This window comes from Carassius gibelio, chromosome A16, assembly GCF_023724105.1.
Source record: "Carassius gibelio isolate Cgi1373 ecotype wild population from Czech Republic chromosome A16, carGib1.2-hapl.c, whole genome shotgun sequence".
Lineage (NCBI taxonomy): Eukaryota > Metazoa > Chordata > Actinopteri > Cypriniformes > Cyprinidae > Carassius > Carassius gibelio.
This window is the reverse complement of record NC_068386.1, coordinates 11,486,290-11,774,647: the sequence shown is the minus strand read 5'-3', so window position 1 is coordinate 11,774,647 and position 288,358 is coordinate 11,486,290. Positions and strand designations below refer to the sequence as shown.

Sequence of the window (288,358 nt, the reverse complement as noted above, 5' to 3'; positions counted from 1 at the left end):
TCAGATGATGCTAACCCTGAATGAACAAACAGAACTAACAATTATTCCTAAATGTGTGACTTAATCATATAATAACTTAATTAATAATATTGATAGTTCATCGTCTAGCTGACTACGTCTTGTATTATTATTATTTTTTAGTTTTTCTAAAATCCTGTCAAATGTGCACAAACTACTAGCTACTACTAAATATTGTAGAAACATAATTTTCTGTAAAGTTGCTTTGTAACGATTTGTTTTGTAAAAAGCGCTATACAAATAAACTTGAATTGAATTGAATTGAATTGAATTGAATAAATACACTGAACAAAATTATAAATGCAACACTTTTGTTTTTGCCACCATTTTTCATGAGCTGAACTCAAAGATCTAAGACATTTTCTATGTACACAAAAGGCCTATTTCTCTCAAATATTGTATATATAAGTAAAAATGAATAGCTACAATGGCTAGATGGTAAGAAAATCTCAAATGGAATTTACTAAAGACTCTGCATGATCAATTACGCTAAATGTATGGTAAAATTCACGTATTAAATAATTAACCTTCCTAAAAAGTACAAAGTACACATTTTCTGGACACTCACCTTGTTGGGCCCACAGGCTGTCCCCTGTGACACCATGGCTGGGTCGGAAACATCATCACCTAGATTAAAATAAGCGCCCCGGCAGGTAAAGTCACTCTGGTTCAGTTTGACTGTTGTGGTCAGAATCTCAGCGTTGGAGCCCAGCAGAGGACGTTCATTTCCACCCTGACACTGGATCCTACCACAGTGCACATCCCTAAGTAAAACAAAGAAAACAATCATATTTCCACCAGATCAAATGTAACTGGATGTAAACAATATTACAGCACAATTTTTGCACGTTTTGTTGTAATTACCGGTATGCTTACACAGAATATGCGATATTGGATATTAAACATTTTAGGAAACAATCATGATTATGTGAGTGCTTGAAAATCATCAGATTCCAGGCTACATGTCCTCACCCTTTCAAACAGGGGATGTAGGAACCGTTGGACATCTGGCCACAGTTTCCATACTTATTGCCCTGCTTATTCACAGAGGAAAAGCAGATAGGTGGAGCATGGGTGGAGTCTTAGGGGGTGGAGAGAACAGAGAATCAATCGTGATAAATCTAGACTCTAGGTGAGAATCCTTAGATTCGTCATTGTGGAGCATGTTGCACTCACTCTGTCCCCAGAGCATTTGGCACTGCTCGTCCAGACTGGCACACGCGCCACTGTAGCAGTAGGAAGACCCGTCTTTGCATGACTCTCCGTTCTGCAGAAACACATTAGGAGGACAGTAAGGTGAAGTGCCAGTGCAGTACTCCGGTAAATCACACTCTCCCAACGGCTCCCGACACACCGACCCGGCCACACGCAACTGCAGGGAAAGAGATGGAGGAGATGCGGTGAGAAAGCGCCATTAGCAGTGCATATCTAAGTGTGTAAGCATATGCACCTTTACAAACCTTGCAGTTCTCACAGCAGATGCCATCAGAAGAGCACTGGGCCCCAGGAACCAATTTACACGTGCTGGCATTGCAGCAAGGATCATTACATTCCTGAACACACACGCACGCATGTAGCAGATTACAGAGGCGAAGAGCATATTACTACTTTTATTTGATTTACAATCCTGATGTGTCAAAACGAAATTCGAAAAAAAAAATAGAGAATTGCAAGATTTACAAACAATTCCCACCCCGAAATTAAGAAATTGATGAAAATTAGTTATTTTTATGTTCACAAAAAAAAAAAAAAGAGTCAGCAATGTCAACTTTGCAACTTGTATATATATAGTATATATCATTTTGACTCATTTTTGACCCAGTATGGGTCACATGTTTTGTTCCATATAAGAAAGCAAGTCACACAGGTTTGGAAAAACATGAAGGTGAGCAAATGATGAGAGAATGTTCATTTTAGCTGAACTATCCAATTAAGCAGTTTTAAGCAGCCATTTTTGTCAGGAACCAGTAGTCAGAAGGCTTTTTCTTACCTCCAGCAGGCCGCAGTCACACTCCTCTCCTCTCTCTACATACAGGTTCCCGCAGCGCGGACCTCCCTGAAGACTCTCGGGCTGAGGCACGTTAAACAGACACATTCCACCACCGTGCAGTAGACTGAGAGAGAGATCCCGTTCGCTGCAGCTGCTGAAGAGCTGACCGGGCATAAACCTGCACAAGGGAGCATTTACTGCATACTGCACAATTAGTCACCAGCACTATATTATCAGAGAGTCACAAACACTCACCCAGTGGAGGGCTCCATGATGCAGCCCCCAAGCCGAGGCTCGTTCTGGCACTGGCAGCGCCTGTCGGCAGTATCGTGACTCATTCCCAGGTTGTGACCCAACTCGTGTGCCACCGTTGATGCTACACCTAACACACTCACCAGGTGATCCTATGGTGCAGGAAACACAGGTCAATACTAAAACAAGACTTTTTAGTGCATAGAGATGAAAGATTGCTCTCACCACATTCACTCCTCCTGACCGATCCTTTGAGCACATGGACGACTGAGATGCCATGCCAACTGTTGTCCCATCAAATGATTCACCCCTAAAAAGCATATCATGATTTACCATAATGGCTCAAATGTGATTAACTGGTGCCTATATTTTCCACAGTGCATCTGGTCCTACATGATGAGCTGTGCGTTGTCATGCCGTAATCGTGGTAGAAGGTCCCCGGTCCTCCAATCCAGGAAGCGGTTTAGAGTTTCAGTGGGATTTTTATCCACTTTAATTTTGTCCTGGTCACTCCAGATCTCTAGACCCACCAGAGCTACACGTACATTCAGTGGCCGGTAGAACTGGGACAGAGCGCCAGACAGAGATTTAGAAAGAACCCTAGGTTCACAATCTTACCGACCACAAAATTGTGATCAGTAGTGCACATTTAAAAATAAAACTTACCCAGTCTACTTGGTTTGCCACATCCAACATGCGGTAAATTATGGTTTTATTATTCTTCTGGTAATTCAGATACTGTGAGGAAGAAACAGAAAAAGAAGACAAAAGGATTCAAAACTGAAACCTTGAATATTTAGATATTTAGACTGTAAAGCAATTAAGAGTAGATGTGATGCAGTATATGTACCAGTAGATGGCATAAGTGTCTCACATCTCAATGTGAGTGTGAGTGTGAGTGTGTGCCTCTGTGTGTGTGTGTGCGTGTGTGTGTGTGTGTGTGTTTTTGTGACATATCAGGACACAACTCTGTATAATGACATGTGTATGTCATAGGTATTAAAAGGAGAGGGTGACTTACGTATTAGGACATAACCCATGTCCCCATTTTTCAAAACGCTTATAAACCATACAGAATGAGGTTTTTTTTTTTTTTTTGAGAAAAGTAAAAATGCACAAAGTTTCCTGTGAGGGTTAGGGTTAGGTGTGGGGTTGGTGTAGGGCCATAAAATATACAGTTTGTATAGTATAAAAACCATTACGCCTATCGGATATCCACACTTTTCACAAAAACAAACATGTGTGTGTAGGTGTGAGTGTCAGAGATACCGCTATTCTCTTACCTCTTTATGATCCACCACCAGCACCAGCTCAATATATTTGGTCTCTGAGAGAATGTCTCTCTTACTCTGTCACACAACAGCAGAAAAAGATCATGAGGAAAAAAAAATACACATACCTATAAACACCACACTAGTACATGCTCACCCTGTGTGTGTGTGGGATGATCTGAATGGGAGGAATAGAGGTATGTGACACTCCACAGTCTCTAGACTTCGACGTTTGTGAATCTGTAGGGTAGATCCCGTGCATCCATCCTTCTTCCATTTCTCCGCTTCCTTCCTCTTCTCTGTCATGCTTTTCTTCCTCAGGACGCAGCTCAAAGCTCAGTGTGGCGTTAATGACTATCACTCCCCTGCAGAGAGAAAAAGAAGTGATATTTCTAACACCATAACTAACACAGACTGAACATCATGTTAACACACAGCACTCATTGATGGTGTTAAGAAATACAGACTCCTTTCTCATATTTCACTAGTGTTCACTATGTCAGCCATTTAAATTGAGTTGTTTTGCGTTGGTAGTGTTTGATCCTCAGATGTTCAGTGTATGATGGCCAGTTTTCCTTTGTCACTTTTTTCAAAGTCGGTAAGTGTTTGACGCCTAGTGTTTGTAAAATTACCGTAACCCAGAGCAGGAGCTGAGTGCCACACGGGACTGAGGGAAACCCTGCACTGAACCATGATAGTAACAATGCATCTGTCAAAGAAACATATTTTATGTTAAGTTGCTGAAATAAATTGCAACATTCCAAAAGGTACTGTGAAATAAATGTGCCCTAGTGTACAAAGGACTCATCTCACCACTGGGTTCTCCTTCATGGACACCCCAGTTCCGTTTGGCAGGTAGTAGAACACGTTAGGCGGCTTTGGCAAAAGAGCTCTGCAGTCAGACCAATGTTCAAATATGATGATTTACGTAACTTCAGTAGATGCTGATGATGAGTATACACACAGGAAATTACTTACTTGTTTTTCTCTAGGTCCAAGATATACATGCTGCTTCCCACTTGTAAACCACACTGCAATCTGTCTGGGTGACCATTCTGGAGAGAATGAGAGAGACAGATTTCATGTTATAAAGAGATTATTTGAATAGTTAATTTGTTATATACGGAGATATAACAAGGCCTATTTATGAGCCCTCCTGCTCCACCTCAGCAAATGTTACAAATGTGACCCTGGACCACAAAACTAGTCTTAAGTAGCATGGGTATATTAGTAGCAATAGCCAAAAAAACATTGAATGTGTCAAAATTATATAATTTCTTTTATGCCAAAAATCATTATGATATTGTCAGCCTTTTTGGCTGAAGCTATTTACACTAACAACGTGTGATTTGGCTAGGTAACACTATAAAAGACTCCAATGGGACAGAAGGTAAAATGTTTGACATCTTCATTTGCGCTTGACCTGGGTTCGAATGTGCCATTTTCAAATTTCAAATTGCATCAGAAAAGCATTTATTTAATTAAGAATATAATCAAAGTTGAAAATAAAGTATTGGGTAGGTTTAGGATAGGATAGGTGTAGGGTAGGGCTTTATTGTCCCAATTTGCACCCTCAGATTTCAGATTTTTAAATAGTTGTATCTCGGCCAGATACTGTCAAACCATAGATCTGAAAAGCTGAAAGCTTGGCCAGAGGAAAAGAAGGGTTCTCTGAGAGGATAAAATAGCTTCATTTTAGAGGGTAACTGGGCTAAAAACCAACTTCCCCTTTTTGAGCCTTTCTCTCATCTCACTTCCCATTCTAAGCACCTTTTCCTGCCATTCTATCACATCCCTTTGGCACACACACACATTCAGCAGCCTGATGAAAAAGTGAAACCCCACTCAACTTCCTGTTTTATGGCTGCTGCTGTTTCCTGCTTTTCTCTTCAATGTGCTAATAGGAACAGCTTACTTTATTGACCCCTCCTTTTCTCAGCCAATAAAAGGAGGTGTATCTGACCCCTCCCTGTACCAGCCATTCTCTTTTCCTGCTAATCAAAGCAAAAAAAAAAAAAGATAGATTCAAAAATATTTTTATTCTATGGTAGTATACTGTTGAGTGTTGACCCACAGTCCAAATTACAAACAAATGACTTTTATAACCAGGTTCATTTTACTGAATCAAAAACGTGCAGAGCAACCACGTAGCCCAATTCACGAACAAACGTTGTTTAAATTACTCAAAAACTCATCTACTTATTAAAAAGCAATTGAACTAGCTTCAGTTAAGTCTATTTCATTTTAAATTGCAATGTACGAAGTCAAAGGGTTCTATAAAAATTTATAGAAATAACTGAGAATTTCTTTCATATGTAAGCTAAATTTTACACATTAGACTGAAATACTCAAAAGACTCAGAATCCAATTCAATCGTGAATCTGTGAATTGAGTTGTGAATCTGAATTAAATTCAGGACATCAGCACATGTGTATTGATAGACAGTCCTAATCCCAATAATTATGTCTCTTTTTCGAATCTAACATTAAATTGCTGTTGGCAAGTATTTAAAGGCTGCATCTCCTACAACATTAGCTTAAACCAATACACAAACAGCTGTTTGGTTACTGTCTGCATTACAAGGTACAAATGTTGATTTCATGTCTCAAGTACTGTGTTCTTGTAGCTCAAGTGGTAAAGCGTTGCTTAAGCAAGCGCAAGGTTGGGGGTTCATATCCCAGGGAACAAATGTTATGAAAAATTGTTAGCCTGAATGCAATGTAAGACGCTTTGGATAAAAGCGTCTGCTAAATACATAAATTTAATTTAAATTTAAGTACCATTACGAGATGTCAGACTTCTCACAGCTCTCAGATCTCATCCAGTTTCTTGCCAAAGCTTTAAATGTTCTTAGATATTGTGGAGCTGCTGAAAAGAGTCATCAAAAGGTCATGAAACTGACATCACAAGAGCATCACTCTCTAAACCACATCCGCTGTCATTTACCATGCTGAACAACACACACATACAAACACTTTCTCCCAAGATCCAACCTCTGGGCTGCTCACAAAATCTGAAGCCCACATTCAACCATCAGATACTGCTCCAGCATTGTTCAGGTTTCCTAGAAAACCACAGGCATCTATTTGTGGGCTATACGTTTATTGCTATCAGATGGTTTTGGTGAGTGCCTTTCCTATGAACTCCTGGGAACTGACTGCAGTTTACTGGGAATGGGTGGATCGCTTGTCTCTGAACAACCAGGGCCAAGTCAAACTAGTGACAGAGGCAAAGATGAAGCCATTTCTTCATATCTGAGTCCTGACTCATTTTTCTCTCTCATTTCTTTGACTGTAACACATTCCACAAACTTTCTTTAGTGGAAAGAATTTTGTGGAAAGATTGCCCAACGCATTGTCCAATCTGTTCTCCTATTTCTCTTTCTGTTATTGCCTTCTGATCTGATCTGATCTCACTTTTTTTCTCCCCCTCTTTATAAGCCTCTCTTTTTCAGTCTGAATTAATGTCCCTGAGCACATGCTGTATGCAGCGCGCTGACCTCAGCAGCTGATGAATGCTGGGTGGGGTACTTTTACTGAGGCTAGCTGAGGGTGAGGAAGAAAAAGAGCATACGAGAATGGGAGTAAGGGTGGAGGATGAGAATTGAACCAGAATGCATGGTTTGCCTGTGCCTTAACCACAGCCCATGTGAGACCTTCTTGGTTCATACAGTCAGTAAATTGGTTAAATGGGTGATTCATAAGTTTTGGTGATTCACTGAAAAAAAAACTAGCTTATAAGAGAGACTTTGTGAAAATGAATGAAACCAAAAATTATTGAGTCATTTTGTTTCTTAATTTTTTTTATTGAATCTGGTACCTAGCCCTAGTAGCCACTATATTTATTGTGGTTAAAGTAAATAATATGACTCCCCAGGTTAAACTCTATTAGAAGATTTCTTATGGAATGACACTCAGAAAATAGCCTTACTGCATGACAGAAAAATACAAGTCTGTGCTCTGTAAACCAATTTGTTTGGCCAATCACAGCATTCTGAGGCAGTCTTTGTCAATCATTTTGAAGGCTGCCCACAGAATTCACCCAAAAATGAAAACTCTGTCATCATTAACTAACCCTTATGTTGATTCAAACCTGAATTACATTCTTTCTTCTTATGTTTAAAATCAACTTCCACAGTATGCACAAAAAAGACAAATAAAGCTTTAGAACGACACATGGTTGAGTAAATGATAAGCTGTATAAGCAATTTTCAATTTTTAATTCGAGATGAATACTCTCTCCGATCGACATATTAATATAATTTGAGTTCCAGTTAGTGGGTGGTGGATAGCTTGAGGGCAACTGTTTGTAATCAAAAGATTTGCAGGTACACAAAGTGTTGGGAAGATTACTTTGGAAATGTAATAGGTTACAGAATTCAAGTTACCTTATTTAAAATGTAAAGTAGTTTAACTATTACAATTACTTTATTAATGTAACTGATAACATTTCTAAATTCTCTGATTCTAAATTTCTAACAAAAGTTTTTGAAACACAGCAGAATTCCGTCAATTTACTGAGACAGTTGGGGGGGGGGGGGGGGTTGAGTGATCTGAGTGTGTGTGTGCCTCCTCTCTGTGTCATTGCTGGAGGTCTCGAAGCGGGCGAAGAAGGTGTTGAGGTCATCTGGTAGGCTGTCTGAGGAGCTGATAGTAGTGCTCATGTTGGTCCTGTAGTCTGTGATGTGATGTGATGCATGCCTTGCCACATGATCCGCCCAGTGTCAGCATTAGAGTAGATTCTAGAAACTGTCCAGCTTCACTCTGTACTGTCTTTTAGCCACTGCAATGTTTTTTCTCAGTCTGTACTTTGCAGCTTTGTACTCTGTCTTGTTGCCTGATTTAAATGTAAATTTGACGTACAGTACCTGACTGTTTATCCAGGGCTTCTGATTGGGGAACTTCCAGACTTGTATGGTGGGTACGATGTTATCAAAAACCCATACTCGGAATTCGTGCTCTGCATTTAACCCATCCAAAGTGCACACACACAGCAGTGAACACACACACACACACTGTGATCACATACCCGGTGCAGTGGGCAGCTATTTATGCTGCTGTGTCCAGGGAGCATATGGGGGTTCAAGAGCACCTCAGTCGTGGTATTGAAGGTGGAGAGAGGCACACACTGGAATGAGTGCAGTACATTCACACCCCCCACCTACAATTCCTGCTGGCCCGAGACGCGAACTCGCAACCTTTGGATTACAAGTCCAACTCTCTAACCATTAGGCCACAACTTCCCTCAAATTCCCTCTTCACTAGAGCTAATGTACCCAGTAATCTTTAACATTTTCTTAACTGTAATTTAATTAGACATTTTTTCTCAGTAACTATAACTGATCAAGGTTACATTTATTTTGTAATAAAATAACTCTTTTACATGCAACTAGTTACTCTCCAACACTGGGAACCACACACACACATATAAACATAAAAACACACACCCAAGCCATCACCTGCCTTTCCTCTCCATGGCAAAACAGGCTAAAAACAAACCATCGTTGTCTGATTCAACCAGGCAGAGGGCCTGCTTTACTGGGCATGACGAAATAAATGAGTCAGCATGTAACCTAGTGAGCATTTTCCATATCACTGTTAAGAGAAGTGATAAAGAAAAGAAAGAAATTATGAGACTTAAAGGTCAATTTAAAGGTCAAGTGAGGGAGGTGGGCTTGGTGTCCATATCTGTCCTGTCCTGGAGGGAGAATGTACTGTAGGTGTGTGTTGACATATTCAGCTGGAAACTTCCTGACATAAAGTATGATCTGAGAGGAGAGGAACTAGAGGCAACATTAAGGGGACGGACACTTCCTGTGCAGCTGAGAGCAACTCTGAAGTCATGTCCTGCTAAATTCCCCCATTCCATACACACACACACACACACACACATTTTTATTACTAGCTCCAGTGAAGAGGAATGTTATCCAGACAGGCATGAAATGTTAGTCAATGTTGTTTTAATGATTAATTATTACTGTTATTAGACGGTGCAACAACTCACCTGTAAAACATCACTCAGACTTCTCCTAACTCCATCAACAACAGCAAACGGCCTTGTCTTCGCCAGAGGCTTCAGTTCTCTTCTATGACTTGTGACTGTAGGAGATTTAGAAAAATTATATTTATATGTTCATAGGTTTTATTATTGTAATAAGTAAATATATAGAATTTTATACAAAAACAAACAAAAAAATTAAACTTTTAATTTATTATGATAGCTTATGTTATAATTTCAAAAGCCTGATTCCCCTACAAAACTGTTGCAGTACTTATTTCAGATTGTGGGTCAGAATGAAAGAAGGATTAATCTGTTCAACTGAGTAAAGTTTTGTAAGTGCAACCCAAATACTAGGGTAATCAATTGTTATTTCTTTGACTAATATTAACAAAAATCTCCCTGCATGTCAAACAAGATGAAACTAACAGACATTCCATCTCTATCTATTAAGATTCCACTACTATTTAATGGGATTTATTGTGAACCTATCAATAACAAAGAGTTAAAGTTGTGCTGATGAAATCTTGTGAGTGTTTCTGTAATAATGTATGTTCATCTCAGAGTATTACAACAGTTTTGCTCAAGTGCACACTCATACACCTATATCACTGTAAGTAATAACCACTATAAAGACTAGCGGTGTTGTGGGGGCATATTTAAAGCAGAGTATCCCATACCATTGTGAGAGGAGTTAGTTATCCGTGTGAAGCTGCTGTCATCCCTGTTTAAGGTCAGAGTGAGGGACCCCCTGAACATCAGGAGCGGGGTGCCTTCAAACAGAAGAACAGTGAAGAGAGTTCGCCAAAAACACCTGAACAACTGATGATGGTGCTTCATGGTCCAGCAACGCACTGACTGGTCTAATCTTTGAATTCAAATGGAGTAGCGGATCAGTGCACTTCTAAGAAACAGTCCCGTGAACACGGCCCGCGGTCAGACGATCTGTCACACGTGAACGCGCACCTGGCCATTCACCTGCTGCTGGACGCCAAGCTGCAGTCCGTTCTGAAAGCGTGTTCTCGGCCCAGCGTAGGTTCTGTCAGGGCGAACCGACATCCTGCTGAAAACCTCAGTTCTGCCCCAACAATAATAGTGGCTAGCCTACTGTATTGCGCTCGTTTCGTCTTGCGATACAGAGGAATCGCATGTGATAATAAGCTCGTAGAATAAGCTTTCTCGGTAGAGTGCGCAATCCGTCCGCTCGCCGGTGTTATCCCGAGGCAGTATAATCGCATTTCTCAGTGTGTCCAACCACATAGGGTTTCCTCTTTCGAGTTAACTCTTTGCTGTCCGGTCGGGTTCAAATCCTTGTCAGAATGAATAGGTTAGGCTACGCTACGCATTCGTTTAGCTGGAACAATAAAGAAAGCTCGTAGATGGCGTAGCCTACTAGGCATTAATTATAACGATTAAAGCAGGGATGGGGATGTACTAAAGGACACCAAAACTGAATTGGGAAGGTCTGAAAATATGCAAGAATATGTACAACATATAGGGTTTATGGTACACTGACAAATGTGGGACACATAAGCTTCAGTGCGTTTATTTCTTCTTTTACAATATTAAAGTGAACATGATGGTTGCTGAATTTAAGCAGGGGTGCCAAGTATTGAAATCACTTGACTTTCTGCCAATTATGTCAGAAATGTGGCCAAGAAAATAATCAAACAGGAAGTACCTTTTGTAGAGGCATAGGATTTAGAGAAAATAACGTTAAGCATTTAAATCTGTTATAAATAAAACTATGTTCTAAATTGTTATCAAAAATATATTTGTGATGAATTTATAGGCTACATCAAATTTAGCAATAATGTTGTGAAAATGTGTTAAGAATATTTTCTATTTGATGCAATCTTTGTCATCCCACTTTAGGAAAAGATGTTTTAAAAGTGGGACAGCATGTTATGACTAATGGGGAACAGTCAATTATGTTATGCTATTCAATTGATAAAATGTGCATTAAGAATGTTAAATGCCATAAATTTAAATTTGAAAATTTGGGGCTTATAATGCAGCAATATTATTTGTTTTAAGATCCAGATGAACAATTTAGCAACAAGAGGACAATGGGATCTTGGACCCTGATGGGGTTTACATTTTGCAGAGTGTTTTACTTGGCATTAACCCTGAGGAAGGCGATTGTTGTGCATTTACTGCTACAGCTGGAGAGGTGCAGCCACTGAGGAATTGTTTGATTGTTCTTGTTTGCTTGTCAGATAGATAATCTCCCCCACACACACAAACACACACACAGAATAAATAAATAAATAAATATACAAATTAAATAATAATAATAGTAATAATAATAAAAACAGAGGGAGTACTTCCAAATGAATCTATTCAGGTTCTCAACTTGGACTGCATCCGAAATTGCATACTTTAAATAGGTAATCCTCCTCATGCCGGCACAGGCCCATGGAGAGTGCTGCAAAACTAATGCTATTATACTTTAAAACCCTCTTATCTTATTAGTACTCTACCCGCACATACACTAGAGAACACATATTTCACTCATTATGTGTAGAAAAGTATCCAACTTGTACACTGCACGCTGTGTCTTAGACACATTGAACTTGCTGAATCAGAATATCAGCTAAAATCGTGACCAAACAGATTATATTGCATAAGCGATTTTCTTCTACCCTTGGACTAATCACACATGTTCTTCAGAACTTAGCCTAGAACCCAAAGACACCGTGTTCAAGCTGTCAAAGCTTCCATTATTTTGTTATAGAAAAACCTTATTATCTTACACTAACTCATTTAAAACACAAGTGAGCAGGCTGGATCATATCTCACATAAAAAAATTAAAATTAAATAAAAATAAAAATTAAAACATTTATTTTAATAGGAGAACTGACTGTAAACAAAAATAAATGTCATCAGAGGAAGTAATTTTGCCTGTTATTGTGCTTTTTGTTTGTTTCAGTTATGCTAATAGAGACCTTTAGCATTTGTTCAAGCCTTCCAGCGCCAAGAGTACAACGGCAAAACAACAGCCTGAGCAATAATAAATATTCTCCTGCTGGGAGAATTCTTTTTGTGAAATGTCTTTGTTAAATGCGCTGACTATGAAAAGTGCCAGTTATTTTAATTTAGTTTTATACCAAATTGCATTATGAGAAAAACCCTTTAACCTACAGCTTACGGACCTCATACCAGACCTGATTCGGGACAATATGATGAAGTTTCCTTTAATAAATGAAAAATTTTTTTTTAGTAAATAGACAATACTGAAAAAAAAAAAAACATTTAGCACAAATGTTTTTGTGGGAATTACCTGAAAGCCATACACAAATTACATTACTGAAAGTGCAACAGTTATTATTCCTATATCTGTTTAGTTAAGTAATACAAAACGTGATCAGCATTAGAAAGCAACAGCACATGCAGAACAATGACTCATTTAAGCTCCTTAGCCAAAGAAAGCATAAGGAGCTGCTGATATGACAGACCAATATTGTTAATGATAAACACTGCCAGGAGTACTAGCTTCTGTCTCTTGATCCAAACAAACCATCCATCGGCACAATAAGTCATTCATAAGGTGCTGGGCCCCTTAGAAGGATGTCACTGTAGGGTTGCTAAACAGGATGGGACTGTTCGACAAAAAGACCGGAATGTGTCAGTAGAAATGGTACCTTTGGGAAGTAGATGGCAGTGAAGACCCTGCACAGATGATTGGTGTATACCTGCAGGCAGCACCTGACGCACATCAGTAAAAGAGGGATGAAGATCCACAAGTCGTTTGACTAGCTCAGAGCATGTGGCTGGGGTAAACATTATATACACACATGAACACGCACACACACACACACACAAGGAAGAACGAAAATTATGTGTGTACAAAGTAGATGCAAGAAGGACTATGCAACAGATGCAAGGAAAATACCCATTGGAATTCAGTAAGTATCATAATGACAGTCACTTTAAGATAGATTTTAGATGAAGAATATTCTAACATTTAAGATTTTTAAAGTGTATTCTTAAAATTATACAGTAAAAAAAAAAAATAGTTTTTTAGTTAAATGTTTTATGAATTTGAAAGAAGTATGCCAGAAAAACTTATTTTTATTTTAATATATTTTAAAATTGTAATTTATCCCTGTGATGGCAAAGCTGAATTTTCAGCAGCCATTACTCGAGTCCAGTCAGTATCACACAATTCTTCAGAAATCTTTTAAATAATATATATATATTTTTTTTTTTTTTGTGGAGACCATGATTTTTGTATGAATATATTATATGGTCAATGTAGTGCATCCTTGCTGATGATAAAATATTCCTGACCTCAAACCTATGAATTTTACAACACAAATAACCTATTAATTGATCAGGTTACATTGCAAGTAAGCATAATACAATAAGCTATGAATGTATGTTGTCTGGCATATGTGCTGTCATGCTAAGGTTATAAATAGTCCTCTCATCAGCCGACTGCATCTGTACTGCCCTGTGGTGACCAGTATAGACCAATTTAGACCTATCTGGATGAGACACACAGAAACAATCAGAACTTTGAGTTTAACTCTGATCAGATTAAATAGACGACTTGACCAAATACGTCTCTTGGCCTCAGAAGAGTCACTCATAGAACCCTGCAAATAAGGAATTCAGTGTCTGACAGAGTACATTCACAATCTCTCATACTGAAGTTGGAGAACTCTCTATGATTTCAGGATGTTAGGAAGAAACCTGAAATTTATGAAATGGCATTTTGAAAGAAAATGAGACGAGTTTGAAAGTGCTGTGTTACATGGGCTGCAACAACAAACAAAGAAAGACCTTGAATGATCATAGAGATCTGGGACCTAGCGGTACAATATTATATTGATATCTGGGTCATGATGCAATAACATATTTGATGTATATCATTCCTGCTGTGGTGCACTGAGTTTATTTTCTTCCAGATCTTTGTTTCTCTTTCATCTGCACAGGCCTTCTGTGTCTGTGCAGTTATTCTTAGCCTGTACTGAGTTTGGAATTTGCCCTGAATAAAATTCAAACTCCTTTTCCCAAAAGCATTCATGTTAAATTTAACTAAAAATATAGATTCTTGCAGTGAGAATATTAAAAGTCGAATAGTAAATAACCTATGGAAGTTACTGGATTGCACATCAAGATTGGAGGAGGTCTTGAAGGCACCACTGGTTTTCTGCAGAAGTCTGGCTAACATCTCCACCAATTACTATCTAATAACCTACAGATAGAGAGATGAAAAGAGAAAATATACATCAAATGAATGTACAAACACTCTAATTCACATAGGTATGTCAATGCTTTTAATCCTGAAGCAAAACATTGCTCAAGCATATACGCAAGTGTGTATGTGGCCTCACTAGTAAGTATGTGGTGTTTGTGGTCTTCAGATGAGGTCAAGGATGTTACAGGATTCTATCAATGGCAAGCACAACAGAGCCAGAAATGAAACCTGCAGGGTCTTAATATTATTTCCATTATATTTTATTGACATTTTCTATACAAAATTACATACAAAAAAAAAAAAATCTTATGTATATCATTGCTTACAATATATTGTATAATTTGAACTATCCAGGAAATACACTATCAGAATAAAAAAAAAAGTGAACTGTACCCTTGTACAAAAGTGCACCTTTATAGGAGTAACTTCATCCCTTGAGGGCAGTAGGGCGCATATAGCACAACAACGCTAATGGAAGGAGTGAGAACTTACGGGATGAAAACAGTGATGAAAGTGAATGAGAGAAGGATTGATTGTTTTCTCCTGAAACACATGGCTCATCTCCTTCGAGAAATCCAGGAGGATTTCCACTCCAAACACTGATTGCTGCTCCAATTTCTTCAAAACCAACAATAAGAATTTTTTTTTTAAACAAACAAACATCAGATTTTTATTCTTCTACATTAATAATGAGAGGTTTTGCTGTACCTTTTGCTGTGAATAAACCTTCTCAGTGAAGAACTGTGATAAATCTAAAAATGAGTCTCCACTATATGCAGACTCCACATGTTCTATAATCTCTCTCTGCCTGTGAAAAAGGAGAAAAATCATTTCACCTCTGGAGAATTTTTTTTATAAAATACTGATTTAGAGGTATGAAAGTTACTTTCTGGATGAACAGTATTTTTCATCTTCTGTCTAAATATTATATGACTGCGAATTTAACCTTAAATACATTGTATCTCTAGGTTTTTGATAAAAAATGGACATGAACAACCTATGCTACAAGATTTTATCATGGCTGCAGCATCAGGGGCAATTTTAATATTGTACTACAAATACAACTGCCCCCGAGCCACATGGCCCAGTGTAATCACCTTGTTTGTCTGTGTTGACATATTTTTTCTGTCAGAAAATGAGCATATTTAAATGTAAAACTACATTTAAAAATTGTTAGGGTTACACATCAAACAATGTGTTTTTTATGTTTAAAAAAAATAAAATGAATATTACTTCCACATGATCTCATTGAGTTTTTCTGTTAATATATCGGTATTTTACCATGCCATTAAAGTTTGGTTAAAGACTGTTCTTGACTCATCAGCTGATTAAAATACTTGAGTAAAATATATTTAATATAATATTACATTAAAACATATTTACATAATTTAAATTAGTTACCAATAGAAAAATACTTTTATCTAAAACAATTTGAAACATTAGCATTAAAAAAATAGACAAAATGAACATCAAGACTCTGTGTCTAGTGTCAGGACTCTGTCAGCATTCTCCACATCACCTTGCAGTGTGTGATCTGCAGGTCTATGTTACAGCCCATGGAGGAGGCCACATCCTGCACATTACACTGGATGTTTGCAATGGGGTCTGATGGAAAGAGCACAGGTGATGAGTCAACTAAAAAAGGATCATGACTGTGCAAGTTTCTGATATCTGTGCTTTGTATTGCCATTGTTAAAGAGTTTAATATTCCTGTATATGTTCCTAAAGTTTACATTGGTAAAGTCCATGCAGCACATAAACCATCAAGAATGTCTGTCCTTGCGAACCAATCATAGGAAACATCAGGAGGACGGAGCAGAGGAACAGTGAAGAAAACATGCTTCCAAAAGTACATAGACCTGCATAAACAGACAATACAGCAAAGATAACCATAATGTATATGTGTATGCTTGAAGCAGAAACCTTCTACAACAAATAATATATATAAAAAAATTTTTAATAAATTAAACGACAAAATTACATAATAGATGGCACCATTATAAGGGTCAATTGGTTTACTTTCTGCAGTGTACTTACCCACAAACACACATCCAACAAAAACAAGATGTACTGTTGTCATGGAAATATTTTGCATGATATTTTGCATGTAAGTCCAAAAATCTGTCCTTAAAAACACACTAAGACAAGATCAGCATCCCATGTTAGTTTTATGATTATAATATAATGTTGGTTATATAATTAAATAATTTATATACACTACCATTCAAAAATGTACTTTTATTCGGTAAGGACTTATTGAATTATGAAAAATGACAGTGAAAACATTTATAAAGTTAAAAATGATTTCTAGTGAATGCTGTTCTTTTGAACTTTCTATCAAAGAATCCTGACAAGATGTATCATGTTTCCCAAAAAAAAAATAATAATAAAAAAAAAAATAATAATAATAATAATAATAATAACAATTAACCAGCACAGTTTTCAACATCCATAATAATATTATTAATAATATTAGAATGAATAAATAATTAATTATACATGATCATGTGACTCTTTGAAGACTGGAGTAATGGCTACTGAAAATCTTGTTATGGCATTGCAAGAAAAAATTACATTTTAAAATATATAAAAATAAAAAACACAATTTTTTTTTTACCAAATAAAAATAATTTTGGTGAGCATAAAAGGCTTTCAAAACCTTTTTTTTTTTTTTTTTTACTTTCACAATTTTTTAAAAGATCATCTACAATCTAACTGTAGTGTTCAGCATATTTAGTTAGCACTCAGAGCTCTAAATACAACGCCTGTGAGAAACTCTGACAGTGGCCCCAACAAGAACTTATGGACCCCAGGTGGCAGAAAGCTGCAAATTCACAAAAGGTCACAACTGATATGCACTACGGATACTTCTGTAGATTGATATGTTTTCTAAAAAATGTAACATAAACACACTTGAGTGGGGTAATTTAGTTTGGGTTCCCCATAGACACTCCATTGCTGGTTTCTTCCACCCTGCAAAAGGTAGCAGTTTTAAAGGATGCAACCATGAGTGAGTTAAAAAGTGACATTACATACAGCCAAGTATGGTGATCCATACTCAGAATCTGTGCTCTGCATTTAACCTATCCAATGTGTGCACACACACAGCAGTGAACACACATATACCGTGAACACACAACCGGAGCAGTGGGCAGCCATTTACGCTGCGGCGCCCAGGGAGCAGTTTGGGGTTCGGTGCCTTGTTCAAGGACATATCAGTCATGGTATTGCCGGCCCAAGACTCAAACCCACAACCTTAGGGTTAGGAATCAAACTCTCTAACCACTAGGCATGATTTCCCCAACAAAGAACAAAGACTATAGAATACCCTTAACATGACTTTGTTTTCAGTCAGGGGTAAACCTTTCCCCTTCTTTTCATCATCTGTACCTTGGTTATCCAAGGCCCAGACAGTGTGATCTGCGGTTCAGAACTTGCCATCAGTCAACATCATGTTCAAGATATCAACAACACACCTCTTTTAAAAACACCAACATCTGCTCAAAGGGAGTAGAGGAATTATTCTGAAATTCACATCATAATAACTTAAAGGGATAGTATACAAATCAATATAATTCAGTATATTAAATAAATATCAAATATTTAGATACACACAAATAGATCTATTTTCTTTCCAATTGAATTATAAATCTTTTAAAATCCATGGGAATTACCGGTAAGTAATCAAGGTCTTCTGTTTTACATTAAAATTACAGCAGTGTTGTACATACGTCTGTTTCGAAATCCTGAAAACATCTTTGTTTAGCGGCCCTGAATAAGAAAAAAAACAGATGGTGAGGAAGGCATACTCAGTGGCAGGCCGAGCACAAAACTTAACCGGAGCTCTGACGGAATCTGTGCGGCATGTCGGTGAGTGAATCAACCGGTCAGGCTTCCAGGAATGATATTGTCTGGGCAAACCCGCCTATGGTCTTTCATTTATTTACTGGGGTTGGAAGTTTATGCCTGTTTGAAGTCCCTGTGTTTCCTTTTCAGCGAATATTGGATGAAGTGCGTAATGACAAGCTGGGTGTACCATATCAGAAGTGCACTAGGCTCTTGCTGATGAGCCCCATGAGAACTGCATGGAGCTGATCTCTGTGTTTTCGGTCCTCCGCCGCCTCCTGGATGGGTTTCAGTCTCTCTGTGGGCTCGCACGCTGTGCATCTCTGGTATATGATTAGTCCCTTGAAAGCCCTATCATTACACTCTTATAAGAAACCTTATAGTCACAACGCAATGATTTCTCACTGTAATTTACAGTATCCTGTTTATTTTCTGCGTCACAGTGGTTTGGTTTTATTATATTTGGTACATTATGTCTATTCTGCCTTTGCAGAATTATTTCCTTTTAACCTAATTACTCTTCATCTCCATGCTCGATAGTTTAATGATGATATTTGCTCCTGTGGGAACAGTTTTTCACATTTAAGTACCCTAAATGTTACAGTGTGAAGAGGGGTGATCGTGTTCCCATGTGTACGTATCTTGCACATTCCTCAACAAGATGATCGTGATCTGACAGCAAATGTAAACATGAACTCTGTAGCTACAGAATCAGCATTAAAATAATTGATTACGGCGTTATGGAGCAGAACTCTGCAGTTCAGCATAATGCGCGTCTGAAAAAATTATTAGTTTGTACAGATGTTGTTTTTTAATTAATGCTTATTGTTTGATTTAATGGACTTTTCCGGCAGTGGGACAGCTGTTCTGCATCTTACCATCATATATTGCTGACCACATGAAGACTGCTTTGGCTTTTCATAAAGTACTGCTCCTCTGAGATTCCTACTTTAAACAGTACTGAGTGATTCTTACCTCTATCAAAACTTATTTAGTTACTCTGAATGAAGCTTATTGTTTAGTTATTGCCATTTTGCTGTTGTTACCCCTAGCAACCAATGCAGCATTTGATCGAAGGAATATAAAAGGCAAACCTCCAAAAACTTTGACCTGTTTCTAAACAACAGTCAGTCCATGCAAGATGCTTCTCGGGAGATCATGGAGGAGCTGGGACAAAATTATCCATAACATTAATATAAATTGATAAGGAATTGAATAAGGATTTTTGAGCCATTGGTTCTCTCCTTTTGTTTAGGAAACTTGTAAAAAAAAATCCATAATAATAATGATAATAAATATTACTGTTAATATATTTTGTTAATATATTCAGAACAGTTTTACTCCTCAAGGTTGGCCTACAGATTGACAAAATGCCCAAACAGCTCTATTGTGTAAAAGTGTTTTTTATGCATTTGTGAACAGGGCCATTCTGTACAAACATCAGTAGCTTCATAATGATACCTTTGAAGACATGTACATAACTGACCAGTTTACTGAGCTGGACAAGAAGTGCTCCAGACAGGACAAAGCAGCTGTACTTCCCCTCAGCCACAGAGAAACTCTCACCTACATCGGGCCCTGTAAGTGTAGACTTAAATGATGTGTGCATGTGTCCGTTAGCAGATAGATGGTGTGGGGGGAAGGGTCAAGAGGAAGGAAGAAAGGAAGGAGTGTTCATTTAGAACATTTAGATAAGTGAAACAGAGCCGAAAGAGGCTGAGAGGTCCAAAAATGTGGAGGAGGACCCTGAACTGAGAGAGGAGAGATTACAAGGAAAGATGAGAAAAAGTTCAAAAGGGAAAGGTCAACAACTACCAGAGAACAGGAAAAGTGCTTCACACTCAGAGAGACAACATGTCAGAAGGTCAAACTGCTGTAGTAATCTGCACTAAAAGCTGTGACACCAAAAATTGCATGTTTGCAACATTTTTACATTAAAATAGTAATATGTAAATGATTTGCTTTATTTCTATATATTTTCTATCCATCTATCATGTTCTACCATATAATATATATACATATATATACATATATATACATACATGTACTTGTTGTATCACCTATGTAGACACAAACACAAATGCTTAACATATCTATGTACACTAGCACAAAGAGTGTAGAAGACATGGTTAGAACTACAGTACAATATTCTACCCATAAATCCCCAAATACTCCAAATTCGTCAAACACAACTCAAATCCACATCTATTTTGGCCCCTAATCTGACTGTCAAATATACAAATTGATAGCCCAAATTCATTATATATTGGGTTCATGCATAAACAACAAAGATAAACTACCCATGGGCCAAGAAAAATGTAATTATATAATATTATATATATATGTATTATATTATATATATATGTAACCATTTTAATTAAAGAAAAAAATCTGCTCCAGCTCCTGTAGTGGTTGCAGTACAAATGATCAGGTGATCAGGTTGGATCAGGTTATGCCACAGATATCTTTAGGGGCATTGCAGCCTCATTTGACATCCTGCAAAAAGGAAGCATCACTGTGCTAAGCAAGAAATGTCTCATGAAGCCTTTGGGGCCTGACGACACGAGATACCTGCTTATTGGTAAAACGACAACACAAGTACAATTAGACATTTGTACAAAAAACATTTGTGCTGTCAGTCTAGGTGTCTATTGTTTTACAGTGCCTTCTAGTGGTCAAAACTGGAACAACAGATGGCACGTTCCACAGCCACAAGCACAAATACTAATACAAATTCACTAATGTGCTAATGATGTCTGTCAACTCAAAGTGTATTTAAGATAATTGCACTGAAACCTTAACTAGAATTCAACTACTGTTGTTTAAATAAATAAATAAATATTTTAGTTTTTAGCTTTTTTATTTTTTATGTATTCATTTTTTTACATTGTACAACTGCACTAGTTATCGTAACTCAGTGATAGCAAAAACAATAGATATATGTAAACATTTAACTTTCATTTGGTTATATGTTTGGCCTTTGTCTTCCCTCCAATCAAACGTCTTTTTTTGGCTTCACTCTGGGGTTTTTTTTATTGCTGGAGGCTACGTCAAACGTTTACTGAGGTTTGGGTGTGGCAGGTACCATCCTGAAAGAGAGAAACTAAGAAAACAAAAGATTCATTCATTCAAAAGATTCATAAATGTACATTTATTCAGCAAGGACAAATTAAAGTGATCATATTACATTGTTACAAAATAATATATTTCAAATAAATGCTGTTATCTATTAGGTATTATCTAAAAGTAACATTTTAAAACACTTTCTCAGTGAATATTTCAATTTCTCCCCAGAAATAATTTAACTAAAAATTAAATGAAAAGTCATGGGGGAAAGTAAATGAATACACACACTTCCTCATATTTTTGCAGCCTACCAGGTGATGCCACCATAGCCAGGCTCCTGGATATTGTACATGTCCTGTGGGAAAGTGTAAGAAACGGGAGGTCATGATGATGAAGTGCATATCTGCCCTACCCTTCGCTGCAAATGTTGGTTTACCTGCTTTAGAGAAAGGACTGTATTTCAGATCATCTATAACTGGCGAAAAGAAACAAACTGTTAGACCAACCTGCTGGACAAAATGATTTCCTTTAACAGACCATTACTGCTCGCTGTGCTTCACATTGATGGGGAAGCTCTGTGCTATCTGTATCTGTATGCACAATCACATTCCACGAGGACCAAGAGCTGTATGACACAAGACAGAACAATGATAGACACTTTATAAAAACATTTTTGGAATGAATACAAGTTAAGCTCTATCGACAACATCTGTGGTAGTAATACCAACAAAGGCACTGTCACTGTAAGCACACTTTTTTCAACGAGGACGAAACAGAATAGTTTGTGGAATCAGCAGCTTTTATTTAACCTTGCATATTCTTTTCATTCTGATCATTATTCTGATTCGCTTTTATATTTACATTTGGAAAATGTATCTATGTATCTGAAAAAAGGTCTACACGTAAATACTTACATGTGTGAGTTTCAGAGACTCCAGTGATGAGGAGCAAGCCAGTTTATGGGAGATCACTAATCACCTTAACCTGGCCAGAGCATAGAGAGGAAGAGTAATGATCAGGCCTTCAGTTTAGTCACATATTCTTGAGTTAAACAGATGCACAGGGCATCTTTCAAACTAGCAGTATTTACCTTGTGTTTAAAAAAATGTATGCATGTCTGTTTCAGTATTTCAGTGTATTCAGGATCATTCTATATGGATCAACAACATCAAAATGTCGAGGTTAATAACAGAGTTAAAGGCATGCTTTCACAGGTTCTTGTTGACTATAAATCTGTAATGTTACGCCAGGTGGAGGAGGAGGCTATGTGTGGGTTTTTTTTTCATACATGATGAAACTACAAAAAATGTTCAAATGTTATCTCATGTAATCTCATCACATCTGTCAGAATGCGGTTTGTCCTGGTTACACTGTGTTTACATGGACATGGTTGTCGGAGGAATGTTGAGTATGAGCTGCATTTTCTTAACCGTAAAACAAATATTCAAACTATTTCCTTCTCTTCCCCACCATCCCCCTTTTTTTACATTAAACTAAGGAGTACCATTCAATCTCTGTCTGTTACGCAAATTAACACATTCCGTACATTACATATTCCTTTATAAACTCTCAATACTACAAAAGCGTGGACATTACCCGCGTGCACGTGAAGAGTGGGCGGGTCGGAGGCGCGAGGCACCGCTGGTCAGGTGATGAAATACCGTCACTTCACTTCACCTGCTCTAGTTTCCGCATGGGACGAGACAAGCCCAATGGCCACACAGGTAAGCTTTTATTTTTGTTTCATTTAAATAATTTATGTTTTCGATTCGTATACTTACAAGATCCACTTCTAGCTATATTTCACCAATATATTTAATTTTTTCGTCATAATTTCCCTTCGATATTGTAAGTGCAGAAAATGTATTAAATGTATTTACTATGATCAAAATCGACTTATTTGTATTCTTAATTTGGTCAATGTGGACTTACGGAAGTCGTGCAAAACCAAAATAATTAATAAAAATAAAAGATTTTACTTTTTATTTAGCTTTTTTTGTTGTTTGTTTTTCTCTGACCAACGCCCAACGTAGATGTCAGTCATGCTAAACAGTCCAGCACAGGAATGTATTCTAAGAGAAGCATAGATAGGGGTAGCAACAGGTCTCTACAGCTCCCAGCTGATAAACTGAGGATTTCATGAGGAATGCAACAAAGCCTCGCCGTTATATGTTGAAGGGTGGTTTCTGTCAGTGAGAGATGTGCTTGAGTCTGAAACTATTCTCACTCTGTAGTACACAGATCTAGAATTGGCCATAAACACCTTGGTCACAAACTTCCATTCAGCATCTCCTACTAATGCTGACTCGCTCACAGCCCAGGAGTTCCAGAGCATGATCTCCAAAGAGCTGCCCACCATGGTGAAGGTAAGCCAGAACCTCCAATCCAATCGTGACACCACTTATTTCAATCTCTCAAAACCTATTATAATATCAACCTAAAAGCTACATTGCCATAATCAGCAATGGTTTACTTCTCAGCAAACATAGAACATTCTCAGAATTTGGCAAAAACTTAAAACTTTTAGAACATATTGTTGTTAGTTGGATTGATGCCACTTTATCTAGGACAGACCAAAATAAAAATGAGAAATTATCATCAGAATTTTTCTGAAAGTTTCCCACACCCCCTATTCTCTTCCAGACAGCAGGGGACCAGGAAGGACTCAACAAACTCCTGACGGACCTGAATGTGGAAGAGGGGAAGGGTGTCGCATTCAAGGACTTTTGGCAGTTGGTTGATTCTCTGGCCAATGCTCAGTTTGGTTTGCTGAGCAAAGAGAAACAAGTCAAATGTGTGAAATGTAGTCTGATGTAAAACCGGCTCTGAGCAAACAAGACCGATCAACATTACATAGGTGTCCACCACAGCCCTGAGAAAACGCATCAGATCAGCAGCTTCTATTTTCCATCACCCTCTGTAATACTGTACATGTCACTCTATTGAATTCTTTGGTATATTCGCTGGGGTCTTATAATAATTAAGTGTTGTTACAGAACTTCCTGAAAAAATACCCAACAAGCCCTTATGACACAGCCCATGAGTAATCTCTTTCATCTGTGTAACCTGAGCCACACCTGCCTGGCCAGTACGAGCTAGTGGCTAATTTACTTCCTCATTTGTTCTGGTGCTGCAGGTTTTTATATTATAGTGTCACTTTCAACCTGCCCAAACTTTTTTTTTTTCTACTTTTTTACATGCATATAAAACTGGAAATTCTTTATTATGTGTTTGATGTGACAACTGTGATCATATGTGATACAACTGTGGGCCACAAGTCTGTTTGTGCGGACTGACATGCATTGCAAAAGAGATAATGTGAGCAAAATATATTGTAGAGGGAAATAGAGATGTGACGCCACATATTCTGTACTGTAGTTAACTTAGTGGTATCAAAATGTAATTATCTGTGTTGATACTATTAAATATGTGTTAAAAGGTTTCTCAGTCTGAATTATCTTTGAAGTTTACAGGTGTAATGAAAGTGCTCTGAAAATTGATGGAGAGGGTCTTTATTGATGTACTTAATATTTAAAACTTATGTTCAAATGTCCAAACTAAAATGTCCTAAGACCAATTAAAATACTTCAATATATATATAAAAAAAGCATTAAGGTGAAGCTTAATGATTATTTAAATTGAGTGATATTAAAAATCTTAATAACAAACCATTCTTTGTTCGTGTTAAACCGTAGATATACAAAATAAAATGGTGGAGTAAAGTATAGTAATGAGGATAATTTTAAATGCCGTAATAAGTTGTGATGTAGGGAATACAGTTTCGGAGTCTAAACCTCTACTTTATTCAACTGAGAATCTCAGCAAATGTTTATGGCACCATTTTTTTATTATTATTTCTTTTATTTTATTGTTTCTGATGCTGACATGAAGTGTATGTGTTTTTGCCTCAAACAGAAATTGTATTATTTATTTTATTATTAAAGATGTAGGCCTATAAAATAAAAAGAGGCTAATTTCAGTATAGTTTTTACATAACACAACATGAAGGTTTAACTTTAAACTTCAAACATAAAAAGACATAAAAAAGATGGCATGGAGACAAAAGCATCTTTTGCTGGATGCTGATGCAACTAATGATGGGTTGTCATTAATCACCTTATGCTAAGAGAAGAGTACAGATAGTTTATTGTTCTTTAAATGTGGAACACCTTGGTTCTCTCCTGTTTGTTGCTCCTCATTCATTTGTTAGATCCATTTATATTCACTATTTAACCACTGGTTGGTCAAGTCAGCTTGATTTAGCACATTTTTGTGTTCTCCTTTGGACTCTGGATGATATACAAGAGCTCTGAGCATATGATAACTTTTCTGGTCTAACTAGTTGAAAGATAATGGTGGTTTAGTTCCTTGGTATAAATGCAATATTAAAACCATTTCTAGTTTCACTTTCACTTCCTCCATTTTCTTATTTTTACATTTTTAACTGACTGTCAGGATCTTCTAAAAGTGTGCACAGAAAAGAGTAAGAACGTACACGTTGTCTCATTAAACTACATACCTGTAACTGATGAAATAGTATATTTGTCCTAAATAAAATATTTTAAGAAGTTACTTGTATGTTTGTGTAATCTATTCTGCCACGTTTGAGAGCCAGGCGCATTTTGAAATCCTCAAGGCCAAACTGACTGTGCAGGCCTTATGGCCTTCATGACTGCACTTATGAATAGAGAATATAGAAGGAAGAACCAGAGATGGGAGATGCTAGTCCATTAGCTGGAGGCAAAACAATGGGATAACTGGAAGCGGCCAATACAAACCAGCACGGAGTCATTTGTGCAAGAGCAGCCCTTAACTTTATTAGCAATACTTAGTGGTATTGCTTACTTAAGGGATATGTAAATATGTGTACTGCCTTAGGCTAAGCCAGACTTGTCACAGCACTTACATATTAATGCGCTTTTTTGGCTTTGATTACTTCTGTTGTTCTCATTTGTAAGTCGCTTTGTATAAATTACCTGATAAATGATTAAATGTAAATTTAAATAACAGTTGTTATTATAGTTGTATATACACACACACACACACTCTATAAGAAAAATTTTAAGAATATTTATAATAATATAGTAACCAACAGCACCACCTTGTGGATGATTTTCACGAAATATTAAGCTCAACACTGAGATACACAAGATATGACAAGATCTGTGCCCGTGGTTAGTGGTGCATGTGGGAAGATGAAGAAAATCAATACTGTAAGGATCCACCCGCCAGCCCAAAAAGCGGAATCCAGCAGCCTGGTCGAAGGTCTAATGCATATTCGGTTACTTGCACTTCTGAATTTATCAGGATTTAGTGTTCATTTTAGCCTAGCTCTGTGTTCAGTCTGCCCCTAATTTCACATGATCATTAAATTTGGGCAATATTTCTACCACAGATATCGACTGTTTATTAATTTAGATATTTGAGTATTCTGGAAATCCCATACTTTCAATTATTTGTTCACTGGGGACCAGGTATATCATAGGAATTACACTCAGCTGAAAGTGAACCCACTCGTCAGTTCTAAACTTACTCAGAGGATGCAGAGTAGTTATAATACCTTTAAGTGAGCTACAACCTGCATGCTCAAAACAAAAATTTATTTTTCCCTATAACCCCGAGAGCTACATCGTGTTAAGTCAGCGACCTTCAGAAATCTGAAGCCCCTAATGGTGTTCCCCATGGTTCATCCATTGTTGCTGCAATATGATCTGTCCTGAACGCAGATTTACGGAAATACCACTACAAATTAATTTACTTGAAAAATTATTTCAGAAGAGATCAAATCAAATATAACAATTTTAAATTAACTAGCTTAGTAGTAGCACAAACAAACAACTATACAGTGCTCTATAGGCACAATGTGTTTAATACAGTTACATTTTTTAATCATACCTGACAGCAGAGAGAGAGACAGCAGAGAGTTCTGGTGCAGAGCTCCAGAGACTCTCACAATGCATGAGGGTTTTTCCATATTGTTTTGTCACTTCCTTTAAATCCTCAGACCAGACAACAAAGAAATCTTCAAATCAGTTGTAAAAACATAAAAAGTCATTTTGGTTCTTTAGGTTCCCGTGGTCACATCAGGGTCAAGCCGGGCTGGAGTTAAACATTCTCAAAGACCCCTAAAGTTGAACACACCCACTTCTTAGCAGAACACAATTCTTCCAATGTTCTCAATCTTTCTTATAATACAAGTGACTACTGTGAAATTGAGACAAATTTACCAATAGCACAGAGACCTTTAAAATGATACTAAACATGAAGTGTAAAAAAGAACATATTCATAAGATATAACATGGAATATGGATATTCTTGCTTTTGGTTGAGAAGAGTGAGAGTCAGAGGCAGGGAGGTGAGAGGAGAGGAAGATGGAGGAAGGGGGTCGTAAATTAGCAAGACGATAGGTGTTGTTTACTCATTGAAGATCTCTTTTCCAGATCAGTTTTATTGTTTTATTGCATGGCAGCATGGTATCTGTTTTCTGTGAGTTCCTGAGTTTTGGCTTGAGGAATACATTTCATAAGGATATAATTTCACTCCTTTCAATACAAACATACCTTCAGTGACTGGACCCCTAAAAAGATTAAGAAGTAATGCATTCTTCAGCCGCTGCCTGCATTCGTAAAGTAGACCTGATACCCAACCTAGAAACACATCTTCAATACTGATTATTAATCAATACCATATTGATTGAATAATACTGCATCATATTTAAAAAAACCAAGACTTAAAGAAATTGTTTACCAAAAATGAATATTTGCTGAAAATAGCATTTGCGCATTATCAGTGGATCATTTGAATGTGAATGGGTACCGTCTGAATGAACATTCAAACAGCTGATAAAAACATCACAGTAATCCATTCAACTCCAGCACCACTTACAACTGAAAACAGACAAAAAACTATTTTATTTATTTTGATGTGAAAGGACAACAAGGTTATATATGGCAATATATGGTTAAAACACCCTAGTCATAGATTTGTTACTTAGAAACATGCAGCTTTTCTTCTATGTCAAGAACTTGTATCAAAACACTTTAGATTTTCTGCAATTACCTGTCCCTAAATGCATTACACATTCACTTAAGAATTAGTTTCTCATATTAGTTTCTAATCAATGCACTCCCTCAAAGACAAGTTGGCACACAGATGTATCTCTTCATGGAAATCCATCCACTCCTTCCAGGACATAAATAAACCAGATTCCACTCCACAAGGCTTGTACAAGGCTACAAATATATAGGATTCCTCAGGTTTTCTATTTCACTGTGGAGCATGCTTGAATATTCATAAGTCTACTCTATTGTGGGTGTGTCCTTCTGACAAGTAAAAGCATTGGAAATGTTAGTACCAATTCCTTATATCACAGATTTATGGAGTTTGTACCATTTTATATAGATTTAGAATATTAACTTTATGTATTTTTTTTATGTGCTGTTTTTGTTTGTTTTTTTTTAAGTACAAAAAACTTCTTAAATGACAAACATTTCAAGGTTAATTTCCACTATATGAGGAACTAATGAATTTTCGAACAGTTCGGCTCATTGAACCGGTTCAAAAAGCCGATTCATCGGTTCCTGGCGTCATATACGCAGACTGATGAGAACGGGTTGCAACATGATATTGCTTGCACATTTCTTGTCTAAAACAACTAATTAAAATAAAGTAATTTGTGTTAACACATATTGAAAAATTCTAATAAAAAGTTATTTGTGTGAATGCACATCTGATTGTTGCCTTTCGTTCACTCAAGTTTATGATGTCAGTGGTCAGTTTATTTTGCGGATACGACTGACCAGTAGCTATTGACTAACCTACAACTTACGTTTCCTAAAAGTTTCGCACCTAATGCACACATTACAGACACTGATGAACAATCGCGGATATGTTCTAGATGTCTAAACTATAAAGAAAGAATAAACCTGTCTTATTAATGCCTTGATTTCGCTTACACAACTTAAAATATGATCTGTAAGCAGAATAAACCGTGTTAAGGTTTTTCATGTTTTAATAAAAATTCTGGGCTTTTTAATACAACGATTCTTAAACATATCTCCAGTAGCCTATGTTTGTTCTGTTTGTTATAAGAAACTTATCAGGCTCGTTCAGGTTTCGGTGATACACACGCAGTGAAACTCACTCGTCAGAATCCTCGGCAAATTTCGACAGTTGGTTAAACTCAGAGCCATTTCTCATTCGGTTATTTTCGTGTCAGACTTGCTACTTCCGCTGTGCGTCCTGCGTCATCAACCCGGAACTAAAGTTCGATTTGTGAATCGGTTCAATTGAACGATTCGTTGAAGAACCGAACATTACTATTAGGAACGACACAATCATCGGCTAACCGTTAGCTCCACTAATGCTTCATAAAATAATAAGCGTTACGCGTCGATTTCCCTGTGTGGCATATAAAGAGACATTTCATCTGCGGTTACACCTCTGATTACATTAATTTTTTCTTAAGAAACAGATGTTTACCCCTCACCAAACGGGGCGTCCAGCTTCGCCTCACCCGGTTTTACAAAGTGTTTACGGACGCTGCGCTGTTTGTAAAGTACACCTAAACTCTTCTGCAGACCCCAGACTTCTGCCTTGCCTGCATATAGTTTGCAATTCGTGCCTTACGAAGATCTGCACAGATGGAGCCACACGAGGTGAGAACTCGCTTTGTACAATTCAGTTAGACTGGTTTCAATGGGCCGCTCGCTAAAGTCCAACTCGTTACGTGGCGTTGTTTAAAACGTCGAAATAGGCTCTCATGGGTTTAAATGACTCTGTAACATTAGCCCCGACGATTATTTACATAAGGGGTCTTGAAGTTATTGTCCGGGGTCAGGTTGTGTTTTCCATTGGGGGCCAGATGAACAGTTACAACTAGCTCTTATATAAATACATATAAAAAACATATTATCTACATAGTAGACAATAATTTTAAAAACAATATTTCAGTAAAATTTTTAACGTTTAATCACTTTTTATGAATGCAGAGTAATGATCTAAAAAAAAAAAAAACACGCAGCTCACTGATGTATTTCCTATCGATACAGGAAGTTTCGACGATAAATTTCTTTTTTTCTTTTTAAGTGGCCACTTCACAATCCCTGAAAAATAGAAACGCTGCGTTTCTTTGACGTTTCTTTGTTGTCATGTTTACATAGGGAATATATAATTGCTATTATAATTCCTAATATATATTGCTTTCAATAAAACCAAATGCAAGCACATGTAATTTTGATTATATTTTATTAACAAGGTTCATTTACATGTTGCATATAATTTGCTTTAACATTAAAGATACCACAGTTCATCATTTTGCTGAAAGAAATGTGATTTGTTCAAATCAGTTCAATTTGGTTGATAAAACTGTCAAGCAAACAAGGTGTAGTGTAAAAATATTTACCATGCCTGGTAACAATTTATAATAACTTTAATAAACCATTAAATGTATATATATATATATATATATATATATATATATATATATATATATATATATATATATATATATAACTTTTAATGGATCATTAGTTAATAAATATTCAAAGAGTTAGAAACGTGAGATAACAAGCTTGTTAATGTTTGTTAATAAATTTACTAAACATTAGATGATGTTCAAACAAATCTTTCTGGACGGGTCTTTTAGGACACTTTTTTGTCATCGAGATAACGTTCATAAAGGTATTAATGATTAGTAAACATTAATAAACATTTGCAAAAGATGACATTTCCATTTTAGATTGGGTAGGGCAAAAATATGAACAATTAATTAATAGATTATGTGTAAATAGAGGTCTACTCTACAAAAAAAAAAAGACAAACGAAACAGATCATATGAACTGAAAGTTTAAAAACATTTTGTATTCCAATTTGCATTAAAAAATCATATGTTAGTCATAAGGTGTATGATTAGTAAGTTCATTATTAAACATTGACAAGAACATTATCTCATATTTCTAGCTATGTGAATATATTAACTAATGATCTGTTAAGCATTATATAATGTTTGTTAATGATTTATAAATGAAAGTTATTATAAAGTGTTGCCGTGTGTCTGAGGCTTTTGTTTCTTTCTTCATCTAGATTGTCCATTATGTGCACAGTCCTTTTGCTTGTCTGAGGTCACAGAATGTGCCATTTTTGAAGACACGTCCAACAATAACAAGATTCCCAAGGTAAGAGTGCACAGATTATGGAGAAAGTTTTGAAAAAAATGGTACATTCAGTTCACTCCCTACTCAATCGGCAGAAGATTTTGCCAAGTCATATAAAGGGTCATTCACACAAAGAACGATAAAGACCCTTAAGCCCGTAAAGTGCATATTGCAGGTTAGAGACCCACTGAGCCAATGTATAGAAAAATTATGTAGAACTAGGTACCTAGATTTAGTTTAAAATACACTTATAAATTTGATACTTGATGCTTCTGAAGTTCTTTTGTGAAATTCTTTTTTACTTCTGCATCTGAAAATGGCCAAAACAGAAGTGGCGTAACAGGAGTGCTGTCAGTTTAAATAAGAGAAGAACAATGGCTCCCAATGACAGTTCGGACGCTGAGGAAATAGTAAATGTTTATTCATACTCCTATAACAGACCACAGCCATACAATTATGAGCCTGCTGTCCGGGCAAAAGAGCAGGGACATCCCAGGAATATTCTAATAATAATTCACGTTTATCCATGCCATTGATCCTGGTGACCAAGAACTCAACTACGAATAATATTGCTAAGAGGGCTTTTTGTCCGCGCAAAGAGAGAGAATTGAGACATCGAGAGAGAATTCCTACATAATTGTTCTATACTTAGACTCACTCTGTCTCTAACCTGCAATATGCACTTTAAACTTGTCCAAAGAATTCCAGCACTTACATAAAGGATGAATTTCCTCTTTGTCTTCCATTGTTAATCTTAATGCATAATATTAATTTCATCTTTTCAGTGTGCCGGGTGTGAAGAGAGTGAGGTTAGTGGATGGTGTGTCCAGTGTGAGGAGGCGCTGTGTTTGGACTGTACTTCTGCTCATCATAGGGTAAAAGTGACCCGTGACCATGAAGTCACACCCAAAAAACCACCCACAGGTTAGACTCAAAGTCCCTGCACATTTCAGACTAACACTGCTGTTGTGGTGCAAATGCATCTGTAAAATTAAAGTCAGACCACTCAATTGTTTAAATGATCAAATCAAATTTATTTGCATGTAATCGTGATCCAGGGTAGTTACAACCAAAACATACCTCAGAGAAAAACAGAGAATTTATTCAATATAATCATGCAAATTCGTTTAGCATTGAACAAAGGCTTTCAAAGTAGATTAAAATGAACAAAATTAATCATGCATAACCAGTGACATTGATACACATAGAGAAAATAATATTTTCTGTTACACTATGAACTTCTGTGCCTTACATCTGTTCTGTTCTGTTGTTTGTATGGTTCAGGTTGGATACAGAGAAGACCCTGTCCCTCACACACTCAGGAGAGCTTGAGGTTCTTCTGTCTTGTTTGTGAAGAGCTCACCTGTAAGGACTGTCAGCTGATCACTCATAGGGGCCACAGGTATAGTCCATATTGACCCACTCAGATCAGCGCATGTGATACTATAGGGGCATTTTTTGCGTTTTGGATTATTGGTTAAATAATTTGCTTAGCTGTTAAACTTTGTGATATTTGGAGGAGTTAGACCAAAACTATTTAATATATTTCGATTTTCCTCCCCAACAATACTTTATCACAGTCTCTTTGCCCGTGTTTTTACATGTCCATCTATGTGTCAGTTTTGTGCAGCAGGAGGAAGCTGTGGGATCTCAGAGACAGCAGCTGCAGAGTTTGTTGGACTCCATCAAACATCAGAAAGATACAGTCATCAGCAGCCTGCTGCTCCTAGAGGCAAGGTAACTGAATGGAGCCATGTAGACTTGCATCTTATCTTGGTAACATCTACAGTAAACCATTTAAATCACTGGTTCTCAATTCCAGTCCTGGGGACCCCCTACTCTGAAACACTCTTGTTTCATTTAACATTCTTGATTCAGGTCATCAGTTTAGAGAGAGATTCATTGGACTGAGCTAAGTGTGTCAGATAAGACAGAAAGTGTGCAGAACAGTGGATCCCCAAAGCTGGAATTGAGATTAATGAACAGTCTGTCAATAACAAACTAGACATACTATTAAAAGTCTTTCTCAAAGGTCACATCCTTGTTTCACTCATAGTTCCTAAAGGGATTTTATTTAATACACGTGTTTCACAATTTGAGTTGAATTACTGAAATAAATGAACTTTTCCGCCACATTCTAATTTATTGAGATGCATCTATTTGTTAAAACGATTTGTAATCAAGTAACTTAATGTTAATAAGATCAGTAAATTAATGTATTATCGACATATTGGCTTGAAAACAAAGAAAAAAAAACAAAGCCAGTCAAAGAGACAAAATTAGATTTTTTCATTTCACATTGCAATATTAACAATGAACATGAAGACAGATCTTTTTACAGCTTTTTCGACTTTAGATGGTGTATTTGAGGCTTGGGTTGGCAAAGGACGTAAGATTTTATCAAATGAGTGGTGATAATGAGATGAAGACTTTTAAAAAACAAAACTAAAATATGCATGGTATAGGTATAGGAAATGATATACAAATAAGACGTTATTAAAAAGATGAAATGAAACAAAAAGAAGATAAATATTGTTTATAATCAAAGTTTAAAATGTTCTAAAGTATATAATTTAATAGGGTGAATAAATAAAATATTTAAAGAATTTAAAACTAAGAGTTTCCGTAATTATTCCACTTATACTACGGTAACCACACATCATGACATCGATCAGATGATATATTTAAAGGGACCCGTCTGGTTTTTGTTCTTAAATCGCTATTGTGAGTAGGATTATTTCTTTAGCATCTCATCCAGTGCCTCTCTTCCTAGTTCCAAAACATTATTTTAAAGCTGGTAATGGAGGCTTGAGCCGTTGATTGAATTCTTATGCAGTTATTAATGAAGTTATTAGAAAGAAAGCGATTGGCCTTTAAGTTGCTACACTATTTAGGTGATAAAATCGCCAGGGCATCTTTTTGTGCAAACTGCGTGACCGTTTTGACTGTTAACTATGTGAAGTGATATGGAACTGTAATGCGGTCACAATATTCTTTTCAGACTGTCATAGCTCACTAAATATTGCAGGACAGTAGCAGTTTCTAACAGATGTGCTTGCAACCAAAGTTGCATTATAATGGTTTTGCTTTGCAGACATTTGCTTTTCCTCAACAACACAATAATTACACACATCTCCCTCTTGTGTGTAATTATTGTGTTGTTGAGAATATTTTTGTCTTTGTTAGATTGAAGGAAATTGAACGAATTAAAGTAGCAGCAAAGAAGATGTTGACACAGGTAGTCCACTCCATTTATCAGACTCTGGTTCTGAAAGCGACACAGATGTTGAAGCTGATAGAGGTAAGCATTTAGAACTCAATAATCCTCATTTACATGCAGTACATGATTTTTATATTTATAGTTTTGATTGGTTACACTCATATAGGCAAATAGTTTCCCTAGACTGCTTCATAAGACTGATTTAGTTATAGTATACATTTGTTCCAAATCCTTTTATGAATGTTGTTAGATGTACTTTTGACCTTCCTAGCTTAGAGCCAAATACATTTAAACTTTTTGGATTTCAGTATAAACATATCACTGTTAAAAATATGAAACCGAAATTAAGCAAAACAAATAAAAGCAGCATTAAAATTCCATACAAATTGAAAGGTTTGTATTGGAGCACATTCTCTAAACTCTCCATCAAAGAATTTCCATCACATCATGAAAACGATCCTTTACTCTTTCTGTGCAAAAGATTCTGAGCTACAATAAAGGCTGAGGTTTGGTATCAAAGTTCAAACTCTTATGAGAAAGACAAGAAAAGTACTAACTCTCCCTGAAAAACATCCATATACTTTAGCATTATCTGAAAGTGCTCAGCCTTTCCTTTGAATGACTTCCTTGTTATTTATCTGTAAAACAGTTAGCCTGTAACTGTTGATAATTTATTTTAATGTTTGATATTAAGGCTGTATTTGCGGAGGAGGTGGGGTGTTTGTTGGAGAAGAAGACATCTCTGAACAGGTTGGAAGGCTGTCAGGAGTATATAGCAGCTTTTATTGACAAGATCCTATGCACAGAGGGCCACTGCCTCCTGGTCCACGCAAAAAGGGTAAGCTGTTCTGTTTTTTTGCTTATTGCTTGTATATCATATACATATCATAATACATTGTATTACATAATACATTCATACTGATTATGTAAAAGACCCCCCCCCCCCAAGATTTATTTGTATATTCATATTTTTCATGTGTCGTTACTCTATTTGTGACTAAAACTTGAATTCATTCAGATCCTAAATGTTTGTTTAGCCCCCTGCCATATGTTTTGTGTTTCTAACTCAGATTGAGACCCAGGGGAAAAAGCTTCTGTCCCAGAAGGCAAACGCCCCCGAGACCATGATTGAACTGCACCTTCAGATTCAGAATGAGCTCTGTCAGCACATTATGAAATTTGGTAAAATAAAACTTTCCACTTTTTTATTAGAAAAATGCATCTTCGTTTTATAAAAATCTATGAATCTAACATCTTTTTCTTTCTTAATTATCTTTTTTGCCCAGGATTTTTGAGGATTAGAAAGGTTCATGTCCCATTTACCACTCAGAGAACTGATTCCACTCAGTTAGACTCTGTGTCTGGGAAAAGCTCAAATCCTAATTCTCCTATAACTGCTGATTTTCATCCTGCACCCAGATCCTCAAGTGTAGATGCACAGGTTCCTGGTGAATGGATTTTCAACAGCTCTGCACTGCGTCCCTGTGCCTCCTCTAGGACTGTGCAAATGAACCAGTCCCTTCATAGAGTGCTTGATCCATCTCAACCCAGCCAGCCATCTCATTCTAACCAGGCCCACTCTGCATGTAACAGTGTTGCCTCATCCCAACCGAATCAATCTAAACGTTCCTCTTCAGACCTTCATAGTTCATCTTCCTCACCATCTGTCCAAGTCCAGTCTCATGAAGTCATGCCTCAGCAATCCAAACATGCTTACAGTCCCTCACTGAACCCATATTTTCCTCAGTCTGCTTCTAAACCTCACATTCATTATTCTCCGTCTGTTTATTCTCAGCCTCTTCTTCCACTCATGAGCTGCACAGCATCTCAAATAAACAATAACTCTGAGTCAGCCAAACGTGGGAAGGCTGATTGCCCCACCATGCAGGTCTCTCAAACACACTTACTCATCCGCCCATTACCAGTCAACAATCAAACACCTGTAACAACTCATCCAATACCAGTCAACAATCAAACACCTGTAACAACTCATCCAATACCAGTCAACAACCAAACACTCACACCAACTCATCCAATACAAACCAACAACCAAATACCTGTACCAACTCATACAGCACCCATCAACAACCAAACACCCATACAAATTCACCCTATGCCATCCAGCAACCAAACACCTATACTAACTCATCAAACATCAGCCAACAACCAAACACTCATGCCAACTCATCCAATGCTAGCAAACAGCCAAACACCCCTACAAACTCATCAAACAGCAGTCAACAACCAAAAACAACCAATTTCAGTCAACAACCAAACACCCATACTAACTCATCCAGTACCACCCAACAACCAAATGCCTGTATTAATTCAACCAATGCCAGCCAACAACCAATCAACCATACTAACCCATTCTTTACCAATTTGCAACCAAGCACTCATACTGACCCATCCAATACAAACCAATTTCATGGGGCCTGGACATTCTTTTTCTATGCAACCCAATATTCCCTTAACTGTCCTTTCAACCATAAACACACTTTCTTTAAATGACGCTACTGCAGCCAATGGCCCTTGTGCACCAAATCCCTCCAGTACAATTTCTAATACCATCCCAAGCACAGCTAGTGGTTCTTTACTTCCTGTAAACCCAATGTCTTCTGCTACCATTAGTGGCAACGACACCCACCAGAGTAAGAGCAGCACCTACAATAGTATTAACGTCCCAGTCAAGGCCTTGGCTGATTCTGCCTGTGATCAGGATGCAGACGTGAGCAGCACGAATTTCACTGATACGGATCATCTGGAGAGCAACTTGCACACCTCCCTTGTGTCAGAGACCGCTCCAAAAGATCCTTCACCAGATCCTGCCCACTCCTCTGGCCCATCCAACATTCACCAGGATTATCTCTCCACCATCACAGAAAAATGCTCAAGGCAAACTCTAGACAATCAGCCATCGACCAAGGACTACTCTAGACCAAAACACTGGAGCGTTGGAATGCCGACAACTTTCCGTCAGCTTGTAGAGACAACAAGCATACCTGTCACGTCCAAAGACAATCTGAACACCACACCTCCGGCGGATTCAACTCCTTGTAGCACATCAGAAGACCTTGACGGGGAGGTTGGTGGATGTTTGGTTCTTACAGATAGAAGTATGGAGAGTTGTATGTCAGAGATCGGTGTTTCACTCAAAAGCTTTCTTTTCTTACTAGAGGACAACTCATGACGAGACTGTCAGAAGTGCTTTTGACTACAGGGAGGTGAAAAAAGAAGACAATGAATCTTCAGGTGATTTTCTTCTCAAAAGAGTTGCCAGAAGTATAGTGTTTGTTTTCCTTACTCATTTCTTTTTTGCTTCTTCTTCTCTATCTTTTAGTAACGCTGGAACACTTCAGGAGACAAATCAAACAACTCAAGAGGTGGACTCTATATAGTATATAGTATAGTATTGGTTGAAGACCTTCTTCTTAGTATAGTGCTTATTTGCATCCTTCCTGCATCACATTAATTATTAACCTCATTTATGTCACAGTTGATAACAATTAATAATGTTATTAACAGTATTAGTAGTGTTAATACTATTTACACTACCGTTCTAAAGTTTTTGAAAGAAGTATCTTTGCTCACCGAGGCTGTATTTATTTAATCAAAAATAAAGTGTAACACTGTGATTTATATTATTACAATTTAAAATCTCCATTATTTTCTTTTTTAAATTCTTTTGTGCATTCTTTAATGATCCCTTGATGAATAGAAAAAGTTCAAAAGTACAACAGTTATTTGTAATATAAATATTTGAGTAACTTTATTATATGCCACTTTTGATCAAATAAATGTGTCCTCGCTGAATAAAAGTCTTTGTTTGACCGGGGACCTCTGTTTTCTGTCCAATAGGTCTTTACGTGTTTCTCTTGAGTGTCTGCCCATCTCTCTGCCTCCAAGTGGACAGCCACTCCCAGAGTTCCACCTCACTACAGACGCCTCCACAGGTCACATCTTTGTGCAGGAATCCCAGGGCGGACAGGTAAGGACTGGACACTTAGAGCTGGAAAGACCTGAGAACATATGACTCTTGCTAGAATAAAGCCATGTTAGCACCACAGCTATTATCAGTTGTGCCCTGTTCCTCCACAGGTTTACCAGGTGTGGAGATGGCATAAAGATCCATTACCATCTAGATCCTCTTCTTGCTCTGTATCCCAAGACAGCGACAGCTCCTCGGCATCTGATGTAGAGTTCTGTGCCGTGTGTCTGTCTGCAGGAGCTCCACTTCTGTGTGCAAAATGTGGCTATGCTTTTCACTATGACTGTCACATCCCACCAATTCTCAAAAAACCTTGGTGAGACCGTCGGAAACGTACATTTTATCACACTGTACAATTCTTGATTTTAGAGTATCTATGATTTATAAGACTTCGGAGTTTGATAAGGTTGCGCGTTTAAGAACAATAACTGTTTTCTTCGTCCACTATTTGAGTCTTGGTGTATTTCTTTTCTCTTGCAGTAAGGACTGGGTGTGTTTGCTATGCCAGGATGTAAATGAGACCGTTGTGTATGGCAGTGAGGAGATGAGGACGCCTAATCTGAGTCTGGAAGATCAAAGAGTGAGACACCACCAGCCTGAAAGAATCTGCATTCATAGCTACACTTTTTAAAAGGAAATTTTAGGAGAGGATTGTAGTTTAGTATAATGTCATGCCACATTTTTTATCTCTTGTCCCAAAATGATATAAAAAAAATCACACAAATATAATGTCATCTATTCTGTTCAGAAGTGTGAGAAGCTTCTCTTTGGTCTCCTGTGTGAAGAGAACAAGAGCCTGCTCTTCAGCGCCACCAAGGTAAATACACAACATATGTTGTATTTAGCATAACTTGAGCTTCTTTAGTCCACAATTCACTTTTTTAACAGTAAAATGTGAAACCGTCTCAAATACTGATGATCCTCCAATATTACAATAATATTATTATTCCAGATAGTTTATTGAATGGTCAATGACAAATAAGAATGTGCAAGGTAAAGATATGGTTGATTTAGCTTGTGCTATGTTTTTAGAAATATATTTTTTGTATTCATGCTGTTTAAAAATAATAATGCCTTTTTTTTTTTACAATTTTCAACAAAAGTTAAAATTTAATAAAAAAAATCATGTGGTGTAAATATCAATTAAAAACAAATTTTCACTACACCTTGAATACTTGCAAGAGTTTAAATCTTAATTTTGAGATTATTATTATTTTTTTAAATCTTATGATATTTAATAATGTATATATATGGGTGTAAAAAGAATATGTGTAATAATAATAAAATAATTTATTCTTAATTATAATGTACCACCTGACATTTTACAACCTGAACTAACTTTTCCATTTTATAGGCACATTTTTAGATATATTAATAGACATAATAGACTGAACTTGATGCATAGTCACGACAATCTTCAGTCGTTTCTTTATTTGCCTGAATGCTTTTGCCTATGTCACACCACAAGGTTTTGTAGTTTGCTTCACATTTGAACGTGTTTTTGAATAAATGAATAGATCCAGATTAAAAATGACCTCATGAGCTGTGCTTTGTTTTAAAAGAATCACTCAAAAACAGCCGAATTTGATATAATACTCGGCCGACTCCTGGGGAAACGTAAGCCACCTTATCGGACAGTTGCTGAGCTGGTGTCAGATGTTTGGACTCTTTTTGACATCTTGATGATGAACTCTGAGGTAAATCACTGCCATTCAGCTGATCACTGCTAAGCTTCAAACCTAATTATCATCGCATTGAATGTTATACAATAACAACATGCTCTTTTTGTTATTTCTACAGAGGAAAAACATGGTTGTCAAACTTAAACAATCTTTCCAGCAACAGCTGAATGAATCTTTTGGGAAGAGTCTCCATGCTTCTCTCCTAAATCACTCAAGCAGCAAAGATCCAAGCAGAACACCAGAGACAGAGACTGAACAGGAGAAGCACAGAAACACTTTGAAACGCATGAGAGAGTTTTTCACTGCGAACTGTGGCACAGCTGCAAAGAAATCCTGCACTGATAAAGGGAAGGAAAAGGATGGCTGTGAAGATAATTACAGCTGCTGAATATTAAAGCCTTAGTCATGACTTTTGAAAATTCTTCTGTATTCTCTTGTGAAGTGGGAACCAGACCAATTTCTGTTTATTATTGTAGTTTGCTTATTTAGATTTAACTTTAAGTAAGATGTGTATTAAACAGATTATTTTTATCCAAGACCACATTTCTTTCTCTGGTCACTTTATTCCTTGATCTGTGCGACTGGACTCAAATTATTAGCATAAATGTTGTCATGTAGCTCTGATGACAGCAGAGGGCGCGAGGGTTCTTTGGTTGCATGACGTTGCTCTGATTTCAATGTGACATATCGTCTTACTGTCTATGCTTATCGTTAGCGCTTATTAAAACAATCATCACTGCATCAGTCTTACACATATATAGGCCTTTACCTAACTCATAATAACCCTATATTTAACTTAGTTGTGTTATTTGCTCCACCCACTACCAGTTGTGCTGCAATAATGTGAAATATCGCTTTAAAATGGTTGATGATTTTTAATTTAATTCTTTCTTTAGATTATAATAAGTGGAATTTTAAGATTTAAATTCTAGAGCGGGGGCTTGGTTAAATAACATCGTTTGGGATATATATATATATATATATATATATATATATATATATATATATATATATATATAGGAAATAAATGAATAGACGCAGTTAATAAGACTTGTCCACCATATACCAAAAAATAAAAACGCAAAAATTATACCTTCATATTACTTTTGAAAGGTCGGTTTAAATAAAAGTCAGTCTCTGGAATATAATTATGGCATAAATTTTAGTTGTATCCCAACTATTTTGTTATAAACCATTTTAAAATCTTTTTTATTGCTGTATCTCTTGCGCTATCTTTAGGGAGGTTTGAGTCGATTGTGGTGGAAAGACGAAAAAAAAACCTTGCTGTTGATGTAGCTTGTGGACGTCTTACTGGGCTGATCACGTGGCTACTTTAGATTTTAGCGGTTTGCTAATGCGAACAGGCGCACTGTTCTCTGATTGGTTTAAAGTCGACTCAGCTTCCATAAGCCCCACCCACTGTTTTTATATATATAGTTGAAGTAGCTTGTGAAGCTTACACTCCACACTCGTCATTCACGGTCTTCACTCGGTGAAATGGTTGTTCTGGACAAACCAAATCTTCAGTTCGGCAGCAAAACGATGGATGGAAATCAACACAAAGAGGCAAATGTTCTGCTGCTTGGAGCAGAAAATGTTGGGAAGTCAGGTGAGCACAAAACTGAACTTGACTTTAAATGCAGAAATTTATGTCATGCTTCTTTGGTCTACTTTGTTTAGCTTGCGAATAATAATGTATTATATTTTTTGGTTTGCAGCCCTCACTGTGCGATTTCTCACCAAAAGGTTCATCGGAGAATATGGGGACATTGGTAAGTTAAATTAGATATAGCCAACTATAATACCATTCATAAAAGCATACATGTTGTTCATTTTATTTTCGATATGCTCTCTTTCAGAATCAATATACAGTCATATTGACAAGACTGATGGGCGAGAGATAGCCTTAAATATTTGGGACTCCCTGTATCCACAGGTATGGCGTGTATTTTGTTAGAAATATTACTAGAATGCATAAAGAGGTCAAATTGTGTTATGTTAATTAATTTGATAGGTTCTGTTAATAATAATAATTAATTCCTTGACTCATTCTTGGTCGGTCAGTTTGTTTTATTCTGATAAGATAAAAAAAATAAAGTTAGTCCAAATGAATTTTTACTCGTTGGCTATTAGGAAAAATCGGTGTTAAAAAAAAAAAAAAAAATTATATATATATATATATAATTTTTTTTCTATATTTTACTTTAGTATTCTAAGTATTCACCATGAATGTTCACCATGGAGTCAAAAAAAAAATGGTTTGAGTGTCAATTTTATATTTTGTTGAAAAATGTAATTGTTTATTTATGTTTATTTATTAAGCTTTTTTTTTGTCCTAGATTGATAGGCTATTTATTATATTAAAATAGAGCTAGGGTAAATACAATAAATAAATAAAATAAAAAACTGTATATAATCTGAAATTCTACCTTCAGCACCAAAGAAAAGTTTAAACAATTGACTGAATTTATATTTCTAATGAGCCAGCATACTTTTTAATCTGAGGAAATATGCTTAAATACATTAAATTTGATTCACTGACTAATAAAATGCTACCTATGAATTAAAGAATGAAGGAAAAGCCTAATAATTAGTCAAATATAGTGACAATAATAATCATATTGAATTTTATACTTTATGCAGGTGTGAAGTTGACATTTTTGTCATTTTTAATTATGCTGGAAATATAGATTGCCAACAGAATTTATTGCATTTATTCAGGTTTTTAGATCATCCTTTCTTGTTGAAGTTGATGTGATCTGACTGAATTCTGACTCTCCAGAGCTGTGAAACAACTGAATCCATCAGTGACAAGCAGCTGCAGTGGGCAGACGGTGTGATCCTGGTCTACAGCATCTGCGATCGCTCCAGCTTTGAGGTGGTCCGGCAACAGGTGCAGCTCATCCGCCGGACTCGGAAGCTGTCCGCATCTACCCCAATCATCATCGTGGGGAACAAGCGAGACCTGCTGCATCAGAGAGCCGTGTCGAGCGAGGAGGGCAGACTGTTCGCCCTCTCGGCAGACTGCGGTTTCTTCGAGATCTCGGCGGCTGAAACTTACCACGGTGTGCTGCTGGTTTTTCACGAAATCCTGGACCTCATCAAGGAGTCCAAAGCACTTAAAAAGGGAATGGTTGGAATCAAGGGTATAGTCAGAAGCGTGTCCGCAGTGTTTGGAAAGAAACGAGAGTGAAGAACTGTTGAAGATGATGAGCGAGATGAAGATATGAGGCCCCTGGCAGCCTAGCATCTAAATAGCTGAGAAGAGGACCCCGGCTGATGGGTTTTTGGGGCCGAAGGAAGTCACTTTTGCCTTGTTGACCTTAATGGATGCTGGAAGGAAGAAGTATGAGAAGACAGTATGTTAAAAGTTCAGAGCCCAGTGTTATGGTGAAGAAAAGTATATGATGTTTGTTACAGCAAGGTGATAAAAGATGTGCTGGAAATAAGTGATCCTGGGCTTTGATGTAAGTTGGTCACTGGGTATGTGTATTGAAATAAACCAAGAGATGGCCCGGATCTGTTCTTGTCATTTCTCACAGAAAGATCTGTCAGCTCTGAACAAATGATTTAGACCAATTCAAGTGAGCTTCTGCTTCGGATTTCAGATGCCTGAAATATAGAGATGGACTTTATCTGCACTGCATTGTTCCCATTTGAGCCTCCACTGCCATTTAGATGTAAATTATTAAATGTTGCAATTGAGAGGAGACTGTGTAGTAAAATGTAGGTATTTGATGTATATATTGTAATTTCCATAACATCATTTCCTGGATAGTTTTTTTTGAGGTTGGTGGTAGTATAAATGCAACTTGAGTAAAGGCATGTTCACACTGAGGGTGATAACTGTAACCATAAACTTTAATTAATCATTCTAATGAATGATACAAACACTACTGCTGGACAGCCAATCAGAATCAACATGACTTGAGCTTTTAGTGTCCATTGGTGTGTATGCCAACATAGTTACAGTTAAAGTTCTCGTTAGAATTTTCTTTCTTGGTGTGAACTTAAGAGTGAGATATTAAGAGTGTCTGTACATGTTATTGACTAGTATATATTTTAATCTTTCACTTTTGTATATAACCACGCTGCCTTTTTGTTAGACCTTTTTTGGAATGTTTTCATTGCTTGTATCTCAACTATTGACTCAATAAAGTAAAAAAAAAACATGCCTTGATTTATTTTTAACTATATATATTTACTGTATTTTATTTATTGTATTAAACATTTGGACTGTATTTGAAGCTATTCAAAAACCTCTTACTGACCCCAAAATTGCGAACAGTAGTATTTTCTCTTAATCTAAAGATAACAAAAACAATATTATTACAATATAACCAAGGGACATTTACCTTTTTTACACAATCATTATATACTCAAATATCACTCCAAACAGCAATAACAATTTATAAAATGTTTTATTACATTTAAAGCCAATATAACATTTGTAATAGGAAAAAAGTACTACAGGATAAAGGCTGTTAGGATATTAGCTATAAATGTCACTTAACACCATTTAGTAACATTACATGCCTGTCTATGTAAAACACACTTCACTTTATGTTTCTCACTCCGTAATTACACATCCTTGATCTTAAAACCTAAAATACACCATGATTAATCAAAGTAACATTAACAGTATCTTATCCTCTCCTCTCGACTGAACATGCGTGACCTTGGACTGGAAGTCAAACCAATTTTAAACATTTCATTTCCAACTGATCAGAATCCTTGCATCATCTTGTTTGAGTCAGTGCACTGATGTAACTATCAGTCATTCATTGACAGTCTATAGATTAAAAACTGCTTCTAGTATATAAGAGCTAAGAAAGCTGAAAAATAGAAAAAGTTTTATTTGATCTAAACAAAATGTTGGGTTACATGCTACTAATGATAATATATATTGAAAAAAATGACATTTCTCATTTCTGCTCAATTGTTAAGTTGTTTCTTTGCCCTAACTTCTAGAAACTCCAAAGCTAAAAAGCACTACATATCCAATCAGCACTTCAGAGCACAAATCTGTACTGTTTTTATTTCAAGTAATGCATAGTTGAAACAATGCTTTATTTTAGCTTTTAAACCATCTACACGTCCTGAATGCTAGGCTAATTATGTTATTTAATAATTAGTCACCACATTAGTTTTTTTAGGCCTACTACAGCCTGTGAGATGCGATCTGCTTTTAAATGCTCTGATTATATTTAAATCTTATCTTTGAGAAAAATGGAGCCTAATGTTCTGTGGTTTCCTCCACAGGTATGACCTGATCCTCAGATGAAGGGCCAGAACTCAGAAACTCAAACGCCCGTTGGCTCTGTGTAACTATCTGCTTAATGGGAGCCAGCAGGACCTCGGTGGCTGAGGAACGGCGGCGGATCATATCGGTGGAGGGCACAGCCAGTGTGTCAAATTCAGGAGTGCCTGAAGGCTGGGAATCTAGCTTCAAACTGCCTTTACGGCCATTTGCTGGGACTGGGGTAGGAGTTGGGGAGAGAGCTGGGCTTGATGGAAGCCCGCTGGCAGACCCACGACGGGAGCCGGTGTGAAGGCTTCTGCGGCGACGCGGGCCACCGTCCATGGCCTTGAGGAAGAGACTGTTTGCAGAGTCAGGGCTGGAGGGACTCTCAGGCAGTTCATCTGGAATTGGACTGTTCGCTGCATCGAGATCAGAAACCTGTTTTACCTGAGAGGAAAGATAGGATCAGTCATTTCATTTACTTATATAGCACAAATAAACACAACAGGAGTTGACCACTGAGCATTACAGATTATAAAACTAAGATAAATGACAAAGAGAGAATTGTTTTTTTTTTAAGTCGTAATCCAAGAGTATTACTTTGATTAAGGTGTTAAGTTAATTTATTATATTTATTGAACAAAATAAATAAAAAAAATCACTGGTCATATCTGCTCTTGACTGAATAACTCCTTTAGCTTTAATAAGGACTATATATATATATATATATATATATATATATATATATATATATATGTAAACATTATAGTATTTCATACCTAAATACTGTTAGACATACCTGAAAAAAGTATGCTATTGCTTGCAATTTGTTCATTTGTTCGTAACTGAACATTTATTTTAATGTACATTTTAGTACATTTTTAGTTAAAGTTTATGTTTTGCTCTTTTTTTTCTTTTTTTCAGTAATTTACACATTTGAAACTTTTGTAATTGTATATTTTCCTTAAAATACTCAAAATATGTAACTTAAATTATCTTCATATAATTTACTGATAAAGTATGTTCTTTTTTGTTTTAATTTTGATAATCCATTACATATTAGAATGGTACAGTATATTGTCACTGAAATGAAAGCTATTATCTTCACCTCTCTCCACCTGTTAGACAAGAGTTGCACACATTTATGCGGTCTTTTAAAAATATATATTTTTATTAAAATGCATTTTGCTAATTTCGGAAAACAGAACTATTTACTGACAAAAAGTCCAAATATTGTCAATTTGGTTTGAGCTTCAAACCCATTTAAACAGACTGAAACCAAAAGTAAGTGTATTTAGACTATAACAGTTCTTATATGTGGTTGACGTTTAATTAAGTTGTACAGTGTCTTGAAAGCATTATGTACCTAATCTAAAATGACATGGTAACCTGGAGAGAAAACAAACCAGGCCATGTGATTAATGCAACACACTATGATGAAACAAAGATTTACTCATTTAGTTTTTATGGGAACACAAAGTGATATATTAGACCCTGGACCACAAACCAGTCTTACGTCTCTGGGGTATATTTGTAGCAATAGGCAAAAATACATTGTATGGGTCAAAATTATAGATTTTTCTTTTATGACAAAAATAATTTGGATATTAATTAAAGATCATGTTCCATGAAGACAGAAAATTTCCTACAGTAAATATATCAAAACTTAATTTTTGATTAGTAATCTGCATTGCTAAGAACTTCATTTGGACATCTTTAAAGGCAATTTTCTCAATATTTATATTTTTTTGCACCCTCAGATTCCAGCTTTTTAAATAGTTGTATCTCGGGCCAAATACTGTCCGATCCTAACAGACCATACATAAATTGGAAGCGTATTTATTTCAGACTTATGACCTTATTAAGGTTTTGTGGTCCAGGGTCACATATTTAGCTTTGTTCTATGAACATATATGTGTTTTTTTGCAACAACAAAAAAAAATGTTTAGACTGATAGAGACAATTGTTTTGCCTTTGTTTTGCTTCATAACATGATTCTAGAGTCTTCTTTGTCACTAGAACATATACTTGGAAGGTTTTTAATTTTTCCATTAGAACAGGTTGTGTACAGTATATGTGTATGTGTTAATGTGTGGGTGTGTGTGTGTGTGTGTGTGAGTGTGTTCTCACCAGGTCATAGAGTGGGGTGGTGTTGATGAGCAACTGTATGAGAATCTGTCCCAGTTCCAGTAGGTCGTTCATGATAGTGCGCACCTGGGTAGGCAGAGCCAGTATCTGCTGTACAGGGGGCAAAACCTCCAGTGCCTGTATACCTGACGTGAGCTGAGCCATGAGAAGAGAACGTAGCTCCGCCATGCGATGCACCTGACTCATGTAAAATGACAGAAGCAGCTGCAGCAGGGACTCCACCATCGCCATCAACTGCATTAGACCCACCTGACAAATGACAAACAATCCCTAATCAGGAAATCAAGAGACTATGATAGACTTGAAAATTAGCTCATTAGGCATTAAAAAGAGTATGTGAATGCCAAACTGAGCAATACACGGAACTTTAATTAAGTCACGTTTTTATTGCTGAACCTAATGGCCTGGAAATGGGGCCTAACAGTTTGATCAAGTGGCAGTAATGACTATCTATTCACATTCCCGTAAACTGCCTGCAGGAACGTGAAAGGGTTTTGGGGGATACACTCCTTCCTCTGTGCAAATAAATCAACTAATTGCTGAAAACTGCCATTGTCACTAAATACACAATTTTGAACCAGATGTGGCTATGAATTTGAAGAATATGAATACTTTTGAACTGGGGAACCGCATTGAAGTCTGGCTTATGATTAAGGCTGGGCCACACAGCTCCTCATGCGCATGCAGCCAACCTCTCACATGGAGCTTCATCTGCTGCCAGACAACGTGAGTGTGAGTACTCAGAGCAAATTAATGGGGCCAGTTCTGGCAGACACAGGGACAAACAGTCCGGCTTTGGCAGTAGGGCCCTCTTATTGTCAGTTCATTTAGGTGAAGAAGAAAGTGGGTCAGCCAAGTTTGAAGGACCCCTCTGTGTTCTCAATTCCCATTGGGCCTTCACCTCGCAACCGGTTCACTGCACAGCACGTGACCAACACGTGAAACTGTAGGACATTATGCTGCCAAGTCTCACTGTTGTATGTTGCTGACAGATCAGCATCACTCTTGGTAGAACACAATCTGTCACTCACATTTCTGCAATCCAGGACCTCTGGGGTGTCTTTAGAGTTTGTTAATTAAGACTCTTTTGAACAAGGTGCACTTGGGCTTTCATGCTCTCATCCCCAATTACTCTCCACCCTCCTGCTGCGAAAGCACCAAAGGACCCTGTTCAGACAATAGTCCACCTTGACCCTGTGATCCTCAGCACACAAACTTGACTACCCATATTAGACATATGGGTAGACAAGTCTGAGCCTTCATTACAGCCTGTTTGCTAGAAGGTCAGTTGAGGTAGAGTCTATCTGGACACGAGAACAACATTTTCCCATCAGTCGAACCAGGCAGAACTGAGGGGTACTCTATGCTTGATGGTATTGAGTAGAATCTTAGGAACGGTGGTAAAATGGAAAATAAGAATGGTGTGTAATGATTATTACTCTAGGGTTAATACCTGAAGATATATATGTTCCAGAGTTCTTCTAATGAAAACAAAATTATATATAAATATATATTATCACTGTATACAAATAAATATACACATTAATGTACCTCTCACTCTACTGATTTATGTGTGTATATATGTTTTGCTGTTTCTGTATTAGAAAATATGTGGATATGTCTGTCTTAGCCTTTGTATAATAACTGCTTTATCAGTGTAATTTAATTTTTGGATGCTGGTGGGGGTAGGGGGATGGGAAGATAAAATGTATATGAAAAATTATTTTCTTTGGATATTTTCATCTTCAATGTTTGTTTGTTTTTTGTCAAATAAATATGTAAAATATAAAATAAAAAAATAAAACACAATGTCAAATTTGTATTATAGATTTATAATATAATTTATTAATAATTTATTATAATTTTATTTTTGATAAAATCTTAATGATTTTTTTTAAGTCTCTTATGCTCACCAATGCATCACATTTGATTGAAATACAACAGAAACATTAATATTGTGAAATATTATTTGAAATAACTGTTTTCTATTATAATATACTATAAAATATAATATATATTCCTGTTAGTGCAAAGCTCAATTTTAAGTAGCCATTACTCCAGTGTTCAGTGTCATATGATCCTTCAGAAACTATTCTAATGTGATGAGTTGGGATTCAAGAAACATTATTATCAATTATTAGATTCAAGAAACCTATTATTATCAATGTTGAAAACAGCTGTGCTACTTAATATTTGTATTAGGATTCTTTGAATAATATATATATTATATATATATATATATATATATATATATATATATATATATATATATATATATATATATATACATATACATATATAAATAACAGCATTTAACTTTCTGAAACAATATAACAATAATTAAGTATTTATTTCTTTAAAATAGAAACTGTGACCTCAAACTTTTAACCAGTAGTATATATATACATGCTGTCATATGTAAATTCTGGCAAACAGAACAGTTGTCTAAAGGGAGAGTCTTGATTCTCCTGAAAGCTAGCAGAATGTTTGTTCTCCTCATCCTGAGTGTGTTATCTGTGTGTGCGCGGGTGGGTTAGTGGGTGTTTCAGTCGAATGCCTCAACCGCCAAACAGCACGTAGCACTAGATCCCACTGGGCTTCCAGCTTAATCTTGACCATCTTCTCTCTAAACAAGCACTTCCATCAAAAACACACTGCAGCCGGACTTCTTGATTTCAGCTTTGATTTCTGGGAAACAAAATATTGCTTTCCTTTTACACAAACAGAAACGTTTCACCAATTCTTTTTATTGCGTTTTTAAGTCGCTAAAGCTAGACTATCAGATGCCTCTATCTAGCTTGAACATTAAATTTAATATGAAGAAGTGTAGAAATGAGTGATTCAAATCAGAAGTGATGAATCTACTCAACTTCTAAATGACTAGAAACATAAATGTAAAATAACATTGTGTTATCAGTTAAGTGTATTATCAATCTGGCATGATGTGGATTAGTGTGAAAAGGGTCCTACTTATTATGTTTTAAGCTCAGGTTGTAATACAGCTTGAACTGTTCTCTCCCCTTCCCCGTGTCCTTTGCCTGAATGTGTCTCAGGGGTCTTAATTTGGAACAAGTTAATTACTGTTATTTTATTCTATGTGGGTGAGACTGCAGACTAGACAGGAAGCCCTGTGGGTGGCAGGGCAGGGTGAATGACTGCAGCATGGTACTGCAGCACGTAGACTGTCTATTTTAACTTCGAGCTCCAAGAAGAGAGGGGATATGCTATGGTTTGAGGATTTTCTGAGGAGGCACTCCCTGCCGATATCATCCTGTCAGTGTACATGGTTGAATCTCTCACCCAGACATGTCTGCATCTATATTTTATGATTGAATCTTAACATACCACTCTCCATTACGGACTCATGACTCACGTCCTCATTATCCTGGGTGCCCTTCAGTCTTATTTTAGTACATATTTTCTGTTTTCATTTTCATTTCATTCACTGTTTTCATTCTCATTTAATTATTTTGTTGTTCTTGTCAAGGTTTTTTTTATTATGTCTATATAGCTTTTATTAAATGTAATTTGTAGTTAGTTTAAGTATATGAAGTTAAACTACAGTTAGCATTTATTTTATTAAGTATTTTTAGTACTTTAGTAGTAGTTTTAAGCTAAACCTGGTCTCTTTTGAAGGGCCCAAGTACCCCTACATTTAGAAAGGTAAAATAAAAACATTTATTTTAAAATATGAAAATTATATAATTGGCATATAAAAATGATTCCCCATTTACCAGTGATCATGTTTCAGGACTTGATAACGTGGATTTTTGGAGCCACTGAGAAACTGGTTGATGCAGTTAGTTTGGAAAAAGAATATTTGTACCATCCTCAAATAGTCACTACGACTTTATGAACATTTGGCCAAGCATTTAGTTAAGATAAGGTCAAAGATTTAGCCATTTACTTTTCTAAACAGGGCCTACCGTTTCAGCAGCCGCCCCCAGCATCTGTAAAACGCTGTCTAGTCTTTCTCTCAGCTTCATCAGTCTGTGGTACAGTTGAAGGTACAGGCACAACAACAGGCTACGGATACGTGTCCACATTCGAGGCTCTTCTTCATCATCATCATTATCCTCTTCTTCATAGCTCAGCACTCTTCTCTCCCACTCAAGACCTGCAAGAGAGAACGTGCACAGTGGTTGTGATTTCAAAAAAACCTATTACTCATAATTCAACTGAAAGAGGTTCTACTCAGGCTAAAACTGAACTTTTTGAACGTGAACGTGTAAAAAAAAGCTAATTTTATAAAATATTACCCTGAGACGGTGCCAAACGACTAGCAAAACAGAAGAACATTTGCGCCCCCTTATGGTTAAGTCTTGTATACATATTTTTAATGCATTTCTTTAAGTGGTTGTTTCATGATCATTTCAGACAAAAAAAAAAAGCGTCTCCCTGTTCGGCCAGGGTCTGTTTGAATTTCTTACGCAGTGTGGGTGGCAGAGGTAGATAGTAGGCCACAGCCGCCTCTGACTGAGTGATGAGCTCATCCAGACCCGCGCTGATCACTCGCCCTGCTGCTGACTCTTGAGCTTCCGCCAGGAGGCGCGAGCTTAGCTGTATCAGTTTATCCCATCTGTCCACGGCTCTGTCCAGCTCATCATTCACTCGAGACTGCGCATCGTCCAGCCTCGAGAAGAAAGCGTCTTTAAGATCAGCAACCACCTGAGGGAACAGAATGCAATCTGATGAGTAACAGTAACCGTAAAAAGTAACAGTCAACCTTTTTTATTCTTCACATTACAGTGTCTCGGTAACCGAAACAGTCAAAGTCGCACGAAACTCAATTGTTTTCCGTTCAGTGACGCAAACACTGATGAAACAAATAGGCCTATCATTATTTGTACATATGATTAATTTATATATTATATATATGTCGTGTGTGTGTGTGTGTGTGTGTGTGTGTAAAACATAAGCATCAGCCTTAAAAATGACTCATGCACACAGACAAAACATTAGAATAACAAAGGCTACTGTAGCAGTTATACGTTAATTACAGATCATAACAATATGTTAAATATCCATAAATAAAAAAATGAAAGCAACACAGTCTTCTTGCCTTTTTAATTTGCTTAATGAATTTTTTTTTTTTAAAGTGAGTGCTTACACTATTAAGGTAAAATGGTAAACTCACTATATATGTACTGAATGTCATATTAAAAAATTATTTAATAAAAAAAACTATTTCCTTTTGTGTATGTGCAAAAAGGTAATAATATTGTATGGTTTTAGTTCAATTTAAATACTTAAAGTCTAATTACTTATTTAAATTATTAAAAATATATAATATAATAATGGTAATTTTAATCATTTAAAACTCAACTAATTTTGTTCAAATAAATGTGCTTTTGCCAGACAGCCAAGATGTGGCAGCTGCGATTAACAACTGTTGCTGTAGTTCCTTCCCCTCTCTCACACACTCACCTCATCTGTGGGCTGTTGGAGAATCGGGAAAAGCTTCTCTAGCTGCTCTAAACCCACCAGTGCAAAACTGTTTACTGCCTCAACTGCAAAGGCAGACACACAATGAAATCACAATGATCATTCTTAAAACATTGTGCATTTTGTTAAATGTTTTTTAGAAGTGTATCTCTTTCTTTTGTCCATTGATGTCCTGACAAGTATTTGATTTCCATTGGACATTTTAGGTTTTTCTAGGTTTATGTTATGTCAGTGTTAGAGATACCATATGAGGAACTCACTTTCTGGTTCTAGGTTCTGTAGCAGAGGTGCTGCTTGTTTCAGGGCTGCTGTGGATGCACTACGGACACCTAGCTCTGCTACACCTCCTACAAACCCGAGCAGAGGGTAACGACCTTTCACACCCATGTAGACAGAAGTGGCCTGCTGCAGCGCTGAGCTGATGAGTGGCAGTTTCGCCACACGCTTTAGCACATTCCCCTGCACAGGCAAGTCAGTGTCTTATTAAACATGGTAATGATACAATAGATGAACAGTGTGGAGTGACCCTGCAAGAAAACTCACCTCACTGTTTTTTGCTTTAGACATGTCTTCTTTGTGCTCTGGAAGCAGAACATAAAACATTCAAGTATGATTACATTTACATTTATGCATTTAGTAGACACTTTTATCCAGAGTGACTTATGATGTGGAGGATTTCAGTTATTTTAATTTCTTCTTCATACTTCTGACAGCGTCATTTAATTTCAACTATGTCAATTCTGTCCTGGATTCAATATTTGACCGACCCGTGCCAAGTCAGCTGATGTCACAAGACAATACCACTCTATGTTAGAAACCCTTGCTGTAGAAATTTCATTAAGCATTAAAACCACAAAGGCCAAAATGATCTACCATTCAAAGAGTAAAGTATAGAATATGGGGGTGGGGGGTAGACGTCTGTCTTGAAGCCTTAAAAAAAATACTGAGATCAAATACTGTGACTTTTAGACAAACTTTTATATATAAAAATAAAAAAAATGCACTTAAGACTAGTTTATTTTTAATTATTTTCTGAGGTATATTTGAGAAACATTCTTTCAGTGAACAATATTGTTGGAAAAAAAAGTGTTAGTGGTTTGAATCTGTCATTTAATCTCTGGTGCCCCTGAAATGTCATGTAAGGTATAACGGCCCCAGGCCTTCATCCAAAAGCAACGAAACCATCCTAAAACAGGCATTTTAAAATGGTTTTGAAGTCTCTCAAACATATCTTAAGATTAAATGGAATCTCCAGATCAAAGGCTTCTTCAGAATGTTATCTCTTGGAATAATGTCCATCTGTGTCAAATCTGATCAAAGCATTCTCACAGGCCCATTTATAATATCAAATCTGTTTCATTCAAATTCACTCTCACAGATCTCAGTGGAAGTCAGTACTGAGCTTACCTGAAAAAAAAAAACCTATATCTGAATAAACAATCATATTAAAGATATTCACAACAAAAACACATTTATGATCTGCTTTAATAAAATGGTGTTGTGAGAGAAATAAATAGAAAATGTATTTTAAGGTAACGAACAGACATGATACTAGACTTGTAAAGCTTGTGTGCATTTGAAACAGACCACTGATAAAGTCTCAAATTCTTCAGGTCATGCATGCCTTCATTATCTAAAATAATCAGATGCAAGGGTAACTGATCCTGGTTCAGGACTCTAAAGGATATGTTAAGCACCTGTCTATGTTTATGTTACAGTAAACCAGAATGATCAATCTCTCTCAGATACTCTTTGGTCGTCAGCTATAGTTACGAGGTAATACATTTAAAATGTTGCACAAATGTTGTAATAAAAATGATGTATTTTTAATTACATTTATTTATAAGGTTGTAAAATGTTTTACAGTTAGCCAGTTACTGAGAGTGGTTATGTCACTACAAATTGTGCGTTTGCCATGCTTTTGGTTATTATAAAGTAGACGGTATGCAGAATGTCAAAAACGGTCAAAACAACATCAATTCTTACCTTTAAGATGAATGAGCGAGTCCTTTGAAATGGTCAAATGTAGAAATAAAAATATCTTTATTATAAACCTACTGGATTTGCCCTTTATATTAGGTCTCAGTCCTTGTCTGCTGTGTCTGAAATGAGGGATTGGTTGAATGGTCTTGTCATTTTTCATGGTAGATGCATGTGATGCCCCTCATTTAGGGTGCGGCCAATCCACGAATGCCAAGACATTTTCATGGCCTTGTTTGCGAGCTTGTTGGTTTACATAAAAGAGACAAAGACAGTCGTAGGACTGTGTGATTGTGTTTGTTTCTCACATATGCCATTTCTCACAAAAAAATAGTCTAGGACATGCATGGGGTATCATCGTTTATACCATCTTTATTCTTTCAAATTTGTAGAAGGACAATTTATGTCAGTGCAGATCTTTATTGTGATCAACAGACAAGTAGAGTTGTATGATTGTACACAATTGTACGAACAACAAATCTCAAAGAATGTAACCTAAATGTCAGTTAAACTTGTGATGTATGAATACATCAGCAGTATACAGAGAGTCCAGTCAGATAAGTCTAGACTGTTATGATTCTAATGTCACAGTTCAAAAGTTTAATGGGTGTTCAGCCCCCTTTATATCAGCGTTCCTGTTCTGATTCAGAAATTGAATGAGGAAGCACGGTCTAGCTTGAAGCTTGAGGTTTCTTCCAAGAAAATCAGTCTTTCATTGGAGATGAAGTATGGTCATCTCACGTTGCCAAGTCATAACTGAAACCCTTCACAAAGACCCTCTTTGGAGAGTCATGTAGTCTAATATCAATTTGCCACATTTCTCAACTTAAAAAAAAATGACTCAGTAAACTGGGCTTTTTAATAAGAGTAATCAATCATTTGAGCCTGGGGAATTTTTCTGATTTGCCATGAAGCTTCTGCACTTCTGTACTTTTTAATTTCCTAGTCAAACATGTTTGATGATAACATTTAAGTATCAGAATGTTTTACTATCAATAATTTCATCAGTGATATAAGAGGGAGACAAAAGAACCCCTCCTGGTTAATTTGGTAACTGGTGTAAAATATTTCATTTTAATTGACGTCACTGCTCATACCACAGATATTTGCTTTGGTTTAGCTGCAATACCATTCCTTTACATTAAGAAAACCTTAATACTAGCACTTAATATTTATTTTTCCCAAAGTTTCTTAATTTTGTTCGACCCATATCAACCAAGAAGCACTTTTTGAAAATATCCACATAATATTGGAGTGAAAATATACTAGGAGAGACAATTCAATTGTGTATCACGTTTATTTTACACATTCAGTGGGTGTTACGAACACTAACATACAGGTGGGTGTGTAACATTAGCAGAGATTTCACAGCATTCTGCAGTACATTATATGTCAAATGTTCACAAGATATTTTTGTAGTTTGCACTAATACAACATTTTAAAGTTTCCTGCAAATTAATTTTTGAACACCAAAGTGATTGTGTATAGGTAACAATTTCTTTTAAATCCTTTAATCTGTTTTTGGTTTTGTGTATTGTTTGTCACGTGGATTTAATCTTTTAATATATTTCCATTTTATCCGAGAGACATTACTTGTTTGATAGGGTGCACATTTATACATGGAGTGTTGCTTGAGCATGTAAGAAATATTGAATGGAAAGAAGCATTTTTCCATCCAGAATTACAGTTTAGAATCTAATATCTCTATGACAGACAAACCATGTGCCATAAAACCAGCTGACCGCTAGCAGTTCATTTGTGGGGAGTGGATCGGGAATGTTTGGATGTACAGTATGTATAGGAAGTGCCACTGTGCATTTTGAGCTTCTCAGATCTGTTATTGTCTCTGCTCTGATGGGGCACATTTCCTGCTTGAGATTGAAATATGAGAATCATGTACACGTTCTGGTTTCAGTTCTGATTCTGGTTCTTTAACAGCTGATTAACAATTATTTTTAATACTTCTAAGGAAAATATATTTGGGGATAATGCAATTACATTGCCAAATGCCAACTGATGAGTTAAATTCAATATTAAGTAGAGTTAAAACAATTCTTATATAGTCTTTTTAGGTAGCATAAATGCTATCCAATAATTGACCTTAAATATATTTGACAAAAGTACTAAACAAACACTTTATTTTATTAATATTTATAAAATACTAATAACAAGATACATAATATGTATCTTTAAACTACAAATTGTTGTCACTATGATGGATAGTTACAGAAGAATCATTTTTGGTTCCCCAAAGAAACTTTAATAGAACATTTCATAAAAGAAAAGAAAAAAAAATCTTAGCGTAAAGAACATTTTAAGAATCTTAAGAACCTTTTCCCACCTTCTTGCAATGGAAGGTTCCATGGGTGTTAAAGGTTTTTCATGGAACCATCAATGCCGATAAAGAACCCTCATTTTTAAAAGTGTACTATAGGTGTTTTGTGTGTTCGATTAAAAAGATTAAAAAGAACTGACTCGAGAGTTATTTGTTTGCGAATCCTAATATACTGGTTAGCTAAATTATTTTGATTCAGTTCCAGAAAAACTAATTAGAGACCTAATTTCTGGGAATTGCACTTAACTGTGCTGTGTGTTTTTGATTCATTAAAAAGAACAGCACTCTTGAAAATAAAGGTGCTTTATAAGACTCCCCCTATTGATGCCATACAGAAGAACCATTTTTGGTTCCACAAAGAACCATTCAGTCAAATGTTATTTAAAGAACCATCACTTTATTACCTTTTTATAATCTGAAGAACCTTCTTTCACCATAAATAACCTTTTGTTAAACAGAAAGGTTCTTCAGATGTTAAAGGTTCTTTATGCAACCATTTATACAAAATGGTTCTTCTATGGCATCGTAAAGACCCTTTATTGAGTTTGATTCATTATTGGTTAAGGATCTGTACTACACAGTCCACACTGTATGCTTTGATTCAGTGAAAGAGCTGTTTATTCTGTAACTGGACTACAATGGGCTCACTATGTGGTTCACACTGTAAATTCAGTAGCGGATGTTGTGGCACTGTGCTGAATAAATTGTGTAGGAAATTTAGAAGAAAAGAAACTGAGGTTTTTTAAACAAGGTTTTAGCCAAATATGCACATGCAATAATTGTTAAAAAGTACATTTGTTTTGAGTGTTTTTTTTTTTTTTAGTAATGGAATCAGCTCAGATTTTTGGTTCCCAAACTTAATTCTCACTCCATATAAAACAGTACACTCTATGCCAGATTCAGACCTCATTAACAGTGAGGAGCACCAATCAGCAGGCACACTGGCAAACCATGACTTTACATGTTCTCATTATAAAAGAGAGATGTGACAAAGTGGTGTAAGACAAAAAAGTGAACGTGAGGTGAAGGAGATATGCTTGTTGTTACTGATAGAATAACACGAACATCTTACCCCATGACTTTATGAACTACTAATTATAAAATGCTACATATCTTTCCATTTCCCAAACATCACACCAAACATCACCCCGTAATATACCAGAGCTTTCCAGCTCCGAACTACAAACACACCTCTTTGTCTATATCACACAGGATTTAAAATGAAAGTGAATCCAATCCACCTTAAAAAGGTCATCTAATGAAATTGGCTAGTACAGTCTATGAAACAGTGAACCACTCTTTTACAGTGAAGTGAAGCTCTGATGTATGAAATTCATACAGACAGTGACATTCAAAGTGTGTTTGTAGCATAGCAGTGCAGATTAAGTTATTCAGGGCCAGGTTTAGTCAAAGTGCATGATGAAGTCATTGCACAAGCAATAAATCAGGCCCAGAGTGCTGCCAATAGGGTTATTGTTGTACAATCACATGATTCAACTTGTAGCTGTGGAGAATGTGACACAGCGGGAATCTCCGAAACATCTCCAGGCAAAGCAGAACAGATCGTACTTTAGCGTAGATCATACAACCTCACTGTGTCACTTCAGTGTATTTCTCATACAGTGGAGAATCAGTACATATCAGAAGACGCTCGCCACAAGCTCCCTCAAATCAATCACCTTCCACTAACTTTAAATAATGTGGAATATTATTGAAATTCCGTTAATCAGATGCCTAAAAAAGCCTGTTTAATGTGTGCCAGCATCACAAATTCACATAATGTCCTGTTCTGATGTGAAATATGGAGCATTAAGACATGCGTTAAGTTCCAGGACAGTTACAGAACCCCAACCCTCATAAACCTCTAACAGTCTGTCAATATATTTTTGTCAGTTTGGTCTCGTTTATCATGTGTGTTTGTGTTTAGGCGGTGTGTATGTGTGTGTATATGTGAGCAACTGAGCGAGAACGTAAATGTGTACTTGTGTTTCTAAAAAGATTCATTTCCCAGGCCCATCATTGCATTAGCAATGTCATAAAAGTTGGCTTAAGTCTGTTTTTTAAGTCCTCCTGATAACCAGTTACCTTCCGTGTAGTGACGTAACAAGGGCATCTTTTCCCAAAACTCTCTCTTTTATCATTTAATGGTTCCTGTGAGCCTGTGTTTGAGCGCGTGTGTGGAGAGAGCGTGGTAAAGCTCTAATATTCGCTGAGCGTGTGCCACTTTGAGATTTGGCGCCGTGGGTTTTGGCAGACCTCCTGCCAGTGGGTGGCTCCTGAGGGGCAGGGGCTGTTTGCGCCGAGCACCAGGCGTCCCAAGGCTTGGTTTTTAGTAGTGCGGTCAAAGTCCATGACTAGGAACTCAATAGAGATGTCTGGCAGCAACTCAGCGGGCACATCGTAGATGAAGGATTCGTTAAAGACAGGATTGAGTGTGAATTTCTTCACGTGCGTTTTCTTCTTGGCAATGCGCTTGTGGCCATAGAACACATTCAGCTTCACATACGGATCTAGGACACAAAATAAGACAGGTTTAAAAATAAGACAGACTTTTTCATTCTTCATTTTCTTCATTTTATATTTTTCTTTTTCATATTCATTTCATATATTATAATATATATAATTTTAAATTTGTTAAGGATTCATGGTGCATATTTGACTATCAGAACGTTTTGGGTCTGTTTTTTTTATCATTACATTTATTCAGCAATTTATCAACATTTTCAGTAAAGACATATTGTGTGTTACACATAAATCTATTGCAAATAAACGCTGTTCTTTTGAGCTTTCTATTCTTTAAAAAAAAATCACAGTTTTCACAAAAATATTAAAATGTTGAATAATAAGAACTTATTTAAAAAACATTATCTTGAGCACTGGATTAGCATATTAGACTCGGGTAATAGCAAAGCTGAATTTTCAGCAGCCTTCACAGGAATAAATTATGTTTTAAAATATATTCAAATAAAAAGTTGCAATAATATTTAATTAAATTACTGATTTACTTATTTTTGTTCAAATAAATGCAGCTGTGAGCTGAGAATGGTGAGCATAAGAAACTACATTAAAAACATAAAAAAAACGAGTGTAGTAAAAATAAATAAATAAAAATAATTAAAATGTACAATTACTTCCAGATAGGCCAGTGATGTCCAATTTTGGAAGGTGTTTCGCTTTTAACACCACCACACTCAGTCTGTGAGAAACCGGCTGATAGGACAGAGAGACCAGCAGCTCTCCACGGCTCATGCACTGCAGAAATAAAAATACACAGACACAAATGTTAAAAAGAGACAACCAGTTCAAGTATAAGACAGCAACATAATTATTGAATAGACCTCTTTGGCCTGAATCAACATTACAATACATGTAAGAATATCCCTGGGTTCTCAATGCACCTCTACAGTACTCGATGGAAGAACTGCAGAATAAGCAGGTAAGTGATAATGTGATAGTTGCTATTCAGCACATGGTGTATTAGCAAAGAAACTGATCAGATGCATTAATAATAAGTAAACAATGAGTGGGCTGATGACTTGTTAAAAACTTGTTTCCTGTTCATCTTCGCAGCTCATCCTTCAGAGCTTGGGTTCTGTGTGGAGGCACGAGGAGGCTTTCATGTACTGTACGTGCCTACTGCATTGTCTACGCATCCTCTAAACCCACTCAGTGAGCAGGAGGATACGCACATTTATCAATGACTCCAAACTTCAGTAGGAGGATGAGACAGTGATGCACAATGATTCAGCGCTGAGCTCATACAAGTGTCAGACTTATAAAAAGACCCCAGATGAATCAGTCACACAGTGCCAACACATTTCTTGTTATTATTAATTATTAATTATTCTTGCTTTTACAATTTTTACAATATATACTATAAATAATAATAATAATAAAAAAAACATTTCTTATTCTTGCGTTCAATCTTTTTTTCATGCTCCATGTATAAAGCACTTTATAATGCATTGCATTGTGCTATGTAATGTAGTAAAAATCTGAATTTGAACTAGGTTGAATTAGATAGACTGAGTTTGTGGCTTATATGTATGTTGTGTGTGTGTGTGTGTGTGTGTGTGTGCGCGTGTGTGTGTGTGTGTCTGTGTGTGTGTGAGCGCGCGTGTGTGTGTGTGTGTGTCTGTGTTTGTGTGTGAGTGTGTGTGTGTGTGTGTGTGTACGCACGTGCGCGTGTGTGTGTGTGTGTGTGTGTGTGTGTGTGTGTGTGTTATGCTCTTTCTCACCTGCATGCTTCTCTTTGTGATCTGTTGCGTAATATGGACCCGGCCTGTACTCGGGTCCACACCTGCCAGCGGAACCACCGCCTCCCCGATCACATCGTCTCGTGAGAACCGGTCAAAGCTCAGCACCAGGAAGTGCAGAGTGAGATCTGACAGGGAGCTGTATGGCATGCCATAAAATGTAAAGGTCTCATCAAACACAGGTTCCAGAGTCTTCCTCAGGACCCGAGTCTTAACGCGATGTTTCTTCTCTGGGAGAATGGTCATCTTCACATAGGGGTCGGCGCTGCCCGCCTGGCCTTCCACTGCCTGTAACCCCCGAGCCTCGAGGATGGTGACCACCAATGCCTTCTTGGGGAAGTTGTAGTCGATTGCAATGCTGAGATCTCCTCGGCTGGGCTCATCTGCGGGGGTGAAGGGTGTAGCCGTGCTGGAAACCGTAGTACTGGAGGTCTGACTGCTGCTAGCAGAGCTGCTGTCCAGACAGCAGTGATCAGCACACATGGGGAATTCCCTCTCCGGCTTGGGGACCTCATGGCCACTTTCCCCAAGACTCATCTGCATTTGTTTCTCTCCCAGCAGGCCACTTTCTGCTGCCGAGTCCATATCTATGAGCACCACTGGGCGGCCATTGTTGCTTTGAGCCCCGTCGGTGGTCTGGGATCGGGCCTGGCGTGCCACTCGTATGATCCTCTTGCTGCTGGTGAGCGCGTCGGGGTAGATGCTCATTCCTTTCAACATGTGAATAAACCTGTACGGAGGGTCTGTGAGAGGATCACTGTGTTCAGATTGGATTCCATGAAGCTTGTAGTTCGTCCTGTTGTAATGTTTTTGACAGCAAGTCCACACAAAGATTATTGCAATCCCTGCAACGACCAACACACCAGCACCGATAAACCCCGCCAGCACTGGGGACATATCTAAAAGAGAAAAACAGAGACAGAAGAGTCAACCGACTGATGTACAACTCGGTCACGTCTGTCTACATTCACCCACAGCATATTCCTACCTGGAGATGTTTGCAAGCTTAAATCGTAAATGATAAAACCTCTTTCTCAAGCTAGATGGTGAAAGCACAACAGCTCTGAACATGCAGACACTGACAAACCCACAGCAGACTCGCTTTATATCTACTTCATGCCCACTCCACCCGCAGATGCAGAGGAACACAATCATCCCACACTGAATCGACTGCTTCCGGTCTCACTCTGCTACACCCCAGCTACAAAATATAGATGTGTTTGTCTTTGGGATGTAAAGGCATTTAATGGTACGCTACATTACAGATGTTGTTTAAAGGCATCTTTTTGGAAACAAATATGGCACAGTTTTAGTGGACATATGAGACCTCTTAAATAAAAATAATTGCACGCACAGTAAATGATAGAAGGCTGAAGGACAGTTTATTTACTGAAGATTTCTGTCTTTGAGTAAAATTAAGACTAAGATAAAGGAAACACTTACTGTGGGGGAGTGTTTGTGTACTTGTTGCTGATTTAAGATCAATGTAACAATAAAAGTTTTTTTCAGTTAGTGTTTTCAGCTTATTTATGGGAATATAGAAATATGGCATGCAGATGTTTATATAACAATTAAACTCCGCACACCTGACGGCAACAGACTGGTGCGTAGGAAACAAAGACCATTTTTTGTTTAAAAAAAATAATAATTCTAATGAAGGTCATGCGACCGAAACGTAGTGATTAAATACATTTTTTTGCAGTGTTTTTTTTTTTTTTTTGCTATGCAGATGTTTATAACAATGGGAAATACCATTCAGTGTAAATTTTGATAATCGTAAAATAATCGCAATTAAAATTTCAAGGGAACAATCGATACAATTATCATACAGCCCTATGGTGAAGGAAGAGATTCAAAAAAGGCAGCAAAAGTCATCACAGCCCAGAAAGAACACCATGATGGAGCTACAGCCAAAATTAACAGTCCGAGGCAGACAGAAAAAGCTATTTGCCAGCGCTCCACCCAGTCTGTTGTTCTTTGCTCCATCACTCTCACCCAACCCCAGACAAAGACCTTCTCCCCACTTGCTAGATGATGCAAGACTTGGCAGGCTCCGAAAAAAAAACAGCTGCTCCAATTACCTGGAAACATCCCATGGGGCATAGACACATATCAACCATACGAAGCACAGGCAAACAAAGAGCAGAGACACCTACACCTGCCACACATGCCCACACTTTTGCTTGAGTTTTTCATTTAAAAGGGTAGCAAAGCTTCTGACCTCTCAGTGACATCTCAGTGTCTGAATTCTTGCCGTACCACATATTTCTCAGCATTTAAATCACAATAACCTTCCTTTAGTGGCCTGACAGGTGTGTCTAGACTGTGTCTACAAAGTGGAGTGATCAAATAACAGATTTACATCTGACTAAGGTGATGGTAGCTTAATGATTAAGTCGTTGCTAGTTAAAACATTGCAGATTGGATTCCAAGAAGGAAAGACCTGTGAGGGTTGCTAAAAGAGCCCTATCAATGTTACGCCCTTGAGGATGGGAAAATAATCTGCTAAATTACAAACAAGCACATCTGCCTGTGGGTGAGGATGATGAGTTGATGCATGATGAAATGATGCATGCTCGGACTTTCCCATACCAGAAAATGGCAAGACAATCAATTAACCAACCCTGACAGAAACTAGTACTGCAAGCTATTCCAGTCCTGTCTCAGTGTGGAGACGTCGTTCCAGAACAATACAGCAAAATGTCTACAATAACATTCAACTTGTCCCATTTAAGTCATGATATAGTTGAAGTAGAGAGAAACCTTTTATTTCACAGGACATATGTGACCCTGGACCACAAAACCAGTTTTAAGTCGCTGGGGTATATTTTTAGCAATAGCCAAAAATACATTGTATGGGTCAAAATTATTGATTGTTCTTTTATGCCAAAAATTGTTAGGATATTAAGTAAAGATCAAGTTCCATGAAGATATTTAGTAAATTTCCTACCGTAAATATATCAAAACGTAATTTTTGATAATTAATATGCATTGCTAAAAACTTAATTTCAACAAATTTAAAGGTAATTTTCTCAATATTTCGAATTATTGTTTTTTTTGTTTTGTTTTTTGTTTGCACCCTCAGATTCCTGATTTTCAAATATACTGTATGTATCTCAGCCAAATATTGTCATATCCTAACAAATCTCAGTTTGGAAAAATTGACACTTAAGGCTGATTTTGTGGTCCAGGGTCACATATATGACAGATTATGAGATCAAAACCATTAAGTTGCATAAAGAAAATAGGGTGAATTTCCATTTTATTCTGACTTCAAAATCTTAATATTAAATTTAAGAAGTCTTTGATTATAGGGTTTGAGCTGTTACCCAAAGCATTTTTAATTAATTAAATTAATCACAGAATATTTGGTTGTATCTCAAACAAAAGATCATCCACTTAAAAAAAAAGGCAAATAAATTGTTTTCTACACTTAATACTGTCTTAAAGGATTCTATACAAGATCCTAGTGTAAATCCTACATGACTCTTCTGTGCCTGTTCTGTTGTATACATGTGCAGCCCACAGTGAGAGTGGGCGAAGAAGCATGTCTGGAGAGTAAACGTCTCTCGAAGGCTTATGCCAGATAGAGGTGGAGACTGTGGTGGACTGTGGCTTCTCAACTAAAATTGTTCCCACAGATTTGTTTTAATTCAGCCGTAGTATATGGGAAATCAATTCTGCATAATTCTGAAAATAAACAAATGATTTTAAACATAATCCCAATATATTTTGTTTTATACAAATATTATTAAAAAAAAAAAAATCCTAATGCCACTTCTATAATTAGAAACTGTAAATTGCCCCAATCCCCTCTGAAAGAGGCAAGAACCGGTGGTTCTCAACCACAGGACCATAGGGACATTAAAATAAGCTTTGAAGTGAGCAAAAACAAGGTTTGAAAATATGCTAAAACAACTAAAAATCTTAATAATAAATGATTGAAACCAGCACGGACGATCACTGCTAGAGAAAACACACATTTGCATAATTGTGCTTTTGACTCAAACCTGTGATAAATTCCCCATTGTGACAACTAGCCCCTACAGTCTAGCTGGCGATTTTGAGGACAGGGTGGAGACTTGCAATCTCAGCGGTGCACTTGTGTTTTTAACAAACAAAGAGCCCTCGGGTCCAGTCCGGATTAGACATCACGTCATTCCTGCTCCCATCCACTGCACATCACTCCGTTAAAACACTTTTGCAACATGGCGACGTGATTCACAATTTAATGAATCACTACATGACTAAAGAACATACAGGCTTATTGATTTTGGTTATATAGTCTTGATTTAAGAAACTCCACAAGCACTATCCAAAACCACACATCATAAATTAGTGCTATCTTAATCAGGTCAGGTGTATCCAAAATGCATAATAATATTCATATTTCAGGCGTGTCGGGATGTGCTCAGGCCTGCGCTATACTCACCGTACGCCGCACGTATTTCAGTGATCTCAGTCATTTTTAGGGTTGGGCGCAATGCGATCCGGATGACAGGCGTGAAATAAACAATAAATGTCGACGGTTCCTCGTTTAGCTGATATAATGAAGATTATTCACAGCTACATCTCTACGGTAAGCGGTGTCCTAGTGTCTGGTCCGGTCCAGGCCGTTGTCGGATGCTGCGCGCGGCGCGCTGAAGGATGCTGAGCGTCGGGATACACTGCGTCAGATCGAGAGTCTGACCGTAAGTACCGCCCACCAGCAGAGCGCATCTCATGGACATCACCCAAACACCTACAGTCCTGTATTTTCCAGCATTTTCATATCCGCAGGGCTAAATAAAGTACGTCTCTTACTTAAAAAAAATGATGTTTAGATATTGAGATGTCTAAAGTGTTCAAAAAAAAAAGAGGAATAAACAGAAATGAATAATTTTATCAATATCTCATGAACCTTCTGAAAAATAAAATAAAAATAAAACCATAATCTTATCCTGGCTTTTATATTTATTTAACGTATATATATATATATATATATATATATATATATATATATATATATATATATATATATATATATATATATATATATATATATATATATATATATATATATATATATTTGTGTGTGTGTGTATAAATAAATAGGCTACAAAAAAGAAAACCCATTTGTGAATATGCATAGGTCTATATTTAACCGTACGCAAAAAGCAGTGTTAAATAAGCAGGATGTCCAAAAATGGTCATGAATGAGAAAACTGCAGGGGCTTCATGAGTTGATGAAAAGCTTAAATTAAATCCTAAAATAGTAAAATTAAAATGATTTAAAAATCAAAACAATCCAAATAACGACAAAGGGTTAGATACTTTATTTGTTTACTTGCATGTCATGTGACCATTAACTGTTACCAGAAAACTGTGAACATGCAAATGTGTTCTTAAATAATTAAATATTAACCTACAATCTTAGAGGGTATTCAAGTAAATATTTCAGGTCAAAGGCGTTCAATTCCTGACCTCTTTGATTGTGAACTAAGCAACCCATGGACCCCATGTTATCTCATGAGACCAGAGGGGTGCTATAAGTACCAAGAAACATTTTTCCCAATGATTACCATGTTATGCCAGGTGCATCTTTTAGCAGATCTATGCTTAATGAATTTAGGATATTCATATTTTTATTTTGCCTGTTGTATGGAAGCAAATAGGCACACGAGTGCATGCTGTATTCTGAATATGGTCACAGCTGAATCAGTGCTGAATAAGGGTCCTGGAAAGGAATTTTGTAAACCCATTTCTTGGAGGCAACTTGCCTAACAACTCCATTTCATGATGAATATATTCACAATATAGCAAATTCTCTCACAGAATCCTTGAATCAAATACAATTTGTAATATATAAAGCTTAAACGGATGTAGGTAACCCATGTCAAAAATGCAAGGCTGTGCATGAGTGAATGCAATACTTTGAACAACCACCAGCTGTCCTCACTTCTGTCTCAGTGTTACATGTATGGCTTAAGGTTTCAACATGAATGGAGGTTTCAAGACTGTTTTGGCACATAGCTCAGCAATGACTGTTTAAAATCCCTCATGTATAGCCAAGTAGGCTAAAATCCCACTAAACTTTTATCTCTGCGTCACAGAATTATAAACTATTATGGTATTCACAAGTCGACTGTCGTTAAAACTGCAGATTTTATAATCTCACTTGAGTCTTTGGTCTCATTTCAAGATTTGTCAGATAAAATATACTGGCTTGTAGAATAAAGCACATTTTTTATCCTCTCTATTAGCTGTTTTTAAATGCATTTGTTCCTGGACGTCCTGTCTGCACTCAGCATTTGGACAAGCTGCCACTTAAGGAACTATGATAAATCAGATTGAGTCAGAGCTTTAACCCTCAGAGACCGAGCAGAACTGCAATGTTCGTATAAAGCCATTAAAATGATACCCATACCCATTTTTCACAAAATGGAAAAAAGTAAAAAAAAAAACATTCATGAATCAGTGACTATTAAATGAATAGTACAAAATATATTCAATTATATTAAACTGCCATAAAATTACTGCACACTTTGATATAAATATTACAGTTAATTTTAACTTCTTAACCTTACTGGTTAAAATACATTATCCAAAAACATTTGTGTGCTGAATTGTCAATTCAAAACTTTCACTATGCTTTTTTAAAAATAGTAGTGCAATTTTGCCATGCTAAATGCCCAGCATTCTAATTTTGTTTTAAATTATACCCCGATGTAACTGCATTTATAACCCATGGCTTCTTAAAGACATGCTATAGGTTTCAAAAAAATAAAATAACTATCAATGCTTGGGTCTCTGAGGATAAAGCATATTAAGGGTGTTATCTATATGGATCTTCCTCTCCCTCTTAACCAACATACTTGCACATCTTTAGGACCTCCATTAGTGTGAACTAATCAGTAGGGCCTTTGGTCTGTAATACTGTTACAACCAAGTCAACAGCACCCAACAGTGGACTAAACACTGGTCAGTTCAAAGGCACATTGTTGGTCAAGGCTGTGGAAACATCGTGTGTGAAGGCTTATGTGTGTGTACAGTATGTGGTACTATGAGACACCGTTTGCCTGCATAGTGTGTGTCTCTCTTTCTCTCCGTCTGTCATCCTCGCTGTTTTTGTGACGGGGCTTGTATATTTTGCAGTCTGTGGGTCAGTTGGCAGGTCCAGGGTCAGCGAGGGGCATGGTGTGTAGGACCTCGTCTAGAAGCTGCAGGGCACGGTGTAGATGAACTTCCACCCAGCACGGCGTCTGTTTGATGGTCTGTCGAGGGTAGTCAGGTCCCCAGCCCTTTACAAAACTCAGCCGCAGGATACACAATCGCCGCAGGTCATCAACACCAATCCCAGCTGCTGCGGACAGACCTGTGAAAATGTACAAGGATATAAGAGTGTGTACTACAAGAAGCAAGTACATTTTTAAAAACGCATTATTTCAAGACTAGGGCTGGATAATTTTTATTAGCTCATGATTTGATTCAGATTCTTTTGGGAATATTTCCATTATAGTGCTAATTTTGCTGACAAATGAAGTAAATTCTCCATTATAAATTGTACCTTACAGCTTGGTACATTACAAAAATGTTTGAGTCCAAGCATGCAAATTAATAGTCTTTTTATTTATTTTTTATGTATCATGCATTTGGCTGCCACTTCACACTGAGCTGTTTGTCTGTTTTGTCTTGTTTAAATGTTTTTATGTCCTGAAATTCAACTGGACAATTAATTTTTGCGATTCTCTATGCAGCTTGTTTTGGTGTTGTTTCATCTGGCCTACCTGAACCCGCCGATCTGTCTACCTGATGGTGTTTGTGGTGTGGATGCTGCAGAAAGAGTGTCTACTTCACTGACAAGAGTTTTTTGTGGCATGGTGGACGTCATTGTTGAGTTTTCCTGCTCGCGGTTTGGGCTCTGTATTGGATGCTGTGTCAGAGTGTTTCGGTTTGTTGCTTTAAGTCCTGGAATTTGCACTCGCTTGGAGGTTGTGTTCATGTTTTAATTTGTGAAGCGCTTTGAGCTCTGGAAAAAGCACTATATAAAATGTAGTTTACATAGACAAGCAGATGATGTTGGAATATGAACACAATCCGCTTAATGGTTGAGTGTTTTCCTTATAATGGTTTTCTATGGGATAACATTTAATGAAACTTTACACACTGTGTTTATATTCTGGGTTCATATGCTTGCCTGTACAAAATATACATCATCAATAATGCATTTACTGAATTTCAACTTTTAATATCTGTGTTTGACTACATTACTAAATGCAAACGGCGTAAAAATAACTTGTGGTCAGTGGAGCAAAGTTTCGTTTTGCCCGCCAGGTGGGCCTTCCTATGAGTGTGACGTCACATGAAAACTATCAATGGGGGGTGGATCAGTGGTCTTGTTATTGAGATCATTCAAATGACAATCATATTTAACTGGAAATTGAATGTTTTTGGGACTAGCAACTAGCAACTCACTGATGGCTGGAGCGATTCCTCCAACACTGCCAGGCCCCGGGATGTTCCCAGCCACCGCTGCAGCCTGCGCAGCCGCAGCTGCCTGTGCAGTCGCCGCTTGCTGCTGCATCTGTCTGTGACACTGACGAAGATCAAACACCTGGAGTAATACAATTGGATTAATTCACCAACAGGACAAACTGATCCAAATATTTCAGTCTTTGTCCACAACTTTACACTTAATTTAACTTATGTATGCTTGTCTCCTGAAAATATACATTTATTATACCAAATACATATGTTGTCTGTAATGCACTGACACAATGTGGTTGCCCTTCTGATTTGGATGCCTGGTAAGATTTAATTGCAAAGCAGCAAGCAGTGCTAACGAGTGATGTCATTAAAGGTGCACCTTAATGAGGGCTCCAGGGTAGATCTTGTGAACGGCGTCCCCTGGCGCTCTTCCTGCTTCTCTGTCCAAGTAGTAACTTTGCACGAATATGGCATGGTCACTTAGGCAACGCATCCACACATCCCCCTCCCCACGGCATTCCAGCTGAACACCTTTACCAATATGAAGCCTGTTTGGAAGATGTCAGGTGTTCAAAAGCCTGAATCTCCGGCGATGAATGGATGTGTATAATTATGTTGAATGCACACTGACCGTGCTCTCTCGCTGGCATTTGTTCGGTGAACATTGCTGAGCTGACCCAAACAAAAGCGGTCCCCACCCGAAGGGTCCACATATCCATCCACCGTCACCACAGGACAATTGGCTAGAACCTTAAACATCTCCCCAACCTGCACATCCATCTCGAAGTAGGAGATTGAGCACCAGAACTCTGGGCCTGTAGTACACAACCAAATGACACCAGTTTAATACAGCGTGTGGTAGATGTACAGTGTGTGTGTGTGTGTGTGTGAAGTACCTGGATGGTTGGAGACTTGTTGAGGGTACGAGGCTGGTGTGTGATGCTGAGACCCTGATAACAGTATAAAAAATAACATTAACACAATAAACAACTACGATACAATGATAGTGAGAAGTATAAATATGATAGATATATCTTTACATAAAGTGCAATCATTGTATATAATTATTATGTTGAGAAAAAAATCTACATAATTACAAAATGTATTACAATTAATGATACATGTATTTATATATTATATAAACTACTGTTCAATAATGACCCCAAACTTTTGAACAGTAGAATATATAAATATCATGCATTTATGTGTTTTATTTATTAAATGGGATTATTAAAATTATTTTACAATGATCATTATATACAGTTTATTTAACAAAAACCATGACATGTAAATGTGCATACAGAAGTGGCTGGTGTGAGGGGGAGGGGCTTGCTGATGACTCCGCCCATTCTGCTGTGGTCCAGCTGGAGAATAGGAGGCTGTGCTGCTCCCGGTCCAGGTTGTTGCTGAGAAGTTTAAAGATAGACACACTTAATATGACGTTATCAATGAAAGATTGATATATGAAAACAGTGTAATTTCATATAGATGAACCACCTTACAAATTTCTAAACGGTCAATAGTGAACATATGATCCAATGTGATTTATCAAAAGAACTCACTGTGGAAAGATCCCGGTGTCTGTGTGTGCTTGGAGGTGCTGTATTCACTCTGACTGACAGAGGGCTGCTGGGACGAAGGCTGGCTGTGTGTAGGTGCATGACTGTGTGTTGGGGGGGAAGGTGGAGAGCTGGACGTCAAGGCCCGTCCCACCGGCGGGGCGATCTGCAACAGTCCATCAGGGCGTTCCACCTGCATTGACAACCTGGATGCACTTGCTTTAGAAAGAGTTAGACAAACAGAGGATGAGATTAATGATGTGTCAATATAATTATTCTGAAAACATTGTTTTTGAAGACAGCAAGTCAAGTTAAAGTTTGTTTTTCCATTGCTACTAAGACTGGGCTCAACCCACCAACTACCAGATTTAGAAAAATTGTGTTATGCACACCCCAATTGTAATCAGTCAATCAATTCATCACAATAATAAATAAAATAAATTGAATTAAAAAAAAAAATAAAAATAATAATAAATACAAAAATAATAATAAAAAGTGTCACATTAAGGCAATTATATATATATATATATATATATATATATATATATATATATATATATATATATTTCTTGGTAGAATCATTCAGTTTCATTATTAGATACATGTAATACATTTACTATGTACATTTTTTTTTGTTAATACTGCCAACACTGGTTTACTTGGTCCATCCTGCGCTGTACTTACAGGGTGGAGAGAGGGGCAGACTGGGGTAGAGAGTCACTGAGGACGTGGTCCGCTGGGGTGGCTCTGGGGACATCAGTCTCAGAGGCTGTGGGCTGTAGTGATCTGGAGGATGATGGTCTTGCTGTAAGGTCATACTTGACAGACCCTCCATCTGGATGCAGTCATGTATGTGCTCTTCTTTTATCAGCCTGCCTAAGGGATGAGAGCGAGTGTCAAAACATCTTTGAGCTTCTATCCAAACTCCTGTTCCTTGTTTGTCTCTTTCACTGTAAGGCGAGTCCTTGCATGTCTCGATCTGACACATTTTATGGCAGTCTGTGTCTGATTAAAGGCTGGCTGCCAGCAGCGTAGCGATCAGGGTCATCACATCAGCAATTAGCCCAGATGAACGCTTAAGACATTCTTTCACATGTGGAGAAGAAATACATGTGCTAATGTCCGCCTCTATTTATTCAGAGCTTCACTCACCTGGGTTTGGCAAACTGAATCCCACTGAGAAGAAAGAAAAAAATAGATATAGAGTCAAATATTAATTGCACACTTTCGGTGCCTATTTTTTATCAAAATATTTTCTTGCTTAAAATTATAAAAAGGGATGAAAAATGTTATGCTAGTTTCATAGTTTGTGTTTTAAAGCAACATACGTACCAATCCCAGGGGACACCACACGCTCATAGTGGTAGGGGTTGACACACACATTATCGTACTTCAGATCGAATGCATACTGACAGAACTTGACATGCTTGAGTTCATTCTTGTGAAGGTCCGGCCATCGCCACAGTCGAGCATATATGACATGAGGGAAACCCTTCCGCCCAGCCACCTGAGGAGCAATCACAACACTGGATGTCAGCATACAAAAATCCTCACAACACTGTCATCCAAAGTGTGACATTATAATGCATTCTTAAATCTAAATAAAAGACACGGCTTTATGGGGCTGTCAACTGTATCTGAGGCTTGCATGTTTTATCACATCAGCAAATATCTACTGATTTTCTACCTACTGACTTCTCTATATTCTGTTGAAATTTTGCTTGATCATTTATGATCTTCTTGTCTCTATTTAGTGTCATTATTTCTGCACTGACCAGAATTGTTTTTGGAGTGTATGCACTGGTAATCACTTATCCTCAGTATCATATTCATTCTCCACCCTGTCCTAAGTCCTAACACCGTTCCAAAGAACTATTCTTCTCTGAGAGAAAAATGAATATGATGATTTTGGCTCATGAGAAAGACATAACTAATGGCTTAGAAATAGATGAGCTTGTTACACTTTTTGCCAAACGAAATAGTAGACTGATGCTGTAATGTGATGTAAAACACAATTGGAAAATGTGACGGTCATGGTCTCTTATACGTTTAATAGACCTGAAGTATAAAATGAATGTGAAAATTAGAACTCAATAATAATTACTATTAATGTCATGATTTATTTTCATAATGTCAAGTGAATTAGCTAAAAGTTTCTTTATATAACTCAACTGTTCAAAAGTTTGGGGTGACTTAGATGTTTTTTAAAAGTCTCTTATACAAAAAAATATTGAGAAATAGTATTACAATTTAAAATAACTTTTATTTGCTTTAATATATTTTTGTAATTTATTTCTGTGATGTTAAAACTTAAAAAAAAAAATATATATAATAATAATAATTTCAGCATCATTACTCCAGTCCTCAGCGTCACATGATCCATCATAAATCATTCTAATATGCTTATCTGGTGCTCAAGAAACATTTATAAATATTGAAAACAATTGTGCTGCTTACTTTTGTGGAAACTGTGATGTTTTTTCGTGATTCTTTGATAAATAGTAAAAATGTAAGGGTTTTACCTTAGTCATTTTTGGTCAACTTAATGCCTCCTTTCTGAATAAAAGTATTAATTTCTAAATGCATTAAAATCTTACCTCCCCCAAACTTCGACATGGTGGTCTATTTTTTTAATGATTTTTTTCCCCAGTTATATTTAATTTTAAAGAAAGTGTTTTAAAGCTTAGCTTACATCATATTAGTATTGTATTAAATATTTTGATAATTTTTTAATAATTAAACTAGATCAAAATTTCTTAAGATTCTAGGAACTTGTTACTGCTTCAAAATGAATCCATATTAAACATTAACTAGACACGAGTAGAGAATGGTCAAACTTTTACGTATGGATGGACAAGTCTAAAATCAGAGCTTTTCTATCAAAAAGGAGATGAAGGGACACAGAAGATAAAATGCACAGAGAAACATTTGACTCTTCTGTCAGACCATCTTTTCTTAATAATTCTTGAGTGACAACATACAGTGACCTCATTTGCTATTGTGATGACATACAATTCTCCAGCCAGGAGACTGACCTTCCTGAGCGAGTCAAAGCCGAGACAGTTGTACAGACAGAGACAGAACTGGTCCACTGCCAAACCAATTACGTTTTACAAACTCACACAAAGACAGAGCACCATATTAAACTCCCAGAACTCTCGCATTTTCATAAACATCACATTTCTCCACTAACAAACCCTAATAGCCATGCTTGACATGAAACGGAGTTCAGCTCAAATCCATACTGATGCACACATACTTTTACAACTTGTTGCATAAATGTCCTATTTGAACACATTGCACTCATGCTTCAAATACTGACACAGTCGTCTCTGCGAGACAGACAGGCTTAAGCTTGGCCCGGCCCCTTTCCTGTGTTTCAGACAAAACAACCCTTCCTCGCCCTCCACCCGCCTCTCTCCCCGTCTACAGCTGGGGGAAGGGAAAACTCAGTCTCGCTCTCCACGGGCCTCTCTTCTCTCTGAAATCATGAAATGACTATTTCGGGAGAGAAGATTTCCATGTTAACATAACTCACCTCGATTCTCCTCCTCTGATGGTTATAAACTCTGCAGAGGTGAAAGTCTGGCAGACTCTTGGTCTTAAATGTGAAAACTGATCATATAACAAAATGTCACACTGTTTTAGAAACCATTTAAGTTAATTACGTTCCTGAAAATTCATTTCAATATAGATGACAAGCGCAGTCACGTCTATCATGGAAGCTGCATTGGAAGCTCTAGGAAGAATTTGCTGTCTTTTTCTGTATTTTGACATGTAATCAATGCTGACATGCAGGAGCTTTACTTGATATTGTTTATGTTCAGATTTCATTTGAAGTGGAGAACTGGCCACATACCCTGTTTACACCATGTCCGTCACATGCAGAGAAAAAAAAAGAACATTGAAAAATGATTGGGCTTTTCCATAATAACAGCCAATTTGTGTGTAAGAGGATACCAACAGCCTGGTATGCAATATATGACCCTACTTAAAAAAAAACAAAAATAAAAACAGCATTGCTTAGCATGCAAGTTTCAGTGTTATTTTGTATCATCTATATACGCACACTACTGTAGTATACATATTTTGAATTGGCTTTTATTTTTATAGTCTTCATTTTAATTTTAGTTTGAATTTTAGTAATTTTACTTCATAATTTTGTAATTTTTATTCAATTTTTGACATCTATATAGCTTTAATTTTAAGTTTTAATATTTTTTAGTACTTCAACTAGTACTTTGACTTTGCAGTCTGTTACTCTAACTTATTTCAGTTAGTGGTCAAGGAAACATTTCTCATTTTGTATAATTTTTTTTTCTAAATATATTTATTTAATCTTTCGTTAAATTAACTTTTTTTTTTAATAGTTTGTTACAAATAACAACACTGGCTTGCATATGTTGTGTTTCTAAGGCTGGTACCCAGCCTGGGACGCTTGTCTCTTCACCAGGCTTCTTAACTAGTTTAACTTGCTTGCTTATTCAACCTGCTTCATCAGAAGTCACGAACCAGTTTGTTGAATAGAGTTGGCAGCTAAGTTTTGCATGGATATGTTGGTTGATCAGCACCATACCAGCTGAATCAACATAGCTACTGTAGCTAGATTTCAGCAGGACGTTTTTAACAATGTGTGTTAAAAACAGATGATGTGGGCCGGTAGTGCTCTGACCTGTAAACGTCCGTCCAGGGTTCTTTGTATGGTGACACACTTGCTTGGATGAACTCCATTTGTGGTGATAGCAGTGATGAGGGAGTCAAGCTCATCTCTTTTCTCTTTGAGTTTCTTTACCAGGCTTTCTATGGCACGTTTGGCGAAGCTCTCGTTCTCTCCTCCCTGGCGGTGGCACATCAGGCTGTGAACGATGCTTAAACATGCATCACTGCTGCTGGGCGCATTCACAGACATTCTGCTCCCACTGTTTTAGAAGAGAAGGAGAGGGGAAAAAATGGTATATGAATGTGGCCACTTCAACACTAAATGTATGAATGCAATGTCGTTAGACATAAAAACGGAATCATGTAATTATTTGAAAGAAGGACACAAGCACAGTTTTCACAAAAAACATTTCACAAACTTTTCTAACATTTCATGTATGTTAAGTCTCTAAAAACTCTTGGGGCCACTGCATAGTTTTCAAAGCAATATTGAAAAATGATCCAAAAAAAATACAAGACAAGAATGTAACTAACATGTCTCAGAAGTGAGCGTTCAGACTGGCACTGCTGCACAGGTGAAATGGAGACTGGGATTTAATTTCAAACAACTTAATAGCCAGCTGCACAAAAACATACCGACGTTTTAATATGAAAATAAAAATAAATAATAATAATCTAATTCAAAGTCACTACATTTGTTCCTAAACAAATACATTGCTATGATATTCCACCACAGACGTGTCCATCGCTCTTAACTTAACTGGGAAACGCCGAACATTACTTCCTGACTCATACACGTAACATACTATTAGTTTTACTCGTGCTGTGACCGCCTATAGTTACTGACACACCATTAATTACTAAATACATAAAACAAAAACAGCAAATTCGTGTAAGTCAAAATAAGGACTACTTACAATGCAGTTAGGTGTCCATGTACAGTACGTATTCGTTGGTGTATGTCTGCGCACGTCTGACTCGCTCGCCGTACGTGCGCGTTTATCCAGAGAGAGAGAGAGAGAGAGAGAGAGAGAGGTAACTCCCCTGGCGACACAAATGCAGAGTTATTTCTCAAACACATCAGGCACAGTAAAACTGAAATCTGAAACAGAGACAAAAGGCAATGGCTACAATAAATGTAATGCAATATAGCTAAAACACGCGAATACAATAAATAAATACAATACTATGCAAAGGGGTATAATCAATTTTATGTGTATAATCTAATAGGCTTTCGAGCTTCGAAAACTTTCAAAACTTATTTTAGATATAATTCATACCTTATGGAAACAGTCACATTTCAATTTATTATTTAATTATTTCAATTCTGAAATAATATTGGAGTCAACGGGGGAAAAAATGCAATGTGAATAACAAAAATGGACAGGTGCAAAAATGTGATTATTAATGACTATTAATTTTTGGAGATCTTTGGATGTGGTCTGTCGTTTATATGTGACCATCCTAACCGTTCTTCTCATTTCAGATATTTTTATCATCCTACCACATCTTTCCCTGACAATGGCTGTTCATGGCCTTCCATTTTCTTACAATATTTCTGACTGTGGACTGTGTGTGTGGAGGCAGAGATCTTACACCAGTATGCAATTCTTTTGAGGTTCGTTTGTTGCTACTTTCAATTAGAGTATCAAGAAGCACAACTAGCAATTTCTTAAATATGATATTCCATGATAGGTTTCACCTGCGTTTACAGTGTAAGGTTCACTGAGCCAATCAAATCAATATTGTGTTCTAATCAATAACTGTAAACAAGTGACCACAGGTATTAAAATCAACACAACTGAAAGGGTGGCCAAACTTTTGCACAGCCTATTTTTCACATTCAACTTTATAGCTCAATACTGCCACACTAAGAATTTCTGTATTGAAAATTTCACATGCGCAGTTTTCTCTAGAAAATGAATAGCATACCACTCTTATAAAGAAAGAGTTAATTACACAAAAGACGTTATATAAAATTATATTTATATATATATTATTCTTTGAAAGTGTCCATGTGCCGCTATGTCCGGTAGAGGGCGGTAAACATTTAGCCGAACCACAGCGGCGTGGTTGAACCTGTCCCAAATACCGCGCACCTGGCAGAAAACATCCGACCTAAACTGCTCTAGTGACCTTGTTCTGTGCTTGTGTATTGATGCTTATTTTAATGGTGGTAAATCAGTAAACACGATTTGACATTTAAAAAAAAAAAAATATGCGATATTTCTGTCAAAGTTAGCACGTCTAAATATTTGCTAAGTTTTGTTTCGTGAGTGCTGAACTAGCCACGACCCAGATGAACACTGTGAAGGGGTAAAGTTAGATGTCAACACTAATTTGACTTCTCATTCTACCATTTTAGCATTTGTTTGACTGAAAGTCTGACTTTTACACCGCAAGCTGGATGTAAAAAATGAATCCTCTGGATCTGAACAGCACATGCACCGTCTCTCTGCATGACCGGTGAGAATTAGTCTTGCTGTCCTGCTATTTTCTAAACATGTGTTTACAGTGCAACCACTAAGATATCGTGGTGTACTTTAAATTTCTGTCATCTTGTTCTCCTCCCTGAAGCTTCACCAGTTTACTGAAGCATCAGCCAGTGGATGTGATGGCCTTCACAGCCGCAGTGAAGCAGCAGACTGCAGCCTCGCTGAAGAACCAGCATCTGGCTCTGGAGATGGCCAACAGACCTTCTGTGCTGGCCGCCCTAAATAACACATCTGTCAGGCACATTCTGTTTATCAGAATACAAAACTCTCAGAGCCGATGTTCTCTGATAGTAGACTAAATAGTTTCTGTGACTCTTCCTCTCTGCAGAATATAAATAAACAACTGTGCAAAGTGAGCATGAAGGCGAGACTCGGCCATCCCATGGTGAGAGGGGGCATGATGGGATTGCAGGGGCAAATGAGAGGAGGAGGCGGCGGTGGCGCCAAAAGAGGATTGGTCAAAGGATTTTACACAAGGAAAAGTGAGTGAGATGGTAGATGAGATTAACATCATTACATTAAAATTGCATGTACATGCATGTATGTGTGTTTCGGTGTACAGGCATAAGTAGTCTGCGAGGGGAAGTGTCCTCTCTAGGTGTTCAGAAGGGGTGGGGCCAGCAACAACGTGGTGAAAATGTGATTAGGACTCGACCAATGGGAAGCAGAGGGGGAGCCATTAAAAAAACAGGTGAGAACATGGAGGTCTATAATACCTATCCCAGTAACCACACTTAAGGGTCTTTCCACTTGACCACTTGTTTACTTGCATGACATATTTCCTGTATTTGGTCTTAAGTGTTCAAGTGGCCATGAAGAGTGAAGACCGCAAGCGTGCAGAGAACACACACACACACACACACACACAGTTATTTTTTATATGCTGCACTTTAAAGAGCCACACAGATGGGAAATCAAAAATTACCTGTATTACAGTGTATGATGTAGCAGTCCATCAGTGTAAACAATGTGCAAAGTTATTAAACCAAAAAGTACACGATTTATAAAGTTATTGGCTTCTAAAGTAAGGAGTCGACTCTGAATCGCTGAAACGAGTCGTTATAGATTTCAAATCTTTTGTCCATCTCTATGTACGTCACTAGGACACTTTGCATAATAATCTCCGCCTACCGTCATGGGAGAAACGGGACCTGCCCCACCCCCCACACAGACGCTCTGGTTGGTGTGATAGCATCATGTCGAGGAGACAGTGTGTTTTTAATTGTAAAGGCAAGTTTGTTTTATTTTCACTGCCAAAGAATGAAGATCAGAAGAACCAATGGCATTTCACTGATGACTGCTTTTCTAATCTCGGTGAGTTCAAGGCGGGATTTTCAAAGCGTCTGGCCATAAAAGAGGGTTCATTACCAACTTTATTTAGACCAACAAGCATCTCCAAATCACGAAGTATGATTATGAAGTTATGTGTTTGTTTTCTCCCAAGCGTATTGTCAGTATGTCGCGCTAGCACTAACAGTTATATGTTAAAACCCTCTGGAGTCGATTAACGCGGATACGCGTTATGAGTCATTTTCCCCTGATAACCCCGAAAAAGTTACAAACACGTCATTAAAATGAAGTGTAACTCTGTGAATACTCAACGAACAGACATGAGAGAGATATCTATAGAAAGCATGACATGTCTACTTTAAAACTAAACAAGTGCTGCCGAAAACAGATATTCTGTGATAAAGTAATCCATATGAAAAAAACATGATGTCCAATCTTTCACGTCTCCCTTCATTATATCTAATGTGACCATGCCCCCGCGCTGAACGCGCTATTCAGATTCAAACTGAAGCGCGCGGCTTGAATACACCCACACAGAAGAAAAAGCAGCGAGGTTGTTCAAGTTTTTTATTTTACTGTTTGCTTCGCGATGAGAGGAATAAGACATAATTCACCCCAAACAGATGCTAACGCATTGTTTACCGTGAAGTTGTGTGCGGAACAACCAATCAAACCTGACTATGTTAGTTGACCAATCAGAACACAGTATGCTACCAAAAGGTGGGGTTTAAGGAAACTGAATCTTTTGAACAGCTTCGCGCGAACCGTTTGGGGATCTCGGGGTCATTTTAAAATGATATTTTGACAAAATTACAACGTTTTTTAACCTTGGATGGATTTAAACCTGTTGGATTTATAAACAGTGATAGGAAGCTTAGAATTTTCATCTTACTGGCTCTTTAAAATAATCTTCTAAATGTCAGTAGTTCCTGTGTGACAGATGACAATTGTAATTGTGGTGGTTCTAAATAAGATAAAAGCATTTGCAAATGTTTTACAAAATAATTTACTCTTCTCTGTACCAGTAAACACTTTCAACAAATTCTAGTGAATATCTAATTAATTTAACTTACACTAGCATTTTTCTTGATATTGCACAATTGCTGCTGGGTATCTGAGTAAAATGCTTGGCCATAGAAATATGCAACTTGCATGCTGCCATCTTGGCATCTCTAAAACATTTACTGTAAATAATTTACTTTCATGCAACACAAAAATAACACCCTGAAAACCTCAAAAATAACAATTTTACACTAAAATTGTTATTTTCGAGACTGAAATGATTAGGGAATTTGTTAAAAATTAACTTCAGAAACGCTTTCCTAATATTTGGGTTCTTTAGAAGGAAATGCAGAGCGGCAGGAGCCACATCCAGCAACAGCACAAGGTTTGATTTCCATTTCTATATATTTTAAAAAGTAATTTATTCATTTGATGGCAAAGCAAATTTTCCGCAGTTATTACTCAAGTCTCTTTATTTATTTTATTTTAATTTATTTAATTGCTTCTTGAGATTTTAATTTTTCCATAATTGAAAACAGTTGAAGCATTCAGTTCAGTAGTTGAAAATGTCATATTTTTGTGCAATCCAATATCTTTTTTTTTTTTCGGGATTCTTTGATGAATAGAGGGTAAAAAGTGAATTTTTTATGCACTAATCATACACTAATTTTTGCTGTGCTCAACAGCTCGGAGTACTAAAAAGCTGCCAGATGGCAAACGTTTCTCTCAAAAAGAGATTTTTCATACTATAGGAAAATCATGCATATATTTCCCCTCACTGAAGTGATATGATTAGATTCAGTACATGCAAATGCTTTCATTGATAACCTTCTCTCAGTTTTAGCTATAAAATAACACCCGTTTTATTTGTGCAGGTGGTGGTGGTTTGATATCTGTCAGTAGGGCCTATTCAGGGTTCAGCAGACCCAGATTCGACAGCCACCAGATTCCTTCTCGAGAGCAGTTGGATGAACAACTGGATGACTACATGTCCATGTCCAAGAGCCATCTGGACGCAGAGCTGGATGCATATATGGCTCAGGTTGATTTGGATGACATAGTGTGTTAAGTCCAAAGTTGAGCTCAACAGCATATTCCTTAGTTTAACCCTAACTAATGGAGCATGTAGTCTAACTTGCAGATAGAATGCTCTGTTACAGGGCTGTTTGTCTTAATTGATTTCAGAAGACCTGAGCTAATTGTCTATAGTTGCTGCGTCCCTCAGAGCTCAGGTGCTTAGGAATCTTTGACTTCCAGTTTGTTTGTTACTCTTATTAAACAGTTATTTTTCCACACAGTCTTAACTGAACAAGAAATAATTGAAAGCTTTCCGAAGGCTTGTGCTGCTTTCTAGGAAACTCCTTTCAGTAATCCAGCACAATGTTGTTTCTGAGAAAAACCGTTTCACTTTAATTCATAAGCAGTTCCATTGATTGCTTGCATTGAATGGACATGAATCATCCCTCAGTTAAAAGTTTTTTTTTCTTTAAAGTTAATATTTTTTATAAGCTGTTTGCAGTTACATAACAAATGCGTTTAATAGCAGTCACAGCATCTGTTTCCTCATGTTTTGGTTGTGTATCGTATCAAGAATCATATGAAACCAACAGTAAGACTTATTTGGGATATAACTTGTCTGTAGGAGCTACTTCATGTGTCAGCCTTCCTTTCTTTTTCACAACAGGTTTTTGCATCATTCCGATTCATGAAAGATTGATTGTACATATTTCTATATTTCTGGATTATGTGTTATGCAGTGAGTAAAAAAAAAAGGAAAGTTCATGTGAAACTGTTTAAACACTTGTAGTGTGGTGATAGTTGGTTTTTCTATTCTTTAATAAAAGATGTTTGCAAATTGCTGTCTTTGTCTTGGGCTTCGTTTTTCTTTATTTTACAGGCACTGGTATACAAAATTCTCTGAATGTGAAAATATCAACCCTTCACTTGCATGTCTGTGTTTATAACACAATTTGCTTTGTGATTTTTCTTGTTCTCTCGCAGTCACATATGAGCCAAAGGCGATTATTTTGAAATCCCAGACCAAGGGTGAGTGAAATCAAAACACATCTGCTAGTATCATTAGTATAAAACAGTTTCCAGTTTGTATCCTCTCTCATCATCTGTAGTATTTCCCTGCCATGTACAGCTAAGTAATGATGGAGGACCGCAAAATTGTTTGTGCGGTCTCCTGTTGCTGTGGAAACAACTGAGTTGGCCTCTCTTTAGAAATCCATTTTTGCAAAAATTGTCTTTTCATGCTGTCATTTTGTAGATCAGTGCTTTTATGTAAGAGAACCTGGGGAAAATGTATTCGAGCATCTTTCAATAGGAGACTGTTTATCCTTTTCCTCATAGTGAGTGTTACCCTGGTCTATAGAAGCATCAGATGACTCAGTCACTCCAACCAGTACCCAGGGTTTCTGCCTGTGTGAGAGGAGGATGAGGGTGTTCTCAACACTCAAACAACTTCACACAGATCCAGTTATTTAGTCTGATAGAAATATCCTGGTGGGAAAGAAACCAACCTCTAATAAGTTATATTATTGCCAGAAAATGGAAAATGTGTCGATAGACAGCATTTTATTGCATTAAGAATTATTCATTATGTTTCACATTCTCAAATATACTCTTGGAGTCAAACGTTTTGGATGGATAATGTTTTTGAAATAATTATTTTATGCCCAGGAAGACTGCATTTATTTGATCAAAACCACTGTGAAAGTTATATTGTGAAATGGTAATTTATTATAACTGGTTTCCATTTTAATATATTTTTAAAAAGTAATTTATTCATGTGATGGCAAAACTAATTTTCAGCAGTCATTACTCCAGGCTCTTTATTTTATTTGTTTTATTTTAATATGATGATTTGCCACTTGAGTTTTTTTTTTTTTTTTTTTTAAATCGAAAACAGTTAAATCATTCAGTTCAGTAGTTGAAAACACTACCAGTATCTTTTTTTCAGGATTCTTTGATGAATAGAAAAAGAGAAAAACAACAAAACATTTGAAATAAAAATTTATTTTGTAACGTAAATGTTTTTGTAACATAAATGTCACTTTTCATCAGTTTAATACATCCTTGCTCTTTACATTTTGTTATTTAGTTATTAAATATTGCGTAATCCAAACTTTTGAATAGTAGTGTATCATGGTTTCCATAAAAATAGTAAACAGCAAAGCTGATTTAGCAATGATGATCAGAAGAAATGTTTTTTGAGCAGTAAATCAGCATGTTAGGATCATTTCTGAAGGATCATGTGACACTAAAGGGAGGAGTATGGTTGTTGAAAATTCATGATATGTGATTAAACGATAGAGGATTGCCCAGCAGGGGGTGCTAGATATTTGAAGTTTCAGATATATATATATGATGGGATAATATATGATTTGAAAAAAATCATAGAAAATCTAAATTGCAGTACAGAAGTTAAATTAGTATTTCAGTAGCTTTCAATTTACCAGAACTGCATGTGTAACAGCAATTTATAAAATACTAAGACCAAAAGAATCAGTTATGTATTTAATGCTATTATAAATTGATTAGTGAAGGATCTGCCTCCCCTGACCATCACCTCTTTGATCGAAAAGTCATACTCTGAATGTGAGCAGGTGGCGTCATCTTTATTTTCTTCAATAACATGAGAACAGCACAACCCCTTTATAGATCAGATGAATATAGGCAATTCATCTGAAATTTGATGTCAAATAAAAGCTGATATCAGCCATCACCCCATCCCGCTTGCTCCATCTTTGCCCCCAGCATGTTTTTTATGCTTCAAGCTGTTGGCTGAAACATTGCCTAATTTTGACGTGCCAGATCACACTGTTTTCTATATCTCTCCTTGGCGGTTAGGTTTTTTTTTTTTTTTACATCCAGAAAAAATATTTGGTCCTAATCCAATCTTCTTTGTCAAATTAGATGTTCTTCATCAAGCCCAAGCTCACTCTGGGAAACCTGTCGTTGTTCATTCAAGAATAAGAGTAAATGTTTTTTGTGTGATATATTCTGCTATTGTAGAGTGTTGTAGGTTTGTTGTTTGTTTACAGACTCACAGTTCTACAATATTCATTGCTTTACTGAATTATTAAGCACGTTTTACATTCCCACTCTGTCATAGAAGAGGGATCATGAACTGTAAAATGTTTCAGATAGCAACAACTTGCTGTGCCATTTAAGACCCTGTTTATCAATTCAGCCAGTTCTCAGTTGGAAATAGGTAAAGCTATGAAGCCAAACCTTTCACAATCTGTGACGTAAATTGTTTTTGTTTTTTTTTTGCCACTGTCATGCATTGGTTGTTTGCGGGAGCCAATTTGGCTAGTGGGCTGCCACCTTTCTCCCTTCTTTCCTGATCTCTGGTGTTTAGACTGAGGACCAGAGGAGGGTTGCCATGGCATTCCTGCCAACAGCGCTGCATTCAGCAGGAGATGATGTCAGAGATGAAAGCAGCTTGGTAGAATGACGCTGGTTGTCTCCCCTTCGGCCCCCATTTGAACACAGTGTAAGGTGTGCAAAGACAAAGAATCAGGAATAAGATTACATGTCATTTTGTATGCAATAATAATAATAATGTAATGCAATTATAATATAAAATGTTACTCAAAGGAATTTTTCTAGACTCAAAACCCGGTGTTTATCTTCACAAGTAGGTGATTTATTACCTCTTTTCAACACTGGTTTTAATGTAACAGCTCCTATATATTATTTATGATCTCTGAGCTTTAGGCTGCCCACTGAGCACAAATTTTCATTGTGTGTTTTATAAAGTTGAGACCGCTGCAACTTCATGGGTTGACAACTTAATGGGTGGTGCTTCAGAAACCATGTTTTTAAGTCCCATTTTCTTAAAGATGGCCCGTGCTTTCTAAGTTCCCCCTCAATGTTCCACACATACTTCATGAAAACTGGAGCTGAATGCTTCACTTTAATTTTGTCATGGCGTTATATGGCAGAAATAGTCAGAGTATGCTGTTATGCTTAATAATAATAATAATAATTTCATGATTTAACAATAGGTTTGCATCATGGATAGGTGGTTTACAGTAAAATGTATTCTAAGTTAACAAAAACCAACTGAAGTAACGTGTAGCAAAACAATTACATGGTCCCCACATTTTTGTAATTGTTTGTATTATTAGAAAATGTATAACTTGTGACTACAAAAAAAAAAAAAAAAATTGTAGTATCATTACATATATGTTTTTTTTTTTTTTTGTAGAACTTTTTTTTACATTGATGATTATTTATAACATACATAAAATATTCTATGGAATATTATTTCTGTTACAAAGCAAACAAGACAAAATGCAGCCTGTATAAGTATGTACAGCTGACATATAAGAGGTTCAAAACACAAATAGATCTAGTTTTGTTATATGGATGAAAATCCTTCGTTCTGTTTTACATTTTTGAATCGAGATAACACTTTGCTTTAAGTTCCTGCTTTGTTGTTCAGATATTTCTTGTATGGTAATTCTGTGGGCTTGTTTTTGAAAAGTGGAAACCGTGGGCATGTTGTGCGCTCTCTCCCTAAAATAATCCCTAACATCAAACAATAGAAATAGGGTTAGAACAAAGGTTTATCTTTTGTAAATCCAGCTAACATTTTGCATGAGAAGTTTGAGGACAATAAGGCCCATACCCTTAGATTTCTGGGCTTAAGTTGATATGCTGCTTGCAGTGTCAACTCATAATTATTTTAATGTTTGTTTAGCTGGATGTTTTTTTTTTTTCCTGAGACAGAGAATAAGTGCGTACAAGATAATGTGAAACTAGTTCCTTGTTCTTTACATATTCAGATTTCCTCCTCCAACCTGCTAGAATTGTAAATCCTAAAATGACTTTAATTGTTCCTGTGCATTAGTCACTCTGAACACACTGTACTCAGATAGCAGCTGATCACAAAGCCCCCTCTAACACAGAGCTAGGAGTTTAATGCCATGGTAACACAGAATAGGCTTAAATTGACAGTTTGTAGAGTCATTTTTAAATGTTTGTTCTAAAGTCTGTTTTTATTAATTAGTAATCCACACATATGCTGCTTAATAAAAGGAATATCATTTATTAGCCTTTTCTGAGTGCAGCAGATCTGATTTGCAAACTGGGTTCTGCATTATGCTGATTTGTTTAGTTTAAACTAGTGCATGTAAAGCTCACTCTGTGTGTTTATGCAGTGTTTATACTTCTATATTTTTTCTGCATGCAACTGTACTCCAAAGTCACACAAGCATGTCCAGCTGCCTCTGTCTCCTGCTGCTCACCAGAATAAGAAAGAGAGAAAGGAACTGTCCTGCTTCAGAACCAGCAATGATTGTTTAAGGTGTGTTTACACAAAGGTAAAAAGCACTCGGTTATGAATGTCTGTTTGACACATTTGACAGTTTCATTGTTGGTCCAATACTGCTTCCTGTCTGCTGTGTGCTGGGTTTTTCTGTCTCACTGTCTCAGCTTTCCTTAAATAAGGGAATGGTTATAAATGAATGGAATATGGAGACAGAGATGGAGGATGGAAAGGGAAATGTTGGGAGAGAGAGAGCGAGAGAGGGAGGGAGATGCTATTGTGTTGTATCCTGTTTTAGTAATTCTATCCATCTGATCATCTCTGGCTCTCTGAAGTGGGATGAAAGACAAAGCTAGAACTGACTAAACACTGATCTGAGTTCAGCTTGAGTCTTTTTTTAAACTGAACCTTTTTAATGATATGTAGCTTGACAGTCCCATTGGTAACGCCCAAATGCCATTTTATTGGCATCATCTAGAATCAACCTGGTCTCACAGAATTCCGTGAAATGTCCACGGGTCCTTAACTCAAAATCCGTGAAGCCATCACGGAATTGCCCCAAATTCCGTGACCCGGCCACGGATATTTCTCCAACGCAAGTCAATGAGACTGACCTCCCGTGATCCACACACGGATACCCGTTTCAATGACGGAGTACAGAACTCGCTGAACGGACGTGCTTTCTCATTTGGAAACGCAACATTTGAAGTATTTGTTTCTTTTCCAATATCAAATGCCATAATGACGTTAACCAGACAGCTGTTGTAGTTACTGCATTGTCCTGTCATCATAAAAATTACGTTTGTTTCAGTTACAAAAGTCCCGTGATGGCACGGACCTCCACAACCTGACCTCACTCACTTGTTTAGGAACTTACAAGCTTTTCGTCGACACTGTTGCAATGGCATGTAATTAACTTGGCATTTTTTCTCGTCCTGTCATCATAAAATCCAGTTTGATGGCGTTTTACACACATTTTGGCTATAGTCAGAACTAAAATCTGTGATAGGAGCACGGAGTGAGTCTGTGCTTAGATCACGGATAACTCTAACGCAAGTCAATGACACTCATCTTCCGTGGTCCACACACGGATCGTTTCAGTGATGGAGTACAGACCTCACTCAATGGACGTGCTATCTCATCTGGAAACGCAACATTTGAAGTATTTATTTTTTTCAACACCAAATACCATGACCAACCTGACTGTTATTGTAACTATTGCATTGTCCTGCCATCATACAGATTCACTTTGATTCTGTTAGCCTAACTAAAATCTGTGATACGAGCACGGAGTGAGTCTGTGCTGAGATCACGGATAACTCTAACGCAAGTCAATGACACTCTTCTTCCGTGGTCCACACACGGAAACCCAGTCTCACGGCAGTTCGTGATTTTGTCACGTAATTTAATCTATTTATTCGTGGCAGGCACACGTTTATTTCCTTATTTTCATGATTGCAGCACGTTTTTTTAAACTAATGCATTTCAATTGGAGGCATCTTTCGTGCATCAGCACAATATTTTCTGATTAATTATTATTATTATTTAATTTTTCACAGGACAACAGAAGAAACTCACTGAAACTTGAAAAAAAAATCGGAGCTTAACTTACTGTACAAAACTGAGCAACATACTGTATTGCTGGTGACAAAAACACATTAAAACTTTTTTAGCTGTAAAATGCGCAATGGTTCTTTTTTTACTTTTTCATTGATTTTTATTTTTTTCATAGGCCTAGATTTAATTTTTTATTATTACAGAATTCAATATCAAGTCCTTGACACATAACTGTAACACATTTTCACATTAAGAAACAATTTAGTTTAAATAAAAAGAACAAAAAATATCTAAAAATAAATAAATTATTTATTAGCGATAGGCCTACAGATTTATTTATTTTTTTAATTTATTTTTTATTTTTTTACTTTAGACTCTAAAGTTAAAAGTTTTTATTAAGGCTATTGTAAAGGCTTCTTAAAAATGCTGTCGCTGATGAGCCTCTGATCGCTGTCAGATTCTGTGATATGAATGTCCGCTAAGGGGTTTAGAATGAGCCCCGCTCGGCCCGTGTTCTGGCTTACTGTAATATTTCACCGGTAATAAGACCGAAATAATATAATTAAAATAAAGAAATGAATGAATACATGATAACATCTAAATAAATGTTGATAGATTTAGCGTTATAGTTTTAAAAATATTAATAAACAGCAAATCAACACAGAAAGACCTAAATAATAATAATACATAATTAATAAACAGCGCCGCCCCTCCCACTACGCGCATCACGCGCTGTGCGTCAACCCCAAAGCGTCAAAAACTGAAGCGTGGTCAAGCGCCTCTAGCGTCACTGACATGAGATGTTTATCGCTTTGAAATCACGTTCAAGAAGTCTCATTCAGCACACATCGCGATACTTTCCATCAGTTTGCAAGAGCCGCAGGTTGGGTGAGTTATACAGTCTATGGTGAGTAGTAGTAAATATGCTCTTTTAATGCCTGTCATAAAACGTATTCTGTCTTCTTTATTAATCAGATGAGCGCCTTATGTTTACTCTCTGTATTACATCGGTCATCCGAGGCTGTCTTTGAGTTTCATTGTGTTTAACTAAATGAGCACAGCTGCTAACTGGTTAAACTCTATCGGTCACGTGACGTGACGTGACGTGCCACAGACCTGGGATCCGTTTTATATTCATTTCAGGTTCAAAGATGTAAGTTGTATTTGTAGTAAAATCATGGTAACCATGACACCTACAAAAGTAGGTAAAACCCAGTAAACAAGACATTTACCATGTTTTTTTTTGTTTGTTTTTTTACCACAGTAACTGTAGCTTTACTGTAGTATAGTAATAGCACATTAATCACCAAATTAACTATAGTTGTACCACTGTAATGGTAGTGTTTTAATGTGCTTTTATATGACTTATTTCACAGTAATCACATTTACTGTACCATGCTTTTAATACCTTTTTAATGTAAAAAAAAAAAAAAACATTTTTCCCATCTTGCAGTTCAATTCATATTTGTTTATATCTTAAATATTTTGCTCCCAGATCACTATTAACATTCTGTATATAATTCTGTTTTATTTTCTTTCCCCATGTATTAATTTTTTAGCTGAAAAGACGTAAAGTAAGCAGTCACCGCAGTGGTGTTTGTGGAGAGGTATTCCTTCAGAAATGGAGAAGACAGAAAGCTGCAGAGGCAGGTTGGTCTGTGATAGTTTGTCCCTTTTATCAAACATTCCTGTTGTTATCATTTGCACAGCATTTGTTGTTTCTTAAACTGTTGTACGGTCCAAATACCCACACTTGCCATCTTTGCACATTTCCTTTATTTGGCCCAAGTGAGCATGAAGATCACAATGTGTGTCGATCTTAACATGACAAAGTTCGTTTCAACTTTGTATTTTAAAAGAAACTTCTAAATGTCTTTTCAATAGTCCCTAATAATACATTTTAATGCGCTTTTCTAGAACCCAAAGCGCTAAAATTAGCGCCCTATTAACCCTATTAAAGATGACAATTTATTTTGTGGTGCTTCTAATTAAGTGATAAAAAGAAGTTACAAATGATGTACAAAATAAATATACTTTTCTGTGCACCAAGAAAACATGCAACACTTTGTTTTACTACTAAATTAGTCTCAATTTCTAATTATTATAATTAATATTTCACAAACATTGGAAAGTTGCGTGACCTCCTGTGAGATCTCTGCAAAAAGTCTCACATTAATTCCAAAACATGATGCATGATGGGATACACTAAGCGTTGTATAGCGCTCCGGAGCAGTATTGGAGAGGTTTAGTGTGTGTTAAGGACACCGTGCTTTGGCATTATTAAGACCGGGACAGTCTCATAGTCACGTACACACACTCTCAAGTGAATAAGACCTCAAGTGTGGGTATCTGGAAAGGGGAAAAGTCTTTAAAATGATCCCTAAATACAGTCCCACATCAAAGTCTTAATAATTCACTAATGCTTTCATGGTCTAAAAAATAATGTATGTAAGTAATGTATAAGTTAAAGTATATAGTAATGTGTAAGTTGCATGTAATGAAATAATATTTCCTTTCTTTCTGTCTTACAGGATTGTTTGCAGATAATGCTGTTCTTCTTTTTCAGAAGTTTTTGGTGGGCCAACCCTCACAAACCTTCCTAAAAACTAAAAGAGCTATTACTGAGTCTCAGCGACTCTTGCCACGGTCAGCTCTTCCCAGGTACATTTGTTTACTCATCAAATGCTCTGGTCTGAATCTTACTTTAAATTAACTTAATTATATGTTTAATGAGCAATATTGCTCATTGCACACAGAGTAAGATTATCTTGTTTCACAGAAGAGAAGGAAGACCAAGGAAATGATTTGCTCAGGATGAGAAATGAAGATGGTCATCTTGTGCTCAAGCAAACAGAAGTCCTCTGGTATGTGTGTGTTGAAGCAATGATGTGTTACAGGACTTTATGATGATCTCTCACAGGACTGGTCATGTCAGCCGTAATTATTCTTTCCAATGTTTTTTTATTTATTTTATTTTATTTTATTTGATACAGCTATAATAATTATAGCATGTTAGCAAAGTTTGACTGGAACATTTTTAATCTAAAGTTTTAAAAAAACACCACCTGTTATTCTTAAAAGCATACAAGTGTCATAAAAGTGGTTTAATTGATATAAACACCAATTGACATTATCTTACTGTTTTGTGAATGTTGTGTTATAAATTGTGAATTGATAGTTGATTGGTTTGAGCAAAGCCTTACACTGCACAGACTAAAACACATTTGTGAGAGAAGTCATTAGCTCTGGAGAAAGATTCTAGAGGAAGAAAACACATTTACTGCAACAATAGATGAATTCTAGAGTCTCTGAGAACTACACATGCTAATGGAGTCTCATGGGCAAGTCCTTTGCCTCTGTAACTTTTTCTAAATTCTTGCATAATGAAATTGTTTATTGCAGTATTTTAACAATTTTACTTTGTACAGATGATCTCATCAACCAAATGAGGGGTTTTCACCAAGTGATGCTCTTGAAAGGACTGAAAGAAGAGGATGTGGTAAATTGTCTTCAGAGAAAAAGCTTCTCAAAAGATCTTAAAACAGCTTGAAGAATTGAAGTGTACAGTACTACAAGGGTCATAGTTACTCACCCTGCTAAAATCACACAGAACATAAGCTGAGCTCTCTGTCCATTAAACAACTTCATCTGGATTGTGTGTTTCACTTTGACCAGGTCTGGGATCTTAGGACTGGGAGATCTCACTTGCACCCAGTTAACCTCCATAGAAAACATTTATCAGAAGCGCTGTCTGGGCAGGGCAAGAAACATCATCAAGGATGCCTCTCACCCTAACCATGGACCTTTCACCCTCCTTCCATCCGGCAGGCATTACAGGAGCCTACGCTCTCGAACTAGTAGACTCAGGAAGAGCTTCTTCCCCGAGGCTGTGACACTCCTGAACACCACACCACCAATCTATCCTGCACCTGCTCTTTTACTGCACTGGTCACAGTACTTTACATACATGTATTGCACTACTCATATTTTGCACAGACTGCACATGGTTAAATCCATTACACTATAAACTGTCTAAAGCTGTTACTGTACAAGCACAGTAAACTATTTCTACAATAAATATAATTGCACTACTATTATTTTGCATATAATAAATTGTTAAACTATACTTTTGCACACTCATTCAACTGTATTTATTACCACTGTTCTCAAGTTCCTGCTATTCATAATGTATATATAATTCTTCTTTGCTCTGTTCATAATGTACATACAATCCCTACATTACATTCATATTTATATTCTGTATATACTCTGATCAATATTGTATATAGCAACTCCACTGTAAATTCTGTATATCATAGCTTTACTTACTCTGCACTTTTATGTATATAAAACACTATATTCTTGCACTTCTGGTTAGATGCTAACTGCATTTCATTAGCTCCGTACTTGTACTCTGCATAATGACAATAAAGTTGAATCTAATCTAATCTAATCTAATCTTCTGGCTGAGAACAAGCTACACCACATCAGTGCTGGATATCAACAAAAAGCTGTTTCCAGACACGAGAGAAGATCACGATGAAACCAGTTTAGATGTGTTGATAAGGAATCATTATTTTCTGAAACAGTATCAAATGTCTTATATGTATCACATGATCTGTATCACAGTTGACTGGATGGGACTGTGACTTTTAAGGACATTTCATCACTCATCTGTGTGAACTGATTAATATATGAGGTTAATGTATTTTTGATTATGAATAATTATTTTCCTTGAATCTTATTTGTCTTGATGCTACTTTATCATCTTTATAGTCTATGCTTCAATAAAATGAATATGACGAATATTGTGTTCTGAAGATTCTTGTTAAATACATCATTTTACTAGGTAGGCTCATATGTGTTTATTTTAGACTTGGAAAAACTACATAATCATTATTGGGATTATTTTTTACTTAAGACATAAAAATATTTGATCAGATTAATGACATCTGGGACATCAATACACCAGAAATTTATTATTGTTTATATTTAGTAACAAATGCCAATTGTTTTGTGAAAGAAAGGGAGTTACGAGATTAATTATTTTGCATTACAAGATGGTGCCATGTGCTTTATTGTTACAAACACTTGAGGGATAACTGAGAATGTAGCAGGAATGATCAACGTGGATCTTGTACTGCATTAAAACCAAGAGCACACACATTACTGATGTCCAGCACATGAGGAGCAAGAGACAGGGGTGAGAGGACATTTTTACACTGATTTTTGCTAATTAGTTATTAGTAATATATATATATATATATATATATATATATATATATATATATATATATATATATATATATATATGAATGAATTTGTCCTTGTGTAATAGTGAAGTATCACAATGTGTATACATTGTCCTTGATTACTGCTTAAGAGTGGGGAATAGATAATGGCATGTTGTTGCAGGTTCATCCATTATATTTATTGATGTTTACTTCAAAAATCAAATAAATAATCTATTATTTTTATTATTAAAACATTTCTTTCTAATTTTTCCATGTTTCATCAGATGGCCTCACAATGTCCTGTCAAAAGGTATAATAGCAATGATGTAAGAATTAGAAAACAGAGGACTGTGAAAACTGTCAGATATAAATGTGACTCAGCTCAGTTTGTTGTCCATGATGAGGAGAATACATATATGTAGGTTTTACTGCCCTTCTACCCCCAGGGGCCCAGTAGCACCCCCCGGAAGAGCCAAAAACTGTACATTTCAAATGGCTGTAAATCAGAGTCCAATTAACATATCAAAGCGAAAATCAGCATGATTACTACTTATGCTGATAAAATAATGTTGGGCACAGTTTTCAGAAATGAATGGAAAGGTGGCATAAAGGCATTTTAAATATTGCATACTCTAAAATACTAAATTTCACCATGCCTCTCAAATATATCATAGTGGTTTACACAGTGAACATATTTATATGTCTAGTTTACCATTCAATATATTATTTATTTCATTTCGTTAATAAAACTTTTTAAACTACATTACCCATAAGCCTCCATCGTTCTATCTATGGAAAGGGAATACTAGGCGCTGTTTTTTGTAGTTCATTGAAGTTATTCTTAGGGTTAGTGTTAGGATCTCGGTAAAAAGGTGATTTTTCTCAACATAGAAACACCCAATGTTGACTTAATATATTTACTAATGTGATAATAGCAGCAAAACATACTTTTGTAACATGATCCGCTGTTTAATATGGGTTAAAAGATAATCCAACCACAGACAGTCCTGCGATGACAAGGGACATTCACAGCCAATGACATCAAAGCTGAGCAGCGTCATCACACTTCCTTAACCATTTATTGTCATTCATGAACACAGTTGTATCTTATCTAACCAATAGATTCATTTCATTCAATTTAAAAGATAAATTTTTTCCTGACCAAAGACAAGAGCATTTACTAATAAAAAGTAAAGAGTGAAATTAAGTTATTAAATTATTTAAATTTGTTTCTGTGATTTGCCTTGCTTTACCAATTCATCTCTAGTAATAAAAACTGAAATAAAGCATAATGAACATACATAATTTTGTAAGAGTTTTCCAGTATTTATAGATATGTCAAACTCATTTAAAGACAAAGTGTGCATATTACTGCACTGTCACCAAGCTCGTTTTTAAAGAATAAAACTATGAAGAAAAAAAAGGCAGTTATGTTGTAAACGTTAAAATTTTTCAGTGTGCAAATTCTTTTATTAAAAAACAAAACATTATAAATATGGTATATATCTTTCAGAGAACACCGTAAAAATATACATTTTCTTAAAAGATTCTATTGACCAAAAAGTGATACAACACAATGTAAATGTTTCAAACTCACAAAAAAACATCATGAAGACATGCATGTCAAGTGTGCAATATCATCTATAAAACTCAATCAGCACAGCATCAGATAAACACTGATTGTCCGAACAATGGAAGAAAGATAAAGTGTTCAGGAAAACAAACACCTGCTACATAAAAATGCAGAAATATAACTTTAACAATAACATCATTCACTTCATGACTGGAACTAGGGGATTGCTGTGCATGAATATGTCCTTTACTAAAACTCCTGATGAGAACTGAAGCTTTTTTATGATAAAAGTTAAAGAGGTGAATCCTTGTGCATGACGGAGAACTACAGTGTTATCTGGAAACAATCCTGTAAGACAGAAAGGATAGAAATATTATGTAATTAAATGCAACATTACTGTGTTTTTTTTAGACCATGAAAGCATAATCTGCAAAGATGCTGTATAATTAAATGTTAAATGCATCCATTATTAAAAGCAAGTCATTAATAGCAATATCTAGTCATGGAGATCACGTATAGTGGGAACATAAACTGATGGGGCTTATTTAAAGTAATTTAATGAGAAGCCAATGAACAATATAAACTTTCTGACTGTGTGGGGCAACTGATTTTCCAATATTGTGATAGTGTCAGATGAGATTGTCCAGGGGCTTGTACAATATCATACAAGTGTTAAATTGAATTAGTGAATTATTAAGACTTTGATGTGGGACTGTATTTAGGGATCATTTTAAAGACTTTTCCCCTTTCCAGATACCCACACTTGAGGTCTTATTCACTTGAGAGTGTGTGTACGTGACTATGAGACTGTCCCGGTCTTAATAATGCCAAAGCACGGTGTCCTTAACACACACTAAACCTCTCCAATACTGCTCCGGAGCGCTATACAACGCTTAGTGTATCCCATCATGCATCATGTTTTGGAATTAATGTGAGACTTTTTGCAGAGATCTCACAGGAGGTCACGAAACTTTCCAATGTTTGTGAAATATTAATTATAATAATTAGAAATTGAGACTAATTTAGTAGTAAAACAAAGTGTTGCATGTTTTCTTGGTGCACAGAAAAGTATATTTATTTTGTACATCATTTGTAACTTCTTTTTATCACTTAATTAGAAGCACCACAAAATAAATTGTCATCTTTAATAGGGTTAATAGGGCGCTAATTTTAGCGCTTTGGGTTCTAGAAAAGCGCATTAAAATGTATTATTAGGGACTATTGAAAAGACATTTAGAAGTTTCTTTTAAAATACAAAGTTGAAACGAACTTTGTCATGTTAAGATCGACACACATTGTGATCTTCATGCTCACTTGGGCCAAATAAAGGAAATGTGCAAAGATGGCAAGTGTGGGTATTTGGACCGTACAACAGTTTAAGAAACAACAAAATGCTGTGCAAATGATAACAACAGGAATGTTTGATAAAAGGGACAAACTATCACAGACCAACCTGCCTCTGCAGCTTTCTGTCTTCTCCATTTCTGAAGGAATACCTCTCCACAAACACCACTGCGGTGACTGCTTACTTTACGTCTTTTCAGCTAAAAAATTAATACAAGGGGAAAGAAAATAAAACAGAATTATATACAGAATGTTAATAGTGATCTGTGAGCAAAATATGTAAGATATAAACCAATATGAATTGAACTACAATATGGGAAAAATGTTTTTTAATGTAAAAAAAAAAAAAAAAAAAAAAAAAAAAAAAAAGGTATTACAAGCATGGTACAGTAAATGTGATTACTGTGAAATGTCATATAAAAGCACATTAAAACACTACCATTACAGTGGTACAACTATAGTTAATTTGGTGATTAATGTGCTATTACTATACTACAGTAAAACTACAGTTACTGTGGTAAAAAAAAATAAAAAATAAAAAATAAAAAAAAACATGGTAAATGTCTTGTTTACTGGGTTTTACCTACTTTTGTAGGTGTCATGGTTACCATGATTTTACTACAAATACAACTTACATCTTTGAACCTGAAATGAATATAAAACGGATCCCAGGTCTGTGGCACGTCACGTCACGTCACGTGACCGATAGAGTTTAACCAGTTAGCAGCTGTGCTCATTTAGTTAAACACAATGAAACTCAAAGACAGCCTCGGATGACCGATGTAATACAGAGAGTAAACATAAGGCGCTCATCTGATTAATAAAGAAGACAGAATACGTTTTATGACAGGCATTAAAAGAGCATATTTACTACTACTCACCATAGACTGTATAACTCACCCAACCTGCGGCTCTTGCAAACTGATGGAAAGTATCGCGATGTGTGCTGAATGAGACTTCTTGAACGTGATTTCATATGAGGTGTATCTTGTGCAAAATCAGCTACTCACTAAGCAAACTGAGAGGAGAACTAACGTGTATACGCTCGCCAGCCGTCTGGCCAAAATCCCATAGTATTCAGGCGTCAGACGTAAGATATGAGACGTCAGACGTCACGGTCACGTGTTGGAGCTGCGCTCAAACTGCGCGGCGGCGTGGCGGCGGCGTAGCAAAAAAATGATTTTTTTTACTTTGCGTCTGGATAACGTGCGCGTGGATAAGCGTCTGGATAACGTACGTGTGGATAAGCGTCTGGATAACGTACGCGTAGATAAGCGTCTGGATAAGCGTCTGGATAACGTACGCATGGATGACGTACGTGTGAATAAGTACATTAATAATAATTTGGCGTTGTCCTATTTTGCTCTTAGTAAGGCTTTAAGGTAATAATCATGATAACAGCACCTAAAGTACACATCTGTCTCCTCAGTGGAATAGTCTGGGTCCAGGATATGCAGGTGCATATGAGCCCTGGCAGTTTTGGGACATAGCTGGGGGAGAACTTCTAATTAAAACAAGGGAACGAATAGAGCCATGAATGGGCCCGGCCTTTATCCAACAGCTTGTGTGAATTCTTTGCCCGAGTCGACTGGATACCGTGACTTTTTTCTCTCTCTCTTCCCTATTACACAGCTATTAAAATAGTTCACTTTTGATTTTTAATAGAAAAGTTGTCATTTCTATTTGTTTCTTTATTAAGTTAATTTTGAAATATGTTTGGAAAATTTTGCGTTTGGTAAATTCGAGTTTTTGATTTTTAAAGGAACAAGCAAGCTGCAGCTCGTTCAGACAGTAAGTTGAGCATTAGATGTTTGATCAATTTATCCTTCTCAAACCAACAAGACTTGCCTAAAATAAACAGACATAATAGGCCTACACTTCATGCATTTCACAGTAGGCCTATTAATTTAAACATTTAACTTAGGAAAATGAGCACAGGCGCATATCCAATCGTTTGTGCGGAGAGTGAGCGCTTTGCAGGACATGGAGGAGCCAGCTTGCTTTTTTGTTTTAATGACAGTAAAAAATAAAAAATGCGCCGTCATTTTTGCTCATAAAGATAAGAGTATACATCATTTGGAACTCCAAAGGGTCTACTTGTATATGTGTGCACTCACAATATCAACAAAACCTTATGCTTTTGTAAAATAAGGAAAACAAACAGGATGCGATTTCTTCTTGGTCTTTAGCAGGAGCGCTTCACCGACATGATAAATATATCTATAGAATGCTTTTTGCGTTTTAAATTACTATTTTAAAACGTAATAATTCAAATCGAAAACAAAATCTCTTTCATTATGTAATTCTAAAGATGCATTTCTCTATAAAGGCATGTACAATGAGGAGATGGCAAGTCAGGTTCGTCAAATTCATTTTTGCAACATTGACTCTGAAGACATTATTTTATTAATAAATAATACAAATATATCGCCACTGGTTTTACATTTTTCGTTTTTTTTTTTCGCTGTGCCAAAATTGTGTTTTCATTCAGCAGCCTAGCAGCATTTTGTGCCACGTTCAAAAATAACTGAATAAATAAGATTAACGTCATAATTTAAGAATAAAGTCAAGCTTACGATAATAAAATTATGTTATATTGTGAAGTAAAAAAAAGTTTGTGGCTTCCATCATTCTTTTAACTTTTTTTAACTAACTCTGATCGATTCACGAGACATTCGTTTGTATTAAACTGTTCTGGGCCGGGTTTCCCGTTAACGATTGATCTTATCGCTTAAGAGCGTTTTCTACGAGTAATTTTTACGATCGTTCGTTATTGTTTCAAGTGCATTTCCCAAATATGCACGTAAAGCAATCTCACGTAGCCGTGCTTTAAGTGTTACTTAGGAGTTGCTATCCGTTTGTCAAGTGCTGAAATCTCACCTTAGAATGGCTCGTAACAGTAGTACACGATCGCTTATTGATGTTAACCTAATGCTGCGTTCCAGACCGACAACTTGGATATAATAATTATAATTAATTATAATACAGTACACAATTATATTATATTATAGTGTATTATACTTTACATAATCATATATAATGTACTTTATATACAGTATAGAGAGAGAGAGAGAGAGAGAGAGAGAGAGACGTTATTGGTTTTATGAACTTCAGCAAGTCCCCCCCCCCCCCAGTCTTTGAAGCATTTCCCACATTATTTATTTTATTCGTTTTTTTTTTATTATTATTTTCAGTCATTTAATTTAGATGTGCTTCTATTTTTTCCTCCCCCTTTTAATTAATTAATTTCTAAATGTATAAAAAAAGAAAGAAAACGAGTCATAAAGTGTACAATAAAGCATAATCAAATCCTTATAATTATAATTTTTAATGAGCCGAAAAGAATACACGTCACACCTCTGTTTATCAATTAGCACTGGCTTCCAATAGCTGCTCACATAAAATTGAAGGCATTGATGTTTGCCTACAAAACTACCACTGGCTCTGCACCCATTTACCTAAATTTATTACTTCAGACTTATGTGCCTCTAGAAGCTTGCGTTCTGCAAGTGAACGTCGCTTGATTGTGCCATCCCAAAGAAACACAAAGTCACTTTATTGGACTTTTAAATTAAATGTCCCCTCCTGGTGGAATGACCTGCTCAACTCAATCCCAGCAGCTGAGTCCTTAGCCAACTTCAAGAATCGTCTTAAAATCCATCTCTTCCATCTTATCTTTTCATGTATTATGCAATTATATGTATGTATGTATGTATAAAGATATAAAGACCTCTAACACTACCTCTAACACTTCTTTTTATTTATTATATCATTTAAAAACCTATGCTACGTAGCTATACTTTGTTAACCTAAATGAGTTATAGCACTTATCATTGCTCTTTTGTTGTTTTTGATTGCTTCCACTGTCCTCGTTTGTAAGTCGCTTTGGATAAAAGCGTCTGCTAAATGAATAATGTAAATGTAAATATAATCACATTTCGCTTGAATCAAGTTAAAGGTGTAATCTGCTGATTGTCCTGCAGGTAACCGCATAAATCTGTTTTCTTAAATACACTTAGGGCTTAACTCCAGAGCACCCGTAGATCGATGATTTTCAAGTGCTACTTAAGTTACGATGCTTTTGGGAAACAGACCGTGATATTAAGATCATGATCGTTTTTATGAACTTCTTAGGCTTACGAAGCTTTTGGGAAACTCAGCCCAGTTTTTTTTTCAACATTCATTCAAATAGTAATGTTTATTTCGTGCTGCAAATATTGAAGAGGAAAATATAATTGATTCATATGCAGTTACCGAATTATCTCACTAAATTAAGCATAAAAAGCGTAAAAAAAAGACGTTTATTGTTGGTACATAGTTTTTTGCATATATGTCCGGAACTGACTCGCTATGACAGACTCCCTGTGATCATAAGGCTTCAGTAGACATCAACACATAAGTAGGCTACTATATAGCAGGGGCGGAGCGGGTGGGTGGGTAATGGGGCTTAAGCCCCGAATGTTTTGTCAAAAGCCCCGAATCTTTTAGCTTTTTTAAAATAATTTCAACTTTGTTTCATTTCCTCTCAGTCTCTCAGACTGGAGCGGCAAAAAAAAAGAAACAAAAGCTCTATTACTGTGCGTTGTGGCGGACGGTAAAGCATCACGCATCACTTCGCTTGTTTGCCAACTGCTGATAAAAACTAACGAAGAAGAATATAAATCATCTTCTTCGTCGTTGTCATTAGGGGCTGGTGGGCTTTTTATTTCACCGCCGTCGTAGCGAGCTCACTGACTAACCGCCTGAAATTAACATTATGGACATAACAATTTTTTTAAAAGGAACTCGTAACAGCAAACCTCACCGGCCAGAGAGAGATTCAAAAGCAATATATCCCAATGTATCAAATGCTAAGTTATTTCAGGGCATGTTTTACAACTGTTCTCGGCACATTAGTGGGATAAGAAGATAGATTAATTGAGAAATATAGCTGGAGAACAATTAAATACAAAATAGTTTGTAGGCTCTACTGGATGAATATTTTTTTTTTTCTGAGTAACCATCATTTTCCCAGATAGTGTATAGATTTTTAGGCATTCTGTTATCTCAAACAGCCTGAAAAATAGTGCATTTAGCTGACATAAATGGGGGGGAAAAAATCTCCCCTGCGGAGTACACCCCTGCAGCCCCCTAGGTTTGGGCTAAGCCCCGAATGTTTACATCTTCTGGCTCCGCCCCTGCTATATAGTACTGACTTATTTTAATAGACATAATACTTGAAAAGGAAAATGTGTCAAAACAGTTTAAACGTATTAATATATAATAATATTATATAAACGTATTAATTAATTATCAATATATAGGCTATTAATTTGAACATGTAGAGTAGCCTACAAGAAACTGCTCTTGTAATAAGCCGCTTTATGACATGAACTGAACTGTAAAATAATAGACATCTGCTGATCATACAATTATCTAGTTTTCAGAAATGAGGTCTAATGTAAAGTGATCGTTTTTTTTCTTTAGAGATGTGTCAGTTCATATGTGCTCAGATTAAAATTAGCCTATATTACTATTGTATTATTTTATTTAAGATGTAACTGTGAATATATTTGGACACTCCATGTTAGTCACTGATTAGACTTACATGATTTAAAATTGATTTTCAGGTGATATTGCTTGAAAAGTGATTTATAATGAGCGCAAAAAAAAAAAAAACTATGTCATGCAGTTTATTTTATTATCAAAGCCTAGACCCTATGTGATGACATAACCTGAGACTAAAAGCTGTGATATACATTTTGTCCACCAAATTATATGGATTAGGCCTTTTTGAAAGTGAAAGTCCTGACATTTACCAAGTAACCCATCCTCGGAACTGGTGCTCTGCATTTAACCCATCCAAGTGCACACACACAGCAGTGAGAAGTGAACACACACCCTGAGCAGTGAGCTGGTACAGATCCAGCGCTGGGGAGCAACTGGGGTTTCAGTGCCGAGAGTGCTGTTCATTCACTCACTCCCACCTACAACTCCTGCCAGCACCGAGACTTGAACCGGATACCTTCTTGTAAGTAGTCCAAGTCTCTAACCATTAGGCCACAAACTTGTGCAAACTTCTATGTCAAAATCAAATTCTCCAGTCAAAAACCCTTACATGATCTATCAATATCAAACTTTGGCCTCAGATGACAAAACCTACAGTACAAATACACACACTACAATTGTTTAGCTTCCTTAAATATAATACGTTATCTTTACTTAGTTGTTATACTTACTAGGTTTTATTAAGTTACACAATTTGCTAATTTTAAGGCGAATAGAACAACATGCTGCAATGAGTAATTCTTTCTTAAAATATTCAAGTAGCTACAACAAAACCGATGACATTAATTCACCAGTGAGAGGCAGCAGTGCGCTAATGTGCAACAGGAACAAAACAACAGAAGAAGAAATAAGGACGGTGAGCATGCGCAGCAAGCAAAGTTTTGAAGCTGCGTCGAATTTGCTTAAACTAAAAAGTAGAAAGACTGTTTACATTTCACCTCTGGACAAAGAATGATTGATTACTTCTACACAATAATAATAAGGTAAGTAAAAAAAAAATAGTGTGTGGATGTATCTTTCTGTGTGCTGCTAATTTGAACTGACTAACATTTGCTCCTTGTTAGCAACAGGGAGCAACGATCTTTGCTATTCTGCTATTAAAACAAAAACTATAGAAATACACAACTTGTGGCACATTTGGGTAAAGGTAAAAACTTTTAAAGACTTTTTTTTTATTTCATTTCTCAAATTGAAAAATGTTTTACTAGTTAAAAATGAAAGCATGTAAATTCCGAGAAACAATTCAAGAACATGCAAGAAGTCGTCAATATGATCTTTATGTGCCACTTACAGTATTAATTGTTAACAGTAATCGTTTGCAAAATTTCCTCTATAATTTTATAACACTGTGAGGCTTTGGCCACTTTTTAGGTTAAAGTCATTTTTCAGTTTACAAATGTATTTTCATCATTTTAATACAATCATAGTCATTGCGTAACCAGACTAAAAGGTTTAAACTGAATGAGCTCGTTATTTTGCAGTAATTAATTCTTTGCTGTGTTAAAAACACCGAGTACTGTAACAGAAGAAATGCTGCCTTTGAATTGGTTTTATTACTGATGCCTCAAATAGAGATGTATAGAAAATGTATTTCTATTGTTAAAAATGCAAATATCAAGAAATGAATGTGTCCTTGTTCTACAATTCACAACATCAGTGGAACTTGATTTTATATGAAGAATTATTTGTCATATTTAGGAAAAAAGCTTGTGTCAGCTGTCTTCTCTGAGCAGCGGTCTTGTGATCACCGGTCTCAGTATAATAAAGGTGAGATATTTTAACAGCAGTAGAGCCGTTTTTGACTCAATCATGTGCTATGTTTTATTTGCAATTTCAAATAATTTATTGCAGTTCCAGAATACCTGTAACCATATTTCCGTATTTGTAACTGTGTTTCTTTTCACATATCTAAGAGGACACTTCACATCCTAGAACCCATAAAATGTATGATGCTACCTTAAATGTTTAATAGTTTTATTATATTTATTAATAATATTCAAAATAAACAGCGCTTATTGACTTCAATGACTTCTTTATTGACACTTAGAAAAGATTTGACAGAACTACACACCCATCTGAGGCCTACCTGTTTTAATTCATGATCACCCCGGATACTTCTACAACTAACCTGCTTGGTAAGTTCTCATAGTTAGTAACACCATTTTAGAAAAAAAAGCCTGTGTATTTTCTGGTATATTACTGAGATACCTTTATAAAGATTAATGTTGATTACATACATAGTTCAATCAAAAATGAAAAATGTGCCATTTAATCTCCCTCCTGTCAATCTATTCCATAAAAAACTGTGCATCTTCCTGACACGAATGAAGACATTTAACCCAAATCTCTGACACCCAAGAAACCATCAAATCAATCCATTTGAATGGAGCCGATTAATCTACTTTTTGGGCCAAACTGTTCAATGAATTGTAAGGAGCAGTTTCAGTTATATTTCCACTTGAACTCTGTTAGGCATGGTCTGATGAACTGTTCTTGATCCAGAACTCTTATCTGAACACACTGAACGTGCTGTAGAAAGCCTAGATGGTAGTCACTGCTCAGGGTTGGTCATTTGTTTTTGCCTAGCCACCAGTTTCTCTGCAGCTGGGCAACATGCTATTTGAGTTAAGATAATTAGGTAATATTAAAATTAAAAGTAATATTTAATCTTTCGTAACGTGGGTGCTTTTTACATCAGGTTCGATATCTTAACTATTGCATTACTAAGGCAACGACTGTCACCTTTATGTTGCATTCAAAAGAGCTCTGTTAACAGCCCAACAGTGAAAAATTAAACCATATCCGTATTAGCACAGAATGGAATGGTTAAGCATTGAGAATTAAGAATGGTTTGGCCTGACAGTGGAAAAGAGGCTCAAATCTTTGAAAGAGACGTAATTGCTATATGATCAAGTGTCTAATATTTTGGGTAAATAGACATTCAGTTAAAGGACAGAAATTTATTTCACTGAAAATGTCTTTATTTGTGTTCTGAAAATAACTTAAAGTCATGGGTGAGTAAATGATGATGTGAATTTCAAGTTTGGGTGAACTAACCCAATGTTATGGCAGTGTAGGCAAGACAGAAAACACTGAAAACTGATCATCCACATTTCCATGCTAATATTGTTTTTATTTGGTTTTATACAGGTGTCTGATGCTGATGCAGTCTGGGCACTAGTATCTGTTGGCTTGCTGACTATCACTGACGATGAAGTACTTCTCCAAATCTTGACCCAGTGTCTTCTGCCATCATTGTTCAGGGTAGTACTGCAAAGAATAGTCTCCAGGGTCTGCCTCCAACATTTGCTTCCCGACCACCATGTGCTACGCTTGCATCACTACATGTGGGTTACCCTGATACTGTGAAGAAAACCTACAATATGATGCTTGACTTGGGACAGAAAAAAAAAACATTGGCAACTTGTGTGGCCAACTCATTGCCGTATTTAAAATCATTGTACTGCTACCTCCATTGTTTAACATAACTAAAAGCAGATTGTTTTTGCTTTGTTTCAAAATTTTTGTAATACGAGTTAAAACTACATTGAAAAAAATATATCATCTTTAACTTTGAACTGTCACTACATTTGATTTAGGGTAATTATGTGTGTGAAGAATAGAACATTGTTGTCATGAATTTGTAATAGATTTTTGAAGTATTTAAGTTACTAGAGTAATGGTAACTTTTTTTTTTTTTAAAGGCAATTGGTCAAAACTAGATTTCTGTTCAAGTAAATACAACTTAGAAATTCCAAGTTGCAGGAAATGTTACTTTATTTCGCTAAATTTAAATGAGTTGTTTGAAATACGTACATAGTATAATGTACTTAATTTAGTTGTTGAAAATAGTAATTCTGAGTTACACGTTTACAACACTTAGAAATAAAACTTTGTTAGTACAAATTACTATTCTTATTTCACTTTACTTGTTTTTTTTCAAGGCAATCGGTTTGCATGCTTTTTTTAAAATAAGGTTTACTCATTATAATTTACAGTGCAGACAAGCTCCCTGCCCAGTGCACACTAGTGAGATAAATTCAAAACACTGTAATTGTAATAAAGTACTGTAACTATACTGTACTACACTGTGTGATTCTTTCAGCTCTCTCTCCAGTGCTAGGATGCATTTTTAAAGCAGTCACCTGTGCTCCTGTTCATAATTTCCTGAGATGCAACTGAATGCTTGCTTATGGATAATTGTGTGTTATTTGAGTTCATACTGTGACAATAGAGTTAACTATTTGATGTGTTTGTGTTTTATGAATGATACTTTGGAGAAATCATTAAAAAAATTGTAATGTGTGTATATATGAATTATATATGAATATTATAGAATATTATAATTTCTAAACTACTAAATTATTAAAACATTACATGATTGAAGTGTTTACTCATGGCCCATGGTCCATTGTTAATTTCGAATTTGGCCTTTGGATTTAACTATTAGTGCATTAAGCCATTTTTCAATTTATGTTTTCTGGTGGACAAAACACTTAAACCTATACAAATGTTGTCTTTTTGGTTTATACTGTCCTTATCTTGGTGCCATTAGTTATATATGATGCTTACAAGAAAGCTGTGAATTGGTTGTTCCTGGTTGTTGTTCTACATGTGCACTTCTAAATAACATTGTAAGTTCATTGATTAGATATACTGCAGTTTAATTTTAATTTTACTCATCATATTTTCGTCAGCATCCTGAAGATTATGAAATATTTGGGGATTTGGAGGAGCTAATTGTTATAACATGCAGGTTTTTCTTTCTTTTTGCTCCCAACAAAAAAAAAAGGAAAAAAAAAACACTTAACTACAACACTCAAGGCATTTGACAAAATCACACACACAAATGAAAAAAAAAAAAAAAGATATTAAAAATGACAAGGCGCTTGACGTCACGTAGCTTCCCACGCGAGAAGGGGGGCGACGAAAGTGTCGCGCTTCTTATCTCACGTCTTTGATCACGGCAAGGTACGCGACGATCGACACGATGATTGCTTAGTTTGCAAATCAAATGCATAAACCACACCCCATAATTTCAAAGCGATAAACATCTCATGTCAGTGACGCTAGAGGCGCTTGACCACGCTTCAGTTTTTGACGCTTTGGGGTTGACGCACAGCGCGTGATGCGCGTAGTGGGAGGGGCGGCGCTGTTTATAGAGGTCGGGATCGTTGCGTCACGTCGCAATGCATTGTGGGAATCGCGGTACAGAAGTAGATGTACTGTATAGTAGGCATTAGGTAACGTTGGTCATTTGGTCATTAATTTTGATTATTTTTTGGAAAATGGTTCAGTATTGCTGTATTGTGAACTGCTGTAATCGGTTTCATGATCGACAGGGCAAACGCCTCGTGAATCATATTAGTTTTCAACATTTTCCTACTTGGAAAAAAAACACAAGGTGTCTGAAATCACCAAGAGGCGTCAGATGGCTTGGGTCGCCACTGTACGGAGGGAAACCATCACCTTCGATAATATTATAATACATAGTTATGGTGAGACATGTTGTGTATGGTCTCTCTCTCTCTCTCTCACATACACACACACAAACTCATTACGTTTTCTCTAGTTTTTGGCCAGTAAGGGAGTCAGTTTAGTGTCTGTATTTTTTGTTTAAACATTTTCTTTTGACCCAATCCTGAACTTAATTTGCTTTTTGATATTTTTGTGCTGACTGTATTTAACAAATTTGAACAACTTGTTTAAAAAAAAATAAAAAACTGGAACAAACTTCAAAATAGGAAGTTAAGCGTCTTGTTTTGGTGAATGGTGGGTTGTGTCTGAGGTGAATGTTCGTCAATATTATACCGGATTACAGAACTACCGGAGGAAAACAGTGGATTTTTGCAAGTATGATAGGTGAGTAATTACTCCTGAAGTGTAACAAACCCGCATAGACAAGCTTCATAGCTCGCAGAATCTGATAAGTGTGTGTGTGTGTGTGTGTCACCACTGATGCTTGGTTAATGTTAACATTTCCTTAGTGAAAAAGATTGTTTTCTCCACGTTTAATTTGCAGATCCATTTATGATCTGCAGGTGAGCCTCCAGTGACTTTTTAAAAAGTGAAAGTGACATTTTTAAATTGATCGGAGGTGTAAGCGCTCACTCCACAGACCCGGTAGGATAAATTATCAGGGAAACTGAGGCTTGGTAAACTTTCATGTGTTCATAGGGATCGATTCCGCCTACAACCTCTTTTTTTTTTTTAAGTAGCGTTGTTTGGCTTCATTATTAAGTTTGTCCGTATAGGTATAGGCAACTTTTTTTGTCACGTTCTATAACTTTTTCTGGATACTGGCTATTATCTTATTACAAACCTGCTTTGCGATGCCTCTAAAATGGCCGCCGTTACCCACAATGCACCATTCCATGACGTCTACGCCCGAGCTCTATTAATTATGTATTATTATTATTTAGGTCTTTCTGTGTTGATTTGCTGTTTATTAATATTTTTAAAACTATAACGCTAAATCTATCAACATTTATTTAGATGTTATCATGTATTCATTCATTTCTTTATTTTAATTATATTATTTCGGTCTTATTACAGGTGAAATATTACAGTAAGCCAGAACACAGGCCGAGCGGGGCTCATTCTAAACCCATTAGCGGACATTCATATCACAGAATCTGACAGCGATCAGAGGCTCATCAGCGACATCATTTTTAAGAAGCCTTTACAATAGCCTTAATAAAAACTTTTAACTTTAGAGTCTAAAGTAAAAAAATAAAAAATAAATTAAAAAAATAAATAAATCTGTAGGCCTATCGCTAATAAATAATTTATTTATTTTTAGATATTTTTTGTTCTTTTTATTTAAACTAAATTGTTTCTTAATGTGAAAATGTGTTACAGTTATGTGTCAAGGACTTGATATTGAATTCTGTAATAATAAAAAATTAAATCTAGGCCTATGAAAAAAATAAAAATCAATGAAAAAGTAAAAAAAGAACCATTGCGCATTTTACAGCTAAAAAAGTTTTAATGTGTTTTTGTCACCAGCAATACAGTATGTTGCTCAGTTTTGTACAGTAAGTTAAGCTCCGATTTTTTTTTCAAGTTTCAGTGAGTTTCTTCTGTTGTCCTGTGAAAAATTAAATAATAATAATAATTAATCAGAAAATATTGTGCTGATGCACGAAAGATGCCTCCAATTGAAATGCATTAGTTTAAAAAAACGTGCTGCAATCATGAAAATAAGGAAATAAACGTGTGCCTGCCACGAATAAATAGATTAAATTACGTGACAAAATCACGAACTGCCGTGAGACTGGGTTTCCGTGTGTGGACCACGGAAGAAGTGTCATTGACTTGCGTTAGAGTTATCCGTGATCTAAGCACAGACTCACTCCGTGCTCGTATCACAGATTTTAGTTAGGCTAACAGAATCAAAGTGAATCTGTATGATGGCAGGACAATGCAATAGTTACAATAACAGTCAGGTTGGTCATGGTATTTGGTGTTGAAAAAAATAAATACTTCAAATGTTGCGTTTCCAGATGAGATAGCACGTCCATTGAGTGAGGTCTGTACTCCATCACTGAAACGATCCGTGTACGGACCACGGAAGATGAGTGTCATTGACTTGCGTTAGAGTTATCCGTGATCTCAGCACAGACTCACTCCGTGCTCCTATCACAGATTTTAGTTCTGACTATAGCCAAAATGTGTGTAAAACGCCATCAAACTGGATTTTATGATGACAGGACGAGAAAAAATGCCAAGTTAATTACATGCCATTGCAACAGTGTCGACGAAAAGCTTGTAAGTTCCTAAACAAGTGAGTGAGGTCAGGTTGTGGAGGTCCGTGCCATCACGGGACTTTTGTAACTGAAACAAACGTAATTTTTATGATGACAGGACAATGCAGTAACTACAACAGCTGTCTGGTTAATGTCATTATGGCATTTGATATTGGAAAAGAAACAAATACTTCAAATGTTGCGTTTCCAAATGAGAAAGCACGTCCGTTCAGCGAGTTCTGTACTCCGTCATTGAAACGGGTATCCGTGTGTGGATCACGGGAGGTCAGTCTCATTGACTTGCGTTGGAGAAATATCCGTGGCCGGGTCACGGAATTTGGGGCAATTCCGTGATGGCTTCACGGATTTTGAGTTAAGGACCCGTGGACATTTCACGGAATTCTGTGAGACCAGGTTGTCTAGAATTGTTTCTTTTTAAATATTACAAATATTCCTCATGAATATTTTTAAAGTATCCCTTAAACAGAAAAACAATGTGACGAGTGGGGCGGGGCCAAGGGACGTGGGAACGAGGAGTGAGGCTGGTGGAATGATTGGGAAATCAGCGACACCTGCGCCCCACCGCCGGTCTCGAGTCCCACGTAGGAGATGGAAGGAAATAAAACTGGAGCGACGACAGTGAAGGACGAGAGAGGACCAGGCCTGGGCTTTAGTTTATGTTTTGCTTTTTATTTGTGTGCATCAGTCGTCCGTGAGGGGCTGATGCGCTGTTTTGTGTTTATTTGGAATTATTAAAGTTTCATTTGATTGTCCGCCGGTTCCCGCCTCCTTCTTCCGGATGAATATGAAGCTTTTATTATTATAAACAACAACAACAATACTATAGGTGGAAAAAATCAGGTAGCACATGTATTCTTACAGTGTTACCCCCAAAATAAAACTTGATCCCATTATTTTTTTTCCCTTAAAAATAGGGATTCACATTATATCAATACCATATTTATTACCTTCCAAGTTACTCTGTTTTACAATATATGTTATCTTTATTATAAATATTTTGTATAATATTAAATATTATAATTTATATTAATTATTAAAGTATTGGCTAATTATTTATCTATCCACATTTATTTTTTCATATAGATCACCTTTGCTGGCATCTAACTTGAATATTTAATTAAAGATTAATTTGAGTTAATCTTTAAAAACACTAATGATTTAAATAATTAAATTTTAATATTACTCAAAAATGTGGTCTTTTGCAAATCTCAAAATGAGCATCCATTTTTCACACTGAACATTTATAATGATGTGATTAATGTACTTGTATCATTTAAAATTATCAGGTTTCGTTGTAGACTTCTGTTTTGAATTTATTTAGACAAAATAATATTGAATATTCTTATCAGCCATTTATCAGTTACTGGCCATAACATTCATAATAATTACATTTATTGACAATAATTTTAATTTCAGTGCATTCCTGCTTTAAAAAGGAACGAAATGAAAAATCATAATATTAATCATGATTAATGTTTTTTCTTCTTTCCCTTGAACCTGCTAAAGTATGTACTTCTGGTTAAGAAACACTACCATAAAGAATTATACACCCTTTTAATTCATTTATCTATGCACTCCAATGTTAAATGTAATACAACAAGAAAAATGTCTATTAGAATTACCCATAATTGACATTCAGATCTGTGACATGTATATCATATCTCAGTGCTTTTGACTATTACATTAACATTTTGTTTAAAAAAAACTGTAACTTGCTTTGAATATAAATGTCAGAGTTGTGCTGGAACACTGGTGGCTGAAAGCTCAAAAAAATTAACTCACAAACATACAAAAACCACCAGCTTAAAGAAACCAAAGAAACCAGCTTCTTACACACAAACACTCATCTGAAGACGGTTAGTAGAGGGTGATCTCCAAATGTGTGGTGAGCAGATTGAGCTTGTCCTGACCTATATAGGGGCACATCTTGCTGGGCAGCTGGAACCCGCTCTGACCTCCTTCTCACACAGTCACAGCAAAAAACAGTGAAGTAACCTCACTGCTGTGGCCATTTCCACCACCACTTTCAGCCCTGTACTTCCTAAGGCACAGTATGGTCTAGTAAAAATAAAAGGTTTTGGTAACATTATTTATTGCGCTGGGGCAAAATACTCATGTCCATTTCTACATGCAGTTTGAAAATACATTTGCAACATATCAGGTTGTATAAATGAACATCAATGTATTATGCACAAACAATGAAAGAACAATATTCTATTTTAAAATCAATATTAGCCTTTATTAATAAATTTTAAAATTGTTTTCGGCAACTGAATCAAATCGTACAATATCATAATTGGGTACTGTTAAAATATCTGTTTTACTGAATTATTTGTGTCATACTACAGGTCAAAAGTTATATATATATATATATATATATATATATATATATATATATATATATATATATATATATATGTATATATATATAAAGACATCATTTTAATATACTAATTTGGTGCTCAATAAATATTTCTGATTATTACCAATACTTTTTATAAAAAATCAAAGGCATGTTGAATTCATCAAAAGTGACAGTAAATACATTTATATTTTTTTTATTTTTCCTGAAAAGACTCCAGGTAAAAAAAAAATTCATGGTTTTCATAGAAATATTAAGAGGCAAAAACTGTTTCCAACATTGAAAAATAATAGGAACATTGGTAATTGAGCATTAATAATAACTGCAGCACCAGGGGTGCATTTCCCAAAACCATAGTTGCTAACAAAGTTCGCATATCAGAATATCAGAACAAGGATCATGTGACACTGAAGACTGGAGTGATGATGCTGAAAATTCAGCTTCGCTATCACATAAATAATTACATTGTAAAATATTTGATGATAAAACAGAACTATTATTGGAGTAATATTTCACAATTTCACAAAGTATTTAGATTAAATAAGTGGAGCCTTGGTGACCATGAGAGATTATTTTCATAAAGTTATTATTAGTGTGATTAATGTTTAGTTCACTTTTGAATAGTCACTAATGGAGAAAGAGCTGTTTGCCCATATTTAACTACCCGCAGGAAATTAAAGGGTCATACTAACAAGCCAAACCTTGTCCTCTTGATTCTTATAGGTAATATTCAGCTATGGTTATTCAGTGCACAGAAGAAGCTAATGGATTTTGATGCCATTGATTTCCTCTGACTTGAAATTAGAGGAGTGTTTACACTGTTGATGTTTGATAGCTCAAACATTTGGAAATATGCTTCTCAGACCAAAGTGTTTACCCTGCTGGAATAGAGAAGAGAGGATGCATTAAAACACATCACGGCTGATCTTCCCTCTCTCTCTCTCTCTCTCTCTCTCTCTCTCTTCCTGCCGGCAGTAACTGCAGCTGAGAGGCATCCATACCCTCAGAACTCTGGAGCATGGCAGGGAATGCAGCTCGACATGGAGATGAGGTGGAGCTTTTTGTGAGTCAATGTATTTGAGAAAATCACTGCTGCTCTTGGTACTGTGAGTGACACACAGTCAGACTGTGGGCATGAGTTTTACAGTGGCAGGGATGTGATTTGTGCTGTGTTGAGTGAACCATCACAGGATTGTACCAGCTCATGTTGAGAAGACCAGAAGACACCATGTATAAAAGGTATTTAAGAGAGTTTTCTATTCTGCTTGGACACACTTGGAGTTCTGTTGTGTTTGATGTTTAGTTTATATATTTTTTAAACTATTTCCTATACCCTAGTTTCTTAGTTTTTAAAGATAAGTGCTCAAACTGTACAGTTTGGCTAGCTTTCTACCAAGTGAATTTATGCCAAAATATCATGGAGTTTGAAGCATGACCTTTGAAGTGATAATCAAAAATTTAAAGGTTTCCAAAATGCATGATTATTTATACTTGCATTATATTCTTTCCCCCAGTGTGTTTTCCCTAATTTGTTCAACCCATTGAGAGTTGATTTTCAATGGGGAATGATTTTAATCTGTTCTCTACAAACAAAAGCATAATATATGTTTTAAGCTGTGATTCAGGATGCATTCAAATATCTCATATCTCTCATATCTCATGTCATATTTAGAGTTTTTTTTTTAGCTCCTTGTATTGCCTATAGTTGCGTGATTAACACTGTTTCAACAGGATTAGCACAGAATAACGTTTTTTTTTCTTAGAAGATTTTAGAACATTTATTGTTGCACATAAACAATATTATATTTAAACATTAATATTAACATATCAATAAATAGTTCAAATTGTTGTTGTCAATGGAACTTTACTGTGCAGCTATTTTTTTAGTATTCACATTCACCTCAATGGCTGCTTGGTTGCCACATCTTAGCTTATAATAGCTCAGTTCTCAGCATGCAGTTTTTTTTAGGAGCCAGTCACCTGAGCCACTAAAATTTTAACAAAACCTTATCTTTAACTTAGTAGCAGCTAGCCAAATTAGCCAAAGTTGGGGCAAGCGTGATTTCACCAAGTACAACATGTTCCTGGATCAACATAATTGAACAACATTTCAATTAACCAATCAGAGTTGAGATATAACTTTTCAGAAAATATCTGTTTTAGGCTTACTATAAGGGTTAGGTGCCTCTACACCCTTGTTAATCAGCTATCATTTCCCACTGATTTTAGGAAAGAAATTAGGATCTATAGTCTATATTTTTGGACAATAATGTTGATCCAGGATCATCAGAAGATGCTGATCCAGGAACATGTCTTACTTGGCAAAATCACATTGACCCCAAACTTGGACAGGTTGCATGTTATGCTTCCATCCCTGAAAATTAACTACTAACTGCAATACTAGGGTATAACAATTCTTCTCAGAGGTACAAGGCTGATCCAAATATAGAGTGAATGGGTTAGTAAAACAACAAAAATACTTTCGATATACTTAAGAACCTTTCCTTGTATTTGAAGTGTGTCTAAGTACAAAAATAGCCTCTAAGTATTGTATGTTTACACATGGGTTCTCATAAGATAAATCTTTGTGTGTCTTGTTTTCCTGAATAGTTGGAAGCTTGAGCTGCAGTGATATGAATCTCTTGCTCTGGTTCGGTGGAGGCAGATCATTTCTGCTGCTTTTGATCCAGCTGTGCTGTGGGACCTTGCCGATCTGGACCAAGCCCAGCAGACACCAAGGGTCCCACAGACATGTGCACAACCACACTAATGACATCATACTGGCTGTCATACTCCCTCAGCACAATACGTCCTACCCCTGGGCATGGCCTCGTGTGGGACCTGCACTGGACCGCGCCATTGCTCAGGTCAATGCCGATCCCAACCTACTGCCCCGGCACCACATCCGGCACATCTTCGCAAACAGTGAGGATGGGAACGGTATCTGCTCAGAGTCTATCGCCCCCCTCATGGCCGTAGACCTGAAGTATGAACACAACCCGTGGGCCTTCATAGGGCCTGGCTGCGACTATACCTCCTCCCTCGTTGGGCTGTTCACTGCTCATTGGGGCCTTCCCATGATCACGGCAGGGGCCCCTGCTGTAGCCTTCGTGCAGATGGACATGTACACTTCCATCACCAACACAGGCCCCACACATAAGAAACTGGGCGAGTATGCCCTCCACCTCTACAAGCATTTTGGGTGGCACCAACACACCCTGCTGATGTTTAGTGATACCAAAATGGGAGAAAGGGCCTGCTACTTTGCCCTGGAGGGGCTTTACACAGAGATGCATGAGAACAACATCACCACCATGGACCTGGTGTTCGAGGAGAACAAAGGGCCTGTTAACTATTCCGAACTCTTGCACAAGATCCAGGATGATGGAAGAGGTGAGTGGTTTATTCTCTTGTTTTGCTAGAACAGTCTGCATTTAATTGGGCATCTCCCCTTGTGTTAATAGAAGAATAGAAGCTTCTTCTACCACAAGGAATAGTAAGAGTGAATGCAAAGGTCTTATTGAGTGGCCTTGTACCTCTCTGTGACAGCACATTTGTCCTCTGAGCTTGATTTGTGATGCTTTCTGCGATTCAGATTGAAATGCTTCAAGAGGCGCTGCTCAAGGCATATGGATTAATTGCATGTGAACTAACATTATACTAATTCAGTATAATATCACACATATCATGACTGACTGAGTGAAGGAGAAGATTAGAGATAACTTAAATATTTAGAGAATGAAGTCATCACTGATTTTCCTCCTTTCCTCGGCTATGATTGAATTACCTCAATGATGTACCTGCTATATCTAATTTTTAAATGTAGTTTCGGACTCAGATTCAAATTTTATGAGTGCCACATTTCAGTATGTCAGAGCACTTTCACTGGCCAACAGCAGGAGATACAGTTTTATAGTAACTAAGTAGTGCATCACAAAATTTGCTTGTTATTGTCTCTGCAGTTAAATGTTCCTCAGTGCTTTGACTTCGACATCAGATTAATGCTTCCTCAAAGAGGACCTCAAGAAACCTGTATCTGTGTTTTTAATGGATAAAATGTACTCAAAAATCAGTCCCACAGGGACATATAAATGTCAACCAAACAACATTTAGTAACATTTAGTAAGAGGTCATGCCCCTGTAAAAATGCAAGAAATGTTAGTACACATTATCTGATCTGTTGGCATTTCCTGCAGATGCAGAGTTTGTATTCATTCAGTGAGTTTATTCAGTCTTTCTAACTGGTAAATTTGAATGGTTCATCATTAGTCACTAGATACACTGTTGAGTCACTGAATGAACAGTTAGTAAGAAATGGACTTGCAGAATCCTATATGCAATGGTATCAGCAATATCCTATTTTTACGATCCTCCATAAAGTGAAAACTATCTGAACATCCATTCGGAACATAAATTTTTTTGTATTGTTATTTGTTCACAATATTACACTAACCCAGCAAAAAATGCACATTCATTCATAACCTTTCAGACTTCTCATTTCCTCTCTTTAGTGCTGAAGTGATGTGCACTTAGCTGCTGCTTTGCTTCTGGATAAAATCTCCAGCACAGCAAGGCTGTTAATGGCCAGAAGTCAGCAGGTGCTTCAACATCAATCTCTCTCTCTCATACACACACTGTTGATGAGGACTGTGCTCCTCTAGTTGAATTTTTACCATGTACCCAATCACTTCAATCACACCTGATTCTGCACATGGTGGAAACCAGCATCAAAGAGGACCTTCGCTCCAGTGTGCCAACAAGAAGATCTGGTTTTCAGGCCCCTGACCGATTCTGGGACACTTGAATTTTGAGTTGAGCTCATATTGTGGAAATGTTTGTAATAATTCCTCTTCTGACGGAGTGGCTTGTCGTCTTTTCAACTAAATTGCCACTCTTTGTGAGTAGAGCTTCTTGCCCTGTTGTCATCATGATTGCAGAGCGCAAGAGCGGCCATGCCGAACTAAACTACCCACAAGGCCATGCTCTGCTTCTCCATGCTTTTCCATCAATCTGGATCAGCTTAAAAATGAATCAGAACTAGAGAGATGGGAAGAAAAATACACAAATTTGTAAATTCATTACACACACTTTTATAACCCCAGAACTGCTTCTCTGCTTTCTGGAGGAATGTGCTGTATTTTTATATTTCAAGTCGATATTTCCCATCATGTCTGACCTTTGGATGTAATGCAGAGGAACTGAACACCTCCAAACTTGAACCCAAACATTTCAACAGCATCATTCAAGGTTCAAGCTTGTCTTTATATCAGTATTGAATCAACCCCGTCATGAACAGAATATTAGAGTTATAATGTTCTCTTTGTGACAGCAGAACATAAGGTTTGTTTTACTTACAGTATGACCTCACATCCTAGAATGAGGTAATGTAAGACAGACCTCCCTTACATCACACAGATTCCGGTGCTAATAGAATTTGTAACTCTATACTGTCTTGTGTTAAACAGCATTAGAAGAGAAATGTGACAGACTTGACTCGACAGATAGAAATTAGTTTATTTTTATGTTCAGTGCCAGAACCAGTTTTTAGTGGCTTACATTCAAACATTAGATTTATGTTAAGCAGTTCCCTGTAAATGTGTTCTCTTTTTTTTCTTAGATTGAATACATTTCATTCTGTTGGTCCATTTAAATGTTACTGAATATCTCAAATTTTATGCAAAACCCTCACATCCATTCATTTAAAGACATATAAAACTTGATAAGCAAGTTTTGTCAATGTGTAGGATCACTCTATACCTCAAAAATGGGCTAAAATAAAAAAAAATCTAATTTGTCTAGGTCATAAGATGTAATGCTGATGTGCCATTTCATATGACTAAATAATGCATTAATGTTAATGTATATATCCATAAATATAAAATAAATGCTGAAGCAGTACCGTTAAACCCACTCAGGCCTTTCCATCTCATTTGTATTTTTGTGCAGAGCAAAGCAGAAAGCGCTCATGAGAGTTGTGGTTTAAGCTTTCCTTTACTTCCTCTCGGGCCCGTTTGATGCTAGAATGAATCTGAACACATCACTTCAGTTCTTTCATTTTCTGTCAGATCGCTCATGTTTAGATGGATTACGATGCGTTAGAAAAAGGCTTCAAGGATTCCATCCAGATCAATAGAACTGCTGCTATTTCCTGTTGTAATTACTCTGATCATTTTTTGGAGCTGTGGAGTGGTGTGCCTAATGTCAAAATTCTTTAGAACAATGTTTTGAAACGCTTTAATTAGAGGATAAAGTAAAACTGTGCACTTTTTCTCTGATTCTGTCTGTCAGAGTAATCGTAGCACGTTTGTATTAGAGAGCGACATTGCATTTTCTAAGCTGAGACCATCATTATCATTCAGTGTAGTGTGCAGCCATTTTTCTCAATTGCAACTACAATGTACAGCCTCATCCGATTTTTTAATGCAAGCAGGGCTGTGATTAGCTCTAGTTGGGAGGGCAGGCTCAATCTTACACAAGGTCTAGCTGCTGTGGTGATATAATGGAGTGCAGAGTTTTGCATTGATAGACAATTCTTTTGTCTGTATGTAAAATTGAGGAATTTTTTTCTCAGCTAATTTTTTCCCCATAAGAATAGGAGCCCATTTTTATGAAGTTTAATTAGAAAAAAAATAATATTAATTTGTCTAGATAACAAATAGCATAGCATGTTTTTTTTTTAAATCAAGATTTAAGCAAAAATAATAGTAATGGGTATAGGAGCATGAGCCCAACCAGGAGCGCTGTCTTAAATTACAGTAACTTGAGATCAACTGAGGCAAGTGGCTCGAAGGGGGCCCTCTGTAGTCCCACCAGGAACACAGAGAGATCAAACAAGGGAATGAGGTTCAATCTGTGGGATTTAATCTCATTGCACCTCTCAGGAACCTGATGATCAGGTTGTGCTTCCTTAAAGGGGGGGTGAAATGCTATTTCATGCATACTGAATTTTTTACACTGTTAAAGAGTTGGATTCCCATGCTAAACATGGACAAAGTTTCAAAAATTAAGTTGTACGTTTGAAGGAGTATTTTTGTTCCAAAAAAACCTCTTCCGGTTTGTCACAAGTTTCGGAAAGTTTTTTTCGAGTATGGCTCTGTGTGACGTTAGATGGAGCGGAATTTCCTTATATGGGTCCTAAGTGCGCGCTCTTCTGCCGGAAGAGCGCGCGCTCCTGTATAGCAGAGCAGAGAGAGGCTGAGCACAGCCTGATCAGAGCGAGAGCGTCACGAAAAGTCACAAAAGAAGTGTGTTTTTGGTTGCCAGGGCAAGACAACCCTGCACAGATTACCAAAAGAGAAACAGCATTAAGGGACCAGTGGATGGAGTTTATTTTTACAGAGCATCAACGGAGTTGTGCAAGTGTTTTTGTTTGTTCCCTGCATTTCGGATTGCACGTCGTTTATTTCTTAAGGATAATGCAGTCCCAACGGAAAAGGGTCACGATTGTGTGTTGGAACCACATGTGGTGAGTAAAACTGCTTCAAATATCTCTGTGTTGTTAACTTAGCTATCGGCGCGTAAGCACATCAAGTAAACAACATGCGATGTTGTCATCAAACTGCACTTTCCACATGTACAGCTTAAAAAAAAAAAAAAAAGACGACATAAAGTGGAACTTAGTCATTTTCCAAAACCGCTAAGCAAATATATACAGTTTCAGTACATACCACATAGCATAACGCCTTTGCTGATGCTGCTCTTGTTAAATTTCAGCCTCTGGATCTGTTTCACAGCTTCCAAACGCTCTCAACTCAAAAGCCTACTGGCGCTCGTGATTCTTTAGCTCCGCCCACACGTCACGCCTCTAGGCGCTCGTGTTTTTCCGGGAAAAATCGGTACAGACTATCTTTCTCTTATAAATATAATAAAAATAAAGACTTTTTGGAGTTATGAAGGATGCAGTACTACTCTATAGGTACTCAAGATTAACAGGATATTGAGTGAAAACGAGCATTTCACCCCCCCTTTAAAGATCTTCCATACACTGCATCATGATGCAGGAAGGAAAGCACATTGGTGGCTGGGCATCTATGGGGGTTGATTGGTAAGAGGAACACCAATCAACGAACAGACCAAGCGGTGACAAGCTGGGGTAATGCCGACCCGGTGAGTGTCATGCCCATCTCGGGGCTCAGCTGTGCAGCCAGTGCTGAAGTGGTCTCATATATATCAACAAGAGCAATGTAACTGCGGATGCCATATGACCTAGGAAACACCATAACCCGAAGACGGGACAGGGCACCCTCTGTGACTGTTGTAAAGAAACGGGGAGACAGGGGCACCCCGAAGGGGAGGACTTTGTTCTGATATGCCTGACCCTCGAAAGCAAACAGCCTGTGTCAAGGAAAAATCAAGACATAAGTACATGTCCTTCAGGTTGATCACTGCAAACCAATCCTGGTGTTGCATGCATGAAAGAATGAGCTTCTGTGTCAACGTCTTGAACGGAAGCCTGTGAAGTGAATGATTTAAGACTTGCAGATCCAGGATAGTTTCTATCCCACCACTCTTCTTGGGTAAAGTGAAATAAAGACTGTAAAATCCCAATTTAATCTCGGCTGGAGGGACAAGCTCTATTGCATCCTTGGCCAAAGCGACTTCATTCTCTGCAAGCAGGACAGGGACATTACTGTCTGTCTCTGACGTAAAGAGGATGCCCCGGAAACTGGGATGGCCCCTGGTAAATCGAATTACATAGCATAGTCGAATCGTTCGATTGAGCCAGCGAGACGGTTTGGGGAGCATTATCCAGGCTCCCAAATTTTAAGCAAGCCGCACCATAGGAATGGTTCCTGACATAAACACAGAGGGGCAGCAGAAGGAAAGAAGAGAGACCAACCTGAGGCATGGAGTAAAGCAACCTTAATCTGCAAAGCAAAAATCTTAATGAGTGGATGCACAGCGCCATCTTATATACTCTTATGTACTGGAAGTGGGTTGCCATGCAAATTCCACTCACCAATTGTCATTGGCTGTTTCTTGTAATGTTCAGAGGCGATTGGAGCTCCCAAGTAAGACCCCTAACATCAGTGGAATGATCAACTTTTAGTCTAGACTATTTGTGACACATAATCAGCAGGTAGCAAACACAAATTGTTAATAATTATATGCAAGCATGATCAAAACATTTCCAATATGGGTCCATTTGAATTCAGTTTTATTTGAAAATGTAAGTGTATTTTTGCTTCACTTTTAGACTGTATTTGGCCCAAAACAATTACACTCCTGTCCAGGGAAAACATGTTCAAGAATGTTATGTGTGTCTAAGAAAAGCAAAGAACTAATTTTCTCAGTGCTAGTTAATGTTTAACAGTGTGATGGCTAAGGCCACACTTGCAGGATAAATCGGGCTAGTTTATTTTGTTGTAGGTTTCTAGTTCCTTTCTTTTGTAGGAGAAATTGATTTGTTTAAAGGATTAATAGTTTGTTTATAAATTTAATGCATTTATTTTATCTCCCTAAGATTTACCCCAAATATTTAGTGTTAGTTGTGCATGTTGTCTCATTTAAGATCAAAGAGCAACATAATTCGTTACTAGAGTGCACGCTAGGAATCGAATAAAATCACAACTGCACAAGATATGGGGTATTTTCTTTAATTAGTTTAAAGATTTGAGTCTTACCCGTGGTTCTGCCGGGATCCATGACTGCAGCATGGAACCAAGGTGTAATTAAAAGAGCGCTGCATTTCCTGATGTCCTTTTATATTCTGTCTTAGGAATTATGGGAAATGTAGTTTGGGTACCACAGGGGTTTGTTAATTATTGGTTAATTGTAAGATTGTCATAATAAAGGGCATTCTTTCCATTTTATTTTATTATTGCTTTATGGTATGGAATCTAATGTTTATAGAGTTTATTTGTGTGTATATTCTTTTCTTTTTCATTTAGGTTTGATGTACCGACTTGAGTCCCCCTGTAATTATACAATGGTTTGCTCTGGTTTGTTAAAGGGTGTGATTTTTGTCTAGGGCTGAGTCAGTTCTGGTGAGGGATCCCTGGAGTAACATCTGAGGCCCAGAACTCAGTAGCATGTTAATTTTATTTATCAGTTAGTTTTTTTTCTTTCTCTTTTCTTTCTTTTATTTTGTTTCTTATATTTTCTGGCTACTATTGTGAACTGTATATAAGTGTGGCAGTTAATAAAAAGGTAATTTTGAAGATCTATGAACGCTTCCTGAAGATTTTATGGAAGAACCCTGACAAGATGGTGGCAGCGGTGGGATTCTGTCCAGGAGGAGGTTGTTTATAGAGAGTCAAATGCGGAAGGAATGGCGCCAAAGAAAGCAGTGCGTGCTGGTGTTCCTGCTGACATCGAGGTCATACCAGATGGGGGAGAGATACTGACGGAGGATGCAGCAGGTGCGGCGGGCCATATGACTGAAGAAGAGTCGGAGGATGAAGTGCTGGAGCTTAAACAGATGTTTCAACGGTTTATGCAAGATCAGCAAGAGAGAGATGCACGTCAAGCACAAGAGGCAGTTCGACAAGAGACAAGATGGAAATCTCTTCAGCATCAGTTCCGTTTATTTCAAGGTGAGGTCGGCCAGCGAACTTCGTTGGAGGATTTGCAAGACAGGGGAGCCGTTGAGCCAAAGGAATCGTCAAGAGCTTCTAGTTGCTCTCATAATAGGAGCCATGGATATGTGCTGCAGGAACCAAAGATGCAACAACTGAGTGAGTCAGATGACATTGAACATTACTTAACTGCATTTGAACGGATTGCTGAGGTGTGCCGATGGCCGAGGGAAGATTGGGCCATTAGACTCCTTCCGTTGCTGACCGGCAAGGCGCGTGCTGCATATGTGGCAATGGATGTTGAAGATGCAATTGACTATGTGCAGGTAAAAGAGGCTATCTTGAAGAAGTATTCCATCAACCATGAAACGTACCGACAGAGATTTCGTGCTATGGAGGTGCTTGAAGAAGAGACCCCTAAAGAACTGTATGTTCGATTAAAGGACTTGTATCAAAAATGGGTGAGACCGGCAGAGAGGACAAAACAGGAGATTGGAGAAATGATTATCCTTGAACAATTTCTACGAATGCTTAACCCAGAAGTGCAGACCTGGATCAAAGAACACAGTCCGTCTTCAGCTGAGGAGGCGGCCCGTCTAGCTGATGTTTTCGTGGCTGCACGACGTAGAGCTGAGCCCTGGAGCCTCTCCCGTTGGAAGACAGCCCGGGACAGATCTTACCGACGACCGAGTACAGCATTTCAAGGAAGCAGGTCTGCAAATGAGGCAAGTGTAACACGAACTGAGAACTTTGGTGCCTCTGGTGTAGAGACTATTAAGTGTTATAAGTGTGGTCAGTTAGGTCATAAGAAGCCAATGTGTCCCCAGTTGACAAAAACACTTGGTAATATATGTTATGTACCTCGAGAAACCCTACCTGAACCTGTTAACCTTCCCATTCCGAGTCAGGTGATAAGAACTGTTGAGTTGAATGGAAAAAAAGTCACTGCCTTAATAGATACAGGTTGCACACAAACCCTAGTAGAATCCGAGTTGGTACCTGAATTATGTGCTAGTAGTGATGCTCCGGTAATAGTGAGATGCGTTCACGGGGAGGAGCGGCAGTATGCGGTCACGGATGTATATCTGGGGATAGTGGGGCAAACCTATTTGATGAAGGTAGGACTGGCACAGAACTTACCATACCCAGTAATTTTAGGTCATGATTTCCCTGCTTTGATGGATTTGGTACCCTTTCAGGATAGCTGTAATGTAGTTCTGACACGGGCACAAAGCAGGCAGAATGAATGTGAGAAAGAGGAAAACCCATTGATGTTTATGCCTTTCTTTGACTCTGAATTGTCTATGAACCAATGTAAAGTAAGGAAGTCTAGGAGGGAAAGAAAACAGGAAAAATTTAAAAGAACCATAGTGCAGGCTAGAGGACTAAAAGAACCTGAGAAATTGTTGAACGCCAATCAAATTCCCATCCCTGAAGATATGAGGCAGTTACAGAAAGAGGATACAGAAATTTCAAAATTGTACTCTGAGGTTGTTGAGGCAGGGGGGAAAGGGTCGAAGGTGGTCCGGTTTCAAGGGAGATCTTTTTGTGTAAGGAATGACTTGTTGTATCGTAAAACAGGAGATCAAATACAGATGGTATTGCCTGTTAGTGTACGTCATACAGTGATGACAATGGGGCATTCCATCCCATGGGCAGGACATTTGGGTAGGCGTAAGACTCACTCTAGAATTGGTAAGCATTTTTACTGGTTGGGTATGTCTAAGGACATTGCTGAGTTTTGTAAAGCGTGCCCTGAGTGCCAATATAGCGGAATTCGCCAACCCCATAAAGTCCCATTAGTTCCTCTACCAGTCATTGATGTTCCCTTTCAGCGGCTGGGAATGGATATTGTAGGTCCACTGGAACGAAGTAAGACCGGCTATAAGTACATGTTAGTTATTTGCGACACGGTTTCCAGAAGTGTTTCCCTTGAAAAACATCAAAGCTAAAGCTATTGCCTCGTGTCTGGTTCAATTATTTTCAAGAGTAGGTATTCCAAAAGAAATACTGACCGATAGAGGAACAAACTTCACGTCTCAGCTTCTGCAACAGGTGTATCAACTGTTGGGGATAAAAGGGTTAAGAACAACCCCCTATCATCCAGAGACGGACGGGCTAGTAGAAAGATTTAATCAGACTCTAGTGCAAATGTTTCGCAAATTCGTGAATGAGGTGGGAACCGACTGGGATCAGTGGCTACCATACCTCATGTTTGCTTATAGGGAAGTACCACAGGCATCAACCGGGTTTTCGCCATTCCAGCTGATGTATGGTCATGAAGTGCAAGGACCATTGTCCCTGGTAAGAGAATTGTGGGAGGGGAACTCGGAGACGTCAACTAAAACTAGTGTAATTGATTACGTGTTAGCCATGAGACAAAAATTACAACAAATGACCGAATTTGCGTCTGCCCATTTGACGGAAATACAGAGAAAACAAAAGACATGGTACGACAGGAAGACAAAGTCGCGGTCTTTCGAGCCGGGTCAAAAGGTTCTTGTGATGCTTCCTACCTCAGAAAATAAACTTTTGGGTAAATGGCAGGGGCCGTTTGAAGTAACTAAAAAAATGGGAACAACTACATATGAGATTGCGACCCCAGGACAGGCACGAGCACATCGGGTGTTGCATATTAATTTGTTGAAGGAATGGTACCCACAGAGTGAAAGTACCGTTGTTAATTTAGTCCGGTTGATTGAAGATGAGGAAGAGGCAGAAGAACAATATTTACCTGGTAGTCAGCCCTCACCACCTGTTGATCTTAACCATCTTTCGGTAGAACAACGAGCGCAAATTCAGCAATTATGTGATCCAGAGTTGTTTAAAAGTCAGCCAGGCTATACGACACTGATAAAGCATAGAATCGTGCTAAAGGAAAATGCTCAGCCGAAACGAATGAGTTACCGCATCCCTGAACGATTGCTGACTGCCTTTGAAAATGAGGTAACATTGATGCAACAAATGGATATAGTGGAACCATCAAAAAGTGAATGGTGTAATCCGGTGGTGTTGGTGCCAAAAAAAGATAATACCCTCAGGTTCTGTATTGATTTTCGTTATTTAAATTCTGTCTCTAAATTTGACTCCTATCCTATGCCTCGTATCGAGGAGTTAACTGAAAAACTGGGTAAGGCTAAATTTATCAGTACCATTGATTTAAGTAAAGGGTATTGGCAGGTGCCTTTGGATTTAGAATCCCGAGAGTTGACTGCTTTCCGTACACCAAGGGGGCTAATGCATTTTCGGGTGTTACCGTTTGGGCTGCACGGAGCACCCCCGACTTTTCAAAGATTGATGGATACTGTATTGGATGGTTTAGGAGAATTTGCAGCAGCTTACTTAGATGATGTTGTGATATTTAGTACCTCATGGGAGAGTCATCTTCACCATCTTCAAACAGTCTTCCAACGAATTAAAGTTGCCGGTTTAACCATTAACCCTGCAAAATGTTCTTTAGTTAAGACTGAGACTGAGTATTTGGGGTATACATTGGGCAATGGAGTAATTAAGCCGCAAGTGCTGAAAGTAGGGGCGATTCAATCTTGTCCACTTCCAGCTACAAAGAAACAAATTCGGTCATTTCTTGGTTTGGTCGGTTGGTACCGGAAATTTATTCCCCATTTCTCGACCATTGCGGCACCATTAACGGATTTAATTAAAAAGACGAGTCCCACCAAGGTGCAATGGACAGTACCTGCAGAAAAAGCATTCCTGGAGTTAAAAGGGATGCTGAGTAACGAACCTGTTTTGCGCAGTCCTGATTTTGAAAAGTCATTTGTACTTCAAACAGATGCATCTGACTTGGGTTTAGGAGCGGTCCTGATGCAGGAAGAGAATGGAGGAAGGCATCCTGTGGTATATTTGAGTCGGAAATTATTTCCCAGAGAAACTAGGTATTCTGTGGTGGAGAAAGAATGTTTGGCGTTGAAATGGGCTCTTGACTCGTTAAAATATTATTTGCTCGGCCGAGATTTCGTTATTGAAACGGATCATAAAGCTTTGAAATGGTTGAATAGAATGAAGGATACCAATTCTCGTTTGACACGATGGTTTTTGTCTATACAACCTTTCCGCTTTACAGTGAAGCATCGTCCGGGGGTAGAAAATGTAGCAGCCGACTTTCTTTCTCGCTCACCGTGCGTGAACGCATAGGTGGGGGGAAATGTGATGGCTAAGGCCACACTTGCAGGATAAATCGGGCTAGTTTATTTTGTTGTAGGTTTCTAGTTCCTTTCTTTTGTAGGAGAAATTGATTTGTTTAAAGGATTAATAGTTTGTTTATAAATTTAATGCATTTATTTTGTCTCCCTAAGATTTACCCCAAATATTTAGTGTTAGTTGTGCATGTTGTCTCATTTAAGATCAAAGAGCAACATAATTCGTTACTAGAGTGCACGCTAGGAATCGAATAAAATCACAACTGCACAAGATATGGGGTATTTTCTTTAATTAGTTTAAAGATTTGAGTCTTACCCGTGGTTCTGCCGGGATCCATGACTGCAGCATGGAACCAAGGTGTAATTAAAAGAGCGCTGCATTTCCTGATGTCCTTTTATATTCTGTCTTAGGAATTATGGGAAATGTAGTTTGGGTACCACAGGGGTTTGTTAATTATTGGTTAATTGTAAGATTGTCATAATAAAGGGCATTCTTTCCATTTTATTTTATTATTGCTTTATGGTATGGAATCTAATGTTTATAGAGTTTATTTGTGTGTATATTCTTTTCTTTTTCATTTAGGTTTGATGTACCGACTTGAGTCCCCCTGCAATTATACAATGGTTTGCTCTGGTTTGTTAAAGGGTGTGATTTTTGTCTAGGGCTGAGTCAGTTCTGGTGAGGGATCCCTGGAGTAACATCTGAGGCCCAGAACTCAGTAGCATGTTAATTTTATTTATCAGTTAGTTTTTTTTCTTTCTCTTTTCTTTCTTTTATTTTGTTTCTTATATTTTCTGGCTACTATTGTGAACTGTATATAAGTGTGGCAGTTAATAAAAAGGTAATTTTGAAGATCTATGAACGCTTCCTGAAGATTTTATGGAAGAACCCTGACAAACAGCATTGAAAATAGCATTTCCCTACCTTAGGTTGGATATCTGCCAGCAGCGCCTCTCAAGGGCTTTATCTGATAATGATGTGCATTTGAGTGTGTAATGGATTGTTTTATCTCAATGACAGGTTGCTCTCACACCCAGATGTACTCCTTTCCCAAACAAAATTGCATTTGTCCTATGGACATGCCTTTGTAATCATAGCAAAAATGAAGTTGATGCAGTCGCTCTTGTGGGTTCTGATCTGTCTTGAACTGGGGAAATCAGAAAGTCATAATTAAATTAGCATCACTGGCAACAGCTAATTGCACAATTATGCAGTTTGATATTTGATTGCACATCTAGGTTGTTTCTCCTTTCCTTCTCTTTCTTTAATTCTTGTCAAAGTGATAGACAGCTGGGTTTTGTCATGTGGGCAGCTAGAGATCTGGTTCAGTGGTAGTTCAGTATTGACTTCAGACACAAAGAACTGAACCTGTAACTCACTCTTTTTACCCTCCTAAACAATACCAATTAACTTTGCAATTATATGTTATTTCAGTAGCCTGCAGACTGCTCTGTGTGCGTTTTTCAGATCAAATCTATGTCTATAAGTGTTTTATTCTGACGGGGTGAGAGATTAACATCCAAGATGTAGTGCCACACAGTTTCAAATAGATTTTAGGATGTATGTGTTTTACAGAAAATTCCTACAGAAAATTAATATGCTGCTTTTTCGTAATCTTAGCTTTTCATCCCTTGCATCCCAAACATTGGAGCACATTGACTTCCATTGTATGGATAAAATCTTGCAACATTTCTCAAAATATCTTCTTTATGTTCCACATACAGGTTTGGAATGACGTGAGGGGAAGTAAACGATGACAGAATTGTCTTCTTGTGTGAAATATCCCTTTAAAATGGCAACTGGTAGTTGGTTTGTTGCAAATCCAAAATTTCTAGCAGCTTGAACCAGCAAATGACCAGTTTAGATGAGTTACAAGCCACTGTTTGTGTTTATTTCATATGTACTGAAAACCTCTCTAATTTTTTACATTTGTAGCTCACAGGTTCCATGTTATATTCTGAATTATACGCACATGTGTAAAGCTGAGCAAGTTTTGCCTCTCATTGTCAATGTCACTCAGTCACTACTCTGATCGACAAATAAAACGATTTTTGTTTATAGTCTCATATGAATGGATGTTCCCTCTATACTTTACTTATATTCCATTATATTGGCAGTGATGCTTATTGATGTTCTTTTGCAAAACTCTTCTAAAATTCTAAATCCTTCTCTCAGCTTCTCATTATTATCCACATGAAATCACACTGTGTCACATTCACACACGCACGCACACACACACACACACACACACACACACACAAACATACACACACACACACGTGGCTGTTACCATAAGTGTCCTGCAATTACATTCACTCTGCAAATGGCTGTCTGGTCTGGAGTCAAGTTCTATCGCTTTCTCTCGCTATCGCTATGATTACTTCACTCATTTGATTAATGAAGCATTTTGTTTTCGTGTCCAGATCTCTTTCTCTCCTTGCTGGTGGTTGCTTCTCGCACCTGTATTTTTTTTTAATCTGAAATGTTGAGGAGAAGCTAAACATATATTTCATATAAAATCTATTCCTTATCATTCTTATGAAACATCCTGTTTAGCTCAATAAAAATGAAAATGTTTCTACTGGTTATATTTACACTGCAAAAAACTTTTTCTTTATCAGTATTTCCCTCTCTCTTTCCAATGTAAATATCTAAGCATTTTTTTTTAAACAAGATTAGTTTACTTGAGAAGCAAAACTACATTAAGACCTGTTTAAGAGAATATATTTTATTTGAAAAAGAATATTATTGACCAATCCCATTAGCTTTTTTTTTTTCATTTCAAACAAAAGCCTCACAGCATTTTTTAATAAAATAAATGTAAAAATGCATTTAAATATATATATTCTCTGAAAACAGGTTCCAGTATTATTTATTATCTCACAAATAAATGTATGTTGTTTTTATAGATGACTGGAAAACAAGACTGTTTAGGAAAACAATATTATGCAGTGTGAATGAATCATGCAAAACATGTACAGTATGACGTGTCATGCTAAAAGCATAGAACAGACAGTTCAGGGGCATAAATGCATTAATGAACCATATAGACACATTTACACAAATGAACAAAAATGCACACATGTACTAATTCCTGTCTGGATTTGTTAAATTGCCATTTTATGCTGAGATAATGACATTATGGTATTGTTTACCAAGTCATTTCTGGTAAAAGTGCTAAAGGGAGAACAAATAATATTTGTGCCTTTATCTGTTGTGGGTGATGAAGTGGCTGAAGTTTTTCTCATGTCTTTTCTTATGTCGATATCCTTGGTTTTCTCTCTCTTTCTCATTACAGTGGTGTTTGTTTGCTGTTCTCCGGATATTTTCCGGCAGTTGATGGTGAACTTCCACAGGGCAGCTCTCCCTAAGGAGGAGTATGTCTTCTTCTACATTGACATCTTTGGACGCAGTTTGGAGTCTAGGCCTTCTCCGTGGGCCAGAGGAGACCCTGATGATGTCTTTGCAAAGGAGGCCTTCCGGGTGATTAAAGCCTTTCATAAAACCTTAGAATGACAGAGATTAGGAGACACATTAAAAAAAATTATAATAATATACTATATATAGTATATAGAGAGAAGAGTCTGTGATAAAATAAACTTAATTCTAGATATGTTCTAGAAGTGAGTCAGTTTGTTTGTCTTGCTCTGTATGGTGATAACTGTTGTTATCAGATGTCCTTATTAAATTTGTCCCGTAAGATAGGTCTGCACAGTAAAGCATCCCTTAACACACACACACACACACACACACACACACAAACAAACACTCACACTTACTTTCACATTTTAAGTTTCTTTGTAGGTTTGGTTCTGTGGTTATTAATAGGATTAATATTATTCAATTTGATATGATAATGATAATGATGATAATGGAGGAGAGAGACAGGTATGGATCTTTATGAAATGTGTTCCTCAGAATTGTTAAAAGTGCCTTGTTATAGGTGTGTCTGGTGACATAACAATATGTTTAATTTCAACATCCACTAATGCAAAACGATCAGTGCTGCCTTCATTGGGCTCAAAATCCCTTTTACCCATATTCTTATCAAATAACGTGCAATATGGATTTGGTTGGTGTTACAGAACAGCAGTCACCAGCTAATTTGATAACAGCCGCCTTAGAGTGCAAAAGTTTCTGATCAGAGTGTGAGAAAAAACCTGAACTCCAGCACTCAGTTCCCTCTGATAAACCCACGCACAGTTAGAGACAGGACATGATGACCATCACTGGAGCTTAGCTCACTGGAGCTTAGCTTTTAAAGATTATGATTGCACACAACATACCATTTATGCATATTCTTAATTTTACTAACTGACCAAATTATTAAACTATTCATACTTTGAGAATTATAAGATAAATCTTTCAGTCTGACAAGAAAAGACAGCATTTGATCTGATTGCAGTTTTTCTGTGAATGTTATGTCAAAGGTTATTCATCAAATGTTGGAAAAAAGCTTTATAACCAGGCATAAAGCCAAATGCACCATATAGTCAAGCACACTTTTGGCATTTTAAAGAGCTGATTCTTTTGTCTGAATCACAGTTTTGATGGAATGGTTTACAGTCCCAGAAAAATATGTCGGACTGCGGTAGTTTGTTGCATTTTCGACAATTTAACACTCAGAACTGACCAACAAGATGGGATTTAGAAGTTGATTTGCATACTTTATTTTACTTTATTTTTATAAGATAAAAATATTTTAAAATAATTTAAAAGTTATAGGTCCAGTAAGGGCTGCAAGGATGCTTAGAGCTGATCAAAATTTACCATTAAAGAAGTTGAAGTTAAAGTTTAAGACAGTTTAAAGAAAATCTTCAATTTTAAAAGATGCTGTCTTGAAATAATGGTGAAAAAAGTATGGTTTACACAAACATATTAGGCAGCATAAGTGATTTCAGCATTGATGAAAATAGCATTTGTTCTTGAGCACCAGCTATAGCATATTAGAATGGTTTCTGAAGAATCATGTGACACTGAAGATGCGGGTAATAACTGTTGAAAATTAAATTCAATTACAATTTGAAAATATTAAAACATAAAACATTTTTGTCTTAGCATATTCTTCAGGTTCACATCTTGAAATTGGTTTTATTTTGTCTTTCCTTTATTTTATTTTTTCAGAGTGTGAAGATTTTGACCTACCTTGAGCCGCAGAATCAGGAGTACAAGCAGTTTGTCAATGATCTAAAATCGGATGCCAAACAAATGTTCAACTTCACAGTGGAGGATTCTTTGGTAAGAGAGAATATTGTGAAGTGATTTATTGTTTTATTTTCTTCCCTTTTTTTTTGGTTGTTGTATTACTATGTCTTTCTACTAAGACTCTACTGTGCTTTCCGTCTTTTCTATCTTCCCTTGAAATTACTAGTTATTTTTATCTTGTTAGAAATTCTATATGCCTTCATTACAATCAGGGTTGTAACCTGAAGAGCTGAAAGGGACACACATGTACACATGCACACTTCTGGACAAACTGCTTTAAGCTGCACTACTATTAACGTATTTTAATGTAAGTAAAATATCATGTTTCTAGTCATGGAGCTCATGTGTATGATGCATTGGTCTGTTAATGTCTGTCCTGTTTATTGAATTTAAGAGAGTAGGGCAAATATAATATGCATGTAGAGAGGTAATTTAGGTCAATTTATGATCTTCATCTTTATTTCATTGTGCATCTCAAAACAAAGTGTATAAAAACACATTCACACAGAAACAGGAGAGAAAAAAGGTCTTGCTGAGCCATTTCATGGCATGTTTAACATCGGGTGTGCTTCTGAGAGGAACTCTGTTTATCACTCTTCTCTACCAGACGAACAAGCCATATGAGCACAGCGTCGGTCTTCATTTAACCAGCATGATGGACTTTGGATACTGAACACTGATTTTTAATGCTGGTGAAACCATGTCCAATAGGAAATTAGATTTTATGTACTTTGAAAATGAAAGTAAATTAGTTGTCTTACAGTCTATGAGGAGGCTCATGCTGTAGTGATGATCATGATTTTGTTCATCTCTGTATTCACTTATGTATTTAATTGTTTCAGATGAACATCATCTCAGGTGGTTTCTATGACGGTCTGATGTTGTACTGCAATGCTCTCAATGAGAGTCTCTCAGAAGCACGTGATCGACCTTCAGGAGAGTCTGTCACAAAGAGAATGTGGAACCGGACTTATTATGGTGAGCACATGATCTAACTGAAAAAATCCAGAACCTGAACTCAGGATCAATTCAGTGCTGATAATGTTTTATGTGATGCTGGTTTTTTTTTTTTTTTTTTTTTCTTCGATTAATGTGTATCACTGGCCTTTTCTGCTCGCTTCCGTAGAGGTCACATGCTGCACAAATATCTCTCTGGTTTAATATTCTGGTCAGTAAGGATTACTGAGAAAAGAGCTATGTTAATGTTCCTGGCTAAAGGTCAGGCGTTGTAAAAAACAAAACAAAACAAAAAACAGATAATTGTTCAATGCCGGCAGTCATATCACCCTGCAGCCCAAGACCGGTTTCCCACTGAAGCTAAACAGGGTTGAGCCTGGTCAGTCCCTGGATGGGAGACCTCCTGGGAAAAACTAGGTTGCGGTTGGAAGAGGTGTTAGTGAGCCCAGCAGGGGGTGCTCACCCTGTGGTCTGTGTGGATCCTAACGCCCCAGTATAGTGATGGGGACAGTATACTGTCAACAAGCACTGTCCTTTGAAAGAGACGTTAAACCGAGGTCCTGACTCTCTGTGGTTATTAAAAATCCCATGGCACTTCTCATAAAGAGTGGGGGTGTAACTCGATTGGCTCTATTGGCCTGTAGCTGGTGTGTGGTGAGCGCACTGGCGCCATTGTCCTGTGGCTGCTGTTGCATCAAAAAAATAAGTTAATTATTTCTGGGGAGCACTTAAAACACCCTAACCCTTTAGGTCTTGTGTACATTGCAGCTTAATTAATCATTAAGACAAAGAGAAAAGGACTCTGTCTGTGCCAGATCCAGTTCGATTTCTATCAGTTAAACATAATAAATAATAATGTGCCCTTCAGCAAAAAGTCTGGCATTACAGATCCTCTACAAACAGCTCCGTGAAGAGACAGATCTGGTGACGCACTTTCCAGAATTTTTTATTTGACTTCTAGGACTTCTGTGCAGACACCCACATAGACACTTTTCTAGCAAAGATAGATATTGATTAATTAGATCAATAACATGATAGTTCATGCAACATCTTCATGTGATATACAGCTAGTTTTCATACTGTTGGCTGACTATGCCTTTGCATTGATTTATTGTGTATACTGAAAGTGTTGCCTTTATACAGTGTACTGTCCTTTTGTAAGTTTAGGTTCTTATATAACTGTACAACCAAACATGTCCTTCTGCCTGTGTAGAGATTAATGAGATTAATTATGAAGTAAAGAAAAAACTTCAATTAATCATCACCTGGGCGAATGGCCCGTGGATGACGAATCCTGTTGAATGATTGCTGTGGACAATAGACCAGACTTTAGACACTTTTTAATGTCTGTTTAATGTTTTCATTTGCTACACTATATAATATATTTAAATAATCTTCTTATGGGACATTTTAGTTAATCTCTTTCTTTCTCACTTTGTGAAATAATGAAAATAATGATTATTTAATTAATCTGCATTAAGTATTAGGTAATTATTTCAATTTTGTGAGCATTAGAGACAATGTGCTAATCGTACTTTTCGGCCTGACCGATTCATTTCACATCTTCTCTCTCACAAAACTTCACCCAGATTCATTTGTTGTTGAATTTATTTATTACTTAATTCAAAGTTCATATGGCTTTTGGAAGCTTTATTGCTTCCATGTAATTCTAATCAACTCAGTACAGATGTTCTCGTTCTCTCTCTCTCTCTCTCTCTCTCTCTCTCTCTCTCTCCTTCTCTTTCACTCCCACTCTATGTTGTGTCTTTCATTCCTGTATCAGTCGTATCTCTGTCCTTCCACCTGTTCCTCTCCCATTCCCTCCTTCTCATAACTCAATCACTCTTCTTGAGATGTTTCTCTATGAATGGCGATGAAGTGTCTAAAGGATATGGAGCCCCAAGGTTCCTTTTTCACAACTGTTTAGGTTTTCATTAGTCATGTGTTCATTGTTCCTTGTCATATCACATCCTTCGTGCAGCACCTTGCCTGTCAACACATTGGCAACACACAGTGCTTTTTTAGTTTTTTTACCATTTGACAGAATTCAATAAATGATTGTGCTGATGTAATTCCGTGTTTAGCTACTGTAGTTCCAAGAAATACTGTGCAATAAGAATAATACTGTACTTACAGCTAGCTCAACCAGCAATTTTACCCATCTATTTAGACTAACAAACAGTGTCTATTAAACAAGACTTTGTACAGTGGGGACCAAAACTCTTGAGACAATATTGAAAATACTGTATGAAAGAGGTCCTGTTTTTTAGAGACAGACAGCCTTGGAAGTTTTCTTCTATTTCAGAAGCATACTGTACTTGGTACAGATAAATAATTATCTGAAGTCAAAGTTATGTTTTATGTTAATTGGACAAAAGATCTGTTGTTGCTGTGTCTGTTGACAGAAAGATGCACTTGGCATTCAGTCCAACAAATAAATCCAAGTTGGCAATGCAAAAGACAGTTCTTGAGAGAACTTTAACTCAAATCTGTCAAGGTTTTTTTTTTTTTTTTTTTTTCACAAGATAAACCCAATTAGACATTGTGCTGGAGAGACTTTGAAAATGTCTACCATCACGGGTTTCACAGTAAGTCTGGGTGCAAATGTTTTGGTTTATTTGTCTTATTAATTGTATTTATTTACTTAAACTCATTTCTAGATCTTGTGTATATCATAAGAGTCAAAGTCAAAGAGTTTTTATAAAAATTCTGAAGACTTAAACTAACATTACAATTACACTCATTAAAATATCTTGATTAAATGGTACAAACACACACTCTCTTGGTCTATCCCTGTTATCCTTGGTGTTTCTGTGTGTATTGAAAAATGTATGAGCTGGATTTAATATCCTCCAGAATAGTCTGTATGTCTTCTGAGAGAATGTTGGCTGGAGGTGTTAAGTGTCAATGTTCAGCTATATTTCCCTTTATCCTCTAAAGGGAAATATGTGCCAAACCATTCCTCACATTCTGAATGCAATTTGCACAAGATGGGTAGTCATGGATCACTGTCTATGTGTGTGTCCAATCCTTTTATAACTCATGTGGGCTTATTAAAGCTATCCTTATCATCAGCCGATGTGAGGACATCTCTCTCTTCCTTTCTCCCTCTCTCTCCAATGGCTTTGACATTTCAAGTCTGATAAAGCTTAAGCTTTTCATATCAGTCTAAATGCCACTGTGTGTTTCCTCTGAGCTGGACTGGGCCTTTATCTGTAGCTCGTTTAAACAGGTGAGTGGCCTCCACAGGAAATTACAGCCCGCACCTGACCCTCTTTGGCAGATGGGCACAACCGGAAGCTTTTCAACAGACTCGATCAGGCTTGATTGACCACTTGTAAACACATTCTCTGTGTATGGGTTGATTTACTATGCTTGAGTATAATCATTTTGATTACTCATAATGTGACAAAGAGTTGCAACCTGGTCTCACAGAATTCCGTGAAATGTCCACGGGTCCTTAACTCAAAATCCGTGAAGCCATCACGGAATTGCCCCAAATTCCGTGACCCGGCCACGGATATTTCTCCAACGCAAGTCAATGACACTGACCTCCCGTGATCCACACACGGATACCCGTTTCAATGACGGAGTACAGAACTCGCTGAACGGACGTGCTTTCTCATTTGGAAACGCAACATTTGAAGTATTTGTTTCTTTTCCAATATCAAATGCCATAATGACATTAACCAGACAGCTGTTGTAGTTACTGCATTGTCCTGTCATCATAAAAATTACGTTTGTTTCAGTTACAAAAGTCCCGTGATGGCACGGACCTCCACAACCTGACCTCACTCACTTGTTTAGGAACTTACAAGCTTTTCGTCGACACTGTTGCAATGGCATGTAATTAACTTGGCATTTTTTCTCGTCCTGTCATCATAAAATCCAGTTTGATGGCGTTTTACACACATTTTGGCTATAGTCAGAACTAAAATCTGTGATAGGAGCACGGAGTGAGTCTGTGCTGAGATCACGGATAACTCTAACGCAAGTCAATGACACTCATCTTCCGTGGTCCGTACACGGATCGTTTCAGTGATGGAGTACAGACCTCACTCAATGGACGTGCTATCTCATCTGGAAACGCAACATTTGAAGTATTTATTTTTTTCAACACCAAATACCATGACCAACCTGACTGTTATTGTAACTATTGCATTGTCCTGCCATCATACAAATTCACTTTGATTCTGTTAGCCTAACTAAAATCTGTGATACGAGCACGGAGTGAGTCTGTGCTGAGATCACGGATAACTCTAACGCAAGTCAATGACACTCTTCTTCCGTGGTCCACACACGGAAACCCAGTCTCACGGCAGTTCGTGATTTTGTCACGTAATTTAATCTATTTATTCGTGGCAGGCACACGTTTATTTCCTTATTTTCATGATTGCAGCACGTTTTTTTTAAACTAATGCATTTCAACTGGAGGCATCTTTCGTGCATCAGCACAATATTTTCTGATTAATTATTATTATTATTATTTAATTTTTCACAGGACAACAGAAGAAACTCACTGAAACTTGAAAAAAAAAATCGGAGCTTAACTTACTGTACAAAACTGAGCAACATAATGTATTGCTGGTGACAAAAACACATTAAAACTTTTTTAGCTGTAAAATGCGCAATGGTTCTTTTTTTTAATTTTTCATTGATTTTTATTTTTTTCATAGGCCTAGATTAATTTTTTTTTTATTACAGAATTCAATATCAAGTCCTTGACACATAACTGTAACACATTTTTACATTAAGAAACAATTTAGTTTAAATAAAAAGAACAAAAAAAATAAAAATAAATAAATAAATAAATGATTTATTAGCGATAGGCCTACAGATTTATTAAGAGTTTTTATTAAGGCTATTGTAAAGGATTCTTAAAAATGCTGTCGCTGATGAGCCTCTGATCGCTGTCAGATTCTGTGATATGAATGTCCACTAAGGGGTTTAGAATGAGCCCCGCTCGGCCCGTGTTCTGGCTTACTGTAATATTTCACCTGTAATAAGACCGAAATAATATAATTAAAATAAAGAAATGAATGAATACATGATAACATCTAAATAAATGTTGATAGATTTAGCGTTATAGTTTTAAAAATATTAATAAACAGCAAACCAACACAGCTTCGAAATAATAACCGAGAAAGACCTAAATAATAATAATACATAATTAATAAACAGCGCCGCCCCTCCCACTACGCGCATTACGCGCTGTGCGTCAACCCCAAAGCGTCAAAAACTGAAGCGTGGTCAAGCGCCTCTAGCGTCACTGACATGAGATGTTTATCGCGGGGGCGGGGCCAAGATGGCGTCGTGACAAGACGGTTTTACAGTAGCTCTTAAAAACTTTTGCTCAAATCCCGGTTTTACTTTTAAACCTGTCATGTTCAGAAATTATTTCGAATAGCCGCACTTTAATAGGCTTTTTTTTCTTTGCACATATTTTTGTTAAGCTTTTCAGACGCACCTTTTCTCTCCAAGCTATAGCTATCGAAGTGCTAGCACGTGCTTTTGCAACAATTGATGCACTGACTTGAGAATATGGAAGACCAAGAAGAAACTCATCTTGCGATGCATAGTTATGCTAGGAGAACTCTAAGCACTGATATGGAGACAGTTGCTGGACAGTCTGATGGTTTCATGCCTTTACCAGATACACCTGAACCCAATCCTGCCAAAAAAAGCAAACCGAGTTCTGATAGTCCAGCGGTGAGTGATACTATGCTAATGAGATTTATGCAGAGAATGGAGGCCATGCACGAAGAAACTTTGCGCCGAATTCAAGGAGTTGAAAAGACGGTGATTGAGAATTCGAATTCTATTAAACAGATAATCAACTCTCTCGAATTCCACGGTGAACAAGTGAAGTGTTTGAATGAAAAATCTGACGAGATGCAAAAGAAAATCGGAAAACTGGAGAAAGAAAATGTTGAACTTCGTGATAGGTGTAACGATTTGGATGCTTACAAGAGAAGATGGAATCTGCGTGTCGCTGGTATTCCGGAGAATTCAGGAGAGAACGTGAAGCGGATAATCATCGACCTCTTTAGCCAGGTTTCCCCAAGTATCGCTGCTGATCTGCACTTCGGAATTGACATCGCTCATCGACTGGGGCCTCGCTCTGCTGCAGAAAAGTCTTCCCGTCGCATAATTGTCCTTTTCTCATCGCGTTCCCAGCGGGACACAGTTTGGAAAGACGCCAAAACATCCAACTTGCTCAGGGAGAAGAAGATTAAGGTCTTCGAGGATCTCTCGCAGAAAGATAAGGATGCAAGGACTCTTCTGTGGCCGACAGTAGAGAGGGCGAGAAGGGAAGGGAAGAGGGCTGGCTTTCACGGTCCTTTCGCTGTCATCGAGGGTAAAAGACTGTCTGCTAAAGATTTAGCCAACAAATCTACTTAGTAGCATCGTTAACGTTTATTAATATGCAACCGTTTATTAAATGATTCACGTGCGATCTGATTAGGGTTTTTTTTTTTTTTTTTTTTTTTTTTCTAAATACATAATATCTTCATGGTATTAAGCAGTAGACTTACTTTATATAGACAACTACAATCTTCCTTAAACACGGATATACATTATTTTATTGAAGGCTTTTAAATTGATTTATTTTTTTTCCCCTCCTCTTTATTTTATGCTTTGAAATGGTTAATACTTGGATACAGAAACTTAAATGTAACTTTTACTTTTTTTTTCTGAACTTAAATATGAATACTTATGTACCGGGTGGGCAATTTTTTTTTCTTGTGGTTGCTTGCACTTTTGAGGAAAGTGAGTTGAACGAGTGGTTCATTCAGCTACTTAGCCTGATTTATTTTCTCTTCATATTGTTCGTTGTTTATGTCATTGTCATTGGTATCTTTTAACGCCAGAGGCCTCAGGGATAGTGTCAAAAGGAAAGCTCTTTTTTTGTTTGCTAAAAAACACAGATTTTTGTTTTCTTCAGGAATGTCATTCTACTAAAGAGGATTACAAATGGTGGAAATCTCAGTGGGGTAATGATATTTGGAGTTCTCATGGCACTGAACGTTCTGCTGGAGTAAGCATTTTGAGAAACACGTTTAATGGGGATATATTAGGTTCAGATTCAGATAGTTTGGGCCACTTTCATTTACTAGTGATTTCGCTTAACCAACAAACAATAATTCTGGGAAATATATATGGGTACAATACGTCTCAGGATAATAAATGTTTCTATGATAAGTTAGATGAGAAAATCACACATTGGTCGAATAAATTCCCTAATGCTTTTTTCATACTAGGAGGAGACTTTAATGTATCATTAAATAACTATTTGGATAGATATCCACCAAAGAGGACTGATTGTCTTAGCCCGGCATTGTTAGGTTTAATAAAGAAGTTTAAATTGGTGGACATTTGGAGAGAAAAATACCCTTACAATGTGGAGTTTACCTGGGCCAACAAAGCTGGGTCTAGTCAATCTCGAATTGACTATTGGCTCATATCAAAATGTATGTCCAATTTTGACTTAAATGTTGGCATTCAACACACCCCTTTGACTGACCATAAAACTATCTTTATTAATACCCCTTTGACGGCAGATTATGCACCAGGTCATAGAAAATCCTCTTTGTGGAAACTAAACAGTTCACTCTTAGAATTACCAGATGTAATTGATAAAATTAAAGAATTAATTGCTCAATATTGGAAAGCAGCCAAAATTCAAAATTCTTTTTGTACTAATTGGGAGCTTCTAAAATTTGAAATTGGTGTTTACTTAAGAAACGTTGGAGCAGTCTTAGCTAAAAAGAGAAGAGTTCTTGAGGACAGCCTGATCATGAAATTATCTCAAACCCATAATTTTACTTGTCTATCTTTGGAGGAGAAATCTGAACTTGCAGCTTTGCAAACTAAATTAGATGATTTATATTTATCAAAGGCTAGGGGTGCTTATATAAGGTCCAGGAAAAAATGGCTCGAAGAGGGTGAACTCAATACTGCATATTTCTTTAAGCTTGAAAAACGAAATTTTACCCTTTCTACAGTTGAAAAATTATCTGTTGATGGCAAAATTATAAAAGATCCGAAGGATATAGCCAATTTCAGTGCCAATTTTTATAAAAATCTGTATAGCTCAAAATGTACAGAGCAGATGTCGAATTTGTTTCTGGACACAGTTAACAATGTTAAAGTTATTTCGGACAGTGATAGAATGTGTTGTGATGGAATTTTAACTCATGAGGAAGTACAAAGCGCAATCAAGAGCTTGAAAAACAACAAATCCCCAGGATCTGATGGACTTACAGCTGAGCTGTACAAATTATTTGCTAATGATCTTTCTCCTTTTTTAACAAATGTTTTTAAAGAGAGTGTTGATAAAGAAGCTCTACCTCCTACGTTAACGCAAGGTATTATCACACTAATTCCTAAGCCAAAGAAAGATCTTACTAATTTGGACAATTGGCGGCCCATCACACTCCTTAACAACGATTATAAAATTTTTGCCATAATATTTGCTAAAAGACTTAAAGATTGTTTGGATGGCATTATAGATGAGACTCAATCTGGATTTATGAGAGACCGGCACATAATGAATAACATTAGATTAGTTTTAGATTTATTTGATTATAGCGATTTGGTGGAACACAATAGTTTTATTCTTTTCCTGGACTTTTATAAAGCTTTTGACTCCGTAGAGCATCATTTTATTTTTAAATCAGTACAAAAATTTGGTTTTGGTGAGTATTTTTGCAGGGCTGTAAGAACCCTTTATTATAATTGTAATAGTACAATCAAATTAAAATACGGAACTTCTCCTAGATTTTATTTGTCACGTGGTATTAGACAAGGGTGTCCAATATCCCCTTATCTGTTTTTACTAGTTTCCCAGATATTTGCATCTTATGTTTCTAATAGTGGTCTTCGTGGTATATCTATTGCTGACAAACAGATACTCATCAGTCAGTTGGCTGATGATACCACTCTTTTTTTGCATGATGCTACTCAAGTTCCGTTAGCACTAGAATATATCCAGCAATTCTCCAAAGCTTCAGGCTTAGTCTTGAACCGTTCAAAATGTGAACTCATGTCCATCAAAGAGTGTAATATGTCACACATTTGTAATATTCAAATTAAAGATCAGGTATCATATTTAGGTGTTATTATAACAAAAAATGAATTAGATAGATGCTCTGTAAATTTTAATCCCCTAATTGAGAGTACACAGAAAAAACTTTATATATGGCTCCAGCGAGATCTGTCGTTAAAGGGAAGAATTTTACTAGCCAAAGCTGAGGGCTTGTCACGGTTAACATACGCCGCTCTTTCTTTGAGTGTTGACACCGCCGTTCTTAAAAAAATTGATACCATGCTCCTCAACTTTGTTTGGAAGTTTAAAACTCATTTTGTCAGAAAATCTGTACTCATGAACACTATTGAGAAGGGGGGGTTAAACTTTCTTGACTTTACTACTTTAAACCACACCTTTAAAATAAACTCGATAAAAAACTTCATCAATAAGCCTGCATCTATCTGGAATTTGATCCCTAATGCAATTTTTTCCAAATTAGGGGGTTTAAAATTCTTATTAACCTGTAATTATAGCATAATGAAAATCCCTGTTAAATTATCCCTTTTTCATAGGCAAATGTTGTTAGCTTGGTCCCTCATCTTTAAACACAATTTTACTCCTCACTCTTATATAATTTGGAATAATAAGGACCTACTGTATAAACATAAATCTCTTTTCTTTGATAATTGGGTTAGTAATGGAATTATTTTTGTATCTCAACTTTTCAATCAGAATGGTTCAATTTGTAATTATTCTGAGTTCTTGGTAAAGCATGGAATTCCTGTTACTCCAAAAGAGTTTGCCATCGTGGCTGATGCAGTGCCACAAGGAGTTATCATGCTTTATAAAGGATTTTCTTTTCCATTTCTTTGTCGCTCAGTGGATCTATGTAAGACATTTGTAGGTAAACAGTGCTTTTCTTCATCTAAATCCAAAAACAATAAGAAAATTCGAGTCTTGTTTCAGGAGGAGTCTGTCTCTGTGCCTTATGTAATTTCTTATTGGAATAGTTTTGTAAGTGATATTCCATGGAAAAAAGTTTGGACATTACCTCACAAATACCTGATAACTAACAAAACGAGAGAAATTAGCTTTAAATTAATTCATAGGTTTTACCCAGTTAAGTGCTTTCTCAAAAGACTTAAGAATGACATTGATACCCTATGTTCTTTTTGTTCAGAGAAGCCTGAAACTACTTTACATTTATTTTGGAACTGCTCTTTCACGATGACATTTTGGTGTGACATTTGTGATTTTATCAAATGTTATGTGAATCCTAAATTTGAATTAACATATAGAAATGTCGTTTTTGGTTTTCATGAAGGTGAAAAGAAAAGTGATATTTATTTTATAAATCTTATTGTTCTGTTAGCTAAATTTTACATTCACAAATGTAAATTTTCTAAATGCAATCCTCTTTTTTTGAGATTTAAACATGAAATGAAGATGTATTTTGAGTCTATTGAGTTATCTAAAAACTTAAAAGCTATGAGAACAGTGGCTGTGTTTAAGGATTTAGCACTTAATCTGGACTGAAAGACTGAAGAAACTTATTCTGGACTGAGGGTCTCTGGTGTATGGTTGTAATGTAATGACGATGATTGTTGTTAATGTTTTTGTGTGTTTTTTTTTTTTAATATATATTTTTGTGTATGTTTTGCTGTTATCTTCAACAAGCATTTAATAAAAAAAAAAAAAAAAAAAAAAAAAAAAAAAGAGATGTTTATCGCTTTGAAATCACGTTCAAGAAGTCTCATTCAGCACACATCGCGATACTTTCCATCAGTTTGCAAGAGCCGCAGGTTGGGTGAGTTATACAGTCTATGGTGAGTAGTAGTAAATATGCTATTTTAATGCCTGTCCTAAAACGTATTCTGTCTTCTTTATTAATCAGACGAGCGCCTTATGTTTACTCTCTGTATTACATCGGTCATCCGAGGCTGTCTTTGAGTTTCATTGTGTTTAACTTAATGAACACAGCTGCTAACTGGTTAAACTCTATCGGTCACGTGACGTGACGTGACGTGCCACAGACCTGGGATCCGTTTTATATTCATTTCAGGTTCAAAGATGTAAGTTGTATTTTTAGTAAAATCATGGTAACCATGACACCTACAAAAGTAGGTAAAACCCAGTAAACAAGACATTAAAAAACAATTCATATTGGTTTATATCTTAAATATTTTGCTCACAGATCACTATTAACATTCTGTATATAATTCTGTTTTATTTTCTTTCCCCTTGTATTAATTTTTTAGCTGAAAAGACGTAAAGTAAGCAGTCACCCCAGTGGTGTTTGTGGAGAGGTATTCCTTCAGAAATGGAGAAGACAGAAAGCTGCAGAGGCAGGTTGGTCTGTGATAGTTTGTCCCTTTTATCAAACATTCCTGTTGTTATCATTTGCACAGCATTTTGTTGTTTCTTAAACTGTTGTACGGTCCAAATACCCACACTTGCCATCTTTGCACATTTCCTTTATTTGGCCCAAGTGAGCATGAAGATCACAATGTGTGTCGATCTTAACATGACAAAGTTCGTTTCAACTTTGTATTTTAAAAGAAACTTCTAAATGTCTTTTCAATAGTCCCTATTAAAGATGACAATTTATTTTGTGGTGCTTCTAATTAAGTGATAAAAAGAAGTTACAAATGATGTACAAAATAAATATACTTTTCTGTGCACCAAGAAAACATGCAACACTTTGTTTTACTACTAAATTAGTCTCAATTTCTAATTATTATAATTAATATTTCACAAACATTGGAAAGTTGCGTGACCTCCTGTGAGATCTCTGCAAAAAGTCTCACATTAATTCCAAAACATGATGCATGATGGGATACACTAAGCGTTGTATAGCGCTCCGGAGCAGTATTGGAGAGGTTTAGTGTGTGTTAAGGACACCGTGCTTTGGCATTATTAAGACCGAGGACAGTCTCATAGTCACGTACACACACTCTCAAGTGAATAAGACCTCAAGTGTGGGTATCTGGAAAGGGGAAAAGTCTTTAAAATGATCCCTAAATACAGTCGCACATCAAAGTCTTAATAATTCACTAATTCAATTTAACACTTGTATGATATTGTACAAGCCCCTGGATAATCTCATCTGACACTATCACAATATTGGAAAATCAGTTGCCCCACACAGTCAGAAAGTTTATATTGTTCATTGGCTTCTCATTAAATTACTTTAAATAAGCCCCATCAGTTCATGTTCCCACTATACGTGATCTCCATGACTAGATATTGCTATTAATGACTTGCTTTTAATAATGGATGCATTTAACATTTAATTATACAGCATCTTTGCAGATTATGCTTTCATGGTCTAAAAAAAACACAGTAATGTTGCATTTAATTACATAATATTTCTATCCTTTCTGTCTTACAGGATTGTTTCCAGATAACACTGTAGTTCTCCGTCATGCACAAGGATTCACCTCTTTAACTCCCCCCCCCCCCCCCCCCCCCCACACACACACAGAGAAATGGTTCCTGGATCAGTGACTCAAGACTTTGCAGTGGTTTGATTTCTGCAGAAGATGTAACTTTGTTTTAATTAACCTTATAATGAATACATTGTGACCTTCCAGCAACCCATATACTGTACTGTATACAGAACCAGTGATGACAACAATAGTTAAAAAATAGCATTTATCATATTGATAAAGCATTGTGTTCTCTTTGTCAAGCTTCATACAGTAAACTTTACTTCTGGTGCTTTTATCATAAAAAAGCTTCAGTTCTCATCAGGAGTTTTAGTAAAGCACATATTCATGCACAGCAATCCCCTAGTTCCAGTCATGAAGTGAATGATGTTATTGTTAAAGTTATATTTCTGCATTTTTATGTAGCAGGTGTTTGTTTTCCTGAACACTTTATCTTTCTTCCATTGTTCGGACAATCAGTGTTTACGTGATGCTCTGCTGATTGAGTTTTATAGATGATATTGCACACTTGACATGCATGTCTTCATGATGTTTTTTTGTGAGTTTGAAACATTAAGTGTTGTATCACTTTCTGGTCAATAGAATCTTTTAAGAAAATGTATATTTTTACGGTGTTCTCTGAAAGATATATACCATATTTATAATGTTTTGTTTTTTAATAAAATAATTTGCACACTGAATATTGTTAACGTTTACAACATAACTGCCTTTTTATTCTTCATAGTTTTATTCTTTAAAAACGAGCTTGGTGACAGTGCAGTAATATGCGCACTTTGTCTTTAAATGAGTTTGACATATCAATAAATACTGGAAAACTCTTACAAAATTATGTATGTTCATTATGCTTTATTTCAGTTTTTATTACTAGAGATTAATTGGTAAAGCAAGGCAAATCACAGAAACAAATTTAAATAATTTAATAACTTAATAATTTCACTCTTTACTTTTTATTAGTAAATGCTCTTGTCTTTGGTCAGGAAAAAATTTATCTTTTAAATTGAATGAAATGAATCTATTGGTTAGATAAGATACAACTGTGACTGTGCAGTTCACATCACGTGTTGTACACACACATGTACACATCGATATTGCCAAATTGTTGTCAAGCTGAATAACAATAATTTCTGTATTTGCATTATTGTTGGAAGAAGGTGTAGACGTTAATAAAACACTATCTAATAGGTGGCAAATTTAATTTACTGTTAACCAATCTATCCCTTTAGCCGAAAAACGGAAAACAGCGTTCATGAATGACAATAAATGGTTAAGGAAGTGTGATGACGCTGCTCAGCTTTGATGTCATTGGCTGTGAATGTCCCTTGTCATCGCAGGACTGTATGTGGTTGGATTATCTTTTAACCCATATTAAACAGCGGATCATGTTACAAAAGTATGTTTTGCTGCTATTATCACATTAGTAAATATATTAAGTCAACATTGGGTGTTTCTATGTTGAGAAAAATCACCTTTTTACCGAGATCCTAACACTAACCCTAAGAATAACTTCAATGAACTACAAATAACAGCGCCTAGTATTCCCTTTCCATAGATAGAACGATGGAGGCTTATGGGTAATGTAGTTTAAAAAGTTTTATTAACGAAATGAAATAAATAATATATTGAATGGTAAACTAGACATATAAATATGTTCACTGTGTAAACCACTATGATATATTTGAGAGGCATGGTGAAATTTAGTATTTTAGAGTATGCAATATGTAAAATGCCTTTATGCCACCTTTCCATTCATTTCTGAAAACTGTGCCCAACATTATTTTATCAGCATAGCATAAGTAGTAATCATGCTGATTTTCGCTTTGATATGTTAATTGGACTCTGATTTACAGCCATTTGAAATGTACAGTTTTTGGCTCTTCCGGGGGGTGCTACTGGGCCCCTGGGGGTAGAAGGGCAGTAAAACCTACATATATGTATTCTCCTCATCATGGACAACAAACTGAGCTGAGTCACATTTATATCTGACAGTTTTCACAGTCCTCTGTTTTCTAATTCTTACATCATTGCTATTATACCTTTTGACAGGACATTGTGAGGCCATCTGATGAAAAATGGAAAAATTATAAAGAAATGTTTTGATAATAAAAATAATAGATTATTTATTTGATTTTTGAAGTAAACATCAATAAATATAATGGATGAACCTGCAACAACATGCCATTATCTATTCCCCACTGTTAAGCAGTAATCAAGGACAATGTATACACATTTTGATACTTCACTATTACACAAGGACAAATTCATTCATATATATATATATATATATATATATATATATATATATATATATATATATTACTAATAACTAATTAGCAAAAATCAGTGTAAAAATGTCCTCTCACCCCTGTATCTTGCTGCTCAGGTACTGGACATCAGTAATGTGTGTGCTCTTGGTTTTAATGCAGTACAAGATCAACGTTGATCATTCCTGCTACATTCTCAGTTATCCCTCAAGTGTTTGTAACTATAAAGCCCATGGCACCATCTTGTAATGCAAAATAATTAATCTCGTAACTCCCTCTTTCACAAAACAATTGGCATTTGTTACTAAATATAAACAATAATAACTTTCTGGTGTACTGATGTCCCAGATGTCATTAATCTGATCAAATATTTTTATGTCTTAAGTAAAAAATAATCCCAATAATGATTATGTAGTTTTTCCAAGTCTAAAATAAACACATATGAGCCTACCTAGTAAAATGATGTATTTACCAAGAATCTTCAGAACACAATATTCGTCATATTCATTTTATTGAAGCATAGACTATAAAGATGATAAAGTAGCATCAAGACAAATAAGATTCAAGGAAAATAATTATTCATAATCAAAAATACATTAACCTCATATATTAATCAGTTCACACAGATGAGTGATGAAATGTCCTTAAAAGTCACAGTCCCATCCAGTCAGCTGTGATACAGATCATGTGATACATATAAGACATTTGATACTGTTTCAGAAAATAATGATTCCTTATCAACACATCTAAACTGGTTTCATCGTGATCTTCTCTCCTGTCTGGAAACAGCTTTTGGTTGATATCCAGCACTGATGTGGTGTAGCTTGTTCTCAGCCAGAAGATTAGATTAGATTAGATTCAACTTTATTGTCATTATGCAGAGTACAAGTACAGAGCTAATGAAATGCAGTTAGCATCTAACCAGAAGTGCAAGAATATAGTGTTTTATATACATAAAAGTGCAGAGTAAGTAAAGCTATGATATACAGAATTTACAGTGGAGTTGCTATATACAATATTGATCAGAGTATATACAGAATATAAATATGAATTTAATGTAGGGATTGTATGTACATTATGAACAGAGCAAAGAAGAATTATATATACATTATGAATAGCAGGAACTTGAGAACAGTGGTAATAAATACAGTTGAATGAGTGTGCAAAAGTATAGTTTAACAATTTATTATATGCAAAATAATAGTAGTGCAATTATATTTATTGTAGAAATAGTTTACTGTGCTTGTACAGTAACAGCTTTAGACAGTTTATAGTGTAATGGATTTAACCATGTGCAGTCTGTGCAAAATATGAGTAGTGCAATACATGTATGTAAAGTACGTGACCAGTGCAGTAAAAGAGCAGGTGCAGGTTAGATTGGTGGTGTGGTGTTCAGGAGTGTCACAGCCTCGGGGAAGAAGCTCTTCCTGAGTCTACTAGTTCGAGAACGTAGGCTCCTGTAACGCCTGCCGGATGGAAGGAGGGTGAAAGGTCCATGGTTAGGGTGAGAGGCATCCTTGATGATGTTTCTTGCCCTGCCCAGACAGCGCTTCTGATAAATGTTCTCTATGGAGGTTAACTGGGTGCAAGTGAGATCTCCCAGTCCTAAGATCCCAGACCTGGTCAAAGTGAAACAAACAATCCAGATGAAGTTGTTTAATGGACATAGAGCTCATCTTATGTTCTGTGTGATTTTAGCAGGGTGAGTAACTATGACCCTTGTAGAACTGTACACTTACCATTCTTCAAGCTGTTTTAAGATCTTTTGAGAAGCTTTTTCTCTGAAGACAATTTACCACATCCTCTTCTTTCACTCCTTTCAAGAGCATCACTTGGTCAAAACCCCTCATTTGGTTGATGAGATCATCTGTACAAAGTAAAATTGTTAAAATACTGCAATAAACAATTGCATTATGCAAGAATTTAGAAAAAGTTACAGAGGCAAAGGACTTGCTCATGAGACTCCATTAGCATGTGTAGTTCTCAGAGACTCTAGAATTCATCTATTGTTGCAGTAAATGTGTTTTCTTCCTCTAGAATCTTTCTCCAGAGCTAATGACTTCTCTCACAAATGTGTTTTAGTCTGTGCAGTGTAAGGCTTTGCTCAAACCAATCAACTATCAATTCATAATTTATAACACAACATTCACAAAACAGTGAGATAATGCCAATTGGTGTTTATATCAATTAAACCACTTTTATGACACTTGTATGCTTTTAAGAATAACAGGTGGTGTTTTTTTAAAACTTTAGATTAAAAATGTTCCAGTCAAACTTTGCTAACATGCTATAATTATTATAGCTGTATCAAATAAAATAAAATAAATATAAAAACATTGGAAAGAATAATTACGGCTGACATGACCAGTCCTGTGAGAGATCATCATAAAGTCCTGTAACACAGCATTGCTTCAACACACACATACCAGAGGACTTCTGTTTGCTTGAGCACAAGATGACCATCTTCATTTCTCATCCTGAGCAAATCATTTCCTTGGTCTTCCTTCTCTTCTGTGAAACAAGATAATCTTACTCTGTGTGCAATGAGCAATATTGCTCATTAAACATATAATTAAGTTAATTTAAAGTAAGATTCAGACCAGAGCATTTGATGAGTAAACAAACGTACCTGGGAAGAGCTGATCGTGGCAAGAGTCGCTGAGACTCAGTAATAGCTCTTTTAGTTTTTAGGAAGGTTTGTGAGGGTTGGCTCCCCAAAAACTTCTGAAAAAGAAGAACAGCATTATCTGCAAACAATCCTGTAAGACAGAAAGAAAGGAAATATTATTTCATTACATGCAACTTATACATTACTATATACTTTAACTTATACATTACTTACATACATTATTTTTTAGACCATGAAAGCATTAGTGAATTATTAAGACTTTGATGTGGGACTGTATTTAGGGATCATTTTAAAGACTTTTCCCCTTTCCAGATACCCACACTTGAGGTCTTATTCACTTGAGAGTGTGTGTACGTGACTATGAGACTGTCCCCGGTCTTAATAATGCCAAAGCACGGTGTCCTTAACACACACTAAACCTCTCCAATACTGCTCCGGAGCGCTATACAACGCTTAGTGTATCCCATCATGCATCATGTTTTGGAATTAATGTGATACTTTTTGCAGAGATCTCACAGGAGGTCACGCAACTTTCCAATGTTTGTGAAATATTAATTATAATAATTAGAAATTGAGACTAATTTAGTAGTAAAACAAAGTGTTGCATGTTTTCTTGGTGCACAGAAAAGTATATTTATTTTGTACATCATTTGTAACTTCTTTTTATCACTTAATTAGAAGCACCACAAAATAAATTGTCATCTTTAATAGGGACTATTGAAAAGACATTTAGAAGTTTCTTTTAAAATACAAAGTTGAAACGAACTTTGTCATGTTAAGATCGACACACATTGTGATCTTCATGCTCACTTGGGCCAAATAAAGGAAATGTGCAAAGATGGCAAGTGTGGGTATTTGGACCGTACAACAGTTTAAGAAACAACAAAATGCTGTGCAAATGATAACAACAGGAATGTTTGATAAAAGGGACAAACTATCACAGACCAACCTGCCTCTGCAGCTTTCTGTCTTCTTCATTTCTGAAGGAATACCTCTCCACAAACACCACTGGGGTGACTGCTTACTTTACGTCTTTTCAGCTAAAAAATTAATACAAGGGGAAAGAAAATAAAACAGAATTATATACAGAATGTTAATAGTGATCTGTGAGCAAAATATTTAAGATATAAACCAATATGAATTGAACTGCAATATGGGAAAAATGTTTTTTAATGTAAAAAAAAAAAAAAAAAAAAAAAAAAGGTATTACAAGCATGGTACAGTAAATGTGATTACTGTGAAATGTCATATAAAAGCACATTAAAACACTACCATTACAGTGGTACAACTATAGTTAATTTGGTGATTAATGTGCTATTACTATACTACAGTAAAACTACAGTTACTGTGGTAAAAAAAACAAAAAACAAAACAAAAAAAAAAAAAACATGGTAAATGTCTTGTTTACTGGGTTTTACCTACTTTTGTAGGTGTCATGGTTAACATGATTTTACTACAAATACAACTTACATCTTTGAACCTGAAATGAATATAAAACGGATCCCAGGTATGTGGCACGTCACGTGACCGATAGAGTTTAACCAGTTAGCAGCTGTGCTCATTTAGTTAAACACAATGAAACTCAAAGACAGCCTCGGATGACCGATGTAATACAGAGAGTTAACATAAGGCGCTCATCTGATTAATAAAGAAGACAGAATACGTTTTATGACATGCATTAAAAGAGCATATTTACTACTACTCACCATAGACTGTATAACTCACCCAACCTGCGGCTTTTGCAAACTGATGGAAAGTATCGCGATGTGTGCTGAATGAGACTTCTTGAACGTGATTTCAAAGCGATAAACATCTCATGTCAGTGACGCTAGAGGCGCTTGACCACGCTTCAGTTTTTGACGCTTTGGGGTTGACGCACAGCGCGTGATGCGCGTAATGGGAGGGGCGGCGCTGTTTATTAATTATGTATTATTATTATTTAGGTCTTTCTGTGTTGATTTGCTGTTTATTAATATTTTTAAAACTATAACGCTAAATCTATCAACATTTATTTAGATGTTATCATGTATTCATTCATTTCTTTATTTTAATTATATTATTTCGGTCTTATTACAGGTGAAATATTACAGTAAGCCAGAACACGGGCCGAGCGGGGCTCATTCTAAACCCCTTAGCGGACATTCATATCACAGAATCTGACAGCGATCAGAGGCTCATCAGCGACAGCATTTTTAAGAAGCCTTTACAATAGCCTTAATAAAAACTTTTAACTTTAGAGTCTAAAGTAAAAAAATAAAAAAATAAAAAAAAATAAATCTGTAGGCCTATCGCTAATAAATAATTTATTTATTTATATATATTTTTTGTTCTTTTTATTTAAACTAAATTGTTTCTTAATGTGAAAATGTGTTGCAGTTATGTGTCAAGGACTTGATATTGAATTCTGTAATAAAAAAAAATTAAATCTAGGCCTATGAAAAAAATAAAAATCAATGAAAAAGTAAAAAAAGAACCATTGCGCATTTTACAGCTAAAAAAGTTTTAATGTGTTTTTGTCACCAGCAATACAGTATGTTGCTCAGTTTTGTACAGTAAGTTAAGCTCCGATTTTTTTTTCAAGTTTCAGTGAGTTTCTTCTGTTGTCCTGTGAAAAATTAAATAATAATAATAATAATTAATCAGAAAATATTGTGCTGATGCACGAAAGATGCCTCCAGTTGAAATGCATTAGTTTAAAAAAAACGTGCTGCAATCATGAAAATAAGGAAATAAACGTGTGCCTGCCACGAATAAATAGATTAAATTACGTGACAAAATCACGAACTGCCGTGAGACTGGGTTTCCGTGTGTGGACCACGGAAGAAGAGTGTCATTGACTTGCGTTAGAGTTATCCGTGATCTCAGCACAGACTCACTCCGTGCTCGTATCACAGATTTTAGTTAGGCTAACAGAATCAAAGTGAATTTGTATGATGGCAGGACAATGCAATAGTTACAATAACAGTCAGGTTGGTCATGGTATTTGGTGTTGAAAAAAATAAATACTTCAAATGTTGCGTTTCCAGATGAGATAGCACGTCCATTGAGTGAGGTCTGTACTCCATCACTGAAACGATCCGTGTACGGACCACGGAAGATGAGTGTCATTGACTTGCGTTAGAGTTATCCGTGATCTCAGCACAGACTCACTCCGTGCTCCTATCACAGATTTTAGTTCTGACTATAGCCAAAATGTGTGTAAAACGCCATCAAACTGGATTTTATGATGACAGGACGAGAAAAAATGCCAAGTTAATTACATGCCATTGCAACAGTGTCGACGAAAAGCTTGTAAGTTCCTAAACAAGTGAGTGAGGTCAGGTTGTGGAGGTCCGTGCCATCACGGGACTTTTGTAACTGAAACAAACGTAATTTTTATGATGACAGGACAATGCAGTAACTACAACAGCTGTCTGGTTAATGTCATTATGGCATTTGATATTGGAAAAGAAACAAATACTTCAAATGTTGCGTTTCCAAATGAGAAAGCACGTCCGTTCAGCGAGTTCTGTACTCCGTCATTGAAACGGGTATCCGTGTGTGGATCACGGGAGGTCAGTGTCATTGACTTGCGTTGGAGAAATATCCGTGGCCGGGTCACGGAATTTGGGGCAATTCCGTGATGGCTTCACGGATTTTGAGTTAAGGACCCGTGGACATTTCACGGAATTCTGTGAGACCAGGTTGGACAAAGAGGTACATGATTTTAATGTCTTCTTATAATTATAGCTCACTTACCAGAATAGTCCACCCAAAAATTTAAATTGTGTCAATTTGCTCACCTTTATGTCATTCTTAAATTTGTATCTTTCTTCTGTTTAATATAAAAAAGAGATTTTGAGTTTTTGGTTCTCATAGAAAATTAATTGTTTGGTTCTGCCTAAAATTAATTCATGATAGCTAACTGTATTATTCTATTATCCTGAACTGTTCATTTGAAAAAATGAATGTACTTGGACACATTCACTTCTGCTTTGTAATGTAGACACATGCATTTTCTGTAAAACTGCTTTGAAACAATGTGTAATGTGAAAAGTGCTATACAAATGTGACTCCTGCTTTATGGGGTTGAACTTTAGATTTATATTTAAATGATGACCAGCCCGGTCATCAACTTTAAGTAAGTTAAATTTTACCCTTCACTTTATCAATGCTAATTTTGATAGTTTGTCACTTGGTTTCCCCAGGTGTCACTGGTCTGGTGCAGATTGATGAGAATGGAGACAGAGAGACTGATTTCGCCCTCTGGGACATGACTGACATGAACAGTGGCAACTTTCAGGTCAGTGATAATCACATACTTACTTTGTTCCACAGTTTTGTCATTTTTTTATTGTTATTCTCAAATTAGATATTTTAGTAGGGGTAATTTGCAGTAATTTTTTTATTAACCTCTGAGGCACCATATATATATATATATATTTTATATTTATTTATTTATGAATTTCTTCTTCTGTTGCTGCTTATTTTTATACTGCTTCATCATCATCTTCTTAATTTATTTTTTATGTATTTCAGACAAAGACTTCTAAGGTACCAAGGTGCCACCTTACTTTGAGTAGCAATTCTTCTGTTGTTAGTAATAGATATATGAAATGCAATCTATTTTTTGTTTTTGTTTTGCCGTAGTTATATGTGTGTGTGTCATCCAAACAGTTTTGCCTTTGTATCAAGGGAATTAATTAAAATTTAACACCTGAATCTCAAAACCAAGTGGCAGATTGGTGACACAATCACACACACACACACACACACACACACACACACACACACACACACACACACACACACACACAATTGTTTCTGAAAGACACTTGATTGGTAATTGGGAGGCCAAGCTGTAGGGAGCTTAATTATACAATACATATTCAGTCAGGGGAACTTTTTTGTTTGTGTGTGTGAGCGAGTACAGGATAAATGATGAATAGATAGAATATAATTTTTTCTTAAAATCTGGAATTTTTCATTTTAACATTTTTGATTGATTTTGCCACACTAATGCAGATTATTCACTTTGCATTTGCTTTTTAGCTTTTTTCTCTCCCCTATTTTGATGTCAAGTGGTCATGGTTCAGTTAACCCCATCTGGTAGATGCCATAACTGTAACATCTGGACACACACACACACACACACACACACAAACACACACACACACACAAATACACAATTAGCTGTGTATTCTGATGGAATAATTATTTTATGCAAGATTCAGCAACCATTACTTAAGTCTGAAACATTCAATCTGAAACAGTGAAACAAATTGTAAATGTCTTTATTATCATATTTGATTAATTTAATGGATCCTTGCTGAATTATATGCATTTTTATTAAAAAAAAGTGTGAAGAAAATACTGACCATAATCTTTTGAGCGGTAGTATAAATGTCCTTCAAACTAACTCCATTTAGAATTTAATTTATTATATAAATACAATTATAGAACTCAATTGCATTTGTTCTCTTTTTTCTTACATGTTGTCCTGCAGATTGTGGCGGTGTATAATGGCACTCAGAAGCAGATGAAGATTCTTTCTGGGATGACCATCCAGTGGCCAGGTGGCAACATTCCCTGGGATGTGCCCCCCTGTGGCTTTAAGAATGATAACCCTGCCTGTCATGCACGTGGGTATCATACAGAAGTTCTGCAGTCCAGATGCGTATCAGCCTCCCACTATCTGTCACATTCCCTCTTTCCTTTTAGGAACTATCGCAATGCACAAGATGATTTCCATTGTCGTTTTCCTCATCCTCATCATCTTCACTGTGACTGTGTTTATATACAGGTGAGAGCAAGCTAGATGATTTTGATAATTGACCAGTAATTCATAAATGTGATTCTGTTTTACAAATACAGGTGCATTTCAAAAAAATTAGAATATCATGGAAAAGGTCTTTATTTTATTTTTATTTATTATTTTGTAATTTAAATCATTGCACACAAACTGAAATATTTCAAGAGTTTTTTGTTTTAATTCTGATGCTTAAGACTTACAGCTTAGGAAAATAAAAATGTTACTCATCTTCCTCTTCACAATACCCCCGTCAGGTTCAGGTCAGGTGAGTTGGCTGGCCAAAGGAATATCATGGTCATCAAACCTCTTGGAAGTGGCTTTGGCAGTGTGGGCAGGTGCTAAAGTCCTGTTGAAAAAGGAAATCAGCATCTCCATAAAGCTTGTCAGCAGGAAGTATAAAGTGCCCCAAAATATCCTGGTGGATGACTGCATTGACTTTGGACTTGAAAAAACACAATGGACCAACACCAGCAGATGCCACGGCACCCAAAATCAGCTCTGACTTCAGAAACTTCACACTGGACTTTAGATTCTGTGCCTCTCCAGTCTTTCTCCAGACTCCAGACCTTGATTTCCAAATGAAATGGTAAATTTACTTTCATCTGAAAAGAGGAATGTGGACCACTGAGCAATAGTCCAGTTCTTTTTCTCCTTACCCAAGGGTAAATTCTTCTGACATTATTTTCTGGTTCAGGAGTGTCTTGGTTCCGGAATGTGAGAGCTGTAGCCCTTTTTCTGAAGACGTCTGAGCGGGGTGACTCTTGATGCGCTGATTCCAGCTTCAGTCCACTCCTTGGGAAGTTCTTGAATTGGCTTTTCCTGACAATCTTCCCAAGGCTGTGGTCATCTCTGTTGCTTGTACACCTTTTCCTATTACACTTTTTCCTTTAAGTCAACTTCCTATGAATATATTTTGATACAGCACTCTGTGAACAGCAAGCAATTTCAGCCATGACCTTCTGTGGTTTACCTTCCTTGTGGAGGGTGTTGATGATCATCTTATAGTCTTTCCCATAATTGTGGTTTCATTTCTAAATTAACACAGGAGGTACACAGTATTTATACTCAAAATGAATCAAACTAATCAAGCTCAAAATGGAATATAATTTTTTTTTTGAGATGCTGAATTGTTTATTTTCCTAAGCTGTAAGTCGTAACCATAAGAATAAAAAAAACCTCTTGAAATATTTCAGTTTGAGTGCAATTAATCTAGAATATAAGAAAGTTTGCTTTTTTAATTAAATTACAAAAAATAAAGACCTTTCCATGATATTATAATTTTCTGAGATGCACCTGTAAGACATACTGTACTAAGACACAAACATACACAGAAAGCTGAAGCTGGAGAAGGATTTGGTCGCTCAGTTATGGAGAATTACTTGGGAGGACATTCAGATGAGCAATCTGGAAAAGGCCATGAGGAGCACCGGCAGCAAACTCACACTCTCTCTAGTAAAATACAGATACAGTACATACTACATAGCGCACACTCACATTTGTAAATGTCTTCTCCGTTCTCATTGGTTTTAATTTAAATACTTTTTTTTGTTGCTGTTGTTGTTTAATTTTCATCACAGAGTCATTTGATTTTCTTCATTCTCTACAGAGAGGTTCAAACTATGGATCACTGCTGACAGCTGATGGTAATTTCCAGGTGTTTGCTAAAACTGGCTATTTTAAGGTATCATTCTGTCAAGCTCTGGTTTAAATGTTTGCTTCGTAACCTTTTACAGGAAGGTTCAATTCGTTAGAATATTTAGTATTATGAACTAACAAAAAACAACATTATTAACAGCATTTAATAAAGTTTTAATGGGTTAATTATAATTAAAAAAATATGTTAATTGCTAGTTCATGTTTGTTTGTGATACATTCAATAATGTTACTGTTGAAATGTAAAAAATGTATTAGTGTTAATGCTTTAACAGTATTTTTCATTGTTAGTTTGATGATACATTTAATTAAAAATAACAATGAACCTTATTGTAAAGTGTAACCTTTGTATGCATGTTAGAATTTTCAATTGCAAATCTCTTTGCATACATATCATGTGTGTGTGTGTGTGTGTGTGTGTGTGTGCTTGCTTTTTCTCCAGGGAAATATTGTGGCCATTAAATACATCAACAGAAAGCGCATTGATTTAACGAGGAAAGTGTTGTTTGAACTAAAGCATGTGAGTGTGTCATGCTGTTATTTTTCTCTACTGAAGAATTATTAAAAAAAAATCTGATTATAATCATTACAATAAATTCACAAAAAACCGACTACATTGTAAAAAAAAATAGCAAAGTTGTAAATAAAAGTGATAATTGGAGTTTTACAATTGGATAATTGGATTTTAGTTTATCTCAGGTTGTCTACGTTAACATTTCAAGTTTAATCCAATGTTACTTGCCATTAATTTGTAATTAATGGTGAAAATTACTAGCGATTTCTGAGTGATTATTGTGTTTGTTCCCCAGATGAGAGATGTCCAGAATGAGCATTTGACCCGTTTTATTGGTGCCTGCATCGATCCACCCAACATCTGCATTGTCACAGAATACTGTCCTCGAGGCAGCCTGCAGGTATAGATACTCAAGATTCATGTTTTCTATCCTTTTAAAAATTTTAAGATTTCCTTGAAACTATCCTTTTGATAACATGTTGAGCCACACTCATGCATCAGTATGAGCCAAGTGCCTGTTGAAGATCTCAGGTTGGCTGAAAACTTGAATGAATTGATCTTTTAAATATCCTGAATACGTAATTATCTGCCCTAAAGGTGCGGTCACATTAGTGAAATTTCACGGTCAAAAAAGGTCCATTATCTATTGTCAGTAGTGTCGCGATGTATTAAGCATAAATCACACATTATTCACTGTCAAACTACACACACAGTTTTGATTTTTTGAACAATATGACATCATATTGATTATTGAGACTGTTAAGGTCTCAAGTTTGGCAGGTAACCAAACTTTTATTTTGTGAAGACAGTTGGTAAAACAGACAGGTTGAAGAATGGAGTCAGGCTCTGTAGATACATAAAGTTATGTGTTATCACCATAACAATAGAATTTAATAACGAATTTAGAAAATATATTACCAAGTGGTAGAAGATATATAAGGAACAATAGGGGACATAGGACAGAGCCTTGGGGGACACCACAGCTAACAGAAAAAGGTTGGGAATTTAAATATTTTTTAGTTGCAAAAAACTGTGTGCGGTTTGAAGGTATGAAGTAAACCAGGTAATAGGAATACCAGAGATACAAATAGCAGATAAACTGTTCAACAAAATATTGTGTGAAATGGTGTCAAAAGCTTCATTCAAAACAAGAATAGATAAGGAACTGCCTTCAACTACCATTGACAGATTATTAGTCACACTCACCAGGGCAGTTTCCATACTATTCTTAGTAGAACTAATCCTGACTGAAAACACTCATATAAATATTATTACAAATGTTAGCATGGACCTGTGCTGCAACTGATTTTTGGAAATAAAAGAAAATTCGAGATTGAGTACGGAAGTTATCTAGATTGTTGGGGTCTGCACCAGGTTTCTTAAGAATTAGGATTATAGCAGGTATTTTAAAAGATGATGAAACAATGCTGGAGCTAAGGGAGGTGTGAATAATACTGGATATAAGAAAAGAAGGAGAAGGAAGATTGGCTTTTTCCAGATAATTTGTTATAGGATCGAGTAAACGTGGTAGAATTAGATATGTAAATTAGATGTGAAAGTTATAATTCAGACGGCAAGGTACAAGAAGAAGGATGAGTAAGGAGGAAATCATTTGAGACACTATATAGTGAACTACAGTATGGGTTAGCCGAGGAGGCAAACTGCTGGTGGATAGCGGTAATTTTGTCATTGAAAAAAATACATAAATTCATCACATTGATCAGTGCAGTACAGCTGTGAAGGAATGCTGTCAGGTGGTATCAGAATACGATTTACAGTGTATTATAAGGCTTTATGAATATGTTAATTATAAAGCTCCCTAAGTACCATAAGTCCAGTTGTTATCTAATGCATTTGTTCATTATTAACAAATATTTACAAATATTACAATATTTTGTGGGCCATATAGGTATGTATATGCACTTATCTCAGATTTTTCTGCATCTGTGTACAGGACATTTTGGAAAATGAAAGCATCACACTAGACTGGATGTTCAAATATTCACTAGTCAGTGACATAGTAAAGGTAGAGGCCCCTCTCTGTACTTTGAATGTGCATTTATTTCTCATGATAACTTTCCAAAAGTGATTAAATTCCTTTTTCTCGGATTGTGATCTGACTGTGTCCCTACACTCTTGCTTTCTTTTAAACTTTCCCTCAGGGCATGGCTTTCCTTCACAACAGTGTGATTGTATCCCACGGAAACCTGAAATCATCCAACTGTGTGGTTGACAATCGCTTTGTGCTAAAGATCACTGACTACGGGCTGTCCAGCATTAGGACAGAGTCAGAAACAGAGGACGCCCACTCTCATTATGCACGTCAGTGACCTTTCAGCTTTGTCATTTTGTGTCAATTTGACTCACGTAGCTAAAGGCTTGCATGCAAACCTTAGTAATGGACTCTGAAATTCACTGTCAGTTCCCTGTCTGTGTCTGTGTGCATCTGCATATGCCTGTGTGTAGGAAAGCTGTGGATGGCTCCAGAGCTGTTGAGAATGGAGTGCTTTCCTCCAGGAGGTACACAAAAGAGCGACATCTACAGTTTTGGCATTATCCTTCAAGAGGTGGCTCTGCGGAGAGGAGCCTTTTACTTGGAGGGAGACTTGCTTAGCCCCAAAGGTCAAAGATCAAATCTTGCCAAGTATACTTTCTTCTCTTATGAACATCTAGAGCCAATTTCGAGACTTTTTAGTGAATAACAGCTTGAGACTGGAATACACTTCATGAGTTTTACCCAGATTTTTGAATAAGTGCATGATGCCTAGTGTTTTAAAATCTGTTTAGATTTTAAATTGTGTTTATTCCTTTTCCTTTAAATTTAGTTTCTGCTTCATCGTTTTCTCACAAAGCCTTAATTCCTATTTATTTGGCAGAAAAAGGCAATGGACTTTTTTTTAATTAATTTAATTTAATTTTTTAATTAATTTCCATTTAATTAATAAATGAATATAATAAAAAAAAGTTTAGGGTCTGAAATACCTAATTGTCTGAGAACAATTTTAAGAGGATGAAAAACTAGATTTTCTGCCTCTTTCCAAAACACTTTAAAATATTGATGCATGGCTCAGCACTCAGAATACTCAGCCAAATTACCCTCAAGAGCCTCTGCAGTGACACGAATGAAAGACATTAATGAACCAGGTTCTTCAGAGAGGTCAACAAATACACAACCAGACGCCATTCAGAGCTGTGCTTATACATACACCTGCAGATTCTCACATCCCCCATTTTCCACAAATACATAAAAGTTGAATCTTTAAACATAGGCCTTCAGCATGTTTGTATAAGAACACCCTGACACACTCTTAATTTGCCAGTCCACTAACCTTTTCACTCTGCTGCCAGAGAGTTTGTCTGAAGACTCATTGCATCCCCTTCTTATGGTTGTTGTTTATAGAGAACAAGCCTTGATACACAGAAGATTGATATCCAGAGTCCATATGAGTATACAGAGTTAAAATCACGACATACCAAAACATCTCTGAAGTTGTAAAAATGCCACCATTGCATCTACAATTTCTATGTGAAGGAAATTTAAAGCAAAGCTGTATAAATCACTGTCACTTTATATCATTTTCAGATACACTAAAAGGTTCATTTGTTCTCTCTCAATCTCTCTCTCTCACAGACACACACACACACTCACACACACACGCACACATCCATCCATGTTTTTCTCTTTCACTCTCTAATCTAATTCATGGATTTAATCACATGATTCAGAATACAGATCAAAGATTGATGTGTGTGTGTGTGTGTGTGTGTGTGTCGTCTGCTACACCCACAAACACATAGGCTATCATGTAGGCATCCCTGGACCTTGTGATATCAGCACTATAATCAGAACTCAGCCGACATGGAAGAGAAGATCATATCAATCTTCACACATGCATTTTGGCACCTTGGTAATGAGATTACTGTTGGCGAAGATTATGGTTCTGGTCTGGTGAACAAATCTGTCTAGTGAATTCCTGGTCAAACAATCAACCTGGCATCACTGGCACGCATATAAATACAAAACACAAACACAAAGACATTGTGCAGCAGTAAAGAAGAGCTGTTTCTTATCAGGCCAGATTGTCAGTGAAAAGCCTCAGATGGAGCTGAGAAGAGGTCATTTTACTAGAGTACTACAACACACAGCTGTCCAGGCTTCAGAGCTGTAAGAGCCTGATTAATAGAGCTGAGAAAGATCAGGAAGAGGATGGAAAACAGAGATAAAACATTGTGGGAGTTTGTGGGAATAAGACTGATGGAAAATGCTCTGATGCAATAGATAGTAGAGAGAAAAAAGGAAGGAGAGCACTTTGACAGGCAAAATTTCTTCAGACTGCTGACACTGTTAGAATTAAAGGAGCAGTTCAACTTAAAAATGACTTATTTTATTTTATACGCACTCCAATATTGAAGTTGTGACATAACGGAATAACATTTTCATCTGTATTGTGATTCAGGGCTGGATCTTAGTGTAATTCATAATTGTTGATTGGAAGGAGGCAGATCTATTAAATTTCAGTACAGTTTTGTTAATAAATTAAATTCACTAAGTTAAAATACATTTAAATTACTCATTTTACTTGCTACTTGTGAACACACACCACTACAGTGTACAGTATGAAAAACTGACATTTTGAATTTTAAACCAAAGATTATGTTTATCAAGTGTTGTTATTAATGTTTTTTAAGATGTTTTATAAATGGGCATTAAATGCTTGAAAAGGTTATCTAAATGAAGAAATATTATTTTGAGATTGAGTATATGATGACAGAACTTTCATTTTTGTGTGATCTATTCCTTTAAGCTCAAAATCTCCTCACTCTTTTTTAATTTTTTGCTTGTGTATAGAGATTGTGGACCGTGTAGCTCTGGGTGAATGGCCATATCTCCGGCCATCACTGAACCCTCAGGCCCACAGTGAAGAGCTGGGTCAGCTGATGCAGCGCTGTTGGGCTGAAGAACCATCAGACAGACCAGAGTTCAACCATATTAGTGCGTTACTCCACAAACAGAACAGGTCTGTCCCATTTTTGCTGTATTGGCTCACTTGTCTGTTCACGTTTTTATAGTTAAGTCCTTTAATAAGCACTTTTATATGTCTTATAGTTTACAAAGCATTAGTGTCACAGTGCAAACATTGTGGAAACACCCTAGGGTAGAGTGACTACAGTCCTGCTTGACTTACCCTTGACTCAAGTGTAAGCGATGGAGAGGCTGTGCAGCAGATTTTTGCGAAGATTCCTAGGTGTTCCTCCAACTTTCAGCTCAGTCAATTTGTACAACAAGACGTCTAAGCTCCGTTTACCAGTCTCATCGGTGGTGGAAGAATTAAAACCACCAAGGCAAGAGCAGTCAGCACTCTGCTACTGTCTAAGGATGAGAAAGTTTGACATGCCAATAAGACAGTCATGTGTTGCAGGAAGTGGAAGCCACAAGAGGCAGTGAAAGAAGTGGAATCTTACTGAAAACACCAAGAAATCATTGGCATGGTCTGTCAAGAACGATTGGGACTGGGAAACTACAAAGCCAAGAGTTGGAGTAAGGCCGATGCCAGATGTAGGTGGACATTTGTGTGCAGAAGAAGACCGATGTGTAAGAGCAGTAAGGCTTGCATCTCAAGGGCAATAGATGCAGTGAGATCAGGTACTTGAGCATTCACTGTCCTGAAAGGAACTCTGGAAGGCTGACCAGGGAAAATTAACTTTCCTCTTGCGAGCTGTAGCTGACCCATTACCAACTCCAAACAGCCTAAAGATCTGGGGCAAAGATGAGGATCCATCATGCCATCAGTGCAGTGCAGTCCTGTGTTCCCTGAACCACATTTAACAGGATGTCCCAAGGCACTGGGAGAAGGATGCTACAGATGGGGGCATGATGGAATTTCCAAAAGGACAAACTTACAGAAGGTTAAAGCCACTGAACGGAAGGCACCTCCACCCAGAGGAGTCAGTTTCCTAAGGCAAGGAGATAAGATAAGATACTCCGCCTTCTATTTTATATCAAGCATCAGACTGGGAGATGCAAGTTAACCTTAAAAAGAAACTTGTCTTCCAAGAAGAGGTGCCAGTGACTACACTCCACCCAGATATGGTCATATCAAAGTCGGCTGCTGCGGCTTCCCAGCTAAATCTGTACACTATTTCCTACAGAAGCTTGGGTTGGAACCTAAACGACTGAGGAAAGTCTATGGAGAGATAGCAGCATCGCAAGTGGAATCCTTCCGCAGGTGAAGACTGATATGGTCTTCGCTGCCCCGCTCAGGTGAAGCATACAGGTTAAGAGGCAAAACACTTATGACCCTGAGGAGCCTGTTGAAGATGCAGAGGGATTACCGACAATATCAGCACTTGGACCATGCTGCCTCCAATGGCTACCATGATTATATTGCATCTGTAGTTGCTCCTGCAGTTCCTACTTGTGGCAAAGCATCACTGATGTTTATTTCACCTTTAGTCTATTAGTGTCACCATGCAAAAATCGTGGCCACACCCTAGCAACTATTTGGTTGAAAATGTACAGATATTTTTATTATTATGCACCTTATCCTGTTTCTTTATCTGTCTTTCATCCTCTCTTTAGGGAGCACAGAAGTAATATCTTGGATAATATTTTGTCTCGCATGGAGCAGTATGCTAATAATCTGGAGGAGCTGGTAGAGGAGAGGACTCAAGCCTATCTGGAGGAAAAACGCAAGGCAGAAGCTTTACTGTACCAGATCCTCCCTCAGTCAGTTGAGTCACATAATAAACAACAAATAAATGAACTATACAAAAAAAATCATATACACACTTGTCTTACTCTAAAATGACTTACTTTCTGTTGTGTTAGTTCAGTGGCAGATCAGCTAAAGAGGGGTGAGACGGTGCAGGCGGAAGCTTTTGACTCTGTCACCATCTACTTCAGTGATATTGTGGGCTTCACGGCTCTGTCAGCAGAGAGCACACCTATGCAGGTATCTGAACCCGAAAGTAATTCTGCGTTGTTTTTAATATTTCTCTCTAAAGATTTTAGGTGGATGTGTCTCTCTTTTAGGTTGTCATTCTCCTCAGTGACCTCTACACCTGCTTTGATGCCATTATAGATCATTTTGACGTTTACAAGGTATTGCCAACTCATACCTGACTACATATTTGCCCCAGACAGCTGTATAAAACATATCTTTTGCAAACAAATAACAAATAAAATTTATTCCTTATTTAAGTATTATTTTATTTTTTTATTTTTTATTTTAACTTTAAAAACTTATCAAACTTTAAGGAAACATAACAAAAAAATCTTGTATTTCTGGTAATTGTAAGAGGGCTTTATTTAATCATTTTGCATTATAACTTTATGGGACACTTAATTCAAAGGGTCATGATCCATGAAGTATTGATTTAGAAGAAAAAAATTAATGTTCAATATGTTAATAAATTTTGTATGAAAATGAATAGAAAAATGCGTATTTTCATACCCGTTAATGTTTATTTAACTCTCTTTAAAACATTTACTGTATTTAATATGAAACATCTTCTTTGTTTGTGCCGAGAAGAACCATTAACTAATGCTGTGGTGGTTTTGTTTCTTATTGGCTCAGGTGGAGACAATAGGTGATGCCTACATGGTGGTTTCAGGATTGCCGGTACGGAATGGGAAACTGCACGGTCATGAGATTGCACGCATGTCCCTTGCTCTGTTGGAGGCTGTCAAAACATTTAAGATTCGCCACCGACCTGATGAGCAGCTCAAATTACGAAGCGGCATTCACAGTGGTAGGAATGATAGCTTCAAAGCTTACTTAATTTGAACTTGAGACTTTTTAACATACTAATGGACTTTTAATTAGCAGAAACTGACAGGGATTCTTCTGGTTGTAACGAGCTTTGTTAATCTGTACACTCCATACAGACGTACTTTTCAAACTCTCCCACAGAATAGAACATTTTTTATATTAGCATGCATCATTTTGAACAGCATTTCCCATGTGCGTTTCAGGTCCTGTGTGTGCAGGTGTAGTTGGGCTGAAAATGCCTCGGTACTGTCTTTTTGGAGATACAGTGAACACATCTTCTCGTATGGAGTCGAATGGAGAACGTAAGAACCCACTGTTCCCAATCCCACCAAATAGTAACTTGCTTATAACCATAAGGACTGTAAAGTTCAAGAGTTCAGGTCAGTTTTTACAGGGTTAGTGGTTTGAGCATTACTCTATACTAGAGTATAAGTTATGGTATAAGATATAAGGTATAAGACAAGAACTGAGGCAGCACTTGGTGTGTTTGATTTCAATTCGAGATTAGGGATAGAAAAGAAAAATTTCAATTAGTGTATTGTTTTTTTTTACTATTTTATTCCTAAATTATCTTTTTTTTTGAACATCTGCTTCAATATTTGAGCACAGAGCTGCTTCTTCAGATATTGCATTATCAACACTAATTTTCCATAATGAAATTTACAATCATTCACGAAGCAAAAATAAATAATAAATAATAATGCTAAAACAAATTATGAAAAGATTCCATTTCCCCATATAATTGCTGCCGGATAAATGAGAACTATCAGTGTTAGATAATGCTTGACAAAAGCAAAACAAATTGCAATCAGGAAAGGAATGAATTGTAAGCATTTCTAATCTATTTATCACAGGAGAAGATAAACATAACCAGTACTGTGCAAAAGTCTTAGGCCATTAGTTATTTTGATCAACAACAACAAAAAAAAGTATATTTTAAGCCAGTTATTTCTATATCTTGCTGTAGTGTGTCAGTAAGAAATATCAGTTTACATTTCCAAGCATTCCTTTTGCCATTAATTGTAGTACTCTAGTGAGATTTTATATGCACAGCGCTCCTGTGTTCATGCGTAAATCATGTTTGCCAACACACATTAGTTAACCCGGTGAAGTAAGATGTGCGAACGCAACTAATCAGGATTTATACAGTAACACTGTAATCATTCACACTGTTATCCTGCAGCTCTGAAGATTCATGTGTCATCTGCCACTCGAGATCTGCTGCAGGAGTTCAACTGCTTCCAGCTGGAGCTGAGAGGAGATGTGGAGATGAAGGGTAAAGGGAAGATGAAGACCTACTGGCTTCTGGGGGAAATAAACAACAGTGATTGAGATGGTGGGGGGAGAGAGAGCAAAATAGCTCCATGGGACCAATAAACACACACTGACTCTAGTTAAACGCATTCACAGGAAATCCAAGCAAGACTGTTCTGTTGACCGAATGCACACGTACATAATCTTGTACAGCACTGGATGATGTCTGATCTTGTATATATGTACTTTAAGATGTTTAAGATGTAAACTATAACAACACCAGCTGCAGCTGTAAATGGAGTGAAGGATGAGTATGATTGAATATCATCCCCTGGTGGATAAGTAGCAGCACTGCTGGCTTAAAATATATGAGGCTTAATAAACATAACTTCCAGGATGAGTGTGAGAAAAGACATGTAAATATTAAATATAAAAAAGTATATCGATTTTAGTTCACCCAAAAAATCTTTTGGCTTTCCTAAATCAAATGTTTTGAAGACAAACTTTAATCACTTACTATTTTGTCATTTATTTCACTTGAATGATATTTAAAAATTATTCTTCTATTCCAGTTTTTGTTTCTTCTTTTTTCCCCCACTCTTTGCACTCATATTCTGCAAATTCTTTCTCAAGCCATCTAGATACATTATTCTCTGGTTCATCTCCCAGATGTTCCTGCTGAATGAGAAGGGCTCCAGTTTTGAGAGACAGTTGTTATTAATAGTTTTTGGTGTGATTGAAGCAACATTGTTGTGAGCCACATAGACCTACAGCACCTTTAAAAAAGCATAAATAATCCACAAAAACAAAACCAAACTCCTTAAATTTCTCAGTTTGAACTTAGATCTTTTGCCCAGCTGTTTGCCCATTACACTTGCAAAGCCTATGGTATGTTTCATGAGACATTAATGACACTTTTTGATTTGACAAATAAGAAGCACTTTGCCTTTGTATTATTTTACATGCTTGTATGTTTCCCTGTGTTTCTGTTCCTGCAGGACAGTTTAACTTGATTTTCATGCTTCGTCAGTCAGTAAAGCAGTGTAACGGTACGAATGATAATAATACATCTGGCAACATAGTTATAGGAGCCAGCAGACTATTTGCTGCATAGAGTCTCTCTCTAAATTACTCACATAAGGTCACAACTACACTGCAGCACATTCATGCAGACTCTGACATTATTTTCTTACTGCAATCGAGATCTGAATCCACGTATAGTCCTATTAAATTTCTCACTGTTCTCTTGAGAGCCTGCACACTTCAGTTACCTGCTTTACACTTCAATTACTTTCAACTACCTTGAGTGCATTTTCTCACTCATTTTTGATTTTAGTCATTCCCCTGAGCACTTAAAGGCGACAGTATTATTATTAGTTATAAAAGAGTTATAAAACGGATCCTGATTGATCATTGCATTAAGGACACACATAATATATTGCCATGTCATATAAATTGAAACCCCATTTAATACTCATTGCACCCACTATAGTGTTAGAAGCACAGTTGGCATTTAAACTTCATTGTTATATTATGAAGTTATGAAAGGAAAGGCTTAAGTTTATTTTCTGCTCAAAATTTTTCTTTGATTACCAATGTTGTGTTGTATTCACCATTAGTATTTTTAATTTAGAATTAATTTTAGCACTACAGACTTGGAAGAGGAAAACACTTCGCTTTATCTTTTAATGATTAATTTCTCACAATTTCTTGCTCAAACTAAATCTATTCCTTAATATACAGGATAACAGTGTACATAATGAGTCATTTTATTTATATGATTAAAATATGGTACTCATTCAATGAATGCAATGAATCAACATATCTGACAGTGTGTAAAGTTTACCATTTATCTGCATACTAAACAACAGAAATATGACCAAACTAAACCAACACTCTTAAAAATAAAGGTTCCGGAAAGTTTCAATTGCACAAAATTTAATTTATATTGAAAAAAGGATCTTTAGATTATTAGAATGCTCCTCACACTAAGAATAAAAAAAATATTCTTTGAAGAACCATTCACTGAAAGTTTGTTCTACAATATGACATTTATACAGTACATTATATACATTTGTTTTATATATTGGAAAATGCTACACGTGCATTTATACAAAGTCAAAATCACACGAGATATGATGGATGTCCGATCTAAGTGTTTGTTGGTGACAGTTTCTTTGGAAAATGAGACCAGGGAGCCTTACGTAGACACTTTATCCATCCTTTTTGTAAGAATCCATAGCTGAGGTGAGCAGGTCTCACTACTTCTAAATTGTTACATGAATCTTGGAGCTGCAGAGGAACAGAGTCACCAGAGGAACGCGCGGACAAAGTTTTCACCTTTCCAACTTGTGAGAAAGAATGAGCCTGATTTTTTGGATTCATAGGACCTTGCGTAGTTAAACAAGCCGCACGTTCTTCATTTCTGAGAAATTCATGAAACCCGTTTTCCTCAAAAAACAATGATTCTCTTCTGCAAACGCACGGACTTTCACCTAGTGTCAGAAAGCCGTAAGGAGTGGTGATTTTGCTGAGATGAGGTAATGACATTGCAGCTTTTGTGGTCGGGTCTGACAAATCGTAAGTCTGTAGATCATCCATGAAGCTCAGGTCGTGCTCCCCTGTGAACGGGCAGCAGCGTGTGAGTGCTCGGACCAGCGAGGATGGGTGCGTGGACCGGGGAATAGTGTGCCGCCGTCCACTCCCGCCTCCAGCCTCCTTCCTGCCGCATCCCTTGAGTATCTCCGGGCACAGTGAGGGGATGGTGAACTCTGGCACAGTGTCAGGTGTCACCACCAGATTCCAAAGAGGCATATGCCTTGTTGATGTTGGTTGAATCTCACGAGCGCTTGCTTGCCAAGGTTTTTCTCGCGTAGCAGGTGCAAATTCTGCAAAATCACGAGCTGGTAGATTTCTGCCCATTGTTTACACCTGGCATGTAACTTTCAGGTTTAATTAATGGTTTCGCTGGTTGTTAAGGGCATTTTCATTGCAGTCCATTTATTTTAAGATTTGTCAGAGCTTTCGAAAGACTTGCTCTGCTCCACTTCTGGACAAGAGCGACAAACTCAAGAGCCAATATATAGTCGACAAAAATAAACTCCTCCCTTTTTGATGACAAAATTAAAATGAGACTTAGGCAATATCAAATTTCATATATGCTATGTAAAGGTAAAAATTTCTCTGTAAATGTGCAAAGCAATAGAAAACTATGTATCCGTTACTATACGCTAGCCTAGTATAAGGAAAGACGAAGATAATTCAGGCTACTGTATGTTCTCTAACGAAAAGAAAATAATTAAGATAGACCGAAAAGTCTCTGTTTATATAATTATTTTTATTTTATTTTGTTTAATTTAATTTAAATTTTATTTTCACTCCCTGACTGTATCGTTTAAAATAAAACATAATAATAAAAAATGTTTTTTTTATAGCATAAATAGACTCACAGTCCGATAGCAGTCATAAAAACATATAATTGTGCCTAGAATAAAAAATAAGGAAGCATATCAGATGTTACAGACGTTCATCATTGTCATTTTGAGGAGCTTTTTTCCCTCGGGGGAAAAATGTTTTGGCCGCCGTCGAAGCGCCATATTTTTAGCTTCTTTTCTTTCCCCTCGCAAAACGCTTGTTAGATTATTAATCTAATCTAATGAAATATTGTGGTTGTGTGGACCTCCACGGAGGCGAGGGAATGGTTTGTCGTCGCTTGTGTTTGTGGGGGAAGGAAATGAACGCAACACCCGCCGTTTGTTGTGAAGCGGCGGGCTAATGTGAATTAGAAAACTACCGATGGCCTCAAACACTTGTTCGTGGGTAAGAGGGTATTACATGATATTACATTACATGATAAAATGTGAACACAGCAAATAACGTCCTTTCGTGTCAAAATATAAACTGTTTCCAAGTGGTATGTATTATGTAGGGGCGCAATGCTAACTTCAGTTAGCCAATAAGCTAACATATGTAGAAACAAACATACAAATTCACTGTTTGTGATTTCCATCTCTCCATGCTTGGTTAACAGTGAATTAGAAAAAAAATGCTTATACTGTTCTTTTACACCAGAAAAACATTCACTGAATATAAACGAAACACTGCTGTATTTATAATTTATTACTTTCATTAATTGGCTCTGCTCCATACTAGTGAACTGTCTAGGCTTGGTTTTGAAACATAACCAGGAAGAATGTTGTACTGTTAGTTTTGATTATCTCACTCTTAATTAATTATTATTATTATTATTTTCATAATTTCTTGAATACATACTTTAGAGGATTAACTTTGTTGCAAGACATTAGTTTGTTTCACTAAGTTTTTTTTTTTTTTTTTTCAGGCTCAGAGACAGATTGAACATGGGTTGGAAACGCAAGTCTTCTTCTCCAGAACCACAACCAAATCCTGCCAAAGCCCCTAAGAGAGAATCTATCAGCAGATCTCTTTTCTCTCTCAAACTCTCTTCTAGTTCACGGAGAACAAAGGTCTCTACATCCACTAAGAACAAAAGCTGGACCTCAATCCAGACACTGTCTCCAGACAAACATTTCCATCAGTCCAATTGCCATGAGCAGAACTCCAGTGCAGGTAGTGTAGAAACAAGCAGTATTACTTGATTGAAGTTTCGAGCAGAGCTTGATATTTGGTTATTTCCTGTGTGTGTCGGCCATGATGAAGATGACAGTGGCAGTGTCCAGTCCTCCACTCCAATTTCATCCCCACTACAGTCAGAGGAGGATGCAGAGCTGGGTCTGGTCATCACTGTGGGTGAGTCAGACCATTTAGCCTTGCCATTAACCACTCTTCATTTAATTATGTTACTTTCTAACTAAGATAAACAGAACTATTGAATTGAGTTGTTTTCCAAAGTCTGATTGAAGTGTTATTGTTTGTCAACCGTTAGATGAGGACAGGTGTGAAGGGGAGGAGTGGCTAAAGAAACGGTATGGAGTGAATGTAAAGAAGAGTGAAATGACTCAGGTGGAAGGAGAGATCCCTGAGAAGAATGGAGATCTGAAGAAGACTACAGAACAGCTTGAGGAAGACGATGAGAGTGAGGAAGAGCTGAAGAAGCTGGACAGCGATTTAACGCTCAAATCCAAAAAGCTCCAGCTCTCCACTGTCAACGTTCGTGACATCATCCACGTGAGTCTGATTTCAAGTCTGTTTAGTTTTTATGCAGTTGTTCTTGAGACATTGAACAAATGATCTGGTAGTAATTAAACAATCTGTGAACCTTCAGGAAAAATAACATCATTATAAGGAAATTTTACCATCAAATCAGTAGTAGTTTTTTTAACAAATTACTTTGTTGTTGTTCAGGAGGTGGTAACCAATGAGCATGTTGTGGCCATGATGAAAGCTGCTATAAGAGACACACAAGATATGCCCATGTTTGTAAGTTCCACCTCTATTTATCTCTTATAGTGGATGTCCATTTGAAAATGGTAATTTTATTTGTAATATTGTTCATTTTGTTTATTTATTACATTTGATATAGTATATTTATGTCATGTTTTATGTAGGAGCCTAAAATGACCCGTTCTAAGCTCAAAGAAGTTGTTGAGAAAGGGGTGGTGAGTGTGATTTATTAATATTTTTCTTATGAGAGAAAAAATGTTTTTTGCGAATTTGAATTTCTTACATGTGAGGGTGTTGATTTCTTCCTTTTTTTTTTTTCTTTTTTTTTAGGGGATGGGCAATTGGAACATCTCTTCAATAAAGAAGCCAAGTGAGATTAAGGTATCAGATTGTTATGATGTATCACCTTTGAGAATTTGTATTGTTTTGGGGGTTTTGTTTGGTTGATGTTCACTGCTAATTGGTAAATGGGACTCTCTCCTTAGCCACCCCAGTTTGTGGACATTCCCCTGCAAGAAGAGGAGGACTCCTCTGATGAAGAGTATTGTCCTGATGAAGATGAGGAAGATGAAACCGCTGAGGAGGTGCATATCACAAACACAATATATCATACTTATTAAAAAATATATATGTACTGGTAAATAGGACTTTTTTTATTTACATTTTTTATTTGAATTATTGTATAAATATCATACACCACTTTGAAAATATTAAATAAGAAATTCATACTTTTATTCAATGAGAATAAGAATTGGATTTGTCAAAAGTTCAATATCAATTTAAAATAATGATCTTTTGAACTTATTTTTCGTTAGAGGTCCATTTATAATACTTTTTTTTTTGCAACTTTTCCCTCCCTCTTTTTGGCCGATAGAATATAACTGTCCTTTTTTTGTGCCTTTTTAAGAATGCCCCTTTCACATGTGAAATTAAAAGGCATTTAACAAGCTGTGGTTTAATAATCACTTGTTTATCACTACCCTATTCTACAGTAACAGCCTCTTGAAGGATTTCTTAAAGAATATATTTGAATTTTCTCTCAGACGTTTTTGGAGAGTGATGTGGAGAGCACAGCCTCCTCTCCACGTGGCAGCAGACGTTCTACCTCTCAATCGCCTCCCCAATGTGATGATGCCAGCAATAGCCCCAGACTGGTACACACACACTCATATTTCATTATTTTTGCACATTGTTCAAAGTTTAAGTCTCTTTTTTTCCCTCCTCATCTTTGTCACAGAATCCCAAGCTCTCCAGACACTTGATAGTTGAAGCTGTGCCTATGGGTCCTCCTGCCCCACCTCCTCAATCCTGTGGCATCTCACGGTCCCTTAGGGCCCCTGACCCCTTCATTGAGAAACTACATGCTGTGGATAAAGAACTTGAACTCAGTCCTCTCTGCATGGAGCCTTACCAGGTACCAGATCACACAGACTCAAAAATCTTTTTGTCTAGTGTATTTGGTTCTCTCTTTAAAATGTATCTGCCTGTCTGCTAAAGGCTTTGAGCAGTGGTGGCGGAGGGGAGCCGAATGACGGTCTGGTAGCTTTTCGTACTCGGTCAAAACGTCCACTGAGGGACGTTCCCTTAGATCAGCTGGAGGCAGAGCTCTGTGCGCCGGACATCACGCCAGACATGTATGATAACGTCTCCACACCAGAGGACCCTGAATGGACACAATGGCTGCAGGGACTCATGACCTCTGATCTGGACAATGAAGGTCAGGAGGTGTAGCGTCTACTGCACATGATGTTCACAAAAAGATTATATTTCATTATATTATATATTAATATATTATTATATTTAATTTGCTTTTATTTCTGTTAATATTGTAATTATGATTCAGTCATAAATACATTATTTAATTTGAGTAGGCTAGTATTTACTTTAAAAGTCTGTATAATTTTTGTTTAGTGTAAGGTACTTATTTACATGCAGACCAAAGTTTTTAGACAAGTTCTTACAAGTTAGAAGAAACTGTAACTCTGAACATTACCCAAAAGAATAAATATTTAGCAAGGATGCATTAAATTGAAAAGTGAAAGTATATACTTTTGCATTGTTACTAAAGATAGAAAAATAATTAATTGCTATTCTTTTGAACATTCTATTGAAAATGATACTTTAGTTTTTACAAAAATATCAAGCTGTACAACTGTTTTCAACATTGATGATAATAGAAAACTTTTCTAAAACACCAAATCGGCATATTAGAATGATTTCTGAACGATCATGTGACACTAAAGACCAGAGTAATGGCTGCTGAAAATTCAGCTTAATAAATTTGTTTTTTAAAATGGAAAACAGTCGTTATAAATTGTTATAATAGTTCACCTATTACTGTTTTCACTGATTTTTGAAATAATAATAAATGCAGACTTTGTGAGCATAAGATTCCTTTCCCCTAACCTTTGAATGGTAGTGTATTAGATATTATTTGGGGCTGTTTTTGACACCTCTTATTGTTGTTTACTGGCCTGGGCTGAACCAGTGAACCTCCAAGTGTGATCGTGTACTTTAAACAAATCACTGTCATGCCTGTTGCACACAGATGCTGTCAAAGCACTTTTCTTAAATGTCTTAATGGCTTCCTCTGAGTGTGAGTCTAGTTTAATGTGTGTGTGTGTGTCAGCGGTTAAATACTACCTCTGCTTTTTCCACTCATGTTTTTCGTCCCCTGACCTTTTCCCCGGTTTCCTTTCAGCATCACTGCTTTACGTGTGTTCACACACATAAAATACACAGTTCTTCTGACGATTCTCTCTCTGTATTTCAGAAGAGGCTGATGAAGATGATGACCCTGAATATAACTTTTTAGATGATTTAGACGAGCCAGATTTGGAGGATTATCGAAATGATCGTGCTGTCCGTATCACAAGTGAGTTTTTGTACAGGTTGTAGATTAGATAAAACACTCAGTTTTAAGTATTTGCTTTAAGTAATGATTTCATCTCTCTTTTGCAGAGAAGGAAGTCAATGAGCTCATGGAAGAGCTATTTGAGACAGTAAGAGGACTTAACACTAACAGAAACAAACTAAATCCAGTCACTCCTCACTCATTTTCCCTCCTATTTTATAGTTCCATGATGAGTTGGCTGCCAAAGAACAAGATGAGGAAGGTCATGAAGAAGAAGAGGAACGTGATGAGGAGGTCAATGACACGCCACAATTCAATGTCCCTCAAGCCATTAGGTAACATACCCCTCCCCCAGCCCATGTCAAGGAATCAACAGTAAGGTTTTTTTTTTTTAAATCATTCTATGAACACACATATATATATATATATATATATATATATATATATATATATATATATATATATATATATATATATATATATATATATATATATAAATATATTTATATATATTTGTTTAAACACATTTAATTTTCATTTTATTATAATTAAAGATTTTTTATTTAACTTATTTGTAACTGTATAATATTTTTTACATTTATTATTTCATGTTTGAAATATAATTGGAAATTATATATTTTTTGTATTACTAATATATTGATATATTATGAGTATTGTAATATTATACACAAATTTTTCACACATGTAATTTTTCCCATAATTTTAAAGGAACATATCTCTGATAACAGTGTGTGTGTATATATATATATATATATATATATAGAGAGAGAGAGAGAGAGAGAGAGAGAGAGATAGAGAGAGAGAGACTAGTGACTAGTGACTATTTTCTTAAATATTTGTTTTTTTATTGTTGAGCCTGTATTTATTTAATTGCATGTGCATAAATGTTGTTATTAATTTTAATGTAAAGAAAGCCAAATGCAGTTGCTTTCTGATGAAACCGTATTTTCTTGTGCAAAATGCAAAGCAAAAAGACATGCTATTACACCCTCGAGTTGGGTCCTCCCTTTGGGACAGAGCAGCAGAGGAATGCTGTTGTCTGTTTGGGTAGGGAGGCAGATAAATGCTCTGAAGTGTCCAATTGTTTCACTATAGACCCTGGACACGGAATGGACACCGCAGAGCTACATATACACCTTCACTATAGTCTAAACACACTCATTCCCCCATCCCCCTTCCCACCACTGCTGTGTACTGTACAGGTGCAGGTCTGTACGTCACTGTGGACGTGCTGAAAAGATTTCACCTACGTGCGACATGCAGAATCCAGACACAGAGGCTTTAAATAGAGCTCATTTACTGGAAAACATAACCCCGACATGCACGTACGCGCACACACACACACAATCAAACCTCTGTCACCTACTGAAAGGGCATCCCTTAAACTGTATGCCCTTTTTCTAATGTTATGATCATGAACAGTCCCTTTTTGAGGCCTTATTTAAAACCCATCATATCAAGCTTGTAACTTCTATGGTTTTTAAGAATGTATGTATTTAACAATCAATCAGTTAATAACAATCAGTACAAAACTGTATTGAGATGGACATCTTGCACACTGTTGCAGCTTATTATTTACCCTGAGAAGGGGTCATTACAGGTTGTAGTGTGTATGTGATCCACGTGCATCGCTGTGTTCTGGATGCAGACCGAGATGTGGTTGATGGGGGTTTTAAATGTTAACGAGGTACATTGACGTCTGTGCTGTATTTTCCACACTGAGAGTAAGTGTGTGTGCAGAATGTCCCTGTAATGCTCATTCTCTAGGGTACAGAGGGTATAAGATGTTTGGTCTGTTTAATTTGCCAGTCATATTTGATGACTGATGTAACAGTGTCATCATTTATGCTGAAGAAAATATACAAATCATTGAGTCATAATTCTGTTTTCTGTTGGTAATTCTATTATACAATTAGTATGTATGCAGCTGTCACAATTGCACACTTACATTTAGGTTTGGCTCCATTTTTATATGGAATGCCCACTTTTCTTGATTCTGTAAATTCTCTCTTGATAAAATCAACTCGCACTAATTTCTCCTAGAATGTCTTCACAATATAGAATTAAAATGAAAAGTAATTTAATTTCAGTTTTTGTATATCTATTATTAATATATATATTTTTAATTCTTTTTAACTCTGTTGATAAATTGCTATCGTATAACTGATAAATGGTGTATAATAAAATTTTACACTATTTTGTTTTACAAATAAAAAATATATGATCTGATACAAGTAAATTTGGGCATGACAATGTGGTAATGTGGTAATGTATGAAAGAATGGCTATTTACTGTTAGATTTGATCAATATTAAATTGGAAAATTAAAGTGTTTTTAAACAATTCATATTTGAAAAAAGTATATTTGAAGTTAATTTAAAGAGACTACAAAGGAAATCTAAATGAAAAGAATGAGGAAATGAGCATCTACAGTTCACTAGGCAAAATCCAATAACAGCTGATAAAGTAAATTAGATATTCTTGTATAATAATTGAAGTTTTATGTTTCATCAGAATGGCAGTTCAGCAGATTTTCTTGAACGTTTCTTGTGCAAATATAAGAACTTCCCTTAACCTCTAACGATTCACTGTTTCTATTTGTCATCAGGTTGGAGGAGCCGTTGGCTCACATGTTGACTGCCTGCAGGCGGACAGTCAGAGAGCAGCTGGATGCTTTGCAGCAGCGACGGGAGAACCAGGTTCGGTTCACCCAGCATGCAACTGGGCCTGGCATGTTTCTTATGCAGCCCACCTGTCCTCTGGTGGTCACGTCTCCTCAGAGAATACAACTGCAGCAGCAAATACAGCAAGTAAGAGAGTTTTAAACACCACAATTCACAATGAACATGCTTAACTTACTTAATTTATCTTGGTTTCAAGGATCTAGTCTTTTGCCAAAAAGTGTGATTCATTTAATACATAGGGGACTCATCTTGTGTTATCTTGATATGATTTAATTTTGGTTTGAAATTAAACCCGCAGCATGTCCAGTTACTGACACAGGTCAATATGCTGTGCAACCCAGTGAAGGCACTACAGAGTGAAGCTCAAACCACCAAACATTTCCTGGTAAGAAAATTTGGAATTAAACACACCAGTGTCTTTTTTTTTTTTTTTTGAATTGACACATGGAAATAAAATGTTGTGTTGCTCGACAGATTATTATTATTATTATTATTTTTGTTTGGTTATTGAAATTCAAAAAGCAGTACAGTTACATTTTTACAAACATTTTCTTCCTTCTCTCTGAGTTTTAAAGTGTCATTTTCCCTTATATATAGAGATTGTAATTTTTCAAGATGTTATGTTTTACATGAATCTATTTTTGATATGTTCACAAGTACTGATGTATTATATACAAAATTTGTGCAAAGAATGTGATATGATAAAGGAGTTTTAACATCTTTGACATCCCTATATCAAAATCAAATGAGAACTTTCTCAAAAATTGAGATGTAAATTTACAATAATTGTTTCCTGTCCTGTGTTGACAGGGGGAGTTGCTGTCTTTTGCGGAGCGGGCAGAGGAGGAGAGATCAATGGTTAATCCAGGTTTTAGAAGCATGTTTAGGGTGTGTAACTTGCAGTCCTCCCTCAACTTGTTGGAGGAGTTAAAGCAATGTCCTTCTCTGTATCTTCCTCCCAAACCCATTCACCCAAACTCAGGTTAGGCATCTCATATGTATTTCATATAACCCAGTTAATCAAATCAACTGCACATGCATAAATGTGTATGTATATGATGTATGTATGCTTGGTTTGTTTCTGTAGCTCATTCGTACCCGCTGCTTCCAGCTGGTCTTGCATGGTTGTTGGCCACACGCTCTGTGTTTCTGTACCCAGAGCTTCTTCCACACTGCAGGCTGGATCCAGTACTGCATCCCCCACGCAGCAAACATTCTTACACCAAAGGAGAAGATGGGTACAAATGGCTTTGACTCTCTACCCCATTTAGATTCAGTCCTGGGAGTAAATGTTTTAATCTATAAATAATTGAATTATCTATATATATAGCATATCATCTAGTGTTTGTATATAATTTCACTTTTTAAAAACGTGTGTACAATTTTTTTGTCTGAGAAGTTAAGATTCATCTTTTGCTTTCAAATGCCTCACCAATAATACTGGAATTGGTCAGTAAAAAAAGAAATGTTAATATGGGTATTTTGCAGAGTCATGTTTCAAAACACACAATTTGTGGAGTTTGGACAAGTGACAACAGCTAGTAAACACTAGCCATACCTCCAGCCAGTTTACCTTCTGCCTCTCTTTCATCCCCTGCTCTCATCTCTTTACAGTCTCTTAGTCTTGGGGTTAAAGCACTTTGCTCAAACAGAATTCCCATATCATCTTATAAGCCGCTATCTGATCCGGCCCAAGCGTCAGGAGCAGCTGCGTGTGCGTGTGAAGGACATGATGTCCCCCAGAGCCCCACACAACATCATCAAGGTGATCTATCTGTTCATCATCTTTATATACACTAGTATTTGTGGTGTTGGACATTTGCCCCTAGTTATCCCCAGTTTCTGTCAATTTGTCTGATTTCAACACCTTCTGGAATGGACCTATTGAATGGGGACAAAGACTATAGATATACAAAGACGGTTCACTCCTGTTATTTATGAATGGGAGAAACTGCAACTTGCAATATGGCAGAATATGTCCCACCTTCTACATGAAAGCCTATCGCTGATTGGTAAAGTCATTGCATCACTGCAGTGGCTGTTAGAAGTGCCTGTTCGCATAGAATCTTTTATGGTGGTAAAATGTTTTTATGACAATGTTTTTCTTAGTTTTACTGCCAGAATCGTGTTGTTCCTCCATTACCTGTGATGTGCAGACCTGTGGTGCCTGGAGAGGAGTGCCCTCCTGTGGAAAGAGAGCAAGACGTGATGCCCAACTGGTTGAAGGTATTACAACCTCAAACTATTACAGCCTGAAGGTATTACAAGACCAGTGGTTCTCAACCTCAACCTACAAGGCCCTCAACCTCAACCTTAAATGCCTTAAACTCACTGAAACCATTCTAAAATAATTTGATCTGATTTTAAGTGCACTCCTGATGGTTTCAAAATTCTTTACAGAAAAGCTTGCCATACATCCATAGAGCAGTTTGTCAGAGCAGTTTACAGGGGACCTCCTCCATCAAGTCTCCTACCCTTGTCTTCCCGAAAGGAACACGCTACCCACAGTTCCTCCCTAAAGGCGTCACTCTGCGTCTGCACCCCTCACAGAGACCAATTCGTGCTTCACAGCCCAAATCTCGACCTCTACGTGGTTTTGCCTGTCCTACTCTCACACCACTGGCTAAAGCGCCTCCATGTCCCACAGGTTCAGGAAATGTATTGACAAATGTGTCCACACCTCTTCCAGCACATGGTGTAGTATTATTGACCCAAACTTCTATCACTCCTATAAATGGGGTGTTCCCATTGGTTCACCCCCCTTTGACCCCTGCTCATGGGACTGTCCCACTGAGCACCTCTTGTCCTGTTAATTTCCAGTATGTTACTCCTGAATTGGGGGCTGGTAATCCGGCACACCCTCCTGCCAACTTGCACCCCGCTGTAGTTCAGATACCCCCGTGTGATATCCCCCTACTTAGTACTGGAACAGTCAAGGCGTGTGGCATGCAGCAGATATCCAATAATCAGAAGAAACGGACCATACCTAGAAAACTTGCTCCTTTGAAACCAGCCCCCCGGTTACCCCAGCTATTGCCCCTGTCCTCTGGTAATATGAAAAACGTAAGCAACCCTGCTGTCATTATGGACCAGCCAGTATGCATGAATGTCACACAGAAATTGCCATCAGATAACGTGGTTGTTATCAAAGCCCATGAAAATGCCGCCCCGCACAGATTGGTCACATCTCCCTCTCAGGATCTTGTCATACAGTTAGTCCCTGGTACGCAGGCCTTGGGACATTCCTCAAGTCCCTACACTGGAAAGATGACACAGAAGTCTGTGTCTGAAGTCTCTCTTCTGACAGCAGCACCGGCAGAAGACAATTCTCAGTTTGTGCTGGTTCAAACCGTTTCATCTACAGGGGTTCCTCAGTTTGTACTTCTGCCTCAAGACTCAGTCGTTCTGAACCAACCTGCTCTACTTCCTGCTGAAGGTGCACCAGGAAGTTTATCCCAGAAAACTGACATCCCTAATGGCTCCGTAGTCCTAAATAACAAGGGTTGCACTAAAGTGCCTTTAAACATCATCACACCAGACACGTCATCGCCAATTGGAGGAGAAGATGCTGGCGAAAGAAAAGAGGATATTGAGGAAATGGTTGGAGACAGATGGGAAGAGGAAATGGCAGGCGCTTTGTTTGGTAGTCCTCTCCTGGCACTCTCAGAGTCCTCTTGCAGCCCTGACTCCAGTTTGACCAGCACGGACGGTGGTGATGAAGCTTCTGTGAGGGTGGAGATGGATATTGTAGAGTGTCCTCCTGTCCAATCTGCCTCTGGCAAACAGGAAACACCAGGAGTGTGTGAACACGGCACTGGAGATGGGAGGGACCAACAATCCAGCGGGGGAGAGACACAGAACAGTGGGAACAAGGAGGGACGGGGCGAGGAGAGGGAGAGTGGGGGAAATGAAGAACATGATGAGGATGAAGGCGAGAAGAGCGGTGATGGAGAAGGTGACAGGAAAACGGATGGGGATGGAAGAGGCGACAAAGATAGGGAAGAGAAGGATGGAGATGGAGAGAAAGATGGAGATGGAGAGAGGGATGAAGAAGAGGAGGATTTCGATGACCTCACACAGGATGAGGATGAAGAGGAAGTGATGTCATCAGCATCAGAGGAATCGGTGTTGTCCGTTCCAGAGCTTCAGGTTTGTTTAAATAAATTAAAACTAAAATACTAAAAATTCATATCAGTCATTTTAAATGCTACAGGTGAATTTAGGCATCACAGCATTAGAATATGCAGAATGAAAATACATAGTCATTTTGAGATTGCAAGGACACATTTAAATATGATGTTATGTGAAGTATTATTCTTAAATGGTTGAAATAAGAAATATAAATGGAGTCATTTTAATGAATTTCTTTCTACAGTTTTATTAATCGGTTTCCTCTGTGTTCCCTTCGGTAGGAGACAATGGAGAAGTTGACCTGGTTGGCATCAGAGAGGAGGTTGTGCAGAGAGGGAGATTCTGAGGAGGACAATTCGCCCACTTCCCCAACATCCCCCACCTCCCCAAACTCCCAAAACTCCCCTGCGTCCCAGAATTCGCAGGAGGAGAACTCCGAGGACGAGGATGATGGTGCGATGAAGGGTGATGAGATGGAAGCGGGGGAGGGAGAAGGTGGAAAGCTTCCTGAGGGAGAAGCACTGCCTGGTGACGACCCTCCACAGATCAGCGGGAGAGGAGGGGGGCGTGGAAGAGGTCTGCACCGCTTGTTTGTTTTCAGTGATGTTAAGTTGAATTGAGCTGTGGTTTGGTTAAATTTTTCAATATGAAACGTTCTGTTGATTCAGTTTATTGACTCTCACAGGCCGTGGTCGCCCACCCCCTCGTAGTCTGAAGCGCGTTCGACGACAGGAACGAGGAAGTAAAGATGCCTCAAAGCTGCTCCTGTTGTACGATGACCACATCTTGGACAACGATCCAATGAGAGAGAGCAAAGATATGGCTTTTGCCCAGGCTTATCTCAACAGGGTCAGACCACTTGACTCACTAGCATCTCCTTTACATCGATTAGAGAAATACTAATTGTTCCTGTCTCTCATCTTCCTTCCCTTTATTTTGCTGTTGTAGGTGCGTGAGGTCTTGCAAGACATTCCTGGTAAAGTGGAGGAGTTTTTAGGGCTGCTTTATGAGTTTGACGAGGCAGGGGAGAGTCGCAGTGTTGTAGAGTTGTTCTCCCAGCTGAAACTTCTGCTCAAGGACTGGCCTGAGCTCCTCAAGGACTTTGCTGCTTTCCTTTTACCTGAGCAAGCTCTGGAGTGTGGACTGGTAATTGCAGTCATTTTACAAACAGAAAAGAGAACTGTGGAAATAAGTCATTTAATCAGTGTGGCTAAAAAAAAAGAAATCAAAACTGTGTCTTATATGTTCTGTCCTAACCCCAGTTTGAAGAACAGCAAGCCTTTGAGAGGAGTCGTCGGTTCCTGCGTCAGTTGGAGATCAGTTTTGGGGAGAATCCATCTCATTACCAGAAGATAGTGAGAGCGCTCCAGAGTGGAAGTCCTCTCAGTCCTGCTGGGATTGAAGAGGTATAGGATTCAAGAATAAAATGAAAAGTTTTCTGCAGTGTCCTATAGGGCTGTGCGATATGGACAAAAAAAAAAAAAACTATCGCGATTTCTTTGATCAAATTTGCGATTTTGATTTTTATCACTATTTTGACACACACAGACATGCTTTACAGTCATAAATGCATTCAGTATGAATTTGAAATGCATTTCCAAAAGAAACCCAATTAGAGCTACATCAAAAAGTTGTAACATGTCTCTAGAACAGACATAAGTTAAAATAATCTATTTTTTTTTTTTTTTGCCATGCATTGTTCATAGAGCTCATTGCAGCGGTGCCTCGTGTTGAAATCTATGTGTTGCGCCAGGTTTACATGTACTCCGTCTGCAGTGCGTATACAGTATGGCCATAGAGCTCATTGCAGCGGTTCCTCATGTGTTGAAATCTATGTGTTGCGCCAGGTTTACATGTACTCCGTCTGCAGTGCGTATACAGTATGGCCATAGAGCTCATTGCAGCGGTGCCTCGTGTGTTGAAATCTATGTGTTGCGCCAGGTTTACATGTACTCCGTCTGCAGTGCGTATACAGTATGGTCATAGAGCTCATTGCAGTGGTTCCTCATGTGTTGAAATCTATGTGTTGCGCCAGATTTACATGTACTCCGTCTGCAGTGCGTATACAGTATGGCCATAGAGCTCATTGCAGCGGTTCCTCATGTGTTGAAATCTATGTGTTGCGCCAGGTTCACACGTACCTGTACTCTGTCTGCAGTGCGTATACAGTATGGTCATAGAGCTCATTGCAGCGGTGCCTCGTGTGTTGAAATCTATGTGTTGCGCCAGGTTTACATGTACTCCGTCTGCAGTGCATATACAGTATGGCCATAGAGCTCATTGCAGCGGTGCCTCATGTGTTGAAATCTATGTGTTGCGCCAGGTTCACACGTACCTGTACTCCGTCTGCAGTGCGTATACAGTATGTGTCTCTCCTCTCTCTCAAACTGTGTCCTGTGCACTCACAAATCTCTCTATGCTCATGCGCTAGATATTAATTATTTTCGCACATTTCTATTTCTAACCTTTTCTGTTCACATATTTTACAGCATGCAGTGTGAACGTTATGATCCGTTAACATGGGCTTGGAAAAACCCGGTCTGCTCTGTTCTCGCACTACATTTAGGCATGCTGCATTCTGATTGGATCGAGAGGTCAGGGCCGTGGAAAATCGTGCTATAAAGCGATTTAGAATTTGCGCACGCTCAAATAGTAATTTTATGACAATTTAGATTAATCGCACAGCCCTAGTGTGTCCTATAGAAATACACAACCATTGTAAATGAATGTAGCATTAATTGATATTATTGAATCAATCGTTTGTCTGTAGCTTCACAGCAAATACTTAAAGTTTATTAGACTGTTTGTTTTCCTAAATCCTGTTATTTCTGCTTTTGTAACTCAGCTCAAAACACAGATGGCCACCCTTCTTAAAGGCCACACACACCTACAAGGAGAATTTTGGATGTTTTTTGATGAGATGCGTCCACCCCCAGCACGTCCTGGCCAGTTTGAAGAGGCGGTTTGGCCGGAAGACGTGGGCACTGGGACAGATGGAGAAGCGGGGATGAGTTTGGCCTCTAGAGGTGGTGTATGGGGAGGATTTGAGGAAGTCACTCTGCCTGATCTAGAGGAAGATGAAGAGTCTCACAAGATTCGACAGATCAGGAGCAGGAGGAGGAAAGAAATGCGCACACATGGCAACTACAAGGTGTCTTCATTTTGTTCATCCCAGTGAATTTGTTTCCCCCATTCTTGATAAGTTGTTAATCTCATGCTTTTTTTTCAGGACTGTGATTGGCCTGAAAAAGATTGCTCATGTCCCTGTCATGACTCCGGCCATGAAGCCAAGCATCGCAGGCATAAGAGGAAGGGATGCTTGCGTTGTAATGGCAACAAGGTGCTTGCTATGCTCAGTTTTTGGTTTGACACAACAAAGCCTTGAAATATATGGAATTGCCACAATTATTATAAGATGTTTTGATAGAGACTGTTTCCTCATAATGTGTTTTTCACATTGAGGAGGACTCCTAAATGTTTTTTATTTTGTTTTTTGTGATCAGGCCACTAATGGTTCCAAGGTACTGAAGAGTCGCGATTCTGCATTTCCATCTGCGGATGCACAATCTGAAAGAGGAGGGGAGGAAAAGGAAGAAGAAAGAGTACAAGGGGAGGATGGAGAGGCAGAGAAAGAGGTTAAAGATGAGACTGGCAGTGGAACAAACAGTCCACATGATGGTATAGCATAATTTATTTCTGATTTACTTCTAGTTTGGTTTTGGTTTTTAATAATTATATATATATATATATATATATATATATATATATATATATATATATATTTATATATATATATATATATATATATATATATATATATTTATATATATATATAATTTTTATTTTTTTTTTCAAAGAAATGAATGCTTTTATTCAGCAAAGATGTTAAACTGATCAACACTGACAGGAAAGAGTTTTATAATCTGTAACAGTGTTGTGGGTAACGCGTTACAAAGTAACGCGTTAGAGTACTCTAATTACTTTTTTCCTGAAATTTGTAACTTAACGCGTTAGTTTCGTGCGTAAGTAATCAGTAACTTCGTTATTTTTTTTAAAAAAGTAATCCGTTATTTTAAGGAAAGGAAAATCCCGACTGCAGCCTGCTTTTTGCCTAGGTCTACTGTGCCACCTGCGGATGTATCAGCGGAGCCAGCTCTGTGAACGTAAAGTCAATGGCTGTGATACGTCTGTGCCCTGCGCCTGACCCTGTGTGTGTGGGTTTTTTTTTTTTTTTCGAACTCCCGGCAAGATAGCAGAGAGGATATGGAGTGAGTTTTGGTTCTTTATTACATGCGAGAAAATAAAAGATCTGAGAGAAAAAAAAAAGTTTGAGAGAAAAAGTTATCACACTGATAGCAAAAAACATTTCATGAGAGAAAAAAGAATATTTGAGAGAAAAAGTTTTCATGCCAATAGCAAAAAATAATAATATTTGAGACTAAAAAAAGTTTTGAGATAAAGTATTTTGTCATAGAACATAAAAAAATATACATTTGAAATTTTTAAAATTATTTCTGAGAAAAAAAATCTCTCTCAAAATACTTTGAAAAAAACTCTCAAATATATATGTTTTGCTATCAGTGTGAAAATATTTTCTCTAAAAAAAAAGTGTTTCTCTCGAAACGCTTTTCTTTGCTCTTGATGCAATTTCTTGCTCTCGTGTCAGGATTTTGCTTTCACTGTGAGAATTGTGTCATGGGTGGGGCCACGTTCCTATTGGCCAGTCGGGTGAGCATCGTCTTGTCTTGGGAGTCGAACTGAATCATTACACCATTGTTCGGTTCACCTGCATAGATGCCTCTGCCTTATGGATAGTTAAGTTGAGCAGTGAGCACGGACACTCCAATGTTTGGGTAAGATGATGACACACAGCTGGCTGAGCAAGTTCAGTATCACTGAAGATTAAACATTAAAAAATAGCACTCATATTCATGAATGAACGTGTATTATATTATTTGCTTGCTAATCGCTAGTAAAGCTAACCAGCCATCATGCTAGGTAAACTTGCAAACTCACCTGGTTTATACTATGTTTAAATCAAATGCCAAATTAATGTTTTGATTTAGATAGTTTCACGCCTGGAGTTTTTTTTCAAAGTATTTTGAGAGAGATTTTTTTCTCAGAAGTAATTTTTAAAATTTCAAATGTATATTTTTTTATGTTCTATGACAAAATACTTTATCTCAAAACTTTTTTTAGTCTCAAATATTATTATTTTTTGCTATTGGCATGAAAACTTTTTCTCTCAAATATTGTTTTTTCTCTCATGAAATGTATTTTGCTATTAGTGTGATAACTTTTTCTCTCAAACTTTTTTTTTTCTCTCAGATCTTTTATTTTCTCGCATGTAATAAAGACACATTTCTAACTCCATAAGAGGACAGCGTTTGGTTTATGGAAGTACGCACATTATTTTCAATGTGTCAAACGAAAAAGAAAAGAACATAACGGTAAAATGCACACTCTGCTTTGGTGAAAAGCTTCTGTCGACCGCCAAAAATTCTACCTCAAATTTAACGCTACGTTTTAATCACTACTTTGAAGAGTAAATGTAAGAGGACTGTGTTAAAGCGAATTTAGGCTTGTGACTGTGAGTGACACTTTAATAATAATTAGTTCGGCTATTAAGCGATTTGTCATTTGCCTGTGTGGCAGTGAAGGATTTAATTCGGTTTGTTATCATTTTTGTTTGACAGGCAGCTGTTAATTTCTGTTAGATCATTGGCTGGCTGGTTGTTCATCATTTCTAAATGGATTTAAATCTGCAAGCCTGTTTAAGGTTGTGTTTACAAGTAAGCATACTTGTACTTTGATAACTGCATTATTTAAAGTTAAAGAAAAATCAGGAGTTATCTTGTGGTGCTCATAATATACAGTAGCCTAGGCTACCCGGGCTGGGTAACGTTAGGTGCGAATTTTGATTAATAATATGTTCTGTGATAATAAATAAATGAAACGCCATGTGGAATAGCCGATTGCTGACCGTCTTTCCTGTTATTGTTATCCTGCAGTGTTAATTAAGTCGGATGACTGACGTTATTCATTGTCGGGAGTCACGACTTCTAGGTGCATTTAAAGGGGCCGGGTGCTGTGTCTGTCATGTGTGAGCCGCTGCAAACGGCTTTTAATTTTTGGTAACGCATGAGTACTCTAACGCGTTACTTTTATGAATAGGTAACGCTGTATCATAACTGATTACTTTTAATTGATGGTAACGTTGTAACCTAACTAACTACTTTCCAAAGTAACTATACCCAACACTGATCTGTAAATAATAAAAATTCTGTTTTCAACATTGATAATAGTCAGAAATGTTTCAAAAAATTATAAAATGATTTCTGGATGATCGTAGCATTTAGAAACCGTAGCATTTAAAATGGTAATAATGTCCCAATGTTGCTTTTATTTTTATTTTCAAATAATTGTATCTCGGCCAAATATTTTCCGATCATAATACACCATACATCAGTGGAAAGCTTATTTATTCAGCTTTCAGATGGTGTATAAAACTAAATTTAGAAAAATTTACACTTAAGACTGGTTTTGTGGTCCAGGGTCATATATATAGAATATCGATTTATGTATTATATATAGTATAATATATGTTTGTTTTAAAATGCAGGAGTTTTCATTGTCATATCTACAGTGTACTGACAGTTTACTGGAAACTCCTGACGTTAAAAAAAAAGAAATAATCTTTACCTGATCTGCAGATGGTGATGGGACTGTATGGGAGGGAGATGAGAGACCCACTTCTCCAGTCCTAGAGGAGCAGAAAATACAGAACAAAGACGATGACAAGAAAAACGAAGAGGAGATGCATCATACAACTGCACTACAGCACAGTAGGGATGAAGACGATTCAGCTGAATCCGGAGAGAGAGATGCCACTCAGCAGAGCACACTGAGTCCAGTCTTAGACACACCTGTGTGTGCCAAAAACATCTCCCTCACTCCCAGTGGAGAGAAGGTCATTCTCTGGACTAGGTAAGCACAACCATAGATCATGATGTGTTTTCGAGCATCTTCTGATGGTGCTTGTGTTTTACTTGGCCCTCTCTTATCATCTGATTCACAGGGAGGCAGATCGAGTGATCCTTACTGCCTGTCAGCAGCAAGGAGCCAATCAGAGCACCTTTCAGGCTGTGTCAGAGCAGCTCGGCAACAAAACAGCCAGCGAGGTACCAGAGTTATAAAGATACAGATCTTAGTAGCATTCTGGCATTCTTTTTTTCTTGCATTTTTTAACATCACTGCCTCTGCAGGTTTCAAGGAGATTTCGGGACCTGATGCGTCTGTTCCATACATCAGCATGTCAAGCCAGCTCGGAGGACGAGGCTGCCGAGCAGCAGTCTGCCACTGATGAGGAACAGGACTGAGCCCTGCAGTCATAAAAGGATCAGACTTTTCTCCATTCATATGAACTGCTGACTATGTGCATTAAAACACTGATTCAGTTCATCTAGCTGGAGACTAGTCATGCACATAAATCCTAAAACTTGAAATAACACCTGACAAAGATGTATTTTAAGTATGGTGACAAAGGGTCAGAAGGTCTCTGTAACATATGAAGTATGACTCCACTAAATATGAAGGTGTTATCAAACACATGCTAAACACAGAAATCCAACATACACAAAAGTTATTACTGAAGAATTGTAGCACAAAAATGGCTCCGGTTCTGACAGGGCCTGATTGTTATATTATCGTTGGTGGGTAGATTTTATACACAAAATTTAATTTGATTAGTGAAAAGATACAGATTTTTTTTCAATGTAAAGCACTAACCAGCAGATTCTCACCAACATCGTTGCTAACTGACTTATTGTATATTCTGTGAAAATATGAACATACAGGTATAGGGGGTTAGGGGTTTATGTACAGTATTTTTATATTGGGGTGATTGTTTTAATTTTGCTTCTGATGTTAGTTTTGCGAATGATGCACACATTGTTGGAAATCTCGAGAGAAAATTGGTAAAATTATTATTTATACTGAGTTTTGTGTAAGACTGAATACAATAAAAAAATTGGCTGTGTGTATATTACACGCAGTATAACTTGTTCACTGATTTTTTTTTTTTTTTTTTGATTAAAAGACTGAAATCTGTTACGAGTCTTTCAATATACTGCATTTGATTATCTGTTTGTATAATATTTACTATTTCATGTGAATTGGGTAATATTATTTTTATAAATATAAAGCAAAAAAGCCCTACGTTAAGCGCGTTTCGTTAATCAATAGCGCTGAACCTTTTAGTTTTCCGTAGTTGCGTGTCCTTCTGTTGTCATGTCTCCCTTGCTGAACGCGTGGTAGCGATTATTGCCCATTTTCCTCTTTTATAGCGGTACGAGCCTAAATTTATTTATAATGTGTTATCGGATTTACAGTTCTTTGACAGTTTAAGAATTTATTTAGTATTAACAGATATTTAGAAGCGCTATATGTGCAGTTGCCTGATCTTGTGTTTTACTAACTCCAGCCTCCTTGTCCAAGTTCTGAGAAGTTATTGTGGAAATGCCAGAAATGGTCCAAGAAAAGAGTACAGGACTAAAGTTCGCAGAGCAGCAGCTTCTGCGACACGGATGGGAAAAAGGTAAATCAGAACATGACCCGTGCAGACAGTTTTATACATCTGAAACACTGCATATTCTTTGGCATATTCATGTAAACAACCGACTGACACACGCCAGGTCTGTTTGATGTTAACTAATATTTAGACTTGTATTGCAGGTAAATGTCTGGGCAGGTCAGAGAATGGCATCTCAGAAGCTATTAAAGTCAAAATTAAATGTGACAAAAGAGGGGTGAGTTGAGAGAACATCCTTTTGTCATTTGATAATTTCTCTGAATACAGCATGTAGGTAGTTGACAGCATGGACATGATGGTTGTTTGCAAAGCATTTTAGTTATGCATAATGGACAGTTATGATGCTCTAAGTGGTTCACCCTGTATTTGCATTTTACAGTCTCTTAATATCAGGTCATAAAACCAGTGTACAATAATTATACATGAATTTGAAATGTTGGCAAAAAGGAACATATAGGCATATCTCTGTGCAGGTCAATTGATTTATGTCTAGCCTTTGAGATTTTAAGCTACCTGCTGTCATAGGCCTTAAATGTACATTATGTTTGTATTTATTATGTACTGTTTGTATTCAGATGGGCCATAAGGAAGGCGAGCAGTTCACGTTCCACTGGTGGGACCATGTTTTTAATAAAGCCTCGTCCAATCTGGTTGTGGAAACAGGTCAGGTGACTAATATGAAGGGGATTTAAGTACATTTTTACCATTACTTCGAAATCATCTCTTTACAGCGGGTGTTGTTTTTTCATAAGCATTATGTATCACATTTTGTGACTATTTATCACAGTTCAGTTTTATCCAAAGCCACTTACAAACAAAAAACATAACTAGCAAGGTCAGACATCTAGATTAGGAAATGCAAATGTGAAATGCAGAATATATAAATATTTTTATATAGCTTGTTTGTGATTTGATAAATCTGGTTAGTAAATACACACAATTTTAAGTTGTAAAAAAAATCAAATTTATAGCAAACTGGGTTTTTTGTGAATGAGAGCATATTTGCTTTGTTGGATCATCAGATGTTGTCATTGTGGTTTAGAACGGTGTGGTGATGAAGAAGTCAGATGACGGCAGCTTAGTCAGCTACGCTGCTGTCTGGTGAGGAGCAGTCAGAAAAGACCTCTGAATCAGATGACAGGAGCAGCAGTTCTGAAGATGAGGACCAGAACCTGGACCTTTCCAGCACTACAAAGTATGAGCTGCCAATATTACAAAATCCTCATAGATTGAATACTATCATTGTTTCATGTCAGCCAGCTCAACGGTCTGTGTTTCTGTCTGTCTCTTTTAGGCTGCCAGATACAGATCTGCTGAAAGCTTGTGGAGGACGCACAGCACACAAGTAAGCTCTGATCTCTTCAGGTTTGCACGATGATGCATCCCAATCTGCAGTATCCTCACATTAATGTGTGTTAGTCAAACTAGTTTAAATTTTAATACTAGAACTTCCTGCATTTAACAATTTCTATCTATCACATTTGAGCAGGACTTCATTCATAGATCGTGTAATATTATCAAATCAGTGTTATTTTACTAGTTATATATTATTATAGTATTAATAACCTGAATTAGCATTTTATATTTTTAGGTTTCACTTCACTTTGAGTTTGTCTTTTTGTTCATATTATATTTTTTTAACTTGATTTTTATTTTGTCTTTAATTTTAGAATTTAAACTATTTTAATACTAAACATTTAAACATTTCTAATTGTTGCCTTGGTAATAGTACCTTTTGGTGTTTTGTCTGGGTGCGTGTATGATAAGATAAGATAAGATGGTGATGTTTGTTTGTTGTGTGAATAGAGGAGCCAGACATGGGCGCCAAACTGGCCCGGCTTGAGCAGCAGGAGCAGGAGTTCATGATCAAGGATGGTAAGAAGAACCACACTGCTGAAACATCCACAAGCAACACCAATTGTCTTAATCGTGATGGACATCCAGATATTAAAGAGAAAACAAAACGCAAGAAATCAAAAAGGCAGGAGGAACCATCAGAAAATAACATCCATGAAGATAAGATGACGACAGGGGTGCTTTCGAGTTATGATACTGAGGACGGCAAACCCAAAAAGAGGAAAGAGTCTAATGATGCTTCTGTGAATCATGATCTGATCGCAAATTCAGAGCCGAAGAGGAAGAAAAAGAGAAACCGCAAAGAGAAAGCAGCACCTGAGGATCGTGTTGATGGAGACTGCAGCATAGATGTGAATGAGGCATTCACACACACATCAGAGGAGCAAGACACACACCTGCCGACAGATGACAGCATGCACAAGAAGAAAAAGAAAAAACGGTCCAAGGTGGCTGCTGAGATGGCTGACGCAGATGAGATCAGTGAGGAATCCACAGACGCACACCGCAAACAACTACAGGAGGACAGTACTGAGTATCAACAAACATCTGATAATACCTTCAAGAAGAAAAAGAGCTCTACCACGGAGAACTCAACTACTGCAATGAGGGTAACAGAAGACGCTAGCAATGAAGCACAGATAATGGACACACAAACAGAAGGACAGGAGAATGAAAGGAAGAAAAACAAGAAAATGAAACGAAGCAAAAAGGAATAGGAGTCAAAAAATAAATTAAAAACAGCAGAGAGTGAACTTGCATTCTTCCAAACTCACTACAAACACAAGTCGTCGATCAGAATCTGGGCTAGGATGCTAGGATCAATTCTTCGGTAACAGACTATTAACTGAGAGACTTGACTTGAAAAAATGCAAGCCTGTTCAGATCATGTTTGTAATGCAGCATTCATATTTATTCTTACAAATTATAGTCAATCTTGAGACCCACAGGTGACGTGAAATGATTTTATTTGACTGATATGCGATACATTTGTGTAATGCATATTACATAGCATATCGACAATTACAAAAATGTGATGAACTGTGAACAGTTTGGAGTGATTTGTGTGGCTGAAGGATTTATTCAGTCACAAAGTTGGATGTTTGACAGACAGGAAGGATGGGGCAGAAGTCATTTTCCTACAGTAGGCGTCTCTCTAGGAGCTGTAACTTGAAAACACTGCTTACAAATCAAACTGTCTTCTGCTCATGTTGAGGGGCCACTTTGGTTTTGTTGGGCTTGTAGGAAGGTTGGCCATGTTAAAACGTCCACTTCGCAGATCCATCTATTCCTCATGGAACAATATGCTGATAACCAGCTTTTCAGTGGGTTTTTGCTGGGCATTGACAGAACGCATTCCCCGTATCCTTTCAAGGGGTCATCGACCCAGAAACTGAAAGGAAAATATGGAAAGCATCAGGTGGTTGCTTTTTAATTGTAACTGATTAATATTTTTTGATCCATTTCTTCTTTTTCGTGGTTTATCAAAAGGAAATTTATTTTCAGTAAAAAAAGAAACAAATATATATTTTTTTATTATATAAATACTGCCTGTTACTTCAGTAAAAATGATCAAATAATTATAAAAATGAAATAGTTTAGTTAATGACATTTCTTATTATTATTATCAAATTACTCTTCTGTTGCCATTTTTTTAGACTTACCCTTCCTCGAGTTCAGCGCCAGTGCTCCAGACCCAAGTTTCTTTCTTTTTAGAGAGTCCGATCCAGTACCCGTGATATTTGTCATAATATGATTGGGCGTGCCGATTGATGAATTCCTGAATTTGCATAAGATTATAAGAACAGTGTTATAATCATGGAAATCATACAGTAAATTTACTGTTGGCAGTCATTTATATCTTGTACAGTGTAAACAAGATGCTTGATCTGTTGATCACAATGTCAATGTTTCAAAGTCACTTTGAACTCATCAGAAAAGATTTGTAGTTCTTTGCGGCTAGTGGAAAGACTGTAAGAACACTGACAAACTATTTTTAAGTTTGGAGATTAAATCTTTGAGGAAGAGAAAAATTAGACCATTCTTGTGTATTTTAATACTTCATTTTCTATACCTGTTCCTCAACACTGTCTATTATGGCCAGCTGAGCTCCATATCCCTTGCAGTATTCCTGACTCTCTGTCCACGATTTCCAGGGCCAGTCTTTCATGAAATAGTAACAGCTGGAGCCATTCTGAATCCAATTTTGAAAACAAGGTGTACACTGCACCCCTGTGATGGAGAATAGCTCAGGTTAACTGGAGGAAGAACAAACTTCACTCCTGATTCAGTACAACAGCTTACCATTTCCAGTGGACTGACAGTACTCATCCACTAAAAAGCGGCTCTTCTTCAGTATGAAGTCCAGTGTGCCATTCATCTGTTCCCCCTGTGTCTTCAGCCTGGCTCTCTCTCGCTCCAGCACTTCCTTGTCTGCCAGTAGTTGCAGATTGGTGGCTTTCTCTTGAATGTGCTGGGCCTGTATAAAGTGATTGCCTGAGGTTAAACATTATTAAAAGTCCTTTTCGTTTACCAGAGAGGAAATTAAAACTATATAAAAGAAAAGCTCACCCAAAAATGAAAACTGTCATCATTTACTCACCCTTGAGTTGTTCTAAACCTGTACGGATTTCTATATGGACACAAAATATATTTGAGCAATGTAGGTAACCAAACAGTTTCTGGTTCCTATTGAATTCCATAGTATGGAATAAAATATTTTATGTTGTATCTTCTTTTATGAAATTCATACAGGTTTGGATCAACTTAACATGAATTTTCATATTTTGGTGAACTATCCCTTGAGGTGCTGTATGTCTTTCAGGCTTTACTCTTACCAGAATGTTGTTGTATTTTGACATGTGAATGTATACTGCAAGACAGAGAACAAACAAACGGAAAAAAAGGCAAATTGTTAGTTAAATATATAGTACTTGTAGACTCATGCAATGCAGTGGTTCTGTGATATTTTAGTATTTATAAGTTTAGTAGGCATTAATCACTCCATTGGCTTACATTGCACCTATATAAGCTTTTAAGTAATTGTGAAAGTTCTGACATAAGACAACATGACACTTGAGAAAGTTTCCAGTGTTGTCACGCAGCAACATTTCTCTTTTCTTGACACGTCTATGTTGGGAATTTTTTGAGGTTACATCAGGAGTACTCTTATTATTTTATTTGTTTTCTTCTTCTTCTTCTTATTTACTTTAATTCTAGCTCTGATTGAATATACTTAAACCAGTTTAACCTCAACAGCACTTAAACCAACATGGTCTTTGAGCTTCCTTGCACAGGGCTAGAACGCACCAAATGTAGGACTGAATGATATTTTGGTGTTGTGTAAATGAGTGCTTATCCTTACTGAAAACGCTGACAGCTGTTAACCCGGCAAGCAGCAGGAAGCAGAGCAGCCCCAGAATAACTGTAGCTCGTCTGTACACTGAAAAGGTTGGGGTGGTGGCATCTTTTGCTGAATAAGAATAATACTAGTTTGAGTATAGTGCGAGCTTATGATGCATGGTAACATTTGACAAATTAAGACTTAAAGATGTTCTGTTTTGTTAGGATTAAATGATAGGTATACAATTTTCTGTACCTTCCGTCAGAGAATCATGTGCTGGCAAAACAGATTTGTCTAATGAACACTCTGCAGCTGAACAGGAAAGAGCAGAAAAGGAAAAAGTACCATGTAACAATTTTTTTTTTTTAAAGAAGTGAAATAATTTGTATGTCATTCAGACTTGTTAAAAAATCCCCCAATTTAAAATTGTGTGTGTATATACATACATATATATATATATATATATATATATATATATATATATATATATATATATATACACACACACACACACACACACACACACATATCCATATATATATATATGTATATATATATGTATATATTATATACATATACATATGTGTGTGTGTGTATACACATATATATATATATACATATATATATAAAACAGTATTACAGTTGATACATAGATTATTGTAAATATGCTAAATACATAAATATAAAAATAGTTTTATAGTTAATGTCATGTTTCTTTTTTTTGTGACAGATCTCTTACCTGAGGTCTCAGGAGCTGTCTGTGAAGTTGATCGCTTTATTTTCACCTCCGCATAAACAGACTCCTCGAACTTTGCCACTTCAACTTTAATAAGACAAAAATTCAATTCATTCATTTATATTATGATTATTCAAATAAATGAATAAAAATAAAAACTACTTTAAAAACAATTTTAAACAGACTGAGCAAATGTTAATATTATTGTAAGATCTTGAGTTTCTTTGCCATCACAAAATAAAAAGAAAAACACCTACCTGTAGATTTCTGATTATCAAATGGCTTAAAGCAGACTGTTGAATAAAACAACTCTTCTTCCATACTTGCTCACCTTCACAATCCACAACCAGAGAGAAAGCAGCAGTGTGATTAAATCCAGTCAGTCAGCTTGAACAGAGACATTTGTGGCAATCAGAATTTGGTAAGAACAGATTTCCCAGACAGCAACATAGTGATGGCCCAGATCGTGAAATCCATGTTGGCCAGATCTGGTTGCTGTCTGGGTTTGGTCAGAAAACATGTCTCATTTATCATATTCATACACAAGGAGGTTTCTGAAGTGTCTGTTAATGCTACATTCTACCTTTATGGAAGCTTAATAACAATACAATACAACATTTCCAATTACTATTGAAAGCAGAAGTGATATCTTTCAAAATTGTGGTCTTCCTGCACTATGGCATAAACTTGTATGCTTTTTGAGGAAGTTTGATATGTAGTCCTATCACTAAGAAAATGTGAATTATTTTCACATATAGACATTATTATAATGTCTAAACTGAAACCTGACTGTAAAAATCCAAGTCGATAGATACATTTGACATTTTTATCATAAACTTATATGTAAATGTGTAAAAAAGCCGTAAACAATTAAGGCCTCTATATACACAATAAAGAAGCAATATAGATAATTTTTACTGAAAGGTAATTTTCATTCTGCCATTCATCCTTGGTTGACAAGAAACTATTTTCTCTGATGTATTGTCACCATATTGCCACAAGAGGGGGCAGTAAATTAAAGTGATAAAATGTAGAGAACATCAAGAATTATAGAGATCGTTCAGCCAAAAATAAAAATTGTCATTATTTACCATCATGTTGTTCCAAACAGACTGGAACTTTTACTGTAAAGAAAAAAAAATGTATGCAGTGAAAGTGAATGGTGACTGAGGATGTCGGTTCCTAACATTCTGCCTTATATCTCCTGCTGCGTTCCACAGGAGAAAGAAAGTAGTACGGGTTTGTAAGTAATCCAGCAGTGGTACGGTTAACTCTGCAAATTACATCACTGCTTTCCTTTGCATTCTGATCATCCACCCCTCCTCCTTAACTCCTTCGCCCTTCCCCTTCTCATTGTCTATGAAAGGAGGGTCTTTCTCTCCCCTGTCCATTCAGCCGCTGGGCACTGGGACTGTGGTCCAGACCTCACCCTCAAGCCTGTCATTATAATCACTTAGCAGTCACAAAGACCTCCAGCCCTTCACAGGCTCTGTGCACAGTTCCAGTGAGACTTAATATTTCACACCACTCTGAGATGGAGCTTCTAGGTGGCCGAGTGCCCTTCACCCAGTTTCAGGAGGAGAAGTACCAGATGCTGGAACTGAACCAGCGACTCGAATCGTACTTAGGCCATGTGAAGCTTCTGGAGGAGGAAAACAAGCTACTGCGAGAGGAGGTCCACACTCTCAAGAGCAGCAAGGAACCACCAGGTCAGCGCAAAGCTCAAGAGGAGGCTCTCAGCCAGGCCAGGAGGATGTTGGAGGAGGCCTGGAGGAAGAAAGATTGTGTGGTAATGGAAGTGGAAAACTTGATGGAGGATATAGAGGTGGTGAGTATTCAAAGACAGAAGGCAAAGAATGCAAAGGCTGAAGCGCAGAGAAAACTCATGGAGAGCAGGAAGGAGCTGGAAGAAGAACGTAGAGCTCAGATATGGCTGAGAGAAAAGTCTGGCCAACTTGAGAAAGACCTCTTGCTACAGATGCAAGTCCACCAGGAAAACATGGAAACCTTGCATGATTCTCTGAAACAGACAAAGCAAGTCTTGATGACTCCACAACCCACGCAAACTACCAGCATCCCAGACCTGGGACAAGAGTACAGCTACAGAGCAGCTCAAGCCTGGCAGGAGGCAACCAACAACTATCAGAGACTGGTTGGACGCCTGGAAGAAAGTCTAAACCAAGCCAAAGCTAACATGGCAAAGATTCATCAGGAGAAGAGAGAAAACCAGCATCAAGTTCAGCATTTGGCAAAGGAGCTTGAGAGCACTAAGACTAAGAGACAGATGTTGGAGAAAAATGTAGTGCAGCAGAGAGAAGAACATACACAGGAGCTTCAGTATCTTCAGGTATTAGTTTCAACTTATGGACAACCAGTTCAATCTCTGTCATTGTTTACTTACCTTCATATCTTTCCAACCTGTGTGACTTACTTTCTTCTGTAAAAATAACATATTTGGAATAATGCTTCATCTGTTTTTGTCCACACGATGGAAGTCATTTGGGTCCAAAACATCATTAGACCTTGCTTTTATTGTATGAACAAAAAATACTGAGACATTTTTATAAATATGTTCCACAGAAGGTCATACAAGTTCGGAACAGGACAAATTTATTCATCTGTGTTCCTTTCTAATATTGTATAAGAAAGAATTCAATTTTCTGCATTCTCTTCACTTTAACATATATTTTTGACGAAAACGTCTCCTATCTTTGTGCAGGCCCAAGTAGATGCTCTGGAGCTGGAGAAAGACAGCCTGGGGCAGCAGATAGACAGCCTGATGGTGGACAGACAAAATCTGCTGCAGGTCAAGATGTCTCTTGGAATGGAGGTGGTCACATACAGGTACTCCTCCTCAACATCATCACAAATACCAGCAAAATACAACCTTCCCTTATTATTATCTTCAGACCCATCTTTACATGAAGTGAAATATGGATGTAGCTTTTGATGAGTCTCCCCTCCTCTGCACTGTGGGATTTATAATTTATGGAGGTCCAACTAATATGATCAGTGGCTCTAAAAAGCATCTCAGGCACCCAGAGAGGGGTAACTTTAGATAGGTCAAACCGAATGGACCCTCTCCATTTCCTACCTGGCACTGACCCTGATCCATCAGCGTGGATGAGGGGCATTAAAACGGGGGTGGGGGTGTTATTCATTAAATTAATTACGTGTAATTATAAGAAATGTGTACACCAGTTTATTATTACAATATGATGCCCGTGTCTTTCAAAAAACTTTTAAAGACAAATTTTCTTTAGGTCTTTTAAAGTTTTTGAACACACACACACACATAGAAAGATCCAGATTTGTTGTAAAAATGAATTGTGTATTGTTTTTGTTAATTACAATACATGCATTTGGCAGGATACCCGTTACACTAACAGTGTGTGTACAGTTGTAAATGCCAACCCTTGCATATGTTCAGTGCTGCATGCAGGAGGTAAATGAATTGATGCCAGACTGAATCCTGCAGATGGACTGACAATGACAAATCTGACACACTATTTGCATAACAACAGAATTAAGCACAGGACTGCAGCTAAAGAGCATGACTCCATCTCGTTTAACCCAACCTTCACATAAAAGAAAGTGCTGTGATGCTGACAGCTGCTCTGCTGCTTCTTTTACAGAGCTTTGCTGGACAGCGAGGGCCAGAGAATTGACAGACCAACAACAAAAATGACCAGTTCTGCTTTCTTTTTAGGTAACAATCTTTTAAAAAAAAATATTTATCTTTTTCATTTATTTTATTATTCTTATTTGTATTATTTTCTTATAGTGTTGGCTGTTCGGACAATGGGAAAGTGAAATAAAACTTTCAAACTTAGTAAATCTAGCCCACTGTGCTACTCCCATAGATCACTGTAGCAGATAGCTTCACTTTCCAGTAATGCAGGCTTGGAAAGCATAAAGATGTTCAATACATCTCCATTACAGCTCATTCACAGTTCACGACTAGTGTATATTCTGATGACTCCCCTGTGAGGCAGATCAAGGGTCTATGTCTGTCTATTTCATACTGTCTCCATCTATCCCTTAAGCCTGGGGCTTTATTCATTCCAGTCAACCACATTTGTTCCAATAGCATCATAGTTATCAGGGCATGGGACATCAGCCACTCTGCTATATTTTAACTGTAAATAAACTTCCTCATATCTGTTGCTTTATTAAAAGCTTACAGTCTAACCAGTGTAGTCGGAATCCTGAAACAATGACTTTGAAGATTTGGTTATTTTTAGTGAATCAAACACATACATCACACAACTAACTGAGAGACAAATCAGTGTAGTGTAGCTCTGTCTGTGTGACAAAGCCTGTCTCACCAACTTCTTGTTTCTTGTTACAGATGTGTTCTCAAAGCCCACTGGGACCCAGCCAGCCTCACAGACTACTGCTGCTTCCTGCCATGTCAGCAATACTGTGTCTACAAGGCACAGATCAATCACCTCCTCTCACACTCTGCTGACCAGAGCAACTCCATCATGGACCCCGACACGAGGGACTCCACAGAGAACACCGACCAGTACCTCAGTGACAGAAAAGACAAAGGTTCATATCTCAGAGCAGACTGAGAAAGCTGCTGAGGAGTCTGTGGATCATGTACAGCAAGAGAAAGTCCATGAAGACATGGTCCTCAAAACAACACTCCCCGCTGCAGAACCAGAACCACAGCTCAAACCAGAAGATTCTGAGATTAAGGAGGATGAAACAATACAGTTCATGAAAGCTCAGATGGTTGAATGTAAAACTGATGCATCTGCATTGATAAGTGTGTCAGCTGACCAACCAAGTAACTTGTCCCAAACTTCAGAGACAGAAATCTGGGCTGGTCCATTCACAGATCCTGCAGGGGATTCAGAAGAAAAGAAGCATGAGGACACTGAAGTGTCTTTTGTAATGGCCCAGATCACATGTGCACCTAAGGTTGCTTGTGAAGAAAATAAAACCATAGCAGACTATGAAAAAGATGATGCCTGTAAAATGGATGTAAGATCAGAGAACATCAGTGAAAGTCACACATTTGCATATGGAGATGCAGAGAACAATGATGATGATGCATTAAAATCTAGCCATATCAGTGCAAACACCAGTATAATGGGTTCATCGTTCCTCGAGCAAGGAACTTTAGATATGGCTGGTGATTTTGGCTATCATGAAGATTTAATGACGGTAGATAAACAGGACAATGTGAGCAATATTAGTGAAGAGGGAAGAGAGCAAATGAACAGTGGAACTGATGCAGTGATCGATTCAATGAAGGAGATGGATAGACAGGAAGAAATTGAACCAGAGAATGAAATGAAAGTGGTGAGCCCTGACTCTGAGGAGGAAGAACAGGATGAAATGAACATTGATGCTGACACAAAGTTTACAAAAGAAGATGAATATTTGACTGAAATAGAAGAAGAAGAGATTGAAGTGATTAAAAGTGACTTTTCTGTGCTGGATGAAGGTGTAGATTCTTCCATGAACAGTGATCATCAGGAGAGTTTAGAAAAGACTGTACTGCCAACTGAACCCCATTCAGATCAGACAGTAAATGAAGAAGATCCTTCGAAACCAGAAGATACTGAGATTAAGGAGGATGAACCGATACTATTCACAAAAGCTCAGATGGTTGAATGTAAAACTGATGCATCTGCATTCATAAGTGCGTCAGCTGACCAACCAAGTAACTTGTCCCAAACTTCAGAGACAGAAATCTGGGCTGGTCCATTCACAGATCCTGCAGGGGATTCAGAAGAAAAGAAGGATGAGGACACTGAAGTGTCTTTTGTAATGGCCCAGATCTCACGTGCACCTAAGGTTGCTTGTGAAGAAAATAAAACCATAGCAAAGGACGAAAATATTGACAACTCTGAGATAGATGTAAGATCAGAGAACATCAGTGAAAGTCACACATTTGCATATGGAGATGCAGAGAACAATGATGATGATGCATTAAAATCTAGCCATATCAGTGCAAACACCAGTATAATGGGTTCATCGTTCCTCGAGAAAGGAACTTTAGATATGGCTGGTGATTTTGGCTATCATGAAGATTTAATGACAGTAGATAAACAGGACAATGTGAGCAATATTAGTGAAGAGGGAAAAGAGCAAATGAACAGTGGAACTGATGCAGCGATCGATTCAGTGAAGGAGATGGATAGACAGGAAGAAATTGAACCAGAGAATGAAATGAAAGTGGCGAGCCCTGACTCTGAGGAGGAAGAAGAGGATGAAATGAACATTGATGCTGACACAAAGGTTACAAAAGAAGATACAAATGTGACTGAAATAGAAGAAGAAGAGATAGAAGTGATTAAAAGTGACTTTTCTGTGCCGGATGAAGTTGTAGATTCTTCCATGAACAGTGATCATCAGGAGAGTTTAGAAAAGACTGTACTGCCAACTGAACCCCATTCAGATCAGACAGTAAATGAAGAAGATCCTTCGAAACCAGAAGATCCTGAGATTAAGGAGAATGAACCAATACAGTTCATGAAAGCTCAGATGGTTGAATGTAAAACTGATGCACCTGCATTGATAAGTGCGTCAGCTGACAAACCAAATAACTTGTCCCAAACTTCAGAGACAGAAATCTGGGCTGGTCCATTCACAGATCCTGCAGGGGATTCAGAAGAAGGGAAGCATGAGGACACTGAAGTGTCTTTTGTAATGGCCCAGTTCTCACATTCACCTGAGGTTGCTTGCGAAGAAAATATAACCATAGCAAAGGACGAAAATGATGACACCTTTGAGATAGATGTAAGATCAGAGAACATCAGTGAAAGTCACACATTTGCATATGGAGATGCAGAGAACAATGATGATGATGCATTAAAATCTAGCCATATCAGTGCAAACACCAGTATAATGGGTTCATCGTTCCTCGAGCAAGGAACTTTAGATATGGCTGGTGATTTTGGCTATCATGAAGATTTAATGACGGTAGATACACAGGACAATGTGAGCAATATTAGTGAAGAGGGAAAAGAGCAAATGAACAGTGGAACTGAGGCAGTGATCGATTCAATGAAGGAGATGGATAGACAGGAAGAAATTGAACCAGAGAATGAAATGAAAGTGGTGAGCCCTGACTCTGAGGAGGAAGAAGAGGATGAAATGAACATTGATGCTGACACAAAGGTTACAAAAGAAGATGAATATTTGACTGAAATAGAAGAGGAGATAGAAGTGATTAAAAGTGACTTTTCTGTGCCGGATGTAGGTGTAGATTCTCCCAAGAACAGTGATCATCAGGAGAGTTTAGAAAAGACTGTACTGCCAACTGAACCCCATTCAGATCAGACAGTAAATGAAGAAGATCCTTCGAAACCAGAAGATCCTGAGATTAAGGAGAATGAACCAATACAGTTCATGAAAGCTCAGATGGTTGAATGTAAAACTGATGCATCTGCATTGATAAGTGCGTCAGCTGACAAACCAAGTAACTTGTCCCAAACTTCAGAGACAGAAATCTGGGCTGGTCCATTCACAGATCCTGCAGGGGATTCAGAAGAAGGGAAGCATGAGGACACTGAAGTGTCTTTTGTAATGGCCCAGATCTCACGTGCACATAAAGTTGCTTGTGAAGAAAATAAAACCATAGCAAAGGACGAAAATGATGACACCTTTGAGATAGATGTAAGATCAGAGAACATCAGTGAAAGCCACACATTTGCATATGGAGATGCAGAGAATGATGATGATGCATTAAAATCTAACCATATCAGTGCAAACACCAGTATAATGGGTTCATCGTTCCTCGAGCAAGGAACTTTAGATATGGCTGGTGATTTTGGCTATCATGAAGATTTAATGAAGGTAGATAAACAGGACAATGTGAGCAATATTAGTGAAGAGGGAAAAGAGCAAATGAACAGTGGAACTGATGCAGCGATTGATTCAGTGAAGGAGATGGATAGACAGGAAGAAATTAATGCTGACAAAAATAAGAAAAAAGAACATGAAAATGTGACTGAAATAGAAGAAGAAGAGATAGAACTGATTAAAAGTGACTTTTCTGTGCCGGATGAAGGTGTAGATTCTCCCAAGAACAGTGATCATCAGGAGAGTTTAGAAAAGACTGTACTGCCAACTGAACCCCATTCAGATCAGACAGTAAATGAAGAAGATCCTTCGAAACCAGAAGATACTGAGATTAAGGAGAATGAACCGATACTATTCACAAAAGCTCAGATGGTTGAATGTAAAACTGATGCATCTGCATTGATAAGTGTGTCAGCTGACAAACCAAGTAACTTGTCCCAAACTTCAGAGACAGAAATCTGGGCTGGTCCATTCACAGATCCTGCAGGGGATTCAGAAGAAAAGAAGGATGAGGACACTGAAGTGTCTTTTGTAATGGCCCAGATCTCACGTGCACCTAAGGTTGCTTGTGAAGAAAATAAAACCATAGCAAAGGACAAAAATATTGACAACTCTGAGATAGATGTAAGATCAGAGAACATCAGTGAAAGTCACACATTTGCATATGGAGATGCAGAGAACCATGATGATGATGATGCATTAAAATCTAGCCATATCAGTACACACACCAGTATAATGGGTTCATCGTTCCTCGAGCAAGGAACTTTAGATATGGCTGGTGATTTTGCCTATCATGAAGATTTAATGACGGTAGATACACAGGACAATGTGAGCAATATTAGTGAAGAGGGAAAAGAGCAAATGAACAGTGGAACTGAGGCAGTGATCGATTCAATGAAGGAGATGGATAGACAGGAAGAAATTGAACCAGAGAATGAAATGAAAGTGGTGAGCCCTGACTCTGTGGAGGAAGAAGAGGATGAAATGAACATTGATGCTGACACAAAGGTTACAAAAGAAGATACAAATGTGACTGAAATAGAAGAAGAAGAGATAGAAGTGATTAAAAGTGACTTTTCTGTGCCGGATGAAGGTGTAGATTCTCCCAAGAACAGTGATCATCAGGAGAGTTTAGAAAAGACTGTACTGCCAACTGAACCCCATTCAGATCAGACAGTAAATGAAGAAGATCCTTCGAAACCAGAAGATCCTGAGATTAAGGAGAATGAACCAATACAGTTCATGAAAGCTCAGATGGTTGAATGTAAAACTGATGCACCTGCATTGATAAGTGCGTCAGCTGACAAACCAAGTAACTTGTCCCAAACTTCAGAGACAGAAATCTGGGCTGGTCCATTCACAGATCCTGCAGGGGATTCAGAAGAAGGGAAGCATGAGGACACTGAAGTTTCTTTTGAAATGGCCCAGATCTCATGTGCACATAAAGTTGCTTGTGAAGAAAATAAAACAGTAGCAAAGGATGAAAAAGATGATGCCTCTGAGATGGATGTAAAATCAGAGAACATCAGTGAAAGTCACACATTTGCATATGGAGATGCAGAGAATGATGATGATGCATTAAAATCTAGCCATATCAGTGCAAACACCAGTATAATGGGTTCATCGTTCCTCGAGCAAGGAACTTTAGATATGGCTGGTGATTTTGGCTATCATGAAGATTTAATGACGGTAGATAAACAGGACAATGTGAGCAATATTAGTGAAGAGGGAAGAGAGCAAATGAACAGTGGAACTGATGCAGCGATTGATTCAGTGAAGGAGATGGATAGACAGGAAGAAATTAATGCTGACAAAAATAAGAAAAAAGAACATGAAAATGTGACTGAAATAGAAGAAGAAGAGATAGAACTGATTAAAAGTGACTTTTCTGTGCTGGATGAAGTTGTAGATTCTTCCATGAACAGTGATCATCAGGAGAGTTTAGAAAAGACTGTACTGCCAACTGAACCCCATTCAGATCAGACAGTAAATGAAGAAGATCCTTCGAAACCAGAAGATCCTGAGATTAAGGAGAATGAACCAATACAGTTCATGAAAGCTCAGATGGTTGAATGTAAAACTGATGCATCTACATTCATAAGTGCGTCAGCTGACCAACCAAGTAACTTGTCCCAAACTTCAGAGACAGAAATCTGGGCTGGTCCATTCACAGATCCTGCAGGGGATTCAGAAGAAGGGAAGCATGAGGACACTGAAGTGTCTTTTGAAATGGCCCAGATCTCACGTGCACCTAAGGTTGCTTGTGAAGAAAATATAACCATAGCAAAGGACGAAAATGATGACACCTTTGAGATAGATGTAAGATCAGAGAACATCAGTGAAAGTCACACATTTGCATATGGAGATGCAGAGAACAATGATGATGATGCATTAAAATCTAGCCATATCAGTGCAAACACCAGTATAATGGGTTCATCGTTCCTCGAGCAAGGAACTTTAGATATGGCTGGTGATTTTGGCTATCATGAAGATTTAATGACGGTAGATAAACAGGACAATGTGAGCAATATTAGTGAAGAGGGAAAAGAGCAAATGAACAGTGGAACTGATGCAGCGATTGATTCAGTGAAGGAGATGGATAGACAGGAAGAAATTGAACCAGAGAATGAAATGAAAGTGGTGAGCCCTGACTCTGAGGAGGAAGAAGAGGATGAAATGAACATTGATGCTGACACAAAGGTTACAAAAGAAGATACAAATGTGACTGAAATAGAAGAAGAAGAGATTGAAGTGATTAAGATTAAAAGTGACTTTTCTGTGCTGGATGAAGGTGTAGATTCTTCCATGAACAGTGATCATCAGGAGAGTTTAGAAAAGACTGTACTGCCAACTGAACCCCATTCAGATCAGACAGTAAATGAAGAAGAGTCTTTCCCTGAAGAAGCTGTGGGAGAAGAAGAGAACCAAGGTGAAGATGATGACTCCCCAAACATAGCCTTTTGTAGAAACGATCCTGGTGAATGTGACAGCTACAGTCCGGAGAACACGCTAGCAGACACTCGGCCCTTGATTCATCATAAGAGTGATGAGGAAACAAAAGGGAATGTGCAAGCCTCACACCTCATTGGTGAGACTAGTGATAGTGAGGGTGAGAAAGAAAGAATGGAAGGAGCTAACTTGAAAGAGGGGGCATCCAAACACTTCAATACCATGGAGGATCTCACAGAAGAACCAGACATGGAGGTCACTGGAGAGATGGTGACAGAAGATAATGTTTCTAAAGAAGAAGTGCAAGACAGTGATATGACATGCATAAAGCCTCAAAGTGACTCTGAAGTCCACGAAAGAATTGAGCTCAAGGGAAACCTGGAAGAACATAGTGATTTTATTACAGAGATGAGGAAAGCTGAAGATCATGATGTCAAAGCTTATGAGCAACCACAACTGACTGAAAACCAGCATATGCACACTGAACAGCCTGAGGATGAAACAGTCCATTCATATGAAAGTCAAGAACATCCAATCTCATTCCCTGAAACATCTCATCAACTTAAAAACCTCTTTGAAACTCCATCAACTCTGACCATGTTCCAAGATGCAGCTGCAACCAAAAATTCAGAAGATCTTATGGAAGCTTCCATGCACACCAACGTGGATCTCAAGCTGAGTCGCTCTTTGGAGAGTAAAATAAGTAGTCAACCTGACAGTATGACATCAGACATTCCCAACTCAGACCAGGAAGAGGGCAATAGCTCAGAAGATGAGTCTCCAAATGCCAGCCAGTGTTTCCAGAGCACAAGCCTTTTAACAGTGGCTACTCTTAAAAAGCTGCCATTCACCTTCACTAATGGAGTCTCCAAGGCTGACTCTGTGTCTGACGTCAATTATTTGCCCGAAGAAGCACTTAGTAAGGAGAAGAACACTGAAGAACCTAAAACCCCTCAGACTGATGACTGGGAGAATTCTGACATCTGGAGCAAAAGCATGAATGCTCCAGATGCGACTGAGATCATGCATGCATCAAGTATGGATGAAAATACAGGCGTTTTCCAAGTAAATGAGACTGAGAGTTTAGAAATCTCAAATAAAACGGCAGAAAACATCTTTGGAAAATTTGAAGAACAATTTGAAAGGACATTGGAGAGCTTTTCAGAAAAAGTGCTGAGTGTGATGGACTGTGAGAGCACCAGTTCGGGAGAGAATGAGGAATTTCAGTCAAAGGAAAAGAAAAGTGAGATTCATAGCTTTTTCAGCACTAGTATGAAGGAGGATTTTTGGAGTCAGGGGAAATTGGAGATGGTAGCTACCTATGACCCTGCCAAGACTGAAGACTTAGACCAGGCCATGGTCTTTGGAGAGGAGTGGAGAGATATGGAGAGAATGCCAACAGAAAATCTAAGTCCTAAAGAAAAGATGGCCATTCTTGAAGGACAGGAGGAGAAGCACAAAGATAAAAAGCCAGCACAAGGCAAGATGGTCCTATCTGATGACTCTGTTGATGAGGGAGATTCCTGGTCCTCTGGTGATGAGTAACAGCTTTGTCTGTCTGTCTCATTTTAGAACAAAAAAAAAATGTAGTTCTCATAGATGGACAGATTTATTACTGAGACGAAATGAAAATTCATGGTGGAATACAGCAACATCAAACACAAAGTACACAAAAAAACACCTTTATACATTCACAGAAATTAAACCAGACAAGATTGCTCAGCGCAGTGTGTGTAATTGTAGAATGTGATCTCTGTAATGGGAGTTAACAGCTGTCGTCTCGGGATAGGAAGGCGTTGTACTCCGTGAAAGCCACGGGCTAGAAGGATTCTTAAAGATTTACTATAAAGCTTTTCTTCATGATTGTTGTTTCTGTGCCAATTAGACCTGCAGTCAGTGTTAAAAATATAATACTTTTGTGTATTTTCACTGATCTATGTTATTATGGAAAAACCACAACATTTTGGATTAAAACTTCAAAATTATACAATTCTGAAAAGATTAATAAACAGTAAAATAGCAAATCATTTGAGTTGGTGTTTCCTTTTTATTATTTTTTATTTTACAATTTTGATCATTATTTCGTTGAACTCACAATTTCCTTATTTTTAGACATTTAACACTATTTTTTGTGTGTTTTAAAAATACAATTAAATATAGATTTAAAGTTCTAGGTTTTATTTCTCCAACCATTTCAGTTTCAGTGAATCAGAACTCCACTTGAACGGGCTAAAGTCTCTCGGAGTTGGAACCGAGTGCTGGTAGCCACACAATCGTGCTCTGAGACAAAGAGGCCACACTAGAAGAAAGAATGAATAATAGATGACATCACTTCCTCATCTCACTCTCTGGTGCCACTGTTGGGGGGTGTAATGGGGCAATGGTGGTTATATTGGATGAACACATCAGCCCTTTACCAAACATCACTTTTACCAGAATACATAGTCAGATAGGAACTGCTGCCATTACATCCTGTATAAAATAAAATAGATATTAGTAGTCATATGACCCACAAATACAAGTGGGATTTACAGAGTCTTTTAATAGCTAAAACAAAAGTGAGGCAGCAGCTGGGTGGTCAGATGCTTCAACACCTGTTTCATGTGGAAGAGGACGCCACACAATCACCCCTGATGCAACAGTGTGCAACTGCACAACCAGCCTATTGAAGTGACGATCTGATCCTGCTGTTATTTAAATCTGATCTCCATGGCATTCACACGTGTCAATGTGAGAGCTATTTGAGAGGAATGACCACAGAATCCCGAGACCACAGCTCTACAAATAAATCTCAATAAGCCTGAAATCTGTTCAGAGGCTGAGTGACATTCAGCTCTCTCTACCATCTGTCTGTGTTATTGATTGCTATTGATTATCAATGTCAGATAGTGAGTGAGTGAGTGAGTGTTTTAAAGATTAGACAAGACCCGACATTCATCATCATTCATTTAACTTCTATATTCTAATGCAAATGTGTGACAAATCATTACTAATACTTAATATGCATGCTGTTGTTTCCTCTACAAAAAATGATGTCTCTTCCTGGATGATGTCCATAAGTAACTTTGGTCAGCTTTTGGTTATATATATATATATAGTGTAATGGTATTTGGTAATGAAAATAATTTTCACTTAGAAATTGCTAGTAAATTTCACAAATAATTGCAAGTAGCACAAGTAATACACTTAATGAAAAGACATTTTAAAGAAACAAGACTGAAATATATTATTTTCTTGTAAAACATACTTCAGTTAACTTGTTTTATTCCCAAATTTGAGTTTAGAGCTAGCAATATTATTACAAATTTACCCAATTATATAAACAAATCTAGAATTGTGATAAAACAAATCTAAATAATATGATTATATTTTTTCAAAATTGCGATTTGAATATTTGCTTATCCATATAATAAATATATAAGGGTAAATTTAAATGAAAAAAAAAAAGTTATTATATTACAAAAGTAAATTGAATTGAAACTATTCTAGTTTGTAGCTGATTTTATATATATATATATATACATATATTATATTAATTATATTATATTATATTATATTATATTATATTATATTATATTAAAAGCTAGAAAGCATAGAATATATTGTAACCGATCCCACTGCCTGAGGGAAGAAAATACCAGCTGATCACAAAGAGTGAGGTATCTCATTGCATTGTGAGATTTCAAATTGATTTGCTGTGATATGCATCCAAATTTGTCTATTTTGATGAGTAATTAGTGGGGTCTGTTTTAGCAATGCGGGTTTGTTTGCCTGTTTCATACTCTCAGTCCTCAGACAAACAGCCTGCTGGAGAGCTGAATCAATCTTAGTACAACTGTTAGAGAAATAATACAACAATACAAATAAAAGAGCACAATTACTGTATGCATGAAACTACATTAGAAATGGTTTGTGTGTTTGAATGCGAAAAATAGGTTGATTTGTCATCAAATAAGTGGGGACCTGTTACAAACAGAAGCACAATGGTTCCACCAGATTCCACAACTGACAAACTCAGCTGACGCTGTGCTCAGATGAACACAATGTCATTGAACTCAGTGCCCACACCACCAAAACACACACTCAAGGTCATGTTACTGTGGCTGAGTCACGGTGATCTGTTGGTGAATTATTTGTGGCTTTTATTTCCAACAGCAAACCCAGTGTCTCTGAAAGGGGAACCACATTCTTACATAATTAGCTCAAAACCCAAAGTTTGATCTCAAAGCAGTCTTTCGATCTAAATTTGGGTTCAAATAAACTTGGGATAAAACGAACACAGAGACCTGAATTTCCTCTTAATGAAAGAATGTAGGTATAACAGAAAACTGATTTGATGAGGGGAAGGACAAAAAAACTGAAAACCTTTGGTTTAAAATTGTGATTTTAGTAGCAGTGTTAATGTGGTGAAAGGTTGACATCTAGTGGTCGGATATGAAAATGCCTTAAAGGGAAATAACGCAGCACAGTTTAAATAAAGATACTGTAAAAGGAACATAAATATGACATTTGTTACAAAAAATTATTTGAAGTTTGCCTTGTGAAAAATAAATATTAAGCAGCACAACCTTTGTCACGTGACACTGAAGATTCTATCCATCTATCTATCTATCTATCTATCTATCTATCTATCTATATTGTTATAATACTTAACAATATTACTCTATATTTTTGATAATTTAGATGCAGCATTGGGGCACAAAAGTGGGTTAAAACATTTGAATAATCTTACAAGCATCAAAACGTAAGTATTTACGTCTAGGATTTTGTCATACTTTTTCTTGTTTTAAAGACATCTCTGCTTGCCTTCATGGTACTTTATGATTAAAAACGATTACTTGTTTTTCTACATTTGTCTGTCACTTCAGATAAAAGTGTCTGCTAAATATGTAAATATAAATCTTATGAGTGTACAGACAACAAGACAAACCAACTCACCGTTTCATCCAAACAGAAACTTGTAAAAGACAGACTCACACTTCGGTGTAGGTCAACTTGTCTATTTAATATATAAAATACAATAAAACATACGCAAAAGGGGAGGGTCATAAAGGACAATGGATACTTTGGTACAATAACAAACACTCTTTTGTAAAAGCAGTATAGAATTTGTAATAACATATTCAGTGCATACTTTGTTTATGAAAATATACACAAATTGTATATCATTCTCCGAAAACAACAGAACTTTTTTTTTTGTCTTTTTCTTTTTACAACAAAACTCAAAGCAGACTAGCCGAACACAATATATTAGCTATAATTTTTCTTTTTTAAACTTTTTTTCTTCAATTTCTATTCTAGTTTTGTGTGGTATATTCTTATCGAAATTACATTTCAGTTTATTTATAATATGACTCATTCTTTGCTTGTCTGATGCCCATGCATTGTGTCTGATCAGAATAAATTAAAAGTGTGGGTGTCCCACCTTAACTATGTGTAGATACTATTGTACAATTGACTAAAAATTGCAGCATTGAACTGGTCATTCTATTGAACCTGTTTTATCGCTCCCCTCAATTAGCAATAAGTACTAATATTACTACAACGGTTTTGTTTTACTTAATAAATCGTGCAATATTAGTAACACCCCTCTGAAGGACAAAAAAAAAGACAAAAACAACAAAAATTCAAATGAAAATATATTTATATAATATTCATATATAATCAAATCAAATGAAAATAAATTGGATGTCTAACCTATACGGAAAAAAAAGAGCAAAAAATAAAAACCGTCTCTCTTAATTTATCATTATTATTACCATCTGTCATGATAACCATAATGGTAATGATAATCATCATAATAACAATTATAATAAAAACAGACAATAAAACTGTCACCAGCACAAATTAACACGAGAAAAAGTTATGTGAGAAACTCTAGACATCATACAAAGGTAATACAGGGGCCAAAGTGAACTATTCACCCGACGATTGTCTTTTCTTTGATTACTCAGATTCCTAATTTTATCACGAGGTCCATGCAAGAGCTTTTCGAACTTTGTCTCAGCCTAAAAATCAACATAGCCAGCGCTTCGAGGCACTGGTCCATCCCAGGCGCGACGCTTTACCGTCGCCGGCCGTCATTTTATAAACGTACATAGAAATAACTGCATTTGTTCATAGCTCAGGACACAACAGTCTTTAAGTCAGCGGGAGCACTGCAGAGGCCTCGCTCTGCTATGATACGGTTCTAGAAAACATCCGCCCAGTAGGGATACGAACGCAGGTCTGTGATGAGTCCCAACAAACGCTTACTCTCCCGGTACTGCATCCATCATGTGTGTGTGTGTGTGTGTGGAATCTGGTTTAACAAAAGGTGGGTCACCTGTTGAGGTGAAATTAAATGGCTTCTGTCTTCCTCTGTGAGTGAAGGAGTGGGGAAAAAATGAGAAAAAGATAAGATAGGAGAGGATGACGGGAGAGGTAGAGAAGCCAATGACCGACAGGTGAGTCTCACCTTCAATATAAATATACTAGCACTTAAACTCGTCTTGTTTTAGAGGAGAATATGCCACACTTGAAATAATTCCCTTCTCTAATGCTGTCTTCACTTACTCTGTCGTCATTTCTCAAAATCGTCTGGGAAACATCCTTCATCTCTGTCACTTGGAGAATACACTAATGCACAGAAAACGATTTGTGTACACAACACGTGTAAAGCCTAATCTAGATTTCAGTACAACATTCTTTTTTTTTTTCTTTGTCGTCTTTTTTCTTTTCTTTTTACAAAACGTGACACATTTCTTCTATTTTTGTTCACAGTTAAACGTAAAGCAAAAAAAACAAACAAAAAAAACAAAAAAAACGTCCTGAATGCTTATAGGACGTCCTGAACGTCCTATTCGTCTTATAGGAGGCTGTATTCCCTTCGGAGCTGTCAGGGAAATCGTTCTAGAAAAGTCCTGTTGGGGGGAATAGAGGTGTAGAAATGACGGATAGTGGACTGATCGTGAAAATGGAAATGCGAGCAGGCATAAATCCCTCACGTGTGTGTCTGAAAGGGTGCGAGCGGGCAAGGGGGAAAGATTTTAAAGTGCGTGTCATCAGGATAAAAATGACAGAAAAGAGTCACGCTTAAAAACAGTCAAATCCTCCTTCGTCTGCCTCTCCACCTTGCTGACTTACAACACGGTACAGTTTATTTACAGGTAGAGGTTGACCGAGACGGTTCCACTGAGATTACAGCGCTGTTTCAGAAAGACCCAGCAGAATATATGTGAACATACATCGCTATGTACAATCTCAACGCTTCTCACACACACACACAGCGCTACACGATCCTCCATCTCTTTGTCAGCTAAAACGAGCTAGCTGAGATGTGTGTTTGCCATCAACTCTTTCGCTATAGACTTGTTCAGAAACACTGAGAAATTGTGTATATACATGATCTCGAACATCTAAAAAAAAACCTCGCCATTCTGAGTTAAACAACTTTTTTTTTGACCATTTTTCACTTATTCCTGAAATCTTACAAACAATAATTAAGCATACTCCTCCCATAAAGTTAACTAATCTCTGAATTACACAGCCAGATGAAAATAATAAATATAGCATAATGTGCCAGACAGCTGCACACAGTTACACTGCAGGCTGATACCAACACGTCTGTGTGTTTCCTGCATGCCTGGATCTCATTAGTACAGATAGATCTACATGTCGATCAACCACACCACATTTACAGTCCACGCATATGCAGAAAATCGAGGACGCGGAGTGGCATTTGTGCTTCGATCTCTGCCGATAGACACAGGCGCATGAGTGTGCAAGCGAGGGGACGGGTGCGAGATTACAGTTCGACGAATGATGGAAAACAAACATGATCGAGTGGAGCTTTTTTGGTTGAATTGTGTTTAGCGATCGAATGAATGAGCACCTCTGTCTCATAGCTGACACACACACACACACGCACGCACACTATGCGTAGTTTTTGCACAGTTAGAAAAACAAAAGATAGAGATCCTACGTAAAAGTTGTTACAAAAAGGAACGGGAGCGATTCTAAAGGCAGCTGCTCAAACAGATAGACCAAAAAACAAAACAAAAAAAAACTTAAAAGCAAGAGAGAAAGAGTCAATCGAGAAGATACATGGCAAATTTAACCATCCATACAAAAACAAAACAAAACAGAAATCAATAATAAAAAGAGATCGACTGGCTTGTCTATGCAACATAACAATGCTTTTTCGACAGAGCAGTTCTGATCGGGTCGATGGTAAGGCCTGCAAAAGTTCATCTGAGATCCAGACGGCCTTTCTGAGCAAGGGGCGAAGATATCAGAGACGTAACATTTGGTACATCTCTTCAGTCTCGTATACGTGAACACGTTTACACCTGGATTGGCAACTGTGTGTGTGAGGATCTAGTGTGTGTGTGATCATATATGCATATTTTATATAAATATATACACACACACCAGTAAATATGAGTGTGTCTGAGAGTGAGACAAGAGTGAGAGAGACAGGAAAAGAGAGAAAGACGGAGAGACAGGCGCATGCATGTGTCTAAGTGCGGACTGAGATTGGCTGCTGAAAGCAGGTGCCACTAGGGGTGTGTTTGTGTCGGTGTGTGTGTATGTGCGCGTTCTCTTTCAGCGTTTATGTGACCCAGGTGTCCAGTCTCATGCGTTTGACGTTGGCTGACTCCTGCTGCTCGGCTTGAGCCGGTTGCTCTCCGGACGCTCGGAGGAGACCCAGGCTGGCGGAGCTGAAATCATGATGGCGCTGCTGCCCTCCGTCGTCCCGGTCGCTTCCCTCGTAAGAGCTGCCGTTACTGCTGATGCTGTCGACCGGAGAGCGGCCGGTGGGCTCCAAACGCAGCGTCGCTGGATACTGGGTCACAGTTAGGCCTGATACGCCACCCGCTGTCCCGGAGGTGGAACTAGGGGTGCTGCGATCCCGGTTAGGAGACACTGGCTCGGATTTGATGCTGACGTTGGGGTTAGTGTTAACCGTCAGAGTAGCTCCATGAGGGATCGTTCCCACGGGCCTACGGTAGAAGGGGAAAGAGAAGAATAATTAACATCATGGATATTGCTATCAAAAAAGATGACTGGTGCATTGCAATAATACACATTTTGAAATTTGACACCCACAGCTTTACCATGTTTCGCACTACCTCTGAACAGCCACGTTTCAGCATTCCGTCAATAATAGTACAACAAAGCAGCTACAAGATGCACAGAAGTCAGACAAATTATCTCTGTCCCTCAACTCCTGTTAGCCATGCAGTCACAACTTGATCAGCCTCCTTTCACAAAACACAACATGCCACATACCCTTAACTGCAGTGAGTGTGTTTGTTTATGTGTGTGTGTAGTCAGACGGCAGCCTAACACATTGTACTTAGTCTATTATTGGGATTAGACGTAACTATTCCTGGGGTTTTCTGGAAAGAATTGAAAGGGAAAAGGAAGGAAAGGGAGGGGAAAATGGAGAAGAGAAGAGAGGAGAGGACAGGAAAGGAAAGGAAAGTAAAAAGTAAAGGAACTGAAAAAAAAAATTAAAGGAAAAGAAACGTGCAAGGAAAGAATAAAAGAAATGGGAGAAACAGTAAAGGAAAAAAACTGAAACGAAAAAATTTAAAGGAAGAGGGAAGGAAATGGAAAAGAAAAGGAGAATGAATCAAAAAGGAAAAAGAAAAGGGAAAGGATGTGGACGAGGATGAGGAAAAGAAACAAAGAATGTAAAAAAAAAAAAAAAAACAGAAAAGGAAATAGAGAAAGGGAAACAGGAAAAAGAAACTTAAAGGGAAAAGAAAGGAAATTAAAAGGAAAGTACAGGAAAACAGGAAAAAAAGGAAAGGAAATGGCAGAGGAAGAGAAAAGAAAAAATGTAAAAGGAAACAAAAGGAAACGAAGAAAAAGAAAATGAAAGAATGTAATTGAACTAAGGGAAAGAGAGATAGGACAGCGCGAGGGTGAGGTGATAGTGAAACATGGAGAGTTTGGTCTTGTGGGTCTGTACAGGTGATTGATGATGGTGCAGGTGCTGTTTCAGTATGTTCTAATGCAAAACAGAAAGAAAGGCCAACTCAGCAAATCACTGACAAAGACAAAGCCCAGCTTCCTACAGCCAAGCAGCCAGAGACTGAAAACGAAGAGAGCGAGCGGGAGAGTAAGCTCCATTAGCGCACAGAAAACGGCCACAAGACAGACAACAAACAGAGAGAGACGGAGAGAGGAAAAGCCAGATACAATACCAGCTGATCCCTTCCTCCCTGCCCAAGAACAAGCTGCCCTGAGATGTCACACTGCAGAGAGAGAGACAGGCGAAACCAACTCTAGCATCGACAGTAATCAAAGTCATGTGACAAACACACACGTACATCACAGCAGTTACTCATCTAAAACAGTGGAGAGACACGCACAGTTAACATGGACTGCTCGCTCGGCAGGAGAAAGAAACCCAACTGAATGCTTACTTCTAAAAACAGAAATACATATCCCACTGTTATGCATAGCGGAAAGAGTGAGTCTTCACCCCAGTCTGGTCAGGAAAGGCCAGGTCACGGAAGTCATGGCGCAAGGGAAAATGATTTGAAGACATGAAAACAGAAGACAGGGTGGCAGAGCGGCGGGGAGCTCGCATGGCTCCATTAGCATTTATATTAGGAGGAACAGAGAGTCAGGGCCACAGTGGGACGTAATGACAGGTTCCTCAGGCATAACGAGAGAGAAATTCATTTGGAATTCACTGTATATTTGCAGAGATCGCAGCAGCTGCTGCCAGGAGGATGGGAAGATCTGATAAAGTGGTGTAAGGTTTCTGTATTACTGATCAATGAAATCTGCTCGTGGCTGTACCGAAGACATGACAATACTGTCTCAATCCTGCTAAACCTAACACCTACAGCATATCTGGAATAATATGTTCTTCTTTGAAACGGAGTATGGAGAAGCCACAGATTATGGAATGTATTAAAACTACTCTTACTGTATGTCTTCTTGAGGTCAGTGAAAGTATTCAGTTAAATGAACAATTCTTTTTAGTTGAGTTATAGAGGGAAAAGGCAGGACAAAACCAAAAATGCAAAAATGATATGATGTGAATGATGACATTATATCATGTATAATAAGGAAACAGCTAGTGACAGAAAAGCTAAGGTTTTACATTTTTAAACAAAGATAAGGTTTTACATTCAACTTTATTTGTTACCATTTCTTTGTAACTTTGTGAAATTTATTTGCAATTTTGGGGTGACACCTGTTTGTACACCCAATTATTACTATTATTATTATTTTTTTTTTTCTGGTGTAATAATATGGTGAAATGCAGCAATTGCTCTTGTAGAATTGGCAACATTTCAAGGCAAGGCTTAGTGAAGGGTCAATTATTTATGAACATTTCAGTAGTACAAAATCACATTAAATATATTAAATTCAGGATCTTCAGCAGACACTTTCTTACCAAAGTGACTACAAATAATGCAGCGTTCAAATATCATATTAAATGGGATCTACTAGCACCGTCTTGTGAAAAAAGCAGACCTATGAATTAATATGTGCAATATTTAACTATATTGCTACTAAAATAATACACTGTATAGCGTATTATTGTGCATTGCTGTCTATCAAATGATCATCTTAAAATAGTTGCAGATAAAGTTTAAAAGCATTGACCTACTGCTGCGCTGAACAGCCTGGTTTATATAATGTGTGGTTGCTTGAAGTGATTCAGAGCAGGATATGCTGGCGTGATGAACGTCAACGGCCGTGCAGCCGGTTTACAAACGGACGGACGAATGAACCCGAGAGTCCTGACCCACTTGGGAGGACATGTTAGAAATGTCTGTCCTACTTTCGAGTACTAATCTCTACCTGCACAGTTATCAGGACATTAAGTGCTACATTTATTAGAAAAGCACTGAATTCTTGTGTAATTCTGATCATGGCGCGCACAGGACGCTGGACAGTAAACAACGAACAAGAAAAATATAAAAAGACACATATAAAATGCTAAATTCGGATTTATTAAGCAGAGATCTCTGATTTTGAGATGGTCATCTGTGAGAAGACGAAAGCGTGAACATTCTTCAGCACGGTCCGAAACGGTAACCATGACAACTAGGCCATGGCAGGTGACAGACAGGACAGCGGCGCGTAATAGGCTGACACACTGCACCCACACAATATGACTGGCAACACAGAGAGCCCACGGTTTGACTAGCTGACACAAAGCACCCATAAGGCCCCATTCACCTGAGATTAGCAGCCAGACCAGAGATGCAGTGAGCCATCTCTCCGTTCTGTTTGTCTGAGCCCCACATGCTGTAAACAAATGAGAGAGAGCACACACACACACACACACACACGGCAGGTTAGACCTGCACCAGAAATCAGCAAATCTGTACTCAGCATTAACAGAAGTGGCCCTTCCCTCTAAGCTAACAGACACACTAATGAGAGCGTAGCACAGCACTAACCCCGCTGTTAGCAGGCATTAAAGCCAGACTAGAACACCTCCATGTTCACCCCCCAAAGAGAGCAATGAAAAAAAAAAAAAACGTTTGTGTGGGAGACCAAAAGACAGTTATTTAGGTCAATCTCTGAGGAAGAATACGCAGGCATTAGGTTGTGCGCTACTGATGATCATTAGCCTCTGCGGTCATTACTTCTTTCTTATGTGATTGCTAATATGACATCATGACCCCTGCTATACTGCTGAATACGACTGAAAAAAAAAAAAGAGCAAAATCACACCAAAGTATATGTATGCGCCAGCTAATAATGTAGCATACAGCTGTCCTTGATCTGTGCCCCAGACTATTATGTAGGTAGCACAGGCTTTCAGCTCTTCACGTCCTGAACATAAAAGCATCATATTCAGGGTGCCTAGATGTCCCTGTAACATAGTTTTGAATCACAGAGTGGTTTGCATGCTTTTTCAATAGCTGATGAAGCAGAGACACAAAATGCAACTAGATTAAAGTGTTAAATTTATTTGTAGTAAGAAGATTGCAGATTTATAATGTAACAACGAATGAGCTGCTTAACTTAGGCAATAACGTCAATTTTTTCTAGGAAGGACACTAGTTAGTGCTAATGCAGCTTATAAATTTTTTTTTTAGCTGTAATGTTCTATTTTTATGTTAAACAGAAATACTTTACAACAAGGCGTAATTAATTCATGCATTAGGTATCATGAATAGACAATGCATTTTTATTTATCATTTATTATCTAAGTTGATAATTTAAATGAACTTATACCTGAAATGTATTAGTATACAGTATGTAAAATGAATATTTTAACATTTAATAAATACTGTAAACAAAAGGTTTGGAGGTGATAAGATGTTTTTAAAAGAAGTCTCTTATTCTCACCAAAGCGGTTTTTATTAAATCAGAAACACTAAAACAGGAATATTGTGACATATATTACAATTTCAAATAACTGTTTTCTATTTAATATCGCTTAAAATGTCAGATGTGATCCTTCAGAAATCATTTTCTGCTCAAAACATCTTTTATCATCAATGTTGAAAACAGTGCTGTTTAATTTTTTTGTGGAAACTGATACTTTATTTTTTTTAGGATTATTATTATAATTATTTTTTATGAATAGAAAGTTCAATAGAACAACATTTATATGTTTGGTTAAAATTTTAACCAAAAGCCTTTAATATGACATTTGATCAAATTTTGTGCATCATCGCTGAATAATTATATTTAGAAAAATATAGAAATCATATCCCAAACTTGTTATCTTCAGCATTAAATCTATTAAAATATATAACCTTATTGTAAAGGGTAAACTTTACAATATATACCTAGATACAGAAACCGTCATCTCTACACTGAAGACAGGAAGTAGATGTGGTGCATGTGGGCTCACACGAAGGACATGTGGTTAGTGAAGAACCAGGGGCATGTGTGAGTAGGTGCAAGCAAGAGACAGAGAGGCAGTAAAAGGCAGAAAACCTACACAAGATTACTGAGGGAGGCCAGAGTTAGCTGCTGGGGTTGTTGCTGCTGCTGCTGCTGAGGCTGTTGCTGGGATACGGATGGCTGCTGCTGTGGTTGCTGGGATACAGATGGCTGCTGCTGCTGTTGCCAAGTGGTCATGTTGCCTGGCAACAGTGCACCCGACGGCGTAAAGGCCTGGAGGGCTGTGAGATCTGCACTTGTTAGCTGGTAGTCTGCATGAAAACAAAGATAAACATTTTATGCAATTTTTATTTACAGAGCGCTGTAGTTCTGATGATTTATATTCAGATATATTTTCCTTTCATTTTTAAAAAGAAACTATTGATAAATGGAGCCTCGAAAGAGAGGTCAAAAAATGGGGAATAGCTGAATATTAAGTGCAAAAGAATGAGAACAAGTAAAAAAGCAAGTAGAGGAGATAAATGAGCCATGACCTTGATGTTATTCAAATCTCTCTGGAGTGTGAACTCAAGCAGCAGAACACATTCATTGGTCTCTAATGTGTGCCGGCCTGCGGAGTGACGTCACTCTCACCTGTGTTGTAGGCGGTTGGCATGGAGAATGGAGTCAGGAGGCTCGGCGTTGCCACCGAAACCACTGGTGTGGTAAGAGGCTGGGTCACTTGAGAGGCGCCTAACCGCTGAGCATTCTGGAAAGCCAGAGGGAGAGAAAACAAAAAGAGAGATAACATAAGATGACTGAGAAGCACATGAGCTCACTTTCTGGGCAAGGAAAGAATGGACATGAACACCTCTGAAAGATCTGTACATGTATGCATATGAATGCGATCTTCAAATTTCAGAAACTTCTGAAGATTAAACGTTTTAGATCATTTTAGAGTACTGAATGCAATCTTGATAATAGTAATAATCGAATATTATAACTAACAAAGTCCATAATCAACGTGAGCTCCACAGCTTCAAGCTGTCACTCCAAACATCTCTCTAGACTCTAAACTGAGTGAAACTGAATTTCTCAAGGGCTCAACATTAAGGATAGTCGAAGGCAAGTGGTGATAGATCTGATATTTCTACTCTTGGTTTATATGATGTACTAGGGGTTGCACCGACTAATCGATTGGTCGACTTCAATGCTTTGCCATGACACATGCCATGTAGAATTAATTCACACATGCAATCGCTCTAACTAATGCATTCATATAAATTTAATCTTTACTGTGCTACTTGAGCTGTAACGTTATTGGATTTAGAATGAGCAGAAATCTATGCTAAATATAACAACCCAAAGACAAAATAACTGATAAAATTGAGCTGTTATAAGAGCAATAGCCATGTGGGCAGTGCTGTCATGTACCATAGCTGTACACAAGGTGTTTTTTTTTTTTTTTTTACAGCTCCAAGCTTATGTTCATTAATGATGTCATCAGTGACTAGTTGACTAGTCGTTCTTCTCATTATAATGTACCACTAAGGTAATATTATTTAGACTATTATTATTATTTAGGTAATAATATTTTTATTTTGTAATATTCTTGGAAGTATCAAACTAATATAATATTTTAAATCATATGCAATTATTTGTTGTTTTTAAAATAAAACAATAAAAAAATATATATATAATAAAATATATCAATATATTTTCCTAAAGAATATAATATCATAATATAAAATAATATGAAGAAACATAATAAGATGTTGCTTAAAATAAAATGAATGTATACATTAATATAATAACTATATATAAAATAATATAATAATATTAAAAATAAAATAAACCAAATCATTCTTTGTGGTGGGGCTGTGGAAAATGTTGAGACTCACCACACAAAAAAATCCTCATTGTTGAGCCAACCTCTCAATCATGCTGAAAAATAAATCTAAACACTTCACTACAAAACACACAGTAACGAAATGGGTTGAGTGTGTCTGCAGGGCAAACCAGTGTCAAACATTTTCATTTAAAGCCCATGGGCGCTTGAACGTCTTCTTGGTTCTACAAAGGCACTGAGAAAGAGGACACATTTTTTTTTGTCAGAAGGACAACCATGATTCAGCAGTCACTGGACATTGGTTTGCCCTGCGCATACACGCACTCACAGATCCAGAGGCTGAGATGGCTCAAACTCCCTCCCTTCCCGCCCAAACTCAAATGTGCATGCACTACACTTAATGTGTCATTGGACCACAATCATTAGAGGAAAAGACATCAAGAAGTGAATGTAGGTGGGAGAGAGCGAGACAGACAGACAAATTGATCTCTGGAGTGAGGTCTTCTGCTCCGCTGAGCTCCACATTTGATCTAGTGTGTCTGACTCATGTGAGATCAACCCATGCATATGTGCATTTCGCCTTGAGTGTGTGCATTCATTTAAAACCGTACACAATAATCAGGCAGTCAGCCTGCAACTGAATAAACAGCACACATTTATCTCCAATTCACTGACCACCAATTAGATCATGTATGAAAAACACTGTATACAATTTTTTTTTTTTTTTTACCAATTAAACTCTTTAATCAATAAAATTTGATCAGTGAATAATGGCGTGAAAAAAAAGGTGAAGAAAAAAATTAAATACACAACATTCATTAACTTTATATCAAACACTTGTCAAATGTTGTGAAACCATTCACAGCACAACAGTCAAAAAAAAACTGAGCTGTATTCACCTCACTCACCAACTCCAGCTCTTCATCTGTCTGCGAGGCCAGAAACAAATAGAAAACAAAGATTACAACTCCAAAACACAAGCCCTGTTTTACACCTGGTTTCTGTCTCGGATGATTTGAAGTAACCACTTCTGGTCAGAGTTTGAAGGAAAGAGTCTTTATGATTGCACATATTACTTACATCAGTATGATACTGCATTCTGATGTATGTGCAAGAAGTAAAAAAAAAAAAAAAAAATGGGGGAACACGGTTCAAATATAATTTTTTTAATTTTTAAACTAATTGTTCACTACTCAATTTTTTTTTTAATCAGTCACAATTATGCATAGACGGTGGATTATATAATCTGATAAAAAATTATGTACTTTTAATTAGATTTGATTCTTAATTTATTATTATTTTCCATAATTATTCCCTTTTTTTCTTTTTTACATTTCTCTTTACATTAAAGTTTTTTATTTTATTCATTTTTCATCAATTCATGAACCCCAGTTCATGAAACCCTGATATTATGTGATGTTTAATGCACTTCATGCTGTTGATATTTATTTTTAATAAATTTAATTTAAATAAATAAATAATATTTTAGTTTATTTTCCTTTTCTTTAAAAGCTGCTTGAATCAAGCCCTGCTCTTCAAAATGCTAGTTGTGGTGACAATTTTTCAGACTAGTTTACACCTTTATTTAGCACTACCCATCTGTGATTGAAGCAATCTGGATGGATCTTAAGAGCAGGTGCAAATGAGGTAACACACACACACACACACGCACGCACACGCACACACGCACACACACACACACACGCACGCACACCAAGAGAGCAGACGGATGCGAATGAATCAGCTTAATGTATCTGACAAACTTACTTCACCCTATCACAGTCCCTGTGAGAAATTCCTTTGTAGCATCACATTGAGAGTCTAGACCTGTTCCCATCTCTAACATTAGCCCTCACATGAAGTAACACGGATCAGTTTTGAGATTTTATGATGTTTGACCCATTGAGGCTCCTGTAGAGTAATGTGGAAGTGCTCACCAGCTGCATGAGACCCTTGCTCTGGGAGGTGATGACCCGAAGGTCCGGTTTACGACTGTTCCCCATCTGAGTGCTGGACGGAGGGGAAGATTTAGCCTGGACTCCTTTCCCCAGGTTGTTTCCGTTGGAGACTGAGAGGAGTCCTGGGGAGGCCCTGGCGCTGATGTAACCATTGGCTACAGAAACAGAAAGAGAACCAGGAAAAGAAAGCAAGACGTCAACAGAGAACTGCTGTTTATTTACAAAAAAAAATTGATTGATTTCTTTTCTAACCAACCCTGAGAGAAACTGCATTTCTTGAACACAGAATTCAGATACATGACCACGGTCATATTTCCCTTTTTTCTATCATTTGTATTGATGGGAAAAACACAATAATAGCACACCATGGAAAATAATCCTATTAGGGTCTCCCTCACCATGGCAGATGTGTTTTCAAATACATTGTGCTGCAAACCAAATCCTCTAATTTTTTTTTTTTTTTTTAGATTACAGCACTATTATGTTGTAACAGGAGGATTAATTGTTACTGGTTTTTAGGTTGGAGAACTGCATTCCTTTCAGGGAGGAAATGCACGCACAATCAGACACACACAGGGAAGGGATCAGGGTATTTAACTGACACCAGTTCATCCTGTTCCTCGACTTTCTTCCCAGCTTTGTAATTGAAATATTTTTGCTCTATTTTGTTTATGACATTGTAGCACATGTAATGGCTGATCTAATCTGATTAGTAGTCAAACTCAAGGCCAGTGTTTGCAGAGGAAGGCAGAGTACGTTATGATCTGCGTTTCATAGCAATGTCCGAGAGAGAGAGAGAGAGAGAGAGAGAGAGAGAGAGAGACTGGGGACTTTCCCAATGTTTTCCCACATTCTGGTACTGAATACCACTATTCTCTCAGCACAACATGAATGTCACTTGCTAGCGCTATTGCAAAGCACTGATGTCTTAGATGTATAGAAATATCCAAAATATTTATACTACAAATATTTTTTGCAATGCTATTTTAAGATGCTGATGTAGGGGAGACGGGGTTGGCTGGCTACAAGAGTTGGATCGCACAGGGTAAATTTATGGTTCTAATAGGGTAATAGGGTGCTATCACAATGCAGCACAGTAACATGGTGTAACTTCATCTGCATTCACAGTCATATATTCTATCAAGACTAGCATAACTAAATCTACGTTAGTTAATTAAAATGGGAATCAATTATATTTTAAAACAAGACTTGTAAGAAATTGTGTTTTGGCAAATCTTTTTGGCCAAATATATGAAAATGTGTTATATGTGCCTGTTTTATGATTTTTATAGTAATAATAATAATATACATTATATTTATGAAAAGAGTTAGGTTGGTTTTATATACACTAACCAACTCTTTTCATAAAGTTGGCCAGAAGACAAACTTTATTTATTCCTATGTTGGCACATAATTTTAGACATGAATGATCCAAACTTTTTTCTTTAAATATTTTAAGACATTAAACATTTTGTTTTTTTAAACACAAGATTGTACGCTTTCATTTTTATCTTGCTGGATCATCTTAATATTGATTACACAAAAGATAATGAATAAAGTGAAAGCCAACCAACCCCAGTCTCCCCTGGTGCTTCTAAACTATAAGATGAATATAATACACTAAATTAAAAATGCCTATTAAAATTAGAGGTGTTCAGTTTATGAATCATTTGAGAGCTCCAGACTGGAGAGACATTTGCAGTTTGATATTTTACCTAATCTGAGCTCTGGTTACAGGGCAACAACAACTGCGTGTTGGGCCGCTAGACGTGTGTGTGTGTGTGTGTGTGAGATCAACAACCGCGTCAGCAGCTCTGAATGGAAAGAGATTGCGAAGGGAGCTGCAATTCCTTAGCAGTAGAGAAGAGACATGCTCAGCTGTTCTCTGCCCCAGGAAACACAGCATTAAGTTCAGTCTGGTTTTTATAGGGGGCCGAGACAGAAACATATGTATAAACACACTTGTTTATGCTCTATGAACTTGGGTCAGAGAGTATGCTGGAAAATATAGTGGATCTAAGCATGTATATGTGAGTGTGCTGTTTGTGTGAGTAAATACGTGCGAGTGTTGGTTGTAAGCCTCGGCTTCTACTAATCTCCACTTCAAAAGGACTGACTGCCTTTTTTTTCCGTCTCTGTCCATGTCTCTCTCACTCGCTGTCCCTCTCTCTCTTGGGAATGGTAGGAATGCTACATGACGTCAATGCTGACATTCCCAGAGCAACAGCTGAGAATGGAGGGAAGGGAGGGACAACGGACAGCGCGCGAGAGAATGAGACACAAGGAGTGGTAATAGACAGAGAAAAGCAGTTTGGTAAGAGCCAAGAAAGTTTCTTATGGGGAAAAAATATATAAAAATCACTCCACATATGCAAAAAGTATTTCTTTTGATAACACTGTTCAAAGTTGAGTCAGATGAACAACAGCAGTTTGGTAAAAGCAGCATGGGAATTCTTTGTCAAATTAATTAATTTATCTTAAATAATAAATAAGGAAAAATATATTTTTACTAGGCTAATAATTTAATATACATTAAACATTAAAAGTCACAATTATGCCATTGTTGTAGTGTTGCTTTCGTCAATGAAAATTTTGACTAAATATTATCATCAAGGAACCTTCATCTCGGGACGAAAACGAGACGAGACGCAACATAAATGCTAGTCATGTGACTATGACTATAAATAAATGTATAATGCAATATTGTTGACGAATAATAAAAACGAGACTAAATGTGGTTTACAAAATAAAAACTATTCTAAAATGTCTCTTAACTAAAATGAGACTAAACAAAATGTTATAACGTTATTTCGTCTCGTTTAGTCACGTTATTATTATTATTTTCCAGTATTTCTGTTTTCCGAGTCTCATTTCAGGTGCTGCATTAAGTCGCACTGCACAGACGCAGGCGATGTCACTTCCTCAAGACCCACTCGCAGCATTATTTAGAAGACGACAACAAACCAAGTTAAGTCTGACAAAGAGACAGGGACCGATGTGTGTACTTCTAACATGTTTGGTTAGTAAAATAAACGTTGTAAATTCAAATCAGAGTGTCTTCAGTGTCTGGAATGGATGTATTCTTGAGTCTATAAGGTAATAATAATATAATAAGATAACCTTGTTTGAAATGGGTTTGGCTAAAAGAAAATTTTGGTTTCGTCTATACTACTAGGTACTTATACTATATTAACTGGGTTAAATAGAACTGCATTACTAAAAAGAGATTAAATAGACTAAAAGTAGATGGAAATAGTCATGGATAATTCTGACTAAATTAAGGTTAAAATGCTCATAATTTTAGTTGACTGAAACTTGACTAGACTAAAAAGGACATGGACATGACTAAAACTAATAAAAGCTAAAATGACAGCTTCACACAAAGACTAGACTAAAACTACAATTAAAACAGGCCACCAAAAACAACACTACATTGTTGTTAAATTTTTTTCCTCAATTGAATTCTTGGTTAAATTTAGGTTGAAATTGAATTCTTTACATAAAAAACTAACTCAAAAAAGGCACGGAACACCAAAATAAGGCATATTGATTGAATGTGCCAAAGAATACACCCACAATCCCGAGAAACCATGGGGGGGTTCAAGTGACTCCACAGCCTCTTCACTGATTAAATGTTCACATTTTAAATGCCCACTTAAAATGTCCATGAGACTCATGTGCTCTTTGATGATCAGAGGCAGGAGAACCTACAGCTGTCAGGGACTGTCAAGATTGGCTGTGAGGAGAGAAGGGAGTGTGACAGAGATTTGGAGGGGAGGGGACAGAGCGTGCTGGTTTAAGCTGGGCATTCAGAATGTCATGAGTGAGATATGAAAAACAGCTGAGAGGGGAAGAGTATGGGAAGACAGTTATGCAAGGGCACATAAATGGAGATGGAAAGAGAAAAAAAAACCTAAATTATAATATAAGAAAATGGAAGGACGGAGTAGGAAAAATGTCATCTGTGGTGTTGACCTATAACATTCATGTAACTCGGGCCCCATGGTCCCATGACGGTGTTTACGAGCATGCTTGGAGGGCACAGTGTGAGCTTCAGCTGTCAAGAGCAAACAGGTGTGTGAGTGTACAGTGGATGTCTGATCTGATCAACCACTTTCAGTTTGTTGTGTTCGGACAACCTCATTTTCATAGTCACAGTCAGATCAGCTCATATCTTATCGGATGAGATTGAAAACTCTCATTCCACTCTGCAGGTCTAAAGCGTGCCCTTCGATTTCAAGCTGTTTGACTCACACTCATGCATTATTCAGGTGAAAATGAAGAGGCATTATCGGGGCCCTCTAGCTAGTAGGAGAAAAGACTTACCCACAGGGCTTGGGCATGCTCCATTTGAATTGTTGAGGTCACCTCCCAGAAGAGCACCTGGAAAAAGAACAAAATAGCTTACATGAAGGCTGAAATTTCAAGTCTAGTGTACAGAATCTAAATCGAGATTGAAAGCCAAACGAATTTGGAACAAAACAAGTTTTTGGACTTATGGAAATAACATTAGTCTTAGGTGAGATGATCACAAGTAGTCAGCCAAGACAGATCAAATATTTTGATCAAATAAATGGAATCTTGGTGAACAAAGCATTTAAAAAAATCATACTAACCCCAAAAGGTAGTGAAAATATTGTACATATTGTGATACAATTGCTCATGTATACTTTTAAACACTGTCTCATTTATGTTGCACAGCTGTGCCTATAACACTGTCCAGCTTCCCTGCCTTGTGGAAATAAAGCTTTTATTCCATTCTTAAATGATTTGATCAAGCAGTTGTTTTATTTCAAAGCCTTTCCTAGCAGAGATTACATGTTATGTGAGTCAGTAGTCCTCCGAGTTTCCAAGGATGCATCAGGACAGGAGTTTACACTACAAATGTGATGTGTCCCTGACCACCTGCAAAGGAGCTTTAAGTGATCAAATTACAACGAGACTGTTTACAGCTGTATGCCTCAAGATGTTTACACCAGGTATAAAAAGGATGCTACAGCTCAGTTGATACTGACATACTGAAATGAACACTTCACAGAATTGGCTGAAGTAAGACTACATGCTGTAAGGATGCATAAATATTACAATTCAGGTCAAAAACAAAGATGCTAATTATTTTAATGTTATGAATGATAATTGATAAACCACATGCATTACAATTCTGTTTTAACACTTTACAAGAAGCTTCCATTAGTAAACACAGGTTAAAGCACTAACAATCAATGATCAATGATACATTTTTTGTATTTTTTTATTCATTTATTTATCTTCTTTACCATTAGTTAATAAAATAACAACTGTTCATTGTTAGACCATATTAGCTCAGGCCCATTAAATAATATGAACAGATTACAACTTTTGATTTTAATAATGAATAAGTAAATTAACATTAACATATTTTTTATTGTAAGTTCATATTAACTAATTACTAATGTTAACAAACATAACTTCATTGTAAAGTGTTACCAATTCTATACTGTTCTTTCATTATTCAAAATAAGAAAGATCAGTACTATGTAAGCACTCCAGGAGGAGATGAAGGTTTGGCAGTCACCTTTATGCATGAAGCAGAGGTTTATATATCTCTGAAACACCTAAACCTGACACCCACAGGGCAACATTATAAGCTCATGTACACAACATGAGCTACTACTTCCTCTTTCTGTTTTGCTTACTGGTAGCACCATTGATCTGCTCAGGATTTTACCTGCACTGGCAGGTCTCTGTGGCAGGCCTGGAGACACCGTGTTCCTCTGCAGCTGTGGTTGCTGTGGCGACAGCAGGCGTGGGTCTGTGAGAGTGGAGGTGACGAAGGAAGTGGTGACATGGCTGCTGGGCTGGCTGAATGGCAGAGGGCTTTGACTGGACACCGGCACTGTGACTGGCATGGAGAAAGTGGGCGGTGGCACTGTGGACTGAGAAACACAGATAGAGAGGGAAACGTTATTGGCTTAAACTCGCCCACCTGCATGCACATCAAGACATTGCGCAAACGGTCGCACACCGGTTTTAATAGCATGCAGTGACTTGTGCAAACATCTTCAAAGCAGAGCATGTGAAGCTACAAGGTGCGGAGTTAATTTTGTAAGACGTAAAATCTGTTAATGTTTTAGTGTGAGTAATCCAGGCTGGAAATGAAAGGAACAGGAAGTCTTCACTTCATTTGACACTTGTTTAACCCTCTTTTTCTTAGCCCAGGATTTAACTCAATTTTAGTCTGCAACAGTTGTCCTTAAACTGGTAATATGGCTCTAGGGAATAATCCACCACACACAGTAGGCTCAGGTGTTTCAAACAAGGGGCATGTGGCCATGACAACTCCTGAGTCAGCCGATCCGCGTTCTCTTGCTTTGTGAAGCACAATTAGCCAGCTTCGGCAATCAGTGTGGACTCAAACTGTCCAGATGCTCTGATGGAGACCCATTTTCCCATGATCCTCAGCAAAACCAGGGCTTCTAAATTTAGAATGTGGGCCGCAGTAGGCCTTCTGTGTTCTGAGTGGGACCCAGTTTCATAGAGTTGGTCTGGCTGTTCCTCTGTCCTTCTCCTTTTCTCCTCTCTGTCTGAGCTTCAGCAGAAAAATGTAGTTTGAAGTGTGCCGATTATAGTCCCTACATTCTTAAAAATTAAGTTTCCAAAAGGGGGTTTTCACAGTGACGTCACAGAAGAGCCATTTTGGGTTTCCAAAAGAACCTTTCAGTGAACAGTTCTTAGTTGTTATTGTGAAGTACATTTTAATAACCTAAAGAACTTTTTTTCTTTTGTGCAATGCAAAGGTTCCATGGAAGCTGAAGGTTCATGGAAGTTAGATGCCATTAAGGAACTTTTAGTTTTAAAGGGATAGCTCAACCAAAACTGAAAATTTGATGTTTATCTGCTTACCCCCGGGGCATCCAAGATGTAGGTTACTCTGTTTCTTCAGTAGAACACAAACAAAGATTTTGAACTCAAACTGTTGCAGTCTATCACTCTTATAATGTAAGTGGATGGGAATCATGGCTAAAACATACAATACCCCCCCCCCCCCCCCCAAAAAAAAACGTACAGTAACAAAACCAAATTAAACTCTGCAACTCGTGACGATACATTGATGTGTAAAGACACGATCAGAAAACAATCTGCAAGAAACTGAACAGTATGTATATAGTTGTTTTACTTCTGCACTGCAATGCCTGAACTGTATGAGCGCCTCCTCAAAACACGGCCTGCAGGTATTCTTCTTCTTCTTGCTTTATGGTGGATCACAAACTTATAAGTGCATTAATGCCACCTATCTCTTAAATGGACCATTGACACTCAATCTACAATCTCAATTAGGAACGTCAATGGTCCATTTGAGAGATAGGTGGCAGTAATGCACTTATGTTTGTGATCCTCCATAAAGCAAGAAGAAGAAGAATACACCTCACCTTCAGGCCGTGTTTTGTGGAGGTGCTCATAAAGTTCAGGCACTGCTGTCCATCAGAGGTAAAAAACTATGGAGATACTGTTCAGTTTTTTGCACTGACCGATCGTTTGTGTCTTTACACATAATGTATCGTCACAAGCCGCAGGGTTTAATTTAGTTTTTTTTTTGTTTTGTTGTATGTTTTAACCATGATTCCCATTCACCTCCATTATAAGACTAACAGACGGCAATGGTTTGAGTTCAAAATCTTTGTTTGTGTTCTACTGAAGAAACATAGTCACCTACAGTACATCTTGTATGCCCTGGGGGTAAACAGATAAAATCAAATAAAAGATTTTTAGGTGAACTAACCCTTTAAGATTGTGAGAGTGACAGCTGGGTTTTGACCTCAGACAGCTTTGTTGTTATATCCGAATATGGGTAAACATTTCCTATAAACACTGTTGGTTTTGCAGAAATTACTTCTAATGAGATTCTACGGATTTCAAAGCTACTTTAAATGAATATTCCAAATTAAACATATCCAAGCTAGGGTTCTGGAGGGAGTAACCCATGTAACATATGCTATATGGATTAGACTGTGGACGAGGTAACTAAGTTCCAGCACTGCACGCAGGCCAAGCAGGGTGAAGGGAGGATCATTAGTGTGAGATGAGCAGCTGGTTTTAAAATATGGAGCACCAAGACAGAAATAATCTAATTCGCTAGTCTCTACTTTCTCAGCCAGAAAATGTCGTCTTACACTTCTGATGTGCCTACAACAACTGAATATAAATACAACAGACTCAAGATTATGTCAGTCTAGACACACAGATAGTCGATAGCGGATAGCGATAGCGATAGTAAACTGTGATAAGAACGACACTTGGTACTGAAAGAAAGACTGTGTGACATTGACGAAGAACATGACCAGTAAAGTGAGAAAGACTGATTGGTTTAGGAAACAGGTCTGCAATTCATATTCACATGAAGTCCCTTTGGCTTGAAGCTTACTGCAGATCATGAGGAATGATCTTTCAGGGTCAATAAATAGATTTAATTTTCAATATATATTTTGAATGTGATTTATTCCTGTGATGGTATTTTCAAACTTTTTAATGGTAGTGTACATCCAACATGAACTGATAAAAAAAAAAATATATATATATATATATATATATATATATATATATATATATATATATATGATATAGCACTGATGCAAAATACTGAAATATTCCTTTTTTTTATACTTAAATTGAAAACAATTGCAGAATATATATATATATATATTTTTTTTTTTTTTTTTTTTTAGGAAGAAGAAGAAAAAATCTCAAGTAAATTTCCTCACAATCCAGCTGCATCCACTGAAATTGCCATTTTGACAGTTAATGGTGAAGATATAAAAACTCATTACAAACTGATCATTTTCCGGCCTGTTAAGTAGAGCTTGTAGTACACATGCTGCTGGGTGTCCCCAGTGAGAAGGATTAAGGTTTTAGCTTTCCTTCCTCGGGCACTCATGCTGGGATTATGTGGGAGAGAAGAGAGAGGTGCTGGATGACTCTCTTTGAGCTCCGGCCCGTGAATGGTGCACTGGGCAGAGAACGGGAGGGAGGCGAGAGAGAGAGGAAAACTGACCCTCCATCAGGTGACGAAATGCTTTTTGGATGTAGCTACCAAGCAATTTCTAATGTCCAGTCCCATTAGCATTAGAGAGAAAAGAGAACGCAACTTACTACACTAATCAGTCTCTGCTGCCCACATCATGTTGAGTCACGTTCATCATGTAAATGATAATATCAAACTTGAGCCCACGATACACTGAGAAAGCGAGCAGCACTTTCTTGTTTCTGTACCTTCTGAGAGGAGATTCCTCATGCAGAGCTCATGCATAAAGCATCCTTGACAGTGCTTTAATGAAAATTATCTTCACCAACGCCTGAATCGGGACCCAAATGAGTCAGAAGTCTATTCCTGGCAAACACGATACAAGCATCAGTCAAAGCAGAACATAAGAAACAACAGAACACAGAGTCAAGCCAGATATAAATCACAGGCGCATTTGAAAACATGGATTGTCAGGATCAAAGGGATGCGGCCTACACTCGCCCTCTTGTCCCCGACTGCCCTCTCCTGGCCCAAGCACACACATTCAGAGGGGATTGAGGGGTGGTGGGAGGGGAATGGGGTGAGAGATGGTTGCTAGGTGCTCTGTGAGTTGGTTGCCGGGCCGACAGCAGGCTGTGTGAGTTGGTTGCCGGGCCAAAAGCAGGCCTCTTCACACGAGTACTCACTGAAAGCCTATAGCTCTGCATCATTTTATCAAACTCCTCGTCTATCTTTTTGTACTTCTCCTCTGTGTGAGGTGTTAGGGAGAATGGCTCCTCAGGGTCTGGGCTCTCCGAATCCCGGTGCTCTTTCTTGTTCAGAGCCTTCATTTATTTCCGACCGAGGATGGAAGAGAGAGACAGAGAGGAAGAAAGAGAAGGAGGGAGGTTAGAACAACAAGGTAAAGAGGAATACTCACTCCGTATCGTTTGAAGAGGTTGTCCAGCTCATCGCTTTTGTGGAATTTGTCCTCTTGTAACGGACTTTGGTCGATTGAATCGTCCCCATCTGGCTCTGGACTGTTGCACCCGTTAAAGCCTTTCTTTCTCAACGTCTTAAAACATTTGGAATGGGAGAAGAAAGGATAGGAGCATATTTCACATTTAGAAACACAAATGTCAATCAGAAAGAAACAGCACTGATTTGTTAAACTTACAGAGTAATGTGTGACACATAAACCAAGAACACTGTGCATCAGCAGATTGTTTCATGAGGAAGTGAAGAGGCTAAATTAGATTCTACACCTCGACTTTGGAAATGCTGAAAATGCACAGCCCATAGAAAACCGTGGGCTGAAAATAAGTTACACGAGGCTGAAAACGAGAGAAACTCAGCTTGAAAACAGACTTTTTTTAAGAAGATTTTCCAAACAAGATTTTCTCTAAGTAGCTTTGATGGGGGTATCGAGACTGAATGGAAAACAGTTTTCAGCACTGCTTTCTTCCTTTTCATAGAGGTCATAGTGACATTAAAAGTGTGCAAAGAAAATACAGCATAAAACAATGTAACCAAGAAAAAATTTTTCCATATACTACCGTTCTAAAGTTTGGGGTCAGTAAGATTGTATACTTTTCCAAAAAAGTATCTTATGATAAAATACAATAAAAGAGTCATATTGTAAAATATATATTTAAGGAATCATTGTAATATGCTGATTTGGTTCTCAAGAATTTTTCCATGATACTTTGAATATAAGAAAAATAACAGCATTTATTTGAAACAAATCTTTTTTAACATCATAAATATCTTTACTGTCCCTTTTGATTGATTTAATGCATTCTTCCTGAATCTTACTTATCCCAAACTTTTGAACTTTAGTTTTATATTATATTACATCACATTATATTACATTAGTAAATTAATTGAAATTAACTAAAATGCAAGTGGTGAAGCCTAGGGTGTTGTCAAGATGTTGCTATGCAGTTGCTAAAGGTGTTTTGAGTGGAAAAAAGTTTAATCACTTAGAAATTTAAGAAACACACCTTTCCACAAAATGCTGTACAATTGCAGGCTTTATGAGGTCACAAATCAAGCATTGAAATGAAATATTAAGAAATAGAGGCTGTTGAAATTCCTAACCCAAAGAATGAGCATTAGCAATTAGCCTTAGCAAGCAATGCTAACCAATTTATAAATTTGATGAATGATGACCAAACATTTGAACTAGCCTAATCGTTCAAACATAACACTCTCTCTCTCGCGCACACACACACACACACACACACGCGCGCACACACAGAGTGGGTCAGCTGATCAGCCTGTCTCTGAGTTGGCTCCATCTGTTCACCTGTCCCTGTATTTCTCTGCCTGCTGTCTCTCCTTTATGGGGCGGGTGTGTGTTTGTGTTGCCAAGGGAAGATTCCCCTGCAGAGCTCCGCTGCCTCTGACTGGCTAACCTCGTTCAGTAGCGCTCCTCCCCCTGCAACCGCTTTCCTTCCCTCCCTCAGTACGGACCCCTCTCTCTAGCTTCCCCTTCCTGTCTTTACATTATTTCATCTGTTACCCTTCGACCTTCACTTTCTTTCTTCTAATGTTTCTGGATGTTTTTTTACTTCCGAGTCTCTTTTCTAATCCTGTAATGCTCTCATTCTTCCACGACTTACTGAGCTGACTCATTTCTGTCCTCTATTCCCTCCATCCCATATCCTCTTTTCAAACTCCCATTTTCTATGTGGGATGTTAAAAGATTTGAGAGGGGCCAAAGGTAAAGTTAAGGAATCTGCCATTGAAAAAGACACTGATCTGACAATGAGGGGCCTATGGTGGTTCATGGTCTTAAAAACATACACATAACTCCATTTCTCAAGTGTGTGCTGATATCTAATGCAGGCAGAATGTGATGTCACCTCACATTTGAAGTGTGTAAAGCAGAGAAGGCTGCAACCCCCCCCCTCCGGCCATCTCTTTAAAACATGCTTAAAGCCTCGGCTTCACCACAGCCAGTCAGTTACACAGACGACAGCATCCACATACACCCATCTGACAGATTAGCGGCCCCTCCGAACCCTCCACACCTCCTCTTCTTCATCCTTCCATCTCAATTCCTCCTTTAAAGGCAGCGTGTCTGCCATTATCAGGCGAGTCTGACTGTAACTCATACATGAGGCTAATGGAATCATTTGAGCAGCTGATCTGGACTGATAGCCCACGGCTCAGCCCACTGTGGAGGTGGATCTGAGAGAATAAGCTGAAGTACACCATCTCGATATCGAAGAGGGCTTAGCCAATGTCCAGCACACACAGATTTCTCTCTCTTACAGGCAAGAGGTTAAGAGTTCACAGTCATTTCATCTCGACAATCTAATGCTAGTGGTCATACTTGAAAGGAACTGCTGCTGTCAGGCATGTCAAAAGTGCTGGAGGTGCCGACTTTGGTGTCAAGCAGATACTCAAATTCTATTCCTTATGCAGCATTTGTCATTTAGACTGTTACATTTTGTACCTAAAAGCTGTCTGGTGACTCCTGAAGACTCATAAATGTGCACTTCCTTGTCAAAATCCCAGCTTGGCATGGCATCAGTGTAAACACAGCAGGTTTTTGCCACTGTCTATTATTGTAATTCATAATAATTAAACAGTAATGCTGATAATAAAAAGAGAAAACCACTTACTGTGTTACTTTATTTGTTCTTTATCATCATTTGTTTTAATAAAACTTCATTTTAAAACTTTAATTAAAAAATTGAACTTAATTGACAAATATGTCAAAGGCTATATTACATTTTCTACATTTAATTTGTTAATATTTATAATAATAATAAGAATAATAATCAACTTTTTTTCAAAATAAAGCACTGTTAAATAGCACATTCATTTTTGCTATGGTCTCAAGCTTAACCTTGATAATTGTGAAATTTCACTGGTATTGTTATTGTTGTGACAAAACTAGCCAATAATTTTAACACTCAACTGAACTTCCAGCTCAATAAAATAATAATTAATAATTTATGCATTTAGCAGACACTTTTATCCAAAGCGACTTACAGTGCATTCGGTTTATCGTTTTTTTACATATCATGTGTTCCCGGGGAATCGAACCCCCAACCTTGCGCTTGATAACGCAGTGCTCTACCAATTGAGCTATAGGATGGCAATTAACATTCATCGGAGATGCTGGGCCTTCTGACATGCACATCAGGTCCCATAAAACCCAATAAATGATGCCACCTGACCTGTTTGAATCTTGATTTTATCTAGTCGGATTTGACTGGATTGTGAAAAATGAATTATGAAAATATTAATGCTATTATTTTCTTCGCCCACATGACCTTGGGTATATCAGAAAAATAAACATTGTTTCAGAAGCAGAGAAAGTTATTAGATTTTGATGAAAGATTATCATATTTTTCATTAGAAAGGTGAGGATAGATGAATCACACCAACCCATTTATTAAGAAAATCTAAAAAATATATATAATTTCATGTTGTTTTTAAGTCCCCACGGCCTCTTCATCTGAGCTGCTTATGAAAAAGGGCAAAGCCTTCTTACCACCTCTTTTCAATCTCAACTGATATCTACAGGATCTTCATCCTTAAACACCCACTCTTCATCTCTCTGTCTCTTTCTCCCTCTCTCTGTCTCTCTTCTGATTGGGATCTGCAGTCAAGCAGATTAACAAGCTCTGGCAGAAAAAGCAGGCAGCCCCCATACATTCACACACGCACACACACACACACACACACACACACACACACACTCACACACTAGGCACGTGCAACACGAGACAAGCGAGGAAATGAGAGCAAAGAGAGAGAGATGTGGCAAGAGAGAAGAAGAGGCTGTGTGAGTACATATGCATCTGTTCAGTCATGCATCAGTGTGAAAGCATGCCTGCCTGAATATGTGTGTGTGTGTGTGTGTGTGTGTGTGTACAGTGAGCTGAGGGTGAAGGTGAATGAGGGTTTTTCTCTGGGTAAATGTAAGCCGCTTCATAATTTATAAGCAACAAATCTCCCTCACTTTATTGAATGGCCTCGTTTTGCCTGAATGTCTCTCTCTTCCTGGTCTCTTCCTAAGTCAAATAACCAAGTAAAGCAGAGAACGTGTTTTTAATTGGGCATGAGCCACAGAAAGGGCCTTCTGAATGGTACTTCCCCCAAAAACATCAGGCCAGACACTGGGAACTCAGCACCAGGTCTGCCTCTACTGTCACTCTGCCTCTCAATATTGCATGAGACAGCCTTCAGCCTTTACACACACAAAGCAGCCCAGTCAGGCTTGAGCTGATGTGGCCCACAGCGGCCTAACGCCCTCACCACAGTGCATGCACGCACACACACACACACACACACACACACACACACACACACACACACACACACACACACACACACTATCTCAAGAGACTTCTGCAGCTGCACCCAACAGGAAACATGCACCTGTACCACTGGGGGCTTCTGCAAAAGAGTCATCAGTTTCTCAACATCAAACACTCTACAGAAGTATTCACCCTCTGATGACTGCATTTTAAAATGCAAGGCATTACCATCTAATTTTGAAAAATAAATCTTGAAATAAATGCTTTACTTCTGTACACACACACACACACTTTAAGTTTTAACGGAACAGATCACCCAGAAATTACAATTATGTTATGATTTACCCACCATCAAGCAATTTCAATCAACATTCAGTTATTTTTATATTATTTCTTCATACAGTAGTTCACAGTGAACACAGTCATAGCAATGACAAATTGGACTCATGTGACTTGTGTACTACATCCTGGATCTTCTTAAGTCATGATAGCGTTGAGTGAGTAAAAGACCCAAATTCAAGTGAGCTTAACTTGAGTACCAGTTCTATCAAATTTGGAAAAAAAAACATTTCTTTTGAGCTGATTCTTTTCGATTAAAGCTTGATCTGGTACACAAGTTGCACTGAATTATTCATTATGGAATACAGCTGCATTAAGGTGCATCAAGACAAGAAGACAAGACAAGAAAAAAAACACGAGTTAGGATTACTATTAGGGTGAGTAAATAATGACAGAATTTTTTATTTTTGAGTGAACTCGCTTTTTAATTTGGGCAGCATTCAAACTATACTATCTGAGACCATCTCTAACTCTTCCGGTGAGATTATATTATATTTCTAAAACTTGTTGTTCACTAATAATCTTCTTTTCCAGTGAGCTGTTAACTTGAGGACCAAAATATCCAAATCATTGAGTCAGAGAGCTGAACTTAAGAACCAAACCTGGTCCATTTACAATTTGAGCCATTCTTTCCAACAAACCGCATTTTCCAATTCATAAATTGCATTGAGCTACTCTTTATGGGAAACAACTGCATTAAGTAGCATGAAGGGGAAAAATAAAACGGAGTACAGGTTCAAAATACCATGAGGGAGAGTAAATGACAGAATTTTCATTTCATACCAAGTAAACTATCCTTTTAATTCATATTGTGTTGAATACTACCCGAGACATTCTTCCACTGCTGCTGTTCTTTCCGAGTTAATGTTACGCGCCCCATAACAACATGCCACACACATGCAGTCGCCATCTTGTGTTGGACAGGACAGACACCGGATGGGCACCGTGTGTGTGTTTGTGTGTAAGCCACTTTTTCCTCTCTGGCCAAAGGCAGGAGGTGGTAGGGGGTGCAGCTGTCCCTACCTCTCCTGTCCCACCATCGTCCAGGCAGTTAGCCAGCGGCATATAGAGATCCACAAGCCTCTGAACAACCCTTCATGCTCTCTAGACGTGCACACACACTCTTTCTCTCACATGTGCTCGGCCTCCTAATGGATGAGTGTTTAGCTATGCAAAAGCCTTGGCATTTGTTGAAGAATTTGCAATGTTGTGGATTTACACTATGGTATAACCAATGTATTTTGGACATGGTAAAACCATAATATAAGTAGGGCTGTGCGATTAATCGCATGCGATTGTCATGCACATCTCATCAGTAAAGCCTCAGGATCTGTGTATTAAATGCCGCTCCATCTGAAAGCAGGTGATGGAGATTTACTCCTAATCACGGAACTGGCTTTACTGATGAGATGCGCATGACAATCGCATGCGATTAATTGAACAAGCTACTTTTTTGGAGTAGCACGTAAATAAAGCAATATATAAATTAAGTCAAATTAGCATCGTAATAGCATGGTTTAAATCCATAATGAAGCTTCACTATGTAATAAAACAATGAATGTAGCTTTAGTTACAGTATTCAATAAAGGTCAAAATAAATGAGGAGAAACGTAATGAAAACAACAAATAGACTTTTTTTTTTTGAAGGGATCATTCTCAGAGGACTTGTGTGTTAGGGGGAAAACAGTGCGTAATTTGCTCCGCGGTTTTAACAAGGTTTTTGTGAGGAAAAACACACAAATTTACCTGGCCTCCTCAGGGAAAACTAGTCCTGACCAAATAGGGCTATTGACTGAACTACTGCAACCGAATTAACACGGTTCACCAAAGACAGGAAGGAAGGAAGGAGTGAAGAGAAGGAGCAAACAAATAAAGGATGAATGATCCCAACAAACAAACAAAACAATTTCCTGGAACCTGAAATTGGAAGGATTCATGGTGGGTTTGTACGTCTGTGTTACCTCAATGATATCTGCGTTGGTCCTGCTTTCGTGCGGCTCATTGTACTCGGTGTATTTGAGGAGTACTTTGTCCATGTCGGTGCTGGCATACTGGAAGAGCTTGTTTGAGTGATTGAAAATAATGAGGGCAATCTCACAGTCACACAACACACTGAGCTCATAAGCTTTCTTCATCAGACCAAACTTCCGTTTGGTGAAGGTCACCTGTGGATAGAGAAAAAGATGAGGTTAGAGAGGGAGAAAAAGATGATGATGGAGGTGAAGATCTTTTATTTGCAGTGAAACAAGAAAGAAGATACTAAAGTTATTGTCCACTTAAAACAACCAATAATGCACATTCATGTTTTTCCAATTCCATTTAGCTTTCTTTCCTCTGTGAAACTTTAAAAGAAAATATTCTGAAGATTTAGATTTTCAATTTAAATTAAATGATCACAAATGAGGATTGGAGCTTTCAAGATTCAAAAAGGAGGCAAAAACACCATTATTAAATCATAAACATGTTATCCTAAAGTAATAACGATAAGATATATGATTATTTAAAGGGATATACTGAAATTTAAGACAATCTTGATGTGATGCGCTCTTTAGAGTTTACTTAACAGTTAACTGGGAAGATACACATGCAAATTTGACTATTAAATTGCCATAAAAAAATGCTGTTAAAAATGACACTAAACAAGGAGAATTTTTTTTTTTTTTTTAATATGTCTTATTTTAAGGATGTTAGATAACTTTGGGAGTCAAAGTCACAATTTGCACTATGGTGTCACAATGGTGCTTTTGTGTTTTTTTCTAAGCGTGAAAGCTCCATTGCCCATTCATTGTCATAGAAAGGTGAAGATGAACCAACTACATTCTTCAAAACATATTTTGTAATTCAACAGAAGAAAACAAAGTCATAACGGTTTTGAACCACATGAGGCTGAAAAAAAAATAGTGACAGGATTCTTTAAATATTTTGTGGGAATTTTTGCAGTGCACAGAGGTTGACTAGGTATTAGCCACAGATTCTTCTCTCTCAGAATTGACTGGCTGTCTACCACTTTCTTGCTCACTTTTAGCAAAAGTGCCACCTCAAGAAAGAAAGTTTTTCTGCTCAAACCCAGGACACCTTAACCTTAACAGCTCGACAGTGTTAGCAGACAGTGATTGCATCTCTGCAAATAAAAGCCCTTTTCCTTTGAGTGAAAGAATCTTCTCCACCTCAACAATCAAGGAGCTGATGTTCCTTCTCTCCACGGCAGCACCAGGATAAACACCAGCAACATAATTGCCATCGAAAATAGAAATCGCAGGGTAACCAATGGAAACAGGAGAATACAACTTTATCACTGTGAAGAATACTGAGACAGCGACCTGACTTCTTTCCACTTCTCTCTCTATCCAATTAACCTCAGGGCCGAATGCTTACCTACTGACCTTTACCGCACACGCGGACTCAAGCTCGCTCTCTCACCTGCTGCTGTCTGTCAGCTCCGGATGCCTCCGTTCCTGTACATCTCTCTTCTCTACTTGCCTCAATGCTGGAGTTTGGTAATTAAAATGCACATTTTATTGCAGCAAAGACTGCAGTTCATATCCTCTTTTCATACTGTTTAATTCTTTAATTGCCCAGATACCTGTTACACCACAGGAAGATCGCAAGGACAAGATGTAGGGTTCAGTTTTCCAGAAGAAATCTCAATTAAAAGTGATTTTTTGAGTGATGTGAATTGAGGCTTAATGTGGGTCAGACAAACTACACAACTTTTTTTTTTGTAACTTAAATATGATTAGTCAGGCACACCTGAGGGAGACAGAGAGCGCTGACACAGCGAAGCAGGCTAAGGTTGAGTATGCACACCTGACTACCACTATCAGCACAACTGTGACCAGAAAAACATTTCCCATACCTTCACAGCCATCTTTCTAAGAGATTACACACTAGTGAGTGGAATTTCTAACTCTAAACCAAACACCATAATTACTTTCAAAGCTTGATAAAAAAAAAATCATTATCTGTTTGATCTTTATTATTTATACTAAATTATACAGATTTTTTTGTTGTTAAATTATTTTTATTTTATTTATTTACATTTTCAAACAGATACAATTGTTCATATTTAAATTATATAAGGTAACAAATTAGGTACCTATGGCAGCCCTAAAATACTACAACTTAAAATTAAATGTACTAGACTAAAACAAACTAGTGATGCACAACATAAAAAATGTAGCAGATGATAATTATGTTCATGTTATTGCTGAAAATTGATATAATTCTAAATAGATGCACAATAAAGATTAAAATCAGTTAGAATTGAATGTATGTTTCACAAAATTAGAATGTACTGTATAAAAAATAGATATTTGACTTTCTAAAAATTATCTACATTTTAATTATGTATCCAGAACTACCCAAGGTCAGACAAATAAAGATGAATTAATTTAAACAAAAATCAGACAATAAACAATATGGTACTGATTTAATGCACATTTCTGAATAAAACTAATACTAAAGCTCAAATTAAAGTAAAGTAATAAAATCCTGCTGCATCAGTTGAGCCAGAAACTGAAAAACTGCACCACTCAGACAAACAGCAATGCTTTGAAAGCACCAGTGTTTGCACCCTAAAGAATGAAAACCTATCTGTAGTTAACTTGTAGTTGTCTCTGCTTATTAAACTATTATAGGAAAAGTACTTAAAGATAAAAGAAATCCACACCTCAACTATAAATCAACAGAAACCTTGCACTGGAGGAGTAAGATTTGATTTTGCCTCCCGCTGTTTGTCCTCTACAAGAAGTCTAAATTACAGACGCAACTTAAGGCAACTCAAGAGTCACAACTAATAAAAATGATTTCAGTTCTAATCCTGTGTATATTCCAGAGATAGATGACGAAATGAATTATTTTCAGTTACGTATTCAAAACTGAAAACAATTCAGATATGTTCAGCTAAAAACACTGATGCTGCAGACCGTCAGGCTTTGCACTCACCTGTCTGTTACGCTCGTCTGTGATTCGCTGAATCTGGATCTTTTTCCTCCCCATGGCTGCTGTGATTGGCCGAACAGGGGTGGGGGCAAGGTTGGGGATGTGGTGAGGTTAGGTGTCAAAATTTCTTGAGGCAGCTACAGGAGCACGAACAGCGACTAGTCGCCTCTGTGTATGAAGATGTGTATGTGAGAGAGTCTCTCTCTCTCTCTCTCTCGCTCTCTCTCTGTATGCCACCTGTCTGAAGCAGCTGGGCTCACCCGTCTTCCTCCACTGATAAAAAAAAGGAAGGAGGGAAGGAAGAAAGAAAGTATGTGGCCTCCTGGTAGGGCCTTCAGATCATGGTCTGCTCGGGGTGCATGTCATCCGACAGGTGTCTTTTCTGATATCCAAACCCCCCTGGAAAAAAATCTGGTGATGAAGATGATGATGGTCTTGTGATGAATTCTGTGAAAGAAAAGAGAGACAGAACTTCAGACAGAAGAAATTATTTTCTTTTCTTTCTGTAACTAGATTACTTTGCATATGTATCTAGATCAAAGTCATTCAGAACAAAAGACAAATGGGCTCCTTACAATATTATAGCAAAAAAAATGCTAAAATGCTAAATATACTACAAATGTATTACATATGTTGGTTAACTCATCAAATTAAATTTACAATGCATCACATATACACAACTGTTTAACAGTTTAGGCTTGGTAAGATTATTTTTATGTTTTTGAAAGAAGTATATTATGCTCACCAAGGCTGCATTTGTTTTTGTTCAATGTGTTACAATAAAACAGTAATATGGTAAAATATTTCTACAATTTAAAACAACTGTTTTCTATTCTAATATATTTGTAAAAATGTAACATTTCTGTGATGACAAAGCTGTATTCAAGTCTTCAGAAATCCCTCTAATATGCTGATATGGTGCTCAAAAATGAAACCGTGCTTATTATCAATGTTGGAAATAGTTGTACTGCTTAATATTTTTGTGTAAACAGTTTTTTCTTGAATGACTTAAAAAAAAAAAACTTACTAGCCCCAAATTGTGAACAGCAGTGTATATCAATATGAATATAATTAATTATTTACATAATTAATTGCTTAATTTTATATAATTAATTGTACTCTTTTAAGAGCCCAACAAACTCCAACATAATTTCAATTATATGTTTCTGCTCCTGTAATTTTATATTTTAAAAAATGTATTAAATAATCATTTTTCTTCATAATTTCAAACACAAAGCCTTTACCACTGGGCCGGTCAAATATCTTGTGGTCTGTGATTATTGTGTCACTTGCTCATTCATCCCGCACTCTCTTGTTAGTAAATTTCCATTGTTTTTCCAGGATTTTTGCAAATCCATTTTTAAAGACTGGACTCAAAAAGAGTAATTTTTAGCTTAAATACTTTAACTAATCATAAAATAGAATAAATGAATTTCCATGACTTTTTTTTTTAAAGACAAATGTTAATTTCTTTTTAATGCATGGAAAACACACTTTTGAAGTTCCCCAATATTGTTAGGTTTCAGGACCATGATGGGAATCCTGAAGCTAAAGATCCCCTAGACAGAATAAGCAAACCTTCCCTCAACTGTCGCTGGGTTAGCGACACATAGCATGACATTCTCATATACGGCTGGCCAGAGCCCCTTTCTGCAGCCTGCCAGAGCCTGATTATGTGTTCCTGTTCACAAACCACCAATGCTGATGTGGCTTACAGACCTAAAGCATCTTCACCTGCAGGGAAACACCTGCTGAAGTGTCTCTGTACTTGAGTGTGTCATCCAGCAGCACTCACAGCGCTCTCTCAGGAATAAGTCTCCCTTTTAGTTGTTTAGTCAACATGGATATTTAGCTGCGTTTGAAGGATAAGTTAATTTTTCACTTTAGAATAATAAAAAAACATGCTGAAACAAACAGTGAGAACAGATGCCTGGGAGTGAGACGGCACAAGTTTGCATGTGCATGAATGAACGGCTGCTTGAATGGATTTACTGCTGCCTAAGAATTGTCATATGGGCCAAAGTAATTTTAAAACATGCTATTATTATCTCTGCCTTCGATTAAAAAGCAACCAGGGGCTTAAAACAGAATTCTATATATACATCCAGACTGTACACTCTCACAGTCACACTCACACATCCCCACATGACTGCTGACACAAGCTGACTCCCTGATCAGGGAAGCCTTCAAACTTCCTCATTTCCTCTTTTCAGGTCAAAGTGCACATGCTCAGAGACAATCTTATGAGAGTCTGCCCAACTCGAATGATTCGTTTTTACTTCCTTGCCACTTTCCTCACAATAAAAAGCAACAAATAGCTCAAATTTTCCCTTTCAGTCCAGAATTAACATGAATTCTAGGCCTCTTGGAGAAAGCAAACAATTAATAAGTGTAGTTCAGAGTAATTGTTGAGAAGAAGCATATTAAAGACTGCAAAAAAAGCTATTCTAGCAAATTTCTACCAATCAAAGGGTTGCCGTTTGTTTGCACCAACTGGCATGTCAAAATTACATCATAACAATCCTGATAGGCCGATGGCACCGTGAGAATGTAAAAGTATCAACTTTTTCTTTCTGAAAAGCAGACAAGAAATATATTTCCCCACTACAAGCTTAAGAGAAGTAAACAAAAGAACAAATACGTCTATTATAACAAAATTACATTTTTACCAAAAACAAAACAAAAACAAGGCACATAATTGTGTAGTTATGGTATCCGAATAATGGTGGATGACTGCATGGAAAAGACAGACGTAATGTTTGGAAACTGGCAGATATTTAAAGGAATTAAACACTTCACAATTAAAGCTGACATTTTACTATTTCCAACATTGGTCTATGATACGTCTACATTTCGCAACAAGTGGCAGCCATTACTGCCGCTTTAGTCTCAGACTCAGATGTCATGCCCACGGACCATAACGTCTGCAGCATTTGGTACACAAAAGTGTACCAGTTTGTTTATGAAAATTAATTTGACATGAACCAAGAGAAAACATTACCATCTACAGCCACAAGAGTGCGCTCTATGCTGCTCAGTGCTCCTGCATCCTCTCCCTGAAAACATACAGCGCCCTCTCGTGGCTGTAGACGGTAATGTTTTATCTTGGTTATTGGTTCTAAATAAATGCAACTTATAGTCCAGTGTGTCTTATATTTGTTTGTTTTTTTCCTCGTCATGACGCATTTTTGGACAGATGCGACTTAGGTGCGACTTATAGTCCAAAAAATATGGTAAATTAAATATTTTCGAAAGTATGTGAAATATTTAAAGTTCGCGGCATACAATCTTTAAAATACGTCCAAGAGTTTTACACAGACAAGAGTCTGTTATTGTGGCATTTCCATGTTTCAAAACGTGACGATGAACAAAACGAACTGTGACTGGTTGTTGGACATGTTGGTCAAACGACCTCATGGGCGGGCCCTGGCCAATGAAAGCTGCCATGAATTCCAGACCTCCAGCCTGATGGTCTGGCTACGTGAGACTTCTGCCACTTATTCACCAGGTTAAAATTAATGAATGATGAATGTATGATTATACGCACACAAAATAAATGACCACAAATATGTTTGAAAGAAAAACATAGTAGCTTTTCTATGGATAATCAGCCTGTATTTACAATTCACACCTTGTGTTTACAATTTTTGATTGAAACACATGACATCTATTCTGGTGGTCACATACAATCTGGCAAAAAGTTCCAATCAAAGCCCAAATTGGGCCTGAAAATTCAGCATAAGCATATGATCTATATAACTCTCCATTGAAAATGAATGACTTCCAGGCTGTGGTTAATTAAAGAAAGTGAAAAGTGGCTTAAGAAACAAAAGCCATGCATTCTGTTAACTTGAGTGTTCTCCTTTCACAACAAAACAACTGGAAAAGACATATAGGACTAGAAACACTGTCACTTTTTGTGTGTTCTAATATCTAGAGTGACAAAAAAAAATGTCAGAATGCAGTAGTTCGTGTACTCTGAGGGCATGACAAAACAGTTCCTGTCACAAGCTTCATCACTTCTTTTACAGTAAAACACTGAATGGTATGTGTGTGCGCATGTACGTTTACATGAGTTTTCTGACTCCAAATGGAGAGGATGTGTTGACAGGAAAGGTTTCCTCAACCGGTCGTCAGAAGCTCAGGCTTGAGTTCAAAGCGACTCAGAGTCCGTCTGTGTGTTTCTGTCTGTGGGGCCAGCACATGAAAAGACTTCTTTATCTGCAGTGAGAGTCAGAGTTTGACCTTTCACCCTGTGAGCTCTGAGAGGGGCTAATTCCCAGCTCTGATCTCAGTCACTTCACAAGGGACCTGGAAAGTGTCCTCAGCCTGCGGTTCCTCACAGTCAGACTCTCTAGCCACAGAGAACTCGTGAAGTACTGCTTCATAATGCTGAAACTTGATAACGTTATTCAAAACTGGGGTCTGCAAGAGGATGCTAGAGGATCCACAAAAAAATAAAATAAAAATAATAATAATAATATATATAATAGATAGATAGATAGATACATTAAATATTTAATATAACTTTTTAATTTTTATATAATTGTAGAAAACAATCCTATATTTGTTAAAACAAACTGAATACAATATAACTATAATAGTTTATAGTATTTACAGAATTATGTTTTTTACAGAAACATTTTATGAAGAAAGAAAGAATGGTGTATGATTGGGTAAACTAATTATTACATTTTCTCAGGAAAATAAAAGTAGTGTTTGCCCTTGCAACACTTGCACCACAAATGCCAGGGTGTTAGGCAGTAACTGTATGGTTTTTAGCACATTTATGCGGTTGCTAAACTGTGCTTGAAGTCAAGTCGAAAAGGTTAACGTGAGAACTTTTTTTAAAGTAGTTTATTGTCCGGCAGGTAAAAAAACTGTAAGAGTCTTTTTGCTGAGAAAAATTACAGCACAGTTCCAACAGGCTGCATGATTTGAGGTATTATGTGAGTTTGTAGAACAAACGGTGTGGGACAGGTTACATGGCGAAGTTGGGGAACTCTGGGGTTTGTTTAGATCTTTAACCTTAAGGGTTAGCAAGCACCACAATTAAACAATAAAGAAAAAAAAGAAGGTCACAGATAAAACACTGGTTCCTTTCCGTTTCTGTACTAGGGGAACCCCCTGCAACAAAGACAAAAATCTTCTTATCTTGAAAATTAGTCAAGCTCATGGAAGTAAACTGATGTACAATAAATAAACACACATTTATGTACACACACACACACACACACACACACACACACGTATCAGCAGAAGGCATTTCTCATTGCTCTCAGAACAAAAAGGTGAGCCGATGTACAATGCAGCTGTCATATACACATACAGGGGGAAGGTGTTATAATTTTGAGCTGTGGCTTTGCTCATACCACTGAGGAAATCCTGCGGAACCAAGCTTCAGCGTGCAACACAAGCAAAACAACATTTACACAAGCTTGCAAACAAGTGAAAAAACACCTTGGTGTAAACACATCCAAAGGCACATGCTGCTTGCTAGTGAAGAAGAACCCAAGAGGAAAAAAAAAAAATTCTCAAGTTTGTGAGCTTTCACTAGATCAAGTAATTCTCCATCTTCGAGTAGCTCGGACCCACCCGTTTGGGCTGCAATGCTTCTTGCAAGGACTCTGAAGCACCAGAGCTCCGCTGGGATAAGCGCACGCTGCCCTCATCCATGTGTGGGCATATGGTATTCTGCGTGAGCGCGTATGCGTGTGTAAGCATATCTCCTCCACAGGGTGTGTGTGAGAGAGTCCAGTTTTGTTATCCCTGCCTGTAACTAGAGGCAGAGTGGCCTGGGGCTTGGAGATAAGGGACCGTGCCAGAACTGAGCTTGGACCAGGTCCAAAGCTTTGCTGAGAAATCCATCACCTTCCCAGCTCAGAGCAGGAGGTCACCGACTGGGACAGAGAGTTGTTTAATTCGTCCGTTTACAGTTTCCGAACATTGGTGCTATACAAAACGCCCTATGACCACAGCTCTGTCACTGCTGGCAATATCTCGGCACTCTAAGAGCCAATAAAAACTATTCTGTACTGAGGAAGAAAGCTAAGCATGCTGATTGAGATACTGTGACACAAGAACCTAAAGTATAATTGATGAAGAATGAGGAGCAGTACCCTAAAGAATGCATTTATAAGACAAATCAACAAAATTCCTTTTACAAACTTGCTGAAATGGAAATGTATTTTAAAAAGTTGTCAGTAAATAGGAACTAATGATGTGCATGTAATGATGTATAGCCTTTTATTAAAGTAATTCCCAATGGATAAAATCAAGCTGAAGACTTGTTGAATATCCCTTTTCGCTCAGAAATAAGCCACATTATGGATACAAATCTACAATATTTTGGTACCAAATCAGTTATCGGCTGTTATTAAAGATTTTTCAATGTACAGGTTTAAGTCAATGCTCATTTCCCCTTTTAACACTGTTAAATTGAATCTTAACTGATTCCCCAAATAATTTCTTTTAACACTTGTAGCATTAACAATTCAATTTAGTGTTTATTTATAAATTTATTTAGATAAAATAGCACATCATTTTAATTTCAGCCATTTATCAGCCATAAATCTCACCATATAACCAATAATCGATCAATCATTATCAACCAGATTAGTAATATCTCTCATTACAAAAGCAAAATGGCTTACAAATTATGTTTCATGTTGATTTTAAGCTCAATTCCCAAAACTATACTAGAGTCACTAGACTCTATATACTCTATATATTTCCTTGATACTAGAGGAAATCAAAGCAAGCTTGTCTGCTATATGACTCATGAAAGACCAAAAAAAACAAACAAAAAAACAAGCTTGGCTGGTCCAACATGGAACCACAAAACCATTGTGGTGGAGGAAAGGTGTTCTTAGGAGACACCCTCACGCTCGTGGACTTGTTTTTTGAGCCGAGTGCTCTTCAAAACATAAGCAGTGGCTAAACTGGGGCAAAAGTGGAGCCCTTTGAGACCCTCCAGCGATTTACTCCAACCTTGAGGTTGTACTGCCAGCACCAACTGCAGGATATTTCCAGCCTGTTGACTCAACCTCCCCGCACGGCAGGAGCTCACCCTGTCCAATATGGCTACTCAGCTGCTGACCGCAGCGCATGATTTGTGTTTTTCAACACAGCCGTTTGTCCAGTACACAACGTATACTGATGATATGAGCGTGTTCGATGCTGAGGGCCATCACTGGACTTCCTCCAGGAACGGGGAGATAGGTGGCGTAATATCTGCCAAACCACAAGTGTAACCCAATCTCTGAGGCGGGGGAGGGTAATGGGTAAGGCACTGCAAGGACAGCACTTCAGGGGGAGGGGTGTAATGGATCTGTGGTCTTCAGCTTGTGTATCACACCACTGCTGTCTGTCCCGTCAACTCTGAAACAAACTACAATACTAGGTTACCACTTTCAACCCTAATTTATTTTAAATTTTTTTGGTGCCAGGCCGTAGGATTCAATTCATTTTTTTATTTTATTTTTTATTCTATACTCATTTTACAAACAAGACACTTGAGAACAGAAGAAACAGTTGTCTGTTGTGTCGTCTACAGTACTATAGGCTGTTGTTTACAGCAGCTTATCGTTTCCTGCATCAGTGTGGACAATGTGGTCAAACTTGTCAGTTAACAGCACTTCCATTCTGCCAAACAAACCAAGTAACCAACCAACTCTCAGGCTACTGAATGAGCCTGCAAATAACAACATGCTGTTCTGGGGTCAGGTAAATCTTTTTCCCTCACACCCACCATGACTCTGATATGCCACTGAAGGTTTTTAAGACACACACACCTTACTTTGTAGCATAACGTTGGTGACATCAATATGACAATTGGAAAGGAGGGTGTGTTGCCAGCGGTTCGTCACGACCACGTCACAAGCGGTTGATTACACAACAAAACAAAAGATTTTTTGCTTCGAACAAAAGATAAGCTTGTTGGTTCAGTATTATATCAAAATGATAATCAGAAGACAAGCTAGACAAGGAAAAGGTGTCCTTTGTTTTTCTGCAGAGGACTAGAACAAAGTTACACTGGAAAATGACTATAATTATAGACATACATGACGTGAATACTGATCTTTCTTTCCTGTTAATATTGAGTCTCAATGCTTTTCTCGGCTAATTTTCACCCGAAAAGGAATTACTTTTTTAAAGGTTTAATTATTATTATTATTAAGACTGAAACTGCTAGTAAAATCATTAGACTGTATATAAAAAAACTAGTGGTTGACCGACATTGGATTTTTTGACAGCTGATGCCAATATCTTGGAAAGCAGGGGTGGCCGATGGGCAATATAAAGCCGATATGATTTTATTTATTATTTAAGATATTGTAAATCATAAAAAAAAAGAGTAAAATAAACATGCTTATACTTTAAATGAAAAATATTTTTCACAAATAAATAAATATTTAATAAAAATTAAGCTGAATTCTCCTGTCCCCATTAGATTCAGACGGACGGACCGTCAGAAAGAGAAAACACGCAGTCATGCAGGATACAAATGCACACTTCATAAGATCTCATAGCTAGTTTCGACTAAGTTTGCAATATTTTTTTTCATTAGATGTTCATTTGTCATTCAAAGATTTCTTTCAATTATATAAATGTATATTTGCTGAATGCTGTCGATAAACGATAAAGTATTATAATATTCGCATTTCTATTACTAACAATTTAAAAGCAATCATTTTAATAGTTTTTTTGTATACATTTTAATTCCTTTGTTTAACAGTTCTATCTGATTATTAGATAGACTTCTGTCTGTGGACAGAACTGTTTATGATGACAGCGAACAAGAGGGAGAATGCCAATCTCAGTGCCGTCAAAATAAAAGTCCGGCGCGCCTTCAAAATAAAAACACGTACACATCGGCCAAACAGAAAAACTTATCAGCCAATACCGATATTTGAAAAACGGCCTTGGCGATATATCGGTTGACCAATAAAAAAAAAAACGCAACTAAATTCCTATTTAAACACATTGAAAAGAAAGAGTACTGTGACAAAGGTACACTAAAAGCAAAAGAAAGAGATGCAGACAGAGCTGTCATGCATTACAGCACATGGTTCGGTCACACTACACCACTCTTCAACGCTCGGAAATACCCTAAAGGCAAACTCTTAGAGAAGTTTATGGACTATACAAATCTAAAAAAAACAAACTAGTAAACCATTTTAGGATGTTACTGCTCTATTTTTGTGTCACATTCAGTATTTTTTTCAAAAACCAAAGTATGAAACTACATAAAATGAAACTTGAAGTTACACAATCTTTAAATAGCGTATTGGCCTTGCATTAAGCTTCTTCTTACCCCTTATAAGTAAAGATGAACAAAAAGCCTCCTCATGGTCTCATGTGTCTACAGTTCCTTCCCAGTGGCCCAATCAAGCATCAAATAAAATCCAAGCAGACTACAGCATGGCTTGTCCCATGACCTATGTCAGGCTGACAGTGGAGACCAGTTCAGCGATGAGCTTGTAATGCATAGAGCAGACCCCCAGCCCTCCTCTCAGATCCCTCCACCCTCACCCTTTGCCCTAATATGCCTTTAGCAACTGCCTTTAATCCATCATCATCTTTGGATGTAATTGAGAGGGTAGATGTGTGTCAGGATTGGGACGCTTGTCAGATCCTCTGTTCTCCTGTCTGTACATGTGTGTGTTAAATGTAGTGGCAGCTGCCTACACACCTTTTGTTCCGACACCCCCTTGCAACATTTCTGCTGTCACAGATGTAGCAAATTTAACTATAAAGCCGCATTTCCACCGCAGGAACTTTACCCAGGAACTAGGGACTTTGGGCTGGTACTTGGTGTGTCTCCACTGTAGGAACCAGGATCTAAATAAAGTTATGTTTAAAAATTGCCCCTCAGGAAGTCCCTGCTGGTGGGGTAGTACTTTTTCACAGGTTTGGAACCTTCTGGGGCATGACTTGGGCACAAAACATGCTGATTGGTTGAGTTCACGCAGCATTGTGATTTCAACCACCATTTATTCGGATAATTTTCAAAATATTACTGTTATTGTGTCATGAAATGTAGTTTAAAAGTATTTCAGACGAGAATGTAGTTATTTAAAACTCAAATATGTGGTTTATTTATAAAGATAGCGCCTATTTAAAAATGTGTTTAGCCGATTTCGGAGATGATCAGCGGGAGCTCAGTTCTTAGGTTTACCAACAAGAGCAATCTCGACTCGGCTATACAAGGGGTTCCCAAACTTTTCAGACCGCGACCCCCAATATTAGATTGCTGACGACCCGCGACCCCCCCCCCTCCCCCTCCTCTCTGTGTTTCCCTCTTGTGAGGATTTGCGGTTTGGTTGCATACTGACAGAGCTAAAACAAAAAGGAACACAATCTCTAAGCCAGGCTATTTTATTAACAAATTATGGACAAAAACAAATACATCCATAACTGTAAAATGCTTACAGACAAAATACGAACAAGCTGCCTATAACACACATACAACAATAACTTTGTATTCAGAAAAAACACCTAACATACATGTATGGATTTCCCAATCAGGACCCAGATTTGGTCAATGGGTGGAGCAGATAATTTTATATTTTTATAATTTTAATTTCATTTTTAAGATTACAAGTAAACAGCATTCAAGACTGCAAGAGTTCAAATCTATATGGGCCTTAGTACTCTTTTTGATGTTTTTTTATTTTTATTTTGTGATTGCTTTGTTTGTGTAATATGTGCTAAATTGTGAATAAAAAAAATAAAAAAACGCCTAATGTGATGGATGGGCGCTGTGCACGGAGCAAAGCAGGTCCACTTTAGGTTTAATTTTGGAGATCGCCACCCGCAGATCATCTTCCACGTTAAGCCGTGACCTTTGTTTATTCTTAATATAAGTCAGCGCGGAGAATGTCTTTTTACATAAATACGTTGAGCCAAATTGCATGAGGACATCCAACGCAGCTTTCAACAACTGTGCATATTCCAGCGTGACAGAAACCCAGAACTTATCCAGCGTCTTGCCGTCAAATGCCGTCCTCAGGGTTCGATCGGTTGAAAGTTCTGTCAGCTCATCTTCCATATCTGATGCCAGATGATTTGCCGTGGTTACATTAAATGGTGACCTAATCCAGTCATATTGGTCGGGAGCGTCTCCTTCAGGGAAATACTTATGAAAGTGATCTGGATAAATCCAGATTAAAAATTATTTTTTCATTGTGCTCACATATTAGATGGGGAAAAAATTACAGAGGGATTTATGGATATCTACTTTTGTTATCCTGTAAATCAGAATATACTATCAATAGCCTTAAAAAAATGATTTTCGCCATGTTTTTTGTAATAAAATGTTATATAAATCAGGCTAGGAATAATATATTTACAAATCCCTCTGTAAATGTCTTCATAATATAACTAGGTACAAGACTGGAAAGTTTGGTGTATATAGGTGCTACTAAAGTGGACATTTCGTACTTGGAGCATGAGAGAAAGGTCATTTTGAGAAAACAGGCTTTAAAGATTTATCATCAGCCAATGAGATTGCGCTTTCAGCCCTTTTACTTTCGCGATTGGTTGCTGATAAAAAGTGTTACGCGCTAGCTTTATTACCTTTAAGCTCGTCTAGGGGAACTAGGCATAGCAGTAACAAAGTTTTGGAGAGAGAGAAAGAGCACAGGTCCTTCTTATCTCTAGTCCCAGTAACACATCCCAAAACTAGTAAACTTAGAAAAAGTATTTATTGAATCTAAAGAAAAAGGAGAAGAGGAAACAAACTTCAGGAGGGGGCAAAGGCCAACAAAACAAACAAAAAGGTTTCTAACTCAGTTTTAACCATAACTTACCTAAACATTAAAACAAAGAGTAAATAAATAACAAATAAATTTCCCTTTCTCCCTAACTACCCATAACCAGGAGAAAAGCAGATTCAAACAAAAATGGCACCCACCTCCCTACAGGTTTCCTTAAAAGAAAACCTTAAGTTCTAAACAAAACCATACATCTCAAACTATATCTACAATTGCCCCAATAGTTAACAGATTTCCACAACATAAGATGACGCTATCTGGAACAAGGAGAAAAGAAGTCCATGTGGCAAGTTGGCATCTGCAACCCTCTCTCTCCCTCTCTCTTTGTTGTGAGATGGTGCTGGCTTTATATGCTGACATTCTCCCGACTGCAGCCAATCAATGGAGCTGAGGTTAATGGGCAGCAAATCAACGACAGGTGATCCCAATCACCAGCATGAGCATGGTGGCAGTAGACATGAGGAGAGACAAAAACAGACCACAAAGCACATTAAATGATTACAAATAAAATAAGTCTTAGGACGCAACACCCCCAACATTAAATTTTTACAACCCACAGATTGTAAAATAAACTACTCCTAGAACACCCATAGGAGTGCAATTCAAACCTGACTTGGTTAACCAACCCACTTAAGTCTCCACATCTGCAGTTCTAGAAAGTGCATCCGCCACCACATTGTCTTTTCCACGGATGTGTTGGAGGTTAAGGTTATACTCCTGGATAATTAAGGCCCAGCGCATCAGACGCTGATTGGAGTTGGACATGCGGGAGAGAAAAATCAGTGGGTTATGGTCAGTGTATACGTCAATAGGTTTGGCACTACTTCCCAAATAAACCTCGAAATGCTGAAGAGCTAGAAGCAAAGCAAGGGCCTCTTTTTCAATTGTACTATAGCGTTGCTGGCATTTCGAGAACTTTTTGGAGAAGTAGCAGATAGGGTGGTCAATTCCATGGGAGTCCTCCTGCAGCAGAACTCCCCCAGCACCAGTACCACTGGCATCCACTTGGAGTTTGAAAGGCAGATCAAAGTTAGGGGCAGACAACACTGGAGCATAACAAAGAAGATCTTTTGCGGCCTTAAAAGCATGATCACACTCAGGGTTCCACTTAAAACTCTTTGTAGTACTGAGAAGGTCTGTGAGGGGTGACACGACAGTGGAGAAATTACAACAAAATCCCCGATAGTACCCACTCATACCCAAGAACCGGCGTAACTCACGCTTGTTACGGGGTGTAGGAAACTCAAGTATGGCAGCAACCTTGGCCTCAACAGGCTTGACACAACCCTGGCCAACTTGTTTCCCCAGATAGGTTACCACAGCTTTTCCGATCTCACATTTGGCAAGATTCAAGGTTAAGGAGGCAGCCGCCAGGCGACTGAATACTAACTTCAAAGTTTTGACGTGATCTTCCCAAGTTTTTGAATAGATGACCAAGTCATCTAAGTACGCATCACAATTTGGCACTCCTGTCAAAACCACCTGCATAAGGCGCTGGAAGGTGGCAGGAGCATTTCTCATACCGAAAGCTAACACCTCATATTGCAGGAAGTGTTCAGGCGTGACAAATGCAGAGATCTCAGATGCCCTTGAAGTTAGGGGGACTTGCCAATAACCCTTTAACAGGTCTAGTTTAGTGACAAACCTAGCAGAGCCTACCCGGTCAACACAGTCTTCCAGTCTAGGCAGAGGGAAAGAATCGGGTTTCGTTAAGGAATTAACCTTACGATAGTCGGTACAGAAACGATAAGAGCCGTCAGATTTGGGCACTAACAAACAGGGCGAACTCCATGGACTTTGACTGTGCACTGCTATTCTATGCTGCAGCATGTACTCCACCTCAGATCTCATTATGTCACGCTTTTTAGGGTTTACTCTATAAGGATGTTGCTTAACTGGAAGAGATTCACACACAATATCATGTTTTAACATGGTTGTTCTACCGGGCACGTCAGAAAAGATTGAAGGATAGTCCTGAACCATTCGAATAATCTGCCCACTCTGTTCTTTTGTCAGGTGTACAAGAAAGCTCTGCAGGTCACTCAATATGGCAGAGTTTTGAAGCCGTTTAGCTACAACTTGCACATCCTTCCCAACAGGTTCATCCTCTGGAATCACACCAGCAGAAGCAACAGCCACAGATGGAACAAGGGAAGAAACACATTTCTCACCACGCACAATAAACTGCTTCAACATATTTATATGGCATACACGGGTCTTTCGCCTGCGGTCAGGAGTGTGAATGACATAATTGGTGTCACTGAGCTTCTCTTTGACTTCATAAGGACCCGAGAATTTAGCTTGGAACACAGAACCCGGATCAGGCAAGAGAACAAGAACACTATCACCCGGTTGAAAACTACGACTCATGCTTCTCTTATCATAGCGGGTCTTCATTTTTGACTGGGCTATAACCAAGTGTTCTCGAGCAAGTTCGCAGGCCTTATGCAATCGCTCACGAACAGTGCTGACATAGTCAAGTACAGTCACAGGAGATGAAGCTTTAGCTAATAATTGCTCACTTAGCAACTTCAAAGGACCACGCACAGTGTGCCCAAAAACAAGGTCAGCGGGGCTAAACCCAATACTCTCTTGCTCTGCTTCACGGACAGCAAACAGAAGGTATGGAAGACCCTCAGCCCAATCCTTCCCACTGGCTAAGCAATAAGAGCGCAACATGGATTTAAGGGTTTGATGAAATCTTTCAAGTGCGCCCTGCGACTCAGGGTGGTACGCACTTGAGAGCTGATGTTTAATCCCTAATTCAGCAAGGGTCTGAGTGAATGCCTTTGATGTAAAGTTAGACCCTTGATCAGTTTGCACAACACGAGGCAAACCAAAGGTAGTGCAAAACTTCACCAACTCTTTAATTACCACTTGGGCTCTAATTGAACGTAAAGGTATCGCTTCTGGGAAACGTGTCGCGGTACACATGATGGTCAAAATGTATTCGTGTCCTGACTTGGATTTTGGTACAGGACCAACACAATCGACAAGGAGTCGCTCAAAAGGTTCTCTCATAACTGGTATCGGCTGCAAAGGGGCAACTGGTATATTTATATTGGGCTTCCCAGCCAATTGGCATACAGGACACGATCTACAAAACTTAGACACATCTGATTTTAATCCAGGCCAATAAAAGTACCGGGAAACTCGACGAAAGGTTTTTGTGACACCCAAATGCCCTGATAGCACATGTTCATGACCCAGTTTTAACACCTGCTCTCGATAATCAGCTGGCAATACAATTTGGTTCGATTCATGTGAATCCTTGTGAGTTTCATGCCTCCACTTACGCATGAGCACTGTATCTTCAAAGAAATAAGCTACCTTAGCATTAGCCACTTGGCTCAGGGGGACAGCAGCTTCAATACATTTCACTAATGAAAGGTCTAACTTCTGTGCAACAGCCAATTGTTCCCTACCAACTTTTAAAGGAACTGTAACTGCGTTCTCGGAAATAGGGCAAACTTCTGCCTCTACTACCTTCTTATCCTCCACAAGTTCATCATGCGACACCAAAAACGATTCAGAGAGATCCACCATGTCTCTGAATTTAACCGACTGGGCACGTGTCACAGCGCATGCAGGGAAAGCTGCAGGAAATTGACGGGCTAGGTCAGGTTGATCACACAATTTAGGGGTATGGACCACAATTGGTCGGGGAAAAACTTCGCCGCCAGCTAAGTCATTTCCTAGAATCACACCCACTCCCTCGACAGGTAACTGAGAACGTACACCAAGTTTTACAGTACCGGTTACAAGGTCTGATTTCAAGTAGACATTGTGAAGAGGAACATTTATACACTGCATTCCAATTCCACGTATAAGCACGTCTGTACCAGAATAAGTCTCGGTAGACCGGGGCAATAATTCTTCTAAGATAAATGACTGAACTGACCCAGTGTCTCGCAAAATGGTGACGGGTTTACACTCAGAGTCAACTGAGACAGACACTGAACCAGTCAGTAAGAAAGGTTGATAGGACAGAGCGGTCATATGGCTTTCCTCACATATGGGGTGTACGAGTGCAACACTTTTAGATTTGGAAGCGGAGTTCTTTTGCTTCCACGCCTTACAGTCAGAAATTAAATGACTGCTGTCGAGACAGTAAAAACAAACTCGTTTATCATTTGAAGCATTCCTACGGCGCGCACTTGATTGAGTCTCACCTTTGCCAATGCGTGAGAAAACACGTGTTGCTTCCCTATCAGATACTTCATAAGTGGATGGGGGCACATTAACACGACGTGCGGGGGAAAACACAGTCCGATGGGTCAACACAAACTCATCGGCAAAAACCGCGGCATCGAAAAGGTTTGCAACTTTCTGCTCATTTAAATGGACAACAACATTCTCTGGAATAGAACGTTTGAAGTCCTCCAGCAAGAGCAGCTCTTGAAGCTGATCAAGAGTCATGATCCCACTGGAAAGACACCATTTCTCGAAAAGGGTTTTCTTCTCCCTTGCGAACTCAACAAACGTCTGTTTGGCTGTTTTCAAATGTGACCTAAATTTTTGACGGTATGCCTCAGGCACTAACTCGAACGCTCGTAGAACAGCAGATTTCACTATATCATAATCAAGGGACTGATCTATTGGTAAAGCAGAGCAAACCTCTTGCGCTTTACCAGAAAGACTGCACTGCAATAGCAGAGCCCACACATCTTTCGGCCACCGCAATTTTGTAGCAATCCGTTCAAAAGCAACAAAATACGAATCAACTTCCGCTTCTCTAAATGGTGGTACAAGTTTAAGATACCTGCCAACATCAAAATCTGTCTCAGAAGTCGCATTATCCGTAACTTGAGGTACAAAAACAGCAGGTGAAGCGACAGGCGAAACAGCAGAAGGGAGTCTAGAGCGAGGCATAGGAATCGGTTTTTGATTTAACTCCTGAGCACGCAAATCTAATTGACGCATCTTAATGTCCCTTTCTGCTTGTGCCTCTATAGTACGAAGCCTGATCTTTTGCTCTTCACAATCCTGCCTTTTTATCTCAAGATCTAACTCCTTCAACTTGACAGCTAACATAGCTTCACTCAGAGACTCAGCTGCCAGCTGAGGAAAAACCTCACCTGATACAGCCTCTGCAGTGTTCCCAGGTTGTTCCTCAGTACTGACAGCAGAGTAATCTGGTAAAACTCCATCATCAACCAACTTTCCCCGCAAGCAATCTTTAATTACTTTTTTTGTACCCTGCCTTGGAACCTCAACATTAAAGAAGTCTGCAATCAACAGCAAATCTGCCCTTCTGCAGCCCTCAAAAACTTCTATGGTAGGAGAAAGAGTAAATGACAACAAGTCAAATTCCATAATTCTCACTACCACAGGAGCCTTTCCTCACCAAAAGGAAAACAGCCAAACAGAAGGGGGAGAAAAAAAAAAAAAAACGAGCAGATACTTACAATACAACGCGGTACTCTCACATCCCGGACGAGCCCCCACTTGTTATGCGCTAGCTTTATTACCTTTAAGCTCGTCTAGGGGAACTAGGCATAGCAGTAACAAAGTTTTGGAGAGAGAGAAAGAGCACAGGTCCTTCTTATCTCTAGTCCCAGTAACACATCCCAAAACTAGTAAACTTAGAAAAAGTATTTATTGAATCTAAAGAAAAAGGAGAAGAGGAAACAAACTTCAGGAGGGGGCAAAGGCCAACAAAACAAACAAAAAGGTTTCTAACTCAGTTTTAACCATAACTTACCTAAACATTAAAACAAAGAGTAAATAAATAACAAATAAATTTCCCTTTCTCCCTAACTACCCATAACCAGGAGAAAAGCAGATTCAAACAAAAATGGCACCCACCTCCCTACAGGTTTCCTTAAAAGAAAACCTTAAGTTCTAAACAAAACCATACATCTCAAACTATATCTACAATTGCCCCAATAGTTAACAGATTTCCACAACATAAGATGACGCTATCTGGAACAAGGAGAAAAGAAGTCCATGTGGCAAGTTGGCATCTGCAACCCTCTCTCTCCCTCTCTCTTTGTTGTGAGATGGTGCTGGCTTTATATGCTGACATTCTCCCGACTGCAGCCAATCAATGGAGCTGAGGTTAATGGGCAGCAAATCAACGACAGGTGATCCCAATCACCAGCATGAGCATGGTGGCAGTAGACATGAGGAGAGACAAAAACAGACCACAAAGCACATTAAATGATTACAAATAAAATAAGTCTTAGGACGCAACAAAAGGAAATTACCATATTTGGATCTGACAGCATTGTACAGTGAAGAGAGAGCTTTCCAGCCGTGCCTGTGATGAAAGAGAGCAGACAGAGATCGCGGATTGGCAGGATGATTTACAACGCTAACTTTTGTTGAATTTATGCGAAATCTACAGACGCAAACAGACAAAGTGTAATAAAATAAAGACCTAAATGTGTATTTCAGACTTTTTTTTCACCATCTCGCATTAACATATAAAAAAAAAAAAAAAAAAAAAGTTTCTGTAAATCATCTCGCGACCCCCCGCTCCCCACTCCCCTCGCTTTGGGAACTACTGGGTTAGACCTTCTGACATTTGCCACTGGCTCTGATGTTTCTTTAGTGGCTAAACATAAAATATAATTTGTTTTGGGTAAATCTAACAGGTAATCTTTGGTCTTTATTCAATTAATATATTAATATGTAAAAGAGGCAATACTGTTTGATATAATATTTTGTTTTATTGTAATGTAGGATTATATAGGCCTACACATTTCGTTTTAAATGTGGTGTTTGATATCATATTTCACCTTTTTGGTAATATACAGTGAGGGAAAATTGCAGTAGCCAAGGCGAGCGGACTGATGTTATCAAGTACGCTGCTGTTTGCAGAATTACCGGACTTGCGTCGTCCCGTCCGTGGGAGATCACACTCCTGAGTCGAACTTGCAAAGTCCGAACTACCGAGGATGCAAGTCGGAAATTTGCATACTTTGTATTGAGAAACGTAGACAGACCTACATCACCAGACTATTTGCCTAATCTTCACGGTACTTTTGACCGCGGTGGAAAAGCAGAAAGCAACAGGTCTGGGGGTAAATAAGTTCCTGTGAAAAATTTGTACAATTGTTCCAGGTAATTTCGGTGGAAACGCGGCATATGGGACCAAAGTTGCTGCAGACACAACCCCACGCCGGAGCTTTTTCCAAAAGAATTCTGCACACAAGCTCTACATTAAGTATGGAAACCTTTTCATATATAAGTAAAGTTCCAATAACCTGTTGTTTTCAAGTCAACTGTCTTTTCTGAAGAACAATCATGATTTCACCAAGAACAAATCTCAAGATTTGCCCTTTCCTGGCCTCAAAATCTCAGAAGGGCTTTGGTGGGAGTGTGGGAAATGCAAAGGCCATGGGTCTGTAAAACTGCAACGTCAGTGAGTTTCCAATGGGAGGGACAAAAAAAACATTTAGGGCACAAATCACGCTCTGGCACTGAGAATGTTACGGGTTGAGGAGGACATCTGGACACTCTGGTTTCTCACAAAGAGTAACTTATATGGATACATGTTGTAGATGGGGAGGGGGGAATGAAACCTCCCTATGTTAAAATCAAGCTGGAAAGCTGCCATTAGTGAGACAAAATACACAAACATCTTCAACATAACACACCTGGGCCAAAATCAGGAGGACACAATTGCTAGAACAACAAAAATTATTGACTGGTCATCAGCCTGCTAAGATCGGTTTCCTTTTTGACTCACTTTAATTTTATTTATTTTCTAGAGAAATAATTATATATTCAGGTTTGGGAGGTGGAACAAAATGTAATATCATTGAAGAACATACATCATAACCATGCAGAAATACATTAATATGCATGTTGGCCATGTCCCCCATAAATGGTATAGAAGTTACATTGTACATGGCATCATATTATATTGGCTCATATATAAGGTTGTCAAAAATACAAAAATGGCTTGTGATCGTTTTGAAAACAAACCCACAAACTAATCAGATTTTTTTTTTAAACGGGGAATGTCATGGTTTTTCAGCAAAAGTGTTCTTAATTAATTTATGGAGTTACAGTATAGCTGTATTAATTTATGGAGTTACATTAAAGCTGTTTTTCCAGCTTTTTGCAAATATAAATACAAATTAACTTAAAGAAATAACTTTTGTAAATTATCTTTAGACATTTTTATAAGAAACAAAAACTATTTCATATTTTATAGATAGAAATAAAATGTTTTTTTAAGACAAAGTCAGAAATCAGATTTAATGGTAAATAACACCTATTTTTTAAACACTTATAAAAATACATTGAAAATAAATAATGAAATAATAAAATAATAAATAAAATAATAAATAAAATAAATTGATATATATTTTTTTTAATTTTCAGCAGTCATTACTCCAGTCTTCAGTATCATATGATCCTTCAAGAAATCTCGCCGGTCTCGAGTCCCACGTAGGAGATGGAAGGATATAAAACTGGAGCGACGATAGTGAAGGACGAGAGAGGACCAGGCCTGGATTTTAGTTTATGTTTTGCTTTTTATTTGTGCGCATCAGTCGTCCGTGAGGGGCTGGTGCGCTGTTTTGTGTTTATTTGGAATTATTAAAATGTCATTTGGATTGTGCGCCGGTTCCCGCCTCCTTCTTTGGGATGAATACTCAGTGTTTATTATTACACTTATTATTAGATAACATTTTTGTGGAAACAAAATGATTCTTTGACAGAACAGAAAATTCAAAAGAACAGTATTTATATGAAATAGAAATCTTTTGTAACATAAAATGTCTTTACTGTCACTTTTAACCAATTTAATATGCCGCAGCTGAATAAAACTATTAATTTCTTTAAAAAAAAAAAAGTTTCATACTGTACTAAGTTACTTAATTACTTACTTGTTATTTAAATATTATATAAGTGATTACATTTGAGTTTGGGCTCTGTTGTTAACTGTAACCTTATAGTAGGTCTAATGCAAAAAGGGCTCACTTAGAGAATAAACCAAGTTAGATTTTTATCCCTTAGAAATTTTTAATCGTAACTGAGTTTATCTAAAGAAAGAGCAATTCTAAAAATAAATGTTGTTTTCCCCTTGATGTACTGAACCGTCATGTTTGTGTACTGTTACACCCCTAATGTTAACTTTTTTTAATAAAATTGTGTATGGAGAATGATATCTGACTCTGACTTTCCAAACTAATTTAAAATTCTTCAGAATATGAACATAAAGATTTTACACAGGATATGAGCAAAGATTTGTTTCGTTTCCCCTATTTGTGCACCATCATATACAAAAACAGCACAGTGTAACCATAAAATTGGGAAGAGGTTTTGATTTTCCAGGATTTCTTAGTTCCACATATGAGGTGTGGGCAGAGAAAACTTCAGTTACTCCATCACATCTTTTCATATCCCCTTTCCCAGAAAACATACAGTCAGAAAAGGATTCCCATAGCAGGAACAGCTGCATACATGTGGCCTTTTAACCAAACAGACCAAATAACAGAACAAACACTGTTCTATTTAAAATACTTGAGTTGATGTCTACAGACGAATATCACGGTTAAAACCCATTATAAAGCATGGATTAGCCTGGACATTATTTAAAATAACTCCGATTGAAGAAATTCATTTACAACTAGGATGGCTTGAGGGTGAGTAAATCATGGGGTAATTTTTCATTTTTTGGGTGAACGATCCCTTTAATACCAGGCGTAAATGGGGCTATAGAGAATTGAGTGTGGGCTCTTTTGATGAGTTCCAGTAAATAGACCCCTAGCAACCCCATAGTAAACTTGCTAAAAAACCCTTAGAACCTGAATAGCAGTGCATTGACAACATCCAAGGATTGTGTCATTGGATTTTACACAAGACTGCTAGATTTTTCTTCATTAAATGCGGTTTTTAAAATTTAAGTTTTATTCCAAAATACTGTCTATATTGCTTTACGTTTTTGTGTTTATTTTCTGTGAATATCTAGACTGAACTCTGATTACGTTCACTGATCTGGAATAAGTCATGGTTTAACACAAGCTCTGGCTTGTGCCTGCTCAAGAGTTGTTTGAAGGGTCAGAGGAAATGATTTCAGATTGCGGCACTGACTTCTCGAGTGGCAGCTGAAGGGGCTTAGGCAAAGACAAACAGGTTGCGTTTCTGTTAGCTCCTCTTGACCTTTACCCTTTAGCTGCGACTGTCTGTCTAGGACGGGAGATACAATGTTTCTCTGAATAACAGAGCGTTTTTAGAGATTACAACGGGATGAAAGATTTTTTTTAAGCACATTTCTTTTATTTCAGTGCAGGAGAACAGCATGTTTATTCTTCAGCTGGATGGATTGTTGGATGATTTTTCACTGATGGACATCTGAAAATGTTAAAGTACTTCTGGAAGAAGTTTTTAACAGTAATATTCGTCTGCAGACATCAACTCAAGTACCGTATTTTCCAGACTATAAGTCGCACTTTTTTCATAGTTTGTCTGGTCCTGCGACTTATAGTCAGTGCGACTTATTTATCAAAATTAATTTGACATGAACCGAGAGAAATGAACCAAGAGAAAACATTACCATCTTCAGCCGCGAGAGGGCGCTCTATGCTGCTCAGTGCTCCAGTAGCCTCTCACTGAAATCATATAGCGCCGTCTCGCGGCAGTAGATGGTAATTTTTTTCTCTTGGTTCTTGGTTCTAAATGAATGCAACTTATAGTCCAGTGCGACTTATATATGTTTTTTTCCTCATCATGACGTATTTTTGGACTGGTGCGACTTATACTCAGGTGTGACTTATAGTCCAAAAAATACGGTATTTTACAGTATTAGAACAGTGCTTGTTCTGTTATTTGGTCTGGTTGGTTAAAAGGCCACATGTATACAGCTGTTCCTGGTATGGGAATCCTTTTCTGATTGTCCTTTTTTTAGGAAAGGTGATATGGAAATAACGGAATAACTGAAACTGTATTCATCTGAAAGAAGAATGTCATATACACCTAGGATGGCTTGAGGGTGAGTAAATGTAAATTTTTGGGTGAACTATCCCTTAAACCTGAATTCTCTCTGATCTCATTTCTGAAATTTGACAGTGACCTGGGAACAAATCGAACCACATTTAATGAAGGTGTTAATGTAAATTTGTTTGCAAACGCATCAATCCAAACACACCGTTTTTCTGCCTCTATTTTTTATATATTTATTCATATCACAACTTTGGATCAACATATAAACCTACAAAACTGTCAAATACTATCTTTAATATTGCAATAGTATTATTATATTAGTTAATAGGACCACAAGTTGTTATTGCTGCCTAAAACATTTGATGTGTCTGCTGAACTGAACTGAATAAATTATGTTAACTAACCACATAAAATGCATTATATCTTTAGTATACTACTGCCATATGATAACAGAATACTTCCCAATTTTAACATTGAAACAAGCATTTTCTGTAAAGAACGCATTTCCGGTCTACAAATGAATTGAGGCACCACAAAATTATAATGTATATAGCATGAAAATTGATATTCATTGACATTTGCTTTAAATTAAATTAATACTGTTTTTAAAATTAACTTTAAGTGAGCATTCGATGATGGAAAAGGTAAATGCAAAACTACTTCCAGTTAACAATAAATCTACATATTCGCTAATACTAGCTGATAACTAATATAGTACCGATAGATCGTGAATGCTTAGATGATTTCACTGCAGCTTTCCACGTGCCAGGTTGATCATAGTCTAAGATAGTCAAGGACATGAATAAACATCAGGGCCTTTACTTTGACAAAGAGTCATCAGATGTCAGTAAGAGGTGATGTCTTCTCTTTACAATTTTCTGGAGGGTGAGGTGTGATGGGTCTCTGGTGTTAAAAAAAACTTAATTCTCAAAAGGTATTTAATGAAAGAAGTGGACCCCACACACAAACACAGGTTCTACCATCCAAACACTCAAAGGAACTCACTCTCTCTCAAACACACACACACACACACACACACACACACACACACACACACACACACACACAGAGACTTCACAGAAACAGCTGACGTTTCAATAGGCAACAGGTGACAGGCTACAGGTGGGAAGGGCACAATCTCTTTAACCCTGTACATCCCCTCAACCCCCAACACAGCCCGTCCTCATCCAGATTTTTTTACACTCCGAATCACACACACACATATAGGCACACCTGTTAGTACCACACAGAAACTGTGATAAACCCTTCCTCCACTGCAGGTTATTTATTTTTGATAACGGACTCCCCGTTTCTCCTCAGTTTCCTCAGTAAGTCTCCTTGTTCTGTCCGAGTCTTTGATGACCTCATAATTTTTTTTCACTGTGTGTGCAGAAAGCAAAATATTCAGATGGCAACAGAGTCATGTGGGTCTGACATGCCAGCCTTGTGAAGGATTTTATATTTTTTATTCAATAACTGAAAACTGTTTTTGTTTTCTTTAAAATGTAATTTGGTCCTTATAATCAGGCAAGAAAATAAAAAGTAAAAATGTACCAGAGCAGAGGCAAACAGGCTATGTTTTGCTAGGTATGCATTAGGGCTGCAACTAACGATTATTTTGATAATCGATTAATCTGTCGATTATTTTTATGATTAATCGATTAATCGGTTTATGTACTTATATTTTAGTTTTTTCCATTTTTTCCCCAAGTAAATTATTAATAAAGGGTCTTTATCATTCAGCATAGATTTTTAAGAGATTTTAACCATTTTGCATTGTCATATCCTCATCAAAAATATACCTGGAGTTGTTTTATTATGTTAGTAATCCTTTGTCGAACTCTTCTGCAATCAAAACACTGACCCATACTCTAGCAAAATTCACAAGATTTCAAATATTGTTTTCACCATGGCAGTCCTTAGAGCTCCTAAAGTAGTTTAACATCCCAAACAAAGCTTAAGGAATCTTTGAGAACATATTTTCACGAAGTATAAGGATAAAACAGAATAAAATTGCAGTGCATTGTATTTTATTATTTACTGGGAAAAAGCTTTATAGCTTATGCTGTGAAATTGTAAACAATCCTTCGAAAAAAAGTGCCAATGGCATGAAACCTGAATGGAACTCACAATTTAAAGTAAAATCCATCAGAAGGTTGTCCAGAAAAAAAAAATTGGGACACACACAAAAAACCTGCTGTGTGAAAAAGAGCAGTGAATACTTAGAAAAGAAGTGCATTTTAAATATACTCAAACATTTACCTCTCTCATTCAGTCATAATTAGGCTGCAAGTCTGAATTATGAACTAGTAAATGACAAACTGATCACATAACGTGTTTGTAAAGCTTTAAATGTTAACTGTTAAAAAGCAATGTTATCAGCTTTTACGACTAAACATTTGCAAACAACCTTGTACTGGAGAATCTGCACAAATAAAATTCTTAGGGGCCGTTCACATATCGCACCTAAAAACGCGTGGAAAACGCTAGTCGCGCCGCTTTCTCCTTCTTTCCAAAGCGCTCGGGTAGAAGCGCCCCTTAGGCGTCTGCCTTTTCTAAGCAACCATGACGTGCCCTCTCCATGAAGACCCGGAAATTTCAGCAAAGGATAAATGGATGCAGTGTGGACGCGCCTGGAAAAACGGGCGCATCGCACCGCGTGCGTGTCCCGACCGTGTCGCTTCCATTATGAGAGTGCATACTGCGCACCTACATAGGAAATAACGAACTTGAGCACGCAAAAGACACGATATGTGAACGGCCCCTTAAACAGTTCAGTAGTGCAGAGTTTACAGGTTACTCTTCATTTTGAAGGCTCAAAGTAAAATACTCCCACTTCCCGCTGAATGCTGCAGAGACGCTGTTCGGGAAGCACGTGACATAAAACGAGGCCAGCTATTGGCTATTCGCTACTTCACCTGCTGTACTGGCTGAGTAAAACCTCCGGTGGCTCATTACTGCCACACTTTGGTCACCGCAGATTTGAAATATGCACGAAATGAGCCGCTTATGGCAAATAAAATTTATTTAGCGACGAATCGATTACTAAATTAGTTGACAACTATTTTAATAATCGATTTTAATCGATTAAATCGATTCGTTGTTTCAGCTCTAGTATGCATCAATATGGAATACATGGCTGATACCACAAATTGCTGCAACTACACAAACTAGCTGGGGACCATTTTCAGGCGCTGCGTAATATCACTGCGTCTGTTGCATCCATGGTACACAGCAAAGTTCCTTGAATATTATTGAAAATCGCAACTTTTCAATTTCCGTCGGTCTTAGTACACTGTGTATCTACAGAACTGTCAAGTTTTAAGTAGGAAAAATATAGAAAAATTTTGGTCATTTTTAAACGAGATGCTAACGGACTAATTAGATTCAATGATCTATAGTAAGCTAAGTTGAAAGTTCTACCGTGAGACCCGGAGATCGGCTGAATGGATTCGAAAATGTTAAAGCACAACTGTTTAACTCTAGGGGAGTTGGAAAATGAACCTTTTTTTTTTTTTTTTAAGTGGAGTGTTTGGCTGCATTTGCTCTCTGAAGTGCTGTGTCGTCTTTTATTGGACTTCTTCCTCGGGGGGCAGAATTACATTCTTGCGCCACAGCATAACACTGGTCAAACAGCGTTATGGCAGGATCTTATATTAGGTCATATGAGATCAAATGACTATTCAACGACTAAAATATTTTGTTGTCAATTTTTTATTGCCAACTGTCGATAATGATAACAGAACACAGCTCTAAGTCAAATGTCCTAAAACGTTTATATTTAAATATTTAAAAACCCAAACAAAGTAAACAGACAACACGAGACATACATCTACGAAATCTAGCCTTTTTAAGAGATCTGTAACATTCTGGTAAAGCACTTGATAAAGACTTGCAAAGCAGAAGAAGGAGAAGAAAAAAAGAAAAGTGCTGCCTGCTGCCCTCAAGATGGACTGTAGGAGTGCTTATGTAGCATCTGAATAATATAAACATTGGCTGTAATCCCAAGAAGAAAGCATGTAGTGGTTAAGATTTGCAAAATCCTTGCTGAAGACAGATCATGGAAACGAGGTGTAAACAGTCTCGTGTAAGCATGTGTGCAAGACAAAAGAGAGAGACAACTAAGAAAAATACATATTTCATTAATCAATTAAATCCAACTCACCAAAAAAAAAAAAACTACTATTTTATAGACCTCTACAAATAATATCCAATTGCTGGATCTGATTGGCCAACAGGGCCTTGTTGTTCCAAGTGCACAATTGCTTTCAGAGCGCCATCTCAGAGTAGCGTGCATATTCACATGAGTAAACACTCACAAACACTCATACACACGCACACCAAGTGTGTCACATTGGAAGTAGGAAGAGGGGATTTTTTTTCTCCCTGTCCCTCCTCCCGCTCTGGCATATTTCCCAGCTCTCCATACTGCTGCCTGCATCTCCTGTGAGGAGAAGAGGCCAGCCAGCAATCTTCCATTAAAATATGGCGGAGATCGGCCATACTAAGCCTCAAAAGCGAAGGAGACAATGTGTGCAGATGGCCCTAGACAAGAACCACAGCTGTACCGCCATAGAACTGCAGCGCCCCATGAGAGAACGAGACAGCAGCAAGTAAAATAGCAGAATAACAAGAAATACAGCTGCAAGCAGCAATTTCCGAGGCCATATGCACACCATCTATATTGAACTGTACTCAAATGTAAACTAAATTACAAAGTTACGAGAGTGAATAAATATTTTCAGATTTGACCATTAGTTGGTGCTGTAAACAAACTGCTTTGTTGTCTTTAATCCACGATGGCGATAAAATGCGGACAATGATTGTTGTCCAATTAACGTTGCTGGACGAAAGGTCAAGGTCCAGTAGTACGGCTTCAGTAAAAACAGCTGGTAAAATTTTCGTCAAACACAAAAAATAAAAATTTCTTGGAATATTCTATTCGCCATTGTATATTAATGATCTGATTCCAGCAATTATTGAAAACTTTTACCCACAGGTTAATTTCTTACGATTTGTTGTTCGTACATTGATCTCGCTCCTTTTGCCATTTGTTGATGATGACGTAAGATACTATGGTAGTTTTAAGAAATAAGGGTGGTATGGAACACTTTCCCATTAGTCTGTCTAAAATTAAAGTGCTTAGCCCCAAACTACAATAAGGGAGAATGAGAGAAATGAGAGATGAAGGAGTGCACAGTTTCGACACTTGGCTTCAGTGCTTGGTTTTAGCTTTGCGGGAGTAATGGCCAACCCTTTCTCTCAAACCACTGTTACCCCATTAGTCCGTCTATTATCCGACACATGCAACGCTAGGTTGTGCGATTGTGCCGTCTTTGTGTGCTTATTTTTAAAAGCATTTTGCATTCCATTCATTTGCTGCAGGTTAAAGGCAGTGTTTACCAAGAACTGCACAATACAGGCCATTAATGCTGAAGCAAAAGACCTATGAATATGAATAATATATAAAAAGTTGAATATCATTCAGTAAGGACTGAACTCATATGTTAAATGATCCACAATGCTGCTCCAGATTGTGCTGTTAATTAGATTTGTTAGAACTGCACAAAAATTTACAACGATTTGTATGGACATACATTTTTACTAAATGCAAAATGAGTGTGAGTTAACGGGATAACTCCACCCAAAAAAAAGAAAAAAAAAAAGAAAATAATGTCATTGTTTACTCCCCTCATTTTGTTCCAAACCTGTATGATGTTCTTTCTTCAAAATAACACAAAGGAAGATATTCTGAGAAAAAGCTTTTTTATTTTATTTTGTCCATACAGTGGAAGTCAACCAAAACTGTTTGGTTATCAACATTCTTCAAAATAACTTCTTTTGTGTTCCATAGAAGAATAAAAAGCATACAGGTTTTGAATGAAATGAGGAGGAGTATATGATGACAGAATTTTCATTTTCAGTCGAGCTAATCTCTATGTTAGGTCATATATCATTAGTAAGCCAGTTACTGACAGGAAGAACAGAGGAAGAGTTCCTGTTATCTCTGTCTTTATAAGAACATGGGATTGAAATCATTAGGATCTTATTCTATCTTCTCCTACATCCCGCTGCAGAATCAGGTACAAGGTTGCAGTAAATGACTTTGTGCGTGTTCCCAAGAGAGATATCTGTGTTGGGTATGCACAGGTTACACTAGACGAGACCTGACAAGATGACAGTGAGTTCTCTGCTTTGTTCTGGAAGGAAAAAGCACACAGAGTCAGACAGTGACAGAGAGCTGATGGGTAAATTAGAAGCTATTTGGGGAAAAAACATATTATTGTTTTTTGTCCATGCAATGAAAGTCAAGAACATTGGACTTTGTTGACTTCAAATGTATGGGCAAAATATCTTCTATTGTGTTCTACAGAAGAAAGAAAGTCATACAGGTTTGGAACAACATGAGGGTGAGCAAATAATGACAATTTTTCAGGTGAACTATCACTTTAAGGACAGCAATGTATTCAGTAAACAAAAAAAAAAAAAGGATCTTCATGAGATAAATATATTGTATGTGAATATCAAAACAGCATTTAGGTCATGGCTGTTGGTTTTATGCAAGTGGATTTCTCATCCACTAACACTTACATTCAGCAGGAAATACAGAAGGGGAAAAAAACATAATCTGGATAAATTGATGACTGAACACCACCATCATACAAGAGCCACAAAACCCACACATATGCACACAGAAAGGAGAAGCCATTCACCATATTTAGAAGCTAACTTATAATGCATAGATTACTCCAAAACTAAAAATAAACAGAATTAGATTTTTCAGGTTCTCATTTGTTTTCATTTTCACCGCACGCCTGGAATGAGGTCACCACACATCATTTTAGCTCGGGGGGGATTTTAAGGAATTCAGCACTACTGATGATGGCATATTTTGAGCTGAACTGAATAAGCCTGATTCACGATATGGAAATCAGTTTTTGTGGCGACTACGTGAAAATGTCTAAGCGTGACAGATGTCTGAGCTGCCTGCATTCATTAATCAAGCATCCGCGTGTTAACCAGCATAAAAGGCAGCAATTTCGTCATTTACCTAATAATGCATTCAGTGTTTGGCATGATAAAACGATTAAAAGATGTTCACATGAGAACCAATTATTTATGCTTATGTCTTACTACAAAAAGAAAAAAATGGTGTGTTCTATGGTGTGGTTAAGAATACTGTGAAAGCATTTGTGCTCCAATTACTTCTCATGCGGTGAAATGGAAACAGAAAATATGATACAGAAATATGATATTCACATATGCGTTAAAGAGACACTAAAGGTTAAACTTGGGGGCTCTTCAAGCAGTAAGAGCAAGAATGGTGGTCTGTCTTTTTAACCCATATGTTTGTGTGAATGCATGAGTGGTGGTCTTTATAAGGGATACAGCTGCTCTCTCCTCAGTAAGATGACACCGGTACTTCAGCCCTGAGGTAACCACACTGTTCTCTAGACCTTGTTTGGACTTCAAAATCTAGTCCAGAAACCTTTAACCTTCCAAGTCAGTCTTGCAAATTCATGCCGTCTGAAGGACACTGGAACTTGGATGAGGTCTCAACAAAAATACTAAAAGAATAAACTAAAAAATTAGAATTTCATATAAACTTATTCACTAATTTATAAGCATTTTGTAATAACCGTCATTAATAATCATTATTACATTAAATAAAACTACCTGAAGAGTTGTCACGAAACGTCATGTTGTTTTTATTTAGTGATGCACTGATGTCAAAATTCCGGCAAATAATTATTTTCACGTCATGGCCGATAACAAATAAATTATACATTTATTTTTAACTGTAAATTTGATTTAAAATCAAATCAAATTATAAATTATAATAAAAAATAACTAATTTTAAATGCTACACGTGAATTTAGGCATCACAATATTATAATGTTAAGTATGAAAACTAGATATTAATTTTGTGACTTGTTAAAATATATAACTATTGGCTTGATACCTTTTATTATTCACATTCAAGCAAATATATAGATTAACTTAAGTATATAAATATATATAAAAGCACTTTATTTATTGATGGATTTATTTATTTTCATGTTTAAAAAAAATCACATTTAATATGTGCAGTATATATATATATATATATATATATATATATATATATATATATATATATATATATATATATATATATATATAGTGTGCATGTGTGTAGTTTGTGTGTGGGTGTGCGCATATACACACGTATTCACACAGCTGACTTGTTAACCAGAAAAAAAAACATTTTACGTTTAAATGTTTATTGAAATAAAAAAAGGAACACGCATCAGCTTCCTCTCAAGTCTGAGATACCAAAGCACAATTTAAAAGCCTAAACATTCCAAAAGCTCATTTTAAAAACATGAAACTCTGACTGCTTGTCAAAACCCCTAAAGCCCGGCCAGTCTCGTCTCCTCTCCAGCAGAAAAAGGTTGCCCTCATCTTCAGTGGTTTCTTTCATACTGCTCATTACATTAATTGATGTTTAACCCCTAGATCAGCTGATGACGGCTCAATTAAGAGCTTGCTGGGGGAGAGATTAACACAGGGAAGGAGGGTTTCAGCCCTTCAGCGTGCCCTACTCCACCAACCGCACAGCCAGTAAGGACACTGAAGCCATTTTGAATTGGAAAGTGAAGGGAAGCCCCCCCCTCCTCCTCATAAAACGTAATTTAATCAGCAGCACTATGACCTTAAAGTAGATTTGTTTCCAATCAGATGCTGGCCAATATCACATGCCACTGATCAAGGACAAAATAATTACTGAGTGCAGAAAGTGTTTTGTAATAAATGTCTTCTGTCACCATTTACACTCCTTCATGTCGTTCCAAACTTGTATGTTGTCCATAACACAAAAGAAGATGCATATGATGTGCCAGTGTTGTGTTTTTTCTTTTTTCTTTATACAGTTAAAGTCAATGGGGTCCAGTGTTGTTTTTGTATCTTCATTTGTATTCCTTCATTTATGTATTTCAGTCATAAAGGTTTGGAACAACATGAATGGGAGTAAATGACAGAAATTGTATGTGAGCTATTCCTTTAAACTCACCCGTATTTGACCAAAAAATAAATAAAAAAAATAAAAGAAACCTGTGGACCACAGATGGATGTCTGGGTAAAGTCCACAGCAAGCATTTTTGTAAATGGAAAATGGATTAAACATTTGACCAGAGGATATTTCACAAATTTCACAATGAGAACAAAGTGAAGACCTGCTTTACAGGCGACAGAAGACCTTTGACACATGTGAGAGCACATGTAATAAAATCCACACATCAAATACAAGACAGCCAGATAGGCATCTAATAAAAACAGTGGTAGCATGGTCATAAATCTGTTTATGTGGAAAACCAGATAAGAAACCCTGGATGAACAGTCATTATTTTGACTTCATGGTGATGAAAACATCACTATAGATGATCAGGATGAAGACATAACACTATTTTTGTTCTGTCATGTTTTGCAGCATCCTGACCTGCTTCAATGGGTTTCACGTTCAGTCACAACAAAAGCATTTTCTGAACTGCATCCGCTTAATCATTTCCATGCAACAAACTTCCCAACAGCAAACAGCGCTTTTTCACAAAATGAATGTGATTGTTTGCAGGATGCTAGTTATTTTCTGAAAACTTTTTTTTTTTAAGAATTTCAAAACAGCAGTGGTAGGTTTATAATGTGTGAAATAATCTTTTCTCTCTGACAGTTTTTGATACCCCAGGTGGGAGGTTTTGGAGGTACAGAGCTGCCACCCTGCTGGGAATCATGACAGCACAGTACCTCTCTGCATGACCTCAACATTCAGCTCATTATGAGATTCAGCCTATAATAAGAGCTGGAATTCTGAAGAAACCAATCAAAAGCTTTGTACACACACACACACACACATTACACAGCAAAGCATCTAGGACAGACGCACTTCACACTTACAACTCAGCCAGTGGAAACTTCAAACTAACATATTTATGAGAGACTAAAGTCACACTTTTACAACTTGTTAAAATTACATTTCTTCTCTAAATGCCTTAGGACAGGGGTTTTCAAACTGTGCTCCGAGGACCTTCAGGAGGTCAGATAGGATTTCAATGACCAAAAAAATTATAAATGCAATAAATTATTATTGTTGTTAAATGTACCAAAACTGCCATTATATGACATTATATCATAAGCTCAATAATGAATATTTCATTAATGATTCCTATGAATGACACAATTTCAATTTTATAGAAAAAAAAATGAATCAGTGCAAATGAAATATTTTCATAATAATACTGAATCTTTTGTCTTTAGCACAATGCTAAAATTATTATTATAATAAAAGGCAATTATTTTGTTTTACAAAGTATTTAACAGTTACTCGTATCCATAATATCATAATTATTATTTTGATTGATATATCAGGAAGAGGGTTTCTTTGCAAGGGGGATCATCGTGTTTGGCTGTCCTTGGCATCAAAAGTTTACTTTAGAGCCAGCAAATGTGCACAAATAAATTTTTTAAGAGTACGAATACACCAAAAACACATGTTGTTATTGCATAACAGAAAGAGAGAGGGTGGTGTCGCAGAACTGCGTAGGTTAAACCAAACTTTTGTTTAGAGTCCATGAGCAGGATCAACCAAACTTGAGTCATAAGTGGCTTGAGTGCTAAAAAAAAATAACATTCAGACTACTCCACACAAACACCCTTCAAAATACACAGTATCGGTAATTAACACATAACATGTTATACCTCATAACACATGCTGTGCTGTAGCGCGATACGCAGTGAGCCGAAGTGTGTGACGGCATCAAAATCATGTTGACATTTCAGACATCGACTAAATCTGACAGCTCGTCAGAAGCACCACAACAATGAACAGCGTTTATATCAGCCCATTGAGTCACGATTTACAATAATACACTAACTTTAAGGTAGATAATTATTTTAAAAGTACCGCAATTGTGATGGGTTATATCTTATGCCCTTGTCACCAATTGGTTATTAAAAGCCTAGTCTGAACCTCCGTATCTCACTAGCTTCGATTACAGTCGCGACTCTTACACCCTTTGATGCAATAAAAAGACACATACAACAAATGACCAGTGTATGTTTGCTTACTGAAGCGAACTAGCCTTCATTTTAATATTTTTTTTAAAATAAATTCAGAGAGGTGATGGCAATAATTCGCCACTGTAAGAGCTTCAGCTAACGTTAGACTGGACGAACGACTTACCGGAGCAGCTACAAGATCCACATCTGTGCGATAAACACCAGGTTTCTTACGGTCCGATACGTGAAAGAAGTGTAATAAAGCTCAACCCAGGCAAGAATATAAAAAACACCGAGCAGATATCAGTAATTACATCTGAAATCCTTAACCCCTGTTTAGGGTTATTATTTAGCCCGTACAGTCAAAAGCCTCCATGTACAAAGTGTCCTATCCACCATGACTGGCAATGCATTATGATTGACAAATAATATGGCCAATCAGAGATGAGCTTTGCTTGTTTCGTCCAATAGAGTTAAAGTATGGTCACTTCTGCGTAGAAGCAGAAATGTGGGCGGGGCTGATATGCAATAGGAAGAGATCACGCTGATGTATTCATCCGCCTCCCCATCTTTAGTGAAAAGATCCTGTAAAATTCCCCTCCGTGTTTACATGTGAGAACTGGAATGTAATAATTACACGCAATTGTATTTTATATTTGAAATACTTTTAATATATAAATGTCCTGAAAGTTAACCTTTAAGCATGGTGTTGTATTGCACTCGCGCGCTATAATAAAAACGTTGTATTATTTATCAGATCAGATGTGCAGGGTTCAGTAGGATACGTCAGCAAGTACGTTTTTTCAAAACACATAATACGTCAATCAATCATAAGTAGAATTTCATTCATGTCTTTTATTCGTAACTCGCTTAACCACGAGGAAATATTTGATATAAAAAACAGCCTATTTTGGGCAAAATATTAAAAACAGTGTTTGACCTGGCTAACTTAATGGTTCATGGTAGTACAGTTTTGCTCAATCCAATAAAAGCATGGAGAGCCCTACTTTACGTGGAGGAATATGGTGTTTACAGAGGGAATGGTGGTGATGCATACAGAGAAAAATGAAAATGTTCGAGTACACTAGGTAAGTTTGAAGGCAGCTGAAACGGAAATAGTTTAACTGATCAATCTGAAAATCAGCGCCACGGGTTTTGAAATAACACAAGAAGCAAAAAAATAAATAAAAGGCCGAGGTCTTATTCAAAGATTTTGATTGACGAGAATGCTCTTGCGACACTCAGATCAGAGCTGCGTGCGTCACTGCGATGGAGGAAAAAAAAAAAATTCTGCGTTTTATTTGAGATTTAATACATGCAGCCAAAATACTCTTGAGGAAATTATCACATAAATCATCGAGCAATGTGTAAAATGTCTTTATTATTATTTATTATTATTATTATTATTTATTTTACTTCATTTTAGTTTACTTTAGTTTTTGAATTTAGTCAAAAGCAGCTATTTCATATTTAATAAGTCACTCGAATGAGTTGCAAACGTCATCAATAAGTGAAAAACAATATGTTGTATTTAACTTAATTATAAAGAGAAAAAAACATTGATTTACTTAAAAGATGCAACAGGAATGTAGCCCATTGCACAGGCCTACCTGTGGAGGAGAGAGATTACTCTGTTTTATTCCTTATGTAAGGAGCTTATGCACTGGGGTTTTGTGGAAGAACATTTATACAAACAGATGGACACCCTGTTGCCCTCTCTCAGATCACTCGCTTCCTACACTCAGCCTGCGCACTCAACAGAATGCCATTGAGCCACGAAACCTTCACTGCAGGCAAAAACAATCATGAAAGTGGGGCTGCAATGACAGAGATGACTCAGACAAGCCCTCTGATCTTGGAGCAGTTATTGACCGAACACTTTGGGCAGTTATGAGAGAGGAAAAATGTCAGATTACATTTTATTCATATTGGTGTGCATAACAAAACGCTGTGCAGTAAATTCTGGATCCGTATGTACTGTATAAAAGGTGTTAAACTTTAAATTAGTTTAATATTCAGCACAGGTGATGTTTCCTTGTTTAATAGTCATTATGGGTCTGCAGTGCCTGCGTGCTCAAACACGTGTTTCAAAACAGCTGCTTTCAGAGCTGAGAGGAGCTGGAAATGACACTTTACGGATGGATTCTCTTCTCATATCCTTCTCTTTTCCCCCCACTCACACGCTTTCGTTGACACACAGATGCACCTGCAGATGCACATTTGCTTCTTTCTCTCCATGCATTGGTCTCTATCTGCCTTATTCTCTCTCTTTCTCTTTTCCTTTATTTCTGAACGTATTAATCCAGATGAAAGGTGTGTGGGTGAAAATTTTCTGCAGTGACCCGCTGATCTGCTGCACTTGGCTTCCGTAGCATCCTGTCTGCTGCCTAGCAACTCTCTGTAGCTATGGCAACAAAGCCAACAAACCCTCCTGCCTCTATCAAACGTACCCCCTCAATGAGCTGCTATAAGTATGGCAATCAGGAACAGACAAGAATTCAGTAAGTGGAAAAGCTTAGATTTGTTTTTTTTTTTCATAAAAAAACTAATAATTCTTAAGTGTCTAGATGTCTCTCATGTTCAAATCGCTACTGTAAAGAAATGCAGCATCATGTATGACGAGGCTGTGTTATGTAATTACTGTAATATCGTGCTGGATCTGTCCGCTACATGGTTAACCACTGGATCCTCCTATAAACTGTAGTGGGAAAGGGCATCTCAGGAACCGCACTCCAGTGGTTTGAGTCTTATCTCTCAGAAAGTTCCTTCAAATTATCTTGTAGAAGTAGTAGGTGTCCAACTCGCAACATCTACAGTAATTACTGGAGTGCCTCAGGGCTCTGTTCTTGGACCACTTCACTTCTCTGTCTACATGGCATCATTAGGTTCTGCCATTCAGAAACATGGCTTTTCATATCACTGCCATGCTGATGACACTCAGCTCTACCTCTCATTCCATCCTGATGATCTGATGATAGCTGTTCGCACATGTCTAACAGACATTTCTTTCTGGATGAGGGACCATCACCTTCAACTCAACCTTTTTGAGATCCAGTTAGGCACATCAACCATAACTCATTCAATAACAGCCAGTAATCTTGGTGTTATAATTGATGATCAGCTGACTTTGTCAGACCACATTGCTAAAACTGTCAGATCCTGCAGATCTGATTTATTCAACATCAAGAAGATCAAGCCCTTTCTTTCGGAACATGCTGCACAACTCCTTGTTCAAGCTCTTGTTCTGTTCAGGCTGGACTATTGCAATGCTCTTTTGGCACGTCTTCCAGCCAGTTCTATCAAACCTTTACATTTAATCCAGAATGCGGCAGCAAGATTAATTTTTAACGAGCCAAAAATAATGAACGTGATACCTCTGTTTATCAATTTGCATTGTTTACCAATAGCTGCTCGAATAAATTTCAAAGCATTAAAGTTTGCCTACAAAACCAGCATTGGCTCTGCACCCCTTTACCTAAATTCATTACTTCGGACTTATGTGCCCTCTAGAAGCTTGCATTCTGCAAGTGAATGTCGCTTTATCGTGCCATCCCAAAGAGGTGCAAAATCACTTTCAATGACTTTTAAATTAAATATTCCCTCCTGGTGGAATGACCTGTCCAACTTTTCCGCTTAAATCACATCTCTTCCATCTTTATTTGACCCTCTAACTCTAGCACTCTCTATTCTAATTCTATTCCAAAATAACATGCCCCTTTTACACTGGCACTATTTATTTACTAACAGCTTGTTTTCGTTCTAAAAAAAAAACACCATCTTCTCTAATCTTTTTGTATTTTGTTTTCTTTTTTATTTATTACATAATAAAAAAGGCCTCTAACACTAGCTTGCTCTATTCTTTTCCTATTCTATCTTTTTATTTAATTTTCATTGTCTTTCTATTTATTTTGTGATTTGAAAAACCTTGCAACGTGTACTGCAAGCTTACTGAGACATGTTAGTTGTTATAGCACTTGCATATCATTGCCATTGTCCTCATTTGTAAGTCACTTTGGATAAAAGCCTCTGTAAAATAGAAAAAAACTAAATGTAAATGTAATGCAGTGCAAATAAATCCTAATATTCGCATTTGCATCAGTTAAATAATATTTTCCAAGCTACTGTATTTATCCCATATATATTTGCTGTTTTAGGTATGATTTGAAAGATGCTAATTAATAACAGCATGCAAATTAATGCATTACATTCTGTTGTTCTTTCGACTTAACAGAAAATGAACATTGTCAGCACGGAGTATAATGTCTGTACGTTTTAATTTACAGTATAGTTAGAATTTGTTTTTTTATAATCACTGTAAATTTCGTGATAATGTGTGGATAATCTGGAGAAATTTAGTATCCAAAATTTAACCTGCAAATGGATGGTGACGTTGTGCCCTCTAGTGGTCATACTGGGACAAGACCAGTGCAAGAAACAATTGTACAAGTCATTTAAAATAAAATATTACTTGAAAATTGTCAATGACCTACACGTGCTCCAGAATGACGTCATCGCAGAAGAATGCAGTCACCTGCAAACTTTGCGATACTTAAACTTCTTTCACTGTGCAATGTGATTGTTACTCTATGTACTATTATTTATAGAACATAATATAATAATAATAATAATAATAAAGTAAATCATAAAAATGTTTTATTTCTAAAATAAAAATGAAGGCTGCATCATTTTGTCTTTATTTTTTCTACAGAAGTAACTGCTCTGCATTTCGAAATACAAAGAACATAAAAGAAAAAGAGAGGGAAAAGATATATAGATACAGTACAAACAGTTAAAAATCTCAATCAGTAAGAAAGATAAGATCATAGTCCTTAGTCATTAGTAAGAAAGTATTTTACAGTACAAGAAACTTTTGTGTGATTAAAATAAATGCAATGCAAAACAAATACATTACCAATAGCTTAGTTGCTGCCAGAAGAATAGTCAGAGAAAAGTTTAAATCACATTTTATAAAATGAGATGAATAACAACATAAGTCTCCCAGTGGATCGGATTACACTGATATATTGCAGGTTTTGGCTAGCTGGGGCCTTCAGGTGGTGGCAAAATAAATAAATAAATACAAATCTTAAAGGGATAGTTCACCCAAAAATGAAAATTATGTCATTAATGATTCATCCTCATGTCGTTCCAAACCCGTAAGACCTCCGTTCATCTTCGGAACACAGTTTAAGATATTTTATATTTAGTCCGAGAGCTCTCAGTCCCTCCATTGAAAATATATGTACGGTATACATGTCCAGAAAGGCAAGACAAACATCATCAAAGTAGTCCATGTGACATCAGAGGGTCAGTTAGAATATTTTGAAGCATCAAAAATACATTTTGGTCCAAAAATAGCAAAAACTACGATATTATTCAGCATTGTCTTCTCTTCCGTGTCTGTTGTGAGCGAGTTCAAAACACTGCAGTTTAGTGAAATCTGGTTCACGAACAAATCACTCGATGTAACCAGGTCTTTTTGAACCAGTTCACCAAATCGAACTGAATCATTTGAAACGGTTCTCGTCTCCAATACACATTAATTCACAAATGACTTAAGATGTTAACTTGTTTAATGTGGCTGACACTCCCTCTGAGTTCAAACAAACCAATATCTCGGAGTAATTCATTTACTCAAACCATACACTGACTGAACTGCTGTGAAGAGAGAACTGAAGAACGGATGTTTTTATTACCTTTCGGGACACTGACAGTATACCGTACATAAGTTTTCAATGGAGGGACTGAGAGCTTTCGGACTAAATCTAAAATATCTTAAACTGTGTCCCGAAGATAAATGGAAGTCTTACGGGTTTGGAACAACACGAGGGTGAGTTATTAATGACGTAATTTTCATTTTTCAGTGAACTACAGTAACCCTTTAAATTGAGAAATCCTTTTGTAATTATTCATTAGAGTTTTATTAGCTTGGTTGGTTTGCTGCAACCAGGCCCCGGGCTGTAAAATGTGCTAATATACTAGATAGAAATATTACAAATTCAAATTTGCTTTGGAAATAACAATAATAATATTACAATAACAGGCACATGAAGAAAGCATTGGACAAATCCATCTACAACTCGTATATGGTTCTCATACAAGAAATGATCATTTCAGTACAAACTACCTTCTGTGGTTTTCTGTATTACAGTTCATTAAAATAAATTGAAGTTCAAGCTAACTATGTGACTGTATTATATTATTACAATTATATTACCTTGAAAGAACCATTTAAGATACTTGTGAATTACCAATGTGAAGATGAAAACGCAGCTGGTTTTAAAAGAGTGTACGACTCTAAATGACCACCAGATGGCGTTCAAGGCTTAATCATTTTGCATCGGAAAGAGTTACTGTCCCCAAATTTGCAGATCACGCGCACAAGCGCACACATATATACACACACACACATATATATATAGTTTTCAGGAACCAATTTTATGATTAAATTATTCATAATTTCTTCTTCTTTTTTTTTTTTTTTATCAATTGGCACTTATATAGAATCACAATATTTATAGTCTACCATATCAACCCTCATGCTACGGATATGTCATAGTAAAAGATATACAGATAAATTCCACTGAGTTTGTTTAAATGTACCGTTTGGAATCTATCTCTCTCTAAAAATGATCAACAATAGAGGAGAAATGTCAGTAGCCTATGGTTCCCTTAATTTCATTTTAAATAAATAATATAATGTCACCGTAAATGTGGTCTTCAGTTGTCATGTAGGCAAGTGAAAACTTTATAACAGGTCTATTAAGTCATAGTGATGGGGATGGAGGACCTGGGAAGTGATCTGCTGGTGTCTGTGAATAAAGAAGACTAATCTCTGCCACTCTTGCTCGGTTATTGTGTGGGCCCAGGCCAGCAGAGGCATGGGAAGGCTGGTTTGTTGCCCCCTCCTACTGAATTTTAGCGTGTGAACAGTCAGCTTGTTCCTGGGCCAACAGAGTCCCTTCTTTCTTCTTTAAGAGGACCGCCTGCACGCGGAATCTAGAACCCTCTCTCAGTCTTAATTTATGTGCATATTAATTATGCTGCATTGTAATTTCTACGTGGGATAGAGCATGCAAATGAGCAGTCTATGTTTTATGTAGGCTACAATCTCCCTCAGGAGGGTGAAATTTAAACCAGCACCCAGGCCTGTTCTCATGAAGCCTACCTAACATCTAATTTGAAGAAGCCTCATTTTAGAAATGTTGTGCAAACTGTGGGCCCTTCTTTGTGTCTTCCAGCTTCTTTCTTTATTCATCCCAAACTGTAAACATTAGATTTAGTTTAAGGTTACTTCATTTTATACCTGTCACTTAGAGTCAGAGGATTGGCTCTTTTATCATGGCAGCATGGATAATGACTTGGCATAAACAAACGTTTACCTAGACATCTACATGTAGACATTGCATAGACTTTTATTGTTTTAACATAAAGCATTTAGTACTTATAGTATTTACAGAAATCAAACGTTCTGCATTTTTACAATTTAATTTAAATAAGCTTGTGCCACACACACACAGACACACATTTTAGAACAATATATTATCTGTTCACGTGTTAATTGATTCAGAAACATTATATAGACCAATTAAGCTAATTATAACACTCTTGCACGTAAGACGCAACAGTAATATTATTCATTTCAGAATTCCGTACTATCGCTAATATTTGAATTAATAATTCTAAAATGTGTCGTTACCGTGTGATCTTTATACTGATAATCCTCAACAAATATAATTTTAAAAGATCATGCGTTAATATAGTTACATTTATAAATAGAAAATCATAGTCTCTATTTCCACATATATTCATTTGTATTATCTTACTAATAAAAATCAAATTGTATTTAAAAGTATAAATTGGTACAGTGCTTTAAAAAAATGTATTTATTAAATTTTTTTTCGGGAAGACACCTTGACCAGGTTCAAGACGGTCAAATATAAACTCTGTGGAGTTGTGGAGCTGTCGATGCCACAAGTGATGAACGATATAGCTGAATATTTCGTCAAAATCTCGATGATCTTTTTTTAAATCGTCAATATTTTAAGAAAATACTACAATATTTATTTTATTTAATATATGCTATAACATTACTGAAAATAGATTATTATGGCTGTAAGAAAGCGCTTGCCAAGAACAATGTCAGGAAGATTTTGTGCACTAACATTTACACTGTGTAACAAAATGTTGTATATTATAAGTTAATTTTAAAGTTAAAATTCATGTAGTAGGCTACAACTTTCGTTTAACGCAATGGCCTTACGCTATTAGTCGTTTAAAGTGAATATATTTGCTAGTCCACTAGAGTATAAACTATAAAGAAGCCTACAATGAAGAAGCCACTGTTTACTATGTTAAACTGCGCCATACAGGGAGCTGTGTGCTTCGTTTCAGATGCGTTCGTCTGGATGATAGAGGTTTGCCTCATCTAAGAAGCCTACTGTGCAAAAGTAGTTGCCATGCTGCGCCACACTGCTCTACACAGGCTACTGTTTTCGGAGCAAAGGGAAGGGGACGACATGGAGAAAGACAGAGACGCTCCATTCTCTTTTGTTAAACCTGCCACATAACCAAACCCTATATTTAACATGTAGTATAAATAATATTGTAGTACAGCATACGGACATCATATGCTTTAACAAGACTTTTTCTACCTAATTATTGTGTGTATTTTATATACATGGTCCAAAGTGACATTATTTACATTTAAGTCTTCTACTGTAATCTGAGATAT

General features: G+C 37.2%; 13 protein-coding genes, 4 long non-coding RNA genes and 1 pseudogene across 46 annotated transcripts in view; 10 read left to right on the top strand and 8 right to left on the bottom strand.

The window, feature by feature from the left end:
• LOC128030801 (disintegrin and metalloproteinase domain-containing protein 15) overlaps nucleotides 1-10,868 on the bottom strand; it is a 21,933-nt gene extending 11,065 nt beyond the window's left edge. For 2 of the 6 annotated variants that reach the window (XM_052618791.1, XM_052618793.1), the window contains exons 1-16: nucleotides 10,209-10,866; nucleotides 9,535-9,629; nucleotides 4,510-4,586; nucleotides 4,345-4,423; nucleotides 4,164-4,240; nucleotides 3,689-3,896; nucleotides 3,544-3,609; nucleotides 2,927-2,998; nucleotides 2,654-2,823; nucleotides 2,486-2,570; nucleotides 2,264-2,412; nucleotides 2,009-2,186; nucleotides 1,479-1,571; nucleotides 1,195-1,390; nucleotides 991-1,099; nucleotides 587-782 (exon numbers count right to left, since the gene is read on the bottom strand). In XM_052618791.1, coding sequence (XP_052474751.1) covers nucleotides 587-782; nucleotides 991-1,099; nucleotides 1,195-1,390; nucleotides 1,479-1,571; nucleotides 2,009-2,186; nucleotides 2,264-2,412; nucleotides 2,486-2,570; nucleotides 2,654-2,823; nucleotides 2,927-2,998; nucleotides 3,544-3,609; nucleotides 3,689-3,896; nucleotides 4,164-4,240; nucleotides 4,345-4,423; nucleotides 4,510-4,586; nucleotides 9,535-9,629; nucleotides 10,209-10,368 — 2,010 coding nt within the window. In that variant the 5' untranslated portion in view covers nucleotides 10,369-10,866. Of the gene's footprint in view, nucleotides 1-586; nucleotides 783-990; nucleotides 1,100-1,194; nucleotides 1,391-1,478; nucleotides 1,572-2,008; nucleotides 2,187-2,263; nucleotides 2,413-2,485; nucleotides 2,571-2,653; nucleotides 2,824-2,926; nucleotides 2,999-3,543; nucleotides 3,610-3,688; nucleotides 3,897-4,163; nucleotides 4,241-4,344; nucleotides 4,424-4,509; nucleotides 4,587-9,534; nucleotides 9,630-10,208 lie in introns of all 6 variants that reach the window. The other 4 variants (XM_052618792.1, XM_052618795.1, XM_052618796.1 and 1 more) reach the window with 4 other exon arrangements.
• A 10,885-nt stretch (nucleotides 10,869-21,753) lies between these two features.
• Nucleotides 21,754-23,312, bottom strand: LOC128030044 (uncharacterized). Its single transcript, XR_008187778.1, has 5 exons — nucleotides 23,244-23,312; nucleotides 22,738-22,797; nucleotides 22,562-22,631; nucleotides 22,154-22,272; nucleotides 21,754-22,002 (listed from the first exon to the last, which is right to left on the bottom strand). It is a non-coding gene; the product is annotated as an uncharacterized LOC128030044 (long non-coding RNA).
• On the top strand, nucleotides 23,251-25,089 carry LOC128030043 (protein S100-A12). The gene is made up of 3 exons (XM_052617514.1): nucleotides 23,251-23,371; nucleotides 23,882-24,013; nucleotides 24,291-25,089. The coding sequence occupies exons 1-3, from the start codon at nucleotides 23,300-23,302 to the stop codon at nucleotides 24,462-24,464; spliced, it is 378 nt and encodes a 125-aa protein (XP_052473474.1). The 5' UTR covers nucleotides 23,251-23,299; the 3' UTR covers nucleotides 24,465-25,089.
• A 4,845-nt stretch (nucleotides 25,090-29,934) lies between these two features.
• On the top strand, nucleotides 29,935-41,232 carry LOC128031066 (E3 ubiquitin-protein ligase TRIM33). Its single transcript, XM_052619283.1, has 17 exons — nucleotides 29,935-30,304; nucleotides 31,731-31,822; nucleotides 32,587-32,725; nucleotides 33,086-33,203; nucleotides 33,422-33,538; nucleotides 34,988-35,102; nucleotides 35,716-35,859; nucleotides 36,092-36,203; nucleotides 36,308-38,106; nucleotides 38,198-38,273; nucleotides 38,362-38,404; nucleotides 38,880-39,009; nucleotides 39,120-39,325; nucleotides 39,490-39,589; nucleotides 39,758-39,826; nucleotides 40,572-40,706; nucleotides 40,810-41,232. Exons 1-17 carry the CDS (start codon nucleotides 30,121-30,123, stop codon nucleotides 41,077-41,079), a joined length of 3,849 nt encoding a protein of 1,282 aa, XP_052475243.1. The 5' UTR covers nucleotides 29,935-30,120; the 3' UTR covers nucleotides 41,080-41,232.
• Nucleotides 41,233-41,809: 577 nt separating this feature from the next.
• Nucleotides 41,810-44,859, top strand: LOC128030236 (ras-related and estrogen-regulated growth inhibitor-like protein). The gene is made up of 4 exons (XM_052617703.1): nucleotides 41,810-42,300; nucleotides 42,410-42,463; nucleotides 42,551-42,627; nucleotides 43,474-44,859. Exons 1-4 carry the CDS (start codon nucleotides 42,189-42,191, stop codon nucleotides 43,882-43,884), a joined length of 654 nt encoding a protein of 217 aa, XP_052473663.1. The 5' UTR covers nucleotides 41,810-42,188; the 3' UTR covers nucleotides 43,885-44,859.
• Nucleotides 44,860-45,093: 234 nt separating this feature from the next.
• On the bottom strand, nucleotides 45,094-54,093 carry LOC128031149 (perilipin-3-like). Its single transcript, XM_052619387.1, has 7 exons — nucleotides 54,070-54,093; nucleotides 53,787-53,985; nucleotides 53,509-53,591; nucleotides 52,512-52,749; nucleotides 52,008-52,198; nucleotides 48,064-48,330; nucleotides 45,094-46,380 (listed from the first exon to the last, which is right to left on the bottom strand). The coding sequence occupies exons 1-7, from the start codon at nucleotides 54,091-54,093 to the stop codon at nucleotides 45,928-45,930; spliced, it is 1,455 nt and encodes a 484-aa protein (XP_052475347.1). The 3' UTR covers nucleotides 45,094-45,927.
• Nucleotides 54,094-56,784: 2,691 nt separating this feature from the next.
• Nucleotides 56,785-66,791, bottom strand: LOC128030052 (synaptotagmin-11-like). The gene is made up of 4 exons (XM_052617523.1): nucleotides 66,530-66,791; nucleotides 62,080-62,996; nucleotides 60,973-61,093; nucleotides 56,785-60,351 (listed from the first exon to the last, which is right to left on the bottom strand). Exons 1-4 carry the CDS (start codon nucleotides 66,561-66,563, stop codon nucleotides 60,041-60,043), a joined length of 1,383 nt encoding a protein of 460 aa, XP_052473483.1. The 5' UTR covers nucleotides 66,564-66,791; the 3' UTR covers nucleotides 56,785-60,040.
• A 598-nt stretch (nucleotides 66,792-67,389) lies between these two features.
• Nucleotides 67,390-77,776, bottom strand: LOC128029996 (mothers against decapentaplegic homolog 4-like). Its single transcript, XM_052617447.1, has 12 exons — nucleotides 77,699-77,776; nucleotides 76,795-77,041; nucleotides 73,455-73,629; nucleotides 73,275-73,298; nucleotides 72,807-72,998; nucleotides 72,126-72,341; nucleotides 71,865-71,969; nucleotides 71,460-71,513; nucleotides 71,195-71,378; nucleotides 70,943-71,111; nucleotides 70,552-70,690; nucleotides 67,390-69,451 (listed from the first exon to the last, which is right to left on the bottom strand). The coding sequence occupies exons 2-12, from the start codon at nucleotides 77,029-77,031 to the stop codon at nucleotides 69,240-69,242; spliced, it is 1,707 nt and encodes a 568-aa protein (XP_052473407.1). The 5' UTR covers nucleotides 77,032-77,041; nucleotides 77,699-77,776; the 3' UTR covers nucleotides 67,390-69,239.
• A 1,055-nt stretch (nucleotides 77,777-78,831) lies between these two features.
• LOC128031053 (chromatin target of PRMT1 protein) lies at nucleotides 78,832-83,427 on the top strand. Of its 2 annotated transcripts, XM_052619268.1 has the most exons (7): nucleotides 78,832-79,097; nucleotides 79,185-79,247; nucleotides 79,359-79,509; nucleotides 79,605-79,758; nucleotides 79,839-79,967; nucleotides 81,909-81,953; nucleotides 82,444-83,427. In XM_052619268.1, exons 2-7 carry the CDS (start codon nucleotides 79,198-79,200, stop codon nucleotides 82,635-82,637), a joined length of 723 nt encoding a protein of 240 aa, XP_052475228.1. In that variant the 5' UTR covers nucleotides 78,832-79,097; nucleotides 79,185-79,197; the 3' UTR covers nucleotides 82,638-83,427. The 2 variants fall into 2 exon arrangements, with proteins under 2 accessions (XP_052475228.1, XP_052475229.1); XM_052619269.1 differs by having other exon boundaries at nucleotides 78,832-79,247.
• A 7,529-nt stretch (nucleotides 83,428-90,956) lies between these two features.
• On the top strand, nucleotides 90,957-92,308 carry LOC128030621 (uncharacterized). Its single transcript, XR_008187931.1, has 3 exons — nucleotides 90,957-91,058; nucleotides 91,940-92,069; nucleotides 92,188-92,308. It is a non-coding gene; the product is annotated as an uncharacterized LOC128030621 (long non-coding RNA).
• An 11,474-nt stretch (nucleotides 92,309-103,782) lies between these two features.
• Nucleotides 103,783-107,938, top strand: LOC128030618 (uncharacterized). Its single transcript, XR_008187929.1, has 5 exons — nucleotides 103,783-104,089; nucleotides 104,805-104,873; nucleotides 105,020-105,050; nucleotides 105,154-105,241; nucleotides 106,257-107,938. It is a non-coding gene; the product is annotated as an uncharacterized LOC128030618 (long non-coding RNA).
• A 6,316-nt stretch (nucleotides 107,939-114,254) lies between these two features.
• On the top strand, nucleotides 114,255-170,346 carry LOC128030617 (atrial natriuretic peptide receptor 1-like). Its single transcript, XM_052618389.1, has 22 exons — nucleotides 114,255-114,476; nucleotides 115,848-116,630; nucleotides 131,214-131,398; nucleotides 133,040-133,153; nucleotides 133,963-134,098; nucleotides 155,635-155,729; nucleotides 156,933-157,068; nucleotides 157,148-157,229; nucleotides 158,570-158,690; nucleotides 158,845-158,919; nucleotides 159,334-159,411; nucleotides 159,701-159,805; nucleotides 161,360-161,431; nucleotides 161,568-161,727; nucleotides 161,872-162,027; nucleotides 164,255-164,423; nucleotides 165,986-166,132; nucleotides 166,235-166,358; nucleotides 166,439-166,507; nucleotides 166,983-167,157; nucleotides 167,381-167,479; nucleotides 168,361-170,346. The coding sequence occupies exons 2-22, from the start codon at nucleotides 115,871-115,873 to the stop codon at nucleotides 168,507-168,509; spliced, it is 3,207 nt and encodes a 1,068-aa protein (XP_052474349.1). The 5' UTR covers nucleotides 114,255-114,476; nucleotides 115,848-115,870; the 3' UTR covers nucleotides 168,510-170,346.
• Nucleotides 149,620-152,748, bottom strand: LOC128030619 (uncharacterized). The gene is made up of 5 exons (XR_008187930.1): nucleotides 152,397-152,748; nucleotides 151,448-151,577; nucleotides 151,245-151,329; nucleotides 150,558-150,685; nucleotides 149,620-150,437 (listed from the first exon to the last, which is right to left on the bottom strand). It is a non-coding gene; the product is annotated as an uncharacterized LOC128030619 (long non-coding RNA).
• A 1,759-nt stretch (nucleotides 170,347-172,105) lies between the features above and the next one.
• Nucleotides 172,106-191,542, top strand: LOC128030616 (GON-4-like protein). The gene is made up of 31 exons (XM_052618388.1): nucleotides 172,106-172,250; nucleotides 172,771-173,018; nucleotides 173,109-173,198; nucleotides 173,335-173,576; nucleotides 173,754-173,828; nucleotides 173,957-174,007; nucleotides 174,123-174,173; nucleotides 174,278-174,376; nucleotides 174,836-174,946; nucleotides 175,030-175,206; nucleotides 175,290-175,509; nucleotides 176,566-176,667; nucleotides 176,754-176,794; nucleotides 176,869-176,981; nucleotides 179,275-179,476; nucleotides 179,649-179,735; nucleotides 180,161-180,332; nucleotides 180,438-180,588; nucleotides 180,965-181,115; nucleotides 181,460-181,576; nucleotides 181,751-183,499; nucleotides 183,763-184,057; nucleotides 184,167-184,330; nucleotides 184,430-184,627; nucleotides 184,744-184,887; nucleotides 186,327-186,632; nucleotides 186,711-186,821; nucleotides 186,985-187,159; nucleotides 190,195-190,468; nucleotides 190,560-190,662; nucleotides 190,747-191,542. The coding sequence occupies exons 2-31, from the start codon at nucleotides 172,790-172,792 to the stop codon at nucleotides 190,858-190,860; spliced, it is 6,114 nt and encodes a 2,037-aa protein (XP_052474348.1). The 5' UTR covers nucleotides 172,106-172,250; nucleotides 172,771-172,789; the 3' UTR covers nucleotides 190,861-191,542.
• Nucleotides 191,543-191,760: 218 nt separating this feature from the next.
• LOC128031026 (G patch domain-containing protein 4-like) lies at nucleotides 191,761-194,973 on the top strand (annotated as a pseudogene).
• LOC128031025 (C-type lectin domain family 9 member A) lies at nucleotides 194,877-198,599 on the bottom strand. 2 transcript variants are annotated; one of them, XM_052619212.1, is made up of 9 exons: nucleotides 198,262-198,590; nucleotides 198,008-198,091; nucleotides 197,524-197,580; nucleotides 197,290-197,397; nucleotides 196,763-196,797; nucleotides 196,230-196,404; nucleotides 196,000-196,157; nucleotides 195,590-195,705; nucleotides 194,877-195,318 (listed from the first exon to the last, which is right to left on the bottom strand). In XM_052619212.1, exons 1-9 carry the CDS (start codon nucleotides 198,323-198,325, stop codon nucleotides 195,132-195,134), a joined length of 984 nt encoding a protein of 327 aa, XP_052475172.1. In that variant the 5' UTR covers nucleotides 198,326-198,590; the 3' UTR covers nucleotides 194,877-195,131. The 2 variants fall into 2 exon arrangements, with proteins under 2 accessions (XP_052475172.1, XP_052475173.1); XM_052619213.1 differs by lacking the exon at nucleotides 197,290-197,397 and having other exon boundaries at nucleotides 198,262-198,599.
• A 783-nt stretch (nucleotides 198,600-199,382) lies between these two features.
• On the top strand, nucleotides 199,383-210,798 carry LOC128031024 (nestin-like). 11 transcript variants are annotated; one of them, XM_052619201.1, is made up of 6 exons: nucleotides 199,383-200,351; nucleotides 200,724-200,848; nucleotides 201,640-201,713; nucleotides 202,356-205,223; nucleotides 206,034-206,918; nucleotides 207,729-210,798. In XM_052619201.1, the coding sequence occupies exons 1-6, from the start codon at nucleotides 199,539-199,541 to the stop codon at nucleotides 210,317-210,319; spliced, it is 7,356 nt and encodes a 2,451-aa protein (XP_052475161.1). In that variant the 5' UTR covers nucleotides 199,383-199,538; the 3' UTR covers nucleotides 210,320-210,798. The 11 variants fall into 11 exon arrangements, with proteins under 11 accessions (XP_052475161.1, XP_052475160.1, XP_052475164.1 ...); XM_052619204.1 differs by having other exon boundaries at nucleotides 199,384-200,351; nucleotides 202,356-203,815; nucleotides 204,698-206,918; XM_052619202.1 differs by having other exon boundaries at nucleotides 199,384-200,351; nucleotides 202,356-204,943; nucleotides 205,820-206,918.
• A 2,960-nt stretch (nucleotides 210,799-213,758) lies between these two features.
• On the bottom strand, nucleotides 213,759-280,044 carry LOC128030614 (myocyte-specific enhancer factor 2D homolog). 13 transcript variants are annotated; one of them, XM_052618374.1, is made up of 13 exons: nucleotides 279,809-280,044; nucleotides 245,921-246,364; nucleotides 242,938-243,141; nucleotides 236,066-236,203; nucleotides 232,089-232,296; nucleotides 230,708-230,764; nucleotides 226,361-226,536; nucleotides 225,323-225,352; nucleotides 223,229-223,343; nucleotides 222,693-222,906; nucleotides 220,970-221,038; nucleotides 218,971-219,021; nucleotides 213,759-217,758 (listed from the first exon to the last, which is right to left on the bottom strand). In XM_052618374.1, the coding sequence occupies exons 2-13, from the start codon at nucleotides 245,972-245,974 to the stop codon at nucleotides 217,368-217,370; spliced, it is 1,707 nt and encodes a 568-aa protein (XP_052474334.1). In that variant the 5' UTR covers nucleotides 245,975-246,364; nucleotides 279,809-280,044; the 3' UTR covers nucleotides 213,759-217,367. The 13 variants fall into 13 exon arrangements, with proteins under 13 accessions (XP_052474334.1, XP_052474337.1, XP_052474336.1 ...); XM_052618377.1 differs by having other exon boundaries at nucleotides 225,332-225,352; XM_052618376.1 differs by lacking the exon at nucleotides 236,066-236,203 and adding an exon at nucleotides 236,299-236,433 and having other exon boundaries at nucleotides 279,809-280,043.
• Nucleotides 280,045-288,358: the final 8,314 nt, after the last annotated feature.

Bases quoted from the DNA above. Each gene is read 5' to 3' on its own strand.
- LOC128030043 (XM_052617514.1), top strand. From the start codon at position 23,300: ATGAAATACCGTCACTTCACTTCACCTGCTCTAGTTTCCGCATGGGAC. The intron at 23,372-23,881 runs GTAAGCTTTTAT...CTCACTCTGTAG, and splicing joins CAAGCCCAATGGCCACACAG to TACACAGATCTAGAATTGGC. The intron at 24,014-24,290 runs GTAAGCCAGAAC...ATTCTCTTCCAG, and splicing joins AGCTGCCCACCATGGTGAAG to ACAGCAGGGGACCAGGAAGG.
- LOC128031066 (XM_052619283.1), top strand. From the start codon at position 30,121: ATGTTTACCCCTCACCAAACGGGGCGTCCAGCTTCGCCTCACCCGGTT. The intron at 35,103-35,715 runs GTAAGCATTTAG...TTTGATATTAAG, and splicing joins AGATGTTGAAGCTGATAGAG to GCTGTATTTGCGGAGGAGGT. The intron at 38,107-38,197 runs GTTGGTGGATGT...TTTTCTTACTAG, and splicing joins CAGAAGACCTTGACGGGGAG to AGGACAACTCATGACGAGAC.
- LOC128030236 (XM_052617703.1), top strand. From the start codon at position 42,189: ATGGTTGTTCTGGACAAACCAAATCTTCAGTTCGGCAGCAAAACGATG. The intron at 42,464-42,550 runs GTAAGTTAAATT...GCTCTCTTTCAG, and splicing joins CGGAGAATATGGGGACATTG to AATCAATATACAGTCATATT. The intron at 42,628-43,473 runs GTATGGCGTGTA...CTGACTCTCCAG, and splicing joins GGGACTCCCTGTATCCACAG to AGCTGTGAAACAACTGAATC.
- LOC128031149 (XM_052619387.1), bottom strand. From the start codon at position 54,093: ATGTCTAAAGCAAAAAACAGTGAG. The intron at 48,331-52,007 runs GTAGGCCCTGTT...GTCATTTGTCAG, and splicing joins TGGGGGCGGCTGCTGAAACG to GTGGGTCTAATGCAGTTGAT. The intron at 46,381-48,063 runs GTGAGAACACAC...CTTTCCTCTCAG, and splicing joins CCACCCCACTCTATGACCTG to GTAAAACAGGTTTCTGATCT.
- LOC128030052 (XM_052617523.1), bottom strand. From the start codon at position 66,563: ATGACTGAGATCACTGAAATACGTGCGGCGTACG. The intron at 61,094-62,079 runs GTGAGAAAGAGC...TTATTTCTGCAG, and splicing joins TCACAAAGAGAAGCATGCAG to TGCATGAGCCGTGGAGAGCT. The intron at 60,352-60,972 runs GTAATTGTACAT...TTTGTGTCCTAG, and splicing joins CATCACTGGCCTATCTGGAA to ATCCGTATGTGAAGCTGAAT.
- LOC128029996 (XM_052617447.1), bottom strand. From the start codon at position 77,031: ATGTCTGTGAATGCGCCCAGCAGCAGTGATGCATGTTTAAGCATCGTT. The intron at 73,299-73,454 runs GTACGTATGTTG...CTTTCTTCTCAG, and splicing joins TGTGGTGTCCCCTGGGATTG to TGGGATTCAGTTTGCCAAAC. The intron at 72,342-72,806 runs GTAAGTACAGCG...CTCTTTCTAAAG, and splicing joins TCTGCCCCTCTCTCCACCCT to CAAGTGCATCCAGGTTGTCA.
- LOC128031053 (XM_052619268.1), top strand. From the start codon at position 79,198: ATGAATCCTCTGGATCTGAACAGCACATGCACCGTCTCTCTGCATGAC. The intron at 79,510-79,604 runs GTCAGGCACATT...TCCTCTCTGCAG, and splicing joins CCGCCCTAAATAACACATCT to AATATAAATAAACAACTGTG. The intron at 81,954-82,443 runs GTTTGATTTCCA...TTATTTGTGCAG, and splicing joins ACATCCAGCAACAGCACAAG to GTGGTGGTGGTTTGATATCT.
- LOC128030617 (XM_052618389.1), top strand. From the start codon at position 115,871: ATGAATCTCTTGCTCTGGTTCGGTGGAGGCAGATCATTTCTGCTGCTT. The intron at 116,631-131,213 runs GTGAGTGGTTTA...TTCTCATTACAG, and splicing joins GATCCAGGATGATGGAAGAG to TGGTGTTTGTTTGCTGTTCT. The intron at 161,728-161,871 runs GTCAGTGACCTT...GCCTGTGTGTAG, and splicing joins CGCCCACTCTCATTATGCAC to GAAAGCTGTGGATGGCTCCA.
- LOC128030616 (XM_052618388.1), top strand. From the start codon at position 172,790: ATGGGTTGGAAACGCAAGTCTTCTTCTCCAGAACCACAACCAAATCCT. The intron at 176,668-176,753 runs GTGAGTTTTTGT...TCTCTTTTGCAG, and splicing joins TCGTGCTGTCCGTATCACAA to AGAAGGAAGTCAATGAGCTC. The intron at 179,477-179,648 runs GTAAGAGAGTTT...TTAAACCCGCAG, and splicing joins TGCAGCAGCAAATACAGCAA to CATGTCCAGTTACTGACACA.
- LOC128031025 (XM_052619212.1), bottom strand. From the start codon at position 198,325: ATGGAAGAAGAGTTGTTTTATTCAACAGTCTGCTTTAAGCCATTTGAT. The intron at 197,581-198,007 runs GTAAGAGATCTG...TTTCCTGTTCAG, and splicing joins GACAGCTCCTGAGACCTCAG to CTGCAGAGTGTTCATTAGAC. The intron at 195,319-195,589 runs GTAAGTCTAAAA...TTTTCCTTTCAG, and splicing joins GGCGCTGAACTCGAGGAAGG to TTTCTGGGTCGATGACCCCT.
- LOC128031024 (XM_052619200.1), top strand. From the start codon at position 199,539: ATGGAGCTTCTAGGTGGCCGAGTGCCCTTCACCCAGTTTCAGGAGGAG. The intron at 200,849-201,639 runs GTACTCCTCCTC...CTTCTTTTACAG, and splicing joins ATGGAGGTGGTCACATACAG to AGCTTTGCTGGACAGCGAGG. The intron at 206,919-207,728 runs GTGTAGATTCTC...TGCTGGATGAAG, and splicing joins CTTTTCTGTGCCGGATGAAG to TTGTAGATTCTTCCATGAAC.
- LOC128030614 (XM_052618374.1), bottom strand. From the start codon at position 245,974: ATGGGGAGGAAAAAGATCCAGATTCAGCGAATCACAGACGAGCGTAAC. The intron at 232,297-236,065 runs GTGAGTACTCGT...TGTGTTTCTCAG, and splicing joins TGCAGAGCTATAGGCTTTCA to TCCACAGTGCCACCGCCCAC. The intron at 219,022-220,969 runs GTGAATGGGGCC...CTCTCTCTGCAG, and splicing joins GGTCTGGCTGCTAATCTCAG to TGTGACATCTCAGGGCAGCT.